At 37.7% G+C, this 288358-nt stretch overlaps 2 protein-coding genes across 3 annotated transcripts; both read right to left on the bottom strand.

The window, feature by feature from the left end:
* Nucleotides 1-59927: 59927 nt before the first annotated feature.
* Ttc21b (tetratricopeptide repeat domain 21B) lies at nt 59928-131893 on the bottom strand. 2 transcript variants are annotated; one of them, XM_051184554.1, is made up of 29 exons: nt 131836-131893; nt 127700-127829; nt 127496-127606; nt 123046-123212; nt 121041-121163; nt 117376-117533; nt 115850-115934; nt 111726-111824; nt 109798-109990; nt 109293-109390; nt 108765-108965; nt 104846-104975; nt 102684-102841; nt 100713-100934; nt 99944-100182; nt 98388-98460; nt 97609-97719; nt 96766-96904; nt 91869-91975; nt 88442-88630; nt 87135-87245; nt 85929-86010; nt 81289-81439; nt 80903-81064; nt 76016-76211; nt 70561-70785; nt 67606-67726; nt 61740-61807; nt 59928-60431 (listed from the first exon to the last, which is right to left on the bottom strand). In XM_051184554.1, exons 1-29 carry the CDS (start codon nt 131854-131856, stop codon nt 60354-60356), a joined length of 3948 nt encoding a protein of 1315 aa, XP_051040511.1. In that variant the 5' UTR covers nt 131857-131893; the 3' UTR covers nt 59928-60353. The 2 variants fall into 2 exon arrangements, with proteins under 2 accessions (XP_051040511.1, XP_051040512.1); XM_051184555.1 differs by lacking the exons at nt 123046-123212; nt 131836-131893 and having other exon boundaries at nt 127700-127716.
* Nucleotides 131894-154230: 22337 nt separating this feature from the next.
* On the bottom strand, nt 154231-273167 carry Scn1a (sodium voltage-gated channel alpha subunit 1). The gene is made up of 27 exons (XM_051184562.1): nt 272915-273167; nt 229294-229606; nt 213368-213485; nt 210912-211002; nt 208182-208310; nt 206420-206511; nt 205603-205872; nt 196400-196463; nt 195782-195923; nt 195024-195230; nt 192967-193251; nt 191656-192036; nt 190366-190498; nt 189422-189660; nt 188044-188217; nt 186596-186952; nt 184866-185348; nt 180744-180864; nt 178686-178840; nt 176772-176945; nt 173670-173792; nt 166101-166382; nt 163882-163935; nt 162242-162379; nt 159717-159821; nt 158014-158284; nt 154231-155458 (listed from the first exon to the last, which is right to left on the bottom strand). The coding sequence occupies exons 2-27, from the start codon at nt 229555-229557 to the stop codon at nt 154281-154283; spliced, it is 6030 nt and encodes a 2009-aa protein (XP_051040519.1). The 5' UTR covers nt 229558-229606; nt 272915-273167; the 3' UTR covers nt 154231-154280.
* Between the last annotated feature and the right edge of the window lie 15191 nt (nt 273168-288358).

Below are 288358 nucleotides of genomic sequence, written 5' to 3'. Positions count from 1 at the left end.
TGGAGAATCACACAAAATTTCTGCACTTTCACGGCAGAGTATAATGGGTCTTAAATTGTTTGTTGGTTGTGACTAGTCTGCTCTTGGAGAGCTAATCAAAGTAGAGATGGTTTTTGCAATCCAGCATTGCTCAGAGAGTGTGTCAGCCATTAAAACTTCAAACACTTTGAACTCAGACAATAATGGCATTGAATGAATATTAAGGAATGCTTCTCATGGATACTAAGTATTTGACATGTTACTCCATGATTTTTCATAAAGTTCTTGAAGGTATGTAATACTGTGTCACATCACAGATGACGTCTAGAAAACGATGCCACTTACCCACAGATGCAAAGCTAATGATGAGATGAGTAAGAATCCACCCGGTGCAGACTACTACAGAAGATGGTGTCTATAAACACACCCTGCAACTTCAATAAGATATGCCTCATATTCATGCCTTCATCTCACAGCAATGATCTCATACAATGTATTGAAACCATACACACAAGTAACATTGTACAGACCAAGCAGGTTATATTCAGAAATACATATGCATTTACATATGTGCATTTAACAACAATTAATGAGAAAAAAGGAGGCCATGAATTTGAAAAAGAGCAACAAGGGGTACATGGAAGTGGTTGGATAGAACAAAAGGGAAAGGCCGATGTTGCAATTATAATCTCAAAGATAAACCTAAGCATTTTGTTTTAGAATAGCTTTAGAGTCTATTACTATTTTAACTTAAAAAAACAATGTATCACGTTTTTATTCAGAGAATGTTATAATTAATCTGAACTTAGTCATGTTTGCAATATTCAAAACATTTTGACAGTTTTCTAAAAATGATAATTTAGAAAACTTAATCTCAATCGTAATTAGAATTGCTGTTCAAGGACTGAAGTTGAGGTCAGTGGCAGAGTATATGCTTGGCATCTACAAGGCTCTGGGTTCAAACCTCAGGACTAAAGAAACTTATAACAGCCTTTCTCCTTTAGAGCCCTTCCCCTAATAATCTATATTCTCTATAATGTGAAAATGTAGCAAATGAATCCATTTAAAATAATTACTGCCTGATTATTAGAGCATGCCTCTATGTCTGAATTATTGTCAGTCAATTTTTGGAAAGACAAACACATTTTCACATTTAGTTGCACAATCCAAACCGTTGCCATGACTAAATAGACACACATATTGAGAGATGTCTTTGGTACGTTAGAATTTGGCTCTGATATCTTCAAATACAACAAACCAAAATGTTATTTGAATTAGAAATTTTTCTAATGACCAAATATTGAGTATTGGAACTGTAGGAAGCCCAGTCTAAAAGAAACTATGAAGAATTATGAACTGACTTTCTTTAGTTGTACAGCTCCATCATATCAAAAATGCAAACTGGCAAGACTGCACTAACGGTTTCCATAGACTTAGAAATATAAAGTATGAGTACTTACAAAACCAAAGATCTAGACTACCGAATTATTATTTCTGAGAATAGTATTGTCTCAGTAGAAATTAACAGTTAGGGAAGTGCTTCAAAGCAACTTCTCCTGTAAACAGCCCTGCAGCTGTCTTTGTGAGGGTTTCATTTAATAAAATACAGTATGATTTTATCAGAAAAAAAAAAAAACTCCCGAGAGCAATTCCCTCTTTTGTATTGTCTCCATGTCACTGATATCCTATCCCCTTTTCACTGTTCTAGAAACTTGGTTAGCTGGTGTTTGTTAGGAATGTGTTTGGTTACAACTTGAAAAAAAAATGAGCACAAATATTGACATTAAATAGAAGTTTATTTCTTTATGTAAAAAGTGTGAAACATGTAGCCACTGCCATTGGTTCAGTTATTAGGTGGTGTCAGTATGAACTGTAGCCTACTTTGTTTTCTGTATTTCTACTTCTTTGTCAATGGTGCTTGTTTTCCCAGCAGATATTTGTTATAAGAGATATCTTCTTCAATTCCCTGTGCTGAGGATTGAACAAGGACCTCCACCACCGACCACATCTTCAGCCCCTGGTTGTCATATCAGAAACACAAAATGCATGCAGGAATACTGCTTGTCAAGCAAGGGGAAGCTGTGTAGACAGGCTGATAGTTACTCTGTCTTTTAAACAGAAACACTTCCCACTTTTTCTCAATGCCATCCCTGTGCTAAGGTTACCATGAAGTTCTGAGGAGACTAGGGCAGTAGAAACAAGGTTCTCTAGCTTACATGTCCATCAGGTGATACATGAATAAGGACACGGAACATATATACAATGAAAATGTGTGTAGTCTTAAAGAAATATCAGATCATAGGGGGGAAAAGACAAGATCTCCTGAGTAAATTGGGAACTTGGAGACAGGGAGGAGGGTGAAAGGGGAGAGGGGAGGAAAGTGGGGAGGGGGTGGGGGAAAATGTATAGCTTAATACAAACAAGAAAAAAATAAATAACAAATCATGGCATTTTCAGGGAAATAGATGCAACAAGAAAGCATTATGATAAAGGAAACGGACCAGATTCAGAGAGAGAAGAATCAAGTATTTTTTCTCATATGAAGAACCAAAATTTAAATACACGCATGCATATATGTGACAAAACAATAAAGGGGATTATGAGGAGGAGAAAAAGATCTGTTAATGGGGTCTGTATCATGTAATAAGAAAGCAGCATACAGGATGAACTAGAGAAAGGAAAGAACCAGATGGAGGGGAAAGGACTCACAAGGGAGGGTGGGTGGAGTAACAAATGAGAGCAAAACATAAAGACACAAGTATGAAGATGGTCTGATGAAACCCATCACTTTGTGTAATACTGACTTAACTAAGAAAACAATTAAAAACAACATTCTGTTTTTACTCCGTAGGGGATGGGGAGGAGATTGTTTCTATTAGTATAGCCCTGGCTATCCTGGAACTTGTTCTGTAGACCAGGCTGGCCTTGAACTCAGAGACCTGCCTGCCTCTGCCTCCTGAGTATAAAATTTTTAGATTAGGGCTTCATTTATTTTTCCTTACAGGCAGTACTGGAGTTGTAGTAGGGGAGTATCCCCAAATTGTACTCAATTATACAAATGTGAGAGGTTCTGTATGAAACCAGAGAGTAACTATATACCTACAGACAGACAATAGACAGATAGATAGATAGATATTTATTTATATTTTTAATATTATTCAGCTAGGCATGCCAAGGAAACATTGCCTGGATAACTTGAAGAGCACCACTTACTTCCCAGTTCTAGGGATTTGATGGTACCCTTGTCTGGATTTGCAGCATGCTTCCTGCTGTTTTTACACAAGGTGCAGAATGTACCTTTCTTCCTCATGTTATAAAGAAAATAAACCTATAATGGGGTTTCCATTCTCGTTTCATAGTTTAAACTTTATCAATTCCCCCACTCATAGTCCATAATATATAAATGTCTGAAAAAATGCTGTGAAAATATATGAATGGGTTGTATGTCTTATATCTTCCAGTGTGCAACAAAGCTGTAGATGCAGGAAAAATAATAACAGAAAAGTGGTTTTCATTTTAGTGCAATTTAAGTGGAGATGAAGTTATAGCTACAACCCGAGATGTGGTGAAATTTTATACAGCCTGTGTCTTTTATCTGATGACTGTTGCATGCTGACAGCATGAACCACTTTACTGAATTTGCTCAACAACCCACTCAGCCATGAGCCTTGTCTCCTGAATGAAAACACTGGAAGTTGAGCTTCATCATTGGGAGGCCGAGGCAGAAGAATTGTCACAGTTCATGGCCAACATTCATTATATGGTGAGTCCCAAGCTGGTCTGAGCTAGAGCAAGAAAAAGCCAAAACCAAGTAAAGTGGAGCTTCAGGTTTGTACTAGAACTCTTCTGTGTTCCACATGAGTTATGTTTTCACACTCAGCACATACTACTACAGACTCACCGATTCAGTTGTGGCAGGCAAAAAAGAAATCATTCCTCATTTTACAGCTCTGCTTCAATTAAACTGCCCTCCCCCATGTCATTCCGAGATTTCACATTGTTGACTTTGGTGAGTATGAAGAAACAAGATTAGATAGATTCCTGAGATAATCAGATAAGATTGGTGTATGTGTGTGTGTGTGTTGTGTTGTGTTGTGTTGGTTCTGGAGTTGAAGTGCTGCTTACATCCATGTGGGGTTGTAAAGAAGGATGATTAAGATGAAAGGATAGAAAAAAAGAAAAAAATCAAAGACTGCAAGTAAGAGACAGAGGAGATAAGAAGGGAGGATCAAGTCTCCAGTCCCCTAGACCCTTTGGCACACTACCATCCTGAGCTTGACCCTCTCATCTCTGGTATCCAGCCAAGTGGTTTGGCACAGTCCATCAGAGTTAGCAGAGCCCTGGGAATCATGACAATGACAGAATTACTTTTCTAAGATATTCTAGCATCCTAATCCTGCCCTGAAGGCCTTTGGTTGTTAATCTCAAACCATACAAATATTTAACTCTGAGTTATGGTTTGGAAGCCTGCTTTCAAACAGGTGTTGAGCTGATAACTCTTAGTCTGAACATCAGGCTGAGATGAAACTCCAGTAATTTCACTGTCTTATCCCTCTTGCAGTGATTTTAAAGCACAGGTGTTCAAAATTGAGTTTAATTTGTATCTGCATGCAGGTCCTATCATATGACATAGAATCTCTGATAGAGGAAAACGTTTAAGGTCCAAACATACACCCAAGATTTCAATCCACCTTTCTTCCACACTTAAAACAAAGCAAACAAACAGAACAGTCATGACTGAAATTGGTTTTCTAGCTCTGGTTCAGACTTTTCTCCATCCATGTACAACTCTTGACATTTATAGTCCTTTCCCAGTGGCCACTCAGGCTAGTTCAGGCATTCTGCAGTAACAAATGTTCAGTCACCTGAAGTGAAAGGCTTCTCCTTTGCAATGTTATGTGCTTATTACAGATACAATTGACTCTGGCCTATGATCCTAAGGAAAAGTACTTGGAACATCCAGTCTCAGGTCAGGTTACTAAGTCACATTCTGGCCATTTAAGTCTCTGTCTGTCATTAGGCAACACAAGTCACATGGTATCCTCCTACTAGGAAGACTAGAAGGTAGGCAATGCAATGCAGAGAAAGAGCATGGATATTTTGGATAGCATAATCTTCAACACCTTTATTGAACCCACATCCTTACCAAACTATATTCAACCTGTGGTTGCTCATTACCTCTTCTTTTTATAAACTCTGAAAATATTAGGCAATTTCACCAGCCATGTATTATGTTTGTTTTTCTGTTTTTGTTTTTGTGCTGCCTCCCCTCTAAGCTAAGATCTCTACTCCCTCTCTCAACCTATTCTCTGTATTTAGTAGTTTCACCTCACATCCTTTCCAGTTGTTTTGAGTTAGCACATGGGGATAAGACAGGTTTGTCCTCCAAAGGAGGCTATCTCTCGACAGTCATTTTAGAGTAATGACTGTCTTCTGGGACCAGTCTTCTAGACTACAGGCTTTCCTTAAATAATGTTGTCTATTATGTCATCCAGTTTCCCAGAAGCTCCAATGGTCATGCTGTTCACAAACTCACAGTCTCTTTGCCTGTCATTGAACACATTTAGAGGTTTTGACCACACTTCCAGAGGGCCTGTGTCAGATCTCTGACTATTTCCATTCATTTGTCAGCTTAAAAGTACCTGTGAATAGAAAAAAAAAATCACTGGAAAAAGTTTAATTCTCTTGTTGAATAGGACTATTTAAGAATGTGGGCTTTAAAATTAATTGGTCTTAACTCCAACCCTAGTTCCTCCAAGTATTACCTATATGACCTCAGACAAACCTATTAATCCCTTTAATTTCTGTATACCAATAACAAACATGCTGAGAAAGAAATCGGGGGAATGATCCATTCACAATAGGTCTAAAATAAAATTAAACAATAACAAATAACTGAGAATAACTCTAACCAAGGAGGCAAGAGCCCTCTGCAATGCAAACTTTAAATCTCCAAAGAAAAAAATTGGGGATGACTTCCAATCTCAATGTTTGAAGGAATTACTATTGTGAAAATGACAAAAGGTTATTTACTGATTCAGGACAATCCCGATCAACATGCCCATTCCTTTCTTCACAGAAATAAGGAAATAATACCAAACTTTATATGGAAGCAAAAAAAAAAAAAATCAGATAACAAAGGAATGCTTAGTGAGAAGAATAATGTTGGAGCATTTACCATACCTTACTGCATCTCAGTTTATAATAACAACAATATTTTCCTTACCTAAGGAGACTGGGCTAAGAGTTGTCTTTGTCTGGCTTCACCAAAAGGCCTGAATGACAATGGAGCTCAGCCAGTGTGTTTTCTGGTTCAGTGTAGGATCTAGAATTCTCTTCCCTTTCAAAGGACCATCAAACTCTCTAGTTGTCTTTTAGGCTCATCACAGCCATACAGATGTCCTCCTTCAGGTATTCTGTTGTCCTGAAGTTCCACTTCTATCAACATTATCCAACCTTACCTAGCATCTCTCTGAGGATTTTCTGAAAACAAACTCTACTATAATGGGCTACAGGCTCTTAGCCCTCCCCCAATTTCAGAGCAAGAACGGAATCAGAATATGGAACTTTTGGTAAAGCATGTATTAACAGCAAAGCAAGAGATTTCATGAAATCATTTTCATATATTTACTGTCATCCTATCAACTCCCTACCCCAGTCATTTCCCATTACACATCCTAATCTCTATGCTTTTAACTTCATGTCCTTCATGTCCTTCGATCATTCCAAATATCAGAGAAAACATGAACATACTTGTCTTGGTGAAATAAACTTAGTTCACTCACCATGGAGACTTTCAGTTCTCACTGTTTCCCCACCAATAGTGTAATTCCATTCTTCCTCGTGGTCAATAAAACTCCACTGTGTATATGTCACATTCTGTTTATCCATCCAGCCATTGATGAGCATATAACTGATCATGCATTTTAACGAGTTCTCCACATAGGACTGCCAGATAAAATAGAAGGCTTCCAGATTAATTTGAATTTTAGATAATCAACAAATGACATTCAGTATGTCCCATGCAGTATTTGAACATAGTGAGAAATGATTCCTTGTTTATCTGACATTTAAACATAAGAAAGTGCTGAATTTTAATTGCTAAATCTGGGGGGACCAATCCTAGGGTTCTAATCTTCCTAAATTTGAAGACTACTGACCTGAGATAGTTGACAAAAAAAAAATTAAAATTAAAATTAAAAAAGACCCGCAGATTTGACATTTTGAGCTTCCCTTTAAGAAAGGAATACACACACACACACACACACACACACACACGTATGTATGTATATATATATACATAATACATACATACATACATACATACATACATACATACATACATATTCCTCAGGCCCTGAAAATAAGCATGCTAGAAAATAAGGATATAGGTTTCCCTTCTTTTGTGGATCAGCCTTTGTTCTCAGCAGCTACACTAGAAAAGATTGGCATCCTGGTGGCCTAAAAGAAATCCACCGCCCTATGTTCCCGATGCTGCTCTAGTTTTGAGTTGGCTTATACCATCTCCTCTGTTTCTTCCATCGCCTCCTCCTCTGCTTCCTGAACCTTCCCATCTTTCTCTTTCTCTTTTCTAGACATTCCCATGTCATGCCAAACACCCATCTTTCATCTAGTCTTTCTTCTTTCGTCTTCCAGAAGGCTTCTTCTGTATTTTCTTCTCTGCTTTTTCTTCGCAGATATCTGTAGTGAGAGATCCACCCAGCCTCACCCGTGGCACTGACCAAGCCCGTTTGGGCGTGGTCACAATTGCGTAGGTGAGCATACGGTATTTGATCTCTTGCTCCAGATCAGCAAGAATCAATGATGGGCCAGTGAGCAACATTGTTTTTCTCTTGGACTTCTGTTTATCCAGCCACTACTCCTAAGTGGCTGGGGAAAAAAATCAAACCCTCCCAGTTAGCCCTTCACAGAAATAACCTCACAGAACCAGACAAAGGCATATTTCTTAGTTCTTCAAGATCACTTTTGTTGGGGATCAAGATGAACTATGTTTTACATAATAAGCCTGATGAAATTAACTTTTTAAAATTTCATAGAATTTGAAACTTATGCCTGGGTCTTTTCATTCCAAGAGCAAGGTGCTTCACCTGTCCATTGTCTCCCTGCCCCCCACCCCCCAGGTTCTTAAATGTCACTGTTATTTGTTATTGAGGCTATTAACTGTACCATGGCTGTGTAGGTTTGGTCAAGTGTTTTCAACGCCGTGTTTCCATCTGCGCTGTAAATTTAGTTTGGTATTGGTGCCTATAGCATATTGTACTAGATATAAAGAGATGTCCAGTCACTACTGAGGAAGCATGAACCATTATTAAAACTCTCATTGGACTAATTTCTTTTAAGGCACAGTCCTCATATGGCCTTTTCATCAAGAGGAACAGACGATGGGGAAATCGTATGAGAAATAGTAAAAGGAGATGTTTCTAGAGCTAGGCAATAAGGCAAATCAAATCTATACTAAAGTCACTCTTGGCAAATGGTTCCTTTATTATCCTGTCACCCTTCCTGTACTGCCTGTGAATTCATGTCTGTGCCGTGTGTGTGTGTGTGTGTGTGTGTGTGTGTGTGTGTGTGTGTATCAGTCTGGAGAAATAATCTATTGTAATGATACTGTCCTTAGTCAAAACCAAGATGTAGAGTGTAGCACTAAGAAAAGCAATTAAATGATTTATATCTCATCTAACTTCCTCATTTATGCACCTCTTTTTCCTTTGTTCCATGTGTTCTTTTTTACCTATTTTGATCTTTTTATAATAGGAAATGTGCTGTGATATTCCCAATGGATCTTTAATGGGAATCTTCACAGAATATTTTTGTGTTGCAGCTAACTAGGATAATTTCCCTGAAAAGAAAACATTCTTAGCATAATGCTAGGATGGGTAACAGACACCGAAGATTGGGTTGTATTTTCATACACATATGCTCCTCCCCTCCAGACACAAATATGCAAGTATGTGAAAAACTAAATATGGGAAGCTCCCAGACAAGCAAGCTACAGATGAGGTCACTGTGTAGCCCCAGGGGAAATATAAAGCAGCAAGTTCCCTCTCGGCCCTTGCATTCCAGTTGCCTTTCTTCTTAGGGGCAGGACGAAATATCCAAGAGAAACACTAAGTGTATGCTTACAGCACCACAGAGAAAGTTCCTGCAAACACATGTAGAGGGACTTGACATTTGATTTTTAGTTACAAGCTTTTTGCTCTGTTATTCTTTTCTGTGTGCATGTATGAGAAGAACAGAGAACAACTAGCAAGGGTCAATTCTCTCCTTCCACTCTTGATCCCAGGGATCGAATTCATGATGCCAGGTTTGTGCATCAAGAACTCTGACCTGCCCAGTTATTTCACTGCCCTAGTACTTAATTACCTTCGTTATCATAAATGGAAAAATTGTAGTTTTACAGGACTTCGTTGCATTTGTTTTTGTTTCGTTTTTACTTTTCTTTTAAGAATGTTTTTGGAATGTTAGAGGATAGGTGAGTATTGAAATTGCCCTTTACTTTTAGAAACTGTAAAAAGAGTTTTAATTCTTCCTAGTCCAGCATTGTTTAGGGATAGGTATCTTTTGTCTTAGAGGTAGGTGTTCTAAGTCCTTTACCTCTATCTGGATTTTTTTTTCTGACAGGAAAATATGGAATATGTCAGTACTATGATTCTGATAACTAATATATTAGCTTATAATCAGATAACTGACGCGGACTCTAGCATTAGAGCTGACCCTCCAACACCTCAAATCCTCTTGTCCTTTAATAGCACAAGTAAGCATATGTGTGGGACACATGCTCCTCCCTTCTCTGTCTCCTGACACTCTAGAGCATCAGTGTGCTCCGTTGCATTTGCTATGTTACAATTTATACAATTCATTGTATAAATATTAACTAAGCATGTGCCATGCATACAGTATCTACTCAGTAAATATTCTCAGCTCTACTATGCATCATGCATGAGGAATTTATCCAGGGACAGGAGGAGAGGTAGAAGGAGGGAATTCCTGTTCCAGGAACTTCAGATGTCCCAGGGGGAAACCAAGAAAAGGCTAGGGCCATGAAAGTTATGTATGGGTGAAAGTGTATGGTATTCTGGGAAGGCAACATCTACAGCAAACTACAAATAGAGTCTAGAGTCAAGTCTTAGGAAAAGAGAAGGCTTGATTTAAGTTGAAACATAGGTTGTAGAAGATGTATAGATTTGGAAAGCTAAATATGGGTTTCTAGCAGTTTGTGTAGCCTTGGACATGTCATTTTTTTCTTTCCTTCTGAGTCTTGTTGCTGCACTAGGAACCAGAGGTCAGCACACGGTGTTGATGAGTGTCTCTGCTCAGCAAAGAAATCCAACACCAACACTGATTAACTTGGGGGGAATTACTGGAATTGTTAATGCCTCAGTTTCCCCATCTGAAAGTAGAAATAATAGTACAAGTTGGTTTCTTATAGTTATTAGGAGAGTCACACAGGTTCATCTAATAAAATATTTAGTAGTGCCTGTTCATGGTAATCCATCCAATTGCAGTTACATGCACAGTAAGGTCTCCCCCACTAGAGTACTGTGCTAAAAATTATGAGAAATATAAAAACATTGTGTGTGTGTGTGTGTGTGTGCATGTGTGTGTGTGTGTGTGTGTGTGTATGGTGTGTGTGTGTGGTGATACAGACTTTTAATCCCAGCACTCAAGAGCCTGAGGCAGGAGAATCTCTGAAAGTGTTCAGTCACTCAAGGATACATACTGAGACCCTGTCTCAAAAAACAAACAACAAAAAAAGACAAAAACAAACAAACAAAACCCATTCCTATACTAGGGATAAATACTAACCCATTACCAGAGGCCCCATAGACTGCCTAGTCCTCCTAACTAACACCCACGTTCAGGGAGTCTGGGTCACAGCTATCAGACTGGAGTCCATGAGCTCCCCCTTGTTCAGGTCAGCTGTCTCTGTGGGTTTCTCCAGCCTGGTCTTGACCCCTTTGCTCATCATTCCTCACTGTCTGCAAATTGATTTCAGGAGTTCAGCTCACTGTTTAGCTATGGGTGTCTGCTTCTGCTTCCATCAGCTACTGGATAAGGGCTCTAGGATGGCATATAAGGTAGTCATCAATCTCATTATCAAGGTAGGGCATTTAAGGTAGTCTCTCCACTGTTGCTTAGATTGTTAGTAAGGGTTATCCTTGTAGATCTTTGTACATTTCCCTAGTGCCAGATTTCTCTTAAATCCTATAATGGCTCCCTCTATTATGGTATCTCTTTTCTTGCTCTCCTCTATCCTTTCCCTGACACCTCTCCCCTCCTCTTCCTCCTACCTCCCTCTCCCCTCCCCCCATGCTCCCAATTTGGTTGGGAGATCTTGTCCATTTCCCCTTCTCCAGGGGACCATGTATGTCTCTCTTAGTGTCCTCCTTGTTTCCTAGCTTTTCTAGCAGTATGGATTATAGGCTGGTAATCCTTTGTTCTGTGTCTAAAAATCATATATGAGTGAGTACATACCATGTTTGTCTTTTTGTAACTATGTTACTTCACTCAGGATGGTTTCTTCTAGTTCCATCCATTTTCCTATGAATTTCAAGATTCCATTGATTTTTCTGCGGTGTAGTACTCCATTGTGTAAATGTACCACATTTTCTCCAACCATTCTTCAGTTGAGGGGCATTTACGTTGCTTCCAGGTCCTGGCTATTACAAATAATGCTGCTATGAACATAGTAGAACAGATGTCCTTGTTGTATGAATGTGCATCTTTTGGGTATATGCCTAAGAGTGGAATTACTGGATCTTGAGGTAAACTGATTACCATTTTTCCTGAAGAACTGCCATACTGATTTCCAAGTTTGCACTCCCACCAGCAGTGGAGGTGTGTACCCCTTTCTCCACATTCTCTCCAACTAAACTGTGTTTGGTGTTTTTGATTTTAGCCATTCTGAAAGGAGTAAGATGGTATCTCAGAGTTGTTTTCTTTTGCATTTCCCTGATGGCTAGGGGAGTTGAGCACTTTCTTAAGTGTCTTTCAGCCATTTTAGATTCCTCCATTAAGAATTCTGTATTTAATTCTGTACCCCACTTTTTAATTGGATTATTTGGTGTTTTGCTAACTAGCTTCTTGAGTTCTTTGTATATTTTGGAAATCACCCTTCTGCCAGATGTAGGATTGGTGAAGATCTTTTCCCATTCTGTGGGCTGCCGTTTTGTCTTGTTGACTGTGTCCTTTGACTTGCAGAGCTTTTCTTTCCGGAGGTCCCATTTATTAATTGTTGAGCTCAGGGTCTGTGCTACTGGTGTGATGTTTAGGAAGCTGTCTCTTGTACAATTCCTTCAAGGGTACCTCCCACTTTCTCTTCTAAGAGATTCAGTGTGGCTGGATTTATGTTGATCCATTTGGACTTAAGTTTTGTGCATAGCAATAGATGTGGATCTATCTGTAGTCTTCTACATGCCAGCATCCAGTTATGCCAGCACCATTTGTTGAAGATGCTTTCCTTTTTCCATTGTATAATTTTAGCTTCTTTGTGAAAACTCAGGTGTTTGTTGGTGTATAGGTTAATATCAAACTTTTCAATTCAATTCCTGTCTATTTTTGTGCCAATACCAAGCTGTTTTCAGTACTACAGCTGTATAATAGAGCTTGAAGTCAGGGATGGTGATGCCTCCTCATTTTTAAGATCGATATGTGATATAGGAAAACATAAAAATAAATAAATAAATAAAAAGAAAAGAAATATAAAAACATATAGACTAGTCATAAGAAACATTAACATATAGTTGTCATAAAGGTGAAACAGGATAACATATGCAGGAAAGATCAAATATTGGACCTTTGGTTCAGAAAAACAAGAAATAATGAAAATTATATTAGATATACTCTTGAGTATAAGACCCTAGAGGAAGGACTGGGCATCTTCTGTGCAGGATCATTAACCCCCCTTGAGTCAGAGTGAGCACAGGTTGGCTAGTGCTGGGTGGGCTAAGAGAAGGAAAGTGACTCAGATAAAACCAGCAGTGGGTCCAACACAAGCATGAACAATTTGTCTCTTTCCATGTGTATGTGTCTGTCTGTGTCTGCCTGCCTGTCTGTCTGTCTGTGTGTCTAGGGGCATCATGGCAAAGAAAGTGACTCACTCAAAATAGCTGGTTCATAAGATGCCTTTTTGTGGTCATCACATGACAGATGGAGATACAATGATGAATAAGACATGAAAGAAATCTTGTTAGGTGATGCTTGCAAAAGACTTGTTTGTCATGTCTTTTACTGCTTGTCTTCTCTATCTTTCCTCTCTCCCTTCTTCCTACAATACACTAGAGAAATTATCAGCTACACTACACTAGAGAAATGTCACTTCACTTACATCATTTCTATGTGACACAGCTTTGTTAAGAGAAAAAGGATGTAGAAAACTCCTTTCAGTTCACACCTCACATGATATGACTTTGTCATATGAAATGATGTGGTTAATGTTTCTCAAGTTATAATTAGGCTCCAAGTGGGCTATTTCCTTAAACACAGCACCCATGCTGCTACTGTTTTCTCACACCCCCTTTTCTTGGAAGCACGGGATTTCTTGTTTTCAAGTCACATGAACATGGTGAAGGGTAGTCAACAATAAATACAAAAGGGAACAGAGTTGCCCTGGGAATGCCAACAGTCTATAACCCAGCACAATGCAAGCAAGTTCTTCGAGATACTGTAAGTTGATGTTGTTCTGAAGCAGCATAAATGTGTGAAGGTTCTTTTTTTTTTTTTTATTGTGGGAAAGCAATATCAAATGATAGTATTTTAATGCACTAATTTTTTTAAAAAATGCATTTTCTATTCACTTTAGATAATTGCTCATCTTTACTACTATTTAACATAGTGAACTTCCTTGATCCTTCATATTTTCATTATAAAATTATTCAAAGAAGAACATTTGTCAACACTCATAACCAGGGTGAGTTTCTACTTCAGTTTCACTGGTAGAACTTTATCCTACTACACACACTGGCATGTCCCCACATTTGCTGATAACTCAAGAGTTGTTGAAACAAAGGAGACACAGAGATAGCCCAACTACCCTTTAGTTCAGAAATAGCACACTAAACTATGGTATAGCTATACAGATAATTACAGTATAGTTAGCAGAGTGAACAGTTTTGCTTTGAATAGTCTCATTTTAAATGACACCTTGGATAGATTTTCAAACTGATAAAACTACACAAAAGAAAGAAGACTGGTAGGTTTGTGAGACATATACATTTTAATGCTGTGCATTTTGTATGTTCATTTATTACACTTTAAAGGCTGTGTTTACCCAGAAATCTTCTTAGAACACAGGAAGGAAGTGCCCACTTGGTGGATGGGCATGCAGCTAAGGCAGCTTCCTAGCCTTAGAATTCTGCAAGTTTCACCAAGCTAATGTCTTTTTTATTAAAATGTTTAATTAAAGCAATAACATAGCAAAATGGATAAAAGCCATTTTGGAGTAAATTCCACAGTGGCCAATAAAAGACTAAATAAAGGCAACTTTGACACGATGTTCATATTAATAAAACAGTATTTCTCAGCACTTGTTTTGTTAAAAGGCCATTTTCTAATATCTCAAAAATAACAAAACATCTTAAATGATAGCTTAGTTTTCAAAGGGAGCATGTTTCTTTCACATTGGGGAAAGAGAGAGACTGAGTAGGAACTATAAAAAAAATTGGCATTTTTATAGCGCAGTATAATTGCTTTAATTTCCCTATATTCAAAGGCCCAGAGCACAGGAGAGGCCCCACTCTTCCCCGAAGCTCGCTAGGGTAGTATTTCTCTTTGCTCAGAGCACAGTTCGCTTTGGGGGCAACAGGCCAACTTTTTTGGTTTCTGCCTTTCATGGTTTCTGTCTGTCTTCCCCGCTGCTTCAGCTCAGGTCAGGCACACAGATAAGCATTATGCCCAGAATAAAACTGGCTTTGTCTATCTGAACTAATAAATGAATGGAGCCAGTTATTTTCATTGGCTTATTCTGCAAGGAAACCCAACTAGTTCCTGCAGATCTTAGATTGGTCTTAAACCAAGCTACTTGTTCTTATTAATAATCAGATATATATCAATATATATATATATATATATATATATATATATATATATATATCACCACAGCTTATAGAGCTTATCCTGTGTGAACTGCTGGCCACGGAGCTGTGTTCATAACTACAAACTGACACAGGATGCCATGAGGCTTCTGAAGCCTGTCATGTCCCCATTGGGGGAATCTGAGTTTCTCAGGTCAGTGGACTCTGCCTTCCTGTTCTAGATGTTTCTGTCTTTCTATGGGTCATGTTTCTTCTCAGGCTGTCCTGCCTCTGGTTGATGAGAAGAGAGCATTTGTGACACAGGCACAAGTTTTCCAGAAGCTCTGTGTGAGGGAGAAGCCTAAAACTCATGTCTGTCTGCTGAGAAGAGGAGGGAGGGGGAACTGGGGTTGGTACATAAAATGCAAATTTAAAAATGTATTTATTTTTATTTTATTTTACATATCAACCCCAGTTCTTTCTCCCTCCCCTCATTCTGCCCCTGCACCTTCCCCTCACTTCAGCCCCTATCTGCTCCTCAGAGAGGGTAAGGCCTCCCATGCAGAGTGGTCTGTCCTATCATCAAGATGAGGCTTGACCGAGGCCCTTCCCCCTGTGCCTGGGCTGAGCACAGTACACTTTCCATAGGAAGTGGGCTCCAAAAGCCAGTTCGTGTACTAGGGATAGATCCTGGACCCACAAACTGCCCAATCCCACCCACTGTCATCTGCTTTCACGGGGTCTAGTTCTGTCCTATTCAGGTTCCTCAGCTCAGTCCAGAGTCAGTGAACTCTTACTTGCTCAGATCGGTTGTTTCTGTGGGGTTTCCCATTATGGTCTTGACCCCTTTGCTCACATTGTCACTCCTCCCTCTCTGCAACTGGACTCTGTCAGCATGACCTAGTGGTTAGCTGTGGATCTTGGCATCTCTTCCCATCAGTTACTGGAGGAAGGTTCTATGATGACAGTATGGTAGTCCTTAACCTGCTTTCAGAAGAAGGTTGTTTCAGGCACACACCCCACTCCCCACGATTGCCTAGAGTTTTATCTGAGGCCATCCTTGTGTATTCTTGGGAATTTCCCTAGTGCCAGGTTTCTTGATAATCCCAAAATGGTTCCCTTTATCAAGATATTTCTTTCCTCGCTCTCCCTCTCTGTCCTTCCCCCCAACTTGACCTTTTTGCTCCCTCATGTTCTCCTCCCTACTTCCCGTCACTCCTCCCCTCTCCCTTTTGACCCTCTCTCTCCCTCCCATGCTCCCTATTTACTCTGGAGATCTCGTCTATTTACTTTCCTAGGTGGATCCATGTATTTTTCTCTTAAGATTCTCTTTGCTAGCAAGCTTCTCAGGGTTGTAGAACATAGCCTGGTTATCATTTGCTATATGCCTAATATCCACTTATTAGAAAAAAAGAAACAACTCATGTCTGTGTTTCTGGGGTTCCAGCCAGTCACTGACTAATTCACATGTGATGCATGCTTTTCTCTTCCATGGTACACATGCAGTGAGCACTTTGGTGATTTTCTCTCCGTTGACAAAAAGTAAGCACCGTCTAGATATTATTATCACTGTCTAGGGGGGGGGGCTGATACAGGGCTCAGTTCTCACTTGAGAACTCCCTATGCAGCCCAGGCTGCCTTGAAACTTATAGTAATCCTTCTTTTGCAGCCTCTTAAGTGATAAGATTACAGACATGAGCCATCATGAGGCTGGTTGTAGTTATTATCCTGTTTGAAAAGAAATGGAATTGTTTTATCATTCAAATTTAGCTTAGCTGTTCTCTCCAATTGTCGTGTCTGGTATACTGACATAGCAAAGAAATAATTTTATAAGAAAAAATGTATAAGGAATTTAAATCACTATAAAATTTTTCTAATATATATTTTATATGCATTTAGCTGAAAACAGATCCATATCCTACCTGTATTTCTAAGCCCCTAAAGAAAACCCACTATTAAAATGTCCCCGTGTATATTCCTACAGACAGCAACACGGCAGACATTAAGAAAGCAGAGACAAACAGGAGTTTGAGACAATCTGTTCTTTGCTGTGTTGATTATTTTGAGATGAGATCACATGAGAAGCAGCAGAGGTGGGGAGAGGTTTCTGGCCTCCCCCTTTCTACCTAAAAATAGGCTACACCGTTTTGATGGGAAGGTGAAAAATGTCCTGGCCTGCAGAGGCTGCATCCAAATCCACTGCTCTAGGTGCCGGTTTTTCTTCAGCACCTTCCTGTAATTTACTGCTCCTAGGACCTTAGCCCACACTACAGAGCCACTCTCTTTCAATTAATAAAATACCCATCAGTTATTAATTTCTACTTCATAACTTGTACTGTCTCTTCCGTAGGCAAATATATAAATATTTCTCATTCAGTTCTTATGCTCCTGCAAGCATCTAAGTACATTTTTTCTGACCGCTTCTTCAGGTTTTATTTAAAACTTACTTGCTATAGATATTTAAGGTGTCTGCAATGTATTCTCAACTTTAAATTGTTAATGTCATTAAAGAGTAGTTCATTATTTCACTACTCTGACAAATTTTCATTGGAAGAAGTGGTGAGGAGACATGAAGATGATGGGAGGTGTACGGAAAAATGTGAGAAATCAGGAAAACAGTAAAACTACAGAGACTAAAAGGTAGAACAATGAAATACGTGTGTGTTACATGAAGTCGGAAACATTATTGTGACAACACCCCTCAGTTTGGTGGCCTGCTTGAGAAAAACCTCAGGGTTTTGGCATGAGTGTGTGTCGCTGAACTGTTTTGTTCAGGATAGTGGATGAAATAGCAACAGATCATGTCTAAATCTACTTTCAAACATTACTAATTTCTCGATAGGCTGAAAATAAAAGTTCTCTTTGCTACTACAGTCTCAAAGAATTCCTTCTTTTCTTTTCCTCTCTCGCATTTATTTATTTAAACCATGAACTACTGGCTTAGATGGGGTTGACCAGTATCTTATCAAACCAAATATACTTAGAAGCTTTTAAGTGAATTATGGTAATTCTTACAGTCTATGGACATTTAAATCCAGAGGTATTAAGTTCAATGGCTAAAGTCACAGAGGTGATTCGGCTATTTTACAAAATAAGCCACTGGTCAACATGCAAATTAAAATGTAGCCCTGTGGATACTGTTATTCCCCAGCACTGCTCACTATTTCCCAGGGACCCACCCTTCCCAAGAATGCCAGTCTAACCCAGTAGATCCTTTTCTCCTGTCTGTGTATTTGCCGTAGGCAGAACTTCCAGGCAAACACCCATGTGACTCATCAGGTCCTTCTCTACAGTCTGTGTACGTGCCTGCAGGCAGAACTTCTGGGTAGGCCCCAAGAATCAGACAGAAGTTATGCTGTCCAGCTCAACAAAAGAAGGCCTGGCTAGTTGGTTTCAATTAAAACCCACAAAAGTAAAGCAGGGATCTTTGGCTCCTATACATGCTGTTGAATACAGTGATAAATACTCTTCAGCAGTTTCCATTTGAGGTGTTTTGTTTGTTTGTTTTTAAATTTCATCAGAGCAATGCACACATGCAAGCTTCAAAAAACTAAACCAATAGTTGATGACTCTCAAGAAAATCACTTCTCAGATCCAGTGTCCCAAGTCAAAGGCAAGATTTTCAACACTTGATTTATTTACATTCAGTCTTATATAGATTTTCCAATTTGGGGCATCATTACGAATGGTTGTCCTTTATCTATAAAAACAACATCAATGTATATATCCAGGGGTCTGCCACACTCGTCCTGCTACACAAAAACACAAGATTCTTTTCTTGTTTTCTCATTCTTTATAGCACAATTAGGGGTTAAGTCAAAATTTAATTTTTACCACTGTTATGACTATGCCTATCACATCTGAACTATATTGTGTTATAATTGATGTTGCTTTGTGTGTGTGTGTGTGTGTGTGTGTGTGTGTACACTCGCGCATGCACACGTGTGTTGGGGCATGCCTGCTATAGACTTTAAAGTAGTCTTGTCTCCTTATTTTATCTCCCCTTCAGTCAGATGCTCTCAGATTTTCTGATGCTTCTGTTACACTGTTAGTAAAATTAGATCCACTTTAGTGAACTATCCCTGCTGCCCCTCCCTTCTTCCAAAACCATCTTCCTTAAGCAGTCTGGTCTTCTTTTCGTTCCTTCTTTTTGCTGTAGTCCTGTAAACAGCTTTGGCTCTTATTCTAAATATTCCATTTCTCTTCATCTGCAAACAACTTTTTCACGGTTCACTTAATTTATTTATTTTTTTAATTCTCTTCACCATTTTGAGGACACAAATTGTTGAGCAGCTCCTTACAGTGGGGCCTTAAGTGGCAAGTGGCAAACATGTTTGAGGAATTACATGTCAAAAAGGCACCTGCATTTTTTCCTCAAGCTTGGCTGTGGTTTGGCAGGTCCAGAGCATTTATGTTAGAAGTCACATTCCCCAGAATCCCGAAGGCAGTGTCTAGCAGGAATGTGATCCGGGTTGCTCTTGAAGTTCAGTGAAATCTGGTCCTGATCCCAAAAGATAAAATGTTTTGAGTTGTTCTTTTATCTCTAGCTTTCTGATGATGACTTGGTCTGGGTTTTTTCTTCATATACTCCTGATCATCAGCCCTTCTATTTTGTAAATGTGTCCTTTGGTTCCATTTTAAAGTTTCTCTTTTTTTCTTTGATAATGCCATTCCCTCCTTTTATCATTTCTTTGTGGAACTATTGCTGACACAATATGGTGATGTCTATTTCAAGCAACTAATTGAATCTCCAAGCCACAGATCCAGTCCCTGTTGATAGCCTTACAGACTATCTTGGATGCAAAGCCTATTCTTTTTATATTTATCTTTTTTGATGACATTTACCTGAATGTCTTCTCAACCCTTATATTTTAATTCTTCTAGTCTTTGTTGTTGTTGTTGTTGTTTTATTATTTAAACACCTGTTTTTCTAAAAGTTCCTCTCCCAAAGCATACTGTTGTTTTTCATGGGTGAATTCTCTACTTTTGCCTGTGAAATCATTGTTTCCGTGTATTTGACATGTTGCTTTCTGAGGGATCCTAGTGTCTGCTGTAAGCCAAGAGCTCAGACTGTGCAGACCATTCAGATGCCAGCACCAGTGCTTCTGCCATTAACTTTGGGCAAGTGGTCTGGCCTCTGTTGTCCTCAGTGAAATGGAGCAGGTGTATTCACATACTATCTGGAAAGGGGGAAAGAGGGAAAAAGGGGAAGAGGGAAAGAGGGAGAAGCTGGTATTTCTCACACTGTATGAACTTCCTGTATGTTCTTTGTTAGTTTGAGACTGTCTCTTTTTAGTGTTAAATACTGCAGATCTTCAGCGCTGTGTTCCTATTTAAGGATAAGGGGCTAAAAGCTGATTGGGTGCTGTCAGGATACTTCACACTTCTTTGTTAGAATTTCAGGGAAGACATAACTGTATAAACTCAAGAATACTTTAAGAGCTAAGAAGCAAGCATTTCAAAGACACTCTCTTAAAGGAATCCCTTTAAAACAAAGATTTTCTTTTATTCTTTAGAATTTCATATGTGTATGCAATGAAAATCTATCCCTCTGCTTTCCTCTCCACTGTCCCCATATGCCTTTCAGCATGTCTCCCCTTCCAATGTCATGTCTTTTGTTGTTGCTGTCATTTAATAACCCAAGTCTAATTATAGCGACCCTTATGTGCATGGATATGGGGCCATCCGCTGGAGCATGAGAATTCTACCAGTGGCCACATCCTCAAAATAAGAGTGATTTTTCCTGTCCCAGTACCTATTAGCTACTAATAGCTCTTTGATAGGGGTAGGTTGTGGCCATCATCTTCATCGTCTGTGCCAGCATTTTAGCTGGCTTGATCTGGTGCAGTGCACAGGTAATACCACCTGATCTGATTCACAAATTAGCTAGCCATGTTATGTCAAGGAGACTGCATTTCATCCTGTGAAAAGAGATGATCATAGTCACTAAAGCTTGACTTTTGGAAGCAGTTAATTCAGCATTCATGACATGCAGCATGGTTGCTAAAGTCTCCATGTTTAAACTATAGCATAACTAGCACACTGAGAAGGATAATTTTGGACTTTGAACATCTTGACAGAGACTTTGTGTCTAAGATATATTTATTTCCAGGCAGCAGACATGTTTACATTACATTGCTGGCTTTATTTTCACCACTGAAAATGAGATTAATCCTCACTCACAGAACTCATTGGTCTGAGGAAAGGATAAAAGCAAAGTAGTCAAGGAGCTCAAACAAGGGACAAAGAAACTCAGCATCCAAATTGGGACACTTAAGGAGCTGTAAGTCACATTATCAGCCCTTCACAATGGAACTGGCAATTTCAGCTATACTCACTGGTAATTTTCCTCTGCATTTACCTGGCATGTTTCAAAACTCTTAGTTTATGATTAATATAATAGTAGGTTAGCAGGGAAAGATTTCCCTGTTCCAATTATGCTAAGTTACAGTGAACATGAGGAAGTACTTTGTAAATTACTTGGAGATATTTACTATTTATTGAAACACTATCAACACTATTCACAGACTAAACATTAATATATCAGAACGCAGGTGCCGAGTATAAGAAAGGGAAGATGAATGCTGGGTGCATGCCTTTAATCCTAACACTCAGAAGGTAGAGGCAGAGGGATCTCTGTGAGTTTGAGGCTAGTTTGGTCTATAAGAGCTAGTTCCAGGACAGCTAGGGCTACACAGGGAAACCCTGTCTTGGAAAACCAAAGCCAAGAAGAAAAGAAAGGGAAGATGAGAAAAAAGCAGCCATTGTATAAAATTTATTTGGTAAAATGATTCATACCTTAAAATTGTATTCTGTCTTCAAATTAATATAGCTATTATTTCATTGGATCACCTGCATGTGGAGAAGAACTTGGCCGCGGACTGTGGAAGCTCTGAGGAGAGCGGTAGTCCTTAGTCTTTCCCACACATCGGAATCACCTGGAGAACTGGAAGAGGCACAGATGTCTGGGTCCCACCAGCTTTTGACACAGTAGACAAAGAATTTACATTTTATGAAAGGTTGTGGGTGTTGTGCTGCTATTGCCTTGGGACCACCCTTTTAAAATCACCAAAACACAGCTATTGCATTCATTATGGACACACAAATGCTAGATGGTAGCATATGATAGCCATTGATTGACTATTACTGATATGGCAAAATCAGTGATTTTGGAAGGAATCAACTGCATTCTTTGAGAATGTACATCAGTTTCCATAAAAACTAAGAGAAGAAGGAGATAACCTGAAACTAGAAGCAGTGGCTTCCACAGTGAAGTCACTGGTAAGCACTCTACTCATATTATGTACTTCATATTGGCAAAAATGTTGGATGGATGTGTCTGTATCCCTCTGTGTATTAGGAGAAACCAATGCTTTAAAAGGATAAGAAGTAAGGTGACACATATCCTGCTTTGCACAAGTGTAGAATTTCCCAGGTCAAGGGATCCTGAACAAACCAGAATGGGTGATTGCCCTAAAGAGGGAGTCAACAAATTTCCAACTTATGTGCCAACTGGGTGCACTGCAAGTCTGAGAGTGCCACAAGGCTTCAAGTATGCCCTTAAGGTTCCTGGGTGTTTCCACCCGCTGTCGTCCATTCATAGACCCGAGAGATGCTCACTCTGTGCTCTCTGCTAACAATCAGAATTGGAACCTGTATCTGATATAATACTTTATATTTAAATAAAGGAAGCTGGTGCCTGGAAAGGATACATTGTTTACTCAAGATGACTTTTGACTTGATTTTTATAGGTCATTTTTTGAGAATCAAACACATTGTTTTATCTTTTTTATTAGAAATCCTAATATTTGAGAAAACGTAGCTTCTTTTTCCACAAAGAGATCACATTTCAACTTGTTAGTACTGAATGATTAAATACATAAACTGTAATAAAGTATCTTCTGTATTAAAGAATAATTAATTCTACTAGAGAAAAAAATATGGGATGAGGGAAACTCTAGAGATGCAGTAAACATTGGTAAGTAAATTAGATTTTGTATGGTATACTCAATAAGGAAGCAAAGCATATGGGTGTGACTATAAACAGGAGAGAAAAAAGGAATATTCATTATATTCTAAATATATATGAAGTGTTGACACAGCAGTCACATTAAAGAAAGTACAATGCAATATGGTAAGAGCACAAGGAAGTTCTTAGCCACATATGAAAAGGTGGGTTTCTAGAGGGCTCATTCCTGAATTCAGTTCTGAAGGAAATTATGGCAGGTTGAGGGGAACACAGATGGAGACAACCAGTGGGAGGTATAGTCTAGGACTCAGAGCAAGGACTCATTGTGGGTTGGAAACCAGAGATAAGTTAGAGATAAAAATGGAGCCCCAACTAGAAGAGGAGGACCCAGGAGGTAGTCAGGAAGTTCACAGTCTCCAGAGGATTGTTAGAACAATAGGTTGCTTTTGACCTGCTGACCCTGAAAAGAAGCCAAAGGACTTATGTTTTTGCCTTTAGCAACACTAATTGATGTTACTAATTGATGATCATCACCACTGTTAGGTTTATTATTTAGGTAATCTGCATTGTTTTAAATATCTCATGTAATACTGTAAGACATATATTATGAAATTAATTACGTGTGTGTGTGTGTGTGTGTGTGTGTGTGTGTGTATGTGTGTGTGTGTGGTAGGAGAGTATAATATCCCATGCAAGTATATATGAGGAGGCCAGAAGCCAAAGTCTTCCTCAATCATTTCTCCATCTTAATTTTTCAAAAGATTTTTTTTTTAAAGGGGGAGTCCATCACTGATTCTGGAACTTGAGCTTGAGGTTTTAGATTAGTCAGCTGACCAGCAAGCCCTGGGATTCACTATTCTCTGAATAATCAGTGTTGGGGTTCCCCACCCAGCATTTCAAATGGGCAATGGGGATCTGAGCTCAGATCCTCATGCTTTCACAGCAAGAGATTTACCCACAGAGCTATCTCTTTATCCTTCTAAAATCAATTTTTAATGGAAAATACAACAGAGCTGAGATTTATTCCGTCAAGTGGTAAAACTAATGTAAGAAGACCAGCATCTCACTCACCAACCTTTACGATGAAGTCTCATACTTTACATATTGTAACAATTAGGCTACAAGTCACAGAATTTAGATCAGTGATGTTTTCACAGTGTTCTATGGTAGCAGGTGCTAATCTAAATGGCCTATGTGATTATGTGACAACCTGTATATTCCTTAGTAGCCACAACAAAATAATAAAAGCTTAGTGTTCATACAGTAATAACATTCAGTTAGAAGGGTGTCTTAGTTAGGGTATCTGGATATGGAGGCAGCAAGAAGAGAATGTCACACTGTCTCTGGCTTGAACATCTGAGAAGTCTAAGCCTTCCCCTAGTGACACACTCCTCCAACAAGGCCACAACTGTTTCAACCAGGTCACATCTCCTAAAAGGGCCACTCCCTATGAGCATATGGGAGCCATTTTTCAAACCACCACAGAGGGGAGAAGCCCATGATACTTAAGTTGCCTATTGAAACCCTACTGATCACCAGTGCTACTGAGATGGCTATTTATTGTCTTTATGATCTTCATATTTTTCTCCTTCAATATATAAATATATATATTATATATAAATATATAAACAAAACTGAAAGGTCAGATCAAAACATCAACTTCTTTCCATAGCTATCCTCCACCATTAAGAATTAACATATTACATTTGTTGTAATTTAAGAAAAGAGGAACCAGAAATAAAGATGCCATGTGACAGGGAGGGTTCAATCAGAAAATGTTTTTTGGTTTTTTGTTTGTTTGTTTGTTTGTTTAATTGGGGGAATGGAGCATAAAAGGGAGAAAGGGAGGGGGAGACTGACCTCTGGGGATGGAAGCAGCAGGAGAGAAGAAAGGGGGAAGAGACAGAAAAGAAAATGGGAAACAAACAAAGAGGGAGAGAGGAGAGAAGAGGGAGAGAAATGAGGGAGAGAGAGAGAAGATGGGAAGTAGGCCGGGCCCTTTTAAAAGGGAACATAGTGAGCATGCACAGGTGGTGGTCTTAGTGGCTGCAGCTAAGGGCATATCCTGTCCAGATCCCCAAGGACAGACCAGGACAAATGCCTGAATTAAAAAAAAAAAGGATGAAATATGTGTCACTTCTAGGTGATTTTAATCATTGGAAAATGACATTTTAAAATTAAGATTTGTTCTTTTTTATATTTTTGCTTGTGTGCCTAGCCTTTATCAACTGAGCCATCCTTCTAGCCCAAGATTTGTTCATTCTTATTTCATGTGTATATAGATGTTTTGACTGAATGTACATCTGTGCATCACATGTTTACATTGGCCAAAAGGGCAGAAGGGAGCATCCAATCCTCTGAAACTATATGGGTGCTGCTAATTGAAACTGGGTGCTCTGGAAGAGCACTTAGTACTCTTAGAACTATCACTCCAGTTTCTGGAAAATACATTTATTTAGAGACTGTGTGTGTGTGTGTGTGTGTGTGTGTGTGTGTGTGTGTGTGTTTTCAGAGCAAAGCAAAGGGCAAGGATGCCAGGATGTTTGGTAGACCAGTTGGAGAAATGGAGATCTTATTCTCTTGGCTTTGTGATGATTCCACTTCTGGATAGGAATACTCTGGGGAATTGTTGGAGAGTCTAGATTGTTGTAAGTGCTAAGCTGAAAAGTCATTCATTGTAGTCACCATCTTCATGCACATGTGTATTACCACCTCTTTGCAATAAATGTGTGCCTGTGTGTGTTGTACAGTCACCATTAAGTTTGTTAAGCATGAATAAGGACAATTTTCTGTGTCACTGTCCAATCACGAAGTGCAATAACATGACCTTGTAGCATGCCTAGAGAATCATAACTCTTACGATTAACAAAGGATCTGTCTCTAATAATGTATCCACATTTAGGTGTGGGATTCAAATATTTGAGTATGCACCCAAGATTCAGCAGCTTTTTGCTTATGTCCACATACTCATTTATAATTATCTACTGTTCACTCATCTATGAAGAGCCCAACATTAAAACAGTTTTATCCCCATGCAGGAACTGCCTTGGTTCTTCCTAAGAAGAACTAGCTAAGGGTCTGGTCATTCTTGCTATGTTTTGTTTTCTTTTTTATGCCTTGATCATAAATGTGGGGAAACTGAGCAGTACTTGAGCTATTTTCTGTTCTCTTGGTCTTGTGATAAATGTATGTCCTACAGAATAATGGTAACAAAATTTAACAAGGATTTTTGGATAAAGCCCAGTGAAATTGTCCCTTACTACCAATAATTTTTTCATCCCTGGAATCAAACAACAATGGCTCCAGAATACTTTTTAAAAATCATGTTTGAATTCAACTTGTACATATATCATTTTATTACTCCCTAAATAGTATAGTGTAAGAAATATTTTCATACATGCCCACTGTATTGGAATTATAAGTAATGTAAAGATGATTCAAAGCATTCAAGAGGACATTCATAGGCTATGTGCAGATTCTGTGGCATTTGGTGTAATAATCATTAGCATCCAGGGAATTGGGTATTGGAGGGGTTCTAGAACCAATGGTCTGTGGCTACTGAAAAGTAACTTACATGAAACCTCTTCATCATGCCATCTGATTATTCTTTCTGAGACTGGCCTGTGGAAATTCTGAGAACTTATTAGCAAGATTCATGTTGAGAAAATTTGAGCCCATTCATTCATGTATCACTTCAATGGGGTTTAATGACCGTCCCTGGGAGGTGCAGCACTTTTATGCCTAACTGAGGTTTGAAACAGTAAAGGAGTGTAACAGCCCAGTGCCTGTGGCTGAGAAACAGAAAAAGAAGCCCATCTCTCTTCATTCAATAAATTCCTTAGTCAAGGTACGGACGTTTATTGTGTGCTGGATGGCCAGACCCTGGGTCTCTTGGTTTTCAGGAAGAAGCAATTAGGGCTCAAGGTCACAGAGTTCCCCATGGTTGTCAAGAGTTGAGCGGTCAAGTGGTCAGTCCTTCTCTGAGCTTCATTCTTCTCAAGTTTCAAATGAACATTAAAAAAAATGAAACAAAATCTACTTCAAAAAATGTTAAAGAAGTAACTTCTATGAAGACCCTGATCTTTCCACCTGAGAGAACATGTCTCAGATTGCAAAGGTAGGAGCATGGAGCAAAGGCCCGCTGGTTCTGTGTGCAAGGGACCCACATACTGTTTGATATCGTGGTACAAAATCTTCCTTAGTTCAAAGGAGAATTTGACTCGCTGGACACCTGACCCCTCAGGGCTGTGAGATGTGTTTTGAGAAATAGTGTCACTGAAGTAAAAGCAGTCAGTCTTCTTCCTGGGGTCATGCTCCAGAGAGTCCCCTTAATGTGTCTGCTGGGCAGGAAGAAACACAGAATTTCACAGAGAATCAAAGCCTGTCCTTCTTCACTGGTCAGGACATTTGATAAGAAATGTCCGAGACTTACTTTTGCTAGGATCTAAATTATTGAGAAACAGAAAAGATGGCTGCACAAGGTTCTATGTCAAGAATGCCTGGCACCGGCCAGACATGCTTTCTCATCTCTTTAGTTCCTGAATCTTAGAGATGTAAACTTTGAAGGCATGTTTTGAGAACGGAAAAATTTGAAGCCTAGGGAGAAGTCTTAGCAGTTTGATAAACTTGATGTTGTGATTACTGTACATTTGTCAGTTTTCTCTACTATGAGAGAAACAGTGATTCATACTAAGAGAAAGAACTGAGGATTGTGCTGTGTCTGATCCACATAGGGATAATAAATATATTCACTAAATGATGCTGTGTGGATTGTCAGCACAGCAAGATCTTGTGAAACAATTTGTGTGATTATATTGGGGAGGTTTTCATCATGAAAGAGAGGTAATTAAACATAATGATAAAAAGACATGCAGCAACTGATGCATTATGCATTTAAGTACCATCTGAATATAAAGCCAACATGCCCAGGAAAGTGCAGCCTGATGAGCCTGCAGAGGGTGAAGCAGAAGGTTCCATTATCGCTGGACTTAGTGCTGAGATAATAGGTTGCCTTATAGCTTGTCTGTTTTTCTGTTATTTGCAGCTAAATGCATGATAATTGATTCAAGGTTGATAGATTTTCTTCCAGTGAGGCATATTCTTTACAATAACTACAATATGCTTGTCTCTTCCCCTAGGCAATCCCCTACTGTACTAGAAGAGCTAGGAAATTCTATTAGTAACCAGAAATTACTCTCCTGAGCCCTATTGGGTGTGGAGTCCTTTAAGATGAGTGGGGTGTGTGTTCAAAGAGTTTTAACAACTTGTTAGAAAATACCTAGAAAGAAGCTGCCTTTCTGTAGTCACTGGGAGATTTTTATTTTTGTTTGTTTTGTTTTACCTTGGGCAATGGTTGAGACCCCACTTTTTTTTTGTAGTTAGTTTTTGTTTTGTTTTTCAAGTGTTGCTTGTGTAGATCCTCATAAACAAGTATGTTTAAAGTTTATATTTGTCTAATATCTGAATTTCAAAAGTTAATAGAAACTTGTGAAAACATAGATAATTATTTATTTTATTTAGTCCAATATGTGCAAGTTATCATTTCAAAACTCAATTAAAAATTCACAAATTCATTTGCAGTATTAATCTCATACAGTCTTTCAAATCTTGCATGTATTTTATACTTTCAGCATATCTCCACTTTAGCTAGTTACATATCAACTGCTCAGTAGGCATTACATAGGTAACCATGCATGCATCTTTCCTTTAGTCCCAGAATATAACACTCAGCACATAGTATATCGTAGCGAGCTGTGTTGCTTTGTTCTCTGAGGCATCATTAGACTAGTGTTATTCTATATGTCATAGTTCCTAATACTGAGATGAGCACTAACCTTGGTGGGTGTAGGGGATGTCATGACTGCATCTGTCTATGAGTTTTCTTATTGTTTTCCTTTGAATGTCACTTTATAGATAGTAGGTGGAAATATTGTAATCCACCCACTGCAAATATAAATGGAGTACTGGTTTTCTCCAGGCCAAATAGAGTAGTTAATGCAAGAAACACTCTTAGTCCAAAATCAAATCTTTGTTAGTTGTATTTGGGTTAACGGTGGTTTATGTATGATTACTTGAGTTATAAGTGCCTTAGGAAATTGATTATGAGTCCAGAGAGCATACTATTGTGGAGAGACCATGAGTTTTAATCAAACAAACTGTTATTTACTGTCAACATTAAGCATATTTATTAACTTCTTATTTGCAGAATAGGAACCATAACATTGTGACACAATTGTTCGCTTAGACCTATACAATTTTTTTTCTGTTGTTTATCAATACAAAAAATAAACCCCCTGAGCAGCTAGGCCCAGATGCTTTGCAGAATGAAATCCCAGCCATGGACTCCCTTGCAGTTCCTGCATTGCACCGCTGATGTTGGTTGGCAGAGTAAATGATAGGAATGTGTCTGCAATGCCTGAGAAGTGGTCTTAGAACAGTTTCCTTCTGTGTTTTCCTCTCTGACTGCCAGAATGCAGGCCTATAGGTAGAACTGGAGCATCCACCATGAACAGCGAGGTGCAAACTGGGGCAGGGGTAGCAGAGAGTGGAGAGGCCGGAGCCCCTCATGAATATAATCAAATGTAGAATTCCTAGGCTACCCGCTGGGACTCTCAACATAGAATCCTTTCTTTTATCTGTGATTGCTTACTGATACTTATTTTTGTAACTCACTCCTGAAGATACCATATGTGTGATCCCTAAATCCTGTTTTGAGAATGAAGGAGGCTAGCATATGCAGAAAACTTCCTGTTGTGTCTGGCACACAGGAATGCAGGTGCTCCATACATGACTTCCATTACCCAGCATGAAGTATTGCCTTCAAAGGTCACCTTCAGAGTCAAGTGAACATGCTTTTTAATTTGTGAATGTGAGAAATCACTGTACAAATGATGCTTGTCATCATTAAATTAGTACTGGGAGTTAGCCAACTGCCAATGATCTACTTAGATCCATCTACTTAATGAAAATTGGATGCAGACTTCTACTTTTGTGGGGTTTGCTTGGCTTTAATCAATTATGCATGCCTGTAGGCTTGCCTTAACACCTTCACTACTACAGGCTAGAAGGAAAGATTAGCAGGTGGTTGCATTTGCTTCACTAGCTGAACTCAACCCCAGGAACCCACTTGCTTGAAGGGAAGAACCCACTCCCTCAAGTTGTCCTCTGACCTCCACACATGTACCATGACACATGCACACAAGTCCCAATAAATAAAAGTTTAAAGTAGATCATTCTAAAAATGACTGTTGTGTTTATAATTAAATTACAATCATAAAGGCTTGAATAAAATACACCCTTAATGATTTAATGAGCAAATAAAGATTTTTTTCCCTATAAAGAGTAGGCTAACACTTTCTCTGCCCATTAAAAAGGGGGATCGAGGCCAGGCATTGGTGGCACACACCTTTAATACCAGCACTCAGGAGGCAGAGGCAGCCAGATCTCTGTGAGTTCAAGTCCAGTTTCGTCTACAGAGGTAGTTTCCAGAATAACCTCCTAAGCAATACAAGGAAACCCTGTCTCGAAAAACCAAAACAAACAAACAAACAAAACAAAACAAAAGAGGGTATCGAGGAAAAAAGATCATTCCTGTACAGGTCTAAATCTTTTCGAGTAAAACTCATAAGTAAGAGCATTTTTGTTTTTTCTAAATTAAAATAACTCCTGGATACTTATTCATACCTACCTTTCTTCCTTCTTCCTTCCTTCCTTTATTTATTTATTTATTTATTTATTTATTTATTTATTTATTTATTTTGGAGACAGGGTGTATTGGAGCCTGTCCTGGAACTAGCTCTGTAGACCAGGCTGGCCTCAAACTCACAAAGATCCACCTGCCTTTGCCTCCTTAGTGCGGGGATTAAAGGCATGGACCACTACTACCTGGCTTGTACTTTTAAATGTAAGTAGATACTCACCTGCCTCAGTTTTATACCTTCAAGAATGGCATTTATACATTGCTATTATTTCATAACAGTTGATAATAAATTATTTGTAAAATAAACAGGACTGGTCTTAAATATTGTACTTAACAGCTTAGCATCATAGGAATTTCATTAGGTTGTTGACACATGTCTAGCAAAAACTGACACACAATAAATCACTAATAAACAATCACAAGATATTATAATCATAAATAAAATTGATTGAGGCCAGTACATCCTTATTTCTAAAGAAGTGCATTATTGTGTATTATATAGGGTTCTACATATAATTAATATTCTCTGTCATATGTTTTCATGTTCAGCTTGGACTGTGACATGTGGTAAAGTGGACACTGTGTTCTAGGACTCCAGTTTTTAGACTCAGTTCTGGATCTTCCCAGCACATGATGTTTCTGCTCTGAGCCAAAACTGAACAAAAATTATTTTGACTGGCCTCCTGTCAACTGGTAAAACACAAAAGAAAGGATTTAGCTTTTAGGGCATTTAAAAACCTAATAAATAGAGATTAACCAAGGAAAGATGACTGCTGGGTAGGACTCACCTTCTCTAGCCTTAAAACCAGTGGGGGTTTAAGTGAGATAGGAATAGTGACCAAACAGCTAGCTGTGCAGCCTTCGATGTGGAAATGAACCACAGGGTGTTGTGGGGGTAGTGAGACCTTAGGCGAGGAGCTGAAGGGAATAAATATCTGGGGTCCAAAAGAGCAAGGAAATAATAAGGGCTCTGGGGCAAAGGAAGTGCTGTGTAAGGAATCCTCATCCAGCAAAGATGAATGGTTAGTTTCTCTTGGTAGATAGTGGACTCCTTCTAAATATGATTGTTACCAGTGCCAAACATTTTAAGTATAGTTATACCAGAGCTAGAAAAAAGCCTGGGAAGAAAGAGAGATGGGGTGGGGGAGAAAGAATTTCTGAAATGCAAACATGCTCTTGGGTTCAGTAGGAACCCAGGTAATGATGTTAGGATAAACGAGTCCACCTGTAGCCCCTTTCCAAAACTGAGGAATTGATATGCATAGATTGTCCGTCACAGGACAGCACCACCTTGTCCTCTGCACTACACCACTGATGTCTTTTGAAGCTGGAGCCTCAAATGACCATAATTTGGTGAGAAATAGCATCAACATCAGGAACATTTTTGCCAGTTCCATGAACTTGGAGTCCATCCTTTGCAGCATCAGAAAACCTGTGTACATGGAACAGGCCATGCCTTTCTGTGAGGTAGACAGCTTCTGGTAATTTGCACAAAGGCCTTACTGGTGGAGTCTCACTTCAGCTGGCTGAGGTACCAGGCCTGAGTGGTTTCCAGTAATATCATACCTCCTAAGATTATGTGTTGTCCTCAGGGCTATAGTGGGCATGGAGACAAGGGATTTGGGACAAGATAAATACCTCAGAAATTATCAATTCCAATTTATTTTATAGTAAAGAGAAGTGAAGTATAGAAGAGTAGTTTTACTTAAGCTTGGGTGGGTAATGACCTTTTTAGTAAATAATGTTAGAACAATATTAAATGAGTTTTATAGACCTGTTTACTAGTGCATCAATTTTAAAAGGGGGACCAGGGGGAAAGAGAGAGAGGAAATCCTAAGAAAAGATTTCTAGCCTGGTACAGTGGATCACACCTACAATCCGAATTCATGAGAAGCAGAGGCAGGAGGATCTCTCAAAGTTCAAGAGCACTGTGACCCATAACACAGAGTTCTAGGCTAGCCAGAGCTATGTAAGAGACACTTTCTTAAGAGGAAAAAAAAAGTGTGGGAGACTGCTCTCTTTTCTTTCCTATCTCCTCTCAAACTTTAATTTGCTGGCTTTCCAATCCACATTAAATACCCAAAAGAAATTCTCCTGTGAGATTTTAGGAAATTAAAAAGATCAGACATTTATCAAGTCTGAGAGATGACGCAAGATTTCTGACTAACCAGTACTACTAAAGTCTAAGTAGATTTTCATGAGTGAATTCTGTGACTCCTCAGGACAGGAGAAGATATTAAGAAGACAAATGATGTATGTTCATATTCAAGCAAAGGGTTTTCTAAGTCTTCCCAAAGGATGAGAGTGAGGATGACTGCCTCAGTTTTAAAATGTAAGCATCCTATGGAATTCTCCAGACATGTCATACAGCAGAGGAAGAAGCAGACTTCTTTAGAGCCCCTGTAAATGTCCATGTACTTCATGGAGGTGTTTACATGGTTGGTTTTATAGTAAAAAATGTTTTTTAAAGATAAGCTACACTGATATTACATATATGCAATCAGACATTGGTCCATGTCTCTCAGTGATTATGATTCAAATGTATGCTTCATATCTTTGCTATGTATAATGCCCTAGAAAAATCTAATTTATAAGTGTTTAATTTATTCTTAGTGTATGTGCATATTTCTCTCTCTCTCTCTGTGTGTGTGTGTGTGTGTATGAGAGAGAGAGAGAGAGAGAGAGAGAGAGAGAGAGAGAGAGAGAGAGAGGACATGTCTGTGGAAGTACACTTGCCATGACACCAGTGTGGAGTTCTGATACCAACTTTCAGGAATTAGTTCTCTTCTACTGTGGGATGTGATGATAAAACTATCTGGGAAGTGCTTTTACCCACAGAGCCATCTCAACAAACACCAATTCTTAACTTTTGGCCATATTTTAAGCCCAAAGAAGCTTGGTGGGCAACCATTATAACCAACCCCAATTATTCTATGTTAACAAAAACAACAAACCAGGGAATGTGCTGTATAGTAAAACAAATTTAAGTATTGTGAAATGTAATTCATAGAAGAGAATTCCAGATGGCCAAACATATATGGTAGTGTTAAACTTCTCTGATAATCAAGACACTTAGGTTGAAATGATATTTTGCTTTATATGCTGTGAATTTGTAATATTTCAACCTTTCAGAATGCCCAGTATATGTGAAACTATTAGACTGAGAGACATAAGAACCTTGGAACAAGGTAGGTGGCCTTCTAGAATAAACTCAGTTTGATAAAATTGAACACAAAGAAAGGTCTAGAGAACTACAAGACTGCTCCCAACTAACAATTTGAGCATCCGTGGAAAGGCTACCATAAATGCCCTTCCCGGATAATGAGATCAACAACTAATTTATCCATGGAGCCCTCATCTAATACCTGTTGGAAACAGGAGCAAACACCCATACATAAACACTGAGTCAAACTAGAACCCAGATACAGATGGAGAGGACAAGACCAGGCGGCAGAAACACATAGAGACAGCTTACATGAACAAGGAGGAGCTAACAGGCCCCCAGATAGCCAGCATGGGACTGACTCAGGCCCCCCTGAATATGGGTCTCAGCCAGAAGGACTGAGCAGTCTAAGGGACCTCAGACAGTGGAGCCAGGATGTATCCCTGGTGCACAAAAGGACCTTGTGAACACACCCCCCATGGAGGGATAACTGCCTTAATCTAGAGACAGGAGAGAAGCCCTAGTCCCTACTTCACAGGACCTGTCAGATCTACATGACCCCAACTGGATGGCATTCCCCTACATATGGAATTGGGGTGTGGGGATGGGAGTGGAGGGTGGTTAGGGTGCATGTGAGAGGGCAGAGAGGGTAAAAGGGAGGGAGGGAGAGGGAACTGGGATCGACATGTAAAATAATAAATTAAATTAAAAAAAATTGCTTTGACTCCAAAATTTAAGTTCAAGGACAAGTTACTGGGGGAAAGGATTTCTATTTTTGTTTCCACAGAAAATGAAAAGCTGTGGATTCCTTCCAGACTAATGTGGTTTGATCAAGCCAGACCGCCTGAAACAGAGTACCAGGTGATCCTACATTCAAAACAGCTGGACAAAGCAGCCTTGCAGACTACAGCCAGGATTTCTGCATCTTCTTAGAATCCCCCATGACAGTGCCTCTTACCAGCAGGAAGTAGCTTGGAAAGAACGACGCCCAAATTCCGAAATATTGTCTATAAATGTTTGTTTTCATTTAAATGGATTTGGCTATAAAAATAAATAAATCAAAAAATAAAAAAGTCAGTTTGAAATATTTGGGAAAATTAGTATGCATGCCATAGACTGAGCAATGGTATCTACTATCTACTTTGTAGGTGATGAGAACTGGTGACAGATAAGATTTGTGTGAAGAGAATAATATGCAGTAGGTAGACAGAATAGCACCATCCTAACTATAGTGTTGAGAGCTTTACAAAGTATGCCATAAAACAGGTTTTATTTTTAAATATTAAATTAAGCCCATGCACATAAAGAGTTTACTTATTTTTCAAAGGCAAATGTATTTGTATATTAAATGATGTGCATGGAAATTTCTAGAATGTCTGAAGTGGAGGAGGGGAAAAGGAACTGAGCTCATGAATGAATTAGCAAAAGAATCAAAAACACACATGTGTGAAAGCACAAAGCTAAGGCTTTAGCAGCCTGTGTCTCTTGGGGTCTCTATTGCTGTAACAACACATAATGATCAACAGTAAGTTGGGGAGGAAAGGGTTTATTTAGCTTACACTTCTATATTGCTGTTCATCATTGAAGAAAATCAGAACAGGAACTCAGACACGGCAGGAACCTGGAGGCAGGAGCTGAGGCAGAGGCCAGGGAGGGGTGCTTTCTACTTGACTTGTTGCAGGGTTTTCTCAGCCTCCTTTCTTACAGAACCAGGACCACCAGCCCAGGGCCAGTACCGCACATAATGGACTGGGCCCTCCCCAATCAATCAGTAATTAAGAAAACATTTTTTTTTTCAATTAATGCCTTTACTTAAATGACTAACACACTCCAAAGCTGGAGCATAGAGTGGCTTACAGGCTGTGGTACAGTTAGTCTGACAATGGCTGTATACCAAAAGAAAGTCCAAGAATCCAGTAATTGTTCAGTCCATGAGGCTGGGTGTCTAATCTGGTCTTCAGTGTCCTTCAAAAACCTTGAAGAATTAGGCTCTAATGCCAGTGAAGGAATGAATTTGCCAGGAAGAGCAAAGGCAATCAGGCAAAGAGCAAAAGCTTCCTTTTTTCATGTCTTTTCAAGCTGCCACCTGATGCTGTGGCTCAGGGTAGAGGTAAATTTTCCCATCTCAGACGCCTGATTCAAGATTGATCTTCCTACTTCAAATGACCTAATTAAGAAAAATCTCTCACTGTAGTACTTAGGTCCTTGGGTTTTAGTTAATCCCAGATGTGGTCAACTTGACAACTAAGAATAGTGGTAACAACAAGAGTCTAACTATCCAGCTCTTTTGTTTGCTTGTTTTTGTTTTCCTCATTGTGTCATTGGGTCAAACCATGAATGACAGTAGTCTTGCTAACAGTATCAAATCCTCGGGAGTCTTCACTTTTCATGGTATTCTATGGATTCCATTGGCTACTCTTTCTTTTCTGAATACCCCTCTAACTATGTGTTCTTTTGTGTTGTAATGAAACCCATTTCTCGATTTCAACATGACTGGTACATACTATCGATGTACCAAGCAGTTTTGTTTTTGTTTTTGTTTTTTGTATGCAGCAGTAGTCATTTCAGTATCTTCCTAGGATTCTATTGATTTAATCTTTGGGAGTTAAATAGTTTGGAAATAGCTTGGTCTGAAAATTGATGGAGGCATTTTCTTAATCCAGCTTCCCTCCTCTCGGATGAGCTTTGCTTGTGGCAAGTTGACTGTGACTGTGAACTGTGGTGTGAGGAGTCATCTCTCTGTACCCAAGACCCCCAAAGACAACTCAAAGGGTTGGAAGGAAGTTCTTTTGTTAAAGGTTAAATAGCTTATGGTGACTTTGGATGATTTAGTTAAAAAAAAAATATTGGCCCTCTGATTTTTCACTGGGAAAAGGAATCATACCAGGAACTTGTACACTGAAATGATGACAGAAACAGAGGGTTTCCTTTCTAAAATATAAGAAAAGTTAGTTTCTTTTGTTTGACCCTGGGGTCACATAATTAAAGATGTCTTGTCAAGCTTTGGAGTTTGTTCACCTGTCTTATTTTAATGGAAGAGAACAATTGACCAAGCAATTGCTTTTGAGTGGGTAATGTTTATGTAGACTGTTACTGTGTATGTAAGAGTATAGAGTTTTTCAGCCTGGTTTGCATAAGGCATAGTCTTGACAGCCCACTCAGGTCTACATGACCACCTTGCTTAAAAATAAAGAATATACCAATAAAATGCATTTTAAATTCTGTTCAATCTTATTTGACAAGTAAGAAACTGCTATGATAAAGTTTAGGATTACATTAATAACACTAGAGATTTTTTTATATATACATAAGCTGTGGGTGTTTTTTTGTTTTGTTTGTCTGTTTTTTAGAAGTACATACATGAGTACTGTATTTACAGCTTGCAAACTTGTATTTCATGAATGTTTTATTTCTCTGTCTTTATTTTAGGTGTTACACCATTTATCAACCATCCTCATAGCTAATACAGATACATCTTGCCACATGAAAAAAATAAAATTCATGTGTTTGGTACAAAACATGTAGACAAATTGCTTTCTCATTCCTTCAAGGCCTCTATACTTGTTTCAAATATCCACGGGAAACATGAATGCTTTGGGGTACCCAGCATAGGAAATCCTTCCCATTCACAATAATTTCATATCAAATTCAACCATAAGGAGCTCTTTGTGTATCTATTTGCTGTTTGTTTTTCATTTCATTTTTAAGGTGTTCAATCAAAGTTATGGATAGAATTTTACTTACCACAGCTCTTGAATTTTGCTATTGAGTTTGAAATAATTTTTCCCTTTCTGATTTCCGCTAAGTGTAATTTTTTCAGGAGTCAAAAAATTAACCTGAATCTTATTTGTCTTTAGTTACAGTAACAATAAAATTTAGCATTAGAAGGTATAAATGTTACATAGTGTGAAGAGGTTTGAGGAGAAATCCCAACCTTTTCTTCACATTCAAACATCATCCTCCAAATAGATAGGTAGGAAAAGCCCATGAATGTAGCTGTGTCTACACACTCAGCCATAGGAACTGTAACTGGATCATGTTTTAACTGGAAGTCCTTTGAAGTTAGACTCTTAGCATGACCACTGATACCTAAAGTGTGCCCTGCAAACATCAATCCTTCAAACACAAAGTACAGGGCTTGCCTTACTAATGGTACATGGGTTGCTTTCAACTAATCTTAAAATAACCTTTACTAGTGGATTCGATTATTTCATTTTTAGGAATGGAAATAATAATAGTCACTTGGCCCCAATGGACACAACAAAAAAAGATGTATCTGAATCTCCAGGCTGCTACCTAAACTTGTTAGCCAAAGCATTTAATAGTGCTCACCTCAGTCTACATTCTTTCATTCTAGTCTCCCTTGTGCAGCAGACACCAGCTCTTTGCAGAAGTATAATTGTTGAAGAAGGGTTGGGTGGTCTGCACTCTGCATCATGTATTTGATGTGCTTCCAGTTCAATCAAATGACCATTGACCAACAAAAGGACAACTCAGTTACTCTAGGAGTGATTATATATATATATATTAATATTATATATTAATATTTTCACTGGTACCCAGTGAAAACCATACTTAAAGGTTTTCACTGGACTGACTTTTGAATTGCATTATGTAGATTGCCTGAAACAAATACAAAGGGCTGGGCATTTTCCAATCCAATAATTTCTTAAATTAGTGTTTATAGAGAATAATTTGTCAAGGGCTCTCCAATTGTCTTCCAAAATCAATTGAAAATGATCCTTTAATTTTGACTTACATTTCTTTAAGATGTGTGTGTGTGTTCATTTGTGGGGTGCATATGGATATATGTGTGCGCTATAGGCTAGAATTCAGCATTAGGTGTCTTTCTCAGTTTCTCTCTGCAGTGTGTGTGTGTGTGTGTGTGTGTGTGTGTGTGTGTGTGTGAACACCACGGTGCATGTGGGGGTCAGACTACAACTTTATGGAGTTGGCTTTCTATTTCCATCTTTACTTGGCTTTTAGCGATTGAACTCAGGTCACCAGGCTCAAGAGCAAGAACCTTTCCCACTGAGCTATTTCAATGGCTTTATTTTTAGTTTGTTTAGGCAGGGTCTCTCACTGAATCTGGAGCTCACCAACTTGGTCTGACTGGTTGGGCAACAAGTCCCAGGGATCCCACTGTCTTTGCCTCTCCAGCACTGGGGACACTGAGGGACATCACCAGGCTACGTTTCATGTGGGTGCTAGGGAATTGGACTCACTCATCTTTCCATGGTAAGGATTTTTCAGATTGAACCATCTCCTCAGCTCTCCATATATTTCCTTAATAGTACTAAATACTGAAACTTATATACAAGGCCAGAAAGATGGTTCAGTGGATAAAGGTGCTTACTGAGTGAGCGTGGTAAACTGAATTCAACCCCAAGAAGTCAGGTACAGGTGAAAAGAGAGAACTGACTTCACATCATTGTCCTCTGACCTACACACACACACACACACACACACACACACACACACACACACACACACACACGCACGCACGCACACACGCATACATACACACACATAACAACAATAGTGAAATTAAAATTTTGATGTATAGCCAACCCTGATATCATGTTGATAAAATGTTTTGATGAACGTCTAGTATCTTCATTACACTGTCAAAGCATGGATTTACATGTTATGCTTACTTCTTCCCAAAAGTGTCAAAACTGATTGGGGAGATGTCTCAGTTAATAGAGAGATTGCCTAGCAATAATGATAACCAGAGTTTAATTCTTAGAACATAAACTAAGAAATAATGTGTGATAAGTCATGCCTACAATCCTAGCACTGGGGAAGTGGAGGAAGACAGGCCACTTGAACTCCATGGCTGTCCGGCTGATCCTTAATGAAGAGTTCCAAGTCAGGGAAGATCCTGTCTCAAATAGAAACAGAAGACCAAAAAGGACAGATAGCTGAGGTTGAATTCTGACCCACAAATAAATAAGTACCTTATATTATCATGTAACCACCAGTATGGGTATGCCCGTTCATATACAAAATTGATGAAATATTTCAGTCTAGTTTTGTGTGGTAAAAATATTACCAAGTGTTGGACATTTTTAGAATATTTCTTTTTTTGAGATTATAATTACATCATTTCTCCCTTCTTTTCCCTCCCACCAAACTCTTCATATATGTTTTCTCAAACTGACAGTCTCTTTTTACTTTAATTGTTGCTACATGCATATATGTATATACATAATATAGATAGACACACACACATATGGAGACATATATTCTTAAATATAACCTACTCAGTCTATACAATGTTACTTGTATGTATGCTTTTAGTACTGACCATTTGGTATTGGGTAACCAGTGGATGTTCTCATTCTCAGGGACAGCTATTTCTCCTGTTCTCAGCATTCCTTAATTTTTATGAAGGGTTCAGGCCTTGTAGGTTCTCCCTTCCATTTTGGTGACTTGTGTAATTGTAGTTAAAAGGTTTTCCTTTCAGTTTTCTAGTCAAGTTATTGGATTTTTCAATTCCATCTTTATTTCAGCTTGCCTTATTCAATGTTTCTGCCTGCTTTTTTGAATTTTATTCTCATGTCTTGGATTGTTTATATTATTTTCATGAGCCTTGTGTTTGTGTTTCCTTGGGCATCACTCAGTATTTATTCTCCTTACGTTCTTTCTCCTTAATTCCATTGAGCTGTTTCTTTGTGTCTTTTCTAAACTCCTTGCATGCTTGATGAAGTTTAGAATTGTTTAAGTTCTGTGTCCTGGGGTTCATCTAAGTAATGCATGTGGACAAACATTTCTATGGGAATGGCAGGTTCTGTCGAGAAGATACTGCCTTGATCTTTCACATTGTTAGCATTTTTGCAATGCGATCTGGCCATGTGACTTCTTTTGTTAATTCTAATTCTGGGACAGCAGAGCAGCCTGGGGCAGAAGAGATATTATATGGGTAGGTTGAGCTTAGAAGATGGAATGGAATAGCTAGGGTGGAATGAAGTCATGTGGAGTAATGGGGCTGGGGTGGTGTATAGGTGTCTCCTGGACCAAGCCTGGAGTATTAGGGTAGATCCAGTTGGCTAAAAAGTTTAATGTGCCTTGGGGATGGGGGCTGTGACTCAGGATGTAGTTAGAAAAGTTCTGACAGAAAGCTAGAGACTTACTGCTATACAAGCAGAGTGATCAGACCTTGTGGGAGCACTGTATCTGTTGGTGGGTTGGGGAGGGTATATGGCTGGAGAGCATCAGAGAGACTTCATCAAGCTAGCCCCTGAAGAAGAGTATAATACGTTTGTCTGGGTAGAGAAATTGGATGCAGATCCATGTGATGATAACAAGAAGAAGAAGAAGAAGAAGAAGAAGAAGAAGAAGAAGAAGAAGAAGAAGAAGAAGAAGAAGAAGAAGAAGAAGAAGTAGGAGGTCGTCACCAAAACAAAACAGTGTGGATTAAAAAGCATTTGCACTACCTCTTTAGAACAAACATTTTGCTAAATGATCTGTAAGTTAGAAAAAGAAACCTATTCATTGTGGAAATGTGTTATCTAAATGGTAGAGCACCCTGAGGGTTTGCAGCTTCTCTCACGGGAATCGATGTGAGACTTGCATTAGTGTGGATAGTGTAATCTACAGAAAGAAAACAGCCAGAAAACTGCCACATGTCAAACCAAGAAACAAATGGTAGCACCAACCAGCTTCACTTCCAGCTCAGTGAAAGATAATCAAGTGCCATCCTTTTCTTTCTGTTAAGTTATGCTTAAATTTTAAATAAAAAAGCAGCCTTACAGACTACAGCCAGGATTTCTGCATTTTCTTAGAATCCCCCATGACAGCGCCCCTTACCAGCATGAAGTAGTTTGGAAAGAACGACGTCCAAGTTCCCAAATATTGTCTGTCTATAAATGTTTGTTTTCATTTAAATGGACTTGGTTATATAAAATAAAAAAACATAATTTTGGGTTTAGAAAAATATATATATAGAATAAACGCTATATTACTCTAAAAATTTTAAATAAAAAATCCCCAGTGTTGCTATAAAGGGGTTTTTGTTTTCAACAAAAGGTATAATATAAATCCCACTTAGTAGCTACTATTGACTATGACTCATGACAAAACTACAGTTGCTTGCATTTCAGCGACTGGTGTAACAGCTCGATCTTCTGATTCCTGTGCACTGATGGCATCTGTACCAGCTCAAGGCAGGCTCCCTCACTTTTTGATTTGGGCTTATCTGATACAACTTTGTCAACTTTGTTCTCCCAGGAGTCTCAGTGATTTTCAGTATTAAGTGGGATAGCTTTCGGGGGAGCTGGTGTGAAGTGTTCAAACCTCTCTGAGGGACATCACCTTAGGTGAGAATCTTTCTCAGGAGACTCTAATGTGTACCCCTCTGCTCTGTTTTGTAAACTCCTTCCCCCCTTTTTTTTTATAAACCCCCTCTCCCTTTGGGAAGCCCTCATCTTTGCATGAAGATAGAGACTATGCAGGTTTTCTTCATGTTGGTATTCTAGAACTTGACATGCATGCTATATGCACCAAGAAACACACCAAGAAGGGCTCTAGCATCGAGGAGTGCTCACTCTTGACTTCTTTTCATTTTTGCAGCAACAGAGGAATTACTTCTGTCCAGCAGCTTGGTTGTGATCACCACCCTAAGAAGGTGGTTTGGGATTAGAAGGCCAGGGGATAAGATGAGGTTTCTCTTTGGATTATTTGCTTAGAAATTCTAGCCAAAGCCAGTGAGCCATAGATCAAAGCAGTGTTTCATCAGTGATATTAATGGCAGCTTCAGGTCTGAGTCAGTGACCTGGACCTTTCATTCACTGGACCTGTCAGGGAAGGGAGAGGTCAGGTCCCTGCTGGGCTGAGACTACATTCCCAAGCACCTGAAACAATTAGCCCTGGGGGCTGCAGGAGTCTGCATGTGCTTCATCTGCCTCCAAAAGTAAATGAGTGGATGGCATCAGGGTACCCTTCCGGGATGAAGGAAAGATCATCCCACAGAGGATGTTTTTCACACTCCCCCACCGTGTCTTAGGACAGGATCAAGGCCATCATCTGTCAGATGCCAGAAGTGTTGGCTGGGGATGGCTCAGAGCCAGCCTTCTCCAGGAACTGTCCTTGGCTTGAGATTGCTTTCTCTCATGTGGGTAGGGAGCAGCATGCCTGTGCACAGTGCAAGGCCTGGGCAAAAGCTGACCTCCTCAGCTGAATATAAAATGTCACACTCTATGATGATCAAAATATCACAGCTGTACATAATAATATCATCAATATGGATAAGTATTTTTTATTTTGCCAGTGACTTGGATATGTCTCCACATAAACCATTTATTTTTAGATTTTATTACCTTGTATGTTATGATTTTCATGATTTTATTTTTTTATTTTTTATTTTTTTTATAACCAAGTCCATTTAAATGAAAACAAACATTTATAGACAATATTTGGGAATTTGGGCGTCGTTCTTTCCAAACTACTTCCTGCTGGTAAGGGGTGCTGTCATGGGGGATTCTAAGAAAATGCAGAAATCCTGGCTGTAGTGTGCAGGGCTGCTTTGTCCAGCTGTTTTGAATGTAGAATCACCTGGTATTTTGTTTCAGGCAGTCTGGCTTGATCAAATCACATTAGTCTGGAAAGAATCCATAGCTTTTCATTTTCTCATTCAGGATGATTTTATATTTTTAACAATAATGAGTTAATGCATTCACTATATTGGCTCCTGAATATTTGCATGGGCCTAAATTTTTCCTTCATGGCAAGTACAATCACTCACCTGCTTTACCTAGCCTACTGGATTGTTTCTCAGGGACAAAGGCCTGTCTCCTTTGACTTCAAAAAGCCAAACCTAAAGGGTCACTCCAGGAGCAGAGAGACCCCTGGAGATCAGTAGAAACACGCTTTACAATGTAACCCTGTTTCATATCCCCTTTCTCTCGGAAGAGAACACGAGGGATCAGGAAGATTGGGGCAAGGGAAGAATAGAAAAAGAGAGCAAGAAAAAAGATACCTCCCTTCAGTCTTATTCCCAAAGTGGCTTCTTCAGGTGAACCTCTGCCTGTTTCCACTAGATGTTACCAGACAAAAGAAATGAATATGGAGGCTCAGAGAATGAGAATCTGTTCAAGGTCCCACAGTCTCTATGTCCCGAGAACCCAGGGCGGTCTCACATAAAGCCCTCATACTACCTGTAGCCTAGAGCCAGAAGAGTGAGCACAGTCCAGCAAGTCAAAGGTAAAGTCAAAGACCTGTGCTGTCCTCTCACACCATCCGCATGCAACGCAGTAAGCTTTTGTGAACTCCAGTTTGTCAGCCTGAGATGATTTTGAACTTGTGAGAAGTAGAGTGACGCTCTTTCCCAAAGATGTAGGCATCCCAATCTCTACAACAGTGAGAGAGATGACAGGGCAAGAGAGACTGCAGGCGTGGCTGTTCTAGTAGAAAGGGTGCCTTGCTTTGTCCGCATGGGCTCCTCCTAAATACAGAAGGAAGGAGACGGAAGTCAAGGCTAGATATGATGGCAGAAACCAGCTGAAGTGATGTGACCATGAACCAAAAAATTGGAGGTGTCTTCTAGAATCTGGTGAGTTTAAACAACAAAATACCTTAGGACTCCCAAAGGAAGACAGCTCAGCACCACCCTGCTTTCAGCCATAGAAGACCTGTTTCAGACTTCTGACCTAAAATAGAGGGAAATGAACCTGAATTGTTAGGACACAACCACGGTGCAATGATTTTCTGGGAAAGAAGTAGGGAAATAATACAGACCCCCTGCCCCAAGGGCAGATCTTTTTACCCTGACACTAGGGCTTCCCGCATGTCGTTCTGACTTGATCATCATCATCTTGAGGGGAACCCTAATGTAAGAAGAACCAGAGACAAGTTCAACAAAGACTTCTCAGTTGTACAATATTAGACATTGAAAAAAAGAGCTTGGCTATGTGGAAGGACTGATCATCCGTATTTGTCCAGATGGTCATGTTCTTCCAACAGATGGGAGTCTAGGATAGGCGGGACATCTTGTGGAGGCAGCAGGATGATTGACACAGGAAGGCAAGCACTCTTTACACAAGGACACTTTTTTTTTTTTTTTTTTTTTTACTTTTCTGATTTCTCAGTGATATTTTTCCAAATTCTTCAGTAATACTGTCGTTTTTGTTAAATATTTTACATTTTCTTTACTTTTCTGATTCTATAATATTTCTTCAGTACCTGGAATACTGATTGTCCAGGCCTATTCAGTGTGTGGTAGTGGAAGACAAACATTCCTATTATTTTCATATTGAACCAGTAGTTCTGTCTTTCTCTTGTTCCTTGTTGTATTGGAAGAGGGTCTAGTTTCAGATTTGTTTGTAGTTGAGCAATAAAAGACTGGCTTGGGTTCATGCTGTTAGATATTTGTGTCTAAAGGACATCAGGTTTATTCTGCAAAAGCTGAATGCTGGAGAATTTCTTATATTAGTTATTATGAAAATGATAAATTCCATGGATAAGAGCCACAGTGGGAAAATTTGGAGCATTAACAGAAATATCTAAACCATAAACAGAAGAGAGTTGAGTTCCCTTAAATAAAGCAATAGGTTCTTCTGTGGAAACAGATAAAGAGAGATGATAGCACAGTGTGTAAATGAGATAAGGGAGGGAGAAAGAGAGGAAGGGAGGGAAGGAGAGAGGGAGGGAGGGAGGAACGGAGTCAGGGAGGGAGAGGTCATAGTTTTATAGCCGAATGGCTAGGACCTTGAGCAGTGACATTTTTGCTCTGAGTATGTGTCAGCAAGGAGCAGTTCCACAGTGGAGTCATTACGAGGCAGAGTCCTAGAATCCATCCAGAGAATCATCTCTTCCTCCCTAAGGGCTCAACATCTTCACTTGTCTTCTCTCTCTCCTGATACGTTCACTTTACCAGATAGCATCTTGTTTGTGCTGACCTCCTGAAGGAGTGATGCTCATCTATCTGCTTGGATTGTGCTTCCTTGTTTGACTGATGATAGCTTACAATGCCCGGGGACAGACATTGAGCCAAAGAAGATGAAGGTGGTTTGATATACACTTAGTAAATGGTATAATAGGGAATCCTTAGAACTAAAAGAAGCCAGTCTGATTTGATCCTCTCCAAGTTTCTCCTTACCTTTCAAAACAGTTGAGATGGTAGTTAAGGTGCATTTTACATGATGCCTAAACAATGTATAAATATAAAACTTATAATACAGTAAGAATAATATAAAGTTTAAACAGTTCTACATCAACACGGTACCAAAATGCAGGCACATGGAACTTTATGACTGCCTTTGTTTTGGAAAGGGGAAAAAAGATGGCAGACATCTGGTAGAAAGAAAATAAATGGAATTACAATGTTAAGGCAAGAATGTTGCTTCACTCTCAGGAGCTACGGCAAGAAGATCACACACTTGAGGCAGGCCATCCTGGGCTATTTGATAAGACACTGTCTCAAAAAGATAACAAAAAATGCCAGAGAGATAGTTCAGCAGTTAGAGCAGTGGCTGCTCTTCTAGATGAACCAGGTTCAATTCATGGCACCCATATGGCAGCCCATAACCATCTATAACTTAAGATCCAAGGGATCTGGTGTCTTCTTTTCACCACTGAGGTCAACAGTCACATGCATGGTACACAGACATATATGTGGGTAAACACCCCCCAACAAACACACACACACACACACACACAAATTAATTAATAGAAAGGGAACTCACTTTAAGAAGTTACTAGATAAACAATTTACCATATTGCAAATTGATATTTTAATGAAAGTTGAATATATTTTTCTATTTCTAATTAAAATATGCTTTTTATGTGTAGATGATCAGCTATGCCTGGGTATATATCAAATTTAGTCCCATGGAGAGAGAGGTATCAAAGAATCAGGCAACATGATTACAGTGGACACCTTGCAACTTTCTTAACTATTTCTGTAGAACTATGTGAATTGTTTTCCTTCTTCCTGTCTTCATTAATGGGAACCGGGAACCCAAGGACTGCATATGCCATAGTTAACTGGCAACAAGAAAGCAATGAAATGTCTGTGAACACTGTGAGCTATGTGTGAGGGCCCTCTGCTTGGCACAGTACTTAGCACCAGAGGAGGTCTTCTCTGGAATTGGTAAATGGCTAGATAGGTGGATAAATATGAACATAAAGGAACATTAAAAAATGCAATCATGTCCACATCTAATTTGGGGAATATTTGAGACTGCTTTGAGGTAACAGTGAAAACCTTTATTCATTTGTGAACCTGATCTTCTGTTTATTTGGAAGAACATGTTTAATGTATGTGTGTATGTATACATACTTATATATGCATTAGTCTATCTTCTGTTGTTATATGAAATGACCGAGGATGGATAGATAGTTTATGAGCAAACAAGGCTTACTCAGAATACAATGTTGAGAGCTGATGGTCATTTATGGGCAGCACTATTGATGTGGCCTCCAGCGATGGTCTCATGGTTGGATAATTTAGTATAATGGAAGGAGAGATCACAGACTAAAACAGGAAGCCAGAGGCAGAGGTTGGGTTGGGAGGCAGTTCTGCTTTTTTTTTTTTTTCAAACATCCACTACTTTTTAGTGTCAGCACACTAGGGAACATGCCTTGAGCACATGAGACCTTGTGTGGGGGATTACTTTATGTAAAATTGTTTATATGTATATATGTATACATGTACATATTGGTTAGTGGATGTGGTTAAAAAAAAAGAAGTCATATTTTCTGAGCCCTATCTCTCATTTCTGAAATGAAGGGACTCGGTTCAGTAATGCAAAATGTTAAGAGGTATATGCATTCCATAAATTATGTCAGTGGCTCGCTAATCACCAAAAGACACACTGTCGCTGGCAATGAATGCCCAGAAAAGGCATTTCAGAAATTTACACATGTTGCATTGTATGTTACTGCCAGCTGCACTGGCCATTCCATTAGGAAACTGCATTTGGACATAGTTGCCCATTCTTTTCATTAAGCAAGTTGTTCAGCATGATATGTTGATGGCTGTGCTAGCACTCTTTTGAGCACAGAAACAAGATTTAGCTGTTTTCCTTTGAATGTTTTCCTTTGAAATGGTTCTGGGAACTGACCCTCAAGGAGTGCCTTGTGTGTACACACAGAGGTTGACATAGCAACCACAGCAACCTAGGTGTGAAAAGGTGAGTAATCTGCAGTCAGGCTCCTCTGTGGGTGTGGCCTCCTGGCTGGGATTGCATTTTTTACTCCCTTACTAAGCACAATGCTGAGCTTTTACCACCTGCTCTGTGAGCACATCCTGCTCAAGCCACATTCCAATAGCAGGTCAGTGTTGAATCAGCTGTTTCACATCCTTTGGCTTATTTATATGTCAACTCTCAGCACCATCTTAAACATTGGAAAACAGAGGCTTCAAAAGCCTAGAGAATTTGCCCCAAGTCACACTGCTATGAAGGGGAGGATGAAAACCCAGGTTGTCTGATTCCAAAGCACCAGATGCTACTGGGGCCTCTCTCCTCTCATTCATGATCAGAGGCAGGTCACATGAGTATAAAGCACCGTACCTCACACTGTTCTAAGTCAGAAAGACTATTAAAATTACATTGATCTGAGCCAAAATGTGCTCCTGTATTGCACTGTCTGCTTAGAAAATAATGATAGAGGATGGGTTAGAGATGGTTTCAATATTGTCCATAAGTATTTTTACAATGTGAATCTCCAGCTCTCCCCTTTCATTTTGTTTTTAGTGCTGTTTGAAAGGGCAGCATATCTTGTCTGGATCTCCCAGCCATTGATGTAGGCTTTACTATTCTTTTCTTCTCCTATATGCCTTCTGTAGGGCACTTCTGCCACCCACTGAAGTTCAGTTCTCAGCTGTTGAGGAAATAGCAGAGGGGTTCATTATTTTTTTCAAGTTCTCGTGGATAAAAGGGAACAGAGCAGGTCCCTCCCAGATGCTGATTTCTAGTCAGCATGCTGCTTGGGTTCCCTGGTTGAACATATTTCAGCCATCCAGTGCCTATGGAGAAAAACACCACTCCTGGCTCAGGTCGCTATGGTAACCGATACTCAGCAGGCAGTTGCTGTTTCATTTAACATCACTGGCTTTAAGAACTTGAGGGGAAAGCATGCTTTCACAGAAGAGAAAGGAGAAGCTGAGCAGTTTAATTAATGTATCTCAATCTAATGTAAGGAAACAGGTCACTTGCACTATTTGACCATATCGCACCCCATTTTATTTTATGTCTGTATCAGATCTCAATCATCAAAGCTTAGGATCTTTCTCTCATCATGTGTGAAGTGCACAAAGTGGGCAGGAGAGGGGAATCAGGGGTTATGCTGGACCTTTTGCAAAAGGATTTTTTCACTTTATAAAGCCATCTCAGCTTGAGAGTGTACAGAAGAATTGCTTTCTCTTCTCTCACCCACAAAGGAGGCCTGAGAGATGGGTTGCTAGGCAACCTCACACCGAAGTCTGGGGCGCTTTGAAATTAACACAGCTGACCTCCCCATCATCTCTGCAGCTATGCTATTCAAAACCATTTTATGAGTCTGTAGGACTTAAGAAAGCAGATATAAAATGTAAACGCAAAATAAAGAATAGGGGAAATAAATCCTTTTCAAGCAAAGACCGAGATTCCCTCGATGAGTCTGGAAGGATAGGTTGAGGGGAAAAGTAGTGTTGGCTGCTATAAATCAGAAACTCATATTTTTATTAATGTAGGAAGACAATATTTCCCTCAGTACAACTGTCATGTAGACCATTACAGCAGAATCTGAAGATACTTAGGGTCAGTGGAAAGACAGTTTCTAATAATGCCATTGCTGTACACATTTTTAAACAAAAAAAATCCCTGTCTCATTTCTCACCACATGGTGGCTTGTTGAAAGCTCCAGGGTCTCCTACTGTCCTTTTTGTCACTACCTCGTTAATGTGACACTGTTGGCATGGGAAGAGATGGAACTCGGTTTACAAGGAGGGAAACATTTAGAAGGAAATGGCAAAGCTGCTCTACAGAACACAGCAGACACTCTGATCTGCAAGACATTCCTTAGTGTGATGTTTTCAATGCTTCATGCCACTGGGGATAGTTATGGGGACATTTTAAGATAAGTTGCATTTATCAATACTGAAAATCACCATTGATAGTGTGTGTGGTGCGCAGGGAAGATTGCAAGCAAATAGGCTTCAGTGGGTTTGTGTTTGTGGTGGGTTGGGGTGAGTTAATTCAGAAACACTTCAGTTATTTTAATGAGAAATGTGTTAGAATCCAGGGTTTCAGTATGAAGACTCATGTAAATAATTCTGAGGAAGCATGAATCTCTGTGAAATGATTTGGAATTGTTGGAATTGATGTGATTCCTAAAATATACATGAAAAGAAGTACACCTATGTGTTCCATGTATATGTGTATTCATGCATGTATGAATGTTTACTAACTATACAAAGGGCACAATATTACAATCAGAGATCAAAGAACAGATTTTTTTGTATTCATATTTCAGTGATGTTTTTTACATTTGTTTGTTGTATAAGTGTGTGAGTACAAGGGTTCTTCTTTGTGTGTATGGAAAATGGAGGACAACTTGTGGGTATCAGGTCCTGCCTTTCATTCTGTTGGTTCTAAGGATCAAACTCCGGTCATCAGATTTGGCAGAAAATGCTTTCAACCTGCTGGGCTGGCTGTCTCTTTTCCTACCTCAGATTTTATTTTCAAATACCAACCCCAGTAAAGGCAATCATGTCTTTTCAGTCTTGTTTAAAAGCCACAAAATGGAAATAGTTGGATTCCAAGGTTGGGGCAGGCTAATTACAAATTGAATCTAGGGGACCTCTTCTCTCTCTCTCTCTCTCTCTCTCTCTCTCTCTCTGTCTGTCTGTCACACACACACACACACACACACACACACACACACACACACACACCTGTGAATGATTCAGTGTGTCACAAGGACACAGGAATCAAAGAAGAGGTTTAAGCTGGCCAAACCTGAAAAAACTTGAGCACCACAATTATTAATGACATTAACAGATTATGAAGGATCCTGAAAACCTCAAATTTATAAGGTTCCAGGTTAAATTATAAATTTAAAATGAAGATAATATCCTTATATATAGTAAACTGTTGGTCACTGGATGCTGTACATTGGAGAAGAGGCCAATGTTAGAATACCACCTTTTGTGACTATCATAAGGAATAAATATCACAAGGAAATGAGACCAGACAAGACTAACAATACAGGTTGGGAGGATTTTAGAAGAAGACCAGGAAGTCCATGTGATCCCAAAGTGTCTTTTTATAATCTATAGTTGCAAGGATAAATACAGCTATACACAGAGAACTCTGAGTAATCAAAGCTAATTCATCTGCCAGGCAAATAGGTCATGTGTTTCAAGATGTGATTGTCTGAGGACATAACACTCATGTTCTGTTATGGCCATGGATACGTCTGATCCCAAATGAAATTACCAGAAAAAAACACCAAATAAGAAGTATTACAGCATAAAAGTTCAGGTGCTGTGGAGGCCTGCACTTATCTAGACTCTGAACAGGATAAAAGACAGAGAAAGTTTGAAATTTAAAGATTTATTTTATGTATATGAGTACTCTATCTGCACATAGAACCTTATGCCAGAAGAGAGCATCAGATACAACATAGATGGTTTTGAGCCACCATGTATGTGGGTGCTGGGAGTTGAACTCAGGACCATGGGGAGAGAAGCCAGTATTCTTATCTAGCCCCTAAGTTTGCAATGGAAACAATACTACAAGGACACCATCTGACCAGAGAATGGATCTTAGTTCAGGGGATGGAGTTGGGAATGGGGTTAGGACCCTATGGGATCAATCAACTGTAAGAATTGAGAAGGTATTGTATCCATTCTGAATTTCCTAAGGTTGATAACAGCAGCAGTTTGACTACACAGGAGACTACCTTCTTAGGTAAGAAATAAGTAAGGTAGAGGTGTATGTTCCTCACATGGTTCTCAACCCATTCATGGGATGCTCTGAAAAAATAAGCCATGTTTGTTTATATGTAATTGTGTAAATGTATATAAAATTTGTATTTATGCAGAAAGATAAAATGATTAAGATATTTAGCAAGTAACTGGGCAAATCTCTGTTTTGGTGTGCGAATATCTGTAGTTTTTTCGTCCTTGCAACTTTCTGTAAATCTGAAATTATTTCCAAGTGAAATGTTTATTAAAACTTCCTATCTGTTTGTGGAAAGAGTAATTTATACTGAAATGAAAATGAATACTTAACATTTTAAGAAACTTATGAAGGGCTGGAGTGACAGCTTAGTGAGTATTTGTTAAGGAATCCACATAATGAAAGCAAGGCATGATGATTTCACTCTTGTAACCAGTACTGAAGAAGACAAGACAGGTGAATTTATGGGGCTGGTCAGCTAGCCTAGCACACTTGGCAAGTTCCAGGGCAATGAGACACTCTGCCTATAACAAATAAACAAATGACAAAACATAAAAAGTGTGGATGGTCCCTAAGCTCTGGTTTCTGTGTGCCTGAATACACATACAGAAATGCACATGTACACACATCCAATGTGCTTGCACATACACCACACACACACACACACACACACACACACACACACACACAGAGAGAGAGAGAGAGAGAGAGAGAGAGAGAGAGAGAGAGAGAGATCCAGCAAGATTTATGTTTGACTTTGGAGAAATGACACCAGGATACAGGCTCATATCCTTTCTCTTGTGTATCACTCATTTTAAATTTGTGTGTGTGCGTGCTTGTGTGTGTGTGTGTGTGTGTGTGTGTGTGTGTAGACTTTCCTCTATTTTATGATTCTTGTGTCAAAATCTGTTTTGTACTTTGTCATTTTGTCATTTCAGTCCTGGTGAGAAAGTGAATTAAATTTTTAACAAACACTGCTATCCAGCATGAGTTTTCACATATTGAATTGGTTGATTTCAATGATCTCATGTAAAGAGCACTCCTGGGGTCAGTATCTTGCCTCATTTTTCCTGAAAGCAGGTCAGCTCAGTGAACCTCTCAATGAGACTAAATTGGAGTGGGCTGCTGCCAACTACAGCAAAGCACCTGTCCTGCTGCAAGTGTTTCTTGGGCTCTTACATCACTTCCCCCATTAAAATACACAGAGGCTGCCTTGGGCGGAAACGGAAGTAGTAATTACCTTCCTAAAATATCCTTGCTTTCTTAAAAACAGTTTAGGATTGCCAAAAGAATTTGCTTGAAGGAAGATTAAAAATGACACACACTATCTGAAAGCAGGCTGCTTCAGAGGTTAGCCCCTCGGAAAGAGGCATTCAGAACCTCATTACCCAGCTTTCCCCTCGGAAAGAGGCATTCAGAACCTCATTACCCAGCTTTCCTCATTTATGGGCTCAGACTTCATCGTGGGCACTGTGCCAGGATCGCTGATGACCACTGTAAGGCAGATCGGAAAGTGAAGCGTTTTTCTCAAATACATCTGGTTCTGAAGAACAGTTAGGAGCAGTTAGGAGTTAGGTGACACCTTTTTTTTTTTTTTTAACTCAGAACTATGATTTATCATGTCACAATGACACTCCCTCCGTGCCCCAGCTCAAATCTGGCAGGCAAACTTCCAGCAACCACAACCAGGAACATGGAAGTGGGAAAATCCCTCAAGCCCAAGCCAAACAGAGGCCAAGACTTCATGTTTATGCAGGACAAAGGACTGCCCTTTGGTCAAAGTCTATTTTTATTTATTATAAAACAACTAAAGCCTATTAGTATGAGTGTTCCTCCAGCCACCCATGTATGCACCATCTCCTTCTGTTTTTGTTTCTTCATTTCCTGTACAAAAATTGTGCACCTCTCCTGTGCCCCATGGCTTTCTTCCTTATATTTCCCCAAATCTTTTACTTCTTGTGCCTTCAAAGTTTACTGGCTTTCCCCCATAAATAGTTCAGAATGCCAAATACTTCTATCTTAAAAGTTAATCAGGCAAATCAAAACTTCCCCTATCCCCTTTTATTCCCCTCTGTCTTCTATCTAAATATTAGATATCTAAATATCTATCTAGTCTGACTCCTGGTCCTTGCCTTTCATTCTCAGGATGTCACTAATCTACAAGTAAGACTTGTCCAACTTGAAAAGGGGGTCTCCTCCTCTTCATTCAAGGAGCCAGTGCCATGTAAGACTAGTTATGCCTCCTATGCAGGGTGCATTGTATAGCCAGGTGTTGTGGCCTTGAATGACTTAAGTTGCTTCAACCATTCCAATTCATTAAATGTGGTAGGATGATCATTAACACTCCACTGCTGCTGCAAGACCAAAAGTGAGACACTGGCTTGCTCACAGGTCCTCCTGGAGTCCTCACCCTTTGAGTGCGATGTTCTTTGTGAAATCCTTCAAGGGCCCCCCTTCTCTGTTGTTATTGCACTCAATGCCATTTTCTGGAAGTCTCTTTTCTCTCTTCTCACACTGGATCTCGGGTAATCAAAGGAAATAAGAATATATTTTGTGGAAACTATTAGAAAAATTTGATTTAAGAACTGAATGTCAGTCTTTTTTTCCTTCTCATCTTTGTCAAGGAAAGAGCTTTGAAAAGTTTGCAAAAGTTGTCTTCTAAAAAATTATATTAAAAATGTTCTATTTTCAGTATAAAATGTGTATTGTAGTTGACTTTCATCATGACAAAGAAAAATTATAATTCAGTCAACAATATATATATACATATACACACATATATATATATATATACATATATATTCAGTTTTGTGTGGATGTGTTAACCATTATATATGGTTCTTTTTCCATTGGCAGATGGGTATATAACTTCAACAATTATACTTTTCCAGCTTTTAGAATTTTGATAAATATCTTTGGAAAACATTTACTGAGTGTCTGGATATATTTAATATCATTAAATAAATGTAAATATCTTTGGCCATTTTTTTTTAAACGTGGACAGTTTCAATTCGGTGACATTAACAAAACAAAAAACAGAGCCATGCTGCCTCCCCACCCCCATCCCTGAGTATCCCCAATGGGGCTTCTCTAAATAGGACAGTAGGTTGGGGACAGACTCTCTGTGCTGCCTTGTTTCTACCGGCAGTGCATATGCATAGCACTTGCCTTCCCATGCATTATTTATAAAGAGCTCAATCAGCACCAGCAGTCCCATGTGAGCCTCTGGAAAGTACTCACCTTCTTTGGTCCCAAAGTAGCATGGCTCTTCTCAGACTTTTTGTTTTGTTTTGTTTTGTTTTTTGAGACAGAATTTGTCTATGTAGCTTTGAAGCCTGTAGACTAGGTTGGTCTCAAACTCACAGAGAACCACCAGCCTCTGCGTCCAGAGTGCTGGTACTAAAAGTATGTGCCACTAACACCTGGCTCTTCTCATATTCTTGATTGGACCTAAGATCCCATCTAATTGAACCCTAGTTCACAGTTCAACCTCAATCCTTCCACCATTCCTGCGGAAAGCCCTTCCTTTCCAGGCTTGCTCTTTGGGGAAAGAAAGGTATTTCCTCCAGGGCATCCCCACTTATCACACTAGACTTGTTAAAAGTCAAAGCACACTAACCTTCCAAACACTTCCTTTTTCCTGAGGCCATTTATTGATATCTTGGCTCCATGGGAGTTTATTCTACCTGTTAGAAATTTCTGACTCTTTCATACAGAAGGCAGGCACAAACATCCACTCAATATACTGCAGTTGTTTAAGTTGTAGTTTGGAGTGGTAACTGCCTACTCTGAGCTCCCAATTTCACATACTTGTGATTTAGAAATGACAAAAAAAAAAAAAAAAAAAAAAAAAATCAAATCTTAGTGAAAAACAGAAATCTGGGGCAGTCAATGTTGCAGAATTTAGATGGGGATGGCGGGAGTCAGAATGGAGGGCTGCTTACATTAAACTGAGCCTGGATATGGCAATGGCTTTTCTAAAGTGACAACAAAAATAATGAAAGGAGTAGGCCACCCAAGAGACTGTAAGGAAGCCCATCTCAGTGATTCACTTCCTCCTGAAATGCTGTACTCCTGAAAGTTCCATGATGTTTACAGCACTGCCAACTGGGGACAAAGTATACAAATCCATGAGTCAGTGGTGGGGATATTTGTCATTCAAATCACCACATACACAGGTTCATTCTTTATTAAGGAAAGATAGTTTGGAAGTTGAGGGGGCAGGATAGTAAATTAGGAGTCTCACCACTGGGGAAGAATAATTCTCTCTTAGCAGTTGTTAGTGCCCATAGTTTGTTTCACAGGGGTTGAGCACTTTGGAATCTTTAGAATAGGAATAATACATTTTCCCAGAGTTTTGATGAGCAAATATACTAAGATATGTAAAAGTGTTTTTTATTAGATATGAAATAGCTCCTTAATGTCATTATCAGGGTTTTATGAAATGCTATAATTGCAATTTTGGTGAAGAATGGCTAGAATTTTATAGCACATAATTGGCAGTAAAGGGACCCTAATATCATGGAGATATGATTCCCAAAGTAATCTCTTGTAAAGAAAAACAAATTATTGAAACATTTCATTGTAAGTGAAAATAAAACTGAAGACTATTATATTTTTAAAAAGATGTACATGAGACATTGAAAAGAATGCTTAGGACCAAACTGGTTAAGATTAGGGTATTTTGATGTACAAAGACTGAGGCTGGCTACTGAAGATGGCTATTTGCCAGGGCAGGGCCTGCAGCTGCCCTCCCATTCTATGCTTTGGGAGTCACTGATGAGCCAAAGCAATTTCACCCTGCTATACCAAACTCATGTCTGGGATATATTAGACTGGAGAACATCAGACACAGTCTTGTGGATTCTGGTTAAAAATGCTGTAAGTGCTTACCTATTTAGCAGAAAATGGTCATTTAAATCACACAAGCTTTGAGAGTGGGAAGCATGAACATAACAAAGGGAGGCAAAACTTTTATGCTTTTTCAGGAAGGTTTCTCTAAGAAATGCCACTTCCCAGGATACAAGATTAACTCAAAACATCAGTAGCCCTCCTATATACAAATGCTAAATGGGCTGAGAAAGAAATCAGACAAACATCATCCTTCACAATAGCTACAAAACAACATAAAATATCTTGGGATAACTCTAACCAAACAAGTGGAAGACCTGTATGACAAGAACTTTAAGTTTTTAAAGAAAGAAATTAAAGAAGATATCAGAAAATGAAAAGATCTCCCATGCTGTTGGATGGGTAGGATCAACATAGTAAAATGGCAGTCTTACCAAAAGCAATCTACAGATTCAGTGTAATCCCCACCAGAATCCCAGCACAATTCTTCATGGACCTTGAAAGAACAATGATGGTAGATGTCATTCTGTAAATATGTTTCTCTTTTGGGTTAATGAATAAAGCACTGTTGGGAAATAGAAAAACAAGGTAGGTAGGACTAGGAGACAAGTAGAGTCAAGGTGTGGGAATTTGAGAAGAAGGTCTGGACCCTCTTTCCAGTAAGATAATACCACACGGAAAATCTTAGATTGATCGAGTTGGGTTAATATTTAAGACAGAGCTTGCCAATAAGAATGCTAGTAACTGGCCAAAAGCTTTGTATATAATACAGTGTCTATGTGTGTTATTTGGGGCTGACATGGCTGTGGGACCAGACTGGCTGGAAAAACTGCTCATAACAGAACAAAACTCAACTTTATATGGAAAAAACAAAACTAGGGTAAGTGACCCGAAAAACTCTACCAGGGAACGTCTACAGCTGATACACACCTTCAGCAAATTAGCAAGATACAAGATTAACTAAAAACAAAATCAGTAGCCCTACTATAGACAGATTCAATGCAATCCCCATCAAAATTCCAGCACAATTCTTCACAGATGTTGAAAGAACAATACTCAACTTTATGTGGAAAAACAAAAGACCCAGGTAGCCAAAACAACCCTGTACAATAAAGGCACTTCCAGAGTCATCACCATCCTGGACTTCAAGCTCTACTATAGCACTATAGTCCTGAAAACAGCTTGGTATTGGCACAAAAATAGACAAGAATACTAATGGAATCTAACTGAGAACCCTGATATTAACCCACATACCTACAAACACATGATTTTTGACAAGGAAACTAAATTATACAATGGAAAAAAGAAAGCATCTGCAACAAATGGTGCTGGCATAACTGGATGCTGACTTATGGAAGACCACAGATAGATCCATGTCTATCACCATGCACAAAACTTAAGTCCAAATGGATCAAAGATCTCAACATAAATCCAGCCACAGTGAACCTCTCAGAAGAGAAAATGACAGGTATCCTTGAATAAACTGGGACAGGAGACCACTTTCTCAACATAATATCAGTAGCACAGACACTGAGATGGACAGTTAATAAATGGGACCTCCTGAAATTGAAAACCTTCTGTAAGGCAAAGAACACAGTCAACACGACAAAACGGTAGCCCACAGAATGGGAAAAGATATTCACCAACCCCACTTCTGACAGAGGGATGGATCTCCAAAATATACAAAGATCCCAAGAAGCTAGTCACCAAACTACCAACTAATCCAATTACAAAATAGGGTACAGATCTAAATGGAGAATTCTCAATAAATATAAATACCCAAAAGGCACTTAAGAAAGTGCTCAACATCCTTAGCCATCAGGAAAATACAAATCAAAACAACTCTGATACCATCTTACACCTGTCAGAATAGCTAAAATAAAAGACACCAATGTCAGTTTATGCTGGAGAGGATGTGAATAAAGGGGAACACTTCTCCATTGTTGGTGGGAGGGCAAACTCATACACCCACTTTGGAAATCAGTATGGCAGTTCCCTAGGAAAATGGGAATTAGTCTACTTCAAGATCCAGTAATTTCACTCTTAGGCATATACGCAAAGGATGCACATTCATACCACAAAGATATCTGTTCAAGTATGTTCATATCAACATTATTTATAATAGCCAGAACCTGGAAGCAATGTAGATGCCCCTCAGCTGAAGAATGGATAAAGAAGATGTGGTACATTGACATAATGGTGTACTACTCAGTGAAAAAAAGTGAAAACTTGAAATTCTCAGGCAAATGGATGGAACTAGAAGTAACTATCCTGAGTCAGGTTACCCAGACATAGAAAGTAAAACATGGATATTAGACATAGAACAATGGATTACCAAGCTACAATCCACAACCCCAGAGAAGCTACTAAACAAGGAGGACCCTAAGAGAGACATACATAGACCCCTGAGAAGGGGGAGAGAGGAGGGAGGTAGAAGAGGAGGAGAGAAGGGGAAGGGGGAGGAGAACATAAGGGATCAGGAAGGTCAAGTTGGGGTAAGAACAGAGAAGAACAAGGAAAGTGATACCTTAATAGAGGAAGCCATTATAGGTTTAATGAGAAATCTGGCACTAAGGAAATCTCTAGGGACCCACAAGGATGACCCCAACTAAGAATCTAAGCAATAGTGGAGAGGATACCTTAAATGCCCTTCCCCTATAATGAGATTGATGACTTTGTTAAATGCCATCATAGAGTCTTCATCCAGTAGCTGATGGAAGCAGAAGCAGAGATTCACAGCTAAGCACTGAGCCAAATTCCTGGAATCCAGTTATAGAGAAGGAGGAGTGATGAGCAAAGCAGTCAAGACCATGCTAGGGAAACCCACAGCAACAGCTGATTTGAGTCAAGTAGGAGCTCAAGGACCCTGACCGACAGATGGGGAATCAGCATAAGACAGTAAAACAGAAACAGGCCTGCTGAATGTGGGTGACAGTAAGGAGGCCTGGGCAGTCTATGGGGCCTCTGGTAGTGGAATCAGTACTTATCCCTAGTGCAGGAATGGGCTTTGGGAGCCCATTCCCTATGGAGGGGTACTCTCTCAGCTTAGATACACAGGGAGGGCCTACGTCCTGCCCCAAATGATATGACAGACTTTAATGATCCCCAACGGGAGGCCTCATCTGCCCTGGAGAGTGGATGGAGGTGGGATGGGAAGAGAGGGAACTGGGATTTATATGTAAAATAATATTGTTTTATTTTAAATAAAAGTTAATAAAACAAAACAAAATAAAATGAAATGCAACTTCCTTCAGTATTATTATGCAACACTGCAGACTGCCCTGTGAGATTACCTTTATTTTACAAAACAACATATCTTTTGAGTTTTGAGAAAAAAGTAAACCATATATTCACAAAATCTTTATTAAAATATACATTTAAAATACTATTTTGTTTTCATAAATTACATGAGATCATATCACAAACTATAATAAAAAATTTACTGGTAACTGTGGACTTTAAACAGGATTGTGGAAAATCTAATACTCTTTAGAAAAGATCTATCACCTAGACTTTAACAAAAATATCCTCTGTAGAAGTGAGCTGGCCTTTATCACAGAACTGCCTCATTTATGCCTAATGGAAGGGAGAAAGGTCAGTTCTCACCCAGCCTCTCCACTGGCAAACACCACAGTGTTTGTCCATGGACAGTAGCAGCCTCTGCTGGAGAATGGGGGACATGCTTCTGTGACACGGTGTCAGCAGGAGCTGTGTGAACTGCAAAGGCTGTCAGATTCCTGCCATCTGCTCAACAGTTTGATGAAAACAATCATGTTCAAGGTCTTAAAGATGCACGGGCCTTATCAAGTATATCCTTTCTGATTCTGGGGTAAGCTGGATGTGCTTCAAGAACCTGGGGAAAGAAAGCCAAAATAACTTGAAGTGCTGAGAATGAGGAAACTATGATGCTTGCTAAAAATGGGCAATATGGCCAAGAGCCCACTGTATTTACACTATATCTGTAACAGTTTGCAAAGATGATCAAAGCAATGAATTTGTGACTCATTTAGATGAACAGGTAAAAGCAGCAGAAATGGACCCTCATATGGAAACATCCCATACATGCTTCCTAGACAGATGAGTCAGAGGACAAATCATAACCCTTCTGTAACTTCTAATAACTCTGGGAGAGTGATATTCACAGGGATCACACACCAGATTTTCCTGGGCCCATTTTGCAACATTCATGCAGCACTATGTCTAAGAGTGAGGAGTTACTCATTTAAAAAGACAGACCTCCAAAAGTGATTCTAATGAACTTTAGTGTTCACTCTTACCCTCAGTGAGATTCTAAAGTATGGCCTTACTGTAGCATCACCCACAGTTACCTTTGTGAGAAACACTTCTTTGCAGGAGAAAGCAGCAATCCCCTAGCCAGATGTTCACTACAACAATGTTGGAACATAACCATCTGATGGAAGGGACATGAAAAACTTGTAAGGAGTTTATTCTGTCACCTTGCATGGAGGACCACTGGGACATGGCAGGTACAAAGGAGCGGGGAAATTCTAAACAAGGAAAGAACTTACATATGCTATTTTAATTGTGTGGTTTTAATGGAACAAAATGCCAAGTACTTTATACATTATGGAGTATTTTTATCTGTAATTTTCAAATTAAAATTCTCTAATAATAGATTTAGAAGTTCCACTTGAAATCATGACCTGGAAAAGCAGTACTATCTTCAAATGTGTGCCTGGGGCCTGCAAAGGACAGAAGGGTGGTGAAGCCCCTGGCATTGGAGTTATAGATGGTTGGGAGCTGCATATTAGTGATGGTAACCACATCCGGGCCCTCTGCAAGAACAGTAAATGTTCCTAATTGCTGAGTCATCTTTCCAGGGCTTCAAACTGGGTTTTGTTTAACATGTTTTCCCTGCTAGCCTAGGTCTTTAAATTGACACAAACATTTTCCTCTTGGAACCCGATATAAATACACCCTTGTTTTTTTTATTTTCTAAAGTTTGAACTGAACACTGATAATTAATACACAAGCTAAAGGACTGTATCTTCTATTACTTTCTATTCAATGACATTTTGAAAGTAAATGAAAATTGTCCACCTATACTTTTAGTTATAAGTCTTAGCCTTAAGAGGTGAGCCATGTATCTCTCCAGCCTCCAATCTGTACTATTTAAAGAAACTATAATTTAAACATTTACCTGGTGACATACGTCAATTGCATCCACGTATCGTTTTGCTTTTAAGTAATTAAATGCCAATTTGTATCCTGTTAAGACAAAAAAAAATATACAGTGGTGTATGCCTTTTTTCTTTCTCTTTTGTTGATTCAGTAGAGAAACACTAACAAAGGCTGTTGGTCACACTATCACAGAGAAAACTGACATGGTATTAGAAAGCAAAGTGATATTAAGGAGAGCAAACAGAAAGGAACAAAGGTGAAAAAAAAAACAAACAAACAAAAAAAAAAAAAGGACTGCAATGAATACCTGTTGGGAGAGATATTCCACAGTGTTTTCTTTAACTTACTAAAGAGGTCTCATTGATGTTAGGTTATAGTAAAACAAGGCAGTAAAAAACAACATACCCATTGATTTATACAGTATAGGTTCATTTAGTACTTATTAGGGAAACTGATTCCTATAGTCAACCTTCCATTAGGAGAGGAAATACCTTATTTAAGCAAGCACATGAGTAAATGAATAATTTCAAGCAGAGATATAAATTCTATGAGAGAATAATCCAGGTCAAGACCCAATCCAAGAAAGTTATAGTAAGAACCTAAACCACAGAAAGAGGGTGTTGGGGTGTTTGAAATGGAAGGATAAGACCTAAGTGGAGCTAGGCTGGAACAAAAACAGCCTTCAGGTGGGGGAGGGAGGGGTGATGACTGCATGTATCAAGACCAGTGGGAAGGCACATAAGAAACGAAACCACTTCAGGATCCTTGCTTAGAAGACAGCAAATTAGAGAACAGCACAGGTGGGTAGATTAGTCATCAGATGTCCAATTAATGAACAGCAAGTCTTGTCACAATGATACACACAGAAGTGTCACTCTTCCAGTGTTGACAATTAGAAGTTTTAAGACACTCAAAGTGAGTATAGTTCTCTTACAAGACTATTCCAAGAATAAGAAAATTAAAATGGCCATCTTTCCACTTCTTCCACAATGATCCCTGAGTTCTTGGAGGAGAGACTGCAGCACAGATGCCCGATTTAGAGCTAAGCATTTCTCATGTTCTTATTATCTGCACCTTAGCCACTTGTGGGTTTCTCTGTTAATCACCATCTATTGCAAATAGAAACTTCTCTGATGAGGGTTCAGAGGTATATTAATCTATGGGGCTAGCAATAATTCATTCATTAGGAGTCAGTTTAATATTCTGTCCATTTAACAGATTAATTCTAATACCTTCTCCTTTGGAGCCTACAACAGGTTCTTAGCCCAACAATGGTGCCATCTTGTGGAACAGGAATTTAGAAACCCATTTAGAAAGTCGGTGGTTACTCTCATGACATTTGTGCCACTATGGCATCAATGGATATGTGTTAGGAGTATGTTTTCCTTACAGATATGTCTTTCCAGGAAAGTCATTATTGAATCTCACAGGTTTCACATCTGGGTAAAAATGATAACTTTTCTCATCTAGAAGCATGAAAGATAGCCAGCAGGAGAGCATCCATGCCAATGTTAATTTAATATCTCTAAGTTCTTTGAGTCACGTTTGTGATACCTTCAACAAAAGGGTCAAGTTCAGGAGGTTAACCAACAGCACTGACAACATCCTGTAATGTTCAGGTTTCTGTGAGTCTTCATTGGCCAGAAACTCTAAAAGAAGAAACTTAAATACAAGGAAACAAGTGTCCCTTGTATACAACAGAACCACTATACATATGAACTCACAGTGGTTATAATAGCATAAGCCCCATACAAGCTCAAGTCAGACCATATCCCAAGATGGAGGGGATGGTGGACACAAATCCCAACTTTAAGAAGAAGACATTAGTAATTGATAGCTACTAGGAGAGGGAGAGTCAGTTTTCTTTAAGAGTGTTGCCATTGGTAGGCTGACATATTGCAGTGGAAGGCCACACATTATGAATATGTGGGTAGCATAAATGGGACTTGGACTTGATAGGTTAAGAGAGAGTCAGAAAGAGAGAAAAAGAAGAGAGAGAGAGAGAGAGAGAGAGAGAGAGAGAGAGAGAGAGAGAGAGAGAGAGGGAGAGAGAGAGAACACAAAGTTTAGTGACTAGGGAAAGGAAGTAGATCTGGGAGAAGTTGAAGCAGGAGTGAATATGGTCAAAAATTACTGTAAAAAGTTGCTGATCAAAGAACTAATGAAAACAAAGAAGATAAAGCTAAAAACAGGATAGCTATTTAACATTGAGCTACTTTATGAAATATAATTAATATAAAATAATATATACTAATAGCCATTTAATTTGACATCTTACAAATAAGAAATGAGGAAATGAAAATGTTGGACATGGGCTCTAATGAAAGGACTGTGTTGTGGCTTCGTATCTATTGCTTGTGATACAATTCCATAACCAAAGCAACTTAAAGGAGGGAAGGGTTTATCTGGCTTAGAGTTCAGTTATAGTACATCATTTCAAGGAAAGCAAGGTAGAACTTACATAGCTAGTAATATCACATCCATACCCAAGAACAAAGAGAACAAATGCATCTCTGTTTGCTGGCTCTCTGCTTCCCTTTCTCTTACTATTCAGGATACCCTGATCAAAGAATAGTCTTGCCCACCTGAGCTAGGTTTTCCTATATAAAATTAACAAGACATTTTGCCACAGACATGACACAGGACAATCTGATCTTAATTAATTGAGAACCCCTTCTCAGGTGATTCTAGATTGTGACATATTGAAAATTAAAAACGATCACAGGCTGAAAAAACTTTTTTAAATTTCACACAAGCATTTGAAAATAATAATTGGTAAATATAATCATATATCAGGAAAAGAAATAAGAATTATCCCAAATTTACAATGTTTGATATAAATTTATATGGATGTAAATGTTTTGTATCTTAAATTTATAATTATGCATACATGTACTTACGCAAAAGTAAAAACAAGTTTCTGAGAGATAAATTCAAGGTATAACCAAGAATTTCTGAAATGGACTAATATTCAGTGATGTTAAAAAAAATAAAAGTATTTAAGACATCATGACACATCAAACATAATTTTCATGAAAACTACTCAAACTTTTAAAGTGTAGAAGTCTGGGCTTCTGGCTTGCTGACTGTGGTAGCTGGAAACAAACAAACAAACAAACAAACAAACAAAAGGCTTGCAAAGGGAGTGGCACTATTAGGAGGCATTGATTTTTTAGAATAGGTGTGGTTTTGTGGGAGGAAGTGTGTCACTGTTGAGGTGGGCTTTGAGTTCCAATATATGCTCAAGGCACGCCCAGTGAGACAATTTACTTCCTGTTGCCTACAAGATGTAGACTGTTCAGCTCCTTCTCCAGCACCATGTCTGCCCGCATGCTGCCATGATGATGATAATGGACTAAACAACTAAAACTGTCAGCAAGCCCCAATTAAATATTTTCCTTTAAAAGAGTTGCTGTGGTCAGCAATAGAATACTGACTAAAGAAGTGATTAACTTTGGAACTTCAGGCAGTGCCTGAGTTTTTGGTTGTCAGTTTACTTAACTATTAGGGAAACAATTCTTAACCTCTCATAGTATAATTGAATCTTTGTTTTTATATCTATGGGTGATGTGTACCAACTGTATAGCTGGGTCCAGTAGAAGTCAGAAGAGTAAGCCAGAAGACTAACTCCCTGCAACTGGAGTTAGAGACGGTTGTGAGCCACCATGTGAGTGCTAGAAATGGAGCCTGGGTCCTCTGGAAGTATAACTAGTGTTCTTAACTCCTGAGAGAGGCTATCTCCCCAGTCCCTCTTAGTACAACTTTAAAGATCAAATTATAATCTTGTTATGAAATGCTTTAAAAAACTTTTCAGTGTCACCTAAATACTAAAATCTTTTTTTTCAGATAAACAAACTCTGTATTAAAATCATAACTTTAATGTTAGAAGTCAATAAGGCTATCTTTAACAAAAACAAAATATGGAAAGAAATAAGGGCTAGGAAGCAAAAGGAACATGTGCACATGTGTAATACAAGCACACTCCACCTGTCCAAAGTGTATTCACTCAATTATGGGGCAAGCAGGGAAAAGAGGAAGGGAACCAGCAGTCTGGTGACTGCCATGTAACCTAAGTGTAGGTGTGAGTAGACCCTTCCCATAGCGGCTCTCAGTTCTTAGTGCTCTTCTAGTTTCAAATGACATGTCACTTTCAATATATTCCTGTGCATATTATACTAGGTATACAACTATATATATTAAGCATGATTGATAAATACATTAGTGGTATATCTATCATCTTGGTCCCATTTGCAGTGACAGCACCTGATTCTGATTTCTATGGAAACAGTATGTAGATTTCAAGCACTTCTTGACAAGTGTCAGTGAAAGGCACTGTTAATTTGGCCAGTCAGATTGGAGTGGTGGATAGAGTGACAGTCTTAAGGGAGAAGCTAAGTAATTGAAAATGTCAGAGGGTCATCCATTAAAGGAGCACTGAGAGAGCTGCCAAGATCATTTATAAACTACAATGGTATGAGGGAAACTGGAGAGTCAGAGGCTCTGTGTTTTCCCAAGCTTTCCAAGGAAGCTCATATAAATAATTTGGAAGCATCTTACTCTGGAGGAGTAAATTATCAACATTATTTATATTTTGTGAGCATTTAAAAATTTCTATGTTACAAGGTGACTCTATTTCATATAATGGATAATACCAGGGAATAACAATTTCTAAACAATCATTAGTTACTACATTTTGTCCAATCCAGTAATTGAACAGCTCCTAAAGAAACACCAGTCAGGGACAAGCTAAGCAGATGGCACTGAGTGTAAGGAACAATGTCTGACTGCAAGTCAAACATCGTGACACAGCTGTTCAAGACCAGTGCCACCATAGGCTAATGAAAACAACGACACCTTTAGGCACACAATGAGCCAAACCATATTTATAAACACATTCACATGCAGTAAGACAGATCAGAAGGGACATAATAATAAAGAGATTTTTCATGCTTTGTGGCCACAGAAACTCTTTCTCCATCTCTCTCTCAACTATAAAAATCTCACCAATGTTTTAAGGAAGAATAGATGAAGTCTTCTTAGCGGTTTCAAAGGACCTCATCAAGAAGGGAAAGACGACAATCTTCTCAGGAAGAACACAAAGTACCTGAGGGTCACCTCAGGAGGATGCTCCCACTGAAGGGCCACCCTCTGTGAGAGAGACAGGAGCTAGACTTCATACTGGCCAGAACTGCACTGTACCAGTGAATCAGGCTCAGCTCAGTGGGAGAAACCCAGTCGCCAGGAGGCTAAGGTTAGTCACTGAGTGCACTACTGATATAATCTAACTGTTCAGACACTATGGACCAACACTGTTAAAGCAAGAGTCTACAGACACAACTAACAATGGTTCTAGATGCTTAGGGGAAACATAGCCCTTTATAATATCCCCAAAACTGTACTTGAATGTTAAAAGGCTTTACAAGATCAACAGTGAAAGAAACTTAAGTGATGATGTAATGTAACATCTGCATAATTTATTTAACAATGGAAAACTTTTTGTCCACAACACTACCATTTTCCAAATAGAGTCAAAGGAGAGGAAAAAAAAAAAAAAAAAAAAAAAAAAAGAAATGAAAAAAGGCAGAATAGAATTCATCTAGAAGAAAGTGACTGAAGACAAGCTGGACGTTCAGGAAATTATACTTAACTATTTATGGGTAACAATTTATCATGAATATAAAACATTGACAATGTAAGTTTATACATACACACACACTATACACACACACACACATATATATATCTCATATATTCCAACACACCACACACACACACACACACACACACACACACACACACACCCCTCTAAAAATGAATTTCAAAGAAGATTTACAAATGATTTACCATTTCTTGTGAACACCCTGGGCCCAATTTGCTGAACTCACCCACTGCTGGATTTGTCTGGTTACTATGTTTCCATGCCATCTCATAGTTGAAGGCTGCATCTGTATATGCTTGCTCTTTCTCCATAATATATCCCATATATTCATAAGCTTTGCAGCAAGACTGAGAGGAAAATGGAAGATGTGAACAGACCAAGCTCCATACCAATAAAGTCTTATGGGATAAGTGTGACATTCATACCACTCATACTTAACCTTAAGTTTTCAAACTTAAGTATTTCACCAAAGTATGGACAGGACACAGTGAGTGAATCTGATACCAAGAGCCAGTGTAAACCTTTCAGAAGCAGAATTTCTTTTTACAGAGATACACAGAATTGGTACCTGCATATTCTATTCATTTACAGGTACCCAGTTTATTGTGAATAATTCACACACATATAGACTTAATATGGATATATAACTTTCCTTCAAAATTAACTACTGACTCAGCTCCCACCTCACATACTTCCATATGACCAAGAAAACATCCTCAGATACTTTATACTGTTAACCATATAAATGCTAGGGTGCTTGTTTTTAAAAGACAAAGACTTCCTTAAATACAATCCAAACTCATGCACACAGAATGTACCAACTTCTAAATCACCCATTTAAGTACTAGTCATATTTTGAATTGTTAAAATATCATTTAATTTTTAAAAAGTTTTTAAGACTGTGAATCCAATCCATGTCACAGATTGTGAGTGGTTTGAAATAGCTTAAGTCTGTTCTGATCTGGAGAATTTCTCTTCTGTCTCTCTTATGTTAGCCAAAAGTTGTACAAAGAACCTTTACAGAAGCATTTATCTCCACATTTGACTGCATCATTGCGGTGTTCCTATAATGTAGTTCAAAATGACCAATAGTTCTTACTTTTCGCAGTGGTTCTCAACCTTCCTAATGCTGTGACCCTTTAATACAATTCCTCATACTGTGGTGACTCTCAAGTATAAAACTGTTTTCATTGCTACTTCACAACTGTAATTTTGCTACCGATGTGAACTGTAATGTAAATATCTGATATGCAGCATATAATATGTGACCCCCCCCAAAGGGGTTGCAACCCACAGGTTGAGAACTGCTTTTTAGAGGCTTAATCTCAATATTTCCTTCAACAGAATTTATTATAACACTTTTTTCCTATTCTAAGACATTTCATCAGTATTTTCACTAAAAGCACTTTCCACTAAGACACAGACATAACGTGAGTCTGGGAAAGTCCCCTTTACCACTCAGATGTCCCACAGCTCAGCACAGAACAGTCTTAATGTTTTGATGTTACTCTTTCCACTTCACTTGATTGGAAATATAGTGCACTGTTGCATTTATCTTAATTACTGTGTGTTCTGTTTCATCCCAGAGCCATCTCTGTCAGAGACATTTTGTTCTTCCATGATAAAGCACAGGATGTTTTATTTTCTCCTTTTTGTAATATTCTGTCCATCTATAAACTCATCAATGTAGAAAAATAGTATACTTATCATTGCTTATTTATTACTAGGAAAAAAAATTACTAGGAAAAAAAAAGCAGTGCAATTTAAACAGAACCCAGGACAAGTGCTGAATTCCTCCCTATCATTTGACAGTTCATTAGCGTACTGCAGTGTTGACTAATTCTATTTGCTGTCTTTGTATTTTTAAGCAGTCATGGGTTTAACATATTGGATATGTTTTAATTTATTGCAGTTCTCTTTCCCTTTGGTACTTGGTGTCCTAACTCTGGCTGCTGAACTGTTTTCAGTGTGGCTCCCCAGTGCTTGGAAGATGCTCACTGTCTTTGATAGTTTTCTTGCCATCTGCTATGGCAAGATGCTCTGGTACTGTCTTACGCTTTCTTGGTCCACATATCAGTGATTTTCATCTGAAAATTATCTAAATCAAAGCTCCCAAGCTTTGATTCATGAGCCTTGTGCTTTCAAATAGACTAACTAAACCAAAAAGGTTGAATGAAATTTAATCACACAGGTGCTGTTATCTGGTCAGCGCTGGTAAAAGCTGGGATCTGTGTAAAAGCTTTAATTCCTATTCAATGTTAATCTCAGATCAGGCATATAGTGTTCAACTACACACTAGTATATATTTTAAAGCTTATTAAGGAGGATTTTGTTTTCAAGGCCAATATAAGTAAAATTTGATGAAACTGGCCATTTAAAGCAGTCTACCAATTGATAAAAAGGACCAATGCATTGCAGGTTTTTAATTCCTAAGAAATTATTTTAATATTACTAAGTAATAATAATATAAAATGATACATTTTATAGTCTAATTTGCTCAAAGAGAATAAAAAAACAGATTTACAGTGATTAACCTTTTCAGCTAATTGGTATGAATCTGTGAATATAAACAGCTTCAAATTTCTAAGTCAAATAAAATTATTTCTCAGCAAATACTAATTCATACCTAAACTTTAAAAATTGTTCATAATAAGACATCTTCTTTAAGTGTCTGAACAACAGAATATAAGTAATTAGGGCTTATGTTGTACAGACTTGAAGTTGTCCATTTTATACCAAAAGATAAGAACTTTTATTAAGTTGAATTGGAATCCCCCATATATATTATGCATAGTGGGGACTAATAATATGAAAATGACATGCAGCTTCAGTAAGTTCATTAAAAACACTTTGTAAAGGGAGGGACAGACTGCCACAATTAATACTCTGCAATTTTCATTAGTTCTGGGATGAGATGGGTAATTATGGTGAATGCTTGACATTCTGAAAGCACTTCCTCAAGTAGGGCATTACCAGCTGAAGCTTGAAGCTGCATAAATCTATTTTCCATTACCTTCAAGGTAATACAACTTCTTTCTTTATCATTAATGTGCATTTTCTGCTTACAGTGAGAATAAAGATTTAAAATTCAAGACACACTGGGAAACATCAGAAATTGATACAGTGCCGAACTATAGGATGTTTACACCACACAGTTAACCATTGTTTCTCAGCCACCTACACGGTTATGGCACAGGCACCGCTTTAGTAATTCTTCTGCCATGTCATATTTTGCTGACTGAATATAAATATCAGCAAGCAGCAGCCAGCTCTTCTCCAGGTCCTCGGCTTCAATAGGATTCCATGACATTTTTGCAATCCGCTTCAGCTGGTTTCTGGCTTTTGGCGTCTGTTTCAAGATCATATAAGCTGTTGCCATTCCCAAGAGAGCTGGGATATGATCCTTCTGTAAGAAAAGTGAACTTTAGGCCACAAGATGCACTGCACGGGAAGCAGCAACTCACCTGTGCCTCTGTCTGGCTGAGTGCAGGGTCAGTGTGACTACCACTGTTAACACAGCAAGTAATCCCAAGCAATCCACTGAGGAAACCAGTACACATGTGGCCCAAATGAATTTACGATGCAGATGTTAAAGCCCAGCCCCAGCAACTAGTGCAGCTTCATCTCTGATGTCTGACGCGGCCTTGTACAGAAACAAAGAATGATATCTGCCCTCACTGTAATGAAGCAGCTTTTCTTTCAGATTTAAAGTTTTGCCTCCTTGGTTCTTTTCACCTGTCAAACAGGAATAACACATCCACCTCCAGATGATGGACCCTACTACTATTTTCCCTCTTTTATTAACAAAAATAACAATAACACTCTCTTCCTAGTGAAGTTTGCACAATGAAATGTCATAAATAAGATGTGCCCTATTTGCACAGTCCATGGGATCATCATGGTTTGAAGTAGACTTCTAGAGGTAGAGCCTCCCAGTCTCTTGACAGGGTCTATAATGGACAATATTCCTTTAGATAGAGTTAAAGCCCCAAATGTCAGTCTTCTGTAAAGTCAAGAGGCTAATAAGAATGGGCATACATTGGGGACCATTAGAATCTACGAGGAAACGGATGTAAGCAACAATGTGCAAATCCCTCACTAAGTTCAGCAGGGGGATTATGATACTTTCAGGAGGAGGGCCTCAGTTTAATGTGAGGACAGCAGAAATGTGGCAAGAAATTACAATGTTGTGGCTATAACAAAGGCTGTCAGTAAGCAAGGCTGCATTTGGGCAGCTATTGGCACTATCCAAAAAGGAGCATGACATGATCATATGTTTATGCCCAACTGATCTTGGTTGAAGTCAGAAGAGATAAGAGAATGTATTAGAGCCTGATGCAAACAAGAGGGATACATTATTCTTGTGGTCCTAATTTATTTTCTATTTATTTATTTATTTATTTATTTATTTATTTATTTATGTCTGTTTGGTTGGTTGGTTGGTTTCAGGACAGGGTCTTTCTCCATGGCTGTTCTGAAACTCACTATATAGACCAGGCAGATCCACATGCCTCTGCCTCCCTATAGTTTGGTGCCAACATACCCAGCTTCTAATTTTATTTTCAAAATGTAGTTTGTTTATCCAAATAAGAAGGCATGAAAAAAGAGTTCCATTTGGTCACCAAATCCAGTGAAATGGTAATAGTTTTTGAAGACACTGTTATAAATTATGAAATTGTACCTTCCTCATCTTAGATAGACAGAGGATGGCTGGTAATGGCTTCCTATCATGTACTTGTCAACTGGTCCTAAAAGGACCTAAGAAGAGACTAGTCCTGCATCTATTCAAATACACAAAAATGTTCATGCAGTACAAATATAAAATAAATCTTTCATTTTACAGCCTTCAATCTGTTTAGCATGAACCAGTCCTTCACTGCTTGGTCACTGCTATGTGAACAGTTCCTGTAGTGTGTGTGTGTGTGTGTGTGTGTGTGTGTGTGTGTGTGTGTCTGTCTGTCTGTCGGTCTGTCTGTCTGTCTGTCCATCCACATCAGAGGCTGATGCCAGGTGTCTTTCTCGGTCCCTTTTCAAATCTTATTTTCTGAGTGAGGGTCACAAACTGGACATGGAGCTTAATGATTTGGCTAGGGCTCTCTACTTAATAACTCCAGGGATCTGCCTGCCTCACCCTCCCAAATTCTGACTGTTTATGTGGATAGTGGGAAATCTGTGCCCATGCTTGATTGACAAGCACTTTATCAACAGAGCCATCTCACCAACCTCCATAAGCTTAAACTTTTCTGAAACTGAAAATTGAGTTCGAATCTCAGCATAGACCATTAGGCCTTCTTATGACCTTAGGTGTAGATGTAGAACTTTCTTGATACAGCTTATGAAGCACAATTCCTTTACTCTCAGATACTACAGAGGGCAAAACTCAAGCTTTAGCCAATAAAGTGCCAGCATAATCTCTCCACACAGTACAAGTGGATCCATTAGAGGAAGTGAGACAGTGCAGCATGCGCTAGTGTACCATGCACTTTTCCTCCAAGACTTCCTGTCACATTCTGCTGAATGACACAGTGCTCTGAATTAGACACCATGCTTGTCTGCCTTTGTTCATATTTCCCCTTCGCTCTGCCTACTTCTATCTGTAAAACCACAGATTTCCTCAGCTCTTGAATCATGGCTGTTTCTAGAATCACAGCTTCTTTGTAAGAGTCTCTCTATTCTCTTTAGATCATGACTTATAGTACTTCCATTTGCAACTACAGGGGACAGCAGAAAGTATTTTTTTTTTTTTTTTGATTCAGATAACCATTCTATCCAGTATATCATTTTTTTCCTGAAGATTATGAGAAATTTGAAAACTAGTGATTCCAACTATGCTGAATACATACTGGCTGTTTACTGAATATTCATTGCATTCATTGCAGTAAATATTCATTTACTGAATATATTGCCTATGAGCTAAATGAAAAAGTGCAACACAAACACTATGTTCCTGAATTTTAGTTCACCCATCATCATCTCTTGGCTGACCCAGTTAGTAAACAGATTTGCAGGTAATACTTGAGTAGCATATTGCAAGCATTGACAGGCTTGCAATACGCAATCTCATCTCCACAGAAAACACTGCTTAGTCTTTCTACAAAAGCTGCAATGTCATTCACTGCATCTCACTTTTGTTTCTTTTAAACTTTACAGTAGGAATGATAGATTTACTCAATAAAAATTCATTACTATGTGATAGATACCTCTTCACAGCAGCTGGTGGCTATGACACCTAACTGCAAATTGTTCCTTTAAAAATTCTTTTCGATTTGCATCAACATTTCATTTCCCATTTTTCGGTAGCTGACATCCATCTGTTACAGAGTGTCAATTTGGGGAGGTCTATTCTTTTTTTATCTTTTAAAAAACCATATCCACAGAAACAACACATTGGTTGAATATATATTTCTTTATAAAAAGTATGTAAGATGACACAGTAACAAAGTGCTGACTTTGAAGTGAAGTCAGACAGCTCATCTTTAAAATGGGAACAATAATCATGATAGCATCTGTCCCAAGAGCCACGTTCTGAAAATTAAGCTGTATTTTAGGTCTTATAAATTCCACATAATATGTTAATATTATACCCTTCAAAAACTATGACCTAACCTATAATAAAGAAACTAACTAAAGAACCCTTGTTACTTATTTTGCCTTCATTGATTACTCATGTTAACAAAGGATGATTCTCCTTTATTAAACTATTTCACATGGTATTACAGTTTTCTGGACTATTTTAATTTTTGTAATTTATTTTTAATGAGAAAATCTATACAAATCAGCATGTTTCTAGATTTGGAAAATTCACTATTTATGTAATAGATTTAAATCATCATTCTAAAACAGTCATGACCATGAGCACTTCATTTAAGGGTGTTTACAAATGTATTTTCCTGGGTTTTGAGTCAGACCTGATATTAACAATATCCCACTCTCACTCAAAGAAGGAAATTGAAGCAATACTGAATGGCACATGTGGTGGTATGAATAAAAATGGCTGCATAGGCTCATAGGTAGTGTCACTATTAGGAGGCAGGGTCTTGTTGGAGTAGGTCTGTCCTTCTTAGAGGAAATACATCATTTGAGGTAGGTTTTTCAGTTTCGGATGCTGATGCCAGGCCTGATGTGTTTCTTTCTTCCTGTTATCTGCTGATCTAGATATAGAACTCTCAGCTACCTCTCTAGCACCATGTCTGCCTGCATGCTGCCATATTTTCTGCCATGATGAAAATGGACTAAACCTCTGAAAGTGTAAGCCAGCCCCAACTAAATGTTTTCCTATTGTTATGGTCACGGTGTCTCTTCATAGCAATAGAAACTCTAAAACAGCATATCTGCCTTTGTTCCCTATTCCATCCTGCAGGGCATGGGGCAATACCTTTTAGAACATCATCTTAGTATTTGCAAAAGGGCTCTGTACTGTGTGGTGCTGATGCTGAGGCTAGCCTGCTGTTTTGTTTTGTAGTGGTTTACAGTAATGATGAAGCAACCTTATAAGACAAGTCTACACAAATCCATTGATGGGGTTGTCCTTCTGTGTATGTTTCTCTTTTTGGTTGATGAACAAAACACTGTGTGGCTAGTGGCCAGGCAGGAAGGATAGGTGGGGCTACCAGAGGAGGAGAGTTCTGGGAAGTGTAGGCTTGTGTTTTCTGGTAAGATAAGACCATGTGGAAATCCTTAGATTAATAGAAATGGGTTAATTATTAAGACAGAGCTAGCCAATAAGAAGCTCAAGCCACAGGCCAACAGTTTTATAATTAAAATAAGTCTTGGGTGTTTATTTGGGGCTCTCAAGGGCCATGGGGCCAGCCAAGACAGAAAGCTCATGCTTACAATCCATAACATTTTATTCTTCCTCAGAGTCCTGGAAAGCGGGCAATGGGGCCACTGTAAGAGTGTTTTGGTAGCTTAGCTACCATTGTGACCTCCAAGACAAACAAAACAAAAAGACTTTAGATATTCTCTGAGAGGCACACTGTGAGTTTTCAGTGTCCTAGAGTAGTAGAGAAAAGAGATCAGTGATGATGGTTCAAAATAGGTATTGCTAACTCTGCCTGTCCCATCCTTAGTAGTACTGTGTATGGGAAGGACAAGACCTAACCAAACACTCAAAGTGACAGAGACTTGACATTTGAGTGGGACATGAAAAGAAAAAGGAAATAACAATAAGAAATATTCCAGGAGGTCATTTCAGTGTTGCTAAAGAAAAAAATCATTGTTTGCATAACTCAATTACATGTTGTCAGCTGATCCCATTTAGTTCTTCCTTCTGGAGAAATTCATAGGACACCGGAGTGAGAAGGTGAACCAGCCAGGCTACATTCATTTTCACATAGTAACTTAGACTCAGACACAGCTACAGCATGGGAATAGTCCAGAACTAAGTTCTTCTCTTTAGAATTATCTTGTGCTCTCATGAAGAATTTTCTTTTTGTAGAATTAATCCCATGCCCCCTCAGAGACTAACCCACAATAATGGATGGTACACCATGGAAGAGTATTCATAAGTATGTATCTATCCACTTTTTATTAAGTGTGAGTTATTAAGTCATGTTCCGAAAATAATCAGCTATCAAAAACAGTACATAGTCTTAACCAAGCAAAGGCAGACAAAGCGGTAGAGGAAAGCCACTGACCTCAGAGGCTGCTATCTCAGTGAAGGTACTCAGTGCCTGCTCCACACTGGACTTCTGCTTGGTAGCCATTAAGCAGCAATTTTCCATCACACGGAGTTGCAAGCGGCCCTGGACTGTCTGAGGCTTTAGTTCTTTCAGGAGCTTTTCTGCCGTTCTCACAGCTAACTGCACAGATTCCTGCTTCTCAGTGGAACTACTATGGACAGAGAATAAATCCCATGTATCTCTTCCCCATGACACAGCACCAACTGATATGAGAACTCAGGGCCCTGGCTTCTCTTTGTCACTAATTTAAGGAATTTGTGGCGAAGAGCAATCATTCATTCTCTTCTAATACCAAGAGGTGCAGCATAAATGAATTTTTACTAAAATTATTATGGTCTCAGTGAGACACCACCATCAAACCCTGAATCACTCTAGAATGAAATTAGATAATATCTATACACTGTAAATGTCAATTTAGCTAATATGTAGTTAGAATAAACATAGACTCTCCCTAGGCTAATATAGATGAGGTCCTAGGTTCAGTTTCTCGTTCTACAAAAAAGATAAAAAAAATTGAACTAGAATCATAATATTGTCCAGTGGTGTTCTATACTTAGTATTTTCAGAAGGAATACTAGAAGAGAAAAGGGAGGAAAAGAAAAGAAAATGCTCTATGATTTCACACAGTACATGTTCAATCAGGACATATTCTTTCAGTTTATGTTCATTCAATACATACTGAATGTATCTTCAATTTGGGGAAATTGAGAATCAGAATGTAGAACAATTTCTCAAAGATCACAAATGGTAAAACTCCCATCTGAGTCTAAGTTTATCAAACATATAAAATCTCTTTTCTTCACCCGAAAAGGAAATCTTATGTGCTAAAAGGTGGCAAATCTCAGGCCTCAGGCATAGTGACAATTCAAATACTTGATGGCAAATTCCCTACACACACACACACACACACACACACACACACACACACACACACACAGAGGGGGTGCTCCTACATCAGTAAAACCACTCACCTTTCCTTAGACTTGAAGCTTTAAGAAACTATTTTTTTAATGTATGTGGTGTGTGTGTGTGTGTATAATTGCAGGCCAGAGGCAACAGATACCCATGGAGTTGGACTTATAGGCAGTTGTGAGCCAATAAACATGGGTGCTAAGAATCAAATGCAGGTCCTCTGGAAGAGCACTACATACCCTTCACTAGTGGGTCATCTCTCTGGTATAGGCTGTTTAGTATTACTGAAAATATCTGGTCTTGCCATCTTCTCTGCAGGTCCTATGTTCTGGCTTTCATAACTGTACAATTTGATTTTCGTTTTTTGATCTTGAGACTGCTAGCTTTAGCATACCCAAAATCTAGTCTGTTTCCTATGGCTACAGATAACAATTTGCAAAAGGGCCCTTCATACAGATCCAATCCTGGAGGTGTCTTTCAAATCTGTATGTGCACTGACAATTCCTCCTGAGTTCTAGTTTGTATTTCAACTGTTTAATTGAGGGTCTGTACTAGGATACCCACATGTCTATAACAGTATGTTTACTTCTCTTAACTTTTCTAAAACAAATAGGCAATTTTTCTACTTTAAAGTTTCACTGGTCTCTCTAGTCCAATCTTCCTTCCACTCTTGAATGGACCTTCCCCTGAGAGCTATGCACTGCCTAACTCTATGCCTTCCACAATACTAAACATCAGCTTCCTTTCAGATCAACTATCTGTGGTGTGGGCACAACTGAATGGTCTCAGATATTGTCATGCATTAAAAATGGATTACATGTCAATGAAAGGCAGCATTACCTGTTACAATCCTTTATATCTTTAATCATCCCCACTCCTTTGAGAGAGTACTATAGTTTGAAGGGATGCCACCATTTTCCAGCAGTAAACCAGGGTGAACACTGTAAAGCTGTGTGGCAGGTTAGCACTCAGTCTGAGCCTTGTTGTATCTTTTCTAGTCATTGCCTCAGATAAGTGACTCTGAGCTTATTGCACAATGCTGTTTCAGGAAATCAGGAAGATAATGCATATAAAGAACCAAGAACATAGGGCTAGCATAAAGTTACTATGTGTTAAGCAGGAACTATTACCTTTTTCTTTGTTTTGATTGTGCGGTGTGTGTATGATATGCATATGTATATGCCTACACATTGCATGTGTTCATGTGGTAGCCTGAGGTTGACAATAGAAATGCTTTTCAATCACTCTCTATTATATTAAGGAAGGTTGCCGCAACAGAACCCTGAATTTGCCTATATAGCCAATCTAGTTAACCAGCTCCTCTGCAGACCGTCTGCCTCTGGCTATTGAGTAACAGAATTACAGGCCAGTCCCAAGCCCACTGAGCATTTATGTGGGGTTTGGGGACTTGAACTCAAGTCCTCATACTTGTACAGCAAACTTTTTATCTACTAAGACATTCCCCCAATGCCAGTCATTACTATTATTATGTGGACTGTTTATTACAGTTGTCAAATTCTGTAATTTATTTTATTTTTGACAGAATAACTAGGGGGATGCCTTTGTAATCCATCTATTATGATTTAGGAAATGGAAAGCATTTCATGCCTAATTGTTTTACTTTTTTATTGTTGTGATAAAACAGCATGACCAGGGCAACTTATAAAACAATGTGTTTAATTGACTAAATCAGAGTCCATAATGGTGTTTTAAAATAAAAAACACCAATGACAGTTTATGTTGGAGAGAATGTGGAGAAAGGGGAACAATCCTCCATTGCTGGTGGGAGGCAAACTTATACAGCCACTTTGGAAATCAGTACAGTGGCTCCTCAGGAAAATGGGAATCAATCTATTATAAGATCCAGCAATCCCCCTCTTAGGCATATACCCAAATGATACACATCCATGAAACCAAGACATCTGTTCAACTATGTTCATAGCAGCATTATTTATAATAGCTTTAGCATACCCAAAATCTAGTCTGTTTCCTATGGCTACAGATAACAATTTGCAAAAGGGCCCTTCATACAGATCCAATCCTGGAGGTGTCTTTCAAATCTGTATGTGCACTGACAATTCCTCCTGAGTTCTAGTTTGTATTTCAACTGTTTAATTGAGGGTCTGTACTAGGATACCCACATGTCTATAACAGTATGTTTACTTCTCTTAACTTTTCTAAAACAAATAGGCAATTTTTCTACTTTAAAGTTTCACTGGTCTCTCTAGTCCAATCTTCCTTCCACTCTTGAATGGACCTTCCCCTGAGAGCTATGCACTGCCTAACTCTATGCCTTCCACAATACTAAACATCAGCTTCCTTTCAGATCAACTATCTGTGGTGTGGGCACAACTGAATGGTCTCAGATATTGTCATGCATTAAAAATGGATTACATGTCAATGAAAGGCAGCATTACCTGTTACAATCCTTTATATCTTTAATCATCCCCACTCCTTTGAGAGACTGGGAAGCAACCTAGATGCCCTTCAACTGAAGAAGGATAAAGAAAATGTAGTGCATTTACACAATGGAGTACTACTCAGTGGAGAAAAACAATGGGATCTTGAAATTTGCAGAAAAAGGATGGAACTAGAAGAAACCATTCTGAGTGTGGTAACCCAGTCACAAAAATAGGAACATGGTATTTACTCACTCATATATGGATTTCAGACATAGAGCAAAGGATCACCAGCCTATAATCCCCACTGTCAGAAAAGCTAGGAATCAAGGAGGCCCACCAAGAGATTCATACAAAGTCCCTCACAGAAGGGGAAAGAAACAAGATTTCCTGAGCAAATCTGGAAGAGGGCAGGAGGAGAGAGGGAGTTAAGAGAAAGAGAAGGGGAGAAGAGGAGGTGAGAGGAGAACATGAGGGAGCAGGAAGACTGAGTTAGGGGAAGAAGAGAAAAGAACAAGAAAAGAGATACCATTATAGAGGGAGCCATTATAGGTTTGAAGAGAAAACTGACTCTAGAGAAATGTCCAGAGACCTACAAGACTGATCCCAACTAACAATTTGAGCAACAGTGGAAAGGCTACCTTATATGTCCTTCCCTGATAATGAGATTGATAACTAACTTATATGCCATCATAGAGCCCTCATCCAGAAGCTGATGGAAACAGAAGCAGACACCCACAGCTAAACCCTGAGACGAACTCCTGGAATCTAGTCACAGAAAGGGAGGAGTGATAAGAAAAGGTGTCAAGACCAGGCTACAGAAACCCACAGAGACAGCTGACCTGGACAAGTGGGAGCTCATGGATTCCACATGGTACTGACTCAAACCCCCTGAATATGGGTGTCAGTTAGGAGGCCTGGGCAGTCTATGGGACCTCTGACAGTGGAACCAGGATGTAGGGTAGGAAGAGACTTCGGGAGCCCATTCCCCATAGAGGGATACTCCCTTAGCTTAAAGTGGATGGGGGATGGGGGATAGGGTAGGGGTTCTGTGGCATGGGATGATGGGAGGGAGAGGGAATGGAATTGATATGTAAAGTAAGAAATATTAAAAGAAAAAAAGAGTTCATGATGGCACAGCAAAGGAAAGTTGAGAGCTCATATCTTGATTCAAACACAAGGCAGAGAGAAAGCACTGGGAATTTTCCAAGTCTTTTGAAACCTCAAAGCCCACCCTCAGTGGCACACCTCTTCCAACAAGGCCACACCTCCCTAAGCTTTCCAAAAAGTGCTACCAACTGGGGACCAAATACTGAAACACATGAGCCTATGGGAGCTACACACTGAGATGGAGAATCATTACTTTATTACTTTTAGAATCATTATTTTATCCCACGTGGGTGTGTGTGTGTATGCTAAAACATTATACATATTCAATCTGCCTTTTCCTGATCATCTTTTGCTTTGCTGCTTATTATCCCCCAAAATGCTTTAAAAACGCTATCAAGGAAACGTGTCAATTGCTACTCACCCTAGGTCTCCATCAAGGTTTTCAAACACTTCACCTCCAATAGTCTCATTATCTGGATTCAAGCAAATTTCTATCATATTATAAAGTGCATTTTGGCCCCAATCACTATCTTTTCGGGCTTTATTGAAATGTCGAAGGGCATCATTTGGTTCTCCAGTATACCTTATTGAATGATTGAAAAAGAAGAAGAAAAAAAAAAAAAAAAAAAAAACGGTTTGATCACTGATTACAAATTTTGTATCACATCATAATATGCTTCAAATAAATCTATTTAAACACTTTAAATTGTATATTTATTTTTAAATATGAAGGAAAGACTTTTCGACTTTTTGTACAATCAGGGAGAAAATCATTATGATGCATGATTTATCTGTCAATAGATTTACCAAAAATGTAATCCTTTACAGTACTGAAATCCTGGCTCCAATTTTGTTCTGGAATTGTGCTTCTCAGCCATTGAAAAAAATCTCGGAACATCCTCAAGTTTTCCACATCTTCTCAGGAGATCAATTAAACGAGACAAAGTCATAAAATTATCTAGAAACAAGCAGTATTTCAGATATAGATAACATGTTCAGACATTTTTTTGATGGTAATAATTCTACTTTATTAATGTATAATTTATTTCAAATGAAACACAAAGTATAATCAAATGACGATTTTATGTGGTATAACTTCATAATGAGATGTATAGCCTTTGTCATCTATAAATGATACCCGTCTCACTAGGCTGGCTACTGTGGAAGAAAGTGTAATGAAGTCATATCTAGAAAAAGGTTCATTTTGTTGCTACTTTTCAGTCTTCTGGAGTGAAACCCTCTAGAAATATGCATCTTATCTAGGTCATCTAAACTCTAGATTCTGGAAGATGGATTGACTACTGTTTCTGAGACGCTTTTCCTACTTGCAGATGGAGGGCGGCAATAGAAGTGGGTGAAGTTTTTATTTCAGAATGGATTTAACATGTGAAATTAACATTAACTACACTCAGTGGACCATACTGCAGCCTTGCCATATAAGTGTCAGGATTTTAATCTACTTTCAACCTTTTCCTAGAGGAAATAATTAACTCAGTTCTCTGGTTTCCAGTATAACTTTCTTCTAAGTTTCTTCTAACTTTCCCTTATCAGTAATGTACTAGGATCTGAGGATGGTTTTTGACCAAGATTCATGAACATCAAAGGAAGGGAAAAAGAACAAAAAACAAAACAAAACAAAACAAACAAAAAAAAAAAACACAAAATTGTGTGTGCAGAAGGAAAAAAAAAGACTTAGTTTCATGAAGTGAGGAGAGTTATATACACATGACTAATACTCAACTACTTGTAAATAAAATTTGGCTGACACTTAAGGTTTGGATTTTGACTCAACACTAAACAATAACTATTTCTCAATTGTCACTGAGTGGCCTTCAATGCTTTGATTTTAACAGCTGCCTGACAGTCTATTAATTAGTAGGTCATTTTTCTGGGACTCTTGTTTCAATTATCACAGAACTCATAGGGAATTTGTTAAAACTCTTACACACACTACTGTGAGGAATTTCTTAGGACTTTCACTGGACTTAAATTATCTACATGGCCAAACAAACACAGCCCCGATTTTTAAAATAAATTATCCTTGATACTATTTTTTAAAAATAAAGAGACAGTATTATATGTACTATCAGTACTCTTATAAGACCATGCCTTGGAGCACTGAATAAAGCCACAAGCATATATTTGTGCACATATCCACAGCAGTGTTACTTGCAGTCATTTGGAAGGGGAACTACCTGTATGTCCATTAAAGATGACAGATAAATCTGATATAAGCACACATAAAATAGTAGTTTTTCAAAAAATGTAAGCAAATTCTTAACATATCAACAGGGATGAACTCTGAAGACCATGCTAGGTAAAATAAGTCAGACACATGGACACGTGCTGCAGATATCCTATCAGCCACACAGAATCACAGAAGTAGACAGTAAAATGGAGATTGTCAGCAGAGGCAAAGAGGTAGAGGGGAACTGGGCACAGAGTTACAGTTAAGAAAGATTACACAAATTCTGGGGATGGATGACCACTGCTTATACGTATAAAACAATGCCAACATACTAATGCCACTGAACTGTATGCCTAAGAATAGTTAAAGACTGGGCTGGAGCGATGGCTCAGCAGTTAAGAGTACTGGCTATTCTTCCAGAAGTCCTGAGTTCAATTCCCAACACTCACACGGTAGCTCAAACCATCTACAGTGGGATCTCATGCCCTCTTCTGATATAAAGTTATATGTACAGATAAAGTACTTATACATAAACCTTAAAAAAAAGAGAGAGAAAAACATGGTTAAGATATTTTTATATCATACATCTTGTCAGAATAAAAATTAAGAAAAGTACTTTGGAAGTTGTGCATCTATTCAGTTATGCATATCCTTTACTCTCTCTAAAACCTAATTTTGAAGTCTATAGATTTTGTTTATCCTGCCTGCGGTATCATATTTAAAGAACAATGATTTAGGAAAAGAGAATTCAAAATTGGCCTTTTCGCTTAGTGGTGTGAAGACAAGTAAATTAAATTATCTCTTACTAAAAATGGCTCATTTTCTTAAAGTGATTATAGTATCAACCTTCAGAGCATTGCAGAAATTAAATCAAATAAAGATATGAAAGATATTTGTAAGTATGATTAGCTACATTGTCCTTGTACAATAGGATGCAGGATCCATCATAAAGTTAAAGATGCTGAAAGTAGAATTCAACTAAGCAAGGACTAAAAGTTAAACTATTTGGACAAACTCTTTGTATGATATTGTTAATGTGTATGCAGCATATTTTGCAAATATCTACACTCAACACAGGAAAGTCAGTTTCTTGAAAAATTTCCTCCATCTAGTACTGCTAAAATGTATTCATCATTAGCTAAAGTATTAATGACCACAAAGAGACTAAACTACTTCGTGTAATCTTTCTGTTAGCTTTACATCTGAGAAAATGAGTGTTTCCATTTTTAAAAATGGCAATATATCATTAGGTAAAAATAGTAGCTGGTATATTTCTTTTTAATTGCTGGAGTGCAAAGACATTAAAATAATGAAAGTGAGTTATGGAGTGCAGTAGTGCAGTGCTGTAGAAATACATAACTGAGAGGTCAGGCATGCTCTCCTCAAAGAGCTAACCTTTGAGTGGCCTCAAGGATGGGGCCAGACACTGCCAGGCCAGCAAAGGCATTCCCAGCAGTGGATGGTACCTGCACACACAGAGCACAGTACAGTCTGGGGAGTGTGGCAAGAAGAGGAATGAAAATATAAGCAGGAGGCTAACACAAGCAATGATAGCATTAAAATCATGCTATAATTTCAGGATTTCCACTGAAGCATGACATACTTTGAGCAAAGAAGTAGCTTTGGGTATTGATCTGATGACATAACAGCCAGTAGCAGCAAGAGCCCAGGGCTTGAAGAACAGGTGATAGGACAAGGGTATTAAGTGCAGCAGTGGGTCAGAAGAAGACAACAGACTGTGTTACTTAGCAACCAAACAGATGGAACTGTGGTACTTGTTAACTAATTAAAATGGAAAAGGAGAAACATCAAGATGATTGGGAAAATTTTAGAAAATATACAATATGTTGATAGAGTTAAAATTGTAAAAGGTATTTTCAATTAGCAATAAAATTGGACAGTGCGTTTATTGTTACAAATATTTTATTTTTAACTGTGTGTGTGTGTGTACGAGTATACCCCTGAGACAGGCATCTACCAGGCCAGAGGCATCAGATTCTCTGGAACTGGAATTTACAGATGATTAGCTATGTGACATGGATGGGTTCTGGGAATCAAGTGCTCTTAACAACTACACCATCACTTCAGCTCTTGGACAGTACATGGAAACACATTTAAACCAATTACACAAGTAAGAATGATGCTCTTTAGAGAAGAAGAGGTGAGAGCAACAGGGAGAGGGACAGAATGGGTTAAAGAAAATGAACAAGATGGACTCACAGTATATACATACAGGAAAATGCCGTAGGAAACTTCTTACTTTGTACAATTACTATACGTTTGTTAAAAAGAAGAGACATGTTTGTTTACAAATGCTCCAAAGCAGCCAGTCTAACAACTCAAGAACTACCAACTGTTTGCAACCAATGTTGGTGTTGAGCAACAGAAACCTAGGAGACAGAAAACCCATGTGACACAAGAGGGCTGCTCTAAAGCCTGTAAAGTGAACTCTGATGCGTGAGGGCAATATGGCCAAGAATAGCTTACACCTACTCATGAGGAAGCTAAGACTGTGCTTTAAATACGATTAGATAATTCCTTCACAGCAATAGAAAATGGGAACAGCTTGAGGGAGAATGAAAACAGCATGTGGAATGGGAAGTAGAAATGGCAGGAAAGCCATGACAGAGACCTACAGGAAATAAAGGTAGGTTTGGGCAAAGCGAGCAAGGAGACTATGAAGTAATTTATGTCTGAGCATTGTCACTGCAGGGCTTCATACTGATTAGGGAACGATGACATCAGAGAGAAAAAAATTACAGAGTAGAGCCTCTTTATAGGCAGGAGGCTGTGTGCAGTGCACAGGGAAAAGCAGGTGACAAATGGAATCAGAATTAGGAAGGATGAGGGTTAAGGAGAGGCGCTGGTGACTGGGAATGGAATTCTCTTCCAATTCCTTGTATTTTCTCAGTCTGGAAGTGGGAAGGTTTATTTAGGCGAGGGGAAGGTAGGTGGTAAGAAGTTTGAGGCGACAGAAGAAGTGTGCAAAGCAGTTGGGATGGTGAAGTCATTAAAGTAACAAAGGCACACTGCAAGGCAGCCCAGCTAGACTGTATTCACAATTTACAGAGACCAATAGGCAGTGAGGCATTCTCCTGGTGGCCACTTGAGTTACTTAGACCCAAGTGAGGGGTTAGCAGAGTCAAAATCAATCAACTACTCCTTCCTAAACAGCCAATAAGCTAAAGAAGCAAAACAAACCAAACCTAAAGAGACAGGGGTGACTACATTTGAACAAAAAGAGTCAGCATGCATTTACCTGGTTTGCGTTCTAAAAGCTGCTGCAAATGAAATACTGCTTGTTCATAGTCCTGTTTTCTGAACATGAGGTCAGCCATCAACTGTAAAGATAAGTTGGTTCTAAAAACAGTACCACACATTTTTATATGGCATATTCTTTACATTTTATATAAAATGTTTATGAAAAATAGGAGGGACAAAAATTTGCAAAATCTAACCAAGCATACAGACTGCTCTGCTCAAAATTTTGATTTTTAGCAAAAAAAAAATTCAAGTGTTGACATAAAAACAAATTTGAAGGGATGGAGAGATGGCTCAGTGTTTAAGAGTATGTACTGCTTTTGCAGAGGACCCAAGTTGCCAGCACCCACTACGGGCAGCTCACAATCACTTCTAACTCCAGCTCCAGGATTATCCAATGCCTCTGACCTCTGACGGGCTGAAACGCACACCCCCTATTACCCTTGCAATATAAATAAATATTATAAATATTTATCTACAAAACCAATTCAAAGGCTATTTAACATTCCATTGTGCTGCTGCAGAAACATGACACACTGCCCTAAAGTGACAATAAAAAAGATTAAAAAAAAGTTTAAGTCACATATGTTTCAAATGGAAAACATGCAAGACCTGCTGAGATTTCCCATGTGTTTTAAGGCAAGATAATAAGATAATTTACATTCTACTTAGTTGTAATGGTAAGCTTGAGTGAATTTTATACAATATCATCCATACGAGATATTTAAAAGCTGAAAAAAAAAAGAAAAAGCTTCAACCCAGGAGGAAAAGAAAAACCATATGCAACAAGGCAGTGACACATTGAGGTGTGGTCTTTTATTTTTCCCTTCTCTGACTTCAGAAGTTCTACAGTTCTACTGAAGTCTTACATTAGCCCAGAATGTCAGAGTGAGGGTTTAACAAATCTTGTGAGGGATGACCACAGAACTACCTATCCAATATGTCCCTTAGGCATAAAGAAAAGTTAACCAGCTCTAAAGGCAGAGCAAAATGTAATCTGGATGTGTCGTCAATCCTGTCACTGTATGGCTAGTGATCTTTGGTATTTGTTGGTAAATGTGCCCATGTTAGACAAACATTATTCTTTCATAAGAAAAAAAGAACAGCACCTCACCATTTAATAATGGTTCTATGGGTAAACTTTGGACATTCCTAATAGAAAATAAACCTCCAGTGCCTGAGCAGCAGAGAAGTTCAGACTGACCATGGTGGCTGGTTCATTATCCTGGTCCCTCTGGAGAAGCAGTGCACAGTGCCTCAGGGAGGCATCAAGGTCTTCTTGTGCCAAGTATAATTGTGCCAGTTCCAGCATTATCTAGGCAGCAAAGCAAGACAGTCAGAAATCGATTTCAAAATAAAATGAATGAAATGTCTGGAGACTAAACTTTACCTGTTGGAAAGTTATCACAATAAAATGGTCATGCTCAATGCAGAAGATAAACGATACGTATGTTCATCTCTACTGGCTCTTCAAAAAAAACATTGAAAAGCAAGTGATAATTCACTTGAATGGTGGAGAGGTAAAGGTATTGTTCATTTTAAAGCTGGACACTGTATTTCAGTACCAACTTCTCTGGAAGGACCAAGGCAAATTTTTTTAAACCTGCCTTCTTACTGTAAAGTGAAAAGGGTCCAACTGGTACATAGTCATAAGACAATGCTTCTGAGTCAGAACTGCTATTTCTGCTCTTTCGGCCACCACTGCAAAGGGTACCAAATAGTCTTACCAAAGACTATTCCAGCAGTGACCATACGGAGTCACTGTAGTCACTTTCACAGTCCCAGCACCAGGGAGCTATCAAACTACAGATGCTGAAATGGACAGTATTACTTAACTGAATCAAATTATCTACATCAAGATATCTGACTAAAAATCGCTTTAAAACTGATTTTTGAAACATAGATGAATATTTAAAATAAAGAAATTTCAGTGCGTGTGTGCGTGTACGTGTCCAGAGGGGCCTGAGTTCAATATCAGGTGTACTACCCTGTCTGTCACTTTCTGTTGCATGTTCTGAGATGGTCTTTCACTGAAGCTAGAGCTCAGCAATTCAGAGAGGCTGACTGTCCAGCAATCCCATGATCTTCCTGACTCTGACTTGATAGTGCTAGGATAAAGGTATGTGCTACTGTGTCTAGCTTTTTTACACAGCCTTATGGTGGAGCCTTATGCTTGTGTGGCAAGCACTTCACTGGTTGTGTCAACTCTGCAGTCCCCCCTATGTTAAGCGTTCATTACTGAGAACTAAACCCAAATTTGGCATATGCTAGGAAAGCAATCGACTGTGAAGCTCCACTCCCAGCTCTGTATGCATTCGGTAGGCTTTCTAGAAACAGAATTGAGTTTTTTTTAAAACCTGGTTTTTTTGTTTGTTTGTTTTATTTTATTTTTGCTCTTTTTTTTTTTGCTACCCATACTTTCAAATATTCTTTATTAATATGTTCTACATCTGAGCAAGTTAGATGGTACCTGGAATGAAAGGTACTTATAATTTTTGTAATAGTACTGACCTTACTATCTGTTTCACAATGAACCAGGGCTTCTCTATAAAACGTAATTGCTTTTTCATAGTCTCGCTGAGCAGCAGAGTGCTTTGCAATCTCTGCACAAATTTCAGCTGCAAAGTGCTTCTGGGAAGGAACTGCATCTGGCTGCTCCATCTGAACGCGCTTCAATATCCGAGCCTGCAGTTCTCGAGCCTAGAAAACAGTAAGCATTAAAAAATGACAGAGAATAAGGAAAAGGAAAGGAGTGATTTTCAACAGGTCATATAACAGTATAATTTCACAATAAGAATTATATGAGCATTGCATTGATGGTTTGTAAGCCTTATTGAGATCTCAAACATGCAGCAATTTGCAAATTAGCCAGCAGGCAGTATCTGTCCAACCAAGTACTGCAAATATTGAGTCTTTTTTTTTTCTTTTATGAACACAGAAAAAAAAAATCACCACAAAGGAAACAAGTGATGGAACAATTAGGAAGCTCACTAGATGCTATGAGTAAATAACTATAAATGCTAAATATTTACATTAATGAAGTTCAATAATAAAATTAAATATTGGTAGATTATAAGTAACAAGTACATTGCATGTTTGCAGCTTAATTAATCAAATATTTTTGTGGAAAAAAATAAGAGCAATATCAAAACCCAACCAGGCTGTTGAACTTAGCTTTTTCCCTCCTGTGAAGGTATCAAGGATTTATTTAGAAGGGATGGAAAGAAAACACAACTAGTTACCTATTATAAAGAAATATCTGTGTTGTAAAATATAAAAACTAACAAAAAATGATTGTTGTAATTTAAGAAAAGTGGCACTTGAGAGAAAGATGTCATGTGATAAGGTTCAAGCAGAGGACTTTTTTTTTTTTAATTATGGAAAGGGATTATAAAAAAAAGGGGGGGGAAGGGAAGAGGTGTGGCCGCCCTCTGGAGACAGTCGCAGCAGAAGAGAAAAGAGAGGACAAAAGGGAAGAGAAAGGGAAAAGGGGAGAGAGAGAGGGAGAAAAAAAGACTAGGATAGGAGGTGGGCAGGGCCCTTTTAAAAGGGAACATAGTGAATATGCACAAGTGGTGGTCTTAGTGGCTGCAGCTGAGGGCATATCTTGTCAGAACCCCAAGGACAGGCCAGGGCAGATGCCTGAATACTAACAAAGATAGCAACACAATGAAGAGCCCTTAAGGCAACCTAAATGTCTACTGATGGGTAATCAGTGTTCATAAACATGGACGTATGCTAAGCACAGGCACCCTAGAAATGTGGTGTCCTCACTGGCATAAGAATAGTACGCAGACTTAACTAGAGACAGGAGAGAAGCCCTAGTCCTACTTCACAGGACCTGTCAGACCTACATGACCCCAACTGGATGGCATTCCCCTACATATGGAATTGGGGTGGGGGGATAGGAGGGGAGGATGGTTAGGGTGCATGTGAGAGAGCAGAGAGGGTAAAAGGGAGGGAGGGAAAGAGAGAGGGAGGGACAGGGAACTGGGATCGACATGTAAAATAATAAATTAAATTAAAAAAAATGCTTTGACTCCAAAATTTAAGTTCAAGGACAAGTTACTGGGGAAAAGGATTTCTATTTTTGTTTCCACAGAAAATGAAAAGCTGTGGATTCTTTCCAGACTAATGTGGTTTGATCACGCCTGAAACAGAGTACCAGGTGATCCTACATTCAAAACATCTAGACAAAGCAGCCTTACAGACTACAGTCAGGAAGTAGTTTGGAAAGAACGACACCCAAATTCCCAAATATTGTCTATAAATATTTGTTTTCATTTAAATGGACTTGGTTATATAAAATAAATAAAAAAAGAATAGTAAGCAGATTGATAGATAGGAAAAATGTCTGTTTATTCATACTTCTGGTTTGTAGATCATTAATAAGTGGGAGAGAATGCCTATTCTTTAGTACTTAACAAGTAAGACCGAACCACTGATTTATTGACAATCATTCACTGTGACACATTAGTAAGTAGTGAGTGTCTGCTATATACCACACATTAGGCTGCACATAGGGCACTGTTTCAAAGACTCCTGTATAAATGTTGGTTGACAATTTATATTTGATGAATATGATTTACAACATTTCAAAATTTTCATTTTTTGAATCACCTGTTTAGAGGGTTACAACAGACTTTATGAAATCAAAGGAAGATAAAACATGAATGTGCATAATATACAGCAAAGATTCATTCTCTTCATATAATTTATATTTGATTACATAATTACATATTTATGCATTCATGTGTATATGTTTCTGTTGTTTTATATACATGTATATTATTTAATGTGCTGAAACATGTTCCATCTTTCTGGCTCTACCTGTTTTGCACACAGTAAGACAGAAAAAATGAAAAAGAAAATCAAACAGTAATTGCAACAGAAGCAACTTCCCAAGGATAGCTTTCTTTACTCATCAAGTTGCGAACTGGAATAATTTGAACCTTGGAGATAGCCTCAGTTTATACTTGTTTATCCACCTGATTATTAACATTGCCCTCTTTTTTTTTTTATTATTTTTTTAAAAAGAGATTACTCTCAGTAGCTGAGGCTGAGATGTCCACAACCACGTGCAGCATCAAGCAAGGGCTTCTTTCTCTGCCGTCCTATGACTGAAGGTGAGATGGGCACAAAGTAGGTGGTTGATATGAATGAAGCTTAAGGCTCTTCCTAGTCAACATGAATCCATAAACATTTTAAACACCCTCATAGGTAGAACTCCCAACTCTGTTTATTGAGGATTAAATTTCAAACACATACTTTCTGAGAGATGTAGTAAACCATTGCAACTTTTTAAACAAACATTAAGTTCTAAGACTTTGATGGTGGCCATGATTCCTAGGATCAGTGCTTTCAAAACTGAAGTGTTCTTTAACAAACAGCATTCTTACAGACTTCCTTCATGGACCTACATGCATAAAATCTGAACAAAATGTCAGAAAACACCTTTAAATATTGGCAAAACCACTTAGAAAGTGATTAATATCTGAGTTATCTTAATATACCATACTAACAGATAAAAGTAAAATGGTATTTAACCATCTTGATAGAATAATGACTTTCACTTTTTTATTAAAAATGGTTAGCAAGAAATTGGGAAAAAAATTGACTGAAAGCCATTTCACTACTTAGGAAAACAACCAAGGAAGTGTAAAACTTGTACTTTAAAAACCACAAAATATTAGGAAAAGTAAGTAGAGACATTAAGCACTGAGTTCAAACCTGAGTCATAACACTGCCCCATTTTGGGGCTGTAGAACAGGAGAAAGATGGGGAAGCATGCTTAACTGCTACACTAGCATGTTTTATGTGGGCCATCTTCAGGCACCCAGTCCTTATTTGTTTGGATACATCCTCTGTAACTAGCAGGTTAACAGGCAGTATTTTCAGGTGGACTCCTACCCTCTGCCCAGAATCACACACACTGTACCTGCTGTAATGCAGCAATCGCATCGCCAGGCCTTTCCATTTTAGAGTAAACTTTCGCTAGAAGGACTTGGGAACGCCCATCCTCCATGAGAGCTGACAATTCATTTACTAAGAAAGAAATGCAAAAGGGATAATGTCACCTCAAATAAATGTCTATATTTCTTTACACACTACACACACACACACACACACAACTGATCTTAAAAAAGATTTTGACAGTAAATATAATTTAAATTTTATGTAGTTAAAGTAGTATAGCAAAACCTTTTAAAATTAGGATAGTAATTGGCTGGAAGAAAATGTAGACAGCTGAATGGTAACCAGTACTTGGTTTTAGACACTTATTAGCAGATAATCTCATCACTCATATCAAGATTGCATTTTCATTTTTTTTAGTCTGTAAAATATCTGTTTGTTGAAACCATTACAATAGAATAGTCTCTACATACAGTTAAGGAAATAGCTTTTTAAATTCTCAATAAATTACCATCATTAAGGGTACAAATTGTAATGTCAATACGTCTGGTGTTTAGTCTAGGCTCATCTCTAGCTAGTTATCTCCTTCTCCCTTGTAGAATACAGGAAGAATACCTACATAGCATGCTTATGGTAAAACTTCAATAAGTCTGATAAATAATCCAAACAAAGTGGCATGTGGTGATCTAAGGAATGCTTTGTGACTTAAGGGGCATGGCAGCTACCTAAATGAGGACAAATTAAGTTTGTCCCAGCATTTATGGAGTGTACAATCCAGGCCACTTTCTGCTACAGGTTTCCACATACACTGAACCTGTAGGACAGAACACTATATATAGGAGTTGGTTCTCTGCTCTTATATGGATCCTGGAGTTAAATCTCAGGTCTCAGGCTTGGCAGCAAGCTGCCATCTTGCTGGTTCAAACACGGTTTAACATTTCAACCTGTAGTGTTTTGTTTTATAATTAACAAATTTGGGTAACAAAAACTCAGCGAGGAATGCATAAGTCTCCAAAATTTGTCATGGTTACTTTGTAGGTAAGAAAAACTGTGAAATGGGCATCAGTAACAAATAGACAGTGTGAAAGCCATGAAAGCTGTCTTTTCTCTGTCCTAATTAGAGGGACAGAGTGGCAGGGCTATAAAAGTAATATGGCTGGATTTATGCTAGAACGTTTCAGATCATTTCTGGATTCAGGGAGGCTGTAGCAGCAGCTGAGAATAGAAGCAGGCCAGAATGGTGGAAGTAGGGAGGATGCAATCAGGCAGGCCAGCTAGCTACCATCCTAATCCAGGAGAGAGGCAAATGGGGATAGAAAGTAGTGGAAAAGAGCCATGGGAAGACTGAAACTCAGATATAAGTCATCAGCATTTAACTGTAACAAGAAGGCAGAAGCCAAGATTTTGATTCTTACCAATTAAAATTAAAGTTGTAATGAATGATAGGAGGAGGATTCCATGCAGAACATATTGGGGAGGTACATTAGGAATTTAGGTATAGCCAGAATAAATTAAAGATGTATGCTAGAAGTTAGGTATTGTAGTTATGAGCTATTGAAACTTGTATACATGAAGGAAAGTGAATTGTAGAGTGCTGATTTTAAAAAATAGGGTCAATTTAAAGCTAATTAATATAGTAACACATGGAATGTGTATGAGGGTACCTGAGTATGCCTCAGGCTGTACTCAGCAAACATTCATTAAGCATTTACTACTTAAACATAACACAGCTAACCTCTATAAAATACATACTTATATTTTCTGCTATAACCTTAGGCTCCTTTGTATTTAATAGTAAGATCTGACCAACCAACACTGTTTGGCACAAGTAAGAAATCCCACAGTAAATGTATCCCTAATTGGGAGGATTTATGGGTCAGCTTTATTAAAACTAAACTAAGACCATTTAGGAGTATTAAAAAGCTTAGGGCAGACTCCTTTTACAGAGGGAACATACATGGTGTTAGCAAAAGAAAATCAATGGAATGATTCTATAGAGTCCTATATGTGGGATTAAATTGATTATCTATTTTTAATATGATACAGAGAAAATTTTTATGTGGCTTAAGTCCTTGATTCAAAAATAAAGACAAAAAGTCTCAAGACTTTTATAACATGATTGGGAAAGCTTTTTCAAAGAATAAAGTAATTTAAAAACCAAAGAAGAAAGGTACAATATATGGTAAGACACAATAAATAAACTTGATTAAAAACAAACCAACAAACAAACACTACACCAGCCCTAGCAAGACTATATATCAGAAAAATAGGCAAAGGAATAAGGACCAAGAGGACATATTAAAAAGAGACAGTGATCCACAAACAGAAAGACTAACCTCTGTCATCAATGAGGTACAAATAAAGAGCAGGGTTATGTTTCATTCTCACAATGAACACTACACAGAACTTGGGCATTTTTATCCTTAAGACAGTATAATCTTTTAGGCAAGGTGACTCATGAATTTAGTCAGCTGAGAAGGGAGGATTGGCATGAATTCTGGGCCAACAGAGAGATCATCCTTCCCACAAAACAAAGCAACAAAAAAGAATGAAACAATATTCAATTCTAGTATGTACATACAGATATAGAAACTGAAACCTTATCACACTTCTTATTTTTCTTCAATTGCTAACCAATAGGTGATATACAATATTCCGTGGTAAGAATACAAATGAGGATGTATGTTTTTGAAACAAAGGGCTATATTTGCAAATAAGGAAAAACAAAATATAAGATGAACACTCAACACTATAGGACTACAGACATAGTATAAATACAGCTATTCCTCAGTACCTGGAGGACTCGTTTAGAGCACTTCCAGGCAATACCTAAATCCATGGGTGTGCAATTCCTTTATATAAGTGATGCAGTATTTCCCCATAACATAAATGTTTCCTCTGATATCATTTAAATCATCTTTAGATTACTAATAACAACCAGCATAATGCAAATGTTATATAAATAGCTCGTCTACTGTGCTAGTTAGGAAAGAAAAAAAATGTCTCTCTATGCCCAGAACAGGAACACCTTTTCTTTGAAATAGTTATAATTCATGGTAGGCTGGGTCTGTGAATTCTAGAATGTAGTGTAACTGTCTGTGCATCAGAACAGGAGTGGGCCCACTTAGGAAAATATGAAGGTGGCTAATTGGAGTTTTCTCTGGTGAGTGGAAGAAAGCAAAGTTTTCACTTACTTCAGCAACCTTTAAACTCTGAGATGAATAAGCACTTATTTTACTAAAAATATAAAAGTCTTATAAAATAAACTTGCACACTTGTAAAAAGGCAATGTGAAAATACTGGAAAAAAATCTAAATGCAAATAGGTTTTTCCAGAAACTTATTCTCAGAAATATAGCACGTACTCAAGGAGATGGCTCAGTGGTAAAGATGGCTGTGATTGACAAACTGAGTTCAATCCCTGGGACATACTTCCCCAAGTTGTCCTCTGACCTCAACACCTACCCAATGACATAAGAGCACACCTGCAATACACATTATAAACTCAAAGAGTAAGTAAATGTAAAAAAATTTAAAAAGCAAGTGAACACCAAGGATTAAGATATAAGTATATTAGTTATAATGTGGTTTATGGTACCAATATGGGAAAACAAAATAAATGCTCAACAATAACAATAAAATTAAAAATATTACCAAGTTAGAAAATGTTAATGCTATTTGATCAAATGTTATGAATGTACTGATATCGACATATTCCTTCACATCGTATATAGAGAAAATAGCTGAAAAGGTAATACATTTTTTGAAAAGGAAGATCACAATGACTACATTTATATAAAAACACCAAAAAATGCATAGAAAACATAAATTTAATCACATTCTACCTATATGGAAAGTAATGAGAAGAGAGTAAGCAGAATTTATGGGAAAACAGCTGATGCACACATCAGCTGTACTTTTTATAATGTCTGCATTTTTGCATGCATATGTTTGTATATGTTTAACGTGTACGGTTTTTCCGCCTGCCGCCTCTGGTCTTGTCCTGCTGCCGTGCCAGCCCCAAATAATACACAGAGACTCTGTATTTGATACAATGCTGTTGGCCCTGTTACTTGTTTCTTATCGGCTAGCTCTGCCTTAATTATTAACCCATTTGTGCTGATCTATGTATTTCTCTTACCGGGGAGCTGGAGGCATACTGCTTTCTTCAGACTCTCCATCTTGACTCCTCCTCACTACTTCCTATTTCCTCCTTGTCTCCTAGTCCCTCCTTTCTTCCTTTCCTATTGGCCAACAGTGCTTTATTATTAACCAGTATGAGAAACATATACAGAATGACATCTCCCATCATATATGTACATGTGTGTCACAGAGAAGCTATAGTCAATGCCAGGCCCACTCTTCACACTCCCTTTGAGATAGGGTCTCACTGAACCTAAAGCAGGATAACTTGGTCACAGTGTCTGACCTGCACCAAACACAAATCCTGTCTCTACCTCCCTGTTTCTGAGATTATAAGCACAGGCTGCTGCACTTCTTAATGAGTTTTTGAAAACATCAGTGCTAGGATTCTAAACCCATGTCTTCAAGGAAACACTTAAGCATTGGAGCTATCTCTACAACCTCTGAAGATGCTTGAATTCTTAAAAAAAGATTTTACTATGGTCAAGATTATGAAAGTGTTGATGTGCTTAAATATCAGCAATTGTAATTTATACAAATTTATAACATTTGGGGAATTAAGTTCTTTTATAATACAACAAACTATTTATTACATGTAATATTACATTTAAAACACACCCATTTGGCAGATTTGAGTTCTGAAAGAAGAAAAATATATGTGAATTCATATTACCAACCACTAATGATATCAAGAGAATCAACATGTAATTATGTAGTACAAAAACTAACAGAATAGATTTATCAAGCAAACTTTTTTTCCAATCAGAATGACATTCATACCTGGTTCATGGGCTAGAGAATGCTGGAGAACTTTCTCTGCTTTCTCATACAACTTCAGTCGCAGTAAGAGCTCAGCCAAGTCATAGCAAAGGCAGTTCTGCTGTCCACTTTTCAGAGCAGCTTCATAGTAGGTGATTGCCTAGACAAAGTCCATTTTAGTTAGGCCTTTAAAAGCACAGAAGTTTCATATATCCTAGGCATAAGGCATATTGATAACTAGAATAATATATAAAGAATTTTATGTACACATCTGTGCTGCCAGAGAAGTAAGCTGCTTTTCTTAGAGAATCACAGATTACATAGCAATCAGCATTTTCTTACAGTAAAGAAGTAATGAACAATACTTGGCAAAATATGCATAGAGATTATTCTAGAGTTTAGCAAACCTTCCTAACGATTTGCTTTCCTACTTGGTGTACATATACTTAAAAATGGCCAGGAATAACACAAGAATATACCAGTCAAGGAAAAATACTTTATCCCTACTAAAAGTGAACAAACAACCTTCTTGAAGCATATAGTTTGACCAAACTGGCACAGCAGAAAGGAAAAGGATTATGCTACATTATGTAATAAAGGAGATATGATGAGTGACTTCATGACTATTATTTGTTTCCAAAGACTGAGAAGCAGCTTAAAGTCACACTAGGATCTAAACAATCTTTATGAAATACAATACTGAAGACAGCAGGTTACTGAGAAAATCTGACATGACACAAATACCAGTTGCACACACAATTGTGGGGCTTGAAATCATCAAAGATGCAGAAGGTGGCTGCTGCTGAAGACTTCTCTACAGTAGGTCTGGGTCAACTTGATATATTGACACAAGAAAGCAATTACCTTCGAGTAATTGTGAGTTTTGACAAGTGCTTTCCCAATTTTTCTTGCCAGTGTTCCATCTTTGGGGTTCTGATTTAATGCTTGTTCATAGGCCACTATGGCTTCTTCAGGCTAACATTGTCAGACACAAATGACAAACATTAAGAAACAGCTGAGGTGAATCCATTAAAAAGCAACATTTCCATAATTAATGCCCTCCAAACTTGGAATAGTTTGTTTTAATACAGTATATATTGAAGAACACAAAAGTAAATTCTAGACAGAAAGTAGACCAGATATTCATTACTGTAGTCATACCCACAATGACCATACTCTGACTATAGCAACTTTGCATTTCCTGGAAGTCATTATAACTATCAGTAGATCTCTCTCCACCTTTCTTTTGAGAGGAAACTACCAATATTCTTCTAGCAATATTTGTATTGTAGATAAGATCACTGAGTTAAGTCTTGATGTTAAAAACATTGTGAAGCTAACCCTTTATCATAATCACTAAAACTTAGATATTAAACATGATGAAAAAGCTAAATTCTTTTTAACAGAAATTCACACTAGTTATAAGGTTCTACAATACTTTTCTTTTTAAGATTTATTGTGTATACAGTATTCTGCCTGCATATGTGCCTGCATGCCAGAAGAGGGCACCAGATCTCATTACAGATGGGTGTAAATTGAACTCAGGACCTCTGGAAGAGCAGCCAGTGCTCTTAACCTCTGAGCCATCTCTCCAGCACCCAATTTTTTTCTTAATTTGAGTTCAGTAAAATTAGAAATTTTACCTCTTGAATGTTCATATATGCATCACCGAGGAGCAGAAAGGCCCGGGGACTGGGTATTCTTTCAGCAATTTCTCTGGAAATTAGACCAACTCTACTTAGTATATTGAATACTGGTGACAATTTACAAACCAGTATGATAAAATGTCTGCCTGTTTACCTCAAGTAGACAGTGGCCTTCAGAATATTGCCAGCAGTGTTACCTTGTTAAAAACCACATATTCTACACGCATACATTTTCTGCTACATCAAAATGCACTTTCCACATGCATGGAGGAAAGTAAAGGTAGACACTAACCATACAAACTCTCATTGTCCAGAGGATTCCTTAACAGGAGGAACACACTGTATTGCCCTTCTATACAACCTGAGCTCTTATCTTCAAGGTAAAATTTATTTGTAGAATTACCTCAAAAAAAATGTCAAGTCTTCTGTTTCAGTAATTGCAGCTTATTTATTTGTAACAATTAGATTCCTAAAATCTTCCTGCTTCACCCCCCGACCCTACCCCAAGTGTGACAATGATAGGTCTGCACCACTGTGCCTGCCTTGTTGCTCAGCTTTAAACATGTCTAATGCTTAAAACCTCTATGATAAAACTATTATCCCAACTTTACAGATGATGGTATGAGTGCATATCCATAGCTAAGGTGTCAGATTACCTGAAACCAAAACACACTTTTCATTATGATATCACAGCACATCCAAAGGAAACTAAACCTTCTGGGTTTTGCTTTTATTTGTTTTGTTTTTGGAGACAAGAGTCTTGCTATACAGCCTCACTGGCCTGAAACTCTTACACACGGCAGGCTGCTTCTCAAACTCACATCAATCCTTTTACCCCAGGCTGTTCAGTGCTACAAGCCATCATACTGGGCTCTCACAGAAGCATGATCTTGGCACTTGAGTCCCTCACCAACAGAATGTGATGGTTTCTCTGAATACTTAACACAAGTTTGGGCAAAATGTTTGATTGAATAGTTGGATATGCTGATGAGTGAGGACTACCAGTCTGCTCACTCAAGCACATACACAACATGTTTGTGCTTGTTGTGTTTGTGGAAAAAACCAGCAACATGTATGTATGTGTGTCTCAGTAACCCTTAGGGCCTTGGTGTGACAAAGTTATTAAAGCTACTGTTCACTCAAAAGGAAAAGATGACCCCATACCTTGGAGTTTGGAGTACATTAACATATAATTTTCCTCTTCTACAATAGATATGCCAAGTATTAAATATGCTTGTCCATTCCCTACATCGCTGTTTTATAATGTTGTTATTAGAGTATATCTAACTCTTGATTTTTCTTTCTACAAACAAAAGAGTCAGAGCTAAGAGGAACATATCATGGGGTGATTTAAGAAACTACTAGGGCATACACTGAAGCAACCATAATTCTGTTTTAGGGTAAACACCATAGTGAGAGTGATCATGGGCAGAAGAAAGATGACCACTTCCAAGAAAAGACCTGTAAAGAATCTGTGATATATATGAAAATGATAAAACATAAATGTCAGAGTTATTTCAGGAGGCAAATATGCCATGTAAGTTACTACTTACCTGTAACAGGTAATATATAACATTTTCTCTTTTCTATGCTTCAGGTAAATATCTGCCATTTTTTCCTTGGCCTCTATAAAATAAGGCTGTTCGGTTGTGACATTTCGAAGCATGCTTAATGCACGCTCTGTATCTCCCTGGGCCAGAGCCAGGTCTGCATTAGCAATTGTGACACGTAATTCTTCACATGTTCCCGAAAATTCATGGATGGCATCTTGTAAAACCTTTGCTGCCTCGTGCTACAAAGACAAAAATTAATCAAATTAGGCAACCAATTACCCCACAGAGGAGTCACATCTACCAAAACATGATGAATAATAGATGCCAGTATATTCATAGTATTTACAAAAACTGATAGATTTTTATGTAAAATATATAAGTGTAAAGAGACCAAAACCAGTTGAGGCTATAAATATTAGTTAAATTGCTGATTATTTAAAACCAGGATGACAACAGTTGCTATTCAGTCACTATTATTCTGGAACAGAATCAGAAATTACATGATTACAAGGCACACTGAAAAAGTCATCCAGAGGCAAATTACATTTAACTTCCTCGCATTTGAAGAATGCACACATTTTACTAAAAAGTAAGGGAAAAGTAAGTTGGGTCAAGGGTCTATATCTAGCTTTTTAATTTTCTATATGAATACCATATACATATATGTAGGAAATTATTCAAATAACATATTATATGTTAGAAATCACACAGAGGAGTAGGGAATTACATATACATACACACATAGAAGCTCCAATCTGAGTTAATTTACCTGTTCTCCATTTAAGCGGTGAACCTCCACCAACTCAAGAAAGATGGACAAACGATGGCTGGCATCAACCTCAGTTCTGTGCTTTGACTTTGAGGAGGATCTACTTCTCCTCATTCCTGGTAGGTTCATTGCCATGTGCAGAGTTTTAATTGCTTCTGCTATCTCTCCCATTTTCTTTTGTGACTGTGCTTTGATTAAATGATATAATGGGTAGTCTCTCACCTGAGAAAAAAATAGCAATGGAAAAACAGAATTTACAATCCACCAAACATGATCATATCCACAAAGTCTGTTTCTGACTTCTGATTTATTCACTTCTTAATCATAATTTTAAAGTAAATATTTATTAGAAAGGACTTTCAAATTAAAAAAAGAAAAACCTTCATATACTGAAATTAACGAGACCAAATTATGTACATTTCAATCAATTAGGGAAACTGCTACTTCAGCATCCTCCTGAATATCAAAAGGGTTAGAACAACCATTTTTACAGGCTAACAAAAACACCCTAAGATTTATATTTTCAATAAAGCATATCTTTATTTGTGGCTCCTCTAGTAGTGATGTGTGTCTTGGATTCCTAGGGGAGAAAATCTGCATTTCTATTCTTTACTTGTAATACTAAAAGTTTCTAGGTGCTTTCTTTAAACATCAGCCTTCCCTTTTCATACTACCCCTAAACATAGAGTAAAAAAAAATCTTCCATCTTTATTTCAGCTGTAAACAGTATACAGAGAGCATAGAAGAGACTAATGAATAAATAAAGAATAGCCAAAGGAGATGTACTGAGTGGAGTGGTGTGGAAGCCACTGAAGAAAAAAAAGAGCCTTAGTTCTTCAGCTGCTAGAGGCTGTGCACATGGGGAACTGGATTGAACACTCATATCTTACTCATAGTCCAGAGACTGATGCGTAGAGCATGGGCACTTCCACATAGAGACCTACTGCCCTAAGAAAAAGCATCAATAGCTCTGGACTCTTACTTATAACGTGAAATCTCTAGCTCATTTCATGGCTTTCCCACAGAATGGAGTGAATCACCAGTTTGAGGCTCCCTTCCACCAGTCTTAAATAGTGCTGGAAGCATCTAATGTTCAGCAAAAATAACTGAAACCTCCTGGATAGTAAGAAGTGTTTTTATAGCTTCAAACCCCATAATATTCATTCCCAAAATTAATGTGCCCTAGATAATGAGCCTAAAAAGTGATAATAGGAAAACAACTCTAAGAGGTTGCGGTAGTTCCCACCTGTACTCCTAGAGAGGCTGAGAGGCTGAGACAGGAGGATTGCTGTCAGTTTGTGGACACCAGTCTACAGAGTGAATTCCAGGTCAGCCTGACCTACAAAGAAAGATAATACCTCTAAAAATGTAGAAAAGGAAGGAAAAAGAAAGAAAAGTTCAAGAAAAAATGGGCAATAAAATTTACTAACTTAATCCATAAAGTATTTGTACAATTGCACAATTCTCCATGGTTTATAATTGCTGCATTTAATTCTCATTGTAGCAAGTACTATTCTTCAGGTTATATAAAAAAGAAAATTGAGGCTTAGAGGTAAGTACAAAGTCTAGAAGTTGATCCCTGATCATTCATTACCAAATTCATACAAATTTATTTTTGTTGATTTAGTGTGTGTGTGTGTGTTTACACATGTGCATGCTGTGACAGGCTTTCCATATTGTCCAGGCTGGCTTGGTGCTCCTGGCTTGGTTTCCATCCTCCTAAATAGCAAGGATTACTGGTACCTGCGGCCAAGGTAGTCTGATACTGTGGTGGTTCTATTGGGGCAATTCACATGGTTTTTCACCTATATAAAAAACTTCTGAACTTATTCTCCTGTTTCCTATAATTTCAAAGTTCTGTTTATTGGCAAAGTATTTTAGATTCACATGTAAAATAATTGAACGTGTATACATCCATTAAAATGTCAAAGAGCATGGTATATTTTAACCATTTAAATTTGAAATACTTACATTAAAATTATAGCTCAAACAAAGTTCCAGAGACTGAGAACACAGTTTGACTTTTTCCTGAGATAAATACACCTGTGCCATCAAGAGGTGGGCCTCTGCATAAGAGGGGCTGTGCTCCAGGCAATGTTGCAGGTTGTTGTATGCTGCTTCAATGTCACCTAATGAGGGAAAACAATGCCTGTGAAATCTCAGAGTTCAAAGGTAGAGCCTGAGGCAGGACCCAGATTACAAGCAGTTATGGTTTTGCTGCTTAACTCCTCTGTTCATGAAGCCATGCTCCATTCCCATTTATACAAGCTAGCATTCTTGTAGTCACTTGAAGAACAGACCTATATGTCAGGACAAGAATTGGTCACAACAAACCAGGGGGAATATAAATGATGACAGTTGGTCCTATTATTAATGGCAGAACTAAAAATCTACCTTAATTTTCCTTCTAGAATAGTTTTGTTTGTAACTGCATGAAAATGAGTTTTGAGCCTATTGTCATTCCCATGAGAATTGTCTCTCATGGGCTTGAGCATTCGAGCACTTGGTGGTCAGCTGGTGGCACTGTTTGGGAAAGTTTGGAAATGATGGCTTCGCTGGAGGAAATATATCACCGGGGGTGGGCCTGAGAGTCTTGATCTCACTCCACTTTTAGTTCACTTTCTGGGCTTCATGTTTACATTTGAAGATTGAGCTCTCAGCTTCGAGCTCCAGCCTCCACACCTGCACTTTCCCATGCTTCCCTGCCATACTGAAATCTGATCCTTCTGGAACAGTAAGGCCACATCTATAAATTGTCTTGTTCTTGATGTTTTATCATAGCAACAGTAAAGTGACCAGGACAAAGACATAGGTAGGCATGTGGTATCAATTACACTAACAAAGAGGACACATTCTAAAACTGGGCTACATGAATGTGTATAAAATATGAAAAAAGGCCAAGGATACATTCCTGGAATTCTAAAGCAGGAGACATACATTAAAGCGCCTTTAAACACCATCTGAAATATCAAATACTTTGGAAAACATCTGCTATTTATCTGGAAGTCTTAAAAGTCCACTTAATTTTAAAACCTTGGTTAAGATTAATGTGATGAGAATGGTAAAGTTAATCTTGGGCTGGAAGACGGAGAAGAAGGAGGCTCTTTATAGCATCATCAGCATTGACTCTAGGTTTTACAACTTCCTTGAGATGCAACCCATACAGACTCCTATGTGGCATTCCCAAGATACTGGCTGTAAGTAGATAACAAAGCCTACTTCCAACCCAGACTTTCAAGAACTCCCAATGCCCAAGATACTTTCTATAGTATCTATAGAAAAACTAGGGATAAATTCAATTTCCTAGTTCACAAGAACTCAGCCTACAGTACCTCCCAAAGTAGCCATTGTCCCCTCAGAGATCAAGAATTAAGGGATGAATTGTTGAGAGAGATAGCACAATGAGTTAGTAAACATAGTGTCAAAGTCTAGCAACTGACCTTCAGCAAAACCAGTAACTTTGGGTTTTTTATTATTGCAAGGCCTATTACCCAGGTCTAAGAAGGCAAAAGGAGTTGAGAATGCTAAGCTAAAATATGTGTGTCAGTCATGCCAGACTCAAAATGGAGAGGTTATATCATTCTGTAGCCCCTGGACACCAATATATTTTAACAATAGAGTTAAGTGGTTAAGTAAGGCCTTCATGTGTAGTGCTCATGATAGAAACTACTGCTTTCTCTAATGGGTCCTTATACATGGTTTAGCTCTTAACAGCTGCTACTGCAAGAGATTCTAAGGAAGCTTCATATATAAGTCTCTTCTCGATGAGTTTCCAATATGGCCTTGGTCCACTAAAGCATATACATCTATACTTTAATGATTCTATTTATTCCCCCAATACATTTTTAATATTTGGACAGCCTCTCTTATTTATTATTAGGTTTGCAAGTGAAAACTGTTTAAGAAGAAGAAAGATTAATGATAATTAATAGGGGTTATTTGTATGAATATGGGGATGAAATTATCTAAGATAGTGGATTTTGCACTTCTGTTTCAGATGAACACATATATTCACAGAGACAAAATGGTATGTTACCATTCTCCCTGGAGTGGAGTAAAGGACCCAGTTACTTCTGTTACCACCACACCATGGTCAGACTCCTCAGATACTTAAGTGCAAAGGTATATATCACCTGACAAATACTTCACTTTGGCCATCAAGAAGACAGCTTGTGGAAGACCTGGGACACTTCTTATAATTGTCTCCAGGACTGAGGAACATCGCCTGAGAATTGGAGAGAGAGGCTGCCCGGGACCTGCAGGCTAAACAAAGCAAATCAAAATTAAATATACATTTATTTTAGTGGAACTAGAAGAAACTCATATTTTTTTAATAAAATTTGTCTTACTCTTTTCACACTACTTTTGCTATGACATTGAAAAATACTAAATTATTTTCATAGTTCATCTATGAATAGACTGCACAAACAATGGGTTTGTGCAGTTAGAAATTAGAAATTGTTATATAATTAATGTTTTGATAACATACGAAAGCAATCATCAGTTCAGAATTTATCAAAGAAACATATGTTGAAAGAAAAGGCAACTGAGAGTTATTTCTTGTTTAAATACCCTACATTGCTTGATTGATGCTGCTTCCTTGACCTGAAAGATGCTATTCTCCATCCTCTTCACCTGATCTGATGTACAGTCTGCTCCCTCCTTCAGGTCAATGACTATATTCCTTTACAGGAGGTCCCTCTGAATACGGTGAACATAGCTAACAATAACATGCCATAGTTCTTGTCCTATGCTGAGGCACAGAACATTTTCTGATCAATGAATAAGAGAAACATATATACAGAGGACTTCCCCATCAGGGTGGAAGAAGAGATCTTCAGATGGGGGAGCAAGAAAGGTTCGCAGAAATCACTTGACCTGAAAGCCACATACAGCAGTGTGGGGAAAGAAAGTGAGCCAGTCGGTGTGGATCAGGTGATCTAGAGAGGACAGTGAGAGGAGGGGATACTGAGAATAAAGTAGAGTAGCACGAGCATAAAGATGCCATAATTAAACAATTAATTTAGAAAGTGTTGTAATGTTTTGAGATGGGCATGTCTAGATGTTTTTTATTTAAATCACTGGTTGCATAATTCTATTAATTTGCTTTACTATAGTATAGTAACTATTCTTTAGCTGAAAGACACTTGGGTTATTTTAATGTTTTGATATCACCAACAATATTTAAAAAAAAAAAAGATACTTGAAATATGACTGTTGCCTAACCTTTCCAAATCTCCACAGCACAAATTCTATAGTACTTTCCCACCTACTGCTGCTTCTTTGAGAGAAGTAAGGGTTTTATGTATTCTCAAATTCAGATTTTATATTTCCTTGAATTGAAATTAACTCCTTAAAATCGTTGTGGTGGTTAATATTGACTGTCCCACTTTAAATGTGGGTAAGTTCATTCTATGAACTGGAGTCCTGGGCTGAACGCAAAGGAAAAAGGAGTATTCATCTCTCTCTGCTTCCTGACTGGATGTGGTGTAAACAGCCACCTCACATTCCTGTTTCCATATCTTCTCCATCACATTGAACTGTACCTACAGACTGTAAGCCAAAATAAACCCACCCTTCCTCCCCCCCCCTTACCTTCTTTCTTCTTTTCTTCCCTCTGTCCCTCCTCCCCTCCTTCTCTTCTTCCTTCCTTCCCTCCCTCCCTCTTTCCTTCCTTAAGTTGCCTTAGTTGGGTATTTTGTTACAGCAACATTACAAGTCACTAATACAAACTTTTGTCACCAGAAAAATACTTAAAGTAAAAGCGATGGTAAGTATCTAATAGTCAGTCACCTTGCTGCTGGAAGGTGGTGGTGTATACCTTCAATCCTAGCACTCAGGAGACAGAGGCAGGTGGATCTCTGTAAGTTCAAGGTTAGCCTAGCCTATAGAAAGAGTTCAGGATAACCAAGGCTAGAAATGGAAGCCTTGTCTTGAAAACAAAAATAGTCACCAGTTATGGAATATTATTCTAAGATAAGTTATATTTGTTTATGCTGTGGAACATTTGTTTAATAATGCAAAGATAAGCTGCATTCTTTTATGTTGCATTTGTTTAACTCTGTGAAGCTGTTTTACTTTGCCTGCCTATCTAAAACACATAATTAGTCTCATAAAGAAGGATAAGCAGGGCCAGGAGGAGAAAACAGACGATGGGAGGAGCAAAAAAAAAAAAAAAAAAAAAAAAAAAAAAAAGGAGAAGGATATGAGGACATCAGAGGCCAGTCACCCAGCTACACAGCAAGCCATGGAGTAAGAACTAAATAAAAGTATACAGAATAGAAAAACATTGAAGCCCAGAGGCAAAATGGGATAATTTACATTAAGAAAAGCTAGCTAGAATTAAGCCAATCTAAGGTAGGGCATCCATAATAAAGAATCAGCCTCCGTGAGGATTATTTGGGTTCCCCAAAAGAGCCAAGAGTAAAAACAACATGAACAAAACACACACACACACACACACACACACACAAAACCACACAATAGTCACCTGCTAAGAAATAATGAGAACAACTCTAGGTTTTTCTTCTATTTTATATTTTTTCACTATATTTTCAGACTGGGCCTCACTATGCCCTCCAGGTTGGTCTCAAACTCACAATTCTCTCACTTCTGCTACTTAAGAGCTAGTATTACAGGTGTGGTCCACTTCACCCAAATAAAATAGTCATCATTTTTTACTATAGTTTCCTTATATAATGAAATATAAAAAACAGAAGTCTAGAAACAATCCTTAAGATTATACCTTTTAGGTTAAAAATTGAAAAGAAAACTGTATGTGAAAGAGGCCAATGAATGAGGAATAGACAGATCAGTGGCCAGTGCTACCTTCCTGGAATGTTCCCATGAAAACTGACCAAGTTATAACATGCAGATAAAAACCGCATTATGGGAAGAACAGGATGCATAGTTGAATTAGTGATCTAGCTATCAAGGAATATATTATTTTATGATGTGGGGGACTGACCTCAATCAGCCCGAGTTAATCATCAAGTATGATTCTTGGACAGCATAATTTTAAGAGGTTAAAAAGGCCCGGAAAAAGACATGACAATAACAATCTGCAGAGCTCCTGAAAGGAAGACCATTTTTCTTATTTTCATTGCTAATTTACCATTAAGGAGATTGGCTTTAGCAATGTGTACTAGATAGACCTATCTGAAAAACCTGTGTTTGAATATGAGCTGAGCAGAAGGAAGTAAGGATATGTGTGTTTCCGGCCAATACCAAGGGGCACTGCCTAATGAATGCATGTCATGTTGGAAAGGATTCCCAGCTAGGCCACATAGGTTTCTAATGTTACTACTCAAAAATGCCAATGCTTACAAAAGATCATCATTATTTCCAAGCTAAATCAAGCAGATGGCAACTGACAATAAGGTTCCATATAAAAAAGAGGACAAGAGCTAAAAGGAATATGATAATTGGCATGTGAATATGAGAATATAGAATGTCAAGAAAGAAACGAGGAGTCCTACTCTTGAACAAAGGTATGAGTAATAGATTATGGTATTTTTAAACAGTGAACTTTGTAGGTATATTTACAAAAAAAGAAAAGGTAATGGACTAACATGCAGTCACACAGAATAATAACAGGAAATCTTCACATCTACTTTATGCAGAAGAATGATCATTCTTTGGACTAAATAGCTAGATGCTCTCTGTGTCTTTCCAAGAACAGGAGCAATAGCCAATGTTCCACTTTTAGCACAAAGCAGAGTTTGATTTCATACGAGAAATAGTTGCATTGGTTTCTATAAAAAGAACTTCGAGTTTGCCCAAGGTGAGATGGCACTTGGTATTATCAATCAGATCCAAATATGTAACAAACCTTTAATACTTCTAAACAGAGTTTTAGGATTTTAAAAAAATGAATTAGTTTTTATAAACCAATACTTTCGTTATTCGGTAGTAATCATTTCTATAAAGATGGATTTAAAATAATTCAATGAACAGAATTAGGAATGCTAACTATAGGTACAGATACAGCTGCACATTAAAAGAACCTTGTTAGCATCACAGTGTAGGGGATTAAGGGGCAGAACTGCCTACCTGAATAGGGCAGAAATTCAGATATTCGGTAACAACTTCTAGTAAGAAGTCAGGATTGAGCTTCTCAAAATACTGTATTCCAAGAGGTAAGTCTTCTAAGTGTGAAAAGTGAGTATTCACGACATCATTTAACACATTTACCACTTCTTCCTGTCCATTATTTTTTTTGGTAGCAAGAACTGCATGCAAATACATTAATTCCTAAAAAAAAAAAAAAAAAAAAAAAAAAAAAAAGTAGATTTCAAAGGTTATTCCATTTGGCTATAAAGTCATTTATTTTTGTTTAAAATTCAAATGCATATAAAGCATTATTTATAAGAAACTATTCAAACTTTTGATATGAAATCATTCAAATCATTCAATCCGCTAGCTGAATGGAATTTTAGGGTCACTGAGAAAAACATTTAAAGTCCACTTGCACAGAGGAAAACTAACAAATTCACCATTTAGAGCTAAGGAGGAACTGTCATTTAAAGTTTCACGTGTTATAACAGCAGGTGTGATCTGCCATCTGATAAAATGCCATACCGCAGATTTCCCCATTGACTGCTGGAATTCACTGAAGAACTCTAGCTGCTGGTCTGCATCTTGCAATTGCCCTTCTATTAATTGACATCGGATAAGTCCTGAAACCAAACAAAAATAATCAAGGCTTATTCTAACCAACTACTCTAAGTTAATGAAACATTTTCTTCCATCGCAACAACCCTGCTTTAGAGTGCCAAAAGGAAAATAAGAACACAACAGGGGTGGAGGTGGAGAAGAAAACCAGTAGCCTGGGATTATGTGGAATCCTTTTCTGCACAACTCATAACTTGATAAATGCAACCAAATGAAATTCATTCTTTCAAGATAGTATTTATTAAGTGTTATTTTAAAAGATACGTGACTTTTCCTCTTGTGCATACCAGAAAAAGATATGTGTGTGTGTGTGTGTGTGTGTGTGTGTGTGTGTGTATTCCCTCTGCTTCAATGGGCTGGTCCTTAAAGCAAGTCTCCCTTGGACGAAGTCACCCCTCCACCATCAGTATACCAGTGACTGCAGAGATGTTGCTTTCATTCAGGGTCATAGCAGTCCTGTACCACTTCCAGGCCTCCTTAACTTTGCCTTGGAGAATCATTTGGTAGCCGAGCTCTGTAGCAATTTCTGCTTGCTGGGGGGTTAAACTAAATGCTTTTTCTAGGAAACCTTGAACTTTTTGAAGAATGATCTGATTGCGTCCACACTGAAAAGAAACCAAAACAAGAACAAAACAAATTTAGACAAGGGGTCCAGCTCTACTCAGAATAAAAGACCTATTTTTTTTTTCTCTACACTTCTATATAGCTTGAAATGCACAGGATGGAAGGAAAGGGAATAATGATTATTTAAGAATAAAGGTTATTGGGAAGCTAGGAGGGAGGGAGGGAGAGGGAACTGGGTTCGACATGTAAAATAATAAATTAAATTAAAAAAATGCTTTGACTCCAAAATTTAAGTTCAAGGACAAGTTACTGGGGAAAAGGATTTCTATTTTTGTTTCCACAGAAAATGAAAAGATGTGGATTCCTCCAGACTAATATGGTTTGATCAAGCCAGACCACCTGAAACAGAGTACCAGGTGATCCTACATTCAAAACAGCTGGACAAAGCAGCCTTACAGACTATAGCCAGGATTCCTGAATCTTCTTCGAATCCCCCATGACAGCGCCCCTTACCAGCAGGAAAGAACAACGCCCAAATTCCCAAATATTGTCTGTAAGTTTGTTTTCATTTAAATGCACTTGGTTATATAAAATAAAAAAAAACAAAACAAGAATTCTCAACATGGAAAAAAAAATAAAGGTTATTTAAGATTATTTAAGAAGGAAAAAGGCTTCCTATCATCCAGATACTGTATGAAGAATGAGTATATGGCCCATCACAAGTTATAAGTTTTTAATAACTACTGTTGTATAACATCACCATCTTATCACACGATATTGCTGTATGAAAACAATGCTTTTCACGATTCTCTTACAAATTAGATAGGAAATCTTTAAGATTTCTAAATCTATGTACATAATTAAGTAAAAAACAAAAACAAACAAGCACAACCCTTCTCCTTAAAGACAACCTGTACCAATAGGGAAATATTTCAAAAGGATACTGGCTTACATCTTTTTAGAAAAATCTTTACCAAAAAAAATTTTTTATGCCAATGCTGTAAAATAACTATTGAGCATACCAACTTTTAAGAGTAAAATACTCCTCTGGATGTTTCAATAAACTTAAAAAATTCTATAAGCATTCTAAAAATCAATGAAACTGTGTCTGGCATTAACACAAATAAAAAGGAACATAACTTATTCATACTCTCAGATTTTATTGAAATTTTTTTCTTTCTCTAAATTTCTTTCTCTAAATACATCCTACATCTTTCAAGTTAGTTTGGTAACTCCTTTACTTATGCTTATTTGCTTATTTTCTTCCATGTATTTTTTTTTTTTTTTTTTTTTTTTTTTTTTTTGCTAGTTTGTTGAACTGTTCACAGTTCTAACTCCTTTTATCGGCTTTGCTATTCTGCTGTATTTTTTTTCTATCACCTTGCCTTTACAGAATGCTCCTAATAGAAATAGAAACATTTATTAAAATAACAACAAAACCAAGACACTGGCCTTTCCCTCCATTGAAGCACTCTATAATTCCCTTTAACAGACTCCCCCAAAGGTTTTATAATAGAAAACAAAAGCACAGAACACCCCTAATCCTAACACTGCCCTCTGGCTTCCTCTGTCTGGAGAGCACTCTCTATCTCAAGAGTCCCTTTCTCTTAGTCCTCTGAAGGCTGGAACATGGTAGTTACAATCTCCTGCGTCCCCTTTCTTGGGAATGGGTAATATACTTAGATCATATTGATCCTAAATATGTTACTCAGTGCTTCACCCAATGACTAATTTTAAACTCTTCAACATATAGGTCTGGCTTATAGGCAGTCTTACAGTTCTGCTGAAGGCTATTGTAATCTTATAAAAAAGTTGAGCATTCTGTGGTTCCATGACATCCAATGCATTTCCTAAATTTTCCAGCTTGGTAGCGGCCTAAAACAAAATAAACAGTATTAGCCTTAAAATATAGTAAGAAAAAAGAATCTAATAAATAATACTCTAATATAATATTACTGATTTTTTAATGGTTTATTTTATTTTACATGTATGTGTGAGTGCCTGCAATGTATGTATATACACCATGTAGGTGCCTGGTGCCTGTGGAAGCAAGAAGAGGGTGTTAGATTTCCTGGAACTGGAGTTACAGATGGTTATGAGCTGCCACGGGGATACTGGGAACTGAACCCAGTCTTCTGCAAGAGCAACAAGTACCACTGAGTACAACGATACAAGAGCACGAGTCACCACTGAGCCATCTCTCCAGCCCTCTATTACTGATATTTAAGAGACTTTGTCTCTTTTCATGTGTGTGTGTGTGTGGGGGGAGGTGTTATGCATGAGCAAATATTTGAGTGTGCTTGAATTTGTAGGAACATGTGTGTGTGTATAGAGGCGAGAAGTTGGCTATCTATTGTTCTCTTACTTTTGAGACAGGGTCTCCCACTGAATCTGGAGCTTATTGATTCTGCAAGACCAGCTGCTAAGTGAACTCCAGGTATCCTCAGTGTCCATCTCCCCAGTGGCAGCAATACAAGCAGGTGTCAGCATGCCTGCTCTTTTATGGAGGCTGCAGATCCACACTCAAATCCTCATGCTTGTGTAGAAATCACTCTTCATACTGAGTATTTCCCCAGATCCTCCAATGGAATCTTATATATTGTACAATGACTTAAAATCAATTTGAAGCTCCAGGTCTTTTTTGAAAGTTTCAGTAATTACACATCATTATTTCTAGTAAATATCCATCACTGAATAGAAGCCTCAGGATAGGCAAAGATAACCATAATTTCTTAACAAATATACAACTGAGCTCTCTAATAATGAAGCCACACCACAAGGCTGTTTTAATGATAATATAGTTACAAAAAATGTTATATGAACCTTTGAACTACACAGACAGCCTAATTTACATTTGAAATGGCTTCTACAATAGAAAAATCATCAGAGTGGCTAGGATAAATTATTTCTGCTGTTGTTTCTGGGTAAGTTATTTTCTTCTTTTGGTACTGAGAACCAGCTTTGCACATGCTAGGCAAACATCTCTTCCACTGAGCCAGAGTGTCAACTCCAAGTAATAAAAGAAAAGTTGACAGAAGATTTGCTCCAAGATTTTTCTGGTACCTACTAATGTGCTTGTTAAGTACTGTCACATTAGCCTCTCCACTGTTCTCTACCCTGCACCTTGCACTATTCCAGCATTCTTATTCTTTATTCTGTGAGACCTGTTCACTTAGTCCATGTGAAATAAAGTCCTTGTTTTGGCTGAGTGGATATACAGTTTGGCACCCAGTCCTTGTGTGCCAAGGTGGTGCTGTTTCTACCAGAGTCACATGGACAGGAACATAAAGACAGGCTACAAGGATGTCTCAAAAGAGGAAACTCAACTCAAGGTTCCTTAAAAAAGGAAATGGTGTGTGTGTGTGTGTGTGTGTGTGTGTGTGTGTTTTCCTATATACATGAGTACAACTGGCTCAGTCTCTATATACAGTCTCTATAATACATACATACAAACATACATACATACATACATACATACATACATACATACATACATATATATATATATTTTTTTTTTCAGGGCTGCCCATTCAGTATGGGATAATCTGTTGGTGTGCTCTTAATGAAAAAAGGGGGTCATGAATTTGAAAAGGAACAAGGAGAGGGATGGAGGAATGGAAAAGAGGAGAGGGAGAAATGTTGTAATTATAATCTCAAAAAATAAAAGAAGTGGTTTAACAAATGACTAGAGAATAGAAAGAGAGAGAGAGAGAGAGAGAGAAAGAGAGAGAGAATAAAAGAGGAAACCATTATAGGTTTGAAGAGAAAAATAAACCTAGAGAAATGTTCAGAGACCTACAAGACAGACCCCTTTCCACTGAGCAACAGTGGAAAGGCTACCATAAATGCCCTTCCCTGATAATGAGATTGATAACTAACTTATCCATCATCATAGAGCCCTCATATAGTAGCTGATGGAAACAGAAGCAGACACCCACAGATAAACACTGAGCTGAACTGGAATCCAGATGCAGAGAGGGAGGACAAGACCAGGAGGGAGGGAAACCCACAGAGACAGCTGACCTGAACAAGGAGGAGCTAATGGGTCCCCAGACTGATAGCTGGGAATCCAGCATGGGACTGACTCAGACCCCATGAACATGAGTCTCAACTAGAAGGCCTGGGCAGTCTAAGAGACCTCAGACAGTGGAACCAGGATGTATCCCTGGTGCAAAAAAAGGATTTTGGGAGCACATTCCCCATGGAGGGATACTCCCTTAACCTAGAGACAGGAGAGAAGTCCTAGTCCCTACTCCAAATGACTTGACAGTTTTAGATGACCCCTCCTATGTGGAGTGGGGGAGGATGGGAGGAGAGGGTGGTCGGGGGGCATAAGAGGATGGGAGTGAGGGAAAGAGGGAGGGAGAGGGAACTGGCATTGATATGTAAAATAAAAATAAAAATAAATCACATGAACTGTGAAATTAAAACAAAAATGAAGTTATGTTTGCACAGACATATTCAATGGAAAACTACAGCCATGATTTTATGTAATTACTCAGGGCATGGCATAGGTTCAAAGTGACCTTTTAAGATACAAATTGCATAAGATCTTTTAATGTGATTAAATTCATGGATAACAATGATGTTTTCTTTACATGGGCACATCACATTGAGGATCATGTTGCTTTAAGTCCAAGCACTGAACAGACACTCCTTTAGGTATATTAGTCTCCCTGGAAACTAATGGTGAAAGGTCCTAGCAGTGTTCTTAGAAAAACAGGATGCAACTTGGCATCAATGGCTGAGTCCATTTAGCAATTCATTATATATTCTGTGTTCTAAAGATAGGGGTGCTGAACAGCAGGGAAAGTGACAGAATGAATGCTGTGAGTCAAATAGTAGTAAATGCATGCAGACTGAAGAGGTCATACCAAAACATCAGTGAGGTAATTAAAATAGGAGACAATAAATTTTCCTGATCAGATCCAGAGAGGCTGGACTCTTGCCTCTGTGCTGTTCTATCTATCCATATTAAATACCAATGTCCAGGACAGGCTCCAATGCTACACAGAAAAACCCATCTCAAAAAAAAAAAACCAAAAACCAAAGAAACAAAAACCAAGGTCTTCATTTACCTAACTGTGTTATTTGTTTTTTTTTTTTTTTTTTCAAGATTGTCTCTACTTTTTAACCTTTTTATTTGGTCTAAGATTTAGTGTTCACAATTTCGATCAGAAAAATAAATCTACAAGGTTTCCATAGGGATTACATTGTCCCTCAGTTGGGAAGATAGCAGTTTGGGGTATTGAGTCTCTTCATCTAAGAATAAAATGTATCTCATCTAGGAACACAATGTATCTCATCTAGGAACACAATGTATCTCATCGAGGGAAACAATTTTTCCAAAAGGTTATTAAGCATTAACTATTAAAAATTATTTTATAAGTGGACATCAACATCAAAAACTTCTGCTAGGCTCTCTCTATTGATGCACTATATTTACTGCAGGATCAATAAAGTAAGTACACAACCACAGTTAACAGAATGCACAACTTGCCATGTACACACAAACGTAACCTACTCAGCCTAAATAGAGCGAATCCTTAAAACCCACAAGAGAACAGATAACGATCATAAATGTTAAGCTGAACAAAGTCATAAATAAAAGTGGACATATATATTATGTGGCTCAATTTATAGTAAAATAATCATATATTCTATTATCAATATAAAATCATTTTTAAGAGAAATTTCCCTACATATGTGTGCTTACCTAGTTGGTACAAGACAGCAAAGTCTTTGTAATGGTGTATTTTTGGCAACTAATTAAAAATTATAATAGAAATCTTTTGAAATAGAACTTCAAGCATCTAATGAATATGCAAACATAAATTTATAAGAGTGTGTGATGAAATTTATCATGACACAGGCAACTTAAATCATACAGTACAATTTACCTTCTCTATGTCCCCCTCCCTACATAGATAATATAGAGCCAGGATTCTTAGGGCCTCCACATTGTGTGTGTCCTGAAGCAGCAACCTGGAGGGAAACATGTCAGTTAATAAGATAAACTTGATGCTTCTTTTTTTTTAATTCTTTTTGAGGGATTAAAAGTTTGGTGGCTTGACTCTTCTATTACTCAAATAAGTGGTCTTAATGATTAAAGTTAAAAAGTTATCTGGAATTTAACTTTTAATGTTTTAAAATATGAAAGGGGTTGTGCCTGCCTCATTTAATACTGTGGTAATGCTACATAAAGTATTAGATAAAGATACACAATAGTGTGTTAAAAGTTGAGTGCAGGAGCTGGAGACAAGGCTCAGTGGTTAAGAGTACTTGCTGCTCTTGCAAAGGACCTGGGTTCAGTTCTTAGTTTCCAGCAGTCCCTGACACATCCATCTGGTCTCCATGGAAACCACATGTACATGGAGAACTTACATATAAGCAGACAAAACATTCATACACATAATATAAAATAAGTAAATAAAAATTTAAAGAGGTTGCATTTACCTCAAGCAGGTTTTTATTAAAGGGATTCTAAGAATGTCAAAATGAGTGACATGTCTAAATATGTGTTAACATTATTCATAAATTTAAAATGGATTCCTATGTGATAAAACACAAGCTAAAAAAATCTTATGAAGACACCAATCACCAGAAAAAAGGCATGAGTATATAGCAAGGAATGATCTCTGCTGTAAGTATCCTTACAAAACTTCACTAAAAGAAATTGGGAAAGGAAGTGCTTAGAAGGGCTCAAAAAAAAAAAAAAAAAAAAAAAAAAAAAAAAGGCATCCTTTCTGGAGTGTATAGGACAGTGAAGTCTGCCTCTCCCTTTCTCCCTTCTAAATACATATTCTGCCACGCTAGTGTGCAGTTCCTCCCTGCAGAAGTCGGAGTGTGCTCTATGGCACTGACTACAGAGTGGGGTGTTTTCCTTGCATTGGCCAATGGGATGACTATAGGACATCCAGCCCAGGCTGAACTGCACAGACAGGCTGTAGTTTGTCTCTGCTCGCCTGTCTTTGCTATCACCAGGAGGAACATCTCACCTGTGCATGTATATGTACACATACATGTGGAGACCCAAAGTTGGCATCCATGTCTTTCCCAGTCACTGCTGATCTTACATGCTGAGGCAGTGTCTTTGGCTTTGAGAACTCCCTGTCCATGCCTCCCACACATGGAGATTTTAAATGGGATGAAACGCCCACCCAGTTTTAACACTGGAGAGTCATCAGGCTTGACAGCAAGCACTTTAGCCTCTGACTCATCTCTCCAGCCCCAGTTCCATTTTTAAAAGCAATACAGTTTGAAGTGTTTCCAATTCTATGCTGCTTGCAATAAAATAACTGTATATTTCCTGAAAAATTAAATTTTATGCTGATTATGAAAGTCTTGTAACACACAGAGCAAACCTGACATTTTTCCTCATGTATAACAAGATGCAAAGAGGCTGTGATATTATTTTCCACTGAACCTTTGTGCCGTCTCTACCGTCTGATCCCAATCCTGTAAAGCCAGCTGTAATTTCATTTTTTTCTCAAAGGCAGGAAGGAAGCTTGGGACGTTCACAATTATCTGGCTCACGGTTTCCAGGGCTCCAGAGTAATTTTGGCGCATTTCAAGGCACAGTACCTAATGGAGGAGAAAACGGACATTGAGGCTGAGACCTTGCACATCAGGCCTTCTCAGGCCAGCTTGGGTTACAGAGCAAGTTCCAGCTCAGCCTGGACTATGGTGGGTACTTCTGCCTTTTTGTTTTTGTTTGTTTGTTTTTTGAGTTTGTATCAAAATCTCATCTTAAAATATCACAGAAATTAACATACATTACATCAGCAATTTTGCTTTAAAATAGACTCTTAACATACTACCTAACTTGATACCAGAAGAAAATTTAAAATAATCCACAGAATTACTTTGGAAGCAGAGGCAGGAAAATTGCCAACGTTTAAGGTCAGTCTGTCTTCTACATGCTGAGGACAGGGTAGCCTGAGATGTGGCACAGAATAAGACTGTGTCTCAAAAATCACACAAATAAGAGAAAAAGTTCAGTTAGAGATATAAAGAGTATTGCCACTTAGAATGGGAATGGGAATAAAGTATCCCTAGGAGATTTTTAAATAGCATATAAACTAAAGAGATTTCACATATTTTACTCTGCATTTGAAAAAGCTACTTCCAGGTTACAAAATAAGCAAAACAAAGTCCCAACAGCTGCCATGCACTCACTTCAGTTCTAGGAAATATCTTAGGGAAGTAACTGAAGGCAGCACTAAGAGGCACACCCACAGTGGTTAGTGCCCAACTGTTGGAGTATACGAGAAAAATAGAAAGAACATTAGCCACCATGTCCACAAATGAGTCATTAAATAAGAGCTCACTTATTTAACAGAAGTTTAGGCAGTCTTAGAAGGGCTGCAGAAGTGAACAACTTCCATTCATTGTCACAAAGAATACATGTCCTATATGACAGCTGGCTTAGTCCAACAGTGGTAGCTATTCTCTTACTCAAATGTAACTCATGAAAATGTAATGCCATTGTAGAAGGGGCGGTGGCGGTGGCCACTCTTCTGGCCTTCTGCCAGGAACAGAACTTCTCCATTGGGAAAGACTGTTCAATGGGCCAACCTGTAGGGGACAGGCCCTTACCAGATACCACACTTGCTAGTACCTTGATTTCAGACTTCTTGCATTAGAATTGTGAGAAATAAATTTATGTTCCTGTTAAAACACCTAGTCTCAGACTTCTTTGTTTTGGTCTTCTTTCATTTTGGGGGTTTCTAAAACAGTTTTTTCTAAGTACCCTAGACTGACCTTAAACTCATGCCTGTCCTCTAGGTCACCCAGAATATAAGTGACCATCACTATGCCTATATTTCAGGTGTTTTTGTTGAAACAACAAAAGACGGACCACAATGGTAATTCAGAGAACTCATTTAAACCAATCATGAGTATCACATCACAGTAAAAGATAAACAAACCCTTTAAAGTCTTCATATTGATACCTACACTGGCCTAACCCTGGAAGACTACAAACTCACTTTCCTTTAAAGAATAGAGAACAGCAAGATCATTCAAGAAGAACAAACAAACAACAAAACAAAACATAAACAAAAAACCTTGCAAAGGCCCAGGTCTTGTAACAGCACAACGAGGAAGACACTCAATCTAATCACTCTGAATGCTCATTGGGCAGGTTGATAAAAATGTGAACAAACTCATCCATGGAAACTGGCCAGGAGACACATGGGGATAGTAACAAGAAACCAACACCAGTCCTCACCTCTTTTCCTTCTTTAGCATGAATCATAAAGCCTTCTGAACACACATTATTTAGACAGTCTCATTACATAGCCTATGCTGATTTTGATCCTCCCACCTCTGCCTTGCAATTGCTCAAACTACAAGAGCTGTACCACCATGCCCAGTTTAAATTTATTTACTTATTTATTCTTGATTTTAAAAAAATGGAAAGACACTTAGGAATTTATCTCAGTAGTAGAGCATTTGGTTAGCCCTGGACTTGTAAGAGGCCCCCAGCACTGCTTAAAACAAATATTTTTTAAGATTTATTTTTAACTATGTGTATGCATGGATGTCTATGTGCGAGTATGCACACATGAACAGTGCTGCCCCTGGAGGCCAGAAAAGTGCACTAAATTGCTTGGAGTCGAAGTTGCAGGAAGACTCCTGACATGGGTGCTGGGAACACAACTCAGACCCTCTGCAAGAGGTCTTAAGCTCTGAACCATCTTTCTGGCTTCTAAAATGGTAATGAGAAAATATTAATTTTATTTATTGTGGGGATAGAGTGCAGGTATACATGGACCACAGCACAAATGGGGAAGTCAGGGACTAATTTTAGAGTCAACTCTCTCCCTCTGTATAAGGCATGGTCTCTGTTCTTGTCTCTCTCTACCCATGTACACCAGCAGAGCTACTTACAAAGCCTCTGAGTGATCCTGTGGGCTCCATCCCCCCTTCCATATCTTGCCAGAGAGTGCTAGAATTACAGAACTCAGTATTGCATCCAACCTTTTTTGGTTTAGGGGATCAACTTTATGCCCTTATGTCTCCATGGAAAGCATTTTTACCCACTATCACTGCAAATGAATACAAGTGACACCAACGGAGGTCAGAGGACTACTTTCAGGGTCTGTTGGATCTTCTCTTCCCATGCTTAGGTTCTGAGGATCAAACTCAGGTTTGGGAGCTTTGTAGCAAGTTCTTTTACCTGCTACGCCATCTCACTGCAGTCCACTGATAAATTTTGAGAGGTGTTCAGAAGATGTTAGTGGCCATAGATGAAAGGATATAACTGAAACAATCCAACCCAACGATGATTTTTAAAGACTGTCAACTGTTTATCCTCAAAATACAAATCAAGATAAAAACTGTTCAAGCTTTGCACTATCTACCTCTCCAATACAAATACAATGCCAAAGCCAGATACTTACCCATTAGGTCGCCTCTCCTCACCATCCCTGACCTTGGGTCATGTTCCCCTTCTTTCCTCTGGCCTTTAACTTCTCCCTCATTCTCCTATGATCATCTGGATTTCTTGATATGCCCTGAATGTGCCTTAAAGTACCTGAAATCTGTCACCTCTCATTTTTAATGTTTTCCACACCATGGTATCAGAGCTGTAGCCCTCCTGTCTATAAGTCTTGGTTCAAAAGTCAAATACATTGACTACCTCATTTCCAACTGCAAATTCATGCCTCGGCTCTTATCTCACATCCCTCCTTTATATTTGACTGCACTTCTCACCTACTGTCTGGTCATATACATTACACATTTTACTCACTGTTCGTCTCTCTAGTAGAAGAAAAGCCCCACAGCATGAGGTGTTTATCTTTTCCGTGGCATGCTTTTTCTCCAGTGACACCTCACACATATTAGATGTAAGGGAAACACTGTGCAGAGATGAATTAAAGAAGCTACCACAGCCCACATAACACTGGTCAAGAAATCAGGCCCTTCACTAGATAGTCATCCTCTACTGTGTCCTACTAACAAGTCCCTCTCACAGTTGAGGACAGAATCACAAATATCAGCTTATATGACCTATTTAATTTTAACAGTTTTCAAGAGTTTTAAATTTTAAAACACTTGATTAATTTCACTTTGATTCCAACTCACCTTGCCCAGCAGAGCAAAAATATCATTTCCATCTTGCAATCCCTCCTCAAAATACCTTAGTGCTTTTTTAGCATAAGGTTCTTTCCCTCTTGTAATGTCAAGCCATGCTTTCAAAATCGGTCCCTGAAAAAGAAAGTTACTACTCAAGTCAATATGAATATCAAGAAGTTTGCCAGTGATTATATTACTGCTGAAACACATATCCTTCTCTGAGCCTTTAATAGTAAATGACCACTGTGATAACAGCATTGTAAGAGCTGTCATGTGGCTCACTCTGTGAGAAAGGGTAGCCTCCCTTTGCATGCAGCCCCAAAGAGATAGGGTGAGGAATAGAGATGAGTCCTTGCTTCAGACACAATGAAGACCAGGGTAAGTGCACAGCTACCTTCACAAGCCCTGCAATAGTCTAGTTAATTAAAAACGTCTCGGGAAATAAAAAACTGAACCCATGGCTATTTTCAATGGAAAACTGGAAGGTCTGCATGACTGCAAAGAAGATAATTTCTTTTTGAAGTCAAATAAGTGGGATATGTTTTCCTTGCTGTGCTTTTTAGATTAACTTAGAGGCATTTAATAACAGCTATACTTGCCTCCCTGCATATTTGCCTGAAAATATGGGTGAAACTATCAACTAGTACCCCCTCAATTAAGGAGACCACTTTACTATCAGAATGGGTTTCAACAGCTACTTCGGGGGGGGGGGTAAATGACAAACTACAGTTGTAGCCCTAAACCTTCAGCTTTCTTCCTTTCCCCAAAGCTCATCTGCTATTCTGTTCTGTGAGCACTTGAAATACAGCTCATGTGAAGACAAAACATCACTGCCCCCTACTGCCAGTGTCTTTGCTCAACACGTTCTCACGGAAACCAGATCTCACTAGATTTTGGGACACTGAGGAACCCCTTGAGTTGTCTTTCTTTCACTATGTGCATCAGCTGACAAATCTTGGTGTTTAACATTTTTTTGTTCCTCTTGCTCCTCAAAATCTTCTGCCAGTATATACTCTTTTCTCCAAATGTTAGTTTCTGTCTAAATAAGTTCAGCATATAAACTATTCATTTTCTTGAGATGCACTGTAATAATGTAACTTCCATGATTCAAAGTCTTTAAGGATATCTTAATATCTACCAACTTATATAGATACTCATACCTAGCAGTCATGATCCTTCTATCTTTCCATGGTGTTCTTTTACCATTTTACAATGTACCCCACATTTCATCAAATATAAGGCTCTCAAGGTAAGCAGAAATGATGTGTGTCTTCGTTCTACCTATTATTTCCAACCTGGGGTAATTACTCCCCCTTTCCAGGTTTACTGGTGAAACTGGTTGCTGGGGGTGGGGTGGGCATTTGGGGGCTTGTTTTCTTGGTTTTAGTGACTTCCTGAATCACTTATGTTACAGATGTTAAGCGACTGAGGAAAAATGTTTATCAAAGTAATGGCTTGTACAAAACAGGCAAGCAGTAATTTCAGCAGTTATCTTCCCGTGCTCTTTTATTGCATCATTTCTTACCATTTCAAAGTCTCCTGAGGAAGTAGGCTAGCCATGTGCTGTACGCTGATTTACCCAGGAAAATAAGCCTGTGCTCTCTCTGTGCTTGCATTACTAACAGTGCACACACTGGTGTTTTAATGTAGACATCTTCAATGAAAGGAAAGGAAGAGGACAGAGAAAGAGAAGGAGGCACAATACAGATCTATTCCAGAGTTACTCGTACAGAGAGAGGAAACCTCAATCCAACCATATTATTTATGCATGTTTCATATATATATATATATATATAAAATAAGGATATTTGTAAGTTCAAGCTAACAAATAAGCTCATGACACAAGAAATAAGCAACCTTTGAAAATTCTTATTTTGCAACAAAGAATATTAAAAGAAAGTTGTTATTCATTGAGAACAGAGTGGCTGTAATAAAGAAGTAAACTAAAGACACTACTACATAATAACACAACCTTTCTTTAATATTACTGTTTTAAAACAGGAAAAGTGGTCACCTCATTGCTATCATGTGGCATTTTTGACATCCTGTCAATATATTCTCTGGCCTTGTCATGGCGACCAATGTGCCATAAAAACAGGCCTGCATGGTACAAGGCTTTGCGTCCAGCTTCCTTACGTTGCTCCTTCATTTTGGTGTCTAATTCCAGGATAGCTTCTCTATCTGATAGGGGGAAATAATATTAAATATAAATTAAATTCCAGATTGAATTTTTATGATAGGTCAGATGACTAACCTGGTACAGACTAGTTACTCTCAAGGGTAGCATTTTTAAAAAAACAAAATATCTACCATACATGTCATCTCAATACTGCTAATATTGCTGCTTCATGAGCAAGCCAGGCAGTAGTGGCACATGCCTTTAATCCCAGCAGTTGGGAGGCAGGGACAGAAAGATCTCTGTGAGTTTGCCATTCAACCTGGTCTACAGAGCAAGTTCCAAGACAGCTAGATCACACACAGAGAAACCCTGTCTTGAAAATAAAAACAAAAAATTCAAAAAGAAAATGAGCCAAATGTCTCTTAATAATGCCTTATTTAAACTAGTATGTCCAAATTGTAAATACTAAATGGGTATAGTGAGTTTGCTCTTTTTTAAAACTAAATCTTTGAAATGGGCTTACATTACATTTCAATTGAGGCAAACTTTTCTTCAGAAAGAATGTGTACATTCTTTAAACATACATTAAACTTAGAAGAGTTGAAAAGCAGAGCTATACACTCAACTTGTTCCATACATAATTTGTCTAGTAACTGGATCAGGTATCAGCCTGGAATTTAAAAAGTAAATTAAAACTGGAGCTGGTAAGATGGCTCAATATGTAAAAGTGCTTACACCCCGAGCCTGGTATCACAAGTTTGATCCCCAGAACCCATCTATAAACCCCAGATGTGGGGGCAATTTCAGAACTCCTACAGCGAGATGGGAGGCAGACTGTTGCTTAGCTTCATGTCAACTTGATACCAACTAGTCATTTGGGAACCTCAACTGAGAAAATAATCCTAAAGGATTAGCCTGTGGGCCATTTTCTTCATTAATCGTTGATATGGAAGGGCCAAGCTCACTGTGTCTGGTGACAACTCTGGGCTGGTGGTCCCAGATGTAGTCAGAGCAAGCCACGAGGGGCCAGCCAGCAAGGAGCATCCCCCACTCTGTCCCCCACCTCCCAGCCACCATGGCCTGGCATCTTTTTCTGCTGACTTCCCTGCATAATGGTCTACAAACTATAAGAAGAAATAGACCCTTTACTCCCCAAGTTGCTTTTGAAAGTGGTGTTTTATCATAGCAACAAAATCCCTACCTACAAGAGAAATTAATACCAGATCATGAGGTACTGCTGTAACAGACCCAACTATGTGTTTGGGATTTGGGGCTGGAACAGCCATTGTGTGCTCAGAGCCCAGTGGGTTGTTCTGTGGGGGCTTAGAAAATAATGCTGAGAACAGTGCAGGTGATGCAGGCCTGAACTCTGAAATGTCAGAGGAAAGTTAGACTCTATCATGGCACTTTGATTTTTTTCAAATAAGAACTTATGGTTCTGGTCAGCTAGGGCTGAAAAATCAGACATGATTAAAAATAGCTGAGAGCCAGTGAAGATAATCTTTTGCTTGGGGACAACTGATGATGGTTTAGCTGGACCTGGGAATTTTGTGGTAATTAAGAAGATACCAGCATCACTAAAGCAAGATCTTCTGGGGAGTGTTTCCCTGGAGTCAGCACACAGAAAACTGTGGTCCAGAGGAGGTCACGGTCATACTTTGTGTTGGCAGCTAAACTTGGTATATGTAACAGTCTCCCAGGTAGTACTGGTTTTGGAGGCTTGAAGGGGTCATGGAGAGAAGCTGAGGTTGCCACCATGTGGCAAGATCTGAAGCCCTGAAGAGAGGGCAGGAGAGGCTACTGGTGCAGGTGCAGCTTAGTTGTGAAGACCCCAGCATTTTGGAGATGCCAGTACCATGGGATGACCACCAAGAACAGCAATAGGAATAGATGAAGCTGGGCTGAGCCCATTAGACAAGTTATAGGTGTTATGAATGGTAGAACAAGAGAAGTGCAACTGTCTAAGCCTTTTGAGGCCCAGAAGATCATGAGTCATGAGTAAATCCCAGACATTGAACACTCAGTTTATACACTGTTGACATTTGGTTGTTCCCTCTTGAATTAAGAAAGTAATTAACTTGTTTTTTAAGTTCACAGGAATGCAGTTTGGCGACCTTGGGATACTTTAAAGTAACTTTAGAATTCTAGAGACACTGGAATTTACCAGAGACTTAGGAATCTTATAGACAATATTTTAGCACCTTGTATATTTTAACAATTTTTAAAATGTTTAAATTTTTAAAAATCGAGGAACTTTTAAAAAGTTGGAATATTTTTGTATTGTGTTAATATTGACATGTCATCTTCACGACAATAGGAACGGAAGGTTCTAGATGAAGAATGATGCATTTGTGTGTCAGATTGGCAGTCAATTCTGCTGCCTAGTTTTTATGTCAACTTGACTCTAGCTAAAGTCATTTAGGAAGAAAGAAACTTAGCTAAAAAAAATTCCCCCACCAGATTACCCTGTAGGAAAGCCCTCAGGACATTTTATTGATTAATGGTTGATGTGAGAAGGTCCAGCCCACTGTGGGTGGTGGTGCCCCAAGGCAGGTACTCATGGATGGTAAAAGAAAGCAGGCTGAGCCACCCATGAGGAACAAGCCAGTGAAGAGCACTTCTTCGTGACTTCTGCATCAATTCCTGTCCTGCATTTGTGCCCTGACTTCCCTGAAGGATGGACTACAACCTGTAAGATGATATAAACCTTTTCTCTCCAAGTTGTTTTTGGTCACCGGGTTTTGTCATGGCAACAGGAAACTAAGACATGGACAGAGAAGAATCACTTGGAAGCTGATGGGTCAGATACCCTTGAGTTCCCAATGTGGCAAAAACATGAGAAACTCTTCTTTAAAAGGTGGAGGAGAGAAAAGTTTAACATGCATGGTATGTGTAAGCCCCACATCCCCACACATGCCCCTTGCCTCATATACAGACAGCCAGACACACTTACAAATAATAGTAACATTTTTTAATTTAAGTAAATAAAAATTAAATATTTTGGGCACATGTTGGGGGATATTTGATCACACTGTGAACCCCAAGTTTGCATTTGTGTTGATTAAATAAAATTAACCTTGGATCAGAAGGCTGAGTTTGCATTTAGTTGACAGAAAGTAGTCATACAGCATCAGCGGACATCTGGGAGAGAGAGACATAGGAAGTAGTAGGGATGGGTTTGGAGTGACATGGCTTTTTCTGGTTTGGCAAAGCAGAAACATGAGGCTTTTGAGGACATCAGCAAGGAGAGAAGGTTAGCTTTGTGCTAGAGGGCATTTGAAGGCCAAGGGGAAAAGGTTAGCTTTTTGTTACTTAGCCTCTCCGAGCTTGCAGGTTTTCACCCCAGCCTTTGAATCTCGAGTCTTGTTCATAAATAGATGATAGAGATTTAGTTAAAGCTACCCTTAGTGGCACTGACAGAGTCGGTGCCTGCAGGAACAGGATTCCCATAAGATGTGGTCTGAGAGGCCAGGCTGGAGAAGCAGGCCATAACTGCCAAATCACATGCTTAGTGAAACTGCAGATTAGGGTGGAGCCACTGTGCCAAAGTGAAAGCAACAGCCACACAATCAGACTATCCACCTTTCATGTTCAAACATGACACTTGGTCCTGGAGTACAGCTGAGTAGTTTATGCCATTCTCAAGATAGACAACTATATTATAGCATTTTTATTAATGAAATTTATAAAAAATTGTAATCATTCTAAAATGATACAAATGCTAGGGGTAGTGTCAGTAATAGTTCCCAAACTACCTGACTCTTAAGTCCAATCCCAATGCACATATGTATGGATCACTTGCTGTAACTTTCCTATTTTTGAAACTTTATGTAGCATACTCCTAACAGATGCACATAACTGTTTACTTGTCATGTTTTGTTTATTTTGTTTTTGTAATCTTTGCATGTGTGCTTGGCATGAGAGAGGTATGTGATAGGTTTCTTAAAAATACTTCTAATATATAAAAACTCATTCTATGACATGAAGTTTAATTATTTGAAATATTTATAGTGCTGGTGTTACACATATACACGTACACGAATATTTTTAAGTTACCTATAGCTTGAATTTTTTCCTGTCTCAGTCACAGATTACACTTCTCATCAGCACAATGCAACTCAACTTTAAAGACCAGCTTATGAACAATGTTCCTTCCATAATATAGCCATATATTCCAACCATTATGCAGAACAATGTTCCTTTTATAATATAACCAAATGTTCCAACTGCTACCCAATGAAAATTACAATGCTACTTCCATCCCAACTACTACACAGAACAATGTTCTCTCCATAACATAGCCATAAATTAAAATAAACCAAATATAGAAAATCCTATACTATACCTGGATTGGGGCTCATTTTATGGACATACATTAATGCAATCAGTGAACACAGTGACACGTCTTGTTTATTTTTAATGGCCTCAAATTCCCGAAGGGCTTCTTGAGCTTTACCTGGAAATCAAGATTAGGTGTGGGGGGGAAAAGTATTCTTAGTTCAAATTCAGGATTCAGAGAATGTGAAGACATCTGAGTGCTAGAGCATACCTTCCATCAGGGTACCGTAGGCATGATAAAACCTGAAGACTGGGTCAGTGCTGTACCTCTTCATCCCTTCGCTGGCAACAAGCAACACATGGTGATAATACCTCTCTTGACAATAGTAATTAATGAGTGTCTAAAAGGAAATGATGGCTAAAGGTTAGCAATCTGCCATTCTGAGAAATATTCGAAGCAGTATCAATCTAAAATCTTGGATAAGCGAGAACTTAATACATTGTCTTCTCTACTGGTAAAATACCACTGAGAACTGACACATAAGAGTAAGTATGAGGCAGAATGATACAGACTTACTGAGAGCTCAGTGTTTTTCAATGTGATTTCTGCCCCCCTCATTTACTTTTGTCAACAATACTAGACTACTTTTACATTTTCCTTCTTTGGCTACATTTTAGAAAAGAAAAAAAGAAAAGAAAAGAAAAGAAAAGAGAAAAAAGAATGTGAACCGAGAAAATGAAGAGGCTTGGGCTGGTTAGCTGCTCTTGGTGTTTTTCTGTTTTTTATTTGGTTTGGTTTTGTCAGCTTGACACAAACTAGGATCATCTGGGAAGAGATAACCTCAGCTGACAAAACACTTCCATTAGATTGTAGGCAAGTCTGTGGAGGCATTTTCTTGATTAATGACTAATGTTGAAGAGCCCAGCCCATTCTGGACATGCTACCAATGGGCAGGTGGGTGAAAAAAGCTGAGTGAGCCATGAAAAGCAAACCAGCAAGCAGTGTTGCTCCACTTTGGTGGGGTGAATGATAATGGTCCCCTTGATCCCCAGTCAGTAAAAGTGTTTGGGAAGGATGAGGAGACTTGGCCTTGTTGGAAGAGGTATGTATCTGGAGGTTTACAGGTTTCAAAAACACAGGACAGTTCCTGTATCTTTGTTCTTGTCTCTGTCTCTCTCTTTCTTCCTCTGTCTCTCTGTGCCTATCTCTCACTTCCTGCTGCTTGTGGATCAGGACATAATCTCTCATCTACCATTATGCTTCTGACCATGATGGTCTTGGACTTTAACCCTCTGAAATTTATGTAAGCAAACCTCCAAAAAAATCTTCTATTAAGTTGCCTTGGTCCTGGTATCTCTTCACAGCAATAGAAGCATAACTAAGACACCTCTTATAAAGGAAAACATTTAACTGGGTGACTTACAGTTGAGAGGTTCCATCCATTATCATCATGGTGGGGCATGGCAGCATGCAGTTAGACATGGTGCTGAAGAGGTAGGTAGCTGAGAATATTAGATCCTGATATGCAGGCAACAGGACATGAACTGGGATATAGGGCATAGCTTGAACATATATATATATATGAGACTCAAAGCCTGTCCCCTACAGTGACACACTTCCTCCAACAAGGTCATACCTACTCCAACAAAGACACACCTCTCAGTAGTGCTATACCCTATGAGCTTATGGAGGCCAATTGCATTCAAACTACACCACCACCCATGATCTTGTCTCCAGAATGCTCCCTTGAGTTCCTGCCCTAATAAAACACAATGACTAAAAGCAACTTAGGGAGAACAGAGTTTATTTCACCTTATAGTTTGCAGCGCAGGAAAGTCAGGAATGTGACTTACTGGTTTGCTCAGCCTGCTTTCTTATAACACAGAGAACCAGCCCAGGGTGGTAAAACCCACAGAAAGAAGGGCCCTCCTACAACAATCATCAATCAAGAAACTTTCTTGCAGACTTGACTAGAGGCAATCTGATGTAGATATTTTTCTCAAATGAAGTTTCTTATTCTCAGATGACCTAGCTGTGTCTAGTTGCCATAGGCAGCATACAAGCTATGACCAGTTGGAACTGCTCTAAGGTTTCTTGGAACTGTATCTAAGGTTTAGCTGCTGCTTTACTCAAAGAGGGAAGCCACACTCTTACCGACTGTGACTACAAACTCCTTTACTTCATAAACAAAGGTGTGTTGGGAATCCTGAATCCTGTGCCACTGTCTGACTGCAGCAGGTCTAGCATGAATAAGAAACAGAAAGGACAGACGTGCATGCAGACGGCTCTTTCACAATCTGGATTCTGGAGGCCTCCAATCTTTTAGATCACAGTCACACAATATTCTCTGCTCCCCTCCTGTGAATACTGCTCCAAACCCCTTCTCTACCTTGTTTATGGAGGGAGAGAATGACCCATATTCCATTTCCTGCTCTTTCACAACACACTTTAGTATCATATTCTGCCACCTGCTACCCAAACTATGAAATGAACCATGTCGTTCTCTTCCCATTCACCCAGCGTCGCTAATCAAGGCAGCCTATAAGTGTGTGTTTCTCTGGCTTTCATGTTACTATCCATATCTATTGTTACTCTTGTGCTTCAAGTTAGACTATTTAATCCAACAAACATCATTATGTAGCTCAGGCTGGCTCAAACTTGCTGTCTTCCTTCCTGTTTCCTGAGTGCGGAGAGTAGTCACTTAGCCATGCTCAGCCGTCTAGCAAGCATTTGCTGTTTACTTTCTAGTGCTAGTACTAACTACCTTCTAGTACTACATACTGAGGAGAGAGTAATTATATGGTACTGAAAAACGTTAGTAAGAGTGGTCACTGCCCTAAAAAAAAAAAATCTTGAACTTCCTGGTGAAATTATAATCCGAACACCAGCTGAGATACAATGCAATAATTAATGTAAGAGAGTGACCAGTACACTGCAATTGGGAATACAGAACACTGTACCTAGCTTGATAACCATGCGTGACCAGAGAACCAACTCCTCCAAACCAGTTTAGAGCTAATTCGCCAATTTATAAGTTCATTACTCCTCCTCCCACATGCAACAGCATAGTTTGCCTTGATGATTCTTGAGAAAGGTCCAGGAATTTATAAGGAAGAGGAGTAGCAACAAAGAGTTAAGAGTACAGTATCTGAGATGGCTGTGGTGATGGGCAGGGCTAAAAGCCAGTCCTTAATCCACAACAATGGGCCAAGACTTGTTGGGCTTCCCACTTGGTTTTGTATGGCCCATCAGCTGAAAAAATGGCTGGAGAAGAGGGGCCAAGAGAAACATTTCATAGACAAATTCGGAGCTCATAAAGACTTATTGACAAATGGGGATGTTCATTCGTTTACATCCACAGCTGGTTCTCACTACAGTATCCTAAAATAGGCACCACTCCTGTGGTGGAATGCTGAAAAACTGAATGATAGTTTTATCATTTAAATGGTTTTATTGCAGAACTCATTTGAGCAACCCAAAGGGTAGATTGGAGGTGATGAAACATTTAAAAGCTGGAGGAAAAACTTGAAAGGTGATGCAGAAATTTATTAAAAATAGACATTTCAGTCATCATTAACCTTCAGAGCTGATTTTCCTCTGTGCACTATTAGTAGCTCACATGGCATTCACTGTTTTTACTGCCTTCAAACTCAAGTGTAAGGTGCAAGACCTGGCATGGTTTTACTCCTGTATCTTAAGTACAATAGTGCACAATAGTGCAAGACACACAGAAGCCAGTCAAACAATGCTTGTTATATGTACTTGGGATTTTCCCAGCATTAGATTGCAAGCGGGTCCATTTAATGTCCAGGAGTCTGTTCTGCTAGCTGCAACTTCCAGGAGACATCCAGGAAGAGGAGCTCCACAAATACCAAACAAATCCAAGAGCAGCGAATAGAGAAAAAAAAAAAACCATCACCCCAAAAGGAAAGTTCTTGCATTTCCAAACCACATCTTTGTTTCAGCATTTCTGAAACATTTGCTGAATGCATCAATCAGAAGAACATTTTCATATGCTAAATACTCCTCAGTTTTTTTTTTTTTTTTTCAGTCTGTCTTTAACTGCTTGCATATCTTGTCCTGCTCCTTAACAGACAAGTGCTGAGTAGGACTTTAGGGTGGCTGTTAAGTCCCTAAAACAAAAAACAAAATTGACACCTGGAAGCAAGCTTCCCCATTAGAAGTCCAAAGGCAACACAAGCAGCAGGCTGGGGGCTGGCCGTTAACGGCAAGGCAGTGGCTGTGCCTAGGCCTCGGGATCATCCTTGGGGAGGGTAAGTCCGGGAGGGGGGGCGACATCTTGGCCAAGGCCGCAGGCCCTCAGCATGAGTGGCCGCTGCCCATACCACCCTGGCCAGGTACCAATCACGTTGCAGTGTCCAGTTGCCCAGCCCACGCCCGCTCACCTTCAGCCCCTGGGAGTCCATGACCACCAGCTGCCCGGAGCGCGCCCGCCACAGCCAGCCACAGCGTCAGGGTAGCAGACCCTCTTGCCCGGGCCTTCAAACCATAAGGGACGCCGCGGGCAGTGCGAAGGGCGTGGCCAGATCGCCATTGGCTGCCTGAGTGAGGAGGCGGAGCCTTGCCGCACGACTGCGAAGGAGGGGCAGCGGAGCAGCCTGGAAGGGAACCCCGAGGGAGGACCGCGAGGGCGACTGAGGTTGGAATTCGCTGGGCACTGAGTGCGGCTGAATGGTGGGGCCGCAAAAGGGAGGTCCAACCTGGGAGCCACGCCAGGAGTAGAGGGTGGGTGGAGCTAGAGATATAAGATTAAAGAATAAAGATGAAAGATGATGAAGTAGGATAGGGAGAAGGGCAATACTGCTTCCCAGCAAACAAAGACAAGACTCCATTTTCTCAGGTTTTTTTTTTTTTTTTTTTTTTTTTTTTTTTTGATTTGCGCAATGCGGCTTAGTGGAGTGTTTGACCAGGGAAAATGATTTACCTGCCATGTGTAGTAATAGCATCTGGGCCACAAGGTGGCGCAGAAAAAAATCACAGCTTGGCAAAAATGTAAAGACTGGCCTGGGCCTGTTTAAATCTTACCAAGCACTGCTTGCTGTAATTTTCTTATCTGGGTGTTTATTAAACCGGTCCACCAGATTTTCACCGTAAAGTCCTATTTGAAATGTGTAATTATCTCTTCCAGATTTTTATTTCCAAGGGTTTGCTATAATTTGGATACAACCGTCCCTCACAGACACGTACGTACGCTGAACATTTAATTCCCCCCTCTGTGGTGCCCCTGAAAGTGACAAAAAGGACTTTAGATGCTGTTTGAGTGCCTTTGAAGAGGATATTGGCACCCTGGTCCTCTCCACCTTTCAGTTTGCTTCCAGGCAGCCCCAAAGTGGCTGGGCCTCCTCCACTCACAGGCCTGAAAGGAGGCCAACTCTCCCGACCCTCCTGGGTCCCTGAGGGCTTCTCTTCTTTAGAAGATGTATCCATTGTGAGAGCCAGCAAGCTGACTGCGGGTTTGAAAATGAAACAAAGGTTCCCACAGGCTTTTCTTTAAAATATGTTCCACCCAACGAGGCACATAATGTCACCATGGTATTGTTTCTAAAATTCATAGTCCTGGCAGTTAGTAATACCTATTGACCTGGTTCCCAAAGTACTCAGCACAGAAAACCTCGAGATAATAAAACCTTGGTGATCAGCCTGCAACCTGTCAAGCCCAAGTGAGCCCACACCCGTGGAAAGTTTAACACTGGAATGTATGGACTTAGCTCCTTGTCGAGTTTCTAAACGTAAAATTGTTTAGCACCAAACAGTTACTTGTGGCCATTTGTTCCTCACTAAGCTCTTGTGCATGGAGTCCCTTTATAATGCTATTTTCCCCCACCTACCCAAATCTCTTTCTAATCCACTCACTGTGAAACCTATGAAGATCACTGTAAGGTAAAAGGCCCAACTGAAGAAACACACCCTGAAGAAGGCCTGGGCAATCTAAGGGACCTTTAATAGTGGAACCAGGATGTATCCCTGGTGCACAAAAGGACTTTGGGAGCACATTCCCCATGGAGGGATACTCCCTTAACCTAGAGGCAGGAGGGAGGGCCTATTCCTTACTCCAAATGACTTGACAGATTTAGATGACCCCTCCTGGAAGGCATCACCCTACATGTGGAGTGGGGGGTGGTGGGAGAGGAGGGTGGTGGTGGGAGGAAATGGGAGGGTGGAAGAGAGGGAGGGAGGGAGGAAGGAAGGGAGGGAGAGGGAACTGGGATCGATATGTAACATAAGAAAATAAATTTAAAAAAAGAAAAAGAAAAAGAAATACACTCTGAGCAGAGCCAAAGAAACACACTTTGGCCCTGCAACCAGAACCAAAGAAATGCACCCTGACCCTGAAACCAGTTCCAAAGAAACACACTTTGCCCCTGGAATCAGAGCCAAAATGCTAAAAAGGACCCGTGAAAGAAACACACTTTGGCCCTAAAACCAGAGCCAAATCTGACCCTAAACCTGTACAGAAAACCAACCAATCCCGGAGCGCAAAGTCTAGTCAGTCTGAGCTCAAGGATTGCAATCTGACCAGTCCCCACCCTGGAAATCTCCCTTGGAAAAGTCTATGCCCTAAGAAGTCCTATATAAACCCTGTTGTCTGTTCAGCTTGTTGCTGTTCAGCTTGTGGTTGTATTGTCATCTTGGCAGAGGGCAGCCACTCTCCTTGATTCTTCGCTCCCAGTAAATCTCTTGAATGAGGTTTGGGTGAGACCTTCTTTTGCCGTTTTTGCCAGAACAAAGCAGAGATGCAGAGACAATCCTGAGTGGAGCGGGCAAAGCTAAGTTGTTATACTCTCAAGAGGACTGGAGCTGAACTGTAACAACTTCACCAGGGAAACCCTCTCCTGCCTGAGCAGAGGTGATACACTAGGGAAGCCTTTCCCTGAAGCAGGGCTATAAGCTGCCATGCTTACTGTGATCTGTGGTATTCTTTGGTTCCCGGTTGCCAGAATACTTTTCCATCTGAGCTGTAACTCAGTATTCTGGCTCGAGTGCCAGAGACCCTGTCCATCCCATCTCAGCCGTCAAAATGCCTACAATCGCCATAAGTGAATGGGTTTGAGAAAGGATATATGGCATAGAGTGGAGAAGCATCTGCTCTCCAGACCCAAGGTAGGGCTGATTTATGCTACTTTACTTCTGTGACTTGCAAAGTGATTTTTCTGGGGAAGTGGTATCAGGTTTATGGTAAGCATATTGATCTCCTAAGCATTTAGTACATGTGATAGCATCACTGTATCCATTCAATTGTGTGTTTTCTTCATAGCTCTTTATCTGAACTATGTCCTTTTGCATCAGATTAAAAGAAAACATGGAAGATATCTGAATGGCTCTGGTAAAAACAGAAGCAAAAGGAAAGGATCAAGGGAGAGAAATTAAACTATGCAAGAAGGATGAAGGGAAATGACATTAACTTAACAAAACCCATTTGCATACAATTCTCTTGGCTATTGCTTCTGTTGGAAAAGCATGCATTATCTGCCCACACAGGGAGAATATCTTCCTATTTTTCCGGAAGAAGATGAAACATTAGATGTTAGATAAAATTAGATAAAGATGTCAGTTGTTCTCATATCTTTAGCTGTATGCTTGTGCTGGAGTGGTATGCTATGGAGTTGCACTTCTTGCTGCCCTTTGTGTCCCTCTGGAGCTGGCTGTTATAACTTCCTGTCCCTAAACACTTAGGATTTTTCAAGTTGGAATGCTCTAGTTAGTACCATTTGGGCCAGTTACTTACCAAAGTTTCCCTGCACCCTGATAAATGTGCTGTTCTCTGATGTGTCCCTCAGACTCCCTCAGGATGAAAGCCCTTCCACCCATGAAAAGCTAGTGCTCTCTGTGCACCTCACCCTTAAATATGCAAGCTTTCTCCCTTCATATTGAAGTCTGGCTCTCCATGTGCAAAGACTGCCCCCCCCCCCCCAATCAGCCTTCCCATTGTCTAAATGGCTGAATGGAAACAGCTAAACCTTCTTTTTTCTGAGTCCATTTGCAACTGAGTTTTAGTATGTGACAGTATGGTTTTACTACCCTCAAAATTTTGTCTCCAGAACTTTTAATTCCATGGAAAATGGATACCCCTCTACTCATCACTAAAAAACATTTTAAAACACTGTTTTGTATTCTTTTGATTATGCCCTATTGTTTAAAGGACACAATTAGACTAGGTGTGTGTTTGTTCATGTTTTGTTTTATTCCAACAGCGACTTAAGCCAAACACCAGGCTGCATGGAACTTGCTATGTGGTTCAGATGGATTTTGAATTTAGAAACTTCCTTCTTCTGTCTGCCAAGTGCTCAGCTTAGACAATTAGGTTTGCTTGTAGGTAAGCAAGAGCTTTTAGAATGGTGTTGCATAATAATGTAGCCCCTAGCAGCATAAGGCTATTCAAAGTGTTTGAATCTACATTAAACTTTTTAAAAACAACCAATTACATTAGTATATTAGTGCCTTTTCTGCCACCTACCCAATGTTAAATTATATGTAAAGACTAACAGTTCAAGACTGAGAAAATGAGAAGCCTAAAGATGAACAGTGCTAAAGTTTCTCTTATTTTTCTTGAGTTCTTACTGTACACATCATGAAATTAATTTGACTGTAGAATGCTTATTACCAGAGGCTGGAAAGGGTGGAAAGGGATAGAGGACGATTGGATACTGGCACTAAAAAGACAAGCAGAAACAAGGGGGTCCCAAGGAGATCCCCAAACAACCCAGGCTGATGCTAACTCACTGGTAACTGAGAGTGGGCCCTCACAGCTCATTGAATGTAGAGAGGTCAACTGGTGTGGGCTTGGAACCTTCACCCCATGTCTCAGGTTTTCTGTTGCAGTGAAGAGACAGCATAACCATGGCAACGCTTATGAAGAAATATTTAATTGTGGCAGGGGGCAGGTCACAGTTTCAGAGGTCCTATCCATTATCACCATGGCATAGAGCATGGCAGCCTACAGGCAGATGTGGTGCTGGTGCTGAGAGCCCTACATCTTGACTCAGAGGCAACAGAAAGCAAACTGACTGTCATACTACATGAAGTTTGAGAGAAAAAAAAGAGAGAGAGAGACCTCAAAGCCTGTGACACACTTTCTATAATTCATCTCTCTCAGTCCCCTGAAAACTGTAAAAAGAAATGGAGGGAACCCGCTGTAAAGTCAGGCTGAACAACAGGGCAAATCACTAGATAGTTTTCCAATAATTATGGGAAATAAATAAAGGGACGATAATCCCACATGAGAGCCCCTGCCACTTAAATTACTTATCAGAAACTTTGAAAGTCCAGCTTTTACAATTTCTGCTCAGGGTTCAAAAAAATCCGACCTACAAATAAGTGAGGGAATAAAATCTGAGGGGAAAAAAGAATCGACACACACAATTGCTCCTCTGAATGTTCTTTCTTCTTCTTCTCTCTTTGTTTCTCTATATCCCTAACTCTCTTTTCAGTTTATCTCTCAAGTTCTTGTCTCTCCCCCAGTTCTTGGGGGTACAGGTATACATTTGCAGCAGTAATTCTTTCTATAATACAGCCTGAGGCTTGAGTTTCTCAGTGTCAGTAAGGCAGATTAGATTTACACACAGAGCAATAAACAAAAACTGCTAGGGGAAACGTTTAGCATCAATTACTTAGGTCAATAGGTCAAATAGAGGGCCTAAGCTTCATTTGCTCAAGAAACAAAACCTGGCCATTCCAGTGCTCTAGCCTCACTGGCAATACAGGCCTTCAGGAAAATGTACTTTTCCCTGAGGATGAGCAAATGGGATGATTACCTACGTCTTTATCTTCTCAGGGGAAACAGGAAGGAGCAGTAAATCTCTGAGCTAAAATCTTGGGTTGGTAAAACAAGAAGTTTGAGAATCTTTTAGTGCATGGTTAGTTTAGGTTATTACTTTCTCTATCTGCCAGTGAGGTAAATCCAAGGGCATGCTTATATTTTCTATCCATCTAGGCAGCTATGAATTAGCAACTTTGGATGTATAGTAATTCTGTGTCCTTGGATATTTGGGAATGTCTTAGATGAAATGTGTTTACTTGGGCCCTACACATTGATGAAATGCCTGTCAATGCAGATACTTGCAGGAAGGCAGATCTCTGCAATTACAATGGAGAGAGGAATAAGGAACTGATAGGGGGAAAACAGGACTCACAAATAGCTGAGGAATATAATCAGTAAACTCAGACCTGCTAATGAAGAACATTTACGCATAGCTAGGGAATGTAATCAGTAAAGGACCAAATGCCTGAGAGAAATTGTTCCCAGTAATTGATCAGATGGTGCTGAACTGTGGGAAGTAAAACCCAAATTTGTTACAGAAAGGAATAAGCTATAGGAAGAATCCACAGCAAGACACAGCCAATTCATTCATGACATTTCAACACCAGGTACAACTTTTGTAACTGGTTTCATCCTTCAGAAGAATCCTTAATTCTTCTAAGTTATTCATAATGTAAAGGCTGTATAATTACTGTGTGATCTTGCAGCTTCTAGCAATTACTCAAGGAGATAAAACAGGCTACCTCCTCATACTCTCTCAAAGAAGTGTCAGTGTCCCGAATCATATGCTATAGGCATGTCTGTAGCTTCAGTTACAAGGGAAACTGAGGCAGGATGACCACTTGAACCCAGGAGTTAAAGATAGCCAACTGGAAATACACACCATCTTTAAACAACAACAGCAACAAAATGTTGTCAGATAAGTGGAACTGGTGAATAGTCTTGAGTTTAAACTAAGAAGATAAAGAAAAAGATTTTTTGTGTATGCATTAGTTTTTTTTTGTATGCATTAGTTTTAAGACAGAAGGTTCATGCCCATTTAAAAACATAGTGAATATAGTCTATTGATTTGTACATCATTTAAAATAAGATGTACCATTATACTTACTTAAAATAGTGTATGTGGTTTTGGCCACTGGAGGCCATTGTTGTCCCATGGGTATGACAAAGAAGGCTTTATGAACAATACCTGTCAAGCTTGGGCTCGGGTACTCCGATAGCAATCACTTGGTGAGCATGGGGTGGGGAGGGGCTTGGTGAGCCACTGATCAGAGTCAAAGATGGTGGGTATAACTAGGTAGGCAAAGTATGTGTTTATAACTTACTTCTAAGTATTGTTGATGTTTTTCTGTCTGAGGATCACAACTCAAAAACCAGCATTTTTAAAAAAGTGTAGTATTAGCCCCATATACTGACCAACATTTCTCCATCATAAGATTATTTTGCTTGGCAACACACCAGTGTTGTTACATACCATTTGTTTTGCATGAGAAGGTGGTGTGTGTGTGTAGAATTTTTTGTATGTCAATAGGAAAAGAATATATAAAGTCACAATTTCTATACAATTAAAGAGAATATGTAAATCGATGGTGTACAGCAACATGTGTGTGTGTTTGTGTGTGTGTGTGTGTGTGTCATACACACATGTGCCACAGTGCACACGAGATCAGAGGACAACAATGTGGAATGTATTTTAACAGTCTATCTGTGTAAGTAAGGGGATCACAAGCAGGTCATAGCTTGCCTGGGAAGCTGCTTACCCACAGAACCATCTTGCTGGCCCCCAGAAACTTTAATGACTTCTAAAACTAGCTTCAGTTCAGAGTCAGGTCTCCAGACTATGAGTACCAGAAATATTTCAAAGATTTGTTCCAGAATATGGAAGATGCTGTAGAATAAAACATTTTTTTTCAAATATAAATCTGGACATATATTGAAAGACTATGTTTGCCAGGGGAATCTGGAGTTTGATTCAGTTTGAGGGATGGATTGGACACTGAGACAATAATGTTATGGTAACATATAACCTCCCAGATATCTGTAAAAAAAAAAAGTCATTTTCTCTCAATTTCTAAGACCTAGATTACTGTTCATGAATTTGGTATATTGTTCTTTTTCCAGATGGTTGTGCCAAAACCAACATGCATGGAACAGTTACTTGTTTCCCTCAGGAGAAACTTTAATTTCGTTCCTCCCTCCCTCTCTACCTCTCTCCTTCCATCGCTCTTTCTTTGGGTGTGTATTGTATGTGTTTGAGCATATGTGTATGATTATGAGTGCATATTTGTGAGTGTATATGTAGCAGCCAGGCATTAACATTAGGGGTCTTTCTCAGTCAGTCTCCATATTATGTATGGAGCTAGAGTCTCTTCTTAAACTTGACATTACAAATTTGGCCAGGCTGGCTTGGTAGCTAGTTCCAGGGATATCCACCTCATCCCCAGCACTGGGGTTTCAGATGTATACCACTGCATCTGGCTTTTTACCTGGCTTCTGGTGATTTGAACTCAGGTCCTCATGCTGGACAGCAAACACCACCAACTGAAATGTTGTCTTAACATGTATATTTTCTTTAAAATATTTTATTTTTAAATTATAAAGCAATGCAAGTATTTGTGTGTGTGTGTGTGTGTGTGTGTGTGTGTGTGTGTGTATGTCTGTGTCCTTGTGTGTCTGTGTCTGTGTGGTGTGTAGGTGTGAGGAAAAATATTGTTGCCCACTCTGTCACTCTTTACCTTATTCAACTTTTAAAATACTACAATGCTGGGTACATTCTACACCGTGAAGATAGATATATGCCTTCATAGATGTTGTGCTTGAGGAATGATTTGTTTTAGAAGAGATATTTGGCAACAAACAATTGTGGAGTGGTATGATTATCTTGCTTCCGGGAGAACTACCCTCATCTAAAATAAGAAGGGTAAGTAATAGTTTATAATCTAGCAAAACAAATTTTGTGGGTTTACTTAACAGAAATGCTCACAGACGTGTAAAAAACAGAAATAAGAATATTTGTTGCACTCTTACTAGCTATAAAGGAAAATGGAAAAACTCACCCTCACACCCATCAATAACTGATTGTTAATTCTATATAATGTACTATTTTTCACTACTTAAGAATGAACCTGATCTGGGTGTCACATGAGAACATCCAAGATATAGTCATTGAAATGTTGATGCAGCAAAGCATAAAATGTTATTGTGTTTATAATAAAAACCTTGCATATATATGCACAGAAGATGTTTTATCTTGATAATTACTCAAGAGGAGGATAATTGTATTTTGTGTTTGTCTGCACTGTTTTGGGGTGATTTCCTTTTCCCCATAAATCATTTACATGTATTATTTTTGCAGCTTAATCAGTAAAATATTATAAAATTTTAATAGGGTTTACAGACTTGGAACAATGGCCTATGAATGCTGGCCCCATTTCTAAATAATGGATGTTTAGTTTTTGTGTTTATCATAGGATAATTTTCTGTCAAAATAAAATAGACTCACTGTCCTTAAAATAAGAGTGATTTTTCTGGGGTGGTGAACATTCCTGCTCTCTCTTTGGTACTTAGAGTTTTTATCTTGAGCGTCTATATGTTCCTTAGAACAGTCTGGATGTCCCTCATTTGTTCCTGATGTAGATTTTTTTTGTCCTTGTGCTTAGCCATTTCTCCCAGAGAAAAACAGTCATCTTTTCCCAATTTTAACAAAGCCCTGTGAAAGTCCAGCAGCATGGCTCCTTTTTGGTAAAGTCAAATTGCAGTTACTGCAAGGAAGCAATGTAGTGTTTACTCTGATCTTACTGGGAAGTCTGAGGTCTTACTGTACAGGTCTGCTCTTAGTTAATCTGTGGTTCAGTGGTGCTAGCACCTCCTATATGTTGTGTTGACTATGAATCACTGTCAACAACAATGAGTTCCTGATGGCTTTGGCATTTTGGCTAAATACCCCAAAGCTAGAGTTTCTCTGACTTGTCTGATCATAGACTCTGAGCTTGCTATATAATAATGTTATAATAATGTTCCTTTACCCCACTGTAACTGATAGCAAGGATCAGTGCAGTGCATGCATATGCATAACCTTTTCTTTGAGATTCTGATTTGAGATGAGGTTTGAGACATTATTTTAAACAAACTCCCTGGTGTATTTTTATAAAAGGAAGATCTAAAGATACTGAGAGGTAGCAGATGTTATACAGTAGGCCTGGAGATGTGGTACCCACCGTGCTCAGTTCTCCTTATGCTGATGTGTATTTTTAAGATATGGTCCAAGGACAACGCCATGGAAATGTTTATGTTCTGGTGTGGAGAAAGGGGTGTGTGGCAGAGTGTTTAAGGTATACTGTCTGCATTCATACTAAATTTTATACAGTTAATGTCCAGAGAGTTTTTTGTTACATATCAGAGTGTGTGACACAAGACAGTCTCTGCCGTACATAAGTTAATGATGTCATGCATGTTCTTCTGAGTATTTGAACCATTTCCCCTAACTCCTGTTATCCATTCCTTGTGTTCTAACATTTCACCTGCTTGAGGTTATCAGTCTGTGTATCCCTGTAGCTACTTTCTCTAAGGCAGAGGAACTGAACACAGTTACAGCAAAGAATGACCAAAGAAAGGTACAGTTGATTTGCTTTGAGAATTTTTTTCTGTGACTGCAAGGAATATTGCTGAATAAGATATTGCTCCACCATCTCTGATGAAAGGTGAACATTAATAATGCAGAATTGAATGAAGCTAAGTCATACTGAAGGGAAAACAGTTATCTTTACCATTACCTTTCATAAGAATAAATTTAATATGGCTAACTTAATAGTTTCAACATAACAAAGAATGAAGGTATTATAGAATTCTTAAGTTCAAAAGAATTAAAAAAAATTACCTTTGTACTAATAGCACATATGTATGCATGTATTTACTTACGCCTGTATTTGTTTCTTTACAGGTAATAGTGGCATATGTTCTTTTAAATATTCATATGTATATAGACACATATATATATGTATTTTTTTGTATTTTTTGGTGTGTTGTTATCATACACATGTTGTATATAATGATGAACCTCAGATACAGTTTATAAGTAAAGGAAAAGAAACCCTAGATGGATGGATAACTTTTTAATCTTTCCTTTCATTCTTAACATTTATTTATTTATTTATTTATTTATTTATTTATTATGCCTGAATGTTCTGCCTGAATGTATGCCTACAGGCCAGAAGAGGGTGATAGATTTCATTATGGGATGGTTGTGACCCACCATGTGGTTGCTGGAAATTGAACTCAAGACCTCTGGAAGAGCAGCAGCCAGTGCGTTTAGCACCTAATCGTTTCTTTCTTTATTTAACTAATGTATATGGGTGAGAGCCTGAGGATCTTTATGTATACTGATTATGTGTCTGGTGCTTATGGAAATAAGAAGAATGTGTCCGATTCTCCAGGACTTTTCCACTTTGGTGAGGAAATTCTCACTTTGTAGCCCAGGCTATAACTCACTATATAGCCCAGGCTTTCCTTAAACTCATTTCAAACGTTCTGCTTCTGCTCCCTGAGGGATGAAATTCCAGGTGTGAACCCATACCATGTTACGAGCAGTTTTCCCACCAGCCTGGCTCCACAGCCACATCAGCACCAAATAACACACAGAGACACTGTATTAGATATAAAGCTGTTGGTCTGTTACTAGCTGCTACTTATTGGCTAGCTCTGTCTTAAATATTAACCCATCAATCAATCTAAGTGTTTCCATGTGGTCTTATCTTACCAGATAGAGGATCGGGACCTCTTTTTCTCAAATCTCTACATCTTGTCTCTCCCCTACTACATCTCCCAGAATCATCCTTGTCTCATACTTCCACCTATCTTGCTTTCCTATTGGCCAATAGGGCTTTATCCATTAACCAATAAGAGAAACGTATTTACAGAATGACATATCCCATCACCTCCCCTTTCTGTCTAAAATAGAAAGGGTTTTAACTTTAACATAGTAAAATATATAACAAAACAATTATCAAATAAGAATATTTACTGCATTAACATTTATCAAGAATTAAAGAAAAATTCCATCATCTATCCTATGTTCGTGAGTCTAACGTCTTATATATAACTTATCTTTAATCCTAAGAAAAACTCCATCAAAAACGACAGAAGGATAGTATATACACTCTAGAAATGACAGAGACAACTGCCTGGTCAGTCACCCAAAGTTCTTCTGTAATCTTCCATCTTCAGCCTATAGGCCATACTGTCTCTGGTAGACTCCTCAGCAAAGCAGGGAAATTTAAAGTGCCACAACCTGTGTTGGAAGTTTGTCAGTCACTTTTCTCCATGTCCTGCAGAATGTCTGGCAGACTCTTCCACAAAGCAGGAACCCTACGGCAATGTCTACCTTGTTTCAGCCATCACTTTTCTGTGGGTCCTGCATGTCCAGTTTATACAGCAAAAAGTCAAAGCAGTGTCTTGCCCAAATGGCTAGTTTTGCCATATTGGAAGTAAACTCAAAAATGAGTTTCTTTGACGTCCATCTTTCTTTCTGATGAAGGTTGTGTTGCCAGGAGCAGTTATGTCTCATTGTCAAGAAAAACTCTAAACCATTTAAAATGCCATATTCTGTAGGTATTTGTAAATTTTGGAGAATGCCTATTCATTTGAAATATATCTCTGTATTTCTAGAAAACCTAATAACCTAACTATAAGTTCTAACTCTTATAGGTAACTATCTCCAATCTGTACTAAATTATACATTGCACTTTTAAATGAGCTATAGAAACACAATACCTAAACAAGAGGGAAATAGACTTTTCACAAAATTGATCATAAATTTGTATCAATAAATGATAATCCATTCAAAACCAAAGTATTCATTTCTATACCATAATCCCCTTTTTACCTTTAAAAAGAGATTGGTTGTGATCACTAACCATCTATAACCAAACCCATTTAAATGAAAACAAACATTTATAAACAATATTTGGGAGTTTGGGCATCGTTCTTTCCAAGCTGCTTCCTCCTGGTAGGGGGCAATGTCTCGGGGACCCTAAGAAGCAGAAATTCTGGCTGTAGTCGTCTTCAAGGCTGCCTTGTCCCAGATGTTTTTAATGTTGGATCACCTGGGACACTGCTTCAGGGGGTCTTACTTGATCAAACCATGTTAGTCTGGAAGGAATCCATAGCTTTTCATTTTTCAGCAGCATTGATAATCAAGTGTATTATACCAATTGTTGTTCCTTCCTTAGCAATTGAATAATTCAAAGATAACACAATAGCATACAGTATCCAGACTCTGTGTATTTTCCATCTTCACGTGGCTTTGAGATAGGGTTTGTCTATGTAACTTTCGCTTGTCCTGGAATTAACTCTGTATACCAGGTTTGCTTTGAAATCACAAAGATCAGCTTGTCTCTGCCTCCAGAGTGCTAGGATTCAAGGCATGTGCCACTACACCCAGCTACTCTCTTTCTATTTTTCTTTAAACCACTTTATCGTGTTTCTTTTTCCTTCCCAAGCCTAAGTATATTTTAAAACACACTGTAAACCTTTACAGGTTTTTCTTTAACCGCATCTGCCTTTACTGTAAATCTTTATTTCTTTCTGGCCACTAGAGCCCAACCGAGAAAAACGCTGCTACCAAGAAGACTTGTTTGTCTCTGTTGTTTTGTCTTGAAATTCCTTTTTAAGGTTTTGTTAAGTTTTAATTGGAAGTTCTTAGCATCCATGTTGCAGGTGCCATTTTGCTATGAGTAGCTTTCCTGTGGCCCCACAGTTGCATCAGCCCCAAATAACACTCAGAGACACTGTATTAGATATAAAACTATTGGCCTGTTACTAGCGTTTCTTATTACCTAGCTCTGTCTTAAATATTAACCCATTTCTATCAATCTAAATGTTTTCACATCTCCCATCAATACCCTCTACTAAATACTTGTTAAAAGAACTATTTATAGCAATGCTAAAATCTCACCATTGTACTCATTCACTAAACCAATAATGATAATTATGCAATAGGTGTCTGTATTATTGTGTCAGAGAGGAAGGAGGGGCTATTGGGAGGATATCTGAATTCCAGGTCACCCTCTTCTAAGGCCAGCTGAGAGGTGCAGTGCGGAGAATATGAAGAAATCAAACTTCTATCCTGATTTGCCCAGGCTAATCTCAGCTCATGCTGCATTAGCATGTTACTGGTATTGTCTCCCTTCTCATGGGGATGGTTTGGCGTGTTCATAAACCCTCAAAGAAATGCACTAGGGACTTGCTTTCCAGTCTTAGTTAACATTACTTATTCTTGACAAATAGGCCTGGTGTCATCTGTTAGAAAGCTTGCCATAGAAAGTATTTGAAGAAAAATCTTTCATTTGTCTGAATAAATAATTCTATAAACATTTTTCTGTGTGGTATATTATAATATATATCTCTATAATATTCCTTAAGGCTTTTCAAATAAATAAATACAGGCAAAATACAAAATGTCTAGTTTTTGCTAATTTTATGTTATCAAGTTTCTCACAACTCTTATTCTCCTATTTCCATTTACCATCTAGAAACAGTAGTATTTAATGTCATTTATTTTGAAATAATTGGTCTCACACTTGGCTCTTTCTTGTCACAGTATTTAATGTCTTAAGCATTACTCATCATTAAATCTGAGTGTCCATTTTCTTAGGTAAGCCCAAACTTCTTCTGTACAAGTAAATAAACCACAGAATCCTAAAAAAGAAGGTACTGAAGCTATGCCTTATTCCCTCCTGACTATATTTATTCTCCAAGGAGCTTCATAAATTATGTTTCTGTTACCAGTTTTTTGTTGTTCTAAAGTTAAAGCCTGCTTGTTCCTTACCTGCCCTCAGTACATTCACAGATCTTAGAAGGAACCTTCATCACTAGCAGTCCGACATGCAGTTAAGTGTGGCCCCTGCTTGTCTCTCAGGCACAGACATTATTCACTTTTTACTTTGTGAATGCTGACCTGTTGCAAATACTGCCACCATACCAGACTGCTTTTCACTTTTGGGTCTGATTTAATGTATCTACCATAATGACTGAATGCCTGAAACCTGTGATCTGTAAGGAACACTTGCACTGATTCATTTTGTCTTCATGAGAGTAATTAAGTTACCAGGTAGCCTGACTTTGAGTTGTTCATCTATCCCTTAAGTGCTATAATTTAATAATGTGTTTCTTTTCTCTTCCTGAAGTAAAACAGTAACTCAGTAACAGATATTAGAAAATCAGGTTTACTTCTGCATGTTTTTGTTTTATTTATTTATTTAGATGTTGTTGTTTCTCAGGTCCCATTGAAGTGTCTCTATTCCATACTGACTTAAGGTCAGAGAGTTCAAACCTACCATTGCTCTTTCAAGATTAAAGGCCTAAGACCTAAACATCTAAGGTGCAGCTACTGAAGCATGTTTGGCCTAAGGTGTGGTCACTGGATGTCTTGCCTAGATAACAGAATACTTGATCTAAGGTGTGGTTACTAGATGCTTTGAGAAGTAATTACTTCTGTTTATTCATTGTATCATTGGTAAGGAAGTCCTTCTCTCATCCTTCTTTTGTTTAGGAGTTATAAGAACTTTGAGCAATAAACTTAGGGCAGTTCCCAATATTCATTGTAAGACGTCTCAACTCTTATCTTCCCTCAGTTCATACTCCTCTTGTATGAATAGTAAGTAGTTGGCTGGACCAAACAGCTGTTGGTGTATTGGTGTCTGTATGAGTGTGTGTGTGTGTGTGTGTGTGTGTGTGTGCATGAAACACAGCAATCACAAGGAGAACACAGGATACTGTGGGACCAAGAGATTGAACTCTGGTTGTTAGGTTTGGCAGCAAGCATCTTTACCCTCTAAACCATCTTGCCAGCTCCTGGATAGATTTCATTACTGACTAAGAGGGATAGAACGTGAAGAAATTGATGTTGAACACCCTAAATTTAACATGACAGCTGAATGTATTAGCACAAAACACCAATAGACAGTTAGAATTACTGCACCAGCTCAGCAAAATGACCAGTACAGACTGCAGTATAAATCTAAGGAGAAAAAGTTTTAAGGCACAAGCAAATAACCAGAGATGTCTGAAGAAGCCCAAGGTCCTCCGGTTTCCTAAAAGATAATAAAAGACAATTTTAAAAAAGGATGGGCATGGTCACAAGCATCCAGTTCTCAAATAGTCTTATATCCAATTCAGATTGAATAAAGGTAATTGAATTTGCCCGCCTTTAAATTGGTAGAACAGAATTCATATGATGAAGCACAAAAAAGAAAAGAAAAAGAAAAAATGGTTTCTTTAGAAGAACAAGTTTAGTACTGTGTTAGCATTTAGTTTGCATTATGTGTGATTTCAAATGCAGAGCCCATATAATACAGTTACGGCCTTCTATCATAGGGCCCCTGCTGGTCTCTCAGCTATGGGCAATGCTCATTGTCACTCCAGGACGTATTCAACTGTCTGCTACCACAGTCAGATTGCCTGACTTCAAATTTATTGCCAATAACTCAAAAGAGGAAGATAACACTTGTGCCTTAATGTTTTTCTGCCACGGACCACCCCAGCCGTGTACGGGGGTTCCTGGGACGAGGGTTCTCGAAGAGTAGGTGGGTAAGGATTCGGCGGTGACAAACAGAAACAAACACAGAGGCAGTTTGAATCTGAGTGTATTTTGCAATTTTCAAGCAAGGCTTTTTATCCTGAATAAAGAATAGTTTCTCAGAGATTATATTCACTGAAGCAAATCCAGATAGAACAAATGACATCATCGCTGTTAGGTACAGTAACCTACAACTTATTCAAAGCTAACACTAAATCAGAAAATCATTCAAGGCTAACCACAACTAACTGCCTATTTTCTAAGACTAGATATTAAAGCTTTATGGTCAGTTATTGTTGCGTAGCTCTTAAGAATCTTTAAAATATTGAGCTATTTTGACTTTTTCCTATCAAAAGGCTTTTGTTGTTGTTTTACCAAATGTTTAAACCTTCTCTCAGTTACACATGTACAGCCATATGAAGTTTTATTGTTGGGAAAGTTTTCATCAGTACTATTTGTACTTATGTGAATGACGTGAATGACTTGAAAAGTGTTGGTTTACCTGGAGACAAGGTCACGGTCAGTGACCACGTCTGGGGGGGGGGGAGGGGGAGACTGCTTCTCATTTGTATCTTTTCTTTAAAATGTCAGCATCGTCTTTCAGGAGCATTTTTATAATATGAGAAAAGGAACAGAGATTGCCAAGAGAACTACGGTTCAATATTTTCCTCTGGCCAAGAGTTCCACAACCGTTTCCAGGAGACCTTCTTCTTTTGAAGTTATCACCTCAGTCTGTGGAACTTGTCACACAGAATCTACTGGGTTTGGCGTGACATTTTTCAGTAAAATACACTCGTGTACACATTGGCAACCTCAATGTGAGGGAAACAAGTTCATTAATATGTTGGTAGGGAAATTAATTTTTCTAAAACAATATTTGCATGAGATATTTATCATAAAGGTTATAGTTTCCTATGTGGTTTTTTTTAAAAAGAAAATTCAGGTGTGCATACTGTCACAAATGAAGGTTAAAGACCTATGGAAAATAAAAACAGAACATCTCTTTGACAGTTAACAGTTGGATCTGTCAAGATTATTGTATTTTTCTGAGCAATTGCTGGACCACTGAGCTATTTTTTCAGCCCATCACTCCTCATTTCTAAGTTAAACCCGAATAGAAGGGATGCCATTCATATTAGAAGCTGGCGATAGCCTTCCCTCATATAGATATCATTTTTGTTCATGTGTCTGTCTACACATTATTCTTTTCAGCTCCTTCATGTTAAAAGTATAAGAACATACCAAATATGTAGTGTAGAATTTGATAATTTTAAAGTGATTCTATCCACAAGATGATTCCCAGATAAAATTTCTCATCTTTTAATTTTAAGCAGGAGATGGGATGAGTGTCGGTCCCAGTTTTCTATTTGAAAGATGGAATAAAGATGAATAAGAGTCAATTGGAATTATTTTTTTAAACAAAAGAAATTACAAAGACAAAGATAAAGGATCAGTCAGTGGAGAGAGTGAAGATGTACAAGACATAAGGCATGGTATGAGATAATGTGACATGACTGGAAAATGAATGTCTATTGTGAAAGATGAAGGGTAATGAGGCAAGAAGGAAGGAGGGGGAAATAATCAAAGTGAGAAGAAAGGCAGGTGAATTAAAAGTTAAGGGAGACAGAAAGGGGGAGGGAAAAAGGAGGAAGAATAATGCCATTGTCTTTTTTTTTTTAAATCTGTAATAGGTATACTAGCCTTAAAACTAAGGCATTTAACCCTATTACGGTGTCAATAGGTGGTTTATGCTCAAATTTAATTATCATTTCCAATGATAATTTTATCTCTACTATTTCCTAGCATATTACCTCATGGTGCTCACTCCCATAGCCCTTCATCCTGAAACAGTTCCTTGGATGTTCTTCTATGACACTGACATTTTAAGTGTAAACCCACTTCTTTAATAGCTTGTCTTTGATTTTATTTGGCAAATGTTAGACTACGGTTATGAAATCCTGATGGTGACTTAGGGGTAATGTTGCCTTCTTGGTGTTATATAAAGAGAGAGATAGAATCATTTGGTCTCATAGCTGATAATGCTTGTGATGGTTGTCTCTGCTTGGTTTATCCATTGCTAATTTTCTTCTTTAAAATTTTAATTAATAAAGAATAAATAGTTGGAAGCAATGTAAGATTCCTGCCCCTCTCCAAACTTTTATCCATGGGTTCCAGAATCCTTTGATGATTCCTTTGTGTAAATTAATTGTAATGGTTGTTCAATGGCAGTTTTCTAATTCTTTTACTTCTACTTTTGCTCATTAATGTCCTACTGTAAGGAAGGTGTTTTTCCTATTTCTACTTATTTATATAAATAAATCTATTGCATAAATTGGTGTTATTTGTTTCTTGTGTTGTGTTCTATTAGTATGTATTTGTGTGTTTAGCTTGTCCCAGATTTGGCCTATGACATGAATATTCTAGGTGTTTCTTCTATCCTATTGACAAGACTTCATATTTCTCTATACATCAATAACTTTAAAATTTTTATTGTAAGTGTTTGAGTGCTTTAGCCTGTATGTATGTCTGTGCACTATGTTCATATCTCATGGCAATGAAGGCCAGAAGATGACATCAAATCCCATGGAACTAGAGTTACAGATGGCTGTGAGCCACCATGTGGATGCTTGGAATTGAATCCAGATCCTTTGGAAGTGCAGCTTGTGATCTTAACCACTGAAACCTCTCTCCAGGCCCCCAATTACTTTTTGACACAGCATATATTATGAAAAGTCATACCAAAGTAAGGCTTATGTTTCACTGTTTCTTCTTTGTATGTGGAAATATACTGATGAGCCCTGGTATAAACCTGTTGGTTTTTCCTGGAAATGGAGCATTCTTTTCAATCACTTCTGAATAGGAACTTCTCTATTGATTTGATGTTGTGTCACAAACAAACGTATTCAGTGAGCTGTGGAAGATGGAAAAGCACTGGACATTATTCTTGCTCTTCTAGTCAAACCTATTGTTCCCCTTCTCTGTTTCATGACTAAACTGGTACAATCCTAGAGTTAAATAAAGATCTCTCTTTCCTCAGAGATTCAGATCATTTTGATGGTCAGTTTTGCTACCTGGACCACTCAGATAACCTTTTGGTGTCTGTAGTGGTTTGAGTAGGAATGACCTCGATAGACCCATGTGTTTGAATGCTTGGCTCATAGGGAGTGGCATTATTGGGAGGTGTGGCCCTGTTGGAGGGGGTGTGTCACTGGTGGGGACAGGGAGAGGGCTTTGAGGTCTCAGATGCTCAACCCAGGCCAGTGTCTCTGACTCTTCATGCTACCTGCAGATCCAGATGTAGAACTCTCAGCTGCTTCTCCAACATCATGTCTGTCTGCACAATGCCATGCTTCCTGCTGTGATGATACTGAACTAAATCCCTGAACTGTAAGCCAACCCCAATTTAATGTTACCCTTTATAAGAGTTGTTGTGGTCATGGTGTCTCTTTACAGTAAAAAAACCCTAATTATGACAATGTCCATGAATTTTATCTTGACCATATTGTGTTTCTCTTAGCAACAGATCTGTGTCCTGAAAGTCAGTTAGATAAAGTTTCCAAGGAATTGACTTTGAGGAGCTTTTTCATCATTTTGTATCAGCCTGACAGGGGACACATGCCACATTAAAATGAGACATAGAGAATTTTTCTTCTTTTCTTTTCTTCTTTCTTTCTTTCCTTTTTTTTTTTTTTTTATAAAGAAATCATTGACAAGGGTGTCAGCAACATTAGGGGAAAATCATAAGGAATAAGGAAGCTCCTTCATACCCAGGAAAGCAAGTGAAGGAGTATTGTTTGGCTCCATAGGAAGTTGCTCTAGTTAAGTGGGGGCACTCTGACCTTCAGTGGGTAAGGCCTGCAAAGAAGGAATGGGCAGATAAATGTTTCTACGTCACACTTTTCATATTGATGTTCAACACAGGTTTCCCATTGGCCAGTGAACTGTAAGCTAAGGGACAGGGGAACATACGCATGTGACACAGATGTCCTGGTCCTCAGGGAAACACAGAGAGGGTGCAGGGAGCTTCTGGAGGAGCTTAGTAGCACACTTATAGCGACTCTGAGTTTTTCAATGATGTATTAAAGTTTTCTTTCTGTGCCTCTATTGGCTGTTCCCACTACATTGGCTTTCATAACTATCCCTGTGAATACCAGTTTACATGTGAGCCCTGGCTTTTTGTTCTCAGAGAGATCACATCTTGTTCCTTCTAGCTGCTGAGGAGGCCATTCTAGGAAGTCCTGTTTTTACTCCTCCAAGTTTTCTGTTCCAGACAGCAAGTGTGTGTGTGTGTGTGTGTGTGTGTGTGTGTGTGTGTGTGTGTGTTCGTGTGCATGCGTGTGCAGCTCTTCCCACTATAAATAGATTAAAGCATCTCCATGTTATTATAATACTCTGCTAACAAAAAGTAAACAGAGAAACAATAAAATAAAAAATTAATTTTATTAGTTTTGCACATTTTTAATTGTGATTATCATCATTTTGGGTAATAGTAGCATTTTCCAACATGCAGTTCATGAATACAGTTTGTCTAAATATTTTTAAGAAAAGAGGTGCCTATAGTCTGCTTCTGTAAGCAACACAAAATATGTTGATGTAATTGACTATGTAAGTGTAATATTCTCTATTTTTGAGGAAAAGAAATTGTGAAGCCCACATGTATTTTTAGAACAATCTAGAGAAATGTGTTTCCAAAGCAAAGAAAAACAATGGAACAGAAATTAGGGAATTAACAACAGAGTTGGGAAGCAAGCACTATGGCCAGCAGTTAGCATAGACACTATGATAACTATAAATCAAATGTTATTCCCTTTTCCAATTACAAATCATAATTTGGATGTGGAGCTGTGAATGTATTTCATCCCTTATGATTGTGAAATAAAATAAATGTAATAAAAAAGCAGAGATCTACCCAGTCATGTTTTCATTTCTTAGTTAGCAAATATCTTCCATGAAAAACTGCTATGGATAGAAAGTAAGAAAAGTGATTGTGCAATCAACCTGAAGATAATTTCTTCTTCATATGTACATAATGCTGAAAAATAAAATAAAGTGACTTTGTACAGTATTTATATTTGCTTATAAAATTCTAAACATGTTTTTAACAGGTTAAGCAGTGTTTTTGTTTTCAAACGTGTATGTACAGTCTGGCTATACACTGAATGTTATCCACTTAAAATTTAAAAATAACCCAAACATTGTTAAAGTGCTGCAAACTATTGCTTAATGACTTAAAGAAATGAAATCTGCTGAACAGTTTCCTTGACTTAGCCACTGACCTACGGTTTTTCATGAATGAGATTCTGAGTGATGGGAGAAACTAGATACCGCAACATGGTAATATTAACATGCATTGACAGCATCCACATTATCTATAATGGTACAGAATACAGTATATTACCTGTGGAAAGCTTGCACTCTACATTTCTTGTGGTACATATTTGATGCAATAAATACTGTGCTTAGGTCATTATTTGTTTGCTCAAACGTGCACCACAGAGTAAAATGACTATTTACATAATAAATAGCATTTCATTAACACATACAGTGTCAATCTCGCTGAGAGCTGAAGATGGCTAAACAAAGTGCAGGATTAAGAGGAAATTTATAAAGGGTTCTTTTGGTCGATTCACTCTTCTAGGGTTGGGGGTAGGGAGTCATATTCAGTATTTAGAGACTTGTAAGAGACAATGAAAGGAAACATAATGTGATTCCAGATGTTTGCATGAAATTCACGCCCACTAAGACTTAATGAGCTATCCTGAACAAGCTCCTTGGACTAAGGACTATACTTGACAAAACCACATTAACAAAGCCCATTATCTGATGATTACCTTAGTGCCCCCTCTTGTCCCCAGAAACACAAATGGCATAGAATTGTTGAAGAACTGTCTCTGCTTTCCTTGTGACTTTTTCTCATGCATGATCCTAAAGTGTGGCATGCCCTCATGCAAAACCACATCTTTGTGCAGACAGAAGGGCCATATGTATGCCAAGACCTCAGGTGACACACCTAGAAAAGAGTTCCTTTAGTCTATTTCCTAACAGAAACCCTGTTTACAAAAATAGTCACATGTAACAAACAATTATGGATTAAAAAAAAAAAGATGAATATACTAACAGAGTTTGTAAAAAAGGTGACAAATGTGGCAGTTGAAATGCAAACAGTGGATACAGTTACTACACTAAAGTGTTTCACGTTAACCCCCAAATTATAGCTCTCTGCCCCTTTAAACTGGTCCCTACAGTCTGCATAGCCATTTGTCTCTTGTCTTCAGCAGTGTCAGCTGGTAGTGAGAATAGTAACCTCCTGCCAAGGCCATCTCCCCTTTACATAGTCACAGAGTTTGCCAACAAGGGGGTGGGGAGGGGGTCACTGTCTTATTAGGCACTGACCTTAAGTAAATTTGTGTAAAAACAGTCAGTTTGGCATTGACCTCCAAAAGGAGTCCTTTTGACTTTACAGGCTGTAAACAATTTGTCACCCAATTTGTTATTTTTGTCTATTTCCCTTTGGCTTTTTCATCTTTTCCTTCCTGCTCATGTTTTTCCACGATTGGCTTTGTCACCCGATCGTAGGAGGGTGGACAAGCTGCAGTGGACATCGTCAGGTCAGTTTTCTCTGTGATAGAGTTTTCGTTTATCCTGTCAATGATCATGTCTTCTTTTACAAGAAGATTAGCCCCGCCTTTGAGCTTATTCTTATTGTATGTGAACGAGGCTTGTTTGACCGTTCTCTTCAAAAGGTAGCGCCTAAAAGCACGCTGAATGATAACAGCAGACACCTCCTCTTGTTTGCGTTTCAAAGTAGTAGTGATTGGCTGATAAGAGACTTTGGAGGGGTTGGAAGCCATGAACCGCTCTTCCATTTGGACTCGAAGGGCATCCATCTCTCCACTTTCACCCAACACCCGCTTTGTAAAAGCAAATAAGATGTCCAGGCAGTGGATGCGGTCACCGCTTACCATGGGCAGATCCATGGCAATGAGTTGAAGTTTGTTTGGTTGTGGCAAGTTGAGAGGGGGTTCAAGGGCAGCTGCAAACTGAGATAATTTTTCAAATTCCATGAATTGAGTGGCGTCTGGATCAAACTTCTCCCAGACCTCATAGAACATCTCAAAGTCGTCCTCACTCAGGGGCTCTGCACTTTCTTCAGTGGCAACGCTGAAGTTCTCCAGGATGACCGCAATGTACATGTTCACCACAACCAGGAAGGATATGATGATGTAGCTGACAAAAAAGAAAATCCCCACGGATGGGTTCCCACAGTCCCCCTTCACAGAGCTTCCAGGATTAACTTTATTAGGGTCACAGTCAGGGGGTTTGCTGTTGAGGATGGGGGCCAGCAGCCCATCCCAGCCTGCGGAGGTGGTGATTTGGAACAGGCAGATCATGCTGTTGCCGAAGGTCTCAAAGTTGAACATGTCATCAATGCCAACTTCCCTCTTAACATAGGCAAAGTTGGACATCCCGAAGATGGCGTAGATGAACATGACCAGGAAAAGCAGGAGGCCAATGTTGAACAGCGCAGGAAGAGACATCATCAGAGCAAAGAGCAGCGTGCGGATCCCCTTGGCGCCTTTGATCAGGCGTAGGATTCGGCCAATCCTGGCCAGGCGGATGACTCGGAACAGGGTAGGGGACACAAAGTACTTCTCTATCAGCTCGGCTAGAAACATTCCTGTGAAAAAATAATTAGAATAAATAATTAGACTACATTCCTGTGAAAAATAATTAGAATAAATAATTAGACTATCAGTCAGTGAAGAAATCACCCATTAACATATTTGATTTATTAAAATTCCAAGGTCAAGTTCAGAGTACTGAGATTCAGTTGAGTTATCTGAGGTATGGTACATGTATAATATAATCATCTTCCAGTATCTGCAGCAGATTTGTCCCAGGACATCCCTTCTCCCCATCCCCCCACCCCTGAACATGAAAATTCTCTTACATCAGAGGGCATCACATTTGCAAATATTTTAAATTACCCTTAAAATACTTGTTATATTTAGCAACACAAACATCATGAAATGAGTTGCTTCAGTTCACTTTAAAGGAAATAACAGCAAAGAAATGTCTATTATGGTCAGTAAAGATGCAGTATTCTTAGACATACTTTTAATCTCTGAATTTGTGAAAACTGAATTCATAGATATGGAAGACTGAATGTATATAGAATTATGCAATGTATAGCATAAAGCAACCTTAATTTTGACTCAGCAATGAATTAAAATATAATCATAGTATTATGTTTCAGAGGTGTTGATATGCCATAATTAACTTTAATTTTCATTAGAAATAAATGCTCAAGTTTGCTTCAATATCAACAGCCAACAATGTAAATTCAAATTCATATGAATATGATTATTTTTTCTAAATTTGTTAAACCTAACTTTCCTCTTCACACCTTATCAATCCAAAATATTGGATGTTTATATATACTTCTTATAAATTTGATGTTTCCTTGAGTTTCTAATATATTTTACAGAATTGTTTGTTCATTTGGTCTCCTGTAGCATCTCAGTTCTTTGATGTTTAGAGTTTCTTTCTCCCCATGATTTTTTTTGGGGGGATTTGTCTGTTTATTTGGTATGCATGTGTGTATGCGTGTGTGTGTGTGTGTGTGTGTGTGTGTGTGTGTGTGTGTGTGTTTGTCTCAACCCAAGGTTGAAATTGGGAGTTTCCTTGATTTCTTTCTACTTTATTTATTGAGGGCAGGGTCTCTCAGTTGAACACAGAACTCTCTGGTATAGATAGACTGGCTAACTGTGTAATTTGGGGGGCGTCCAGGGGCCCTCTCAGTATTGAAGTTATAAGTAAGCTGTCACACTTAACCAGAATTTACATGGCGCTAGGCATCAGAACTCCAGTTCTTAAGCTTTCACAGCAAGAGCTTCATAAGGTGGGGCATTTCTCAGCCTCTTCCTGTTCCTTTTATATAAGGGCTCCACTAAAGAACACACACACACACACACACACACACACACACACACACACACACTTACACACACACATGCAAAATAAAGGAAAAACCCACCAACAAAATAATAAAGGCCAAAATGCCTTTAAGTACAAAGGCCTCATTCTCTTGTCACCACCTTTCCTGTCTCTGTCTCTATTTCCGTGTCTGTCTGTCTTTATCTTTCCTGATATGCTAGTTACATGATTATAACCACTGATTTGTGCAGGAAAACTAAAGACTACATATAACATAAAAGTGTGATTTAAGATGTAAGGCCCTTCAGAGTGGAAACTAATGCATACACCCTTCCAATAGAATCTTATGGTTGAAATGTTGCGGTGTACTTGTCTTAATTAGGAATGTGTATCTGGGGACAATACAGGAACTTCTTAACTCCTCTGAACCATTATTTGTACATGTAGTGGAATGAACTACCTTCATGAGTTTCTTCTCACACATTACACAGTTTGAAAGCTATGACTAAGTATGAGATGTCTTACCTGCCAGTTTCTCTCTAGCAATATTGAAAGTTTCCATATGACAACCATAATAAACTACTGTTTGTATTTGATAACACTTGATTTTTAATCACTCTTCTATTTCCTTTTCCCATTGTAACCATGTTCCACCCTATATGCTGTTGACCCTACAGCTATATCTCTAATGCAGTGTCATTCCTGATGATCAGATCATATTTCTAGTGCCCCTCTCATCAGAATTATCTGGATCAGTTGTTCTCAACCTTTGTAATGTTACAACCCTTTAATACCGTTTCTCATGCTGTAGTGACCCCTAACTATACAATTATTATTATTTTTTTTTTTACTATTCAGTAAATGCTGATTTGCTACTGTTACGAACCATAGCATAAATATCTGGGTTTTATGGTGGTCTTTAGAGACCCCTGTCATTTGACCTCAAGGGGGTTATAACCCACACATTCAGTTCTGCTAATCTAAATACTGTATGGAATATTCCACCTCGACCACTTAGAAGCCCTTTTTATTTTGGTTCATAGCCCAGATCTATATAATAAAATTCATTTTAATAAAGGAGATTTTACTAATTGACAAATACTTAGTGTATCAAATTAATGCAATGAAATAAAATATTGATATTTCATAGGAGCACAACTTTGGAAGAAAAATAAATAGACCTTGATAAAATGTGTCAAAATGCCCACATTGAATAGTGAGATGATCTCCAATCTAAATGTATTGTTTCAACTTGCATCTTTATCAGGCTGAATTGTCAGTATTTTCACATCTTACCTACAATGGAGAGAATGACAACCACAAAATCGAAAATATTCCATCCAATGGTGAAATAGTAATGGCGGAGGGAGATGAGCTTCAGCACACACTCGCCAGTGAACAGCACGATGAACACCAGGTTGATGCGTGACAAGATGCTAGTCACATAATCACTCTGGTCATCTGTTTCCACCATCATTGTAACCATGTTCAGGCAGATGAGAATCATGATACTTATGTCAAACACTTGTCTGGTAACAAAGTCAAACACCATTCCTTGAAATTTGTTCTGCAAAGAAACAAAGACACTTTTCAGCCATGGGAGAGCTTCTTGGTAGACATAGCATGTACATTAAGTACTTCCCATATTAAATCACTTTCTAGTATTGTACATAGTACCTGCCTATTGGCACAAATATTTGTAAGAGATGCCTCGTAGAGCATTTCTATATCTAGTTATTTAAACTGTTTTAAACCATGTGTATTCCTGAGAACACCAATCTCTTGGTGGAAGGTTTTTCCCTGTACACACTGGATTTCAATCCATCAAGGTTACAGGATTTGGTGTTATCAAACAGTAGCTGTGCTGGATGCAGCACTTTCCAATGATCAGTTAGGCCATAGGGCCATTTAAAATGTAGCAAATATTAATGTTACACTTGCTTTCTTCTTAGAAATTAACAAAAGGACCTTGTGACTTCAAGGACACATCTGAAACATCCCACCTTGGCAACATTAATTTGCCCCTTGCAAATGGCTCTTGCTGATATTTCCATATACACAATGATGATTTTCCACAGGAGTAATCAGACTAGAAAGGCATTCGTTGTTGTGCCACAACAAAGTGAATACATGTACTTTGCTGATCTGTGGTTCTGATCCCAGTCAGCTGCTGTTTATTGTCTGTTTATTCCTTGGGGCAACTGAAGGATCCTAAGGATGTTTTACTACCATAAAATTTGATGGATGTGCTTGACTCATTTCTATATGTAGTGCTAAGTCTCATTGGGGTAAAGAACTGGGATTGATATGTAATATAAGCTTGGTTCAAATTTAAATACAAAAATTATATAAAATAATAAAAAATAAAGTAATGCTTGGATAACACAATAGGTGTGTTTGATAAGATTCATTCTCTGATTCATCCTTAGAAATATTTTAAGCTTAAAGATTAATGCTGTGAAAATCATGATAGTAGTGTAAGCTCTCTCCTAGAAATATGAGAATGGTTATTTATCATTGAAAATTGGGATAATTCCAACACCAGTAATTGGGTGTCTTTTTAGACATATATAATTATATAAATGCTGGAATTCTCACCTCCTTCAAAATGCTCCATACTTTTACTAAACAATACCTGGAGCTGGTTTGCTACTGAATGATTTGTCTATCCCTTAATCTTAGAAAGTCAAATGGATGTTAACCCCCAACCCCAATGCTTATGTGTTTCTTGATTTTGTACAGGAGTTATAGTAAAGATACAACTATTGTTTAGGTCACACTGTTGTTTGGCTATGTCATTGGGATTATAGTTTTAAGTCACTTGAAGGTAAGTTTGCATTTCTTATTTATTTTTATTTTTGGTGTTATTTTTTTTAACTATCAGAAAGACACGAATTAATAATACAATTTTGGTGCTGAAAATAATAGTTGATTTCCCCTGTGTAACAAAACTAACTCAAGGTTGTTGTTTTATATGATTTTCATTTGCTATTTCTTACTCCTGGTCGAGGGATAGGCTTTTGTGGCTTTTTTGATCCTAATTTCTTCATTGCATTATAGTATTTCTTCTGTTCTTCAGTCATAAAGATGTCTTGACCTCCAAAGTATAGAAAAGAAAAAATCAAAACTGGTTAAAATTGTGTCCATTCCTACACACTTTTCAATATTATAACAAGAAACTTAAATAAATTAACATCATTATTCCTGTGATTTTTGAATTTGAAAAATTAAAAGTTTGTTGTAGTGATTGTAATCATATTTAGTTTTTAAGATAATTCAAAATGATCATTGTTATTATATTGAGAAATAAAAAGACCAGAAACACTAAAGTGGTTAATCAAGACCATATATACATGAATAGTAAAATTGGCTCACTGGCACACTAAATATTTAGCTCCTTACATTAAACACATCACCTTTCTGAGCACAATACAATGATTTTTTTCCTATTCAAACATAGAAATAATTGAACACACAGACATATAATATGTATTTAAAAGGATATATATATATATAGGTTGGCTATACAGTCTGCTAAATCTGTCAAGAATTCTAAGAAAGGGACTGAAGGAAACTTGGAGGAGCTCAGAGAAGAGTGTACATCAGAAGAATGACAGATGAAGGATACCACAGAGGCCCAGAAAATTTAACACGTGCTGGTAAGAGCAAATGGACCACAGGGAACTATTAGAAATGGGATACTATCAGTACTGGGGACAGCTATGCTTTGTAGTATAACAATCCCCTATATCAATAAATAATATACTGATGCAATACTGTGAAGTAGTGGGACATAAAGACACAGAATTGGCTGTGAAACACTTAAATGCATTCAAATCTCTTAGCCATAAAATGCATGAGAGTTAAAGTTAATTTTATTCCCATCTAATAAATACCATGTGTTAAAAACAAAAGAGAATGTTTGATGTTGGTGAGAGCTGGAACAAGGTCATACAGTTTATTCAGTTGACTGGCTGTATGACTCCAAGGAGGCAAAATATTTCACTCTGGAAATTTACTTTAGGAAAAGATTTATACACAAATATTTTTATTGGCAAAATTTACTTTAGTCATTAAAGAATAGAAGCAACAAAATTAAACAAGTTATGAATACTTTCAACAAACTGGGAAAGCTTTGTCCAAAAGGGTATTTAAAATTGTACATTTGAAAATATATCAAGGCTGGGGTGATGGCCCAGTGCATACTGGCATTTGTTGCCAAGACTAACCACTTGGATTCAAACCTTGGGACCCACAAAAAAGGGGACTACCTTCTGAAAATTGTCCACTGACAATTGTCCACTGAAAATTGCCCACAATGCAACTGTGGCATATATACCTCACTCTCATGAATACACAACTTTAATTTTAAAAAGTATTTCAGAGATAGTCCAAGTGGTAAATGCTTTACCATGAATACCTAAGCTCAGATTTCCAACACCCATGTCAAAGTATACATGGCAACATGTGCTCTTAATCACGGTGCTGGGGAAGTGGAGATAGGTGAATCCATTGATCTTATGCCTACTTATCTAGCTGAATTGATGACCTGCAGGTTCAATATCTTAAAAAATTATAGCAAATGAGTAAAACAATGAATGTATATCACTGGCCTTTATATATGTGTGCACATTCAACTTCATAGACACTTGCACACACTTGCATGAACACACATACATACAACACACACACACATATACACACACAAACACACACACACACACACACACACACACACACACACACACACACACCATGCTTGCGAGCACAAACTCACACATGCACACAGAACATTTTAGGGTCAGACAAAGTGATGTATGCCTATAATCCAAGTATTTTGAGACTGATGCAGGAGGACTGCCATTGTTTTAGGCTACTGGGTGCTATATAGTGAGGTCAGGCCAGCCTGGATTGTAGAGTGAGACTGTCTCAAAAGACAAAAACAAGTGAGGTGTAGTTCAGTGAGGAGAATGTTCATGGAAACCGTGTGAGCAGAGAAACATGAAATATAGACTATTGACTGATAATATGTATTTGCATTCTATCATTAATGTATCTATGTAATTGTAATTATCAAGCATGCCTTATAAATGATAATAGATAAAACAAAAATTCCCCAAATTAAAACTGTAAATGATTGCTTTAGTTAAATAACTAGAAAAAAAGAATTACAAACTACAATAGTAATGGAAAGGAGTATGAAAGAAGTATACACATAGAACCTCATTTCTTGTGAAATTTCTAAATATTTTAAAAATTTGGTGGATATTTATTGTGTTCACTGTATACAGTATTCACCGATCAAACCCAACCTCATTTTGTCTACCCTCCCACACACTCTTCCAGTTTCTGGTGATCCTTCAGCTGCAAGTGCATTGTAAGGGAAAGTGAGTTGTTAAGGGTTAGCACAGAAAAAGCACTACCTATTTTGTTTCAGAATTCAAGGTCTCATCCTGACTCAAATTCAAATTGTATGCTATTTTCTCTATTTCAGTGTGCTAGAGAACATTTTGAAAACACTTATCTTCTTCTTTTGCTGGTTAAAATTGTCTATGATGACACCAATAAACAGGTTCAGGGTGAAGAAGGACCCAAAGATGATGAAGATGACGAAGTAGAGATACATGTACAGGCTTTCCTCATACTTAGGCTGAAGTTCCACCTGCCAGATGAAAGCATTTGGTTAACTGCTAGAGCAGGTTTAAATGTGGGCAACACATTGGTGCTTTTTCACAAGGGTAGAAGTTTATATTCTTAGTAATAATTCAGCAGATTTTATTCTCATATCAACTGCCTCTGAAGAAAAGAAAAAAAAATCCTGAAATTAGCCACTAAAAAGTTTTGTGTTAAAAAGTAGTGTAATGTGAATTTCTAAAACCATTTATATAATTTTAGATATGACTAATATTTTGAGATGTGGACAGATTGCTTTCAATTTGGTAAGTTTTCAGTTAATCAAATTTCAGTAATTTGAAAATATTAGTGAACTGGGTGTAGTATCTCATGTCTCTGCAATCCAAGCACTTTGGAGGATTAGACTAGAGACTTGCCAAGAGTACTGGACAAGCCTTGTCTACAGGGTAACAACCTGCCCTGTCTTCAGAACAACCTAAGAAAATTGTTAGTGAAAAAATTAGCTCTTATAAACATACAGAGAATAATTTTAGACTCATAATTCATTTGTGTATGAACCTACATAGCAAATAAAAGAACTGAATTATTCACTTGGATGGTGTTTGGCATCTATTATTAACACAGTCATTAAGTTTTTAGATTGAATAGACATGCTCAACGATCCATTTTATAAAATCCTTTATTGATAACTAGCTCTCAGGCTTGTGGTTGTAAAAATAGATACAGACAAAGGAGTCAACACTGACTATACATAGATTTCTTAAACATTTATCTCTTTTTAAAGACAGAATTAAAATCAACCAAACACACAAGGCAAAGATTGTGTAACAAAGTGAAATGACACAATTCTAGAGGTGATCATGAAATACACAGGGGGATCAGGAGGATTTCAAGGTTATCTTTGTCTGCATAGTGAGCTAGAGGTCTGGACTACCAAGAAAAACAAAACAAGGACAAGGGAAAAATAAGATGGAGGAAGAAAATACTAAATTATACAGTTTTGGAGATCAATATTAGGAAGAAGTCTGAGATTTGACTGTACATCTTGATGCTAGAAAAAAGTGTGTAACCAAATAAAGCAGAAGAATAATCAAATCAACCAGTAAGAGCATTGGTAAATTCATGGATGCTGTTGACTAGAAGAATTGACTTGAAAAAGACTGACATGTCTAAGAGATCTATGCCAGTATCTTTAGCTTTTAGGCTTCTCAGTGTGAAGGCTTCCTACACATTTCCGCTACTGATAACAGACATATGTTTTTTTTATTTGCTCCTTTATATCAAATATAGATATTAGAGAATATCTGATGACTATTAAATGAACGAGTTGAGTTTGTTTTTCTTTTCTTTCACTTCAGTTTTTGGTTGAACTAAATACAGTATGTCTGATCAGCTTTGCTGTCCTTGAGTGCAAACATTTTTTCTGATTTGTTTTCCCCTAAAATAGAGCCATTTCGCTTGGATAATTATTGAGGTAATTTAGACTCTCATCAATATTTCCAGAAGATATAGGATATAAAGAATACTTACATTTCTGGAGTCAACTGCTGCATACATGATATCCATCCATCCCTTAAATGTGGCCTATTAGAAAGGACATCCATGCCTTATTTTGGGTTAAAATTCAGAACTGATACTTAGCAAATATTCTTACTGTACATGTTTAAAGTCATTTTAAAACAAATTTTACATGGAGTTTGAACAAAGACAGAAAGTAAACAAAGTAATTATTATATATATGTATATATCTTTATATTTTATGATCAGCTCTAAAGTAATTCTTAAACTTAACATGCTATCATCATTTGGTAGAAAGTCTAAGAAATGTAATCATAATTAGCAATATAAACAGCAATGGCAAATTAGATCTGAGGATATACTGTAGAAATCTGTCTTCCAGGTGACCAAATTCACATCATTTAAGGTTGTGCTTTACTTTAACACTCTATGAACATATGGGTTTATATAGTAAGTTGCCATCATCTTTTTAAGACATTTTCAGAAAGAACTCTATATTCACTTTCTTTTATGTAATCCTTGATGAGACCAAGTTACTATAAATAACAGGCTTGTGAAAGAATAGGACAGACATTTGTCATTTGCACATTGATGAGGGATTTCCTACTCTAATATCTTAGTCATTTACTATGTGTCTTAGGACATGGATTTCGAGCCCAGAGGACCAGAAATGCATATATATATTCCTAAGTCAATGAGGAAGCATAGCATGGTTTTTGTGATATAGTTTTGTTTTTAAGTCATTAACTCTTGTGGAATGGTGGATGAAGTGAGAGTGTAATGGGAGAGTAAAGCATCTTACCCAGAAAACAGAATTTTTTTTTTCAGATTAAGCAGAGAGGGGGAATATGTCAGTAGCTTAGGCAAATTATAGACCTTGTCTATCACACACTTTATACAGGAACCAGAAGAAAATAATTTGAGGAACCATTTCAGTGGCATTGCTAATCAACAGAGATCATTGTATGTGGTCTAGTGTGAAATGGCTCTTAAAGACTTGTTTATTTAGAGCAGAACATGTTGAAGAGCTGAGTTCAGCATCATTTAGCATTCCAAAGGATCATTTAAAATGTCCAATTTTACTTTCCTTGGATTTATGAAGAGAGAGATATTCTTACCAGTGAAAGAATCAGTATGGGGTTAGAAGAAAAATGTGGTGGATGCAATGTAATATTTAAGAAATTATTCTTGTTACATTTCAAAAACCATTGTATTGAGTTTTCTTCTTGTTACATTTAAAAAAATCATTGTATTTAGTTTCTGAGTAGGTTACAAGGCCTGGGAGAAAGAACGATTCCAAAAAAAACAAAGAGAGGCAAATTTATCAAAGGATTTTAATAAGGGTGTTTGTGAAAAATGTTGGCAACAGTATAGGCTTGTTTGCTTGTCCTCTGGTTGAGTAATCAAAACCTTATCCTAGAACATTTCTGCTATAAATACTCCAAAAGAAGCAAAGGGAAGAAAATATATATAGCATTTTTTAAAAATTTGTTTGTTTGTTTGAGATAATCTGGCCTTTGTTCACACTCACTTTTTTGTTGCAGTTAAAAGTGTCACTGGATGAGTATTTTAAGGAACCACTATCTTTTGATATATATATATATATATATATATATATATATATATATATATATGTTATTATTAGGGAATTAATGGAATGTTTAGGGTAAAATAGAACTCAGTAATGGTAATGAAAGCTCCTATGATATGAAGACAAGAGTTGTCTTCCTTAGAATTCTACACTCTTGTTATTTTCATTTCACTAGGAAAATATAATCTTCACATCCAACCATCTTTCTCAAACTTTGAATACAGACTGGCATAGGTAAGCATGAGTGAGTTCCTACATACCAGTTACTATCCAGGAATGTTTGCTAAGTGTGTGCAAGTGTCCCAAGTGAGGGGCACTTAGTCTACAGAATAAGCTTTTCAATTGCAGCAGAAAAAGGATAAGAGTGATTTTATTTAGTTAATAACAAACTTTTTCATAAGCATGGGAATTTGAAGAAACAGAATAAAAAGAAAGACCTCTGGAAAAAACTGAAATGCCTGACCCTGTTGACTACGTCTTCTCATGAGAACATTGCTACTCTTCTGGACTCACAAACTTGTACTAAGCAAACAATGCTGAAAAATATTATAAACTTTCTTCTTAACTAGTAACAACTATAATAATCACTTTGTTATTATTCTGAGCAATAAAATTTTCAGAGAAAATAGTGTTCACTTACAACTTGAAGCAAAGAGAGATACCCAAATCCTACATTATCAAAGTTTACTTTCACATTTTTCCATCGGGCAGTTTCATTTCTTTCTATTAGTTTTAGGCAATCAGAATGATTATTCACTTCGGTGATCTCAAACATGTCACCAGTTGTGGTGTTAACACAGTGGTAGAATTTGCCAGCAAACAAATTTACGCCCATGATGCTGAAAATTAGCCAGAATATAAGACAAACGAGAAGCACATTCATGATGGATGGAATTGCTCCTAACAGGGCATTCACAACCACCTAATACACAAATGGAGAAAAAGAAAAGTCAGAATTCTCATCGATTAAAAGCAGAAAGACATTCCCCTAGGATTTTTTAATCTTTATTTATTTATTTATTTATTTACCAAGACTACTTATCCTATTTGTGTAGGAGCAAAGCAAAATAATTTTAAAATAAAATCTATTTTTCTTAAACATTATGCTTAGGAAAATAAATATAGGCAATATGCAAAGAAATGGGAAAAATGAGAAATTTATTATAAAGAAGGAGCTAAAGAAAAAGCAAAGTCAGAGGAACTTGCTACTGGATGACATCAGATGTGGAGTTTATTAGAAAAAAAGAGAAGTAGGAACTCTAGGCAGAAGACTAGGTAATAAAATAAAATAAAATGATATGTCAAAAAACAGAACTAAAACAGTTGGGCATGAATTGATTTGATCAATATATTTTGGAAATAAATTAAAATTAAGATGTATAATACAAAATTATTTTAAACACCTAATATATTTTTGGCCTTAGTTATCCATGCATGGCTATAACTAGTAATAGTTTTTGCATAAGAAGCAAGACAATTTAGCATTATGTATTTCAGTAAATCATCACATCATTTATTTCAAGCTCCAGTCATGTCAGTTGTTTCATTTACTGAGTTTAATCCAATAAACTTACTTTAAATGAAACACTAGAGAGATCAGGTTCTTAGGAAAATAAGAAAGGACAATTGCCACATATACTTCTCAACTCTGATATGGTTCTGTAAAATCCTGGGTTAAATTGTTATCTCCCTTTTATTAATGAAAAAGGTATTTACCTCCCTTTTAACCTTAATTCAGGACCACAGTTTGAAAAATATTCGACACACTGTAGTCCCAGGTTCCTTCTGTATAGGTCTCCTTGGAACTGCACATGAGTAGCTAATAGAGGAGATAAAGGCCAGCCCTAAGATCCTCGTCAGTGGCCCAAGTGTCTCAGACTTGAACATGAATGACTGAGATTGATTCCAATCATGTGACAACACCTGCCACTTTTGTCAAATTGATACTTAAGAATATCATATATTTGCTTTTGACTAGAGTTTAATTACTGTCAGGCAGTAATATAAGAGCCAATTCCTTGTACTTCTGAGCCCCAATTGAACTCTGTAAGAAACAATAATCATTGGGGGCTGCATCATAGTGTGCTCATTGGGCCAAAGGAAATAATGAAACCAGTGATGACAAAGAATAGAATGAACATGAAAAGGTTAATCGATTGAGCTGTCCAGGTGGAAGCAGAAAATAGGATCATGTGGAGAAACTGATATGTATCAACTAGCTAACTCTATAGCCTGCCTAGTAGAGTTAACACAAAAATCCTTCCTTTACATATTATTTTTAAAGTTATCTTCAATTCAATTTTAAATTATTTACATTGAAAAAAGGATTCTAAATAAAACTTTTATATATTATTTTAAATGTGCTCATAAAGTTAAACTTTTTGAATTTTAGATATGAACACTGAAATTGAGTAAATGTTTTTCTTCTCTGATTTCTCCCCCTCAATCTGAAATGTATGTCTGTGTGACTACTGGATATGTATTGACATGTAAGATTTTGCCTTTGACTCCCATGGCACTGACCATCTCAACACCAGTCTGTAACTCTCATATTGTGTTCTTTTTCCAACTTGGCCATTTGCCCACCAACCTTCCTTATCTCCTTATTGACTCTGCCCTCTGTGACTTTAAAATTACATTATTATCAGATTTTTTTCTCCCCTTCTTTCAGTATGGATAGAAATAATTTATATCAAGTCCCTTTTTAAAATTTCTTAATGGTTCTCTACCCATTGGAAAACAGTTACCTCTCTTTGACACATCATTCTATAGTCTGTATGTCTACTATTCTTGAAACATTTAAAAATCACCTCTATCTACCTATCTATCAATCATTTATCTATCAATCATTTATCTCTGTCTCTGTCTCCCTCCCTTCCCTCTTTCTCTCTCTCTCTCTGTGTGTGTGTGTGTATGTGTATGTGTGCACAATAGCACATTTGTGCCCTAGCACTTGTGTGGAGGTCAGAGGACAACTTGCAGGAGTAGGTTCTGATGATTGTGCTCAGGTGCCAGACTTGTCTACTAAAGGATCTCAGTACTCTGATATATTTGCCCTTCAGCTTCAATAACTGGCTACATCTAGTTCACAACCCTATTTGATAACCATGTGCTTGTGTGTTTGCCTGGGATTTAAGACTCTTTTTTCTTTACAACTCCTTTCCCAGTATTTCTCCTTGAAATGACCTCCCTTCTCAAGACTTTAGTTCAAGATAAACATGCCTTTTATTGAGTCTAACTCTACCTACCATTTCAGCCTCCTCAAAAAAGATGAGAGTTTTCTCCTTTGAATTCAGGAATCATAACTTAGTACTCCAAAGAGCTACAAAGACAATTTAGTGCTGGGATTTCATTTGGAAAATGAGAATAATGAAATTAAAACAAGTTAGGTTCAGAATTGGCATCTCATTTTCTTTCTCATTAACCTGTTTATTGTTCAAGAATTTACACCACTTACAGGTTTCCCTGACTGCACTGTGTGAAAGCTATGCTCCTATATTGTTGGTAGATTATGATGCTTTAATGTGTGTATGTCTAATGTATATATGTGTGTTTGTGTGTTGCAGACTAAATACGTGCAGGTGGGCAAGCACATGTGTGGAAGCATGAAATAGGTGTAGGAGTGGGGGTGTTTCTTGACTGTTTTTCATCTCATTCATTGAATTAGTTGATCTAGGAGCTTGCTGACAGAGCTGGTGTGGCTGGCTAGCTTGCTCTGGAGATCTTTTCCCATCTTCCTAGTTCTGGAATTATAGGTAAACGGCTTTTCCCGTCTGGCATTTACATGGGTTCTAGGGATCTGAATTCTAGTCCTCATGCTTGACTGGCTAGGGATTGAACTACTGAACCATCTCTACAGACAGATATTAATATCTTTTTGAAAATATAAGATACAGAGATATATTTATAAATTATTAAGATTTTGATTGTTTTGAGTGTGACAGAGAGCTTTCAGAACAAGAAAAGAAGGATGACTGAAGGAACAAATGAAGTAATATTTTATCTTAGCATGTTTTGAACACAGCATAATTTTTATCTTTTATTTCTGGATTATGTGAGAAGGTTTAGTAAATATTTGAATAAGAAAAATATTTGCATAATGTTATAAATGTAAAATATATCATTTGAAACAGGAACTGGTTTTGAATTATAATTAGTGCTCACTACTGAATTTGTGATAACCTCAAATATTGTGTAAAAATGCAGTTCAGGAGAAGATGTACAAATTTGCCATAGATTTATCCCAGTGAGAAATTTTGTTTCACAAGGAACTTTGGAAACACATTTGGCATAGCATCAGAGGATTTGTCATTCTAAATGCACTTAAAGTAGTGATTTCATTAAAGTATGAAGTAAAGAGTCACAAAAGGATTTGTCTCTCCCAAGAGCCCCAAGAATCCCCTGGTTCTTCAGAGAGGGAGATGTATTAATTCTTTTCAGTCTCTAGGGAGAGTCAGTAATTGGCTCCCAAGAGGAAATGTGCTGGGAAGGCTTGGTCTAAATAAATTAGAAAGAACAAATTGAGGTTACAAGGTATATAAAAGAAGATGTCTAAGAAAGAACCATGCTTAGTGGGTTGATATAGTAGAGATGGCTTCTTCTAACAATTAAAAAGACATTATCTCTAAATAGAATTTCTCTATTGTAGCGCATTCAGTTCCTAGAGTCTATTTCTTCTTTAGGATCCACACTTCTGATCAAATCAATGAAAAATGAAGAACAGGCAAATATGTTAGTTGAAGGTAGAAATTTCAGTGCATTCAAAATTACCCTCTAAGTGAAGACATCTTGATTTTTCACGTCAATGCTAATCGTGGGTTCTATAGTTTTTCTAAGAAATACAGAAAATTATGTGAATGATAATGTAATAATAGGAAAGTAGAAATCATGAATTCTGAATATGAAGAGTAAAACATCTTCAAAAATACCAGCACTTATATCAGTGTTATGAAATTTTATTAATATTTCAGATAGGCAAATGTATCAATTATCCAAACAAAATGCTATTTTTCTTCTTCTAAATAATAAAAATTACATTTCTTATATATGATTCCTAAATTTTAAGAGGTAATAAAATGTAGATTTGTTTTTATTTTAGGGTTCACTGTGATATCTTCTAAGATGCTGGAAAGTTATTGGGGTGGCTTACAAGCGTTTGGCTTATGTATGAATAACTTCTTGCTCATGATTTTTTATTTCTACTTGAATATTCTATATAGTTCAATTAAGTTGACTTTTCACATTTCTTGCTTTCTTAATTAATTAATTAATTGTATATTCTACTCTTTCACTCTTGCCTTGCTACCTTTTGCAAACAACATATTTTCATGAAGTAAAATGAGAATGATCATATTTAATAATGACCTTGTGATACCTGTAATGTTGCACCTTAGTCTCTGCTCACACATATTAACAACCAACTGGTATGCAGCTGGTACTTAGAGGGACAAGATTAGTGTATCCAAAAGCAAGGGATACATGCCTAAGTTACTATCATCGGCTAGGCAAGTTAGAACATTTTCATAATCATCCTGCAGCAGGGTCCTCCACCCTCCCCAGTCAAGTAATATCCTCATAGATGGACAAGGAAGTATGCAGTATCCACAGAATGTAAGTTCACAGATATATATGTATGTATGTATATTTCCCCCCAAAGAAACTTAAGCTCGCTGAAAATAGTGAATTAGGAAGTAAATACTGTATTGTCCCTACTGTGATGCAATCGTACCCTTCCCATTCCCTCCCTCATCCCACTACACATAAGTCACAGTGCAAGGATTAAAGGTAGCAAAAGGGGTAATACAGTACCCATAATAAAGGGCTGAGGGGAGGAACCACCGCTCCACCCCATCCAAGTTGGAGCAAGATTATCCTATATAAAATAGAAATATATAGTTTATTATTAGTTAGAGACCTGATATGACAGTACATTTGGTGTTACTTTTTGTATATGATGCTCACTGTCTGTTTATCCTAACAATTAAGACTTGAGTTCCTTTGAAAAGGTATTTACGATTTCTCAGATTAGGAAACTAAGAATACTAATTTAAATACAAGTTTTATTTGACCCTAGGTATTCACGATATCAGTTCATTCAGTTCAATTTCACAAGTTGAAAAATTTGGACTGGAAATTTGAAATACCATAAATGTTCAAAAGCTTTCAGCCAAAAAAATGTGCATAAAACATGCAAAACACAAAGGGCAACGTGATGATAACTTATTTGTTACTTTCTAACTCCTTCTCAAGCACTATGCAGCATGCTTTATCCAGTAGTGTTGCATAAAAGCACATGCTTTGAAAGGGTGACAGAAAACCCAAAAAGTAAAGTGAGACACTGGTCTGAGCTTTGACCCAGCTATTGTGATTCTATGCTGCTAAGGAGAATAAAACAAGAGTTTCTGAAGATAGTCTAATCTTACTTCCCGGTTATGATCATTGTCACATCCAACCTCACTATCACCCATGGTTATATTTTTTTTGAAGCAGAAGAATTCATATACTAGAAATACAACAGTAGAATCAATAATAAGGTTATTTTGACTTTACAATGCCAAACTGGTGGTGAGGAGGCATTGTTGGTGTATGGTGTTCCTAGTCTCACTTTGAGCCAAGAAATTGTCAGAAATCTGCTTCTTAGCATCAATACAGTTTTGGTTTCTATGATTCCAGTTTTTTAAAAACATTATTAATAATCATAGATTAAGTTACTTCTGTAAAAAAATTGAAAACAAATGAATTTGTTATGGAAAGTAAACTTTACATATAAAAATAAATGACTGTGGATTTAATAATCTTCTAAAAGGTCAAATCCAAAATGTTTTCTGACTGCCTCATACACTTAGAATTAATCAGAGTTGAGGAGCCTTTTAAATTGTGGTTTTAATTCAGACAACATATTTTACATAAAATGTATGAAAACAATATTTTCCTCGACATCTGAAATTGTTATTCTGGAATGTAAGTGCTGTTTTAACTGGAAGAAATTAAGGTCTACATAATCTGGAGAACGTTTATTGTAACTTCTTAACATAAATGTAAATATGAAATCAAAGCTTCTTCATGTTTGATTGTGTCTCTGGACTAGATGTTTCTGTGTATATTAGGGAAATCGAAAATGAGTGTTAAGTTTCTTAAAGTCTAGTATAAGAAAATTTATAATAGATTTCTATTTATGAGGGAACACATGATACTTGTATCCATCTTCATGCTGTAGAAAGTTCTGTGGTACCACTTGTTTCATGAGCGGAAGTGACTTCAAGTCTTTCTCATTTGTTTACACAATTCATCTGCTTTGTTTAGAGAACACAAATTTTGGATGTTAAAAATAAGAAATCAAATTTTACACAGTACATCTTATATAAGTGAATGTTTTATGCTTTAAAATAATCATAATAACAATAAGCCAATTAATACGAAATTCTGACCTGTGGTAAATTATGGAGAAGGGCTTAATATTTTGCTGAAAAAGGGCAATATAAAATTTTGTGTAACTGAGTAGCGAGATTTAAATTAAGGTTCATTAGTGAGTAATCTATGGTAATGTATAAAAATATATATTCTGTTTCTTTTTCATTAACAGCTTTATTTTATTGTCATAAGATGTGTGGGTATTATTTGGTATATATGTTTAAATTAGTGTCTTAGTTATGTATTATGATTAATTTAGTTATAACTAAAGTGATATTAGGTATAATTCAATCAGTAGTTAATATCTGCTTGCATATATTCAAATAATGAAAATTTTGGCATTCTAAAGACAAAACATTGAATGACTCATTTTGCCCCCTTTGTACTCATACACACTTGTATTTCGCATAACTTGCAATAAGATTCCTTAAGTACAGATGGGTCATCAAAAAGGAGAATGACATGACACAAAATAATCATAAGGTAATGATTAATAGTTATTTAATAGAGCATCTGTCTTTTTCTTCTTTGTATTTTGGATTATAAGGAAACTCCCAAGATCAATTATGCAATAAGGTCATTTTAATTAGCAAAGCAGATAAATGATACTGAATCATTTTCACAGAGCCTATTTTCTCTTGCATATCACCAAGAAGTAAATATGCAACAGAGAAAATGATAAAATAGCAATTTTGCAAAGAGTTGCCATTCCTTTTGCATGCATATATCTCTTGTTAGTCAAATTGAATTCAGTCTAGCTTTGGCTATATACAGTGTTCTGGAGTTTTCATTTTCTTACCCTCATCCCTTCAAATCGTGATAATGCTCTTAGAGGCCTCAGAGCTCTTAGTGTCCTGAGGGACTTGATGGCCCCAAGTTCAGAGTAGCCCAAAGCGTTTGCTGTTAAACTGACCAACGAAACCTGTACAATACAAATAACAATGACGGATAAATGAAACTGCTTCCATTCAACTACATTTCATTTGTAGTTACCACCTAAGTATAAAAGATGTGTTTTGTTTTTTAATTTATAGCTATTCTGTTATTCAGTGAACATCGCAATAAAATAACACCCAATAGCTCACTCAATCCTCATCAGAGGCGTTTCTTCTTGCAGTAGGTGGTAACACAGCGTCCCACAACTGGGCAATTTTGAGTGAGAGGCTTTGGAGCACTCAGTCCTAAAGGAATGTCTTCAATTGGTCCCTCCTCTTAAGGCTTAGGGAACTATGAGGAAGAGCTATGAGGTGGTGAAGGATTCCAAGGAAACAGTGTCTACCAGACACAACTGAGTGAGATACACTTGAGTTCACAGAGGCAGTGACAGGCATGAGGAAGACCAGAAGAAAATTTAAACCAAACTAAATCCCAGCATGGGGGAAGGGACAAGAGCAGAAAGTCCCACACCTAACAAATAAACTGATACCATCTGGGAGAGAAAATCATTTTTCTTCAATGTAGTGAGTGATCCAGCGTCTATTAACCACACTCAGGGACAGTCTTCATGATCAGAAATAGCTGATCAAGACAAAATGGACTCAGGATTGTTGTTATTATTTGCTTGCTTGTGTGTGTGCTAATTTTGTTATGGTTTGGTGGTTTTTGTTTTTACTTTTGGTTTGTTTACTTTTTTTCATTTTTTCAAATAACGTGAAGTTGTGAGGGTCAGGAAGACAGGAGGATCAGGGAAAACTTGGGGGAGGAGAAATAATATAACCAAAATACACTCTATAAAAAACTTCAAAAATAATAAAAGTATAAAAAGGACATATATGATCATTAAAAGTAAATAATTTGCAAAACACCTACCCCAAATGTGATTTATAAAAATGAACTAATTTCTAATGGTTAATTTCCTTTCATCATTATACAACCAATTGTCCCTCTGAGGCTTCCCTCAATTCACTCATTTCATTTTTACCTTGCTGCTTGTTTTTAGTAAATGAAGTATTGATTATTAATAACTAAAATTCTCTATGAGGTCATTTGGTATATCAAAGGCTAAATGTAAACCTCACGTACAGCAATATTTCCTTGTTGACATGAAATAGGCACGTCTTTCCCTGCCCTCTGCAACCTTACTTTTAAAGGAGTTAGACGTCTCTGCATAAAATCTTCCAGTAGATAGCAGAGATTTATAAAATTACAGTAGTGCCCACGATCCCATTTGTTTATTTATTTTCTTTACTATTGGGCACAAAACCAGTGAGTGAATGGGTGGAGAGCCAAACTGGAGTCTGTCTGGTTCATAACATGGCAGGAGAAACATCACAGTCCAAATGTCCTTTTCCATCACTAACCATATTTATTGCCAATATGATTTTTCTTTAATTTAACTTTTTAATTTAAATTGGAAACAAGCATTTTTTTCACATGTCAATCCCAGTTCCTCTCCCTCCTCTCCTCCCCTGATCCCCACCGACCTCCTATCCCATCCCCATTCTGTTCCCTAGGGAGGGTGAGGCCTTCCATGGGGAATTTTCAAAGTCTGTCATATAATTTGGAGCAGGGCCCAGGCCCTCCCCCATGTGTCTAGGCTGAGGGAGTACCCCTCTATGTGGAATGAGCTCCCAAAGTCTATTCGTATACTAGGGAGAAATACTGGTCCTCTACCAGAAGCCCCATAGACTGCCCAGTCCTCCCAACTAACACCACATTCAGGATGTCTGAGTCAGTTCTATGCTGGTTTTCCAGCCATGTCTGAGGTGCATGAGCTCCCCCCTGTTCAGGTCAGCTGTTTGTGTGGGTTTCTCCAGCCTGGTCTTGATCCTCTTTGCTCATCACTCCTCCCTATCTGCAACTGGATTCCAGGAGTTCAGCTCAGTGTTTAGCTGTGAGTGTCTGTTTCTGCTTTCATCAGCTACTAGATGAAGGCTCTAGGATGGCACATAAGGTAATCATCAATCTCATTATCGGGGGAGGGAATTTAAGGTAGCCTCTCTAGTATTGCTTAGATTGTTAGTTGGGGTCATGCTTGTAGATCTCTGCACATTTCCATAGTACCAGATTTCTCTTTAAATCTATAATGGCTCCCTTTATTATGGTATCTCTTTTCTTGTTCTCTATTCTTTCCCTGACTCAATCTTCCTGCTCCCTCATGTATTCTTCTCTCCTCTTCTTCCCTTCTCTTTCTCCTCACTCCCTCTCCCATCACCCCCTGATCCCAATTTGCTCAGGAGATCTCATTCCTTTCACCTTCTCCCGAGGGCCATATATGCCTCTCTTAGGGTCCTCCTTGATTCCTAGCTTCCCTGGCGGTGTGGGTTGTAGACTAGTAATCCTTTGCTCTAGGTATAAAAGCCATATATGAGTGAGTACATACTGTGTTTGTCTTTTTGTGACTGGATTACTTCTTCTAGTTCCATCTATTTGCCTGTGAATTTCAAGATTTCATTGTTTTTTATTTTTATTTTATTTTTTTCTGCTGAGTAGAATGCCATTGTGTAAGTGTATCACATTTTCTTTATTTTCCAGTTGAGGGGCATCTAGATTGCTACCAATATGATTTTTAAATTTATATTTTTTTTGCTAGATCTTATATCCCCTATTTTTATTTAGTCATTTATTTATTTATTTTGATTTTCACAACAGGATTTCTGTGAGTAGTCCTGGCTGTCCTAGAACTTGCTCTGAGGACAAGGCTGGCCACTAGTTCAGAGATCCACCTGCTTCTGTCTCCCTAGTGCTGAGATTAAAGGCCTGTGCTGGCTCCTCTATTTTAATTTATTACTAAATTAGTCTAGAGACTTTCTGAGTTCCATGCTATCATTGGTGAGAGAATTTAAGGCTGGGCAGCATCTCTTGTCATCTTAACATTGACCAGAATTTCATCCTTTTAGAATCAGGATACAAATGAAACAAACTACCTCACACAAAAAGGCATGATATGGTGAATACCTACATCAACAATCAAGAAGTCCAGCCAGCACCAGGCATTAGTAAAATATGTTTGATAGCCATAGGCCACCCATTTGAGAAGCATCTCCAGGATGAAGATATAAGTGAAGACCTTGTCAGCATACTCCAGCATGGTCTTGATGGTCTTTCGCTGATCAATATATATGTCTTCAAAGGCCTAGGAAGAAGAAATTATACATTTTAGCTTTCAAATGCCACAGAATCTTAACACTAGATTTTTCTGATTATATGTGCATATGGTATTTCCTTGTGACAGGAGAGCAGAGGCAAAGTGTTAGTGTTGTTTTGTTACTCTCTGGGTCTTTTCATTAAATCAGAGGAAAAGGAATACTTTCCATAGCTACTAAAACCAGAGAGATCTTTATGACCTCACTCTTTCTGGAGTCAACTGCCTAGTCCAGGAAGTATTTTTCAATGCCATATTGCATGACAATTGCTGTGTTTGCTTTGTTTTGTTCCCATGCTGTGGGTGTGACTCAGTGGCTACAGTATTTGTCTAAGATATGTGAGACCAGGAGTTTTATATTCAGAACCACGAGAGGAAAAAAAAATCCATCTCTTTTATTAGGGGAGAAATGAAAGGAAGAATGATTGCTTTTACAAAGCAGAAATGGTTTATCAACACACGGTCAAATTGCTTTTTGTTTATTGGTTTTACTGACAATTTTACATCTTAGAGATAGTATGCTATTACTTAATGGTAATGTGACATTACTTTTCAATTAGATCCTACTATGTGTTGTAGTAATATAAATCTCAGCTGGTACTTTACTTCTAATATATTTCTGTCAATGATGAAATATATATATATATATATATATATATATATATATATATATATATTTGTATAAGGTGAAATATAGAAGACATCTGTTCTAGCCAGAAATCTACAGGAAAATAAATACCTAATTTAAAAACTTGTAAGTAATTATGTTTTAATCAGTCAAGCACTTTGTGTTTGATCATGTATATGTTTTATCTATGTATCTATGTGTGTATACATGTATGTATGAACATATATATCTATCATCTATCCAAATATTTTAAATGACTTATTTATTATGTATACAGTGTTCTGCCTGCATGTATGCCTTTATGCCAGAAAAGGGTACCAGACCTCATTACAAATGGTTGTGAGCCACCATGTGGTTGTTGGGAATTGAACTCAGGACCCATGGAAGAGCAAGTAATGCTTTTAACCACTGAGTCGTCTCTTCAGCCCCTATCCAAATACTTTATGCCTCAAATATTTCCTCTTATCTAAAATTCTAAAATGCTATCACTGTAGTTTACATTTGTAAATAATTTTCATCTAAATTTAAAGAGATGAAATGAAGTGATGAAATGAACACCTTCATATGAAGAGAACAGGATGTTTAAATCATCTGTTAGGCATGCTGCCCATTATTTATTGTCACCAATATTTATAGTTTCTTGAGAAGCCCAGGAATAGTGAATCCACATGAAGAGAGAGAGACAGACAGAGACGGAGAGTTCCTAAGGGCCTACTGACTGCCCACAAAGGGTTCATCAGAACTCAGAGAATGCATAATCACAGCAATAGCACTTCCACAAACTCCGCTGTGGTCCTCATATTCACATTTTGTCTAGCAAAGAGGAACTGAATACTCATTTGTTTACAGCAGAAGAGCCAAATTTTCTGAGCTGCTTCATAATAATCAGGTATTGATGAATGATTAGAAATGTGAGTGCACACAAAAACAAACTCAGAAATTCAGAGTTGTTCATTAAGCTTGTGGCTGGGAGATTTAAAAAAAATGGTGGAATTATTGAAGACTCATTGATAACTAAGGCAATGGAGCACAAAGGGTTAAAAAGTCCCAGGAGACTATCAAAGCTGCTACTGTAGCACTTTGGGTTAAGGATGTTCACTCACCAGAGCTCCACTGCTCAGGAGAATCATGAACACAATGAAGGTCTCAAACCAGTTGTGCTCAACTATTCGGAAGCAGGTTCTACGCAGGTTCCACCATTGCTTTCCTCTCCCTTCTTCCACGCTAACTTGACAGCACTTGAATCTCCGTACACAACCTGCAAACACAAGGTTCCAATAGGAGTAGAGAAGAAAAGCTCTGATGACTCCATCGCACACCTTGTCAAGCCCGAGTTCGTCCTTCCCTACCAGTGCGTTCCCTGCTCGGTTGTGGTAACACTTTAAGCTTACAGAAAGACGTGTGCACTTATGCGCAGTGGGAAATCAATAGACCATGCAGAACCTTCATTCTGCCTTTTCTTTGTTCACTGTTCCCTTCAAAAAACCACTTTGTGAATTACTAAGTACTTGGTCTTTACTGTATGACCGTATTACATCCTGTTGTAGCAACATTCTGTTGAAGCTAAAGGACTTCAAAATGAAACTGATAATAGAAATGTCCCTCTTGAGAAGAGGTAAAGCAGCCGGCCGTTGGTGGCACATGCCTTTAATCCCAGCTCTTGGGAAGCAGAGGCAGGCAGGCCTCTGTGAGTTCAAGGCCAGCTTGCCTGGTCTGCAGAATGCGTTCCAGGAGGCACAGCAGTTACATACAGAAACCCTGTCTTGAAAAACTAAAAGAAGGAAAAGAAAAAGTCAAAGAGTAGCAATATAGATTTTGTAGGCATATGGGTATTCTCAGGGTGCTCCTGAAAGGATGTTTATGGTTTTCTGAGTTATCTGAGTTCCCTGAGAGTTGGTTTGCATGGTCCTGTTTTGATGCACCTTTGACTTCCTCACATTGCTTTTATTTTCTGAACCAAACCCATGGTCATCACTAACTACCTTTCTAAACACCCTAGAAGGGAATTAAAAGGAAAAGTGGAAGGTGCTACATATGTTCTTGTATTTAAGTATTTTACACTAATTTTTTAAAGAAAAGAGATAAACACAGGCACACTGCCCTGAGACAAAAGGAAGAAATAGTGGAGGAAAGAGGTGGGATGTCAAAAAACAAAACAAAACAAAACAGCGAAAAAGAAATAAAGGTATGAATGGAAGAAGGAAGGATTGTAGGAAAGAACAAAGGAACAGAGCAGTAAAGGGAAAGGGCAGGAGGACGTTCCACGAACACCACAAAAAGGAAATATTTGTAAATGAGCTGTCAGGAGAATTCTGGTTAGAGCTGGTATTCAGGTTTAGAGTGATTATATGCATAATTTATAGAGGGACAAAGGAAGACAGGAGACATTTTAGACCTAAAAGACAAAGAACAACAATTATAAAATTACAAATGCACTAACGTTTCCCAAACTCAAATTGCAAAGGCATGAAACCATAGTAAGCACTAACTACAGGTCATACAATCATGCTGAATCGCTGTAGGCTCAAGCAGGCACTGTGTAGGGTCCAGGGATCCACTGTGTATTTCCCGTGTTCACAACATGCATTAAGAATTGTGCTTTTCATCTAAAAACATGTCTTTAAATTTGAAATTCCCTTAGGTTTCATAGTCAGAAAATTTACCATTCAGGTAAATTCTCTTTGTGAGCATTGGAAGAAGGTTTAAGATGCAGACTTATTGTAAAAACAAGCACCATTTCCTATGAAAAATGTCAATTAGTCACAAGTTTTGATGAAGCAAAAGCAGTTTTCTCTAGACTCATAACCTTTGCCACAGCGTGGAAGGAAATAATCACAGCACAGCACTGAACAGGATTTTAAATTCTTGAAAGACTTGAAATGGGCCTATTGCTGCGTTTTCTTATTTTGTTTGTTTTAATTCGGTTTTCAAGACAGGGTTTCTCTGTGTATCTTTGTAGACCACCAGGCTGGCCTCAAACTCACAGAGATCTGCTTGCCTCTGCCTCCTGAATGCTGGGATTGAAGGCGAGTGCCACCACTACCTGGCCTATTGGCCTATCGTAGAGTTTTATTGTGTGTAAAGGACCTGCTTTGGGCGGTCAGTGGCTGAAAAGGTTGCTCTCTGCAGGTAAAATGCTAGCAAAAACATCTCCTCTTTACCTTCAGTGAAGCAGGCTTCGGGCTCAAGGGTTTCTTCAGGTTCCATGACCGGCTGTTCCTCTGCGGGTGCCCCGATGTCCACTGTGCTCCCTTCTGAAGAGCTACTGCTTTCATTGAGTTTCTGTGCATAAAGGGGACATAAACGTAAATCTCTTTAACTCCCTAATGAGTGGCCTACCAAGAAGGGATTATTACTATGTCTTTATTTTGTATTTTTCTTGAGGTAAGATGACCTGAAAATACATAGTAAAACCAAGATTCAGAAGAAGAAATAGGAAAAGCTAGCTGTCAATTCCTGTCCCAGAAATTTTGGGATGCAATCAGATTGCTTTGTTGTGTTGGGGTGTTATAAGGGACCATCAGCAACACATAGTGAGGAAACCTCTGTCCTATGGACTGGGGAAGGGGGACGGTATCATGATTTGTAGGAGTGAGAAGGAAAGAGAGAAAGATAAGAAACTAAGAGAATGTCTACCTTAGGAGGAAATAAAATCATTAAGGCATTCTGTGTTTAAACATTTGTATATGTTTCTTTAATACTGTCTTTCTTCTTAGCAACAATGACCTGTTTCTTTAACACACACACAACACACACACACACACACACACACACACACACACACTGATTGAAAGCCTTCTCTTGGGCTGGAGAGATGGCTCAAAGGGTAAGTGCACTGATTGCTCTTCCAGAAAGTACCTGAGTTCAATTCCTAGCAACCACATGATGGCTCACAACCATTTGTAGTGAGATCTGGTGCCCTCTTCTGGATTGCAGGGATATGTGCGGACGGAACAATGTATAATAAATAAATTAATCTTAAAAAGAAAAAAGTTTTTTCTTCTTGTTAGTTTTGTGTTGGCATCCTAATTCATAAAGATCATCTTAACTTTAAATTATTTCCACCTGTACTTTTTTCTTTTGAGTTATTGAAAAATTTCTTTGTAATGAGAATATAACAGGGCAGTAAGATTAAAAAAAGGAAAACAAGATAAATATTGGTGTGTCATTGGAAAAACAAAACTCAACAGTGTTTAGCAAAAGTTGGGTTACATAAAGGTTTGTTCTGGAATTTTTAGAAGGAATTCTGTCTTCTAATTTGCATTAATTTGCTTATTATATCTCAGGTCAGGTGACCTTGTCCACTGTCTGCTATCTTGAATTTACAATGCTTTACTTTGAGTTATAAACACAGTTCATTTTTGTAAACCCCTTATGGACACTTGCAAGTAATTTGCATGTTAAAAATACTGATATTATGAGATAAATGTAAATTTGGAAAAAAAAATCTCATATTTTTACATTCACTGTTGTGTCATTAAGATTCTCAATGTCTTCATTTAATTATTTTACTCACATTTTAGGCACAGGATAAAAACATTATAATAAAAAATTGAAAGCAGACATATGCTATCAATATATTTTTATTTTTGTTAGTGTCAAAATTAAAAAAAGAATGCAGGTCTTTGTTTAATGTAGCAATACCACTCAGATATGGAGAAAAGCTCTTTAGCTGTGAGGGAAGGGTTTGCTTCCACTCTGCCCACAAGACATTCCAGCAACATTCTAAAGATACTAGGTAACAATGAAACACAAATGTTTTATAAACAAGAATTTACTAATTTAAAAAGTAAATTAGTTCTCCTTTTTATGCTCTTAAATTGCTAGTAACTTTTATTTTGAATTTAAAGTATTATTTCTCACTGTTTTGAGACTAATAAAATATTTTAAAACCATTTTGTCATTTATTAGGCTATTAATCAATCTTTAACTTATTAAATCCCAAATGGACTAGTTAATTAGAGACTGGGTATATTTTTACACATTAACCCCGCTAAATTATACACACATCTTCTGATCTGTGGAATCCATATATATTTGGCAAGCTCACTTAAGAGGTGAGATGGAGGGATGCAGAAACCGCATTGCGTTTGAAATATGCACTTTGCCTTACCCACTAGGGCATTCCAAATCACTTAAAACTGCAATCTTGATGCTAAGAGCATTTCCCCTTCACAGTGGATTTATGCTACATTTCTTGCTTTTAAGGATGCTCTCTGGTACTGAACATGATTTTTGACCTTGCAGTGAAGACAACACAGAGCAAGCAAAACATTCTTGGTGTTTCTTGGGGTGGCTTGTTCTTGTGCTCAGCTTTAACTTTAAACATAAAATGTTTTTATTTTGAGACCTGATTTATGATATGTACCTTATTTATGGATATTAATGAGAGTTTGACTTTTAATAAGTGATCAAAACAAATCAACCCGGAATGTCATTATTAGAGGGCATATAATGCACTTTGCATGAACAAAGAGATGCAATAAAGAAAGTGCTTACCTATCAACTGAGCATGTGCTGACCTATGAACAGAGCACGATGTGTTTTAAATCTATTACTGAGTCGGTACATATATGCAAACATATATAAACTACATCCCCTTTATTCTGTTTATCAGCTATTATTGACTCAATGGGTTAAAATACTTGGCAAAACAGTTGAAATGTAGGAAATGGATTTTTAATGTAGGAATGAAGGTGTATTTTTTGTTTTTGAAAACTCCAAATCCATTTCCATGGACATTGTAGTCAGGATTTTCCCAATATTGCGCCTCTGTGCTGTTTCTCTTCCCCTTCTTTCACTACAAAAATCCCAAAATATCTCAATGCAGCCATTACTAGTTTTAAAATCAACCCCTACTTTGAAAAGTGGGAAATGCCCACTTGACACAAAAGCTTGCTTTAAAAGCTTGAATCATTAAATTGACATACTAAGTAACCTAAATTATGTCATAGGCCTAACATATCTGCCCCAGACAACTACCTACTAAAATAACCGAATGTTCCCCAATGATCATGGTGGATATACCAACAAACTTGTATTAAGAATTGAATATCTTTGTCATATTGATATCTTTGAAGTATTTGGGCTATGTAAGCTCCGAAGATGTTTCTGTCAAAGTTTAAACTGCAGATTCTTTGTTCTTGATTTCTTTAGAATTGTCTTACAAAGTTGTCCTTCTTCCCAAAATATAACACCATTACATCCCAGAAAGCCCATTGTAAGTTGAAAATATAAATAAAAACCACATTCAGGACACCACGTTGGCAACTTAGTAAATGGGAATACATTGGTTGTTGAAGAATAGTAGTAGTAAGTCAGCCTGAGTTAGGATAACCCTAATATCCACTAATGTATTAGGTTAATGTTTTTAAATAAGAGCCCATAACTGAACTGTACTCCCCCATCTGACCTTCTGTTCCATTTTCAAATGCTGAAGCTGTCTATATATCTGAAAGAGGGGCTTGTTAATGAGCCCTACTTATCAAATGAATCATGATGCTAAGTCTGTGATCTGGTAAGAGTGATGCCCTTACAAGTTGGGGAAGACACAACAGATCTATTTCTGTTCATATGCACATGGCTTTGTAAAGACACAAAGAAGATGGCATTCTACAACCTTAGGAGATGGCCCTCACCAGATACTGACCCTATGGTACCATGGTCTTGAATTTTCTACTTTTTAAATTATGAATTAATAAATTTTGTTTATGTAAGCCACGCAGTTGATGGCACAGTGCTATTTTAGCCCACACAGAATTATAACATAATGTAATTTTAATTCAAGGAACAGTATTATGGACCACTTCTTTGGAAAGTTTATATATATATATATATATATATATATGAGCTCAGGTGATATGTAGAAAAATATAAATACTTATAGTCAAAGTCTCTGGGTTCTACCTTCATCAGTTAAATGCTCTTTAGCATCCAAAGCTATTGTTTTTATTTATTTTTTTTACTGAAAAAGTTACAATAACATGTTCCTACTCTGTTCATTATAATGATTAAGTAGCCTTATAATGATGCTATTTTTCATTTACCTTTTGTTACTCATTTAATAGATATTCTTTAGCAAGGACAAAAAAAAATCACACATCAGTATATTACAGTTTGATTTGCCAATCATCTCCCTGGGATTAAATCATTGGTTTCTCAATAAAATAATATTTGACTTTAACTCAAAAAGTTTCTACAAATCATAAGTACATGCAATGTAATCCACATATATATTTATGTACATGTATTGATTTTTAGCTCCACAATTTATAGAATCTTACCTCTTTGCTTTCTTCTAGATCTGATTCACTGCTAAAGTCCTCTGTGTTTAAGTTCTCAAAGTCAGACTCTCCTACGGCAATGGGCACGGTCACAGTGAGGCTGGGGTTGTTTATGAATGACATGTAATCACTCTCATCAATGATATACTTTTCCACGCTGCTGCCTGTCCCTATGCCACTCGTGGTTCCATTCACATCTCTCAGACAGTCCAGATCTTTCCCAATTTCTCCTGTGTGGTTAGATATACAGTTGTCTTTTCTATTGTTTAGATCATCAAGTGGCTTAATTTCATCTAAAATCTTCTGTTTCCTAACAAAGGACTGCTGAATGAACTCATAGATTTTCCTCTTTACATAAGCTATTCCCTTGTGCATCCTGTCCACAGCAATTTGAAGATTGTTCATTTCATTGTCGTCATCGGTGGCTGCGAGGTTGTCTGCACTAAAGGAGCTCAGAAGCAAGGCCAGAAAGAGGTTCAGGACCTTGAAAACAGACAAAGATACACGCTCATCACAACACAGAGAAGAACACAGGCCACTGTTCCCTTCGGTGCAGAAATAGTTCACCATTATATGATCAAGGGACACAACAATCATTAGAAGTTAGGGGGTCAGAACACATGCTGCATATCACAAGGCCCCGGGTTCAACATGCAACCCTGGAAAAGTGTTGGGCACTCAGAATTTGTCACATGGCTCCATCTCGATGAAACAAAAGTATTCTTACTACCGCTCTGAAGATTTCACATGTCATTAAATGAAGACTTTTGAATGAGTTAATTTATCATATTTAAAGTTCTATGAGTAAAGCATATTTATATGTTACATATAATGTAGCAGTCATAAATTTAAAAACCATTACTATTGGCAAATATGCATTTAAATTTACTTTGGAAGTTCTTTCTTGGTGGTTTTATATTATTGGCTGTTAACAAAAATAAAACCATGATTATGGCCAGTTTTAAGATTAGAAGCTTAAGTCTTCAAAATATTCATTGGTCTTTTTTGTTGTTGTTGTTGTTGTTGTTGTTTGTTTTTTCAAGACTGCATTTCTGGCTGTCCTGGAACAAGCTCTGTAGACCAGGCTGGCTTCACACTCACAGAGATCCACTTTCCTCTGCCTCCCAAGTGTTAGGATTAAAGAAAGGCATGCACCAGCATTGACCATTCTTTTTGTGTTGTTGTTGTTCGAGACAGGGATTCTCTGTGTTGCTTTGAAGCCTGTCCTGGAACTCACTCAGTAGACCAGGCTGGACTTGAACTCACAGAGATCCTCCTGCCTCTGCCTCCCGAGTGCTGGGATTAAAGACGTGCACCACCATTGCCCGGCTAACATTGACCATTCTTATCAATGCTATTCTATAGCAAAAGATCTCTCTCTGTTATATATACAACTTATATATACATGTGACAGATTTATGAAAAATTTTAACAATTCATTTGCAATTTCCAAAATAAATGTGTTGAAATTATTGATATAAAATGAAGTTGAGGATGGAATTATACATATTAATGTACATATCTTTTAAAATGTATTTCTATATTACCATAGTTTATTGTGATAATATATATATTGCCATATTATAGTATTGCTTTGAGAATGAGAATATAAACATATCTAAGATCAGAGGCATTTAAAATTATTGATAAAATTATTTTTAATAAAATAGGTACCACTCTGTCATGCTATTCATGTATATCTGAAATGCATATCTAATTTGGGTACATACCACGAGGTTCCCAATCACCATGACCATCATGAAGACAGTAAGGCACATGGCTTGGCCAGCAACCTCCATGCAGTCCCACATGGTCTCTATCCACTCTCCACACAGTACACGGAACACAATCAGGAAGGAATGGAAGAAGTCATTCATGTGCCAGCGTGGGAGTTTGCAGTCACTGGCAATTTTGCAGACACAGTCTTTGTAACTTTTGCCAAACAGCTGCATGCCAACCACAGCAAAAATGAAGACAATGATGGCCAACACCAGGGTCAGGTTTCCCAGTGCGCCCACCGAATTGCCAATGATCTTAATGAGCATATTCAGTGTGGGCCAGGACTTTGCCAACTTGAAGACTCGGAGCTAGAAAATGAGAACAAATTATTATACGTTGTTATGATCCTCATAAGCACACTAATTATATTGAGGCTAACCAAGAACTTATACAAGAATGCAGCTGAGTGACAGAACACCTCCCTAGCATGAATGCAGCCATGGGGTTCATAGCTAACACTACACACCCCTAAAAATCCTCCTCCATTATCTTGCTCTAACTTTCTCAGAATCATGGTTAACATTTGGATCCTCCCAGGAAGAAACTAGCTTTTCCAGCTTTTAATTATGTAGATAATTTTATCTGAGAGCAAATTCTTAATTGTGTATTCGAGAGTATGTTCTTTGATTTGCTTCTCTGAGACCTATCAAATTTCACACTGTTACATTAATATCTGAATGTGAATAATTTCTGTCAAAAGATTCATTTGTCAAGAAGGTTCTAAGTAACATTACATTGAGCCTGATGTAAATAGAAAAAGTATTTATACCTGTTAATGTTATATTGGGGTAAATATATAAATAATACACATGCATTGTAAACCTGGAATATTACTATGACTCCTTTTTGGTCTTCAGGGCCATACATACAAATTAATTTATATGTTTAACAGTTATATAATTTTTTCAGTTTTTGATAAAATAAATTTTCTAGAATTACAATTACATGAATATATTTTATGAGGATGTCATCCACTGTTACCAAGGGCTATTTATATTTTCAGATTATTATTAAAATAGTGATCATTTGTGCTTAAACACATTTCTTCACTTTGAAAATATTAATTGTACAAGTCATTAGAAACAATACTTTGTCAACATGGCAAACAAACAAATAACATAAAATCCAGCATTCAGACAATAGGGCTAGTGACAATCAATGGCAAAACCTGTGCAAGGATCTGTATTATAGCTGAGAACTGTAAACTAATAACTGATATTAGTAAAGTTTACATGAGTAAAAATTTCAAAATAAAGCATATATATATCTGGAAAGATGCTAGAGGCATCAGCTTGCACAACACCTATGGATGTTATTGGGTGTATGGGAGTCAATGGAAGTACTATGAAAGAACACCACCATTGGGGCAAATAATGATTATTGCCACTGTCTTGTTTACCAGCCGAAATGAACGGAGAACTGATAATCCTTCCACATTGGCAAGACCAAGTTCTACCAGGCTTAGTGTCACAATAAAGCCATCAAAGATGTTCCAGCCTTCTTGGAAATAATAGTAAGGGTCCATGGCAATGATTTTCAGAAACATTTCTGCTGTGAAGATCCCAGTAAAAACCTAAGATCAAAACAAAATTACTCAAATTCTATCAGATAAGGAAAAATATATTTTTCATAGGATAAAAAGCTTAGGCTACTTTCCCATTACTGATCCTATTACGATCTTACTTGTACAGGCAAATTTAATTGATGAGGCTAGTTTGCATTAGTTTACTATATTATCCTTACAGAATCTCCAGTAAGCAGGTAGTGTAAATACTGTAATTATTCCATTACAGTTGAAGAAAACAATATTTCAAGGTATATAAAACTCTTATCTTTTACCAGCCAACTATAAAATGGCTAGATTAGAACTTGAGCACCAATGTTCAATTTTGATAACGTTCGTTCCATTAAAGTCCCTTTCTTTTCAGGCCTCATATAACCTAGATAATGACAAGGTTTACCCATAAACAGTTTTATTTGTGAGTTTATCCTTATTTCCTTCAAATCAGATAGCTATTGTTCATGTGTATTTTGTGTTATAATGTGGCCATAACTATCATTATTATTAGCTACATGTATAAAATTATAGTCCTATAATATAAATATTAGAGATTTAAAAATACAAATATCCTATAGGATATGCATATTTCACTTTCTATATCAGTAAAATCATAAAATTCCTCTTAAATACCATATTAAATGCATGTCATATTTTAGATACTTCATCCTTCAAATAAAAACTGAGATTTCTAAGTTTGTTTAGCTAAAACAGGCTTATTAATCATACTACATACAAAATGGACTGACTACTTTCTATATTCATGGTCTGTATCTAGAATACACAGACTCCATAGACCCTGGGAAGAGAAAAGGAGGAGACACTTTTGTGTTGTTGGTCACTCCGAACAAATATGTAATGAAGAGAATTTACGACCTCATTTGAACCATCTAGAGCAAGGACATAGCATTGCTATCATTTAAAGAACAACATGAACTTAAACTCTGAACTTAAGATTCAGATTTTCAAAACTTTAGAAACATCACTATTGACTTTTAAATTATTATTTCAGGTTTATGTTCTATTTCTCAGGTTTTTTTTTCACAGACAATAAAGGCCTTTATTTCTCAAAAAGCAGTGCCTAGACAGCTGGATATAATTGCCTTAGGGAATGTAGGAATTGTGGTTGAAAGAGTGCTGATAAGCTGTTAAACCCAATAATCAATTTCTCAAGCAGAAAATTTGAATACTAAACACATTTACCTTCTAGTATGCTTACCAAGTTTCCTACTGTAAGCACATGATTGAAATGATCCGTCATGGGGTAGTGCTCCATGGCCATGAAAAGGGTATTTAAGACAATACAGATGGTGATGGCTAGATCAACAAATGGGTCCATCACAACCAGGTTGACAATATGTTTCACTTTTAACCAATATGGGGAACAGTCCCAAATTAAGAATATGTTGGAAAATTTATACCAACAGGGTGGACATTTCTGCCTTGATTCTTCTAGTTCTAGATTAAAAAAAAAAAAAAAAAGAGGGAACAATACTAAATGACTATTTTCTAAATACAAATATTTACGTTAACTCCACTAAACATACTTTCAGTAGCAAACATATTTCTGTTTGTTGCAAAGATAATTACTTGATATAATGATATCGCTCTCATCAGACACGTACATAAAATAGAAATAAGAAAGAAGTCATTTTTCTATTTACTGCTGCTCAATACTTGGCCACTATAGTAAGGTTTTTGGTTTCAACAGGGCAATTCACTGTGTGTAAAATCCTGTGTTACTGGTAGTTTACTCATTTTTAAGATTTAAGGCAAGGATTTATGTGGTACATCATCCTTTAAATATACTTTTATTTTGTGAAAATAACTTATTCTTCTCTCCAATCTTAAAATTATTTTGGATCATGATGGAGGGAATCATGTTGCTGAAATTTGATGCTAATTGCAATGCAGAATTTCTAATTGATGAAGTAGAAACCTCTCACAGTTCCCACATACTACTAAGACATTAAGAGTTCAGAATCCAGCACATTGAATTTAACATTCAACAATTTGAGAATGCATGGTCACCCATTTAAAAGTTGGGCCATTTCTTTTTCTTTTTCTTTGTGAGAATGTAGTTGCCAACCTGTAAGTAGAGATATTTAACTCCAATAAGAATGCGAGTTTATTGAAATAATGCCAGTGGGGTTTGTTACAAACCTTCTACTGTGTTTGTTAAAATGCTGGCTATACTCATTGCCCTTTGCCTTTGGGAAGGGTCTTCTAGAAAGTCCATGGAAACATGGAAAGAACTTGATCTCCTCTTTCTCATCTCAGTTTCAGTGGTCGTTCCCTGTAAAGAAAATGCTAAGGCATTAAATGATTAATTTGAGCAATATGACACATGAATAAATGGAGATAGTGATTTTCATGGAACACATGCATCGTGCATCTTCATATTTTATTGCTGATGGCAGACTGGTGACTTATTGGATCATTAACCTGGTATATTCAAGCTGTTAACCATGTAGTCATAGAAGAAAATTTAAATGTTTGACCCCTTGATTTTTTTGTTTGTTTTCAATTAAAGAAAAAATTGTAAAATCCTAATACCTTAAAGAATAGTAAAGTTGGTCAAGCCATTTCACTTTTGAGAAGGTAGCCTTTTCATTTTAAGAAACTACCAAAGACTACAGCACACTTAGCTGATATTCTATTTTCTAGAGGTAAAGTATAGATGGCCATTGATAATACAAAGTATATGCTAAAAATCAATACATATAATGCAGGGTCAACAGTTTCATCCAGGATCCCAAAGCAATAAGTCATCTAATTTATCCTTGGTCATGCCTCATCATGCTGATATATTTCTAAGTGAGTACAGTTAAAGAGGAAGTATCCTTTGTTTGGAAAGTTCTTATCTGAATGTACAGTCACAAACATACAATAGTCCTTTATTATAAAGACAATTATTTCATCTGGATTAATAATTTATTGGTGTCCCTTTGTATAGATTGGCTTTGTGAATACCTATATCAGCATTTTTAGTAAATAAATATGAACCCTGGAAATTTTAGGTAATGATGAAGCTATCTGTGCACAGTGTTTTTAAAATTCTAAACTAAAGCAAAGATAAACTAAAGAGTCTGGTGGGAAGATTTACTATACACCCTTTATACTTTAAAAAACATTTATTTACTCTTATTCTATGGCTTTAGGGATGATGTCTTCTTATCAAAATTCAGCATGGGTACATAGCAAATCATCCAAGGGAGTAATTATTGCCCAAATGATCCTTAGCATATACAGTAAGTAATGCATTCATGTTTGTGCAAGGAGTGCTGAGGCTTTAAGGTTCAGTTGGTTAGTCTGTTAAAGGTGCTACAAGATGCAGAGGCATTCTCAGCTCGACCAACCAGGAATCATTCTCAAGAATTCCATTCTGTAGAAACACTGGCTGGTGCAACAATCATAGGCCAGCCATGCCTGAGCTATGTAAAACTTTCTTACATTGTCATCAGTAGCTGGCTTATCTATTATCACCTCTGGCAGAAGCTGTCCAACTGGCGACGTAGGAACTGACGGTCCACCAACCAAGGAAACCACACCATTGCAATCCACTGTGCTGTGCATCTTCCCATTTGTTGGAAACACCGCCAGCATTCGGGACGACCTGCTAGTTTGACTGAGGTTACTGTTGCGGCGTTCACCATGTCTTCGGGGAACAAACAGCGAGTCTCTCCGACTCTCATTATCCTCAAAGGTGCTGTGCTCATCATCAGCAAAGTCGTTCTCAGATCCCACATCCTTTGCTCGCCCTCTGAAGCTGAAAAGGCTCGTTCTGCTATTGCGTCTTGGGGAAAACAGGGAACCACGGATGCTCAACAGAGACTGGAGGTTTGACACAAACAACAAAAAGTAAAATAATATTAAAATGGCCTGTTGAAATAATTTTGCAAGATTATGTTGAAGGAAATTCTACCATTTGTTAAAGAAAGTAGCACATTCCTTCTGATTAATATAAACTATAGGCATTCAGATGAAATTGAATTAGCTCAGTACAGTATGTTTTCCAGCCATTGACATTAAATAATAGATAGCTGGAATGTAGCCTAAAGATAACTGGAGAGAAATACCCAAGCACTATCTCTCAAGTTTAAACAGAAACATCCTTAAGAATCCCTCTATGGATGATTCCATGTATGATGAACATGGACAGCAGGGCTGTGGCTGGTTTTCATTTCAGATAATTCCAACAGCAGTTTTTCATAGACTTTTCATAGGCTATTTTAGTTCACCTTTTAAATACCACTTTTTTTTTCTGGTTTACTGGTAAAAATAGGGTATATATAGAATCAGAATTTAAAAATTCAGAAATTCTGAACAGTGCACTTTTTTGTAAAGCTTTCCATGGCTAGTATTTTTACAATTTCACTAGACAATTGATAAACAAGTTACAGGAAGAAAACAAACATAGCATTGTAAATTAACCAAAGGCACATTTCTGAGTAGCTAACTTCGAATCTACATTTTGTTGATGTTGCTAGAAGATCTGAGGAGTGGAACATTAAATGTCATTAATTACAGATAGCTACCAGAAGGCACATTAAATACGAAAATCCAGTTCTCTTGACTTCCAACCCTTTGTTATTTCAAAAATATCTAAGAACATATTTGAATATGTGTGAATGGTAATACAACATTCACATTAACTATATGGAGAAAAAGCAGTTTTAAGGATAATGAAAAAGTAGTCAATTCAGGTGATGAAAACCCCTACGTCTGTTTCAGTTCTTCATCAGAGAACCTGGCGGTGCATACCTGGTGTGGGGAAGAGTACCTCTTTTCATATGTCAGTCTGTTCCCTTCTATGGAGAAACGAAACCCTTTCCTTCTGACGCTGTCTTCAGACTCAGATTTGTGGAATTCATCGTCATCTTTCTCTTCCCCTCCAGACTGCTCTTTCTGTTTTCTTTTCTTCCGCCGATTCCGTCTTTCCTTAGCACTCTTCGAACTCAACTTGGAGGCTTCTGAAGAGCTATCTGAGAGCCTACCTGCTGCACTGGGCTCTCTGGAATGTTCTGAGGCTGTGGCAGCTGCTGCCTGCTATATAGAGGAGAAATCATTTCAGTGTGATGCAAGAAAAGTTTGCTTAAGATCTTTCTTCAAGTTGCCTAAGTTTTGAGTCATTTGCAAAATACTAGCTAACTGAAGCAAACATTATCTAGAAGATGCTTTTCTGGTGTGAAGGGAATTTTTTTCTTTCTCTTAACTAATAACGACTTTCAGAAATAATCTACTTTCCCCCATAGTAATATTTATTAAGCCTGCATTATGCTACTTAGATCATATGTTCATAAAGAGTCATTAGGCATTGATAAAAATATTTTTAAAAAATTATAGAACTCAATCTATTCTAAAAATTAGTATTTAATGGCCATTATTTTCATTTTTTTTTCCTGAAAAACAAACTGGAACATGTAAGAAAAACTGGGGTTATTCAAGATCCTACCCACAGTTTGAAGTAAGATAGCAAGCTCAGGTTTTCTCCAGTTTATGAAAGTGTTTAATACCTTTCATATATTGTCAATTGAAGTTTTAAAAGTTATCACAATCCCTTCTTCACTCCTTCATAATATCATTTTCCATAAGAAAGAGAGAGGGGCCAATAATTTTCCAAGGAGAAGAGAAAATGTTCAATTCTCGAAAAGCTACACCAACCACTTTCACCTCAAAAGTATCTCTCCCTGGTTGCGAGAGTGTGGGAGAAAAAAACATGCTTTGTGGTCATAGCTTGTTTGGTTATGAAACTGCACTTTTTAGTCATCGTTATTCCCATAATGTCCTCAATACAGAACTGTAGCAAATGAATTATTATACTTGAAGAAACTCTTTCTTTTTGGTCAAGATGGTTCCAATACAATTTTATTTTATTAGTCTTTTTAAAAGTACAAACAATGATCTTGCATGTTCTATTTACAACCCACAAGGAAACATAGGAGATAAAACTCGATGTTATCATTCATTGCACCAGCTACAATGGTATTTCATGGCAAGATCAAGTAAACCTTCCTGAATTAGTCCATGTTATTAGTGGTACTCTTTGACTATTTGATGATTTTGGATAAGCGGACTTTTTATTATTAACCAACCACACTAAAAGACAGTGTATCTTATATATAGGAGTACTGTTCTGTCTGCATTTATATATGTGTACCACATGTGTGTCTTGCCTTCTCAGAGTCAGAGAGTAAGGGAGTTGTAAGTGGTTGTGGGCCGCACATGGATGCTGGGGAGGGAATTCATGTCTCCTGAGAGAGTAACAAGTGCTCGTAACCACCGACTCATCTCTTTGGCCAAAGACAATGCATTTTTGAGTAAAGAAAATAAGAGCTTAAAGAAATTGATATACATGTTTATATGACCACTAATTTGTTGGAAAAGATGATCCCCTTCTGATAATTTTCTGATGCCAGCATATTCATCCAGTAAAAGATTTTTTTTTTACTTGAAAAAAAAAAAAAAAAAAAAGAGAAAAGAGAAAAGAGAAAAAACGTATTTTTCCTTTTATTCTCTGAATCTTAAAGTGAGAAAAAATATTGCAAGTAACTTCTTCTGTGGCTAGTATGAAAACACCTTTGTACAACTAAGTGATGTGGCTAGACTAACTCAAGCTAAAGAGATGCTCCACATACAGAAGTCCTTGTGGGAGCTTGCTGTTCCCAGCTTCCTCAGAAACTGTCAGTCAGACAGCTCTACCTTCTTTTTTCATTACAGTACTTCTGTAACACGCAATTAAAAAAAAAAAGTTGGTACCAGAAGAATTGAGAAGCAAAGGTTCAAGTTGTGACACAAGACCCATTTGAACCACTGACTACCTGTGCAGCCTCCTGCTGCTTCTTAAGCTGCTCCAACATCTGCTGAAACTCCGCCTCTTTCTGTTCAGCCTCCTCCAAGGTGGCCTGATTCTGCTCCTCATAGGCCATGGCCACCACAGCCAGGATCAAATTTATCAGGTAGAATGAGCCCAAGAAAATCACAAGTACAAAAAATATCATGTATGTTTTTCCAGCAGCACGGAGGGTCTAGAAACAAGAATATCAGAATCATTTTCACGACCATTTCAGTAACTTGTGACTGTTTCTGACAGAACTCTGACAAAATTAACAATTGCTTCCCTTCACTATTTCTTTAAGCTCTATCTCTTCCTTCTTCTTTGACTTATGCATTCACAGTCATTGTAAGGGATTCTTGGATTTCGCCAAGAATAACATAGTTCATGGAAAACAATGGGGACCTCCATCAAAAAGCTGAGCCTTTCATGGAAGAGACCAAAAGAAAGATAATACTTGAGAGGGAGATAGGGCTGAGGGGAGATTTGTCTTTTGTTCAAGAGTAATTGTATCTAAGAAGAATGAGAAATAGCATTTGAGTCATGGAGACACAGAACAGAGTTACTCTCCCTGGCTTTACCCCATTGAACACATATTGTAATTATCAGAATAGAAAAGCCCACATCCCTGATCTCAAGTTATACTTTCTCTACTGGATCATGCTGTGGTTTGCATTTCATGACTCAGTTTATATTCTTATATGCTTCTACTTATATGCATTAAGTATCTCTTCATATTCTCACCAGTTGGTAAAGATTTTCCCAGAAGTCCTGAGTCATCAGTCGAAACAGGGACAAAAATGCCCAACTGAAGGTATCAAAGCTTGTGTAACCATAATTAGGGTTTCTACCAGCTTTTACACACATATATCCTTCTGGACACTGGCTGCAAATGGGGAAAAAGAAAGTATGACAAGACATTCTGCTGCCTTTTTATTGTGGTAGAAGCCTACACTTATAAAATGATCCAGTCACCACTTAAAGGGCACAAGAGTGTGGTATCCAACTTGCTGATAAATTTCCCACTTTTGACTTCATAGTTTATTACTAGATGTTATGTGTTGCTGTTGCTAAGTAATCTTTCTTCCTCACTGCGGAGTCTCCAGTGGTCATTCCTAGCTTGATACTTAAATCAGGGAAGTAGCATTACAGATTAAAATATTGCTTCTTGCTTTATAGAAGAAACCTTAACATTTAAAATAGGTCCTGGTTCATTTATAATTAATGAAAATTAGTTGTATAAATTAGTATGTATAAAATTAGTTGTTGTTATCAGTGAATTTCTACATAAAGAGATACATATACATATACATATTAGAACAAACCACACATACTCACATCTCACACAAAAGATTGGCTTACCCTGCATCAGAGCTATTTCCACATAGTAGTGCATCTAAAAAGCCCTCCAGGAAATAATGATACCCTGTTTGAAAAAAAGAAAGCCACGTGACAAACACTTGCACTGTGGAAAACACCAAAAGAGTAGGGAAGTCAGGTCCTACTTTTAGTTTCTTTAAGTGATTTTTTAAGCATACCAAATTATTCATTCAAACAAAGGAAAATGAGTTTTCCTTTGCTTCCTTCAAATCTTAATACATCAAGGGTATTTGATACTCAATGATACAAGGCTTTCTTTATTATTAATGTAAAATTAGTGGCAACTGTAGGTCCTCATGGAACAGTTATAAGAAGGGCTCAGTATTTTCTACTACTTTCATGAAATAAAAAATATTCATCATCAGGAGATGAGAATGACATGTATTTCAAAATAAAAAGGTGATGTATTTTCCTGTTTCCCTATCACATTTACTACCATTAGCAAATTATTAAAATTAATAATAATTTACATTTATCAGTTTCTAGAATATATGTCAACAGCTAATAAAGAATATTCATAAATTCTATTAGCTACATGAATATTTTAATGAAATGAAATATTAAGGAATAGAAAGAAACAAATGTTATTTTTAAAAATAAATGAAAAATTTAGAAAAACAATTGGAATAGGTGATCATCCCACCATACCACTGTTTCCTAGCTCTAATAAGTCCCTCCCTCCTTTCAATAGCTACTTGAGAAACTGTGTCTTCAACTCTTTCCTTGACCATCCATTTCCTTTCCCTCAAAGATTGACAAAGAAGAAATCGCCTCACAGTGTGTCAGTAGCACGAACACACACACAGTATTCTCAGTACACTTATCCTATCATAATCATTCATTAAAAGTTTTATCAGTTCTAGAAATAAAGCCCCATTCATTATTCCCTATTGCTTGTATTGGGCTTGGTAGCCTTTCAATGAAATTTACTGAATATATAGATAGGTATGACAAAAATATAAAACATATCAGATTAAATAATCATTGCTGGATTTTTGTAAGAAAAGATACTTCCCAAATGCTAATTTTCCAGAGAAATTAACTCCATATGGAATATTCCATATGATATAAGGGAAAACATTGTTTATATTTTCAAATGTCCTCATTATTTTCAACATGGATAGGAAAAGCTGGTTTGGGGATTTTAATTTTTAAAAGTTTTGGAATCAGACCATATGCCAACTCATACCTCTGATGGAAACCTTCTACCCCATCAGAGACTAGGCCAGCATCCTGAAAACCAGAGACCAGACAAGCATCCTGATTCCCAGAGACCAGCCTGACTCCCTGAAAACTAGGCACAAGCCAGGCCAGATGAGCCCCAGAGGACTGCTAGCTAGGTCAGTGACTATGAACATTGCTAGAACTCTAGTCCCAAACTGAGCAGAGACTATCCAGGTCATCAGAAGCCCAGCCCCCAATGTGGATGGAGATTTTCTATTTAACCACAGGCCACATCAGTCAGAAGACCAGAGAGGAAATAGAAACCAAGAAAGAAAACACACATTCAACAAAGACAAATCCAGAAATTGACACACACACACACACACACACACACACATATATATATATATATATATATATATATATATATATATATAATCACTCCAAATCTAGATGCCTAAATATAAGTGTAAGAACACAAACAATAGCCAGGACAATGTTTCACTATCGAAGCCCATCCATCACACTACAGCAATCCCAAATATTCTAACACAGCTGGAACACAAGAAAATAACCTTCAAACCAACTTTATGATGATGATAGAGGTCCTTAAAGAAGAAATGAGGGACAAGTTTGTTAGGCACTCTGTAAACAGGTTGTCCAGAAGTAAAAAAGAGAGAGAGAGAGAGAGAGAGAGAGGCAGGAGTGGGGTGCTGGAGAGATGGCTCAGAGGTTAAGAGCACTGACTGCTCTTCCAGAGTTCAATTCCCAGCAACCACATAATGGCTCATAGCCATCTGTAATGAGATCTGGTGTCCTCTTCTGGTATGCGGGCATACATGCAAGCAAAACACTGTCTATATAATAAATCTCAAACAAACAAACAACTACAAAAATGATTGGGGATTTATCTCAGTGGTAGAGTACTTGCATAGCAGGCATAAAGTCCAAGTTTAGTCCTAAGTAAAAGAAAAAAAAAAAAAAAGAGAGAGGAAATAAATAAATCCCTTAAACAAATCCAGGAAAAGACAATTTAAAAATATTGGAGGAAATCAATAAATCTTTTAAAGACTGTCAAGAAAACAAACAAATAGTTGACAGAACCCAGTAAAACTGTTTAAGACCTAAAAATGGAAATAGAAGCAATAAAAAACAAACTGAGTGGGTTCTGGAAATGGAAAAATGTAGGTTAAGTGAAGAGGAACTACAGATGTAAGCATCACCAACAGAATACAAGAGATGGAATAAAGAATCTCAGGTACTGAAGATATGATAGAAGAAACAGATTTATCAATAAAAGAACATGTTAAATCTAAAAAATGGTACAAAACACCCAGGAAATCTGGGACATTATAAAAGACCAAACCTAAGAATAGTAGGAATAGAAGAAGGAAAAGATTCTCAGCTCAAAGGCCAAGGAAATATTTTTGATAAAATCATAGAAGAAAATTTTCATAACCTAAAGAAGGACATTCCTATAAAGGTACAAGAAGCTTACAAAAATCAGATAGGTTGGACCAGAAAAGAAAGAGCCCTTACCACATAATAATGAAAACACTAACCACACACAGAACAAAGAAACAATATTAAAATCTGAAAGCGAAAAAGGCTAACTAACATATAAAGGCAGACCTACTAGAATTACATCTGACTTCCCATGGGAGAATCGAAAATTGATACAACATTGAAACAAAAATACTCTATAAAATACTGGCAAACTGAATCCATGAACACATCAAAAATTCATCCACTACAATCAAGTAGGCTTCATCCCAGAGATACAAGGATGGTTCAACATATGAAAATCATTGTAACAATCAACATAATCCATTATACAAACAAACAAAAAGGTAAAAAAATAAAAACATATGATCATCTCATTAGATGCTGAAAAAGTCTTTGGCAAAACCTAAAACCCCTTCATGATAAAAGTCTTGTAGAGATCAGGGATACAAGAGCCATACCTAAATATATATGCAGCAAGCTGACAGTGAACATCAAATTAAATGGAGAGAAACTCAAAACAATTCCACTAAAATCAGGAAAAAGACAAGACTGTCCACTCTCCACAAAAGTTTGGCTAGAGCAATAAGCCAAATAGGAGAGATCAAGAGGATATAAATTGAAATGGAAGAAGTCCAAGTAACATTACTTGCAAATGATATGATAGTATACATATGTGACCCCCAAAATTCTACCAGGGAACTCCTACAGCTGATAAACATCTTTAGTGAAGTGGTTGGATACAAGATTAACTAAAAAACAAAACAAAACAAATAAGCAAAAAAGCAAAAATGAAAAAAATACAGTAGCCCTCTTATATACAAATGATAATTAAAGGGGCTGAGAAGGAAAATGTGGGAGACACATCACAATAATTACAAATAATATAAAGTGTCTTGGTGTAACTCTAACCAAACATAGCAAAGGCCTATTTGACGAGAACTTCAAGACTTTGAATGGAAGAAGATACCAGAAGATGGAATGATCTTCCATACTCTTGTCTCAGAAGGATTAATATAATAAAAATGCCCATTCTACAAAAAAAATCTACAGATTCAATATAATCTACATCAAAATCCTAACATAATTCTTTACCAATCTTGAAATAACAATAATCATATGGAAGAACAACAGCAACAACAAACCCAGACTAGCAAAAATAATCCTGTTCAATAAAAGAACTTCCAGAGAAATCACCATCTTTGATTTGAAGTGATACTACAGAGTACTATAGTAATAAAAACTGCATGGCATTGTCATAAAACAGACATGTAGATATTTGGAATTGAATTGAAGACCTAGACTTATTCCACACACCTATGAAAACCAAAATTATACAATGGAAGAAAATATCTCAACAAATGGTACTGGTTTAGATAACTGGATGTCAACAAGTACAAGAATGCCAACAGATTGAAATCTATCACCCTGCACAAAACTCAGGTTCAAGTGGATTAAATATGTCACATAAATCCAGATACACTGAATCTGATAGAAGATAAAGTGGGAAATAACCTTTAATTCATTGGCACAGGAGATAACTTCCTGAACACCAGTAGAACTGACACTAAGATTGACAATTAACAAATCAGACCTCCTGGAATTGAAAAGCTTCTGTAAGGCTAAGGACACTGTCAATAGGAAAAAATGAAAGAGCTCCTTCAACTCCACATCTGACAGAGGGATGGTTTTCAAAATATAAAAAGAAACTAGGTATCAACAAATCAAATAATCCAATTAAAAAAATGAAGTATAGATCAAAGCAGAATTTTCAACAAAGGAATCTCAAATGGCCGAGAAACACTTAAAGAATAGTTCAACATCCTTATCCATCATGGAAATACAAATCATAATGACTCTGAGATTCTGTCTTACACCCTATCAGAATGGCTAAGACCAAAATCACAAATGACAGCTCATGTTGGAGAGGATGTGGTGCAAGGGGAACACTCCTCCATTGGTGGTGGGAATGATAACTTGCACAGCCAGTTTCAAAATCAGTATGATAGTGTCTCAGAAAATTGGGAATTGATCTATTACAAGTCCAAGATATACCACTCTTGGGCATATACCAAATGATGCTCCACCATACTACAAGGACAGTTGTTATTCATAGCAACTTTACTCTTATTAACCAGGACTGGAAACAACGTAGATACTTCTCAACTGAAGAATGGCTAAAGAAAACATGGTCCATTTACACAATGGAATGTTACTCAGCTGTTTAAAACAATGATATCATGAAATTCACAGGCAAATGATGGAACTAGAAAAAAAAATCATCCCAAGTGAGGTAACCCAGTCCCAGAAAGACAATCATTGTATCTATTCACTTGGATATTAGCTGTAAGGTAAAGTGTAACCATGCTACAATCCACAGACTCATAGAGGCTAGGTAACAAGGAGAGATGGGGGGCTGCATGGATCTTCCTGGGAAAATGAAATAAAAGAGAATTTTTTGGATGGAGTGGGGGGGGTGGGGAAATAGGTAGGGGAACAATGGTGGGGAGTGTATTGAACTAGAAGACTGGATATGTGGGACATTTCAGGATGAGGTAGAAACTTGGTGTGTGGAAACTCCCAGGAATCTACAAGGATGACCCCAGCAAAGACTCCTAGCAAAAGAATATACTATCCTGAATTGGCTACCTCCTGTAACCAGGCATGACTTACAGTGGAGAGATTGGGACATCAACACAGTCACCATAACCTTAGACCTACCGTATGTCTGACCTATGGGATGTGCAGAGGTAAGGGTGACACAGAGTTTGTCCATTGGTCCAACCAATGACTGGACCATCCTGACATCTCCAAGAGACTGAGTCACCCTGGAAACTGCCCAGAGCACCAGGAATCAGAGGCAGGACAGCCCAGAGACCTAAGATAGAATCAAACATGACTGGAGGGAAAAATAGTCAATGCAATGATGCCTAAAGATATTCTGCAGTGCTTATGGATTGGTACCTATCCCATTCGTCCTCAGAGAGACATCATACAGCAATGGATGGAAACAGATGCAGAGTCCCACAGTCAAACATTAAGCCTACCTCGGGGAATCCTGCTGAAGAGAAGGAGGAAGGAGTGTATGAGCTAGAGGTATCAAGTACATCACAAGAAAACCCATAAAATAAACTAACTTGGGATTACAGGGGCTCACAGAGGATGCACTAGTAAACAGGGAGACTGCATGGTACTTATCTAGGCCCTCTGCATATATATGTGCAGTTGTATATTTACTTTTCTTGTGGGACTCCTAAATGTAGTGGGATATTCATTTTGTCTCCTTCTGTGGCACCGACCTCATTGGGGGGCGGAGCCAGGGGTGGAAGTGACCTGTGGAAGGAGATCTGAGGAGGAGCTGGGGAACGCTCTCTTGCTGGTGGGATGTGGGGAGGAGAGCATCTGGTGGAACTTGCTGGTGTTCATCTGTCTAGGTTGTAAGTTATTTCTCTTTGAATAAACATTTATTCAGCCTATTTGTTTATCCTGATCTTTATTTATTAAACCACAATATCTGATGATGGGAGATGTCATTCTGTAAATATGTTTCTCATACTGGTTTATGAATAAAGCACTGTTGGCCAATAGGAAAGCAAGATAGGTGGGACTAGGAGACAAGGAGCATTAGATGAAGTAGTAAGGAGTAGTCAAGATGGAGAGATTGGGGAGACCAGATGCAGGCCCCTTTCCCTGGTAAGATGAAAGCATGTGGAAATACGTAGATTAACAGAAATGGGTTAATACACAAGACAGAGCTATCTGATAAGAAACTAGTACCTGGCCAACAGAATTATATCAAATACAGAGTCTCTGTTCATTATTTGGGGCTGGTGCGGTGGCAGGACAAGACCAGCGGCGGGTGGAAAAACCTACTCCTTACACCTAACAGTGGGAGCAGGAGCTGGCTCTAACTCTTGTCTGTTTTTGGAACCCTATTACTCATATTGAGTTGCCTTGCTCAGTCTTAATAGAAAGGGAGGTGCTTAGTCTTACTGCAACTTGATATACCTTGTTTTGTTGATATCCATCAGAGACCTGCCCTTTTCTGAACAGAAATGGAGGAGGATAGGATTGGGGTGGGCAGATGGGAGGTGTTGGGGGCAAGGATTGGTGGGAGAGGAGGGAAACTGCAGTTGGGATGTAAAATAAATTCAAAAAATTTTTTAGTATTAGAAATAGAAGAAAAACGATTATAACAATTTTAGGACATGCTTTTGATTCCCATGTTTATAAATAAAATCTTATCTCTTTTATTTTGTGGGTGAAAATGTTTGAATGCACGCACATGTGTGTACATGGGTACATATGCACATACGGAGCTTGTAGTCAATGTGCTGTTTTCTTCAATTGATCTCTAGCTTTTGTGACATGATTTTCCACTAATACTCCTGGAGCTCATTGACTTCACTAGCCGGGCTGACTAGTGTTGTCTGCAGATCCACCCTTGTTTGTCTCTACCTCCAGTGCTGGGGCTGGGCACTCCACATTTTGTAGGTTATGGTTATCCAAACTCAGATTCTCACATGTGAGAGGCAAGCACTTTACTGACTAAACCACCTTCCAAGTCCAAAAGAAAATATAAGTTTAGTCTAAAGAAAGTATAACTTGTCAAAATATTTAGTTTATTTTTCTGTCACTTTCTAAGATGAATCACGTCATTATGTTTACATTTGCTTTAAAATAATCTTTTTTTCCCCAGAAAGTGTACTATTATTAGAGAAGGTGATAATTGGACTTTAAGCAGATACTTTTTATTTCTTTAGAATATGAGGAAAATAATGTCTTAAGACATTTTTCAGAAGAGGAATAAATCCTAAGGAATGTATTCATGGAGTGTCCGATCTTAGACAAAAGGTGGACAAATTACAGCTTTCAGGGCATTGATAAGATCGAGGACTTATGGAGATTATGTGACCTGTTTAAGGTGCATTTGTTCCCTGCTCTGACATTGTTTAGAAGTCATCTCTTTACATGGGGGGAGGGCCTAAGCCCTGCCCCAAATGATGTGTCAGACTTTGATGATCCCCCATTGGAGGTCTCATCCTCCCTGGGGAATGGATGGGGAGTTGGATGGGGAGTTAGATGGGAGTATGGGAGAACAGGAGGGAGTGGGAACTGGCTTTGGTAGGTAAAATAAGTTTGTTTTTAATTTAAGTAAAATTTTATAATAAAACATTTAACATTGACCTTCATTTGCAGACCATTTGGTGGCATGTAACTCAACATCACAGAGAACAAAATACCAACTAGGGCATTTCCAGATCCAATTATATTAAGACTTTGGTAATGAGTGTTTGCTCTTTCCTTACACTATCAGTGCTTTAATAACTGTCAAGTAATTTTAAGAATAATCCCAGCAGCTTTCTAGTACCTGAGACTTGTTCTTTATTCCAGAACATTACTTGTTATCCCGAGGAAATAACAAAATGGTAATATTTAAGCATATGAAGAGCTTGGGTTTAAACACCAGATATTTTTCTTTATCAGCATATTTTCTTTGTTGATGAATCATGTTCTAACTTTCCATGCTTTTGAAATACTACTATATAACAATACTATGATTAAAGAGAAAACACAAAAATTTCTACTTATTTCATTGTCACTTTAAAAAGAGAAAGATGCACGTCACTTAGTTTTACATTCTTTCATAACTGATTCATTCAATGATCAATGATTTGATCTAAATTCTTTAAACAAAGACAAGCTAATTCCTATAACTTCTCTGATTAATCTGATGTCTTTTGAGTCAAATTGACTTTACTGTTTTCTTCTTTGATGTTGCTTTTCAACTAGAATATTATTAGTTGTGGCTCTCACTTCATTTTCCTACAATAACAATGCAGTGTAGTCTATGAAAACATTTCATCATGTATTAAGCAATGTATTATCACCAACATTTCCCTTTATCCTTGCAAAGTCCAGGCTTCTGCAGTAATTTTTAATGACCACATTTAGCAAAGGGTTTCCATGAACTATATTTTCTTTGGTTGGAACAGCCATCATAAATGTACACTGATGTATTATGCTAGGAAAATTCTCCCTAGCTGAATTCATTAGTCTCTTACATGAGGATATAATATAAAGTAGTATTCAACAATAATAATTAGAAATAGCTGTCAAATTAAACATTATATGGATAGAAACCATAATACAATAAAAAGTAGTATTCAACAATAATAATTAGAAATAGCTATCAAATTAAACACTATATGGATGGAAACCACAGATAAGCTGCTTCACAAAATTCTTCTTAAAATTATTCAAGAAGATACACAAGGCATATTATTTAAAGTTCAAGGAAGTGGCTAGGGGTGTGGCTCTGTAGTACAGCACTAGCTCGACTTCTACAAAGTCTTGAGTTTGATCACAGTCCTCTTGTCAAAGAAAACAAACAAAATGCAGGAGAAAGAAATGTCAAACAAAAATAGAGAATCAAATAGTTTAAGAAGTTACATCAGATAATTTTCTAAGTGACTACACCTTAGGAAGGCAAACATTGAAAGAATGGTAACTCTTACTTGAATCTTGAATATATGATTTCCAGTCAAACTCAAACACGGTTTCATTTACAAGTGTGCCGTTATAATCGGTAGTTATGTTCTTCTCTATGCTATGCTCCTCAAGGGAAGCATTGGTGGGAGGCCACTGCACACATTTATTCCTCAGGTTGCCCATGAACAGCTGCAGCCCGATTAGTGCAAAGACACTGAGACAGAACACAGTGAGGATCATGACATCAGACAGCTTCTTCACCGACTGGATCAGGGCCCCCACAATGGTCTTCAGGCCTGGAAGAAAGAAGCTCATTATTACAAAGTCTTAAGCAACTGAAGTAATAAATAAATTCTTTACACTATTTCTTGAAAACACTAAGCCAGTGTATAAGTCCTCAAGCCCTGTCCATGGCAGTACATTTTTGATATAAAAATAATTTATAGTATTACTTCATTTTAAAACAAATCTTTCATGCTGGTGAAGGCTACTCATTATTATCTGATTATTTGGCTTCTGTTAGAAAAGAATAAAGCTGTTTTGCAAAGAAATCAATAGATATATAAAAATTAATACATATAATAGGGAAGAAATCCTTAATAATATTGACATTACAAAATACATTTTAAAATAGAAACTGCTTGGATTGCCTATTAGAGCATTTACTCATTAAACACAGAGGCTGATAAAACCTGTAGGGATAACATGAGTAATACTATTTGAAGCACTCTGTCTTGTGATTCTCGGCTTTCTGTAATAATGAATGTCAACCAAGGATGTCCAATTGAAAAAGTGGCAGATCTAACTAAGTGCTTAACCCACATGCTTTCACATAGCTCTTACCTGGAATGACTGAAATAGTTTTCAATGCTCGAAGAACTCTGAACGTTCTCAATGCTGAGACATTACCCAGGTCCACAAACTCTGTCACATATCTGTAGTAGGGAGTTAACACACAAGCACAGTAACAGGATGCAAAGAAAGATTTCTAGGTACAATTACCTTATGTCTATACTAATTACATTTTACCTAGAATTGCTGAAATTGTTTTTAGACTCAATGCTCAAAGAAGTAAAAAAGCTGAAAATTACCTAGCTTTACAAACTCTGTTACTTACCTATAGAGTTGAATCAAAATTTTTGAAGATATGAAAGAACTTAGTGTTTATCTAGCACTTTTATGAAGACCTTTTGCTGTTTTTAAATGTAAGTTTAAATTACATGAAAACTTATATTTAAGTTGAAGTGATGTTAGTGTAAGTTTCAAATTAAAATTTAGAATTCATCACTCTAGCCTTTTCATAATAAATACCATTCACTAAACGCAAATTTCATAAAATATAATCCTTGATATCATTGAAAAGCAAGGTAATCAAAATTGCAAGTGATTTGGGACAATTAATTTAGAGGTAAACAAGCCATGGGCTATGGTTTTAGTTGGAAAAAGAATATATGAAATAATTTAACAGAAATTTAACCATTATAGTAGAGTGCCTAATGCTCTACCTTTCAAGATAGCATTTCCTATCATAATATTTGAATAAAAGTTGGATAAATTAACATTTTATGTGGCCCAAAGCTTCTCTGTCATTATTTCTATCTTATTCTCAAGAAAGGGAAGTCTCAAATGGAATCCTGCAAATTGTGGCTGAAAGACATGGGGAAGAATTTTATATAAAGTTATAAAATTAAAACCAGACAGACAGTATTTACACTTCTGAGCATAGGAATACCATCTCCTCTTGTCTGTCCCTTCAGATCTGCTGATGCTCAGAAATTCAGCTCCCAAGCATGGGGTAAGTGGTGCTGGTTCACTATCTTCCACACCTATTTTCACCTACTCCTGTTATTTTGAGCTTCTCTTTCTGGAGGCAGTTCATCATTTGCAAAAGGGAGAAAACAGGAAAGTGGGAAATGAGCACAGGACAGTGTAAATTGAAAATATTTATGCTGAGTAAAATAAGGAAGGCCTTAAAGAGAAAGATGAGAAGAAGAATAAGAAATGAATCAGAAGGGAAATAGAAATAGGGTGTGTCTATTTGTAATCCTTAAAGATCACTTTGCTCAGGAAATAACAATTTATTAAGTTTATAATGCATTGAATTCTTTTTTTGTCATGTGATCTTATTTTCAGCATATTTTGTTGCATGACTGCCTGCTTTCTACTATTCCACAAAGCTTTCAAAGAAACTATGGGAGGGGTGTGCACAGCGTGAGTAATAAAGATCAGTGCAAATTAACAGAGCCAGTACAAGTTTTGCTGCTGTGAACTTTGCAAACCATCCTCTAGGTCAAGTGGTATATAATTTATACTTCTCCTTATGAGGTGTTTGTGTGAGAAGACTGGCATATATGAAATTTTCAGATAGATCTTCATTGATATTAAAATTTTTGTTGTAACTACTCTACATGGACCAGTGGAATGGGCTTACTCTCTTGAGATAAACATTAAAACATAGAGGTCAATTGCCTCAATCATGACAGCATGGTTTGCCACTAAAACATACTGTTTAAAAACCTGAGCTTGGACAGATGACCAAACTATATTTTCCATTGAAGTTTCCAAAAAGGAAAGAAAGGAAAAAAAAAAAAAAAAAGGCACTTACGCAAATGTAATGACAGTGAAGTCAAGCCAGTTCCATGGGTCACGAAGAAAAGTAAAATCTTCTAAACAGAAACCCCTTGCAATAATTTTTATTAGTGATTCGAAAGTATATATTCCTGTGAACGTGTACCTAGGAACAAGTAGTCAAAAATAGTTAAGGTTGTTGTAGTTTTCGCTCAGAGTACATCACTTTCCTAACATTATGTCAGTGGGAAATATGGACACGTGAAAAAAAGACTAAGCCACTTGGTTTTAGTTCCATAGAAATAAAACATCACATTAATCTAAATGTGACTTCTCTGACGGTTAATTTTAAAGGTCAGCTTGATAAAACCTGTAACCACCCAAAGAAAGTCTCAATTAGTGTTTCCCTAGCTCTGGCTGGCTTGTAAGAACGTTGACTGCCTATACTGATGAGGGAAGGCCCAGCTTGAAATTAGGCAGCACTGCCAGGCAGTGGTGGCGCATGCCTTTAATCCCAGCATGAGGGAGGCAGAGGCAGGCAGATCTCTGTGAGTTCCAGGCTAGCCTGATCTACTGAGCGAATTCCAGGACAACCTCCAAAGCTATAGAGAAACCCTTTCTCAAAAACAAAAACAAAAACAAAAACAAACAAACAAAAAATCAAACCCCAAACCAGAAATTAGGTAGCACCATTCCTTGCTTTGGGGCCCTGGGCTGGATAAGAATAGAGAATGCTAGCTGAGTACTAAGCATACACACATTTGTTCTGTCCCTGGTCTTGCCTATGAATGTGATGTGACCATTTGCTTCAAGCTCCAACCTTGACTTTCTCGAAATAACAGTGAAACCTAGAACTGCAAACTTAAACTCTTTGTCCCTTAATTTGTCAGGTTATTGTATCATAGCAACAGAAATGAAACTAGAATAATTATCTACTACATGAATGGTCATTTTTTTAAGTTACCATCAGAGCAGTGTGATAAATACATGCCATGCTCTGTCAGCCTAGCTACTTTCAGAAATGGCTTGGCCTCAGCAGAAGCAGAGTCTCCTGAGAGTCAGCCAGTGACATCACAGGTTGAAATAGACAGTCATTAATATGAGGAAGCATAAGATGATTTTCCCTTAGAAGGAAAACAATCTTAATGTCAATATTTTTAAAAGATGGGGTAACAGTAACTGCCTGCTTAATGAAATTAAATATTTTTAAAATTATAAACTATGTTAGCTGTTTCCTCTATTTAACTCTATAGTTTTAACCTCCCCTTAAAGAGATCTAAATCACCCTGAAACACATCATAATACTGTTTTTTAATAAACTCAGCAATGTTTTCACAACATTAAAGGAGCTCTTCATTGGTAGCTGTGGGACTGAATGAGAATGGCCCCTATAGACTCATATGTTCGAATACTTATTCCCCAGCTGGTAAAATTTCTTCTAGTTGGGAAGAAGTAGGGGGTGTGGACTTGTTGAAAGAGATGTGTCACTGGGGGTGGGCTTTGAGGTTTTAAATGCCCATGTCATCCCCAGTTAGCTCTCTCTGCCTCCTGCTAGTGGATCAAGATGGGACCTCTCCCAGCTGTCATGTAATGTCTGCCTAATCACTACCATGTCCCATCATGAAAGTGATGAACTCCTACCCTCTGGAACTGTAAGCCACAAATAAATCCTTCCTTCTACCTCCTTCTATTAAATAAGTTGTATTTATTTCTTTTAGTTAGTTATGTATTTGTGTCTTGCATTAAATACTTGCCGAATCCATCCTGAAAACAGTTCATTTTTTTTTTTTTTCATAATCTGTCCATTTTCTCACTGGCTTCCATCTAGAGGCATTGAAAGAAGAGGCTTTGGGAATAGAGTTTGCATGTTGGGGCCAGCAGCCAGAGAGTTACAGAGGGAAGAACATGGACAGTGTGAGAAGGTACAATAGCCAGCACTGGAACAGCCATAGCTACAGTGATCACAACTGTGATTCTCTTCCCGAATGTTAACCCCAGCATGAAAAGATGGTCAATACCATCAATAATTCTTCCAGCTTTTGAAAATGCTACAGGAACTTCCACTGTCATCTGTTTAGCAATCTTCTATCAACTGAATTTCCAAAGTGTATAATCCTGAAATTTCAGTCAAGTCCTTGATGATCACACTTGAAATAGATATAAATCTGGACGAAGTATGAATGCTTCATGGTAATGAAACTAATATTTTTAATGTAGCATTTAGAGCTTAACCTTTTTCATTCTTAACTTGGCCAAATTAGTGTGGAGTTTGTCTGGGATGAAAACCCAGCATATATCTTGTCTATCTTTCTGCAATTATTGTCATTGTATTTTTTCAAATACTAGGTTCAACAGGAAAACCATTGAGTATTCACATAGACTTCTGTTAATTTCTAACTATAATTCCAGGTATGGTAGTTCATGCCTTTAATACTAGCACTTGGGAGGCAAAGGAGGGTAGATCTCTGTGAGTTCAAGCACAGCCTGGTCTACAGAGCAAGTGCTAGGTCAGCCGATCACACAGAGAAACCCTGTCTTGAAAAACAAAACAAACAAAAGTACAAACTACAAGGTAAAGGGAAAGCCCACATACAACATCAGTAAGCCTGGGACTCAGAGAGTGTTGTCTTAGTATACAATTGTGTCTACAAATGGCGTTATCAAGCATATTCTTTCAGTTTCATTTAAAGGATACATTGAAACATGAAATATACATTTCAAATGTATATACATTTATAAATAGCTAAAAATATATAATTGAACTTACTCTACATTCTTGGTCCAGTCAGGAGGGTTGCTCATTGTCATAAACACACAGTTTGTCAAAATAGTGCACATGATAAGCATGCTGAATAATGTAAGTTGGTGTTAAGGAACATACAGAAGAAAGCTCTTGTGTTACATTTAAAAAGAAGTAATATTAAAAACCCAAACCACAGTGTAACAGGACTGACTCATTCATAAGCATGTGCTTTTGCATTAGCTAATTTCCTTAGATTTCTCATTCTTCTGTTAAATACACATAATAGTGTGACCTCCACAATTTCAGATTAAATAAGAATGTGGGCAGATATAATACTACAAGTTCTCATTGCAGCTGTTTCTAAACCAGTGTGATTACCTCCCAGAGAGCGAGGTTGGGGAGGGAGTGTTCTATTTCTGTGTTATACCGGTTTGCAACATTCTTGAGCAGAAAACAATAATTTGAACCAATTGACACAATGAAAATAGTAAATTGTTGGGGGAGGTACACTTCTGCAATAGCTAAATTTTTTCAATAGTGGATAGAGTTTATGAATGAATACACCCTATGGTCAAAGCAGAGTGTTGTGCAAAGTGTTGGGTTGCTGTGTTTTCAGTGAGTTTATGCAGATACATGGAAAAGATGAAAAGGGGGCATTTTTGAAGGTCAAGGCTCATCATCACTTGAGTGTAATTGAAATTCCACACAGCAACATGCACATGGGCCAGTCCCTTGTCCTCTGTGCATTCCCCTCCCTGTGACTGTGCCTACACTCATGCACAGATGTTAACATTGGACAACTATGTTGTTTGCCTGTGTATACTAAAGAAGTAAATGCATGTAAAATTCTTGCAAACATTGCCTCTAGAGAAGTGTATATTCAAATGAAGAAATTGTCATAAAATTGTAGCTCTGAAAGTGGCCTTGGAAACATTTTAGAAATCACAGAAAGGATGTCTAAGGTATGGAGAACACAGATGGTTGATACAGAATCCTAAAACACATGTTTTCTGCTAGAACATCAGGTACTCTTTCTACTACCATTGATTGGCTGAACGAAACATTTACATTAGGTGTAAAGAGTGTTTTCAGCAAATGTCCACATGATGGCACTAGAAATACAAACTAAGATAGAAAACTTATAAATGGTAAAACAGTAAATGTAGAATTTTTTTTTACATGATAACGCTTTTGTTTTCACCAATAGCCTATTGACAGAATAAAGGAATTACTTGTAGTAGTCAACTTGGCTCAAAATGAGAATGACATTTACTATTTATTTTTTTTTCTTAAATTGGTTTTGCTACTGTTATTTTGCTTTCTGTTTTTGTTTGTTTGTTTGTTTGTTTTGTTTTCCTCCTTCCTCCTTTAGTTAGTGTGTAGTGTAGTGCTGGCTTTTTGATTTTTTTTAAAAAAAAGTTTCTTACTTCCTTATTTCTTATTTAGTTACAAATGTTGTAGTGTTGGGTAACAAATCAAATCCAGGGCTTTGACTTGTTCAATTCTTTAGAGTTTAGAAAGCAAAATTTTTAAAAATCTTGTTAGTATGACCTCATAATACTTATAAGTGTATTTTAATTATGACAAGGCCATCAAAAGAAATTCAGTCATAATTGATTTTTTTTTTCACTGATCAATGCCCACATTGGAACTTAGTTGCAGAAACCTTTGAACCCCAGTGGGAACCACAGAACCAAGCCCCCTACAACCTTTAAGAACAGCTTTGGCTCTTTCATGAACAGCTTGAGTCTTTACTAAACAGGTGGTTTTGCAATGTGGAATCATATTCAGTGGCTTAAATCTGATATCCAGCCAATTATATTTCATATAAATCATTAGAAAAGTCAAAAAATTTGCTAATCCTACAGTCTCTTGAGATTCTTCTGTGCTTTCAAGTTCATTCTGAGGTCCACTAAAATGACATATATCAAACTGTGGCTAACCTGTATTTTACTTTGAAAGTAGGTTTTTTTTTATATATATAATTTCACTGAAAATTCTATGTAACTCTGTATAGATGGTAATAAATATGGTTATCTTGCAGACAACTTAAGGAATTCAATGCATATATGAGAGCTGGCATCAACTGTCAATCTGACAGAATCTAGAATTGCCTAGGAAATAGGCTTCATTGCATGCCTCTGAGGAGTTCTTTTGACTGCTTTGTTAATTCAGATGGGAAGACCCATCCACAGTGGCTGGCACCATTCCCTGGCTAGAATCCTGGAGTGCAGACCAGGGTTTAGGGCTGGAGGTATGACTCAGTGGTAGAGTGTTTGCCTGACATATCTAAGGCCCTAGGTTCACTTCTCATCACTACAAAATAGGAAAAAAAAAATAGGCTTGTGTGACCAATTAAAGATGCTAGTGAATATGATAAAAAGCTACAGAGTGTATGCACACTTTAACTTAATTATTCATATATCTATAAAACATAATTTATTCAAAAAGTTAACATAAATCACTTGCAAAAGGATATGAATGTACCAAAATCTTAATAGCTATTTTCCTAAGAGGATTGAATGGAGTTAAAATGTAGAGAGCGGAGGTGGCACTGAACCGGAAGATGGCCTTCCCTTTATTCAATACTATAAAAGTCTGTAAGATAGGAACAAACACAGAAGCACAAACTCAACTTTCCATTTTCCAATAGTGATACAGTCAATAATTCCAATTTGTACATCAAGGACCATCACTACTGATGTGCACGATGAACAGCAGCTCTCTTTGAATCACTTATGTCCCAGAGAAGAAGCCTCTGACAGAAGGCTCTTACCTTCCAACACACACTTACCTGAGTTTGTACACCACTTAGATGAATGTCCTTATTTTCTTAATATGTTAAGTGTCTTAGTTATGCCAAAGTTTGACATGGGGACTCATTTCATTTTTATTCTGAAATAAATTTTCATAATGATTTGCTTTCCTGGGTCAAATATTTGGAAAATTAATCCTGTAGAATGTAAAATCATTCAACAGAACTGAATGTTTTAAAAATAAATATTTTCTCACTATCTGTGCTTATGAAATAAACATCATCCCTCCAATGGTAATAGAAAACAAAAGCAATTGCCATTGAGCACACTTGGGTTAGATGAATAGCATCCCGTCATTGATTTCTGGAGGCCAAAGTCCCTGAAGAGTATGCTGTTTACCAGGAGTGCTAAATTCTGTATTGGGATTTCTGAGTTAGCTGACACATTGAATTCTAATCCCTGTGGAATCCAAACTGCATGGAGGAAAAGCTCAAAGTCCCCAGAGAACCCGGGACCCAGAATTATGAACAGAGTCCATCCCAAAAGTTGGACTCACTATACAGCAAGGATTAGTGAGCAGAGACAAGAAAAGAGAAAATAATGACTCACCATGCAGTGGAGAACTATGGAACACTCTGACATAGTTCTTTTAAGGCATTCATTGATATTCTATCGATATTCAAATGGGAGGTGGGGGGAAAAGACTGACTTCTTTGTGAATACCATACTAAGGAGAAAGAATTCTAAGGTTTCTTTCCTTTTTTTAAAAAAATTTCTAAGTATAGGAAATTGAATTAAGGCCTCTTGCATGATTAGCAAGTGCTTTACCACAGGGGTATATTCCTAATATTCCCACATTCCTACCTCAGTGTGTGTGTATTGAATCTCTAACCCAGAGTTTTATTCGTGATCCACCACTATTAATGTCCCATAGCATATTTTTTAAATGTTCATAAATCTATTCCTTAAAGCTCCTAACTTTTAGCCTTTACATGTCTAGCTACATAGACCTACTATGATTAGTATGTTCTTTTAAAAACTGCTTATTTTTGTCTAAGAATCTTTGATAGGTCCCCCCCCCACATTTAAACTTCAGGTCCCTGATAGATCATTCAATTTTACTTTAATATTTTCAAGTGGAGCAACCCTCAAGTGCAGAGTTGCTATTTGGAAATAGAACTTTCTGTCTGGTGTGTAGGGAGAACTGCCCTAAATGTACTATTAAGATATCCCCTAACCCTCTAGGCTCTGACAAAGAAAATGCAACTACAGAAAACAAAACCTGTGTTTAGAAAGTTGTAACGCAATTTGGCAGACAATTTTGTGTCTGTTGAATATAATAATAAAATACAATAAGAGAGTAGGTTGTACTGCCCCTTTTCATTTCAGTTCTTTAACAACTAATGCCACTGTTTTTCATAGATAAGCAGAGGAACACAGACCCCATCAATGGGGGAGATGCTGCTCTAAGCCTGCTCTTTGACCACATTCTTGCTCATCTCTGAAGGTGTGAGTGCAGCTCAAGGAGATTAGTTTAAGAAACCTACTTGTGGGAGGAAAACGTTTCACAGGGGCTTACTCTGATGTCAATGGCTTATGGACAATATATAATCACCTTTATTCTTGCTAATTCATTCATTATTTCTGTCCCTAAATAACCTTATGAAATCATCATAAAACACAAATGGACTTGATCAAGGGAAGTGTCATTGCCTTAGGGAATATGAGCATTCAAGGACACAGAAAGGACAATGCTTAGGACTGAGCTTCATTATCTTTCAAATCTGTTGCCTACACTGCTTTTTTAAGAAATGTACTCAGAAAAATGGGATGGAAATACTGGGAACTAGAATAGTAACACTAGTAAAGATGTAACTAGTAAGAATGTATACTCTTTAGTTAAGAATATTATTTCAGATAAGCTGATTTTGAACTGAACATAGTGATAGAGATGATGAAGAAATTCCAGGCCTATTCTGATCTCTGTCACAAGCTGGAGGAAAAGGAGGGTCAACAATAGCTCAAAAGACTGAAGAATTTCCAGGGTCATCATAAATAGACTTGCTGCACTCAAAATTCCTACTAGACAGGTTCCTTGGTCACCTTCTGTTCAAATGATGATCAAAGGATACTGGTGGTTTGAATGGGGACAGATCCAACAGGTTCATGTATTTGCATATCTGAGCTTCAGAGGGCAGAACTGTTTGGGAAGGATTAGGAGTCCTGAACTTGTCGGACTATGTCGGACTGTGTCAATAGATGTGGTTTGGGGGTTCAAAAATTCATACATTCCTGGTTATTTTTCTTATCTCTCTCTCTCTCTCTCTCTCTCTCTTTCTGTGTGTGTGTGTGTGTGTGTGTGTGTGTGTGTGTGTGTGTGTGTGATTTTTGCCTGTGGATCCAAAGAAAACTCTCAGCTATTGCTCCAGCATCTGACTTTCCATTGTCACATTCTTCACCATGATGGTTATGAACTCTTATGGGCCCACAAATTAAATGCTTTCTTTGATTGCGTTACCTTAGTTATGATATTTTGTAATGGTAATAGAAAAGTCACTAATACAGAAACACAATAAAAAAAAATAGAAAAGAGGGAAGATAAGTCAATTCAAACAGGAAATGTTAGAGAGGCCAGTGGATGGGTGAGGAAGAGCATAAACTGCTTTCACAAAGGAAGTCAAAGGCAAGATTCAGAAACTTGGCCTAGCAAGAGAGAACCATGAAGCCATTCTAGACACTAGAACTCAGCAAAGTGACTTTTATAAAAGCATTTGCACCCACAGTGCTGGTAAGTAACTGAATCTTTGAAAGCCATTGGATGAACTAATACTTGGATATAATTCTTACTTTTTCAAGTTTTCAATCTCAAGTGTATATTTAATACATTTACTTATTAAATGAAAATATTATTTGTAACTTATTTCATAAAGAATTTTGTGTGAAAAATGTGAATCCATGTAGTTGAATTGAAACAGAAGGCCAGTGAGGTCTGACTGCACAGTATGCTTTTTGTGCTTTAATTTTTCATAAGATTTCCTCCCATCACTGCCAAGGATTGTAACAATAGTAACCACATTGCAGAACCATTTTAATTGTTTTTTTCCCCATACTAATGTTATACTCTTCTCAGGTGGAAACATATGCTCAAATACAGTGTTCATGTGTGTCACTCTGAAGTGTTTATGATTTACATTCAAGAAGCTTTGCATTAAAGAGAGTATCCAGACTTGGCTAGCACTCCATTATATGTAGCATTGTAACAATTATCAAGTCAGTAAGTTTGATTTAGAACTAAAGTATATATTTTACAACAAATCTGCTTTTTATTTCTTTACAAGTCTGTGTCTTCTCTCCTCATAATTTTTTCATACTTGGTAAGTCAGTTTGCAACTACAAAGGCACTCAAAGAGTGTTTCTCTCAATCATGAAGGTACAGCACATGGATAATCAATGTACATGTACAATGAAGAATTAACTCAAAAGCTACCAACCACCTTGGCATCTTTGCCTTCTCTATTTATATATACAAACATATTTACACATACATATTTTTCCTTTCAGGGAAATATTCCCACCTAGTGAAGATATTAATACACTGGCAGCTGAATAAACAAATACTATGTGACTCTACAGTAACAAATATTTATTTGGTGTTTAATGCACATCATTTTTGGTTTCTTATAAGAATGTGTTAGGTGACCATGTAATATGATATCACATTGCCATTAAGTCTACAAAGAGTCAACACAGCTCCTGAAGATAATTTTAATTGCATTAAGTGACTTCAACCCAGAGGAAAATTCCAGCGTTTGATAGGAGAAAGACAAAGACTAGCACCCAATCTAAAATGTTTCTTCACACTCACCACTGATAGGAGTATTCATTTGAGTGGACCCCGTGCCAAGTACCAGAAGTGTGTCTTTTAGTAGATGTTAGCCACATTTATGTCTAGTCCTTAAACCTATCCCTCAGTTTATTTACTGTAAGGGGTAAGCAAATTCTTTAATGTCATCACTGCAATGGAATCAAATTATAAGTACTTTGTGAGAACATTTTAACATGAGAATGATTTTTTTTCCTCAGATCAAGTTTTTTAAACAAGGCACTGTGAGTAAATTCAGATCTAACTGTGGTGATATATTATTTATGATTTATCAAAGCTTGACTGATTCAGAAAGCAAAGTCAGACTCAAGCTATAGAGATCAGGCAGTGGTGATACACACCTATAATCCCAGCAGCCAGAAGCTAGTAGGTGGTGGTTCACACTTTTAATTCTAGGACTCAGATTAAGAGGCAGATGGATCTCTGTGAGTGCAAGGCCACCCAGATCTACACAAGAGTGAATCAGGCTAAAAGACTCATACCTTTAATCCCAGTATTAGAGAAGTATGTAAGACAGAAGCAAGGTCTCAGAGAGGCTATTCATTCTCCAGCCACACTGAAGATAGGAATATTGGTGTTCTCCACCCACACTTAGGAGAGGCAGCTATTTGAGGCTTGGTGAAGAGCTCGTGCATGGACCAGCCCTTTCAGTCTGAGCTAGAGGTGAGAGTTAGTGGCTTGCTGCTTTGCTTTTCTGATATTGAGCTTGAAGCTTGAACCCCAATATCAGTCTCTGGGTCTTTTACTTTTTGTGTTTCATTTAACTCTGATGTATCATCATTTATAGATGGGAGGGAAACATTCCTATCTACCTTGGGACTGTTCTGGTCTGTCAAGTATCTTTTTATGTATATTCACTAAAGTTAAATAATATTTCTGCAGTGCATATATGGCAAATAAGTAGTTTGCAAATGCCAGAAACCCAAAAAGAAGCATGGACCTAATTTATGTACAACTGTAGATTTCAATTCAAAAGCTGACTCTTACTGCTATATTTGCAAAGATTTGTGGTGATTCCTGAAGGAAATACATGTATTTAAGTCCTGACTCTTAGTTGTTTACACACAAGGGAGTTCTCAGCACCTGACAGTGGCATAAATGAACCTAGAATAGAAAAATGTGTAGATAATCAATACAGATACATTGTAAAATATAAACTTGAACTATGTACAAAGATTTCAGATTCTCTAAGTATTCCAGGAGAAGAAGAGTGTGAAATGCATCTTAGCCATGTTTTCCATAATCAACATAACTGAAATTGGGTGATAAAATGATATGAAATCCATTAAAATAATTCATGTGACTTTTTTATACTGTATCCAGTCTTCTCAATTTAGTTTCTCTGTATTTTAAATACTCACAGCCACACTTCATCTACTGTGCTGAACAGCTTTGACCTAACCTCAAGTACTCACTGAACAGGTAAGTCACACTCTTCCCCAATCCTTGCCATGAAAACTTCATTTCTGGTGTTAAAGAAAACATGAGGAGGTTTGATGGAAGACTGATAATCATCTCTTATAATAAATGCAAAAAAATTGTCAAAGACAGTTACAGTAGATTTGCCTCAAGTTAAGAGGACGGACTCTAGGATGAGATCTATTATTAAAATGCTGGTTCTTGTTCCTTCTACCTGTGAGATGATGGCCCCCACTTTTCTATGACTAAGTCACTTTACTTATGAAAACATATGTACTGGGCTAAGTCATAAGCTGTGGTTTTCATTCATGGCATCAGAATTGGTATGTAACATTCCATACATTTAAAAAAAAAATCACCAAGATAATTCCACAATGGAAGGGTGACAACTCTATTTTACTTATTAATAAATAAGTAAATTACTAGTATTTTCCAGTTCTCAATCATTATATAAAATGTATAGATTAGACCCCTTGTCACAATCTGGTAATCTCTCTTATATCTGCATTTACAGAACGTGACTTGTTTCTGTGATTATTGTTAAGGAGGAAACTTGAATTTGGTAAGTGGTGTATTTTCACTTTTGTTTTCTAAATAAGTAGTCATTGGTTTAACCTTTATTTAACTCTAGATCACATATTCCTTAAAGTACACCAATAAAACTTAAATTTTGCCAGTATATTTCATCTATACATTATCAGGAAACTGTTACATAGAAGGGATGGCTCCAAATGCATTCCATTTACCTTCTCTAAAAGTTAAACTGCAGGCAAAGGCAAAATATAACATACAAATGTGAGCTGCATGACAAGAAATCGTTAAAAGTACCACATCCAGATGTGGAGGCTCACTACTGAGGCAGGAGAATTGCTGTGAGTTTGAGGCAGGCTAAGTGATGTAGTATGACCATTTTTCTCAAAAAAAAAAACCAATAAGTAATATATATTATAGGTATACATTTATAATTGAATATATTCTTTGCCTGGAAGTTTAAATCATGGAAAAATTTCAATTTATACATCATGTGTGTCATAAAACTCTATATGGCAATCAGTTCCTTTAGAATTTGAATATATTTTCACATGAGGGAGTAAATAAATATGTGTTTTTCTTCAAATTTCAAACTGGATGTACCTTTCCTCCCCAGGTGCTGGGATCAAAGCCAGGATCCAACAAGTGCTAAGTAAGCAGTCTTCCACTAAACTATTCTTTGGTCTTACATAATTTCTAATGAAGTTTAATTCCAAATTAATGGTAGTTGGAACTGTGTCACTATGTAGAAGAGGCACTCTAGAAATAGTAACAGAGCTCTATGTTGGGCTCAGGTGCACATCTCTCCTCCATACCACTCCTGTGGTCAGAATGGGAAACTGTCTTTAACCAGTTCCCCATCTTTTGGCTGCTGGGAAGGCAAGAGGTTCTGCAAGGTAGGGGACAGAATGAGGGTCATGTGTCAATAAGAAAGATGCTTCAAAGTTTTGGGTGTGAAGCAGAGATGACAATAGATTCCTGTCAGTCCCAGTCACAGCAAGCATTTCTCATTTTGGTTCAATCCATGGGGTCTGTCATTTTCCCTATCTATAAGTGGCCTCATCTCCCCTGCCCTGCCCCCATATCCTTATATGCTATGGCTTTAGGCAGATTTTCCTGCAGGTTTGGCTCTTGGATGAATGAGAAGTTGTCTCATAGCTTCTCTTACAGCATTTGCTTGTCTGCAGCTCACTAACTGCTATTCATCTAACACAACCTAACATATCTTATGCAACTTTCCTGTGGTTATTGAGAATGTCTTTAAGCCATGGATGGCACACTGAAATGACAGCATGCTGGAAAATGGGAACAGATATCTGAGAGTCATTCATGCCACATTTATACACTTAAAAAAGTTTAAGTCAAAAGTTAAACTATACAGTGTATATATAACAAAACAGTCATGGGTATCAATACTTTACAATTATTTTTGTTTCAATTTTGTCCATATTCTCATACAAAGGAGAGGACTATATACATAAATTCTGATAGATTATTTGTTTAGTTTCTCAGCTTGGAGGCAAGAGTGAAGCTTATGAAGAGAATCCTGTGGAGTTATTTGTCTTGAAAATAAATGGGGTATTCTTTCAGATGCACTAAATGATCTCTTTAGCTAACTTCAGCCCCATCATAGCTAATATCCTCTTTATATAACAGCCCACCTCTACTGGAATATCTTCTTTTATGTTTCTCCCTTCACTGGAATGACATCACATCTCAGTTTAGATACAATTTCCTTACAGAAACACACAAATTAAGTTTTAAGTTGAGGTTCTCCATAAAGGTGAATATCATCTCCTTAGGATCAGGTAGGAAGTGTAGTTGAATTATATTATATGCCAATAGTGAGTATAAATGATTTGTTTTTCAGAAGCAGGGGCCTTGGGAAATACTACCAGCTTACGTATTAGTTTTACAGTATTGGGGAAGCTGCTTAACCTCTGTTTTATTTTTCTTAGAAAGAAATCAAAGATATCTTGAAAGGACCTGTAGGGCAAATACAAATTTAAATATGCAGGGGCTGGAGATTTGGCTCAGAGGTTAAGAGCACTAACTGTTCTACCAGAGGTCCTGAGTTCAGTTCCCAGAAATCACATGGCGGGTCACAACCATCTATAATAAGGTCTGGTGCCGTCTTCTGGCCTGCACAGATACATGCAGACAGAATACTATATAGATAATAAATACATATTTCAAACAAGAATTTAAATATGCAGAAGCATAATAAGCATAGGATGTGACAATTGTTCATTTCTACCTATCTGGAATAACTTCTCCAGAAGTTTCTGTATCTTCACTGTGCAGGAAATCTCTGTGCCACTGCCTGTCCATGTGGTGTGAGTAAAAGGGTCTAATCCTCCAGGAAATGATTCAGCATGTGATACTTACCTGGTCTAGGGGACAATCATATCCCCATGAATCCTGTGAACAGATTATAATCAATTCAAGAGCTTTCATTAGAGTTTAGAAAATATATACATCTTTTATTGAGGTTACTCTTCTGTAGATGTTAACTTGGTGTGCCTGATGGCTACTCTTGCCACCTTGTGGGTGAGCCTGCCTACCCATGAATCCAGCTAGCATAAGCAAAAGCAGAGTCCAAGCTGCAGAGTAGCTGTCCTGATGCTGTCACATTAGATGTTATGTCTTTTGTTATTTTCTTTTCACCCCTTCTTTTTGTCTTCCCTTGAAAGTAGATTTTGCTCAGTTTTGGTTTACTTTTATTCAAAGGGTCTCTTAGTAATATGATGGGTATCTACCAAATGTCAAAGGTCATTTAGTTTGCCCTGGGACTTTTTCTGATGCAGAGACTGAGTGGACAAATAATGAGGAATAAGGAAGAAAGAATGGGGAATAGGAGAAAGAGTCAGGGGGCTAGTACAGTATGTTAGAGTTAAGGGAGCATCCAGATGATAGCTGTTCCAGAGACTCAGATGCTATAGGAAGGAGAATCATAAGGCTGTAAATGTCATTAACTTTTCTGATTTCCCCAGGAAAAAAGAACCCTCCTAAGTCTAACTGAAAACAAATTAAGAACTTGTTACCTCAATCATAGTCACTCTTGTGATGACAGATTAGGCATACATTTAAAGCCTATCATGTGAGGCTTCTCATACAGTTCCAGTACCAAGATGGCATGCATCATGTTAGGACTGTAGATAGAATGGTTTCTGAAAAACTGTTAGGAGACTTTCAAGGACACAGTACAGTTCTTAAATGAATACATTTCTATATTCCAAAATATAACAAGGTTCTATTTTCACGACAGATCTAAAATATCTTTCTATTTCTAGTAAAAATGCCACATTGTCAAAAGGATATTTCTTCCCATGGTGCTAATGAGTCATCTGTAATTTTAAGAACACGAGAGGGGAGGCATTTTCTGAACAAAGAGTGGGTGAAATTGAATGTATAGCCAACTGGTACAGTAGCAACTCAAGTTATGAAACTGAAAAAAAATCCTATAAAACAAAAAAGAAAAAACTGTACTCACAAACTGAAATGTCCTTGTGACACAGACAAAGCAAATAAGCAAATAGAAAGTATGGGTTGGAACCACACTGTAAAGGTTCCCGACTGCAGCAAGCATGAAATGATAGAAACACAGGGCCTTTTGGCTGCACAGCACTGCTATTGCCTCCTTCCTTTGTTCTTGGAAATGCTGCTTGTTTAAAATGTCTCAGGAATTTAAGACTCCTAATGCTTCTATGCACCAGGGGTGTCCACATCACTATGGCTTCCGTTTCTTCAGTTACTAACACAGTATCACACATCACTGTTTAAATTGCTTTAATAATTTTAGTAGAAGATTTGATTATTATATAATTTGCACATCATAAACTGGGGCAAAGAGGATAAAAATATGTGGGCATATGTGATGATAGCATGCACACCGTCGGCAGTGACATTTCCATAAGCCCAGTGACATTGAGTGTCTTTATAAAGACACAGAGAGCTTTGGCATGCTAGACTATATGCACACAAGTTTCTGCACCTGTGATGCAATTGCACTTTATCCTGCGGTAAAGCACAAAGAATACATTCTGTAATCATTTTCATGGTTCAATGCTTATCCTTCCCCAAACTCATAAATTGAATTATTTCTATTGTAGTATTACAAAATGTGACATTGAAGACTGTTGCTCATTGAGGACATTCCCTTCAAGAATGAATTGATGCATTTCCAGTAAAAGATGAGGAGGCCCTTCCTGTTATGCCTTGCCTTACAGCTTTCTATCATGTGATGATTCAGCTAGCTTCTTAATCTTGGACTCCCTGGTTTCCATGAGCATAAGCCAATACATTCCTGTTCATTCTAATTCCAAATGTTAGATGTAATGTTCCAGCAGGCTAAAGGGTCTTAGAAAGTCATCTTAAAATCATTATACATATTACTAAGAACTAAACATGATGATTTATATAAAGGTCATATGTTAACTATGTCTGAGTTCAATTTATGGGAAAACATTGATGCTTACATATTCCAATTCACTTTGCAAAACAGTATTTTCAATCATATAAAATTTCACTCTTAATGATACCTGACCAGTATACTCTTTGGCTGTTCCAATAAATTCATTATCCCCATTATCTCTCTCTCTCTCTCTCTCTCTCTCTCTCTCTCTCTATATATATATATATATATATATATATATATATATATCTGTGTGTGTGTATATATATATGTATGCATGCATGCATGTGTGAGTGTTGTATTGTTTTAATGAAGACCACTCTAATGTGAAAGATACTAGTTTCTAAAATAAAGTTAATTACAAGATATTAGAAGAAATACTATTTTAAAAGATTAAGATCTTACTAAGCAATTCTGACTTAAATCAGAGAAAACTTAATGCCCATTAATTGTTTATGATTGTTAATGAAACAATCTATGTTTTGAAAGAAAATTTAAGACCAGTAAAGCAAGCAATAGACTGGCAAACTACAGAAAGTTTTAGGACACAGAACTATGAAAGAAGGAATTTATGAATGTGGCTTGGCCATGTGTTCTAATGTACTCTATGCTGGACATGCTGGCACATTCTTACAATCCTCGCACCATTCGGCAGGATGAGTGTGAGTTCAAGGCCAGTCTGAGCTACACAGGGAATTGCTCAATCTCAAAAACTGGATAAATAAAGCATATGGCATGCTTGTTTTAAAGACTTAGCTCTCCAAACAGTTGTATCTGCACTGCTCTTTAATGGCTCACAGTTGGAGTTTTGCTTGATGGGAATGCAATGTGAAAAGAAAGATTTGCCTTTCCTTAGGTGGCGGGGGTTCCTGATAACAATATTTTTCTTATCAGGTTGTTCTACTTGCACAATGATATTTGCTCCAAAATGTCAGAATGTTTTTCCTTCTTCAGACAATGTGCATGTGCAGATAAGCACAGTATATGTCAAAGGCAAGTAGAGGACAGTGGTCCAGCAATGCTGATCTAGCTGCCAAGACAGGGCTGAGTTTTCTTGTAAAAGCATTTACGTATTTCTCACAGGCTTGTGTGATTTTATTTTCCATTTTCCTTTCTGTCGTTTTTTTTTTTTTTTTTTTTAATTTAAATTTGTCATGAGCCAGTTAGGGATGGATTATTGTGGGTAGAATCTCCCCTTCAAGAAAGTATCTTTCATCAATCTGAAGGCTCTTTATTTTTGAAAGCATATTATTTTGCTAACTCACAGAGATGTGCTTGCCACTGCCTCCTGAATGCTGGGGTTTAAGGTGTATACCTCCAGGCCTGGTAGTCTGAAAGTTCTTTAACTTAAAGAGAAAAATACATATGATAAGCTGTGGTAGTTTCAATAAGAATGGCCCTATGGACTCAAATAATTGAATGTTTCATAATCAGTGAGTGGCACTACTTAAGATGGATTGGGAGGTATGTCCTTGGAGTAGGTGTGGCTTTGTTGGAGAAGTATGTCACTGGGGGGCAGGCTTTGATGTCTCCAAAGCCCAAGGCAGGCCAAGTGATTCTGCCTGTTGCCTTCTTAGCCAGATGTAGAACTCTCAGCTATATCTCAAGCACCATGTCTACATGTGTGCCACCACACTCCCTGCCATGATGATAATTGACTTAACCTCTGAATATATGCAAGCCGCAATTAAATGTGTTCTTTTACAATAATTCCTTGGTCTTGGTGTGTCTTCATAGTAATCTAAGGCTGGCTAAAACAGTCTGGTTACCACATGATGAATTACTACCCCTGTCTACATGTTTCAGTTTAGTGTTTCTCAAACCACCCCTTTGTAGATTTATAAGTAAGTATGCAGCATAGGAGCTGGGATACTAAAATCAGTTTTTTATTTTGCTAAGGCCTCCTCTTGGTGACTTTACTAATTTTTAGATAGTGGGCTTTCCTGGGGAATCAGAGGCTTCATACTTGGGAGACGAATGACTGATAGAGAGAGGGCTGTCTAACCTTTACCAAAGGAGCCTCAGAAATGCTCCATGTCTCTAGGAATGAGAAATAAATGAACACAAGCTATGGGATGAACCAAGTTCTTTTTGGAACACATCTAGGTCTTTATTTCATAATTTCCTCATATTTAACTTCTTATAAACGGCAACCATGGAATGAATAATATCTGTACTTACTGGTTTTATTGCACCTTGACATAAACTAGGGTAATTTGAGAGGATGGAACCTCAATTGAGAAAATGCCTTTACTAGATTGGCCTGTGGACACAAGCCTGTTATGCACTTTCTTAAGTGAAAATTGTTGTGGGAAGGTTCAGTCTATTGTTATGATGTCACCTCTGGACAGGTGGTCCTAGGAACTATATCAAAAAATCAAGCTGAGAAAACCTTGAAGAGTAAGCCAGCAAGCAGCACTCTTCTAAGACTTCTGCTTCAGTTCCTGATTCCAGGTTCCTTCATTGAGTATCTGCCCTAACTGTATTGTAAGCAGAAATAAATTCTCCCCACTCCCTCTTTACTTGGATCATGATGTTTTGTCACAGCTAGTGCAACCAACTAAGACATCTCTCTCACTCAAAATGACCATTATTGGCAGCTTTTGTCCAGACAAAAACTGTGCTAACAGGAAGCTGTCCCCAAAAGTTTGGAATATTTTAGAGTTCATGGCCAATGAAAAACCTTTATTTGCTTAACCAACAACAATTCTTTTTTTCTAGCTATCCACTGAGAACGGATTTAGCTTAGTGGTAGAGTGCTTGCCTAGCAAGCACAAGGCCCTGGGTTCGGTCCTCAGCTCTGGAAAAAAAATTCAGAAATGTATTGTGATTTGTCAAAATTAACTAAACTCATAAATGTAAAAGACAGTCAATAAGATTTTTTTTTATCATCTGTGCTTTTTGGGGGGAAAAGGTTGGTTAAATCATGGTGATAATAAAAGTTTATGTGCCTGATATAAGTAAGGTATTCATTTCAAGAATGACTATAAAAGTTATGCACATTCATATATTAGTTATATTATATATGTTCTTTAGTTTATTATTTTTTTAGTTCTAACCAGTTTCAACACATTTCTAACAAAATCAACAAGTATTTTATAAACTGTTCATTACAGTGAAGGACACCATCACTTGAATGAAGAGGCGTCCTACAGAATTGGAAGAAAGTCATTGGTAACTAGCTGTACATCTAATAGAGGGATAGTATCTAGTAAATATAAAGAACTCAAAAAAAATGAGAAAACAAGATAACAAATACCCAATTTGAAAACGATAAAAAGAGGGATGGTACTAAATAGAATTATTTTATGATAGATAAACATGTCAGCAAAACACTGACATCCTAAGGGAAATGCAATTTAAAACTTCTTTGAGGTTTTATATCACTCTGCTCACAGTGGCCAACAGAAAAGAAAACAAAACAAAAATAAATGAGGATCAATGAAGGAATGGATGTCGGGAAAGGGGAATGCTTATTCACTACTGGTCAGAATGCAAACTGATGTAGCTGGGATAGAAATCAGTGTGTTCCTCAAAAAATCTAAAAATCATCACTACTTGCTAGTTTCATAGTGTTATAAAGTATTATGCATGCCACTAGAGAATAATATTCTTCAAAACACGTCTATCTTATCCAGCTGTCAATCTTGAGAATGACTGACTTTGTAGGACTTGCCCACTGGAGCAATAATGGCACAAACATCACAGACATAACTAACACTTTCTGACTGGATTTAATTAAAAAGCCACAAGATCAAACCCATACATACCTGGTACCATTATTGGGGTAAAGAACTTATAGCTAAGTAGATCATAAGTCCTGGTGTGTGTATGTGTGGGACCTACTACTACTATTCTGCTAAATGGACAAAGCATTAAACCATTTCTTATTGACCTGTCATTGTACCCATAGATAATGCATTTCTCATTTTTTTTTTATCATAGAAGTCTGCCTCTATTTGTAATAGGTGGTGATTTATACAGGGACTTAGCACTGGCCAAGCTTTAGAGAATAAGATACTAGAGAATTCTCAGCCCTAAAGGTAACATATATATCATACCTCTCCTTCCAGTGCTCAGAGAAGTGGTTGTAAAAAGACCTAGCTTGTAAGTAGAGTCTTTAAAGATATAATACAGTTAAGATGGATCCCATATATGTTAGAAGAAACATTGATATGGTTTGATTACAAAATGTCCCAACAGTCTTATATATGAAAAGGGGTTGTGGAAAACTACAAGAAAAGTGTCATAGCAAGGCACTGTAGGACTGAATATGGGTGTACAATCACACACCCAGATATGAAGCTGTCGGTAATTGTTAACTATGAGGTGGGGAGACCATTTCTCTAAGAGTGTAGCTCCTACTAAGCTGACAACCACACTTCAGTGGAAGACCACAAGACAAAGATTTGAGCAGTCAGTATACATTGGTCTTAAAGGGTTAAAAACAAAAAGAACACAAAGTTGAGTGGGTAGAGAGTTGGGACTGGATCTGAGAAGGGTTGGAAGATGGGTGAATACAATTAAAACTCTCAAGGATCTAATGAAAGCTTTAAATAAGAATATACATCTCTGATGACTACTAAGGAAGGCCTTGATGATTAGTATAAACACAGCTATATAAACTTAGAATGCAGGTGTATGAAAAAATGGAAGTTATACATTCCCTCATGTTAAGGACTAGCAAGTGGAATAGACTGGATAGTATCTTCCAAGAGTTCATGCCAGTGTAAAACTGTGACCTGTCTTGTAAGTAGAGTCTTTGAAGATATAATACAGTTAAGATGGAGCCCATATATGTTATAAGGAGCATTGATATGGTTTGATTACAAAATGTCCCCAACAGTCTTATATATGGGAGCCAAAATAAATAGTCTACCCCCCAAAAAAAACAAGCAAGAAAACAAAACAACAAAATATCCTTGTATACTGCATAACTATATTACACATGGAAACATTTTTTGGGAATTTCTTTGATTTATTATTTATAATATGGCAAAGGAACTGAAAAGTCTTGTGTTGCATAACTTTCTTCATTAGAAATTCACACAATGTATTTTGAGGTCTTTTGAACCTCATGGTGATGATTTCAAGATTTCCAGGTACACAAGTTATATAAAATTGCTTGTAACATATAATCTTTGGTGAGAATATTTTAATTTGTTAAATTATCCACCTTCAACTTATATTTAGATTTTTTTTGTCATGGGGCAATTGGGGCAGCTCCATATGGTGTAAAATAATTAATTTACTTCTCATGACTATGCATAAAACACCCACAAATGTGGTCTCATTTCTTAAGCAGATGGATGGTTAAAGTTGTGCTAATTTAGTATGTGATGCTTTTGTTATAGTCCAATGCATGCAGTTAGTAGCAAAATATACCTGATAAAAAACACTCACTTTCTTATTGATATAGTAGGGGTCCAGGTCCTCCAGGGGCTCTGACACCATCTCTGGAGGAATATCTCCATAGATAAAAGGAAGGTTCTTCCCAGCTTCCAAGTCACTGTTTGGCTTTGGGCCATTTTCGTCATCATCTTTCTTGTCTGGCTTGGGATTCTTAGCCTTTTCTTCTGCAATGCGTCTTTCAATAGCTGCAAGAGATTCTCTGGTGAAGAAGTTGAAGCTGTCAGGTCCTGGTGGTACAAGCACTGTTTGCTCCATCTTGTCATCCTGCACATTTTAATTACTATTTACTCTTCATGTGAGATCCCTAAGGAGGGAGAAACCAAAGGCATTAAGAAGATTAAAAGCTGTTACTGTCTGTAAAGCATATCTTTTTACTTTTTACCTCCTCCACAATTGAAATGGAATTTCTAACTAAAACGTTGAAGAACATGTAGTCTCTATGTTGAGTTTTAGCAAACCATCCCAGTATATTTGGTCTAACACTTTACTAAAACTTGGTTCAGGCCTGGCAGTGGTGTCGCATGCCTTTAATCCCAGCACTTGTAAAGGCAGAGGCAGGTAGATCTCTATGAGTTCAAGATCAGCCTGGTCTACAAGAGCTAGTTCCAGGACAGGCTCCTGGGATGGTCACTCTGAGACCCAAATGTATGGTGAATACTATGCCCACAGAGTTATGGGATGATAAATCAATCAGTTCAAAAGGATGGGACAGGAACCACATGTCTCAGAAGATTTAAAATGCAGCCTTAGAGGCCCAACAAGTGAGAGCAAAGGAGTTAATAGTTTGCTGCAGTCCACTCCAGAGTCACACAATCAAATAGTCATTGCTTCTATATGTGTCTGTATATACCCTGAGATGAGAATGAATGGAACTACGATCTTTGAGCTGCATCTCTCCAGTAGAATCTCTACATTCCTAATGCTCCCATACTTTAATACGGTTCCTCATGTTGTGGGATTCCCCAACCATGTAACTTTCATTGCTATTTCATAACTGTAATTTTACTACTGCTATGAATAGTAATGTAAATATCTGTGCTTTCCTGTGGTCATTCAACTTCTCAAAGGAGTTGTGACCCACAAGTTGAGAAAAGCAGATATAAAGGAACTTCCTTTTGGTGTTCCATTTTGCTATAAATCTAAAACTACTAGAAAAAAAAAGTTACTTAAAAGGGAGAATACAATTAAGGAAACTTTGTTAAATGTAATGTGAGCACATTTAAAAATATTCAAATTACAAAATAAAGATAGCCCGAAGACATTCCTTATCTTGAATAAGACTCCACAGTTTCAAATACCAGATTTTCTTAAATTAATAAATTAGATGCAGCCTTCAAAATATGAAAAAAAAACTTTTAAAGTTAGCCTAAGATAAATTTATTTAAAACTATACATAGAAAATATGCAATACGTTCCTGAAACATTCTTAAAGTAAATATTTACTCCAAAATTATCTAGTATAATATCTCTTTAGTAGGATATATTGAAGAGATTCATTGTTTTTTGCCTCATTTGCTTATTGATGTTTGGTTTCCTTTATATTATCTGGTAATGCCATTTATACTATTTTCTATTCTTGGAATGTATTGTGATTTTAAAAATGACATTTCTAAAATGCTGATGACAAGCTCCATGTTTCCATACAATTTATGTAGTGTAAGAAGTTTCAGTGGAGTTGGTGTATTTTATCTCACTCATTCAGACTGTCTATGTCTGTATACTTTCTACCTACTTGATGGTTTGTAAGTCAAAAGGTTCATTAAAGTCTATCTTAATATATGCCTATTTATTATTATACTCCCTGTCTTTTCATTATATAAATCTTTTTTAGTGTATATATAAATTTTATTTATTTTTATTTATAAATCTTTGTTTAAATTAGAAACCATCTTATTTTATAATTTGTTTTTGTTTAGAGTTTTTGAGTTAGAATATCACTGTGTAGCCAAGGCTGGCCTGGAACTAACTCTATGATGCAAGCTGGCACTGAAATTGAAATTATCCTGCCACACTCACCTAATTGCTTGGAATAATTCTTGCAGTACCACATAAGATTTCATTCTATGAATTCTAATGATAATTTTATTTATTTGTTGTGTGTGTAATAGTTATGATCAGAAATATGGAGGTGAACGGAATCGTTTACCATTATATGTCACTTAATTGCACTCAATGATTTTTTTGTAGAAACATCAGAGTACCTAAACAGACCTAGATGTTATAGGCAAGTCGTTCAACATTAATGCATCAAAAAAACAAGATGCATGATACTGCTGCTATTGGTATATTGTGGCCTTCTCTTTTACTGTAAAATCTTTGTAAGTACAAGTATACTCTAAAACAATGATAAAGAAGTATAGTACAGAAAATCCATAAATAGTGACAGAGTTGCTGTTATCATCATAAACTGTTACCATATAAACTTAATTGAAAGGCTGCCATGCAATATAGGACTGGCAGCAGCAGAAGTTGGTTGACACCACCATCACCACAAACACTATGATTTTAGGAAAGCTACATGAATAAGGATTGGAGACTCTCTGCATGGGACCAGCATTGTGTTGCTATATGTCCTTGACCAAGGTACCATGGCGTAGTGCCTGATAATCCTGCCAAGTATATATTTTGCTTTTCTAATTTTTACCGAGAACAAATTTGAGAGTATATGAGAGGATATACTTTCTTCTCATTTACATTTAATCTGGGGTGCTTGTCCATCTATTTGGTCTCAGATTTGCTGTATCATGTCTTTAGCAGTTTCCTTTGTATGCATATATTTAGGTTTTGCATTGAGGCATATTTTAATTGTATAGTTTTGTTTGTTTGTTCACCATTAAGAAAGGGTGCAACAACAGGGTTCATTTTCAATAAAGTTATGTGGATAGAGCACAATGGGCTACCTTAAGCCTTCCTAGCCAATATAAATGAGACACCTTAGAGAAGCGCTATAAGAAAAAAATTAGGGCCATTAATTGTGGGTGACAACTGATATAGTCATTCAATATCTATGTTTCTTGAGTGTATTATACTATAATCAAGAAGAACGAGAAACAATCATATATCTGCAGTGTTTATTTTGGGAATCAGAAAGAATCTTGCTAAAATAATAGTCAACCTCTGCAAGCCCTACCATTATTCTGAGGACATCAGACACCTACATCCTGATGATACTTTTTGGCCCACTTTGCAAAAACTGCTTTTGCCAAAATAATAAAATATTATTCTTACTGTTATGATCTCATGCAAATAACAATATTTATTACTGTGCATGAAGTGTGTGTTTTTCTTTGTGTGCATGAAGTGTGTGTGTGCAGGGGATTGGGGTATTGATGTGATAGGTCTTACCATGCTTTTGATTGGAGCAGTATAGACTTTGATACTTTGGGTTAGGAAAGCAATGGAATGCTTTAACCACTGCTTAGTGGGCCATACTAGTAAGAGCATGGAAGACAATTTTGCTGATAATGAATTAAAATGTAGGGAGCTGGCTCAAGAGGTTTCAGAGACAGATTTTAGTATTTCACCTAGCAATCATTCTTGTAATATTTTGGTGAATAAGTGCCTGCCTTTTGCCCTTGTCTGAAGAGTCTGCCTGAGGCTAAAGTGAAGAAATTTGGATTAATTCTTTATGTTCTGGAATGGTAATGTATATCCTGTGCCATTATATGTTGGAAGTATGTGATCTGTTTTTCATTTTGATTTCAAAGGTAATTACAGTTAAGAGATTGCATGAATTTCAGGAGAGAGTTTGAACTTTGGACTTGTAAACATTGTTGAGACTATGATAGACTATGGGAATTTTTGAAGTTGGACTAAATGTATTTTGCAATGTGATATGACTATAAGCCTTTGGGGGCTGGGGAGTAGAATGTGGTGGATTGAAATAAAATAGCTCTCAAAGGAAGTGGCATTATTAGGAAGTATGGCCTTATTGGAAGAAGTGTGTCACTGTGGGAGTGGGCTTTGAACTTCACTCCGTGTGACAGTTAGTTGATTTCCTGCTGCCTTCTGATCAAGATGTAGCACTCTCGGCTCTAGTACCACACCTACCATGTTCCCCATCATCCTGATAATGGGCTGAACCTCTGAATCTGTAAGTGACTCACCACAACTAAATGTTTTCTTCAAGAGTTTCTGTGGTCATGATGCTCCATCAGAGCAATAAAAGCCCTAACTAAGGCACATACACACACACACACACACACACACACACACACACACACACACACACACACACCTCTGTATACATGTCTACACACACATGACCACACATATACATAAGCACCTGCATATACTCCACACAGGAATACAGACACAAACATATAGCAAGAATATTTATTGACACTAATTATAAGGAAATTCTTTGAGTTAAGTTTTAGTATCATTCTCATGTCTCTGAAGCCAGTTCTCCCACCTGCCACAGTGGAAAGGGGTGAGGTGGGAGAGTCTTTCCCTCACCCCTGCCACCATATCCAGGAGGAGTCCCAGTGAGGACTTGAACCGGACCAATGACTCACTGTAATGAACACTTGCAAATAAAGATGTAAGGACTAAAGTGTATATCATGTGACTCACTAGGTCACACTGCAACATCCAGGATAAGATTTTTTTTCTCTTCTTTTAAATATTATTTTATTTTATGTGAGGAGGGGGAGGTTGCAAGGGCAGAGGGTGCATAGTAAGGAATGGGGAGATGAATGGAAGTAGGATGAATGATGTGAAATGCACAAAGAATCAATAAGTTATTTTTTAAAGGTGTTTTAGTAAAGAAGTCTTCCATTAAAAAGGTCAAAGAAATCATATTGTGGTGAGTGAATGGTCCAGCCACAGAAATTTTCGAGAAATGTCATTGTCCATCACTATGTTTATGCTGCAGATTTTGAGGTATCAAGAAAGACTGTGCTGATGGGCACAGGAAGTCTAACATGGTCGCTCTAGCAAACTGACTGGAAATGAGCTGTGCACTTCCTAAAAGTCAGTCCAGTTCCCTCCTTATTTTTTTTTGTTCCTATCCATCTTTCTGTAGAAATGGGAGGTATCAACTCAGTTATATTTGAAAACCGTATTATTATAAACCCCACAAAGAAATAGGCAGTAGGAAGGTCACACACTGCTGCTGCCTCCAGCAATGGAGGTGAAAGTGGGAATTACATAGCTATACTTAGCAGTCCACAGAAATTCAGAATTCTGCTAGAGTCAGCATTTTTCTTTTTATTGCTGTAATGCAATAATGGAAGTAATCAAAAACAGAAAGCAAATTGGCTGTGCATAATTCCTTCAGATGGAAAAAGAAGCCAACAGGTTAATAGGAGACATCAGAGGAAGTTGTTCTAGTCCCAGCCCTCCCAATCTACACGAAAGCACTTCTGGGACACATGCTACAATTAGACTGTTTACATGTGAAGTATCAAACACACCCTGTGGCAGGATATTTTCTGTATTCCAAGGCATTCGTGATCTTAAGAGCTCACAGTGACTTTTAAGTTTTGTGTGATTTTCACTGTTCATTTTTGTGGGTATTGTTTGGACAACACAGGATGCAAGAGACTTCCAAAGAAGCCTATGTAGTTGCTATAGCAAGAAAGATGTTTAAATTGTGTGACACATGGAAATTTCCCAGATTCTTTTGTGTGTTTGTGGATGTCTCTTCAGCATAAAGGTAATTTCAAGATACTCTTCCTATTCTAATATTTCTTGTGAATGGTTTCATAATGAAGCAAATGTGTCCAAGGTACAATTGATGTGTGAAGGTGTATTGCACAGAACATGGGAACAACCAGAGAGAAACAGCAAAAAGCCATGGAAGTTGTAAGGAGGCCGAGAAGAGATGAGAGGGGAGTATCAAACACAGATCAACCACCCTGGCAAATGGCTATCTGGGTTCCACACGCGCACTCATCACAATGATCTAGGAACACAGTAACTTCTCTGAGTGAGGAGAACAAGGCCAGCAGTGTGTGGGCTGCAGTAAGTTGACTGATAGCATTCTATGTCTAAAATGTGAACCTTGCACAACTGTAGTCCATGACATTCTATCTCTGGTACCACAGACCGCTATTCCAAGAAGAATCACTTAAGCACAGAGTATGCTGAAAGAACTTACAGGAAGTAAGCCATGAAAGACCAAACGATTTCTTGATTTAAAAAACTCACTATATTAATTTCCTCTACATGATAGTTATCATTTATGATATAAAATTAATTTCTTATTTTAAATTGTACTTGTTAGTTTTTAATGTAAAGGCAGTCGCCCTGTCCTCCCCTGTCCTTTTTTTTTTTTTTTTTTTTGTGGTATACTGGTCTGTTTTAGAGACACCCTTCGGGAGTTCTTAGGCTTTCTATTGTCCACCATTGGATGGATGACTGTTCACTTTGTACGGAGGGCATATTACCAGATGTCAGGACATCTGTCACAGCAGCTGGGACACTGAGCCAAATCTATTCTCGTCTTGATATATGAAACACAATATACACAATCAATTTTGTACATTCTGAAAGTATTCATTTAATATATGCCATGGACAAGACACTGGGCAAGATCTTGTAGATCTTTTAGAGGGGTGTGGAAAATATTAGTATAGGGAATTCTTGAGAGTAAGACATTAAGCTTCTCTATGAAATAGATTTTAATCTTTTGATTCATTCTGGGATTTGGGTGTTTCTGAATTTAATGGAGTCATATAGTTATGTTCCAGACTAAATGGGAATGGAGGTTAAAAATTGCAGCAATGTTAGAGAGGCTACCTTAAATGCCCTTCTCTGATAATGATATTGATGACTACCTTATATGCTGTCCTAGAGCCTTCATTTAGTAGCTGATGGAAGCAGAAACAGATACACACACCACACACACATACACACACCAGACACACATACACACACACACTCTCTCTCTTCTTCTCTCTCTCTCTTTCTCTCTCTTTCACACACACACATAAATAAATGTAAGAAATTTTAAGAATATTAATGCCTAAATAAATAAATAGATTAAAAAACATTAAACTTAGATTTGAAATACACAATATATTTTTGTGCTTCAGTGTAACCATAAAAGGGTATTTGAGACACAGTGATAGTACATATTAATTATTGTTTTTTGGAAATTCAACTTTAGTTGAACATCTTTCATTATCTTTCATTATTTGACAAGTCTGATACTCTCACATTGGAAGAAAGTCTTCTGTTGTAAAGTCTGTCTTTTAATTGTCTGAAATTCAGTTAATTCACATCAGCTGTTCAGCTTAATAGAATTTTCCATTTAAAAGACACTTAAGTCTGGGACATATATGAGCTGCTCATGCATCATAGTGAATTAATTCAAAGAGATTTAAAGAGACTGATTACTTCTCAATATCTAACTCATTTCTGTGAAAGAAAATTACTGAAAAGAAGCTGTGCAAAGGCTGCTGGACTAATTAAAACTTTAATGGCTTTGGAGGGTCTGCAATGTTGCTGATCCAGGTAGCCTAGTTACATTTTGTTGGGGCCATTTTAAAAAAATATTGAAAGTAGATCCTTTCCTCGTGCAACACATCGCGACCACAGTTTCTATTCCTTTCAGCTCCTACTCATCTTCCCTCTTTCACAGATCCATTCCACCTCTGTTTCCTCTTCAGAAAAGAGCAGGCTTCAAAGAGACCACAGCCAAACAGGGAAAAATAAGACACAAGCAAGGCAAAAACTCCCCTGTCGAGGAGTCTGGATAAGACAACCTAACAGGGTGAAAAGAGTCTCAAGAGCAAGGAAATTAAATTAGAGATAACACTGGCTCCCAATTCTAGGAGTCGCCCCAACACTAATAGTCATAAGACAGATGCAGAGGATTTGGTGCTGACCCATGCAGGCCCCATTCCTGCTATTTCAGCCTGCGTGAGCACATGTGAGCCCTGCTTAGTTGATTCAGTGGGCCACGTTCTTGTGTCCTCCACCACCCCACCCCACACATGCCAGCTCCTACAAGCTTTTCCCTCCAACTGCCATGGGGTTCCCTGAGCTCTGAAAATCCAAGTGGCAATAAAAAGAAAACAGAGAGTTCAGAGGAAAAGGTGACAGACTAGTAAGAAGACACAAACCAAACAGCTCCATCTGCATGGCTCCACGGTGAAGGGGAAAGAAGCAAAAGTCACTTCAAAAGCTAAGAGCAAAGAAACTTGGGTACTGACCCCCAAGGACAGTCTCTCATCACTGACAAGACTCAAACCCACCTCAGTTCTTGGTGAGACAGTGATTCCTCCATTGCACAGGTTCGTGGCAGAGATATTTCCTATTGAGTCACTCTACAGGACAAGAGTGCAGTCCAGGCAAGATTTTGAAAAATATATTGTTACAAATAGAATAAATGACCATTAATTTGGGAAGTGGTTTGTAGGAGAACACAGCACAGGACAAGTTGGAGGGATGAGAAGTAGGAGAGGAATTATGCAAATATAGTATTCATAAATAAAATATGTTTTAAAATGATGAAAAAAACAGAATCCTGGGAACCTGGGAACAACCAGAAACCAGGAAGTCTCAATTTGACCTGCCACAACCCTAGGGTAAAAGAAGGCCCAGGAAGAAATTGTAAGGAAGCTCAGTGTAGGCAGGGAGCACATAGGAAAAGATAGCCCGCTATTAGTCACTGGGAACAGATCATACCAACTGAGAGTAAACCTGGAATTTGATAACTGTGTCTGAGGTCAGTAGATAGATCAGCAGTTTGAGTCACTTCTCTGCTCGCTGCTTCATAGCCTGAGAACGAAGTTTCCGACAATAATTATTAGAACTATATCCCGCCAACAGGCCGATTGATAAACTTAGAAGTTCTTGAAAGTATGAAGATAGATTTCCCACCTACCAAAAGCTCTCTCCTTTGGTTACTTAGCACATTCCCAAACACATTGGAGACACCTCAGTGCTATGACTTTGGCTACCTCAAGGGATACAATTTGGGTTATCTCAGTAGGGTGATAGAACCTCCCAGCACACAGACTACAAAGCAGTGGTCTCTGATAAAACAAGAAAAGAAAGTACCAAAGTGAAAACAACTCTAGCAGACAACACATATTTCTCCAAAACAGACTTAGCAACAGTTTAAACTGTAGTCAAGACAATGGTCCACAGTTTAAAGGACCATGATCCCACCCCAGCTGGTCATAAAAAATCTCCAATTTTCCAGAATCTAGAAGGAATCCATTGTAGTACTTTACCTGCCTCCTTTGTTTTGAACCCCTGTGACTCCCCACTTTCGTATTTTTCCTTTATTAAGCTGCTAGGAGCACTTTTACAGTACTTTTAAAATATGTTTCTTATTCCCATCATACATTTATCTATTTTTGTGTTGTGCATATTTTTCATCATTGGACAATCTTTTATCTTTTCCTTGATTCTTTTTTTTTTAACTCACTGTTTCCTTTTCCTTGTCTGCTACACTTTCAGCAATATTTTGACTTTATCTTGTACTATTTTTACTTGAGATTTTGTTCCTTTTTTTAAACTTCTTACCCTTTCCCGCTCTTCTCCAGAGCACTCTTCTCCACACATCCTTCCTTTCCCCTTGAGCTACTCTCTTTTCTGTGCCTCCTTCCTTTTCTCTTTCATCTACTACATCCTCGTTTCCACTAAATAACAAGTGTGTCTAGATCATGAATGATTTGATGTCGGTGTTGTTATAGCACTTTGATTTTTTTCCCCTCTAAGGGCAACTGTTGACTGAAACTCCCAAAGTAACGTGCTCTGCACTGTGTGGTGAATTGAAACTATAATTGCAGAACTGGGGAAACAGAGGCAGGAGGATTAGGAGTTCAACTTTGGCTACATAGTTTGAGGCCAGCCTGGGCCTCTTCATGAGATCATATCTCAAAACGAAAGATAAACAACAACAACAACAAAAAAAAAAAAAAAAAAAAAAAAAAAAAAACAAGAAAAAGAAAGGTGGCTGAAATAGTCAATGTGCAATCTTCAAATGAAACTTCAAGAAATGCATCAAAAACAACAGGTATAAAAAGTATAGCATTGAAACACAGGGATGTGACTAAGGAAAAAAAAAGTTATATGACTCACCCAAAAGGTCATAATTCATATAAACAAAATATCACCACATTCATCTCCTTGCTTGTATCCTCTTAGAGGTCACTGATCAAATAAATGTGTGAAATTGTCATCTAAATGTTTACCTATTTCGATGTATTGATGAGAAATTGAGGAGAGATGAATGTATTGATATTTTGTTTATATCAGTTATAACCTTTTGTAAATTTTAGACGTGAAAGGATAAATGTGGCGATATTTTGTTCATGCTATAACAAATAAAATTTGCCTGAAGTTTAGAGTGCAGAGCTAAGCCACTAGTTAGCTATAGGAGCCAGTCAGTGGTGACCACACTTTAATCCAAGTGCTTGGGAAACAGAAGCAGACATCTCTGTTGGTTGAAGGGCACCCTGGGCTACAGGAAATTTATCCAATCTAAAAGAGAAACAACAGAAAAATCAGTGGTGGCTCACACCTTTAATCTCAGTACTAAGGAGGTGGAGACAGGAAGGGTTTTGGTTGGGCAGAGAGGAATATGAGATAGGAGGAGACAGGAGCTCATTGCAGTCTGAGGATTTGTACAGATGGATGCAGTCTGAGGATAGGATTGACCCTCTGATGCAAGCATTGGTAGAGGTAAGAACTCTAGTGGCTAGCTGCTCTGCTTCTCTAATCCTCAGGCAAGCTTTATTTGTTAGATCATAAACAAAATATCACCAAATATAAATTCAATCTAGTATTTGGAGAGGAAAGTCAACAACCCAGAAGAAAACGCAAAACTGATGAGAAAATCAGTGAGACCGATGAAAAAGTGAGTACCATGAAAGAAAGATTCAGCAGGAAAATTGAGACTTTTTTGAAAGAAAAAATAAAAATGGTAGAAATGATGAAATGAAAAACAAACAAACCAATGGAAAACATGACCAATAGATTTAATCAAGGAAAAGAAAGAAGATCATTTGAACCAATAAGACCCTAATATTTAGGAGAAAAATAAACAATAATGACACCAATTAAAAGAGAAACAACCCAAAAAATTACATGATTTAGTAAGCATATCTCAAGAATAATATTATATGTAAATAATGACAATAAACACAGATTGGACACCTAGATGCCTATATAAAAACAAAAACAAAACAATAACAACAAAAAAAAACATAGTCCTTCTATTCTATTTTATTCTACTTCTATTCTACTGTCTCCAAGTAACACATCCAATGTGTAAAGTCAGCCACTGTCAGAAAGTTAGCAGATGGAAGACAATCTAACAGTTCCATGACTGGGCTATATAGAGACACTGTCTCAAAAAACATAAGATAAAACAACCACAGATATTTATCAAAGTTTGGAGTCCTCCATTTCATAAGACAAACACTAATGGAGACAAAAGATCAGATATATTCTTATATAATAATGGTGGATGATTTCAATATCAGGCAACCATTTCCAGATATGGTACCCAAATTCAAAATTAATAAAGGAATTTCAGAGTTAAACTAAATCATAGGTCAAATGGACTTAAGATATATACACAAAATATTCACTCCAATATACATGTATACAGGATACAAATATTTTCTTTGGAGCTTATGGACACTTCTTTAAATAGACAATTAACTATGTGGCAAAGCAACTTTTAACCAACATAAAAGAATCAAGATAGCTTCTTATATCAACTCAGACCATATGGTAATAAAGAATAAAAATCAATAGCATGAGAAACTACAGAGAATACACAAAAACATGGAGACTAAACAATACACTCTATTGTATGTGTTGTGTGTGTGTGTGTGTGTATGTGTGTGTTTGCAGTTGTGTGTTTGAAGTTGTGTATGGATGTGTGAAGAAGTCCATTCATGTGGAGGATAGAGGTGAATGCATGTGTCTTCCACAATCAATCTTCACCCTCCCTCTTATTTAAAAAAAAATACAAATCTCCCACAAAACCCACAACTTGCAAATATGGCCAGATTGAACAGCCAATATGAATAGAGGGAGACTTTCTCCATCTATCTCAGTGCCATTGGGTAGTTTTCTCTCTGCCCACTGGGTCCCTACAGTCACTATGAAATAACCATCCAGAGACTTAATATATGTTTATAATTATTTTGCCAATTACTTAGGCTTCTTATTGTCCAGCTCTCTCTTATAAACACATTTCTATTCATTTGTGTATCACCACTTAGCCTTGACTTATCAGCCCGGGTCTCTTGACTCTCTGGCGGCTGCATGGCATCCCTCATCTATCTTCTCTCTCTATAGTCACAACATAAGAAATGACATGCCCCACCAAGCATGTTCCCAGCATCCTCTTATTTCTGACTCTGCAAAGCTTCAATTATAGGATGTGCTGACTCATTGGCCATATTATGTGTCTACTGTGGATCTGGATCCAGGTCCTCTGCTTCTAAGACTTTACTAACTTGGTGTTTGAGAAGTATACTTTTGCTGACAAGTGGATCTGTGAAAGCATCAGAGAAAAAGCTTAAAATATTGCTAGATCCTAAGTAAAAACACAATGTAAAAGATCTCGTTGAGATAGAAAGACAATAGCTCTAGAAAGAAAGTTTATAATTGTGGGTATTTACGTTAAACAATTTAAAAATTCTCTATTTGTAGTAGATGGTGATTAACACAGTGACCCACACCTGTCTAAAATGTAGAGAAGAAACTGCAGGATGCTCAGCCCTAAAGAGAACATATCACTGTTATCCCCACCCCTCGAGGCTCAGGGATCACAGAGGAAGAGAAGGAGAGCATAGTATAAGAACCTGAGGTGGTGGTTGCCTACAGGGAATCATTCATTACCTTATGCACACAGCAGGGCAGCTATACACATGATCTTATAGCAGCATGTAATGTACCTATGCAGGGCCCAACCAATTGCCAGCAGGGAGAAGGGAATTGGGTATGATCCAACCCAAGCTGTGGAGTTACTGACAATTGTTAGTTGGTTGGAGAGGGAGAAACACTTTTTTAAAGAGTGTAATCTCTGGTTAGTGTTGACCACTCTCTTCCATAGCAGATGACTCATTAATACATTTTGTTTGGTTAAAAAAAAATAAAAATGAAGTAGGTAAGGGGTGTTTTAAAGGCTGAGCAAGGAGTCAAATATGATTAAAACACATTATTTTTCAACTCTTAAAGAACTAATTGAAAATTAGATAGATATAAAACAAATATCCTAATGTTGCACACCGAGCACTTAGAAAACAAGAAAAAAATCATATCCCCCACCAACATCCAGTAACTGATAGAAGCAGAGCCAAATATCCACAGCTAAGCACTGAGCCAAGCTCCCAGAGTCCAGTCAAAGAGAAGGAGGAACAATAATATGAGCAAAGGGGTCATGATGGGGAAACTCACAGAAACAGCTGACCTGAGCTAAATGAAGCTCACTGACTCCAGACTGACAGCTGAGGAACCTACATAGGACTGAACGAGACCCTCTGAATGTGGGTGATTGTTTATGGGGCCACTGGCAGTGGAACCAGGATTTAACCCTAGAGTATGAACTGGCTTTTAGGAGCCAATTTCCTATGGAGGGATGTCTTGCTCATCCTATATACAAGGAGGAGGACCTTGGTCCTGCCTCAATGTGATGTGACAGACTTTGTTGACACCCATGGGAGGCCTCACCCTCTCTGAGGAGTGGGTGGCGGGTGGGGAGGCATGAAGATGGGAGGAGTGGGAGGATGTGAGGGAGAGGCAACTGCTATTGGTATGTAAAATAAAAAAGTTTGCTTAAAAAAAGTTGTGCTCTAAAACCTGGTTCCTAGCTTTAGCAGGAATGTCACAAGGGTTCTCCAAACCCAGGCTTGCAGGACTTGGGAGTCATTTTCTTATCATTAAGCAATATGGGATTCAAAGACTTCAGTAGTGAGTATTTCCACTTCAATGGTTGCCTTAGTTACTGCTCTATTGCTGTGAAGAGACACCATGACCAAGGCAACTCTTATAAAAGGAAGCATTTAATTGGGGGCTTGCTTACAGTTTCAAAGTCCATTATCATCATGGCAGAGAGCCTAGAGTGAGGCAGACAGGCACTGGAGAGGTAGTTGAGAGCTATATCGTGAATCCCAAGCAGAAGACAGAGAGAGAGGCAGAGACAGACAGACAGACAGACAGACAGACAGACAGACACACACACACACACACACACACACACGCACGCACGCACACACACAGACAGAGTGAGTGAGAGAGAGAGAGTGAGAGAGAGACTGTTGAAACCTCAAAGCTAACCCCCAGATCACATCTACTCCAATAAGGCCACATCTAATCTTTTACAACAGTCCACTAACTGGGAACCAAGCATATGAGCCTATGGAGGTCAATCTCACTGAAGCCAGAACAATGGGTTTTCCCCAGTGTTGATCTCATTACCCCACAATCGACTTTGTATATGCAGAAACTCAAGAAAATGTAAGTGAGACCACCAAGAAACAGAAGGTGTTACTGGTTAGTCATCACAGCAGAGAGGTTTGCCCTTCTGTGTTTGTGTGAATCCTAACAGGTGCACTTGTCAGAGAGAAAAGACAATTTTTTTCCATTCAGTTTTATAAGTGATGCAACCTTCCCAGCAGAAGTGAAGCGTAAGTGTGGATTTAGTATTAGTTCTTCTTTAAGATTAGCCAGAACCTGAGGCCTTCTTCATTCACTAAGTAGAAGAGAGATATTTGATTATAAAGTGTAACTAATGTGTTATATTTTTATCATCAGTATGACCTCTTGCAGTAATCTAGAAGAGTGATAGACATTTAGTAACTGCCCCAAATTGTAAATGAATAATTTTAATTAAAACCTACTTAAAGCAAACTCCTAATTGCTTAACCAATTTCTAATAGCTCATTATTACATACTATCTGTTGGTCTGTCTGTGTTGCTATCTGTTATTCCTAAATAAATAAGCCAAAGCATACAATTTCAGTTTCCTAAAATTTATATTTGAAAATAACACAACTTACCAAAATGACTTTAAACCACAATTACATTCTAATTACTAACATTTTATTTAACCACATTCTACATGAGTCAGACATCATAATACAATGAAGTAATCTTCAATATTTTACAGAACAAAAGAGCAACGTGGCTCCTTACTGAAAGGCAAAATTTTAGAATGCATGCTTTGCAGCAATGTGTCAGTGCAGTGTGGGGACATAGAGAAGATGGCACTAACACCGTTTCTCTCCTGGTGGTAATCTTGCTTTCATCTGACACAGAAAAAAAAAGACTTTCCTTTTGAAAATTCACATGACTAGCCCCACAGTAAGTCCATGAAGTGCTGGATACAAGGAAAGGTAACTGGAGAAGTCATTGAATCAGCCTTAGAACAGAAAGATGTTTATGGCAATTTCAAATTTCTAAGGACTCACAAGAGGGACTTAGATGCTGTTGAAGTGAGTGACAACAATTAGGTTGTATTTATTTCATGCTTTTGTCAGCAGGCTCAAGTTCATTTTGAGCTTTAAAGTTGGTGGGGGATGTGATATAAAAACATGAGAGCTGACGCAGTCCTGGCTGAGGCTGTGAACTGGGCTGCAGACTCTGCAGGCATTACTCAGCAGCTTTTCAGTGTAAACCCTTCAGCTGCTGCTCCATTCTATTTTTCTGCCAAAAGGAAGGCAGAAAAGAAATCAGCAATGGGGCAAAGAGCAAATAATGAAATCTCCCAACAATATGAACCAAACTTCCTCCTGCCTCCTTCTTATTTTCTTCCAACTACCCTATAATCATAAATACAATCTCTCTATCTGACACCTAGGACCAAAATGATTTCTACACTGTGCTCAGTGAATTTTTCAATTGAATATTAATAACTAAATGGATTCCTAATCCATTACTTCCCCCTTGGTCACCTACTCCTCACACAGAGCAAAGAAAGGACAATGGCATTACCTTTCTGGCTCAGCTCTAAGAAGGATGCCATTGCCAAATCAAAGGAAATCAAACAGTGTCACAAAGCAATTCACAGAGCTTCATTTAGCTCACACACTCCATCTTTTAAGTAATCTGAGAACATCACACTAAAATTTTAATTAAAGAAAGACTTTTATGGAATTTGTCCTGTACATTCAATCTAGACCTAAGAAAGGAGATATACATCCCCAGTGTAAGTGGAACATCTTTGTGGAATAAATTAATAACAAATATTGGGTTTCATTTACTGAATAATAAAGTTGGTAATATGAACCACTACATCGGTTTAAAGGAACTTTTAAAAAACCCATAGTTGAAGCTGCCACTCCAGGACTTCTTTCTTATTTTTCTTTTTTTCCTTTTTCTCTTTCTTTCTTTTCTTTTTTTTTTTTTTAATGAGGCATAAGTTTGGGATTAGGCTTCATCTCAAAGCTACCTGTGTTAACAATTGGATTCAGGATTCATGTATAGTAAGTTCATGTGGAAAGCTATGTATAAAATAATATACTAGTCTAACATCCTTTATATCAGAGGTTCTCAACTTGTGGGTCATAATCCATATAGGGGAATCACACAACCTTTTTAGAGGACTGGCCTAAGACCATCAGAAAACAAAGATATTTGCATTATGATAAGTAACAGTAACAAAATTATAGTTTTGAAATAACAATAAGTAATTTTATGGTTTCGGTCAACATAACATGAGGAGCTGTATTCAGGGTCATAGCATTAGGAATGTTGGAAACCACTAAATAATACTATCAAAACCAAGTTTTTGATCTAAGGGAATAAGTGAATTCATGGCAAGTATATTTTCTAAAGATGGGTCCAAGATTAAATTAATTTAAATATTAAAAGGAAGCACTTCTGTCTTGGACACTTGGCTTCTCAGCAATGGATTTTCCTGTTGGTGATGTCCTTCTGTATATATACTTCTTTTATTGGTTGATGAATAAAACACTGTTTGGCCAATAGAGACAGGAAGATAGGTGGGACTAGGAGATGAGGAGAATACTGGGAAAGATAGGCAGAGAGGGACCTGAGAGATGCAATGTAGTTGCCAAAAGAGAAATGGATCTGGATATTCTCTGGAAAGCCAAGACCATGTGGAAATACATAAATTTTTAGAAATGGGTTAAAAATTAAGGTAGAGCTAGCCTATAAGAAGCACCAGCCATTAGCCAACAGTTTAATAATTAATATAAATCTTTGTGTGTTTATTTGGGTCTTAAGTGGGCAAGGTGGGACAAGAAAACTCCAGCAACATTTTTCTTGATGAGACCACTGAACTTAGAGTATTTATGGTTCAGGATCCTGTTCTAGATATAATGCAATTTCTTGACTTGGGTTCAATTCCATCAGTTTTGAAATCAAGAAACCTCTGAGGCCTACTCAGCCCTCTTCCCCTTTAAAACATTGTCTCCCATGAGTAACTTGCTTATAAACAACTGGAGTAGGCTGCATGATTCTCAGCTCTTTCCCATGACTGTAGGTGTGTAGGAGAAATAGGACCAAACTATAAGATTAGTTACCAGAGAAAATAAGGATCTCTTCTGGGAAATGCTAATTTGGGGTAAGAATGAGTCAGAATGTCATGAAAACATGAAATCAAAGTCATATAGAGTAGAATTAAAGGAAGCTATCCTTGGAGTAAGCAAAGTGCCAAGTATAAGAGCAAAAGGGAGGCAAGTAGAAAGAAAGCAATGATAGAAGCACCAAGATAAAGAGTAGGTTCATCTGATTAGGTGGCCAAATTCTCTTTTGCCTATCTGCCTCACTGCTTTAGTTGTATTTAGGCCTTTTGCACTCTAATTGTGTGACTACTATTAATAAACTTATTAAGTTAAAAGTCCTTTTAGTTCTTGATATAAGTAATGTGAAAATCCTTTATACATCATACATTATTTAATTATTCACAATTCTGATGGGAGATGTCATTCTGTAAATGTTTCTCATACTGGTTAATGAATAAAGCACTGTTGGCCAATAGGAAAGCAAGATAGGTGGGACTAAGAGACAAGGAGGAGAGAAGAAGTAGGAGGTGATCTAAGATGTAGGATGGAGAGAAGAACACCAGCCCATCTCTTTGGTAAGATGAGACCATGTGGAAATGCTTAGATTAATAGAAATGGGTTAATCATTAAGACAGAGCCAACCAATAAGAAACATTAGAAACAGGCCAACAGCATTATATCAAATATAGAGTCTCTGCTTATTATTTGGGGCTGGTGCAGCTGTAGGTCCAGATCAGCAGGAAAAACCTACTCATAACACAATTCTATCTTTATTAATTTTTATTTATGAGACACAGTCTTGCTCTATAACCTATGATGGCCTGCAATTCACTGTATAGTCCAACCTTATTTTGAATTTGTGACGGTCACCCTGACTCATTCCCCAGGGAGCTAGGATTATAGGTATGAGCCACCACACCTGCTAAGTTCTTAACTTTTTTCCTTTTGTATTTTTTAATTTATTCTTTGACAATTTCATACATGTCTATTATGTATGCTGATCATTTTTATCACTGTCATATCCCACTCGGCATGAACCCCTTATTCCCAATAAGTTTTTTCATAGTTTCATGTCCCTCTTTTGGAAGGACACAGACTGATTGTAATTAAGGCTGTTTTCAAGAGAGTGATAGAGAGAGAGAGAGAGAGAGAGAGAGAGAGAGAGAGAGAGAGAGAGAGAGTTGTTTACTGGAACAACTAACAAGTGGTTTCCATTTTTTGAATGTAACTTTCATTTCCCCATCAGCAATTAACTGCCTTCCATTGGCCCTGGGGGAATAGTGGAGGCCCCACTATGTATCATTGAATATACTGGGCCTAATAGTGTATAGGTAATCATATCCCCTATGACTTTCTGAGTGTTACAGGCAAGAAACATCCAGGAAACAATGTTTTACAGCACTCCCTATATATCATTTCTTTCCTAGGAGTTGTTGGTCATGGAGGTCCCAGAGACACAGAAAAGAATCAACTATTGCCATTGCCCTTGGTTGTCCATAAGAGATGAATGATAGGACCCTGCTGCTGAAGACTGGTTATGCAACATGAAAAAATCAAGCTAGAATTGACCTACAAGCTTCCTCCCTGATGACTAGTGTTTATTGTTCCAGAAATGCTTTTGCAAAATGCTAGGGGAGAAAATTTATCAATGGCCTAAATCATTTGTGACCAACTACCAAGAAAATGTGCTCACTGGTGCAACAGTGACATGACTGACAATTATGGGATTTTATTTGAAGCCTGCTCCACAAGATGGATTCATGCCTGTCACCATATGCCTGATCCCAAGCCTATGGCTAGGGAATTCATGGGCACTGGTGGGAAACCTACAGCTGTTGGTTTGCTAAATGCCATGTTGTCAAACTACTTTCTAAGAATTTACATTTATACCCAAGCTTAGTCCTGCTCTCACCCGTGGGTAGAGGAGGTTCATTTTGTAGTGGGCAAAGGCTAATATAGACACTCATCAATAGTCATTTTTTTTTAAAGAATGAGTGACTTTGAGTGCTCACCCTAAATGGGACATCTCTATTACGATTCAAAAGGCTCATGGAACAGAGCAGAAAAAGAGGTTTTAGGTAGTTACTTGAACTTTTAAGGTTATAGAGAATAAGAAGTTCAACAAAATGAAATATTACAGATAATAGATTGACTTGGCCTGTGAGTCTAATAATTTCAGCACTTATTTGAAGTATAATGGCAAATACATATGGATGAGATGGGGCAATTTATTTGTATACTAACTTAAAATATTAATAAAATAAAATAAATTGGAAAAAAAACACCCATGTTTTTAAAACTGGAAACACAGTATGGGGATATTGGTAAATATAGATTGTTCATCTAGCATGAGAGCTTGATCCCTAGTCCCATAATGTTATGAATAAAATTAAATTAAAAATAAAACCTAGACATTCAACAGGTAAATGTTTTAAAACATTGGTAAGCTTGATATGTGTCTTTCAGAAATTATTTTGTCATAATTTTTCATATTAAGAATATTTTTAAAGGGCTAGAGAGATGACTCAGCAGCTAAGAATACTGGCTGCTCTTTTAGAAGTCATGGGTGGGTTCAATTCCAGAGGACCCAGGTGGCAGCTCACACATGTCTGTAACTCCAGTTCCAGAGCTTCTGACCCCCTCACACAGCCATACATGTAGGAAAAATACACCAATGAACATAAAATAAAATTATAAAAATCTCCATTGAAAACAACACAAAACATTTATTAAAAGAAGAATATTAAAATAAACTCACAGGTAAAGATAAATCCTTTTCAAAAACAAAACAACAACAACAACAAACAAAGCAAAAAAAACAAACAAACAAAAAAAAAAAACCAAAAATGGCCTTTAACTTAATCTTAAGTATTTGGACTAACGACACAACAGAAACATGACAGAAAGTTTGACCAAAATTAAAGCAGCTGTTTTTGCTGTATCTACAGAATAAAAATAAAATAGAATGGGTCTTGAAGAGTGACTGAGTGAGAACTGTATAATCTTTTGGAATGAATTACACACATTGTAGTGGTTCAATAATTTGAATGGTTCACAGTATCATTTTAATCAATTACACTTTAAAGAACTTGACAGGCAAGCCTTGACCTTCACAGAATGTCAGGATTTGATGCCATTATATAATCTTTTGACAGGCTAAGAAATAACATTCTGAATGTCACACTTTAAAATCAAAGACGCGTAGTATTAAATTATACAATGTTTTAAATTCTTGAAAATGGGTCCATGTGTAGAACATAAATTGTGTATGATAAAAATATCAGAATGTTGTATTCAGTAGGACTATTGTTAGAAATTCTACCACTGAATGATTTTATTAGTCACTAGACAAACAGTAGAACTAAAGCAAAAAGAAATTAAATATCAATCAATCAGTAATTGCCAATGAAGTATTTAAAACAAAATCTGCAGCCACATAAATGGTGGAAGACATGGGGTAATCAGAAATGTGTAGTATGCATAGGCTGTAGGAGCTATATGTAACCTGCCATGACATACCCCTCTTTCCTCATTGCCTTTTAGGAAGTCCAAAGGAAAGTCAGGGCCATCAACTTGATATTTAAAAAGGGGAAAATGAAACAACAAAATCGATCTTTCCATATGAAGAAAGTTTATGACTGTCCTATTCCTGATAGTAATCAGAAATGTTATATTAATCTTTATCAAATAGGCAGGATTGATAATTCCATCAAATTCGAGGCTAGGGTTTCAACTACATCATTATTTGTATAGTCACTTCTTGATTTAAAATATACCAGACTGTGCTTAACGTTCAAATCTTTCTTGTCTTGATGGACCAGTTTATAATGTCAAAATTGGCCTGTTTTACATTCCTACTTTTCATTGGGAGTATTCATGTCATTTTCTATATACTACTTAAACATTTATTTTCTGCTTCAACATTCTGACCAGTGGTAGCTTTTAAATTTAATAGTCTGGGTTGTTTTCAGAGGATGTAGTTAGTATATCTCTCCAGGATCTCATGGACTTGTTATTAACCACCTGGATCCACATAGACATGCCTGCTACATCCATAACATAGAGACCAATAGCTATAGAAAATCAGCCTCAGGTTTATTACAAAGGTTCTAAGATTGATATTGTCTACTGCAGCTTTGGATTCATCACAAATACATGCTTTACTGGTAACTATAACTCCTAAAGAATTATGTATATATGGTGGTATCTAAATGGTATTTTTTCTAATGAAAGTCTGTTGACATTCAGTGTGTATTATTATTATTATTAATCCACAGTGAGGATTCCATTTTTTTCATGGAGTATTCCCCCATGTTTCTGATATAAAAGTCATGAATTGATGAGAGACTATGCCTTTGAAAAAGCATGGGTAGATATATGCTAAATAGTTGAAGAATAGATAAAAAGATCATATATTGACAGTCAACAGATGCCTTCCTGAACTACAGATAAGCTATATTTATTACTTTTGCTTGGTAAACATGCTTATTTACTTTGTTCACAAGAAAATTAAACTGATTTAACACTACTTCCATTCACAAGGTTATGCCAGCTTTTATTCTATGCCATTCTGAGTAACACTCATTTTGGAGACATAGGGTTTCTGTTGATTTGGTATAAGATATTGAATGAAGATGAAAAGTCTCAAGACCACTTTTCTCAAAGACAGTATGTTGCATACCGTTATCTATCTGGATAGGATAAAGACAACATGCTATTAACCATTTACATAAAAGTCTTTTTTTTAAAGAATTATATAGCACAGCAAAGTGGAATTTATTCTATGCATGCAAGATTTATTTTAAACAATTTTTTTAACATACCAATCTCAGTTCCCTCCTCCTCCTGTCCTCCCACTTCCCCCACAGTCTCCCCATCTTCCCCTCATCCACTCCTGAGATAGGGTGAGGCATCCCATGAGGAATCATCAAAATCTGTCACTTCATTTGGGGCAGGACCAGGGTCCTCCTCCCTGTATCTAGGCTGAGTAAAGTATCTTTCCATAGGGAATGGGCTCCAAAAAGCCTATTCATGCATAGCTATAATTACTGGTTGCATTGCCAGTGTCCCCATATACTTCCCAAGCCCCCTCAAACTGTCAATCACATTCGGGGGGCCCAGGTTGATGTTATGCAGGTTCCCCAGCTGTGAGTCTGGAGTCAGTGAGCTCTGCTTGATCCAGTCAGCTGTTACTGTGGTTTTCCCCAACATTATCTTGACCCCTTTGCTCATATTATCATCCCTCCCTCTCTATGACTAGACTCCAAGAGTTTGGCTATGAATCTCTGCATCTGCTTCTGTTACTGGAAGAAGGCTCTATGATGGCATTTAAGGTAGTAATCAATCTCATTAAAGGCAAAGGGTAGTTTAGATTCTTCATTGGGGTCAGACTATTGGATTCCTGGGAATTTTCCTAGGTTAAGTTTCTTGATAATCTCATAATGGCTCACTCTATCAAGGCATCTCTTTCCTTGCTGTCCTCTGTCCTCCCCCCAACTCAACCTTCCCAATCCTAAACATATAATATTCTTTTTAGTGTCTTCTTTAGCAGTTTGCAAATGAATTAAAATCATGCTTTGATTCTATTTTAAATTTCTTTTGTCACCTACTTGCTGAGAAGGAAATGCCTATTTTTAGAGATCTGTTTTTGTGTTATCTGTTAATCCCTGTTAACTGGTTCCCTTTAAATACTAACATTTGTAAACCTCTTCAGATATTCTCTGAGAGCTATTTAAATGGGAATCTGTTTAAAACTTTTTATATGTGAGGATGTAAAAACTATTTAAGATATTCAAAAGCCATTACATTCAGTTCTTGATATTAAGTGGTCTTCTAGAGTACTAGCAAATTAGAAAATGTGTGTAGCTAATGAAGAGCTCTGTAGAAAAATTTGTGGGCAGTCCAAATGGTTTTCCTCTCAACTGTATATTATTACAATTCATAACATAAATTGTATTCTATTAATATATATATGTTAATGAGGCATATGGTAGGGTAAGCATAAAGATACTATAAAGCATAAAGGGAATAGCACCTTTTGAATTAGTGTAGTGTAAGATTTGAAAAACTCTGTATTTATTAAAGTGCATGAAAGGCTTATTTTCCTCACTTATTATAAGTCTGTAAGTGATGGGGAATGTTCTTCTGTATATGTTTGTCTTATTGGTTGATGAATAAAACACTGATTGGCCAGGCAGGAAGTGATGTATATACTGCTACTAGCTAACTATAGATGTCTGGAGGTTTGTACAGACAGGCAGGAAGTGACATAGCTGGGCAGAATCAGAATATAAGCAGGGACAAACAGGAAATCGCTCTCTGCAGAGATGTAGCAGGCAAAGGAGATGCATGCCAGGCATTCCTGGTAAGCCAAGACCACATGGGAATACTTAGATTAATAGAAAATGTGTTAATAGTTAAGTCAGAGATAGCCAATAAGAAACCATAGACAAAGGCCAACAGTTCCATAGTTTATACAGTGTCTCTCTGTGTTATTTGGGGATGATGAGGCACTGGGACCAGGCTGGCAGGAAAATGCTCACAACAAAATGGCTCCTGCAAAGTGGGTGCTAAGAACTTTCACTTAAAACTTGACAAAAGCTTAAAAAGGGATTTTAGAAACAAAAGAACAGAGACAAGTAAGGCTTCTTGGTAGCAGCATTTTTTCTCAGGTGGGCTCTATTTTGTTAGAGACAAGCAGAAACTCCTGCACATACTTTAAGGGAGGTTTCTTGACTCAGCATAAGCAGAGAAACTGCTGGGCTCTTGAAAGAGGCATTGCTAACAATAAATGGTGTGCACAAGCAGCTGGCTAAAACAGTTGCTGCTTTAATTTTAGCAATGTTGTTTAGCAGATAAAAAACATGTGGCTAGAAAAAAGGTAGAGATATATAGTAAAGACAGATTCAGATGAAATAAATCCTAAAAGGGTTTTTACTGTGTGTTAAAAAATATACATAGACTTGGGAGAGAAAAAGAAACAGGATAAAGTGGTTTATAGAAAAAGAGAAAGAGAGTAGCTGGGGATTATGATATACAATGAATACTTTGTTTTGGAATGGATTTTAATTTATAGATACAAATTTAAGGTCAATTCTTTGATAAGTATGTTTCTCCTCTTGTTAAGGTATTGTGTTGGCATAGCTCATTTAAAAATGTAATGTATAATTAAGTACAGATTGTAGAAAGTTACCTATGATAGTCAAAGTTTATAGTTAGGTTGGTTGGGTTTTCTAGGTATATAGAGATATATTTCAAATGGATAGGCATTCTTCAAACCTTTAAAAGACCACAAGAATATGACATTTAAAATGGTTTAGGGTTTTTCTTGACAGTGAGACTTAATTGCTCCTGGCAGCACCACCTGCATCACAAAGGCAGATGAACATTGAAGAAACTCGTTATGGAGTTTACTCCCAATATGGCAAGCTAGCCATTTGGGCAAGAAACTGCTCTTGTCTGGACTGTTTGACTTTATGCTGCATAAACTGGACATGCAGGACCCATAGAAAGTGACTGCTGAAATAAGATGGACAGTGCTACAGGGTTTATTGCTTCATGGAAGAGTCTGCCAGACATTCTATAGGACATAAAGAAAAGTGACTAATAAACTGCCAATACAGGTGGACAGTAAAGTTTCTTGCTTTGCTGAGGAGTCTGCCAGACACACTATGGCCTATAGGCTAAAGATGGAATATTACAGAAGAACTTCAGGTGACTGACCAGGCAGTGAGTTGTCTTTGTCAATTCTAGTGTTTATATACTATCCTTCTGTGGTCTTTGATGGAGTTGAAGACAGATAGTTATGGTTATGCTTTTCCTTAGTTAGGATTAAAGATGTTACACATAAAACTTTAGACTCACAAAGATAGGATAGGTGATGGAATATTTTCTTTAATCTTAGTAAATGTTAATGGACTAAATAATATTAACTATAGTTCTTATTTGATAACTGTTTTGTTATATGTTTTACTATGTTCAAGTTAAAGCCCTTCTTTTTATTTAGACAGAAAAGGGGAGATGATGGGAGATGCCATTCTATAAATATGTTTCTCGTATTGGTTAATGAATAAAGCCCCATTGGCAAATAGGAAAGCTAGATAGGCAGGACTAGGAGACATGGAGGATTCTAGGAGATATAGTAGGGAGGAGTCAAGATGTAGACCATGAGAAAAGAGGTCCAGACCCTATCTCTGGTAAGATACAACCATGTGGAAACACTTAGATTGACAGAAATGGGTTAATATTTAACACAGACCTAGCCAATAAGAAGCTAGGCCAACAGATTTATAATTAATACAGTGTCTCTGTGTGCTATTTTGGGACTGACACGACCCTGGGACCAGGCTGACGGAAAACTGCTTGTTACATGTAAGTTTATTTATTTACTTTACTATTGAAAACTTTTGCCACGAAATACCTTTTCTATTACTTATTTTGAGCTGACATTTTAACAGAATTATAGTTTCTTACTCATAAAATAACAAACAGAAGGTAATAATGCCAAAAATTGGATTGAGTCTGTGCTTAAATGTCACTCAGCCTGGGTAATCGTTAATTTGATACACCTAGTCAACTAAGAAAATATTGCTGAAATTCAAACCAATAAAATAAAAACTATTTACATTATCAAAAGTAAAATATGATAAAATGACTTTACTTAATATATGTAGTTATTCAATTTATAAAGAATGAACTTACTTAAGATTGAAGACTGCCTTATACGTCATATGTTTGGTAATTTAAAGATGAATTTTGAACCATAAATATGGTGTTATGTCATCTTAAATATTGTATCATTCATAGTGAAATATACTTCTTAGTATTAGAAGCCATTGGATTGCAGAAAAAAATGTTTTGTTTGTTAAGTACCTATAAAATTATTTAGGGAATGCACTAATTTAAATGTTATTCATATATAACATAGATACATAGAAAGTAATATTCAACGTATCAGGTTTCAATTATGTTTTATTTTAAGGCTATGTACTTTGTAGACCATATAAGACTTGTACACATTATGGCATGGTTTAATAATATTCAAGAATGAATAATTCTTCAACAGCTATCAGGCTAGGTTGGAATATATGAGTCTCCTCTCTCTCTCTCTCTCTCTCTCTGTGTGTGTGTATGAAAGATACAACTTCTGCTTTGAATGCATAGTCTATTAGGAGAGACACACTGGTCACCAACTGTGAAGGTTGGTTTTAATGTCATCTTTCCTCAAATTTGAATAACCTGACTAGGGAACCTCAGCTGAAGAATTGTCCTAACTGCTTTACTTGATGTCCTAACTGCTCCAAGTGTGGGTGGCAGATCACATAGTAGCCCAGATAAAGGAAGGTTTGTTGGAAGGACACTTATTCATGGTTTTCTAATTTGGCCTTGCCCTTACTGAGATCAGAATCAGTGGTTCCCTGTTGTGGAATAATCTTGTTGGACACTGTGAAGATGTGTCACTTAGATTGGTTTAATAAAATTCTGAATGCCCCAATAGCTAGGCAGGATTTCTAGGCACAGAAAATGCTGGGAAGAAGAAAGACAGAGTCACCAGCCAGACACAGAGGAAGCAGGAAAGCAGGATGGACTTTACATAGAGGAGGGAAACGAGCCTTGAGCAACACAGATTGCTAGAAATGGGTTAATTTAAGTTATAAGAGCTAGTGGAACAAGCCTAAGTCTCTGTGTCATTATTGGGAAGCCAACAATAATGATCAAAAATCTTCCTGTAACTAGCCAGGATTTCTGCATCTTCTTAGAATCCCCCGTTACAGCGCCCCTTACCAGCAGGAAGTAGTTTGGAAAGAACGACACCCAAATTCCCAAAGATTGTCTATAAATGTTTGTTTTCATTTAAATGGACTTGGTTATATAAAATAAATAAATAAATAAATAAATAAATAAATAAATAAATAATCTTCCTGTAGTATCCAGGTACAAATCTTCCACCATGGCTAAGGTCTAGGTACTTGTCAGGTACTATCCATATTTTGGGCACTGGACTAAGACTGCTGAGGCACCCCACCTTGTGGATGGAACAGCTATCAGGTTGCCAGCCTACCCAGTGTGAGCTATCCACTGTGGGACTACTCTGGGTGCTAAAGCAGCCTCAAGCACCAAGCAGTTCCTGGGCTCTCAGGCTCTTGATTCTGAGATAGCTGTTGTCAGTATTTTATTGTAAACTGACTGAATAAGTCTCTCTCTCTCTCTCTCTCTCTCTCAACCCAGGCATAAAGATAAGGGCATGATAAATTCTTTCAGGACTTTAAAAGAGGGGAGGGGTAGTGTTGCCAAAAATCTTCCTCAGTAAAGAAAAGGGCTGTGGATCCATGAGGCAAGGCATATAAAATTAATATGGTGTTTTGATATTTAGGAGAAAATTGCAAAACAAAACAATGACAGTGTTTAAAAGTGTCTGACCAGTGCCAAGCATTACCTTATGTATTTGGCAAGCATAACCTTACTATTTATGATGTGATTTGCAAATGTAGATTGTAATCACTCTTTTATAGATGAGGAAGCAAAAATTAGAAAACAAAATAAAGTTATCAATGTGATCCCATGTACAGCCAGGCTGAACTATAAATGCTGATTTGCTATAGTCTAGGCTCTGGAGTTTTTCCTCTGAATCATATTAGCTGGATATTTATCTCTGCTCATGGCATTATGCCTTGTACCATATTTATAAATACCTTCTGAAGGAAAGCATGAGAAAGTCAATTGAAATAGAACTCACTTTAGTTAGTTGATTTTATTGGTGGCATTTATAGTAGAGAGCAGAAGAAAGAATTTCAGAGATATGACTAGATTAGTCAAAACTCTGTACAGAAAATTGGCACTAGATATTGGTCAAAGTGAAAGTGCTCTTTCTTTCTTTGCTTCTTTGCGCTTTTGGTTTTTTTGACACGGTGTCTAATTTCAGCACAGTCCTAGAATATCTCAGTCTGGCCTTCAAATAGGCCAAAATCTTGACTTATGCTGCAGACATTGGGACTATTTTTTTCTTAAAACTCAATAACTAGTCTTTGTAGGAAAGTAGTGATCTCTGTTTTCTACATGAGAATATCAAGGAAGAGAGAACTTAAGAGAGAGATAGATAGTGAATGCTGTGTAATGCTATAACACAGACTAGGATGGGAAGAATGAAAAGCAGTGCACTGAAGTACCAGAACGTTCACAGTTAGCCACTGTATTAGATGTTTTGTGCTGAACTAGACTACAGCTGGGATAACGTGAAAGGCACGTTCACAAGAAGATAGAGACTCCGAGAATTCTCTTCTGAAGAAGCTTTATCAAGAAGAGGTAGATGTCTTATATAATGGGGAAAAACTGCTAAGAAACTAACAGAAATCCTGAATAGAGGGTGGACATGAAGATGGGAAAAGGAAGCCTGTGTAGAAGGCACTGGTTTAAAACTCAGAGACATGGTGCTCTACCTTCCTAGTACATTTCTTCATCTGTAAAACAGCATTTATACTTGATAGTACAGAAAATTTCACAAAACTAAGGGCTGGATCCATCCAATCAGATTTAAGGTTCAAGTTAGCTCCTATATTTTCTCTATATCTGGCATTTCCCCTGCAGAATACTCCCACTTAAGAGCAGATTATGATTATGGTACATTTTTTCCCCTTTGAAATGAATTGGCCTTCTCAGTCTTCTCAGGGTGTCCCTATGGGTAAGAAAGTAAAGGGCTGCTTGTGTGAATAGAAACAATTAACATCACCATCCTGAGAAAAGTATTTCTTAGGGAATAAAATCATCTCCAAAGATTTTATCTGTAGGAGAGTGCTTCAGCAAGAAAATGAGGTAATTTCTCAGCTTATTTGTGATGTTTTCAATGACCTCAAATTAAGTCCTAAGAGGAATAGTTTTTATCTTATGCCAAATCCTTATGGAAATGATCTTAGCAATAATGTTTATAGTACCCAAAATGTAGAACTTACAAATGTATCAATTAACTGGATATGGTTAAACAAAATGAGATATACCTAGATAAGATAATGAGTGGGAAATTAAAATGAGCAAAATAATTATACATGACACAAACTGGATGAATCTCAAAAATATTTTCCTTAAAAGAGTCAGATCACAAAATATGGCAGTGTATGGTTTCATTTTTCTGAAATGTCTAGAGAAAGCAATGTGCAGAGGCAGAAGGTAAAATCTGACTTGCTTTGGGTTGGGTGGGAGTAAAGGAAACTACTAATAGAATTTGATTTCCTTGCAGTTTAACAAAAGTGTGGTAAAATCATTGTAACAATGATTGCACAACTCTAATTATATTAAAAACCACTGAACGACACAAGAAGATAATGCAATGATTCTTACATTCTCAGTAATCATTATTAATTCCCTTTTTATAAACTTAATTTTATTATCATTGGTTGAGTGTGTGTGTGTGTGTGTGTGTGTGTGTGTGTGTGTGTGTGTGTGCATTGTAAATATGGGAGAGAAGGGGAAATCATGCCATAGCATGCGTTTGTAAAGGTTAGAGGATAACTTTCAGAGATGGGATCTCAGACCCTTGAACTAAAGGCCCCAGTGACTATATTCAAGGTGTCAGACTTACATGGCAGCATTTTTAGCTGCTCAGTTTTCTTGCTGCTCTTATTTCTTGCTTTAGAGTGAGAATGTCTTGATCATTTTTCACGAGGTTAAATTAGTTAACAAAAAATAAAGGAATGAATGACTGAGAATGTTATTTCTTGCTGTGCCTAACTTTCTGTGTCTTTTGGAAGCCCATAAGTGTGAACATTATTATAATGGATTAAAATGTGTTATTGGTTCAATGTCTTTATTAATTTGTTAAAATGGCTAGCTAGTGTAAATGTTAAGCATTGATAAGAGAATACTAGGTTAAGTATAATTTTAAGATAGATTTATATAATACTATGTTTTATATACGAGTCACCCAACTATTTTATTGGCTGGGAATCTTCAATTTCAAATAGCACAAGCTAAGAAAGTGCAAGCCGGGACTGGTGGCACAAGCTTTTATTCAGCACTTGAGAGGGAGAGGCAGGCAGATTTCTGTGAGTTCAAGGCCAGCTTCTAGTCTACAGAGCAAGTGCCAGGATAGTCTCCAAAGCAACATGGAGAAACTGGAAAGAAAGAAAGGAAGAAAGAAAGAAAGAAAGAATGGAGGGAGGGAAGAAGGGAGGGAGGAAGGAAAGAAAGGAAGAAATAAATAAAGGAAGTGCAGAAGATGAAGATGAGGATTTATACTAACTAATTTTGGGTGGTTCAATAATTTTTTAAGGATAGACTCTCTGTGGTTCCATTAACATGATGGCTGCAGAAAAAGGGTGTGACATCTTTGTGTCCCCTTGTGGCTTTTGCTTAGGTGACAAGTGTTCTTCCAGAAGCCTGGCTGCAGACTGCCCTCATATTTTACTAACAATCTCAGGAGCCCAATAATGGTTTAATCTCCTCAAGAATAATAAACTCACAAACTAGCCTTCCCCTCAAACTTGGTGAAAGAAACCAGTTTCTCAAGCCCTCTGGATATACCTGGATGGGATTACAGTTCTGCCTTGAAGCAGGCAGGTACTGTGTATTCTGTTACTGAATGTGGGAAAGGAAGGCAAATTCACTCAAATGACTTTGAACTCACCATTATTCAAGGTCATTGAAATGAGCTTGAACAGAACAGTATTTTTTTTAGGCATGTATACTTAACATTTATTACAATTAATCTTCTTTATTTTTATTCTTTTTTATTTAAATTTGAAACAAGATAGTTTTACATGTCAATCCCAGTTCCTTCACCCTCCAATCCTCCCCTGTTTCCCCCTATCAACCCCCTCCCCATTCCCTTTCTGCTCCCAGGGGAGGGTGAGGCCTTCCACGGGGAGTCTTCAAAGTCTGTCACATCATTTGGAGCAGGGCCCAGGACCTCCCCCATGTGTCTGGATGAGGGAGTATCCCTCTATGTGGAATGGGCTCCCAAAGGTCATTCATATACTAAGGATAAATACTAATCCACTACCAGAGGCCCCATAGACTGCCCAATCCTTCCAACTAACACCACATTCAGGAAATCTGGATTTGTCCTATGCTGGTTTTCCTGCTATCAGACTGGGGTACAAGAGCTCCCCACTTGTTCAGGTCAGCAGTTTCGATGGGTTTCTCCAGCCTGGTCTTTACCCCTTTGCTCATTACTCCTCCCTATCTGCAACTGGATTTCAAGAGTTGGGCTCAGTGTTTATCTGTGGGTGTCTGCTTCTGCTTCCATCAGCTACTGGATGAAGGCTCTAGGATGGCATATAGGTAGTAATCAATCTCATTATCGGGGAAGGGCATTTAAGGTAGCCTCTCCACTATTACTTCGATTGTTAGTTGGGGTCATCCTTGTAGATCTGTGGACATTTCTCTAGTGTCATATTTCTCTTAAAACCTATAATGGCTCCATCTATTATGGTATCTCTTTTCTTTCTCTCCTCTATTCTTTACCTGACTCAACCTTCCTGCTCTCTCACATTCTCCTCTCCCCTCCTCTTTCTCCTATCTCCCTCTCCCCTTCCCCCCATGCTTTGTTTCAGATATCTTGTCCCTTTCCCCTTCTCAGGGGAACCACATGTGCCTCTCTTAGGGTCCTCCTCTTGTTTCCTAGCTTTTTTGGCAGGAACACAACAGTATCTTAAAGGTCATGAAATTCAAGATTATCCTCTGTGATTTGGAGTTATTTATCGTAATTTATGTCTAATAAAACATCTATCAGTAATGAAGGACTATACTTTAAGATAAAATGGAAATTAAAGAAGTTTTTAATATTGTAGTGTTACCAGTTCTAAATGAGATGTCTCTATCAAATCTCTCCCCTCAAGAGTTCAGAGAACCACTTGAAAGAGGCAGAAAAAAAATGTAAGAGCCAGAGGGGATGGAGGACACCAGGGAACAAGGCCCTCTAAATGAACTGAGCAAGGCTCATGTGAACTCACAGACTGAAGAAGCATGCACCATGCACAGGGCCTTCACAGGTCTGCACCAGGTACCCTGTGTATACACGATAGCTTTCAGGTTAATATTTCTATGGGACTTCTGAGTGTGTGTACAAGGGGTGCCCTGATTCTTGTGTCTTCTCTCGGGGCCTTTTCCTTTTGTCGGTTTGTCTTGTCCACTTCAGTGTGGTGATTTTTGTTTTATCTTTTTATATTTTATTTTCTTATACTTTGTTATCTCTTTGAGGCCTCTTCTTTTCTAATGAGAGACAGGAAGGGGGTGGATCTGGATGGGGAAGGGAGGTGGGGAGGAACTGAGAGGATTACTGGGAGGAGAAACTATAATCAGGGCATATCACATGAGAACAGAATCTATTTTTATCAAAAGGGAAAATATTGCATGCTACCCTGGTTTGATACACAATGTGGTTCTTAAATCTCAAGAAAGATATTAATGACTCTCCTCCACTTAGTGAAAGCAAACCTTCAACAACACATGTTTGAAGAACAAATTGCCATTTTAGAAATGCTTTACCATCCCTCTTCCAAATTTAATATTATCTAATATGTCATTAAAGACAGATTCTAATGGATATTTTAAATCCCTTAAAAACTTTGAATTGAAGAGTTCACTGTTGGTTACTACTAACAAAAATTCTAAAAATATGAGGAATTATTTAGACACTATCTGCTGGTCATTATTACAACACAGAAATTATTTGGTCTCTATTCTAAAAGTAGAAAAAAAGTGGGTTAGTTTAATAAACGAGTCTTAGAGTTATATATTGAACAAATGGTAGCAGAGTGAAAAGAAAAAGGGGGGATAAGCCTAGCCCTTCGTGTGATGTCCACCCACAGGGAGAACCAAGTATGAGAAAGCTAAGTGAAGATTAGTCTTATATCCCAGTCCATATGTCAGAGTTCTACCCTTCCCATTAAGTATTTGACTTCATCTTCTTGTATGTGCTAAAAGGACATTGTTGGTATTCTTCCTCATTTTCAACAAAAGTGGTATTTAGACAACAAACTATCTTTTGCCTATTAATGGAGAGAAGATGCTTGATATTATTGGTATTATTTTAGTTCCTCTCAAAAGTCACGACCCAATCAGAAAGAAATAACATTTTCTTGACTATAGAAATAATTTAAAACTATTAAAAAATGTTTCAAGACTATACTATTCTTTCTGTTGGCATAAAAATACTTAATATATGATATATGACAAATAATTGAAAACATCATAAAATCCTCCTATATAAAAAAGAACAATGTAGAATAAAATATTAAATATTAAAGCAATATCAATGATTAAAATGGAAGATAAAAAAAGTTATGAGGTCATGAATACTATTTTCTTCTTTATACTTTTGTGAATATTGTTTTTGTAATAGCATTAGCAAATTTGTAACTATAAAATTAATTAGGTTATTAAAAATTGGACCAAAACAAATACCAACATATGATTGAAAAGTATAAAAGAAATGATTAAAAATTTCAGAGAGTGAATCAGATCATAAATGATGTAGATGATCATTTGAGAAAAATGTCAGAATTAACTTGAAAAGTGTCTAATGATAGCTAGTATATGTGAGTGATATCATAGGAATTTGAAATCTGCATGCAAAGTTGAAAGAGGCAATGAGGATGGCACCTTGTCATACCAGCCATGACACTACATCACAGTGAAGGGAGAGAAATAGGTACCATGAGGTTCCATTTGTGCTGTGATAGAAGTCTACTCCAGGCATAGGCACATCTCTAAAAGCAAATGAGTCATACTTGGGGGAAGGAGAGGTCATGGTTTCTCCTGAAGAGGAAGAAGCAGTTTCAAAGACTTAGAAGCAGCTTCAATTATTCAAAGACATACATTTAATTCCACAGGATTAATGATAGGGTAGATAGGCTGTGGGATAAGAGATAAACCTAGCTAGCTCGTGCAAGCCAGACATCTTGAATTGGATATTTAAACTCTGACTTCGGTTTCAAATAAAAAAGTTTGTTTGTTTATTTTGAGATAGTGTATCACTATGTAGCTCAGCTTGACCTTAAAATTCATGGTGATCCTCTTGCCTCAGCCTGCTAGGATTGCAGGTGTGTATCATTACTCTGAGTTTTAAAGTGGAGGTATAATGTACTTACTAGGGCTGGTGGGAGTATAAAGGTCAGATTCTAACTGAGTGACAGTGGGGTTGGGTGGGGTGGGGAAGGGTAGGGTAGGGGGAGGGGTGGATGTTGTTGCTTAATGTAACAATAAAAAAATGCTTACATCCATTCAAGTAAGGAAAGATGGAAGTTTAAATGATCATATTACAACATATATAATTTGCTAATTTACTTCACAACACCATTTGTTATCCATAAAAGATAAATGTCATATGCAGTCATTAGCTGACTGTGATGTGTGAAGTTCAAATTTCCCAACTTTTCATCATGTGTCTGTCAGTATCACCGCTAGTGATGATGAATTGAGATGCTTTCCAGTTCATGGCGGCAGATAGAAGATTTCCAGTGTTCTACTCTTCTACTTGTCTCTTGAATAGTCAATTATTATTATTATTAGTATTAGTATTATTGGTCATAGACAACACACATATTTATAATTAGTTATTTTCCTTGAAATGACTGGATCAAAAATTACTTAAGATGTAAGCTGGAATAGTCTGCATCCATCTACCTGCTATTGTTTGCGTAATAGTGTTCAAGGGAAACAGGACCAGCTTCTCAGGTAACCCACACAGCCTGCAGACCACACTACAGCATAGTGGGGAGCCAGACGATCTAGATGAAACAATTGTGCACCACCATAAAAAAAGGTTCTTTTAAGGAAATTTTCATTTTATTTATTATTTTTCCTAGTGGTGAGTGGCTGTGAAAAATTTAACAATTATTCATCCAGGTCCTTACCACTGCCTTACTAAGAGTTAACATGAGGAATTTAAATTGTTTTTGCAAGTAGAAGCATCAACAGTGAAATTAACAAATAAGTAGCACGTTTATAGTATTATGAAGACAGTTCTGATGTGATGGACCCCTAAACATCTTTAAGGAAATGCATAAACATTATAGGTAAAATAAAAAATAAGTACGAAATTCATTTTTAAGAATTTTCCAGTTTTGTGGGGAGGAAGTGGAATTTTGAGAACATCAAAGACTAAAAAGTTAATTGAGAAACACGATTGAAAATATTTTTTACAAACCCGGTGGAATGGTCTAATGTGGTTTGATCAAGCCAGACCACCTGAAACAGAGTACTAGGTGATCCTACAGTCAAAACAGCTGGACAAAGCAGCCTTACAGACTACAGCCAGGATTTCTGCATCTTCTTAGAATCCCCCATGACAGTGCCCCTTACCAGCAGGAAGTAGTTTGGAAAGAACGACGCCCAAATTCCCAAATATTGTCTATAAATGTTTGTTTTCATTTAAATGGGCTTGGTTATATAAAATAAAGTAAAATTTAAAAAAAAAGAATCCCGTGGGATGTAGACAGGGTTAGAAGAGAAAAGTATGCAAAGTAGAGGGTGAACTAAATCTTAATAACAAATGAGAGATGCTGTTGTGGGAGAGTGAGGTAAGGTTTCTCTCCTGAAGAAAGGTTGCTGAAGAAAAGATTAGCTACTTTGTTATTCCATAGTGTCATGAAGAAGGACACCTTCCTATTTGCATTTTCTTTGCTTAACGATTTCTACCCAGCTTGCTCTATCCATGTCCAAAATTCCATCTAGAAATTCTTCAAATGGCACTTTGCCTCCCTTCACACAGGTTGCACTATTTGTTTCTCATGCCCTAAATACTGGTGTTCAATCTTCCAGACACTTCAAATTATCTGAAACCTGACCTGCTCAGGCTGGCTGGCTCTGAGATTACGGTACTCTAGACCTGAAACCAGCCTGTTGGCTCTTTGGTTTTGTACCAGCACACTGCCTTACATAGCTCAAAATACCACTGGCCTTTTAAAATGGCATATCACATTCCAGAGGAAGATCAAAACTGCTGGCTAGTAATATTTGTCAAGTCTCTGAAAGTAACACTTTCCAGGATTTTCAGATCCACTGGATTCTCAGGCAGAAATGTTTATGGGAAAGAATTACTTTACATTTTTTTCCTCCTTTGAGTATGCGATTGGGAATCTTGACCTCTAGGTTGTTTATTTTATTTGACTTTCTACAGTATTCAAATCTTTTAAAAGATTCCTTAAAACAATCTAGATATGGCTAGTAGCACGTGGCATTAATAGTCTGTCTCTGTGTATAGGGATCCCTTCCCCACTGCTGTTAGGCACCATCACATCTTCCAGGATAAGGCTCTTCCTCATCAAGGACCTTGATCCACCAGTGCCTCTGGCTCAGCCTTGCTCCCCAATCATTTGATACTGATCATTAATACTGATGTTCGCTGTGTAAAAAATTTAAGCTACTTTATTTCTTTATTTTTTGTGTTTTATGACTATATAATGAACATGCTCTATTTTATTTAAAGGAAAAATCATTGTTACTTTAAAAGAATTACAAGAAGAAAATAGAAATTGCAATCTCATATAGCAGACTCAACTTTAACACCCATTTTCTTTCATTCTTTCTTTTCTGTTTTTTTTGGGGGGGTGGGGGACACATTTGTATTCTGCTGGTTTTTGTACTGTTGTATCCTGAGCAGTTTTCCCTAGAATTAAATGTTATTTGATTTGTTATATTCAATGGCAATGTAGTATCTCATTGTTTACATAGATCATGACTTGACATGGTATATGTACACTGTTTTATGTTTTGTTTGAATGCAATGCTTTTTCCTAAGTGGGAATTGTCTGGAGGAAGTGACAGTATAAGATGTAGCTTATTGTCAATTGAAATGATTGGACGCATAATTAAAACTTATCAGTAGGATGTTGACATTTGAGAACTGAACTGTTCTAAATACAAATGCAAAAGTCTCACAAACACCAAGAAAGTCTGAAAACAGTTAGCTGGCTTGCTTTAGGAGATTATAGTATCATATGAGAATTATCACAGTCTAGTGTTGGAGCCATCTATTCTCACAGCTTGCCTCATTCCTTCCATTTCCTGGTGCAGATGTTAAGTTCTGGGCTGCAATGTATTTCGGAGGCATTGGACTTAATTTACATGAGCCTGACCCAGTTTCTATTGGTTATAGAAATACTTTGAAATTGATTAGTTTATAAATTCTTCCAAAACCTCTTAAGTTTTGTATAACTCTTGTTCCTCTTGTAATTGAGTAAGGGCCTTAATTCTTCCTGTAGATCGTGGTTCTAAATATGTTTTCACTTCTGCATATCTTGTTATTCATAATGCTCCCATAAATATGATGGTAAGTAGTTAATTGACTCATTAGAATATTAACATGCCCATACCACTCCTCATTGTGGGAAGATTGTATGAATGATAAAAATCCATCATTAATACAACAACTTTAACAACGCAGCAGCAAGGAAATGGTATCAATTCAATCTTCCTTGTTTATTTTAGAAGTCACAAGCAAGCCAAAAGCAACCATCACAATCTGAATTGTGGCCACCTCTAGGTTCATTTGCCTAAGGCCCTACTTCACTATTCCAAATCTCTGTGGGGTCTCTGTTCAATTCTATGGGGTCCTTAGGTTAGACACAACCTGACTTTTCTCCTTAAAAGAGGAAATTTAGGCATCAAAGCAAGCATTGTGAATTCAGGAACACAGAAAAAAGGCCATGCTAGGACACAGAACACATCAGTAAGCCCAGCAGAGAAGCACTACAAAGAGACATACCTGTCAATACCTTGTTCTTGTTTAAGCCTCCAGAGCCATAAGAAAACTATTTCAATTATTTAAACCTCTCAGTATGCAGTGTTTTGCTATATATCCCCAAAGCGTCTAAGATAAAAGCCAACTCTATTTGAAAGCACATCTCAATTTCAAGTCCAAAAGTACCTCCAATAGCATTTGAGAGACAAAAGCAGGCAAGCAGCAGATAATGAAGAATGTGAATACCACTTGTGTATGTTCAGCAGAGGATGTGCAATGCGATAGGGATCCTTCTTGGAAATAACTAGCCATCTCTTCTCAGGAAGATTAGGCTCATTAAAATGCTGTACTTAATTATCACCTTGCTTTCTGGGAGTGTTGAAAACGAATACCTTTCCAATGACAAGAAAAAATTATAAGGTGCGCTTAAATCGAAAAGTATGTAACAGAGGAGTATGGGTACTTTGTGTGAGTGTGTGTGACAGTTCCTTTAGAAATATGTCCACAATATCCAGTGTAAAATAAAGGATAGCAATATCACAGATGCATCACCATCAAGGTCGCTAAGAAACTTTAGCTGGGGTAGAGAATATAGTTCTTTTAGGAAAGAGTTCTGGGCTGACCAGATGTTCACCAGCCCCACATCTTATTGCATACAAGAAGTTCAAGTGGACCAGAGGCATAAATGAAAGACCCAGCTATAAAAACACACTGAAAACAAAACAAATAAGTGCACAGTTTTGCAGAGAGTTAGGCATGTATGGTACCAAGAAAAGCACAGATGACATAAAAAGCTAAAGCCTGTAGATAGTGCTTTAAAGTCAGAGGAATGTTGTAAGCAGGATGTCAGAGGGGCAATGCACATGAGGTAGTGGCTTCTATCTGCTCATAGGAACAAATGCAAACCGGGGTCTATTTATTCTAAGTTGGAAATCCAACTTAGAATCTGAGCGCAAAGAGAACACAGGTAGTTAGGAAGTCTAAAATGATCTATCATTTATATTATACTCCCTTAGAAGGTATATTCTGAGTGAACAAAGACATAACAACAGCAATTTCAACATAGGCAGAGGTAGAAGCTGAGCTCTGCTTTTCTTAAGTATTTTGAAACCACACATTTATTCACTTGTAAAACATGAGGTAGTCAAACACCACTGACCAGCTCCCAAGGACTGCTGCAGGAAAAGATGACCACTGTTCTCATGTCTCTGCTTGCTCATATTCCCTATCCCCAAGTTTGTTTATTGCAGAGGAAAAGCCCTTATGTGCAAGACTGACTAGCTGACCAGAGTTGTTCTTTTTCTTTAAATATATTTTTTAGAGATCCATTTATATGTGTAAGTGTTTTACTTGGATATGTCTATATATCACAGGCATTTTCGCACTTGCAAAAGAAGACACTGGATCACCTGGAACTGGAGTAAGTGATGGTTGCAAGACTATAAGGGTTCTGGGAACCTGGGTCCTCTGTAAAAGCAGCAAGTGTTCTTATTGGCTGAGCCATTTCTCCAGACACACTAGAGCTGTTCTTATAGTCTGTAGCACTCTAACCTATATCCTCATCCAGAGTCCTCATGAAAGTGTGTGTGTTTATGTGTACACATTAACGTTTTCAAGCCAACATCACTGTATTCTAGGAATGATAACATTTTTTCCCCAGACACTTTACAAGTTGTTAAAAAAAAATAGAGCTTCTTGTGAATATGAACAGCTTACTTTTTTAAACCTAGAACGTTGCCAATATGAAACACAAGGCTTAAATCTACTCAACATAATTCCCTGATGTTCTTTAATAGAAGCCACTTTAAGAGTCTGAGTCCAGCCACCAGGATTTCACAGATCTAGGAGTGGAGGCAGCTGTGGGTCCCATCTTTTTTATTCTGAATAAAGAGGAAAGAGCCACTCATAAAGAGGGTTCTTGCTGTCACTGAAGGCCATCTCAGGGACCCCTGTGCCTTCTCCCTGTGTTTCAACTCTTTTTCCTCATTTATGCACAATGTTCACCCCATCCCTCACCTTATTTAGGTCTCTACTTAAAGGCTATGTTTTCCACCTCCCTTTTCTCTTCAGGTCCTTCTCTCCTATCATCTCTGTATGCTGTGCTCTTTACTTTAAGGGATTTTTATAGACCTTTGTGTAATTTTTCTACTCTCTTACTCACTTCATCACTAGACTGAAGGCATCAGAATTTTGTTGTAGTCTCCATCTTTCATTACCTAGGGCAAGTACTTTCCTGTAGGACTAGAGGAATACATACATACATACATACATACATACATACATACATATGTACATACATATGAATGATTTGGAAGACTGTTTTGGGGAAGGCTGTATCTTGGCAAGTGAGAAAGGCAACACGTTACCACTGACAAGGGCAGATTTTCTGTACCTGCGTCCATACTCTCAGGCAGTGACTCTCCTTTTGCACAGGGGAGAGTGTTACAGAGGCTATGGCAAGACTCTCTGGTGGAAGTTTGTGCTCTGCCACTTATCCATTTAACAACAGACAACCTGAGTTAGCCTACCATCTTGGTTTCTTCACTTGTCAAATTAGCAATATTACATACCTCTCAGGATTCAAAAGTACATTTGCAAAGTACTGCTTAGAAAGTAGCTGGCAAAAATTATGTACTACATCTCCTTTTTAAAATAAAATTATATATTGGCATCTAGGTATATAGACAAAAGAAGAATTGGGACAGCATAATTGGAGGCACATTGTAGATGTCTGGATTTTTCACAAGCAAATATACCAAGAGTAAGTCCCTTCCTACAGCCCACCCTACCCCTGCCAGAGAAACACAAACTGGGCTGTAAATACAGCTTAATTGACAAATCAGAATTTGAAAGGGACCTGATTACTTCACTGAGCATGTTCCTACTGATTCAGAGGGTGACAAATTCTGGCCCTTGGATTGCTGCTTTTCTCTTTGTTTCCCTAATCCACTGTAGCTGAGAGAGAGCAGGCCTTTTGGCTGCTGACAGATACAAGGAGTAAGTACCTGGCAAATTCAGTCTCTCTTCCTAACCTAGAGAGAATCCACAACTTAGATGGAATTTTACACATCAGGCTTTAACTCTGTGGTCCCCTAAGAGGTACCAGTTCTCTACTGTCCACAGAGACCACTAAACAAACCCCAGGTTAGCTTTTATTGTCAGGAACACTCAGGAAACTAGCTCTGCTCTCTCTCTCTCTCTCTCTCTCTCTCTCTCTCTCTCTCTCTCTCTCTCTCTCTCTGTGTGTGTGTGTATGTGTGTGAGTGAGTATATGTCTGGGTCTGGGTCTGGGTCTGAGTCTCAAGTGCCCTTCCACAAGGGAGGAAGTCTCCTCAGGCAGGGGAGTGGAGTGCTGTGTTTCTGGTCCTTGTGTTGTGTCCTTCAGTCTGTCCACTTGTTCCTGATAACTCTGGATGGGAAGGCAGAATGCTGGCTCGTCTCCCCAGTGTCTTCTTGGATACTGTATAATTAATTAGGCCTCCAATCATGCTTTCCCAGCCCCCACAGATGGAGAAACCCTCTAGACTGTGTGTTAAAGAGGAATTGCTGTAACAAATGAGTCTCCTGATAGCAAACTTCCTAGTAAGAGGGAGTCATGTAAATGGAGACATAGTATTGACAGCAAAATCCAACGTGTTATTTTTACCAGTGTGAACTCTCTGGCTCCAGCCTTCAAATGGACATTTGAAATCGAAAAACAAATAATGCAATGGAGAAAGAAAGAAAGAAAGAAAGAAAGAAAGAAAGAAAGGAAGGAAGGAAGGAAGGAAGAAAAAGCCACAAAAGTGAGTGGCAGTAAGTTTAATAAGATTGAATCCTACTTCCGGGTCCATGTGATATAACCAGCCACTTGTGCTGGGTCTTGGCGGTTTATAATGCTACCTCATCTTCTCTGCGAAATTGTTTTCCCGTAAATCTCTGTGGCCATCCATTCCTGTCTACACATTATGTTCCTAAAATAGACACACCATCTGAAAAATCACTTCAAGGAGCTTGGGGGAGGAAGGCCTAAATTGCAACTCCTCCAGTGAAGAGAGATGCAATGTTTGATGGCATTACCAATCAACAGCCACAAAGGGGAGTTTGAGAGGAGTTTTTCATCACAGTTATTCTGCTTCTGAAAGGAAAAGGACGTGTCAGACACGCCAAATTTGTCCCAGTTATATCACCCTGGCATGTCAGGTATTGCAGCAAATGGGAGAGGTAAGCTACCCTCTGCTCTATTAGGGCAGAAGGAATGGAATCAGGAAGCACCAACCTCAGCATGGAATTTTCCTATTCCTGTTTGGCACCCTCCTATTGGGGGAGATTTAAAGCGCTATTTGGAGAAGTATGCTCTGCTACTACACTAGCGCAACGCACCAGATACGTTCAAACCTGCACATCCATACCCAAGGAGAAGCCACCTTTCCTAGGTGTGATAGCAACAGCGTTTGGCAATCTGCAAGTCTGCTGCTTCAGCTTAGAAATATTTAGTCAAACACAGGTCTGAACAGAAAGATACCCAAGCTTGACTCAGTCATTTCGTCAGACACATGAAAAAGCACCTGCTCATAGCTTATTTGGACTGCTTTGTTGAACACAGGAGAGGCAGCAGCCACTCAGTAGCTGTGACAAGAAGAGTCTTTATACCCAGACCTCAAACAGGTAGGAGAGAAGGAAAGCGTGATAGGTCAGAAGATACTTGAAAAAGCCTCCCCGGCCCAGGAATAGTTTTTGTGCTGTTTGAAGAGCAAGATGCTTCACAGTGGTTTTGTGTGAACCAGACAGCATCTGCAGTATCATTGCTGTTGGTGACCTCTGTCTAATTAAAAGTAAATCCGTCCTTCCGGTCTGGCATTGCATGAAATAGGTGACTCTTTATCACTTCCCTAAAGTTCCTTTGCAAGTGTAGTTAAGTAAGAGTCCTGGAGAAAACACCGGCGGTTCCCTCCTTGTGCTGGGAATGAAGCATCCCTCCTCAACAGCCCAGCCTCTCTGCCCGAAGAAGCTGCTTCCCCTGTGATGCTAGGCTTCAGAAGCAGCCCGCTGCCTTCTTCCTTCCTATGTGAGGTCTAATTTTTACATCGTCTTTAGGAACAATATGACCTCTATTCACAGCCATCAAATCCAGTTCCAAAGCACCGATGACAGAGGGGGGCTTCAGGACCAGACCTAGCAGAGGAGGATGGAAGTAAGCAAGGACAAGAGCTGGCCCGATGCCAAGTTATTTTAGGCCAAATAATCTCATCCTTCTATCAAAATGCTGAACTGCAAAACGAACCTGATTTCAGTTCATGGAAGGCTGCAAGGGGCGGGGGGAGGGGAGGAGGGAAGAAGGAGGATGGGAAAAAGAGGAGGGGAGGAGGAGGGGGACAGTTGGTCCGAATTCACATGCAAAAATAGACTTCCTGCTCTGCCCCAACTCTTATTTCCGTGAGCTCTCCTCCCCAAGGATTATCAGATACGAATTCGCCACCGAAGATCACAATGAAACGATCAGATGGCTTACCTGATGAAAAGGAAAATTATCCATCTGCAGTGAGGAACAACATTTCCCCAAGACGGGCCGGCACCTTCAGTTACAACGGTTCAGATTCCTTCTTGCAAAAGGCGACCAAGTGTTTCACAAGGGCTGCAACCTCACATGGGAAGAACATATATACACAAACACACGCACACGCACACACATACACATGTACCAGAGACCTCTGCAGTATCCTCCCGGCTTCATCCTCGCTTCACTCTATGGTACCTAATACAAATCAGCAAATAGCTTGTTTAAAAAAAAAAAAAAAAAAAAAAAAAAAGTGGAGGCAGCGCCTAACGTTACACTGTCATCTAGTGGCCGTACAGTAAATAGGCTCTCACAGCTGGATTTGTGTGTTCTTATACACTTTTCTTCATTTTCCTTTTTTTCTCTTCGTTTTAGTTTTATTACTTCTTCTGTTCCAGTCCCCTTCACTCTGTCGATCATAAAACTATTCAGTACTGGAAAGAGTTTCTTTTAAATAAAATGTGTAACATTTGTTTGCAAGTACTACTTTATTCTTTCTATAAAGTATTTATAGAAAGTTCTATAACCTTTACAGATTATAGAACTCATGAATGAAATTTGTCATTTTCTTCTGCCTGGAAAAGGTGGGTGCATTTACTGCATAGTCATGGCTTTAGATCAGGAACTTACTTAAATACTTTCTTAAAAGGCACTGTGTTAACAGTGCTTTCCCTATAATAGAGAACAGCTCCAATGGGGGAAGATACGAGTTTTACTTTAAATTCAACACTGAAGAGCATGTTGTTAAGCCTAAATTTCCCTATGTTTATCTATTGATGTTAATATTCTCTTCATACCCAATGTTTCCAGTTTCTCTGTTTTTTTATTGCAATATGTCTCCCTATCCTCCAGGCACAAAGTAACCCTGAATTGCCATATTGTGTTTTAGAGAACAAATGTAAGTACTATCAGTGTTCCCCAGGTCTTCTCAATACCACCACAAAACAAAACAAAACAAAAAACAAACAAACAAACAAACAAAAACCAAAACACGGTAAACTGTGGGTAGTTCCAGGAACTTAGCTTGCTAAGCCCTGCATTGTACTTTAAAGCATAACCAGTCTTTCACATTTAGTCATGCATAAACTTACAAATAATCACATACACACGAAACCCTTGCAATAGATACTTATACAGGGCGTGTTTCCCTTGTCACTTAGCACACTTAATGCTGATGAAGGTCACTACACATGCTGTGCCATTTAAAAAACAATATCCCAAATATCCCGAATCAGTCTTTAGATTTTCTATTCCCTACTACATGACCGTGAGGCATACACTGTTAATATCCCTACAGCTAGTCCCATTGTTCTATTGAGAATCCTGAGACATTCTGAGCCATATTGGGATATGTTCAAGGCTTGTGAGGGAAAAATAATAAAATAAGTCTTCACTTCCAGGATCCATTATTCTTTGGAACATAGTGAATAGTCTATCTTTCTCCATTCTAAAATCCTGACGTTTTAATTTGTCTTTATCAAATGTGCTAGTCCTTATCTATGAGTTCATGGGTCTCTCTCACGGGTCCCTCTCTTTGTTTTTTAAAGAAAGCAATTAGCTAAAATTCTGGGAATGGGGCTTGGGATACCGGATATTTGGCAAATAGAGCTCATTTGCCAGACACGTGTAAACAATAAATAGTTTCAGCTGGTGGAATTTGCACACTTCAAACACCTCAGAACTGAGAATGCTGAGGCAGAAAATAACAAGTATGAACTTGAAGTTAGTATGGGTTAAGAAGTTCCGTCCCACCTTTAGTCACAGCCTCAGCCACAGTCACTGTAAGGACTCAGGCATTATGCTGGCCTGCCCCTGTCACCAGGCAGAATGCACTCAGGCAGTACTCTGGTCAGCCCAGGGTTCCATGGTTTCCTAGTCTGCAGGTGCAAAGGACCCCTTTAAAAGACAGACCCCCCCCCACACCCACTGATGATCTCTTTTGCTCTTTGCTCTCATTTTCTCTGCTCCTTGCTTTTCTCCTCACCTCTCTCCCTTTGTCCCTCCCTCCTCTCCCCTCCTCCTTCTCCCCTCCCCTCCCTCCCCTCCCCTCCTCTTCTGTTCCCAGTGTCTCTATGTCTTTTCCCTTCCTCCTCATTCCCCCTTTTAAGTAAACTTCTCACTTAAGCCCAGTTTGCCCAGCATGTTATTTCCTCCTCCTTCGGTTGCCCTCGCCTGTTGTGGAACCTGTTATGCTTTCCCATGCGGTCATGGGAGATCCCCATGCAGGATACACCACCCTATATCTTTTCCCGCATTTCTCCAACTTTAACCTATATCCTATAACTGTAAAAAAAAAAAAAAAAAAAAAAAAAAAAAAAAAAAAAAAAAAACCACAGTCACACTCTCAGCCTCAGCCACAACCTCAATCACAGCCACAGCCTCAGCCACAGCCTCAGCCACAGCCACAGCCTCAGCCTCAGCCTCAGCCACAGCCACAGCCTCAGCCTCAGCCTCAGCCTCAGCCTCAGCCTCAGCCTCAGCCTCAGCCTCAGCCTCAGCCACAGCCACAGCCACAGCCTCAGCCTCAGCCTCAGCCTCAGCCTCAGCCTCAGCCTAGCCTCAGCCTCATCACAGGCCCCAGCCAGGACCATGGTCATGGCACAGTCATGGTCTCAGTCATAGCCACAGCCTCAGCCTGAGCTACATAGTGAGAAGTTCTTTTGTTTGTTTTTGTTTTTAATAAGTAAGATAACTTCCAGTTTCAGATCCAGAAAAGCAAGCTAATTCATACTTATTCAATGTCTGGAAAGTAGTGTTGCTCCTTCTCTGGTTTATTCAGGGCAACATTCAAAGAAGCTACAGAGATGAGTGACAAGCATGTGGTAACTAATTACCAGGAAGTTAGATATGAAAGACAGTGAGAAACATCTGAACTAAGATGTAATATTTATTGTTCAACTCCATGTCTATATACTACGTATGAATAGCACTTAGAATTTAGATATGTGCACATAAAAACAAGAATACCCCAAACCTATACTTGAGAACTTTCTAATTGCATATTCTAGAAGTCAATATTGTGCATTTTTTCTTAATATTCTTATCAACAGCTCTCCTTCCTGATTGCCAAGGTAAACTTGACACGTTGTCTACAGAGGAGCAGAGCAAGGGCTGGTGTGCCCCCAGCTGAATAAGTCATAAGAACCATGGCATGACTACGACCTGCCTTTTCTCATTGTAGCTTTAGAAACAGGTGGGACAAACAGGGTGCCCAGAGAAGGAAGTTGCACAGCTGGTAAAGAGGAAGAAGGGAGACATCACCAGCCAGAAAACTCCCTGGGTTCCCAATGATGTCACAGATTCATGGTCCAGTATCTCAGAAGATTTGGTAACTCCCTGGTTTGGGTATACAAGACAACACCGAAGTGAAGGCTCTATTGCAGTCGCTCAGTGGATTCAAAAGCAGTTTATTCACTGCAAGGAAACTTCAACCTTGTTCATAGCTTGGACATTGAACTCTGAAATTTATTCATTTAAAAAGTACCTACTAATAAAGGCATTTTTACAGATTTAATCCATACCATCTAGCCAAGCAAATCAAAAGTCTTTCTTTGAGATATTTCCTTCACACGCCAGTTAATGAGAAAGATAGGCTGTTTTCCATGCATACACTCCTTGTCCTTCCATCTGGATGTTCTTTTTTTTTTTTTTTTCATGACTTGTACATCTTGAGAGACCTCATCACCTGCACATAGCAGAATGTATCGATGTCTCAAATGCCTATATAAAATATTTTTTCTCTACTACTTTTATGGATTCTGGTCATATATAAGTTGAAAATGTTAAGCATGAGGATAATTGTTTCTGTGCATAATGATTATGAAAAAGGTTAGCATCCCATTAATGGTACAGGAGTGCTTTTAACAAATAGCTCGTCATTTTGTAGCAGACATGTGATTTATCAGAGTGGTAGCAACACAGGCTGCCTTAGTTATCCCACATCCAAGTCCCGATAAGAAGGAAAATACAAGATGTTAAGAAATTTGTGTAAAATGCCCTTGAATTCACGTATTTAAAGTGTAAAACATGCTCACTTTTTAAGTGGAAAAGACCAAACTAGAAAGAAGCCTGAAACTTTATTCTACTGCCCACACTCTTGCTTGTATTTGCCTGTCTCTCTGTTTACCTTCCACATTACAACTACAGCGGAACCAACATCTTATAAATGTTTTATAGTATCTTAATTAATGAATGCTTTTTTGTTTCTTTTTCCCTGATAAGCTTCCAACTCCAAAGGCTAAAGGGCCATTTCCTGCTTTTCCATCTCTAAAGTTGCTTCAAGAGACCCATGTGATCTTATCTCAGAAAAGGGAAGAATGCACCATCAATTTCTTGCTTGACCTCCCTACTTTGTGAATGCAGGGACTCAGCAAATGAGCTGTGGAATGTGGACTGTGCCTGTTCTATGAATGGTTCCAACAAGAGAAGAAAAAGAGACAGAAGAAAAGAAGAAAAACATAAAGTACCCTGACATTGCTTTCATGGTTCTACCTCTTACTGCCCCATCTGTTGCTAACAGAAGTTGGCTCTTTAGATCCCAAGGAAGGGAGATTACAATTACAGTGAGATGTTGCTTCTGTCAGTAGACATGGGCATTGCAGAATGAGAGTAAGGGAATCAAGTGGAAAAGCTGTTCTATTTCTTTTTACTTGTCAGTTTTAAGACAAGCAAGAGGGTCTTCTGTAATTAGCATCTTGAAAGACTCAAGTTTTCTCAAGGGAAGAAAGGCTGAAAATTCCACAGTGAAACTCATATAGTCTCCTCCTAATAGGAAAACAACAATAAACAACAACAAATCTTTGTTAATTTCAATTTTAAAATGTCAATTGTCATTATTTGTAACCACCACTATTTGAATATATATATATATATATATATATATATATATATATATATATACACACACATACATACATACACACTATGTGTGTGTGCTTTTTTTTTATGAATTATCTCAAGAGAAAGAACACTTGCAGAAAAGAAGTCAACATTCATTTTGGAACAGAACACTGAGTTCTTCCATGAACTAAAATATCATTAAGGAATTATGGAGCTGGAAAGTTTTCTCAAACCATCCAGAAAAAAGATTGTCATTTTGGATAATAGAAACATGGCATCCCAAGAGATGATATGACCCATCCAAGGTTACACAGTTTAGTTTGGCAAAAGTTCATTCCAGTTCTTTTTTTTTTTTTCTTTCACAGTTTAACTATGAAGAAGATGAATATTGAGCAGGGACATCAGCACATAAAAAGCAAAAAGTGAGTGAGTGAACTATTTCTAGATATACCAAGATTGATTTCCACTCATGTTTTGACAGAGATGAATGTAATAGAGGATATAAGAGCAGTTACTGTTTAAAAAGGTGATAAACAAAACCAACTTTGAGTTTAACAAAGAATAAGGACAGTGAGCATCCTTGTGTGTAGTTCTATATTCAGTTCTTAAAGATTGTCCACAAAGTTCTCAAATTCAAGTATATGACAGTACAACATTCACGACTTTCACTCAGGTCCAAAAAGAGCCCTAGGAAGTAACTAGGAAGCAAATGGTTCCAAGGTTTTATAATTTCAAAAATCCAAAGTAAAACCTGAAAATATACTTTATATCATAGTCACACAGGGAAACGAATAAACTTTTTTTGAGATAAAGTTACTACTATGTTGTAGTAATTTGGCTTCAAATTATCCTCCTGCTTTAGCCTCTCAGATGATCGAGATTGGAGGCATGTATTCTGGAAAATAAAATGCTGTGTTGCGCATGCATAAGTTGTACACCCCTCCGGCAAACAGACTAAGGATTAGGCCTCTGCTTCTGAGGCAAGATCAAAGTATGTTACAGTATCGAAGCACTGTGTCTAGATCGACTCCCATAAGAGGATGAAGAGAGAATGAAATTGTAATAAGAAATGAAGAAGATATATGGAGAGTCGTAAAGAACTCAATGCTATGCTGGGTTCTATTCTGTGCTTATAAATACTCATTCTTATGTTAGCAAATCATTTAAATATATTGCTTGGGCTCTTCCCTGGTCTCTTGCACTCAGCAATGCTCCTCCTTTGCAAAGATAAGTTAACTAAAACTGACAAAAATGTCTTTGATTGCTTATTGGAGTTGATATAGCCATTTTCACTTGAATATATTTAAAAATCATTTACAGCATTTGTCTATGAATGCAAGAGATCTAGTTAATTTTTTGATCTATAGAGTATTTTTGATACTAAAAGAAATAGCTGATATTTATGAAGATAACTCTTTTTTTTTAGAATAAAACTGAAATTTGCCATAACTTAGCATAAGCAAATACATAATTCCTATTCTCCTGAAGGCTTATGATAGCAACTTTTTCTTTTTATGTTTAAAATGAAAAGGCCACTGATCTTTCCAGAACATCACCCATGTTTCACATGGAAACTACTTTTCACATATTCCTTTGTGGTTCTAATCTTTAGAGTTGTGGTTACAAATATACGCAGATCACATGGGATCACATTTCCTCCTACTTGTTCACTTTGGAACAATCAATCCCATCCCCCCTTGGTCAAATAGTGGACATAGATCACCATCACATATTCCAGGGATTCCGGTTATTCATTGGAGACTGACAAGCAGATGGAGAAAAGGTGCATGAAAGGTGGAACAATAATTGCACTCTGCTTAGTTCTTTTGAAAAATTGGGGTACCATGACCAAAGTCACTGCTTTTGGAATTATCCCAATTTATATTACCTGTACCATATAGTGGGGCAGCAAAACAGTTTACCCCATCCAGAGTCACTGGGGTGACCTGAGAAAGGGAAGGTTTGGCAGCTGCCCTCCCATTCTTGCATGTTGTTTCCCTACTTGTTTCTCTGCAGCACCAAGAAAAGACGATTCTTCTCATCAATATAGGATATTGAACCTACATAAGCAGTGTGTCAGTCAGTGTTATCCATGGCATTTGATAGCTAAGTGTGGTGGATTATGTAAGAATGGCCTCCATAGGCTTTATATTTGCATATTTTCTGTCCATTGGTGGAACTGTTTAGATCGTATTAGGAGGTATGGTCTTACTGGAGGAGGTGTGCCACTGGGCTAAGGCTTTGAGGTTTAAAAGCCCGCCCATTCCTAGATAGCTCTCACTGCTTATGTGTCAAAACATTAACTATCAGCTACTGCTCTAGCCTGCAAGCTGCCATGTTCCCTGCTATGATGATGATCATGGTCCTGTGGAACACCGAGCCCCAAATTAAATGTTTTGTGTGGAAAATTCTCTCCAGTGTTCTACTAATGGCTGCTTTGGCCTGAGACTGAAGAAGCCTATGGTGAAATTTCAGGGTGAATGGCTTCTGGGGGCTGAGGATCTTGTCATAATCTCCCATTTGTCCTATTTCCAGGATTCATTAAACTACTCCCTCACTCCTCTACTCTTTGCTCTGAAGTTTCTCACCTGTATCTTCTGCAGGATCCTCTTTCTAGGGCTCCTTCTCTATGGCTCTGGAAGCACAGACCCTCCTGGCACACCTATGGTCCTCCCTACTGCTTCTGTGTGCTGAGTATACCATTATTTTGCTGTAACTCTCTTAAACCATACCTGTGATTGTTTATTCACATTCTTGAGCTCAGGTTCTAACAGATATAAAGGGGTGGATGGCAGGAACTGATCAAAAGAGCAATATATTCCACTGTCTCTCTGCAGACACTTTATCTTTGTTTGAAAACACATTCATTCCTGTACCAATGGCCCAGCGATCATTGTGGAAGAGGGGGAGGAAAGAGTGTAAAAGACAGAGGAATGAAATTTTCTGTGAGATTGGGTCTCCTAGAAATGTCGGGGAGATTACACACATGAGTTCTCATGAACATGGCTGCCTAAACAAGACCTAAACAATAATAATAACCATAATGCACATATTAACATGTATGGGGGAAAGAGAAGTGGGCCTCATTCTATGAAAAGAACTATGATAACAGGGAAATGATGAGGACTAGAGAAATGGTCTTTTCCAGGAAAGAGTTTCTCAACTGGTTATCTGCTACCAAGTGGTCAGTCCTAGCATTATATGCACACAGGTAACATTATATGGATTGAGCAGGTTGTACATATGTACACAAACACACACATACTATATACATGTATACATACATATGCATGGGTGTATTATATACATATGTACATGTATATATATGATATTATCACCATGATTTTATAGATGGGAAAACCAAGGCTCAGAAGTCTTGATTTGAAGCTAAGCAGAAGATAAAACAGATGTAGCTTGTACTCTAATATTATCATAGGGCCATGGCATTCTTGTAATTTATGTTTTATATATATATATGTATATACATATTATGCACACAAATATAATGTATATTATACACACACACATATATATATATACATATATATATATATAAAATTAAAGAAAAAAGATACCATGAATTTGAGAGAGAGCAATGAGAAGAGTTGGAGAAAGTAAAAGAAAGGGTCACATTTCAATTATAATTTAAAGAACAATTTTAATTATCATAAAAAGCATTTATAGGTTTAACATAGTTCATAGAGGTAAAATATCCATGATAAATGATTCTATTTAGCACCTTGATACTTGTTACCATCCTAGTATAAGATGGGTTCTCAGAAACAAAGATATGGATATTTCTTTCTTCAGGTCAAATTTGATGATGATATCAGAGGAATCAGAACTATTGCTAACCTTAATATATACCCAGAACTTGAAACCTCACAGCAATTCCATGACATTGATATTATCACCATGATTTCCCAGATTAGAAAGCCAAAACTCAGAAGTCTTGATCATTTTGGCAACGGAGGAGGTAAAATGTAGTGTGCAAACTAACAACCTCTCTTCAAAGAGGACCATGGCATTCTTGCTTTATATAAACCTCTCTTCAGTGGCACATTATTACTATGAAGTTGACAAATCTCTGGGGTCTAAGTTCAAGCACAAAGTAGGAGGTGTTGCAGCTGTACCTCACCAGTCTGGATTACATCACTTTGCACTTAGCCAGATGCCATGGAAGAAACACCTATGGCCAAACTAAGCCAGGTTTTAGGTACAAGATATACCAGCAGCCACAGTGCTGTCAAATGTGATGTGGGGCATGTGGTTGGGAAGGAAAATGACAAATGGCACCTCTACTTATTTGGCTCAGAGTCTCAGCTCTTCTACAGGATATGAAAATATATGATTGTGTAAATCCTCTCACCTAGTCAACACATCAAGTAAATTACACAGGAACAGCAAACAGAGAAGTACCTCTTGGTCTGTCAGTGCCTCACTATCCAGCATGAATACTAAATTTGTTTAAGGAAACTAAAAGAGCATAATTGCCGATCACGAGAATTTGACAATGAATGTGTTCTACCAAACTTTTGTGTTTCCAATATTGAATGTTGTGGTTTTCCTTTTCTCACTTCACTTTTGAAAATATACATACCTTCTGGCTCTGCTGGGTATTTGTGAAGACACATATCACATGAGAAAATAACACTTTCTGAGTTTTAAAGGCTGGCTTGCTTCTCAGAATTTAGCAGTGAACCAACAGCATCTCCATCTTTGAGGAACTTGTTGAAATTGTGGACCGTACATTTTAACCCATGATCACCAGAATAGAAAGTACATTTTCACAAGATACTCCTAGAAATGAATCCACTAGACACTCTTGTTTAAACATAGTTTTGTAGGGTACCATTGTAACAAATACTTGAGATTTTAGCACAGTTGATGACATGATGGAAGTACCATTTAGACTAGTGGTTCTCAACCTTTCTAATGTTGTTACCCTTTAATACAGTTCCTCATGTGCTGACGCCCAGACATGAAATTATTTTCATTGATATTTCATAAGTATAATTTTGCTGCTGTTATGAATCAAGATATAAATATCTGATCTGAAGGATGGTTTTAGGTTGCCTCTGTTGAAGGATTGTTTGACCTTCCCCAGGTTGAGAACCACTAATTTACATAATAAAACTTAGCACATAGGCAGCAACACCTGATAAAACAAAGACAAAGACCTAATCCATCAAAGTTCATAGTTCTAGGGAAGTCTCTAAATGTCCTAACATTGCTTTTTGTAGTTCTGCCTCTGACTAACTGTTTTTGTCAACTCAGGATGTGATTAAATGCTCATCCTGAGAAAGGTTCAGGACTACACTGGCAGTCTAATAAAGACTTTCTATTGGTTTAAGCCCATGTCAGAGTAGCCTTCTCTGGTGGACATCCCACACCCAGACTTTACTCTGGTGGATACCTCATACCAAGAGTCTTCTCTGGTAGATACTCTCATACCATTAGCCAGTAATTTCATAGCTCCCCTAAGCTCAGTTTTTAAAGTTAAATTTCAAGTTGACATGCAAAGCAATGGCTTCCATTATGACATTTTCATACATATATGTCACAAGACTTTGCTCTTATTTGTCCCTCCCTTCACTGTTCTACTCTGCTTCCCAATTTCCCCTTTTTTGTCTCCTTCCTCTTCCTAAATAGACCTCCTTTCATACTCCATATAACTTAAGGTTTTTAAGGCTACCTACTTTTTTCCATATTCAGAACATGGAGTTCAACCATTCTACCCCTTTCATCATTCCTTAGGCAGCTCTAGTCCAATTTAGAAACACCTTCTCCTAATCTACCCCTTAAGTAAAAGGTTCACAGTGCCAGTTCTTGGAATAAGAATTAACATTACACTTTCTTTTTTCCTAAGCACATTCTTCATAGTTAATAGATATGAACAATCGTTTTTTTAAACTTCCTATATATATATATTCAAGCATATAAAATATGCTTTTCCAATAATGATACAATGTGCTATATATAGCTACATAATTTGTTTAGTTTAAATTACCTCATTTATTCCCTTATTATTAACTGAAGAAATTTTTATTGTGTACTCTAACATCTATTTAATCCAGGGACAAACACTCTGTTTTAAAAAATGCTAATGTGAATATCACTTTGCAACATCTTTCCACTATTTTTCTTTAAGTTATATTCTCGTGAAATGAATCTGCTTTTAAACACTGGTAGATTCATTTAATACTGCAGCAGTAACTTGCCCTCCATATTTTTGCTACTACAAATTTCCAGAAATTTTTCTTTGTTGTATGAAAGGGGCAGTCTAGGCAAAGCCTTTATTTCACTTATAAATTTACCTGAGACACTTAATAGAAGCACACAGAGGGTAGAGGAGAAAGAAGAAAATTGTATTCTAAGAACTGGAGATAGCATGTACACACAGACACAGAACCAGATCCAAGCAAGTGGCTAGAGCTGGACAGGAGGGAAGGTGTCCAGATCCCACAGGCCCAGATCATCTGCCAATGACAGAAAACTGGAGCCATGTTCACATGGAAATCAGGGAAATTGTGTGCTGAGAAGATAAAACCAAGTATATATTGTTTCTACCAGTTAGATAGAACCTATTTCCTGACAGGGGATTAACATAATAGTAGCATTCTTCTGATTGGCTACATTGTTCCTAAACCCAAGTTAGGGAAGTTATATGAGTGGGCAAGGTTGGCTGCTAGGAGGACAATGTTTCATAAATTGGAAGGATATACCAATACCTCTCCTGTCCTAATTGTACTGGCCAAGAGAAAGTTATTTCTAACAGTATCACCAGAATGTGGACATTTGAAACTAGAGCACATTTACTGTTATTGCTATCTTCTATTCCAACACCGTGATACTATTTTTTCAGAAATATTGAATGGAAGATTGATACCTGTTCTGCTTCTCACATGTTGCCAAATGAAACAGTTTCAATAGAATTTTATCAGCTGTACTTTTGATTTCATTTGATATAAAAAATATCAGGAAAAATTACAGTGTCACTTTATTAGAGAAAGTCAGATTTCCAGAACCATGCCTAAGAAAGGTGGCATGAGTTGGCCTCCAGGCACTTGCCCTGCCAAGCTCCAGTGGACAAATACTTAAGCTGTCTCATAGTGTAGTTGCTGTGAAAAACAATGAAGTAGCCATGCAAAAATCACTTTTAAGTAGCAATTTCAAATGTCTTTAGGTGTAGTCTCAGAATTCCTGAATCATGTGGTGATTGAAAGCATACACACTGTGTCTTGTTCTGTAGAACAGAAGAAAGAGAAGTGGATTTGGTACCTAGAGGTCTTGATTTTATTTTCTTTCCTTCTCAAAAATGATAGCATAAAGAAAACCCACCTTATCGTATGTCTGAGGGGCTCAGAACATGTGATGTGTGGATTTATTTAGAAATGTGGATAAAATATTACAACTACCAGTTAATAATTTGCTTAATGGAGTTATAGCTCCATACATCTTATACTAGATTCCTGAATAAACTTGTAGAACAGGATACTAAATAAGAATTTGTACAAGTGGAAAGGGTATGTGTGCCCATGCATATGTTTGTGAGTGGGTATGCTTATGTATACATATGTATGCATGCATAAGTTTGTGTTTTTGTAGAGTTAGTATATTTCTACCACACACACATTGATTCCAGAAAATGTCTAGGCTGCATTGCTGAGTTGTTTAAGATCTCAATCCCTGGGAAGATTTCACATGACTTTCAGAGGCTCTCACATAGACCATGTACAATTTGAAAGATCATGAGATTCAGCATAACTTAGATTCAAAGATAAACTTGATTTCCACATTCTTTCCAGCTCTGTGACATCACATAGTCATTGTGACCCTAAATACCATCTATATCTTTGTGCGTAGAGTTGTGGAATATCATTTTAGCTACGCAAAGATGTGTTACATTTGTTAATGCTGCAAAATATTACTTTAGCTGTGTAAAGGTATGCTACTTTTGTTTATGCTGCATTTATTTAACTATGTAAAGATGTGTAGTACCTGTTTCACCTTGCTTCTTCCTAAGGTACCTGATTGGTCTAATAAAGAACTGAACAGCCAATAGCAAGATAGAAGAGGGATAGGTGAGGCTGACAGGCCAAAAGAATAAATAGGAGAAATATAGGTTTGAAGAAGGGGAAAGAGAGAAGAAGGAGGGAGACACCAGGAGCCAGAAGCCAGGAAGCCATCAGCTGTGAAGATGCAGAAACAGCAAGCAAGAAAGAAAAGGTAAAAAGCTTGGAGGCAAAAGGTACATAGAAATAATTAATTGACGTTAAAAGAGCTAGTCAGAAATGTGCCTAAGCTAGGCTGAGCATTCAAAACTAATAATAAGTCCCTGTGCCATGATTTGGGAGCTTATTGGTGGCCCCAAAAGAAAATGCTGGTACTTTTGATGCTCTATATTGGACAGCCAATGAAGCATTTACCTAATTACTCTTTGCCAATAAAAACCCAGGAATCTGATATCAGGGTAAGAACCTGAATAATCAGAGAAGCAACCAGTGACCACACCACCTCTCTCTTTTCTTGATCCCAAAGGGTCAAGGCCCTCTTTAAGCCCCATCCTACGACTTCCTGTGTCCCTTTGTGGCCTCAATCCTCTGAAACCTCTATGGTTAACTTTGGACAGCCAGTAGAAAGCTCCACCCTCTAATTAAAAGAAAAAAAACTTTATTGTCAGTCTTGGGAGCATCACAAAGCAAATTAATGACATTTTAAATATCACACAACAGGCAGCATAGTCCCAAACTGAAAATCTTTGATCTCCTGAGTTTTTTTATTTTAATGAGTTTGTGTATCAACATCTGGACTGAAAATAAAAAAACTAGGGAAAAATGGACTACCGTGCATAGTACGTGAAGAAAATATGAAACTCTTGGATGTCCCAGGGACAGCAGGGAAAGCAGGGCTAAGAGGAGTAGAACAAAGGACTATAAATCCCCATCTTTAGTGAAATCTATTAAATCTATAAGCCACTGACTTAGCTAAATACTCATTTGAATCTAGTAGTAGAGGGAGTCTGGTTCATCTGGGAGAGCAGGGAGGAACACAAAACCAGACTTTGGGGCAGAGGATGGTGCAGACTAGTTCCTGAGAAGTTGTGTAGAGTCTGGATTTCCACAGTCTGTAGGTTCCTGACTGAATTCACTTTTGTGAATATGATCATGCCTAAATTTCCTGTATTACATATGTGGGCATACATTTTTTTTGGTCTTATTTGATATAATATAATGCTCAAAGGGAAGATGACCTGAATTGGTGGTACTCAAGTTGGGATGTTTTGTCTTTGGGAGACATTTGTTAGTCTCTATCAGTGTATCTGCTCATCACAGTGGGAAGTTGCTTCCATTATTTGCAAGTAGAGGCCAGTGATATCATTCAGTACTCTGCTGGGCAAAAGATAGACCCATTGCTAGGAATTTATGGCCCCCAAATTCAATTAGGCCAAGACTAAATCTTATCTTAGAACAACCACTTACTTTACAGAGAGAAATTAAGCATCAAAGAGGCCACTGGTGTGTACCAAGTCACACTGAGCAAATAGGAGAGATAAGACCTCTAGTGTATTTCCATCATGTCATTTAGCCCCTGAGAGCTAGCATTCTATATGGAACTGCTGGAAAAAAATATTCTGGTGAACACACTGGATTTTAGATATAGTACATAATTTCACAAATCTTTAAAATATAGTATGGTTAACATTAGGATAACCAGGCAAGGACGAGAACAGAAAATTTAAATATGTAATATATATTTAGTTATAATATAAAAACCCATTTTTGTATTTGATCAAATTACAGTCCAATGTAGTGGATCCTCATGCATTTCACAGCTGCCTGTATTGTTAGAACTTACATAGAAAAGTTCTACTCTATGTTTACTATGAGGACTGAAGATCTGTATCCCTACATGTTTCATGGAGATGCTTATGTTGCTAGCCAGACCACTGAGAATCACTGGCCTAGCATTTGATGGGGAAATGGCAAATGCTGTCTCCAAACTGTAGGTACTGAAAACTAAAATTTCACCCCTCATGTAATCTTGTTTTAAGACAGAATGATTAATGTTAATTCACACAGAAGAATATAGTCATATAAGTGGCAGGACCAAAATGAATTTAGACCTAATTTAATTCAAATTCCAAAACATCTGAAAAGAAAGAAATCAGTATATGTTTAAGTTCTTACACAGAGGAAAAATATCCCTTATTTAGTAGCCAATGGAGACAATATTAAAGCAAAACCAAATTCAATTTGAGGATGACAGGGACACCTGAAATGTGTATATATGCATATACATACATTTATATTCTAGATGTATGGATATGATTATGTATGATTTCCTTATTTTTAACATTTTATTTTTATGCCCAAGTAACCTCGATCAGATGACTCCTGTGCCAAGCTGCATCTACTGACACTGATAATATAAAAATCAGGCCTTTAGGGAGCTGTAACTGTGTCTTCAAATGAATTAGGAAAATGTATACATCTCTAATCAATTAAATACAGCACAAATTCAGCATATTTCTACCATAAGTGATCAACACACCCCTGT

The sequence above is a fragment of the Phodopus roborovskii genome, unplaced genomic scaffold (genome assembly GCF_943737965.1).
Source record: "Phodopus roborovskii unplaced genomic scaffold, PHOROB, whole genome shotgun sequence".
NCBI classification, from domain to species: Eukaryota; Metazoa; Chordata; class Mammalia; order Rodentia; family Cricetidae; genus Phodopus; species Phodopus roborovskii.
This window is presented reverse-complemented; position numbering and strand designations above follow the sequence as displayed.

What these genes read in the sequence shown, in the direction of transcription:
- Ttc21b (XM_051184554.1), bottom strand. Translation starts at nt 131,856, where the DNA reads ATGGACTCCCAGGGGCTGAAG. An exon ending in TGGACTCCCAGGGGCTGAAG is followed by an intron (nt 127,830 to 131,835) that starts GTGAGCGGGCGT and finishes ATTTCCTTTTAG; the next exon opens with ACACTCATTAATTACTATTG. An exon ending in GGTGCCTGTGCCATAACCGT is followed by an intron (nt 67,727 to 70,560) that starts GTAGGTGGCTGA and finishes TTTTCCTCTCAG; the next exon opens with TCTTGCTGCAAAGCTTATGA.
- Scn1a (XM_051184562.1), bottom strand. Translation starts at nt 229,557, where the DNA reads ATGGAGCAAACAGTGCTTGTACCACCAGGACCTGACAGCTTCAACTTC. An exon ending in TATTAAGATTTTGGTACATT is followed by an intron (nt 211,003 to 213,367) that starts CATATCCTTTTG and finishes AACACCAACTTA; the next exon opens with CATTATTCAGCATGCTTATC. An exon ending in GACTGGACCAAGAATGTAGA is followed by an intron (nt 208,311 to 210,911) that starts GTAAGTTCAATT and finishes ACTTGTTCCTAG; the next exon opens with GTACACGTTCACAGGAATAT.